The 254,375-nt window shown below is 38.6% G+C and overlaps 12 protein-coding genes across 14 annotated transcripts in view; 7 read left to right on the top strand and 5 right to left on the bottom strand.

Annotated features, from left to right (window-relative positions):
* The window catches only part of LOC117290126 (protein unc-93 homolog A-like), a 4,249-nt gene extending 3,081 nt beyond the window's left edge, over positions 1–1,168 (bottom strand). Inside the window, exon 1 of the mRNA XM_033771381.1 lies at positions 257–1,168. Coding sequence (XP_033627272.1) covers positions 257–1,168 — 912 coding nt within the window. The remainder of the gene's footprint in view (positions 1–256) is intronic.
* A 1,088-nt stretch (positions 1,169–2,256) lies between these two features.
* On the top strand, positions 2,257–6,318 carry LOC117290127 (protein unc-93 homolog A-like). Its single transcript, XM_033771383.1, has 4 exons — positions 2,257–2,276; positions 3,001–3,880; positions 4,965–5,232; positions 6,026–6,318. The coding sequence occupies exons 1-4, from the start codon at positions 2,257–2,259 to the stop codon at positions 6,316–6,318; spliced, it is 1,461 nt and encodes a 486-aa protein (XP_033627274.1).
* A 3,147-nt stretch (positions 6,319–9,465) lies between these two features.
* LOC117290128 (protein unc-93 homolog A-like) lies at positions 9,466–13,240 on the top strand. The gene is made up of 4 exons (XM_033771384.1): positions 9,466–9,485; positions 10,152–11,031; positions 12,136–12,403; positions 12,948–13,240. Exons 1-4 carry the CDS (start codon positions 9,466–9,468, stop codon positions 13,238–13,240), a joined length of 1,461 nt encoding a protein of 486 aa, XP_033627275.1.
* Positions 13,241–16,107: 2,867 nt separating this feature from the next.
* On the top strand, positions 16,108–23,049 carry LOC117290668 (glutathione S-transferase theta-1-like). Of its 2 annotated transcripts, none has more exons than XM_033772187.1 (6): positions 16,108–16,330; positions 17,228–17,351; positions 18,921–19,008; positions 19,457–19,607; positions 21,362–21,529; positions 22,219–23,049. In XM_033772187.1, the coding sequence occupies exons 2-6, from the start codon at positions 17,240–17,242 to the stop codon at positions 22,408–22,410; spliced, it is 711 nt and encodes a 236-aa protein (XP_033628078.1). In that variant the 5' UTR covers positions 16,108–16,330; positions 17,228–17,239; the 3' UTR covers positions 22,411–23,049. The 2 variants fall into 2 exon arrangements, with proteins under 2 accessions (XP_033628078.1, XP_033628079.1); XM_033772188.1 differs by having other exon boundaries at positions 16,108–16,266.
* Positions 23,050–24,496: 1,447 nt separating this feature from the next.
* Positions 24,497–30,279, top strand: LOC117290606 (glutathione S-transferase theta-2B-like). The gene is made up of 6 exons (XM_033772066.1): positions 24,497–24,843; positions 26,296–26,417; positions 27,247–27,334; positions 27,557–27,707; positions 28,709–28,876; positions 29,687–30,279. Exons 2-6 carry the CDS (start codon positions 26,306–26,308, stop codon positions 29,840–29,842), a joined length of 675 nt encoding a protein of 224 aa, XP_033627957.1. The 5' UTR covers positions 24,497–24,843; positions 26,296–26,305; the 3' UTR covers positions 29,843–30,279.
* A 3,798-nt stretch (positions 30,280–34,077) lies between these two features.
* LOC117290634 (glutathione S-transferase theta-1-like) lies at positions 34,078–40,740 on the top strand. Its single transcript, XM_033772145.1, has 6 exons — positions 34,078–34,221; positions 35,500–35,663; positions 36,584–36,671; positions 37,044–37,197; positions 39,000–39,167; positions 39,842–40,740. Exons 2-6 carry the CDS (start codon positions 35,552–35,554, stop codon positions 39,992–39,994), a joined length of 675 nt encoding a protein of 224 aa, XP_033628036.1. The 5' UTR covers positions 34,078–34,221; positions 35,500–35,551; the 3' UTR covers positions 39,995–40,740.
* Positions 40,741–45,681: 4,941 nt separating this feature from the next.
* LOC117290129 lies at positions 45,682–58,460 on the top strand. The gene is made up of 16 exons (XM_033771385.1): positions 45,682–45,698; positions 46,607–46,770; positions 48,210–48,297; positions 48,912–49,065; positions 50,089–50,256; positions 50,495–50,646; positions 51,558–51,700; positions 52,187–52,274; positions 52,607–52,760; positions 53,380–53,547; positions 53,815–53,966; positions 54,639–54,781; positions 56,087–56,174; positions 56,656–56,809; positions 57,190–57,357; positions 58,286–58,460. The coding sequence occupies exons 1-16, from the start codon at positions 45,682–45,684 to the stop codon at positions 58,439–58,441; spliced, it is 2,157 nt and encodes a 718-aa protein (XP_033627276.1). The 3' UTR covers positions 58,442–58,460.
* A 380-nt stretch (positions 58,461–58,840) lies between these two features.
* On the bottom strand, positions 58,841–72,715 carry LOC117290939 (retinol dehydrogenase 11-like). The gene is made up of 4 exons (XM_033772513.1): positions 72,316–72,715; positions 64,647–64,889; positions 62,616–62,924; positions 58,841–60,646 (listed from the first exon to the last, which is right to left on the bottom strand). The coding sequence occupies exons 1-4, from the start codon at positions 72,506–72,508 to the stop codon at positions 60,381–60,383; spliced, it is 1,011 nt and encodes a 336-aa protein (XP_033628404.1). The 5' UTR covers positions 72,509–72,715; the 3' UTR covers positions 58,841–60,380.
* A 7,235-nt stretch (positions 72,716–79,950) lies between these two features.
* Positions 79,951–106,082, bottom strand: LOC117290642 (leucine-rich repeat-containing G-protein coupled receptor 5-like). Its single transcript, XM_033772155.1, has 30 exons — positions 105,865–106,082; positions 103,953–104,072; positions 102,597–102,832; positions 101,794–101,872; positions 100,939–101,316; positions 99,926–100,051; positions 99,080–99,267; positions 98,482–98,644; positions 98,112–98,222; positions 96,763–96,886; positions 95,653–95,724; positions 94,794–94,865; positions 94,347–94,418; positions 93,561–93,629; positions 92,939–93,010; positions 92,003–92,074; positions 91,423–91,494; positions 90,634–90,705; positions 89,516–89,587; positions 88,988–89,059; positions 88,270–88,341; positions 87,999–88,070; positions 87,342–87,413; positions 86,454–86,525; positions 85,796–85,867; positions 85,222–85,293; positions 84,415–84,486; positions 83,459–83,609; positions 82,082–82,897; positions 79,951–81,880 (listed from the first exon to the last, which is right to left on the bottom strand). The coding sequence occupies exons 2-30, from the start codon at positions 104,044–104,046 to the stop codon at positions 81,707–81,709; spliced, it is 3,861 nt and encodes a 1,286-aa protein (XP_033628046.1). The 5' UTR covers positions 104,047–104,072; positions 105,865–106,082; the 3' UTR covers positions 79,951–81,706.
* Positions 106,083–113,012: 6,930 nt separating this feature from the next.
* Positions 113,013–113,696, bottom strand: LOC117290130 (paraneoplastic antigen Ma3-like). Its single transcript, XM_033771386.1, has one exon. It carries the CDS (start codon positions 113,694–113,696, stop codon positions 113,013–113,015), a length of 684 nt encoding a protein of 227 aa, XP_033627277.1.
* A 5,354-nt stretch (positions 113,697–119,050) lies between these two features.
* Positions 119,051–137,905, bottom strand: LOC117289906 (cytosolic arginine sensor for mTORC1 subunit 2-like). Of its 2 annotated transcripts, XM_033771109.1 has the most exons (11): positions 137,788–137,905; positions 137,525–137,609; positions 135,746–135,870; positions 134,875–134,945; positions 133,942–134,129; positions 131,025–131,166; positions 129,337–129,463; positions 127,553–127,651; positions 127,051–127,130; positions 123,425–123,519; positions 119,051–120,059 (listed from the first exon to the last, which is right to left on the bottom strand). In XM_033771109.1, the coding sequence occupies exons 3-11, from the start codon at positions 135,856–135,858 to the stop codon at positions 119,946–119,948; spliced, it is 1,029 nt and encodes a 342-aa protein (XP_033627000.1). In that variant the 5' UTR covers positions 135,859–135,870; positions 137,525–137,609; positions 137,788–137,905; the 3' UTR covers positions 119,051–119,945. The 2 variants fall into 2 exon arrangements, with proteins under 2 accessions (XP_033627000.1, XP_033626999.1); XM_033771108.1 differs by lacking the exon at positions 137,525–137,609 and having other exon boundaries at positions 137,788–137,904.
* Positions 137,906–138,042: 137 nt separating this feature from the next.
* Positions 138,043–220,864, top strand: LOC117290131 (unconventional myosin-XVIIIa-like). Its single transcript, XM_033771387.1, has 36 exons — positions 138,043–138,083; positions 139,092–140,216; positions 153,516–153,713; positions 156,272–156,448; positions 160,685–160,696; positions 172,210–172,420; positions 173,244–173,386; positions 174,530–174,630; positions 175,103–175,163; positions 175,966–176,110; positions 176,905–177,163; positions 177,593–177,785; positions 178,214–178,294; positions 178,731–178,875; positions 179,442–179,601; positions 180,154–180,337; positions 181,962–182,175; positions 183,604–183,704; positions 184,347–184,370; positions 186,232–186,297; positions 195,883–196,011; positions 199,554–199,697; positions 201,271–201,360; positions 203,058–203,177; positions 204,024–204,141; positions 205,409–205,536; positions 208,227–208,381; positions 208,622–208,745; positions 209,324–209,635; positions 210,618–210,869; positions 211,498–211,611; positions 213,442–213,558; positions 214,157–214,240; positions 218,061–218,198; positions 219,549–219,734; positions 220,841–220,864. The coding sequence occupies exons 2-36, from the start codon at positions 139,113–139,115 to the stop codon at positions 220,862–220,864; spliced, it is 5,814 nt and encodes a 1,937-aa protein (XP_033627278.1). The 5' UTR covers positions 138,043–138,083; positions 139,092–139,112.
* Positions 220,865–254,375: the final 33,511 nt, after the last annotated feature.

Genomic DNA, 254,375 nt, shown 5'->3' on the forward strand with positions numbered 1-254,375 from the left:
CATTATTCTCCTAAAAATATAAGAGACCTCAGCTGAGGTATCGAATTCAAGGCATCTGAAGCACATTGTTTACTTGGAATCTGGACGACCAATTGAGCTCAAATTTTCACAGGTTTGCTATTTTATACATGAGACATACCATGTGAGAATACTGCACTGGTCTTTGACAAAGGTCTCCATAACCGTGCCTTTAAATATATTATTCACAAACAAAGTTAAAATAAATGTCCCATTCAAGCAGTTAATAATACTACACCTTGGTGAAATCTCCCATGACAAAAGAGAAATGGACTCCAGCAAAGAAAGCCAGTGGCATGAGCATCAGTAGGTGTGGTTCCTTCAAGGCTCTCAGCACCGCTAACCAACCAGCATCACTAGTAGTACCCTCCTTGACAGTCACTACCTCTTTCTCAGACATCTCAGCATCATCCTTAGAGACGGTAGAGTACAAGTTTGGTTTCATCGGATCAAGGAAAATGACAAGAACAAGAGGCGAGAGGACCAAACCACATGCTGAGAAACACCCGAGAAATATCCAGATGATTTGACGGGGTGCCTCGACTGCACCAGTTGCCTCCTGCGGGATCTCCGCTCCGCAGTCCCGGGCTCCACAACGCCCCAGACTGAAATTCCGGCCCTTGAAGATATTATCCTCCGAACCAGTCATAGTAACTGCTAACACTTTAGATACAAGAAACGTTGACACTACATAGCTGATTTGCCAAGACATTTGAATAAGCGCTAAGTAGCGGTTCGTAAGGCCCTCTGTTGTTTGGCTTGTCAAACGTGCCTTCTTCGAGGCAAGGGTATTCAAATACGTCGATATTGCTGTCCATATAGAATTGATTCCAAGACCACATAGAAGAGCCAAAGGAATGATGATTTCAAAACGAGGAAAGAAATTGCTGACAGCGTACACACCGATTGACAGTGAACCTATGATCATTGTGGTCTTAAGTCCAAGCCTCCTATTCATAACGGGTGCGAGCAGCAGAGTGGACACCATGCCTGCTGCGTACATGCAACTCAAGCTCGCTAGACCGAGACCTTCGGACGAATTAAAACTGCTCTGTAGTGATTGTAAAGAGCTAAAACACAGCGAATTGAGAGCAGCCATGAGCATCACAGCTCCAAGGTTCTTGAGGATATTTCTATTTCCCTGATCCATCGTGATACTGAACCGTTTTCCTCGCACAAAGTTACCTTTACCTTGATACCCGTTGAAAGCTTGACCTGGATTGATAGCGGCGTGAATTGGTCGTAATTTCCAGATAAATTGACACTCTGTGCAAATAATGGTTTTAAAGGCATATACACTATTGGTAATTACTCAAAATAATTGTTAGCATAAAAACTTACTTGGTAACTAGCAATGGAGAGCCGTTGATAGTATTAACCACTGTGAGAAACGGCTCCCTCGTCTGAAGTAACGTAGTTTATGAATTTTTCACTAAGATATTTGAATGGAATTGGAGGCCTCAGCTGAGTTCTCGAACTCTGAAAGCACACAACTTCAAGGGTGTTTTCCCTCTTTTATTCTCTCGCAATTTCGAAGACCAATATTGAGTTCACATTTTCACAGGTTTGTTGTGTTATGCAGCGGAACCAGGGGGTGGCCCGGAGGGCACGTGCCCCCCGGGTAAAGCAAAATCAGGAGTATCACAAGGCTCCAACAATATTTTGTTGACAAACTTTTACTGCATTATTTGTATTGCATGTGTACCTTTAAGTAACTTCAGATGAAGTGGAAGGGTCCAAGAAATGTCTCCGAAAAGGCCTTAGATTGCACCAGAGAGTATCTACGGCATAACGATTTCCCGGGGCCCTAAAGCGGGCCTAGGACCCCACGCCGTAATGGCCGCGCGCTTCGCGAACAACAAAACAATTTGTTTCAGCAAAACAACAAATACTATGACTACAAAGTTGTCCCCCGGTTAAAAAATCCTGGATCCGCGCCTGTTATGCATAATTAAAAAAAATTGAGATACACCAAAGGAAAAGACTGGTCTTTGACAAAATTACCAGAGGTGTCCATCAGTGCCTTTAAGGGGCATTGTTTGCCGTATATTCGTACAATCTGATAATATGCACAGTCCTGATGCGTTATTGACTAGATGTACGTGAGTATTATTAGCCCATCCAGTTTACAATTTGGTTGTTATCAGTCTCCCTATATTAACAACCTTTCTGTTTCATGTTATATTCTACACTGAACATGATACCTATTCCAGAGCCAGTGAACGGCAGTTGTGCATCATGGAGACCGCAGGGAATGTGTGAGTTGGTGTCATGAACTATAATAACCTGTTTTTATTGTTTGTGTTACATTGTTACGATGTGTTTTTGCCTTGTATTTATGGCCTCCCAATCTTTGCCAATCTTTACGACGTTGCATTAAAACAATATATTTATACAGCTATCAATGGACATCCAATCTGACGGTGGTGTCGCTCAGTCCAAATGTTTCATAGAAGTTGTGGACAAGTCGTTAATGGTATGTCGCTGTAAGATAGTTGAGTCGTGGTGGTGGCGTAATGGTTCAGGTTTGCACGATCGAAGACTATCTCTCGCGAGATCACTGCTCTCGCGCGAAGCTCCTGGCTGCCGACTAATGCCCCCCCCCCCCCCCCCCCCCCCCATTAAAGGCAGTGGACACACTTCACACTATTGGTAATCACTCAACATAATTATTAGCATGAAACCTCACTTGGTAACGAGTAAAGTGGATTTCGAGACCTCAGATTTAGAATTTGAGGTCTCGAAATCAAGCATCTGAAAGCACACAACTTCGTGTTTTTACTTTCATTATTATCTCGCAACATTCGATGACCGATTGAGCTATCATTAATTTAGCGTTGTATTTTAAGTGTACACTTTTTGCCCAGCAATACAAACAAACAAATAAAACGAAGAAGAAAAAAAATCCAGAAGATAAAACGGTGTTTGAGCCAAGAGTTGAAACTAGTACAAGGCAATATAACTATCTTTGTTCTATTTCAGCTTCAATACGACTTCAAGAAGGAACACGGTAAACATCGTAGCAGTATGCGTAGTCTTTGCTTTTAACTCGTTTTCCTATAGCTCTCTACAGTCCATGCAGAGCAGCTTGAACCCGTCCAAAGGGCTTGGCCTGGCTAGCCTGAGCTGTCTCTACGCTGCAATGACTTTGTCAAGTCTATTTATATCTCCAATAATGATCAGGAAACTCGGCACGAAGAGGACCATGATTCTTGGCTCACTGGCCTTTGGTCTGTACGCAGTGTCGAACTTTTTCCCGCGGTTTTATACGATAGTCCCGTCTGCGCTCATCTGTGGGCTTGCCACCGGACCGAACTGGTCCGCGGTGTCGACTTATTTGCACACCCTTGCTCAGGACAAAGCCAGGGGTACCGGTGAAGAGCGGGCAGAGGTGCTCACAAGTCGATATCTCGGTTTGATCAATACTGCATGGCAAGTAGCGTACATCATCTCAACATTTCTAGTTTCAAATGTGATGACAAATAACGCCGAAGAAGATGGCGTCTTGATGATGCAGAATTTCAGCGTGTCCCGATGTGGTGCGAGGGACTGCGGTGCTGATATGCCGCAAGAGGCAGTCGGTGCGGTCAAACCGCCTGATTATATCATCCACATTTTCTTAGCATGCTTTTCAACGAGTGGTTTGATTGTGGCACCTCTTGTGGGCGTATTCTTCATTCAAGACATCGGGCCAAAGTATAAGGCTGTGTCTGCTGCAGAAGTGGATGCAACGCCTGGAGAGGAGACTATTAACTGGCTGGCTACACTCAAAGCATTACAAAGGCCACAGCTCTTGATGCTCACACCGTTTGCTGTATATACCGGCATGTTCTACTCATTTGTAATGGCGGACTTTACAAAGGTAATTTTGTTTTCAGTTCAGTTGAATTAATTTGGCTTAAAAAAGCCAATCTAACAAAACAAAGGACGATCAAATATTTTTTACATACCTATTTTTAAATTATTAAAGTAAAAGTTGAGCGGGCAGAAGTCACAACAATGTTGAACATGGTGGAATTTTTGCTAAATTTCTTAAAGGCAGTGGACACTATTGGTTATTACTCAAAATAATTGTTAACGCCTTACTTGGTTACGAGTAATGGAGAGAGGTTGATAGTGAAAAACATTGTGAGAAATGGCTCCCTCTAACGCTGAAGTAACGTAGTGTTCGAGAAAGAAGTATGTTTCCACGAATTTGATTTCGAGACCTCAGAATTAGATTTTGAGGTCTCTAATTCAAGCATCTGAAAGCCCACAACTTCGTGTGACAAGGGTGTTTTTTTTTTTTCATTATCACTCGCAACTTACTTCGACGACCAATTGAGCTCAAATTTTCACAGGATTGTTATTATGCATAAAAGTGAAAAATGTGTTGAGATACACCAAGTGAGAAGACTGGTCTTTGACAATCTCCAGTAGTGTCCAGTGTCTCTAAGCAAGGTATCAAACTTGACCGCTTGCTAGACCAGCATGCACCTCATTCAACGCCAACAGCACACGTCGACTATTTGCGATAAGGTCTACTGTCAGACCAAGACAGTGACCATGAGCAAGTTCGAGTGTGCACAATGGTTAACTAAAGGTTGACCATTTTTACTCGAACCCAGGCTGGTCGACCATTGGTTGACTACTGTGGTCGACCATTTGGAACCAGCCTCGAGCCCATGGTTTCTTCACTGGTCCCAATAGCATGTTCCGTTCTAACATGTGTTAAGCGCAGAGGGGAACCAGTGACACTTAAGCAAAAAGGTGGGAGGTCGACTAGACTACCAAACGAGTCGTTCGGGTGAGTACGTCACTGCACATGTGCGTTGCTAGTCTGTGGTCGACCACTGGTGGACTAAAATGTGCGCACTCGAAGTTGCTAAATGTAATATGTTGCTTGTTTATAAAACTATATTTTTTTTTCAAATGTTATCTACATTTTTTTTTTTTATGAATTCCAGTCTTTCGTTAGCTGCACGCAAGGCATTCACATGGTCGGTTACGTCATCATGACGTTTGCAACAGCTGATGCAGTTTTCACAGTAGTGATAGGCTGGATTGGGAAGGTGCTGGGTAGATTGGCGTTATTTACTGGGGCAGCGGCGATAAACATTGCCGTAATGGCCGTGTGCTTGGTCTGGAACCCTGACTTAGGAGAGAGATGGCATCTGTACTCACTGGCAGTGGCATTGGCTTTGTGTGATGCAGTATGGACGATACAGATACGAGGTACAAGTTAATTTTGTGTAATGAATAACCACAAATTCACAAAGTTTGCAACCTGTTATAAATATAGGCATAATAAAATAATCTTTGAACATAGTTCAACAGCGAATGCATTATTTTGGTTATTGTATAGTTTCGTTTTGTACAGAACAAGTACAAGCACATCCGATCACTCAGCAGATCTCTCTGATTTTCGCTAACGGAATAAATGCAAAGTTAATGTTCTGCTGTTTTTGTTGTTGTTGTTGTTGTTGTTGTTGTTGTTGTTGTTGTTGTTGTTGTTGTTGTTGTTGTTGTTGTTGTTGTTGTTGTTGTTGTTGTTGTTGTTGTTGGTGTTGTTGTTGTTGTTGTTGTTGTTGTTGTTGTTGTTGTTGTTGTTGTTGTTGTTGTTGTTGTTGTTGTTGTTGTTGGTGGCGGTGGTGGTGGGCGTGGTGGTGGTGGTGGTGGTGGTGGTGGTGGTGGTGGTGGTGGTGGTGGTGGTGGTGGTCACTGTGGTGGTGGTCACTGTGGTGGTGGTGGTGGTGGTGGTGCTGGTGCTGGTGGTGCTGGTGGTGGGGGTGGTGCTTCCGCCGCTGCCGCCGCCGCCGCCGCCGCACGGTCGCTGATGAAGATGTTTTGGCTGTTGTTACTGTTGGCGTTGTTTTTTATTTTTTATTTTTTATTTTTTATTGTTGGTATATTGTTAATTAAGCTGTTTTTCAGTATTGCACCTGCCTGCTACCGTTGTTGTATTTGATGTGTTGATACCTATAATTCGGAAGTAAACAAACCACAATCTTGATATTGTACATTGCAGTACTAGCCAGCGTGCTGTTCCCAAACAACCAAGAGGCGGTATTCTCCGCGATTTACTTCTTCAGTTCTATCGGATACACCATATCATTTGCTACCAGTATCCCATCATCTGTATGCATCTCTTACAAGTTGTATGGCCTCACCACTCTACTCTGTGTTTCTATGCTCCTCTACTACACTGATGAAGTCCTAGTGAAGATGAAAGACAAGCGAGGGTATAAAGAGGGTGGTGAAGTTACTAGAGAAGTCGTCATGGTCAGCTTTGATGGTGATGGTGCAGTCAAAACACTCTAAAAACTAAAGAGTTGAATCCAACACTTGGAATAGTTCGGTGAGTGACTACACTTTGAAAGTGATGAGTCCAGCATTGTATATGTTAAATCCAGCATTTTAAAGTATTCGGTCAACAACCCTTTTTATTCTGGATCAGAAATGTTAAACGCTAGATTTAACAAAAAAAACAATGGATGCAACACTTTCAAAGTGTAGTCACTCACCGAAATCATGCACGGATTGGATTCAACTCTTTAGTGTGTTAGTAACTAGTTTCGGAATTCTTTATCTGCCATTCTAAATGATCTCTGAAATGTCGGAAACAGCGATTTGACGCGAGGGAATGGAGACTTTGATTTTTGTAGATTTGAAAATCTACAAATCTCGTCGACCGACGCATTCCTGCACCTTACTAGTTAGTAAACGATTGGAAGTGACTTTTAATTAGAGTACATTTAAGTCTGTTCGAGGGTAGTCCGAAGGTAATTACCATACTAGAAATCCGTTGTTTTAACCTGGTATGGGATTTGAGGCATTGCATGGTGAGATATTTTTGTAACTTGACTTGCGGTACACCAACATTCTACCTGGCAAGTGGACATGTTACCGCAAACCAAATATATATATACATGTAATGAATAGGGTAGATGGCCTTAGCTTTCGATCCAATCCGGACCTTCTTCAGAGGCATAAAACAAGTACAAACAAATACATATCCATTTATAGAAAAAGAGAGGGGGAAAGGGATTAAGGAAAGGATCCAGAAAGAAGCGGGAAAATAACAGCCAATCATAGTTTCTATTTCAGAGACAATACTGGTGGCTATGAACCAATAGGAGTGAAGTGGCGAGGACAAAGGATGTTTAGAATGAAAGGATGGGTTACTGGACCATAAAAGTGGTAAATGTATTGTTCGACAACAATGCAGGGAGACATGAAAGGGTAGGATTAGAGAGCAAGTTGCATCATGATGCAACTAACAATGGTCAATTAATAAGAATAGCAAGATCAAAGGTATGATGATTTTTAAAAAAGGTATGAGGGACCTGTGGAAAAAAAGGGGGGGGGGTTACTTACATCAGATAGTTACAGTGATGAATTTATAAAAACAACTTTAAACTAGATTAATTTATACTTTATGTACAAAATATATACAACAGTGTTTATGTTGAGTCCAAAGGGTTTGACTGTCTTGAGTTGGTGGATCCAGTGTGATTCTCTACTCTTGCGGTGTGTGTCATCACCATTGCAAGCTTCAATCACCAGAAGTTCAACATCAATGACACTATGATTGGGGCTGTTGAAGTGGATAGAGACTGGGTACGGTTTCTTAGTCTTTATGGAAGAGACATGATTCGCAAAGCGAAGACTAAGTTTTGTCTTAGTCTCTCCCACATATTGTAGCCCACATCTCTTACATGATATGACATAGACTACATTAGACGTGCTGCGTTCAGAGTCGGTCTTGATGGTGTATGAAGAGCCAGTGGTATGACTCTTCACCTTAAGTGAGGGCTTAATGTGCAGACACGTTTTGCATTTGGAACGGGTAAATTTGTGACAGCCCAGTATATCTGTCGGGGTTGTGTTTGGACTGTACCTAGGGGAAGTTTGGCCCTGACTAGTATGTCACCAAGGTTCTTAGGGCGGCGGAATGCAACCATGGGAACCTCAGGGATTGCTGAGTGTAACCTGCTGGAGGAGTGAAGTATAGGCATGTTATTATTGAGAATTGAGGGAAGTTTGGGTAGTTTGGGGTGGAAGGTAGTGACCAAAGCCACTCTATTGGTAGGAGCTTTTTTAGCTCCCGTGTTAGTCAACAGAGTATGACGAGGTACGTTGAGAGCCCTGTTGATAGCAAGTTGGACCCTACGTTCGCTATGTCCCCTAGATACAAGGTGTTACCTTAGCTCTGATGAGCGCCTCTTGTACAGGGTATCTGTGGAACAGATACGCCTGATACGTAAGGCCTGACTGTAAGCAATTGCCTTCTTACAGTGACCAGGGTGAACTATTGGAGAGAAGGTACTGGTGGGTGTCGGTGGGTTTACTGTAAACATCTGTGGCAAGGCCATTAGGAGACTTGGTTATTGTCACATCTAGAAAGTTCACACTGGTGAGAGATTGTTCGGTAGTGAACTTTATGGTGGGGTGAAATGAGTTGATATGGTCAATAAACTCATCCAAGCTGTCTTGGTCACCACACCAGATGGAGAAAATATTATCAATAAATCTCCACCAAACTAGTGGTCGGTTGGGGGCGGAGGACAGGAGTCTGTCCTCCAACTGAGACATGAATAGGTTAGCATATGAGGGTGCCATTTTGGTACCCATGGCAGTACCCTGTACCTGTAGAAAATGCCTGTCAGAAAATGTGAAATTATTCTTCATTAGAATGTGGCTCATGAGTTCCTTAATATGACTCACTGAGGGGCGGGACTGATTACTAGCATTGAGGGCAGAGACACAAGCACTCAGTATATAGATATATATACTTAGCCTAACAAACAGATAGAAAGGTATAGACTCTTGTTGGCTGCAAACCTTTATCCATCCATACAATTCAAGGTTCGTGTAGAAATGCTTGCTGCAAAAGTTAGTCTCCATGTGTTTCAATATGGATGTGTACAACATGTGTATGTGGGCATGTCAAAGGGGACACTGCCGGTTGGCAAACTTCAGAAGGGTCGTGGTGACCTTTGACTGAACTCAATCCCATCTCAAAGATTGATGGAGATAATGTAATATTACGTAATATAAACAGTTCCTGTGGTATTGGTAGAAACTGTATTCTCGGCAATAATATAAATTGCATACTCAAAGGTCTACATTCCTCACTGAGATGAGACATATAATTTGGTTAAAAAATCCTGGATCCGCGCCTGTTATGCATAATTTAAAAAAAATTGAGATACACCAAAGGAAAAGACTGGTCTTTGACAAAAAATTACCAGAGGTGTCCATCAGTGCCGTATATTTGTACAATCTGATAATACGCACAGTCGACCTGATGCGTTATTGACTAGATGTACGAGAGTATTATAAGCCCACCCAGCTTACAATTTGGTTGTTATCAGTCTCCCTATATTAATAACCTTTCTGTTTCATGATATATTGTACACTGAACATCTTACCTATTCCAGAGCCAGTGAACGGCAGTTGTGCATCATGGAGACCGCAGGGAATGTGTGAGTTGGTGTCATTAACTATAATAACCTGTTTTGTTTGTTTTTGTAACATTGTTACGATGTGTTTTTGCCTTGTATTTATGGCCTCCCAATCTTTATCAACCTTTACGACGTTGCATTAAAACAATATATTTATACAGCTATCAATGGACATCCAATCTGACGGTGGTGTCGCTCAGTCCAAATGTTTCATAGAAGTTGTGGACAAGTCGTTAATGGTCTGTCGCTGTAAGATAGTTAAGTCGTGGTGGTGGCGTAATGGTTCAGGTTCGCACGATCGAAGACTATCTCTCGCGAGATCACTGCTCTCGCGCGAAGCTCCTGGCTGCCGACTAATACCCCCCATTAAAGGCAGTGGACACACTTCACACTATTGGTTATTACTCAACATAATTATTAGCATGAAACCTCACTTGGTAACGAGCATCTGAAAGCACACAACTTTGCGTATGACAGGGGTGTTTTTACTTTCATTATTATCTCGCAACATTCGATGACCGATTGAGCTATCATTAATTTAGCGTTGTATTTTAAGTGTACACTTTTGGCCCAGCAACACAAACAAACAAATAAAACGAAGACAAACAAATCCAGGAGATAAAACGGTGTTTGAGCCAAGAGTTGAAACTAGTACAAGGAAATATAACATTCTTTGTTCTATTTCAGCTTCAATACGACTTCAAGAAGGAACACGGTAAACATCGTAGCAGTATGCGTAGTCTTTGCTTTTAACTCGTTTTCCTATAGCTCTCTACAGTCCCTGCAGAGCAGCTTGAACCCGTCCAAAGGGCTTGGCCTGGCTAGCCTGAGCTGTCTCTTCGCTGCAATGTCTTTGTCAAGTCTATTTATATCTCCAATAATGATCAGGAAACTCGGCACGAAGAGGACCATGATTCTTGGCTCACTGACGACTGGTCTGTACGCAGTGTCGAACTTTTTCCCGCGGTTTTATACGATAGTCCCGTCTGCGCTCATCTGTGGGCTTGCCGCCGGACCGAACTGGTCTGCGGTGTCGACTTATTTGCATACCCTTGCCCAGGACAAAGCCAGGGTTACCGGTGAAGAGCGGGCAGAGGTGCTCACAAGTCGATATCTCGGTTTGGTCAATACCGCATGGCAAGTAGCGTACATCATCTCTACATTTTTTGTTTCAAATGTGATGACAAATAACGCCGAAGAAGATGGCGTCTTGATGATGCAGAATTTCAGCGTGTCCCGATGTGGTGCGAGGGACTGCGGTGCTGATATGCCGCAAGAGGCAGTCGGTGCGGTCAAACCGCCCGATTATATCATCCACATTTTCTTAGCATGTTTTTCAACGAGTGGTTTGATTGTGGCACCTCTTGTGGGCGTATTCTTCATTCAAGACATCGGGCCAAAGTATAAGGCTGTGTCTGCTGCAGAAGTGGATGCAACGCCTGGAGAGGAGACTATTACCTGGCTGGCTACACTCAAAGCATTACAAAGGCCACAGCTCTTGATGCTCACACCGTTTGCTGTATATACCGGCATGTTCTACTCATTTGTAATGGCGGACTTTACAAAGGTAATTTTGTTTTCAGTTCAGTTGAATTTATTTGGCTTAAAAAAGCCAATCTAACAAAACAAAGGACGATCAAATATTTTTTACATACCTATTTTTAAATTATTAAAGTAAAAGTTGAGCGGGCAGAAGTCACAACAATGTTGAACATGGTGGAATTTTTGCTATTGGTTATTGGTTATTAGGCCGTGTCCGAAACGACGACTTCGGCTACAGCTACGTCTAGATCAGCGCGTCTGTCAGTGTTGAAGAATAGGCAGACGCGCGCGATCTAGACGTAGCTGTAGCCGAAGTCACCGTTTCGGACACGGCCACTCAAAATAATTGTTAACGCCTTACTTGGTTACGAGTAATGGAGAGAGGTTGATAGTGAAAAACATTGTGAGAAATGGCTCCCTCTAACGCTGAAGTAACGTAGTTTTCGAGAAAGAAGTATGTTTCCACGAATTTGATTTCGAGACCTCAGAATTAGATTTTGAGGTCTCTAATTCAAGCATCTGAAAGCACACAACTTCGTGTGACAAGGGTGGTTTTTTTTTCATTATCACTCGCAACTTACTTCGACGACCAATTGAGCTCAAATTTTCACAGGATTGTTATTATGCATAAAAGTGAAAAATGTGTTGAGATACACCAAGTGAGAAGACTGGTCTTTGACAATCTCCAGTAGTGTCCAGTGTCTCTAAGCTAGGTATCAAACTTGACCGCTAGCTAGACCAGCATGCACCTCATTCAACGCCAACAGCACACGTCGACTATTTGCGATAAGGTCTACTGTCAGACCAAGACAGTGACCATGAGCAAGTTCGAGTGTGCACATGGTTAACTAAAGGTTGACCATTTTTACTCGAACCCAGGCTGGTCGACCATTGGTTGACTACTGTGGTCGACCATTTGGAACCAGCCTCGAACCACTGGTCCACATAGCATGTTCCGTTCTAACATGTGTTAAGCGCAGAGGGGAACCAGTGACACTTAAGCAAAAAGGTGGGAGGTCGACTAGACTAAAATGTGCGCACTCGAACTTGCTAAATGTAATATGTTACTTGTTTATAAAACTATAATTTGTTCAAATGTTATCTACCTTTATTTTTTTATGAATTCCAGTCTTTCGTTAGCTGCACGCAAGGCATTCACATGGTCGGTTACGTCATCATGACGTTTGCAACAGCTGATGCAGTTTTCACAGTAGTGATAGGCTGGATTAGGAAGGTGCTGGGTAGATTGGCGTTATTTACTGGGGCAGCGGCGATAAACATTGCCGTAATGGCCGTGTGCTTGGTCTGGAACCCTGACTTAGGAGAGAGATGGCATCTGCACTCACTGGCAGTAGCATTGGCTTTGTGTGATGCAGTATGGACGATACAGATACGAGGTACAAGTTAATTTTGTGTAATGAATAACCACAAACTCACAAAGTTTGCAACCTGTTATAAATAGGCATAATAAAATAATCTTTGACCATAGTTCAACAGCGAATGCATTATTTTGGTTATTGTATAGTTTCGTCCAAGCACATCCAATCACTCAGCAGATCCCTCTGATTTTCGCTAACGGAATAAATGCAAAGTTAATGTTCTGCTGTTGTTGTTGTTGTTGTTGTTGTTGTTGTTGTTGGTGTTGTTGTTGTTGTTGTTGTTGTTGTTGTTGTTGTTGTTGTTGTTGTTGTTGTTGTTGTTGTTGTTGTTGTTGTTGTTGTTGTTGTTGTTGCTGCCGCACGGCCGCTGATGAAGATGTTTTGGCTGTTGTTACTGTTGGCGTTGTTTTTTATTTTTTATTTTTTATTTTTCATTGTTGGTATATTGTTAATTAAGCTGTTTTTCAGTATTGCACCTGCCTGCTACCGTTGTTGTATTTGATGTGTTGATACCTATAATTCGGAAGTAAACAAACCACAATCTTGATATTGTACGTTGCAGTACTAGCCAGCGTGCTGTTCCCAAACAACCAAGAGCCGGTATTCTCCGCGATTTACTTCTTCAGTTCTATCGGAAACACCATATCATTTGCTACCAGTATCCCATCATCTGTATGCATCTCTTACAAGTTGTATGGCCTCACCACTCTACTCTGTGTTTCTATGCTCCTCTACTACACTGACGAAGTCCTAGTGAAGATGAAAGACAAGCGAGGGTATAAAGAGGGTGGTGAAGTTACTAGAGAAGTCGTCATGGTCAGCTTTGATGATGATGGTGCAGTCAAAACACTCTAAAAACTAAAGAGTTGAATCCAACACTTGGAATAGTTCGGTGAGTGACTATACTTTGAAAGTGTTGAGTCCAGCATTTTACATGTTAAATCCAGAATTTTTAAGTATTCGGTCTCGTCGGTGTCTTTATCTCAAAGTATTTCCATTCTGTGGAGCCATTCTGTGTATTTTTTTTACTTTTTATCCCGCGAAACTCCTTAGTCTGTTCAGTTCGCGGAGAGTTGATCAAACAGCCCAGTTGTGGGTGCGTTCGATTAGCTTCCCCGGCTCGCGTATTTTTTTTTCCTAGGACGAACGTGGGCAATTTACATAAATGGGCGTAGTTAACTATACATTTTCCCATGCACATGCGTACTTCGACGTAATAATAGTTGTGGAAATACACTCACGCATATTATTAAACATGTACACATACACGCATACACGTGTTCATGTTACATGTACAATGTACATTATATTTAGTACCATGTACCATGTAAAACTGCGTATTTGTACAACTCTACCGTTTGTCCATAAAATGCGTCGCGCTTGCTTTCATTGCCAAGTCTTGATTGCCCGATAAAATACGTTTGGATATGGTTGGGAGGGGGAGGGAGGGTAACTATGAAAATAGACTTACGGTCATAATGAACGGTTGTGGTCCCTAATTTTTTAATTTTTTTATTTAATACTGCATTACAAACAGCACATATGCATCTGGACCACACACAATTATGCAACCACAATCATGTGTTTTTTTTTCCACAGGTTTGTTATCTTATGCATGTTTGGATACATCAAGTGAAAATACTGGTCTTCGACAATAATTACCAAATGTGCCCAGTTTAAAAATCGACCATATATCTCCATGGTGAGACCATGGAGGAGGAGGTAGACTGGTTCATCACAACCTGTACACCATTGTGTGAAGCGTAGTAGAAGAAAAGCAGGTTGTGTGGTCCCCATTTATTTACCACAACTATTTTCATTCCACATACCACCACCAGTGGTCCAAGGTCCCTTGCGGTCATCACTAAAGCTCGTGCATGCCCGAGGGTGTTTTTCTGGCAAAAACACGCCCATATTATGTTAATTGCCCACGTTCGTCCTAGGAAAAAAAATACGCCCCCGGGTCGACCCCGGTGTGGCGGTTTCAACTTTCCGCCGTGTTCAGTTTTCCGAATGACCAAATACGGTAAAATTACGTCATGCGATGCCTGCGCACAGCAAGCAAAAGCAGTCAATTTTTAGTGCTGTATTGAGTCATCCGTGTTACTCTCCGGTAGCTGTCATGGCGGCGTCCACGAGTACAACGAGCGGCGAACGCGTGTGGATCGTATGAGAGAATTTGGTGTGGCACAAGCAGTGTGACCTGCTTACAGCTGTACGCATGAATACGTGTAAAGATGGGGCAAGAGAATGTGACCAAACAGAAAAGAATCGTAATAATAAACAATTTGGGGTCACTGAGAGAACTACAGTACTCGCCAGGGTACTCGCGGCTGTATTTTTGTCTGGCTAAGTCACCCGGAAAACTGAACACGCCGGAAAGCTAAAACCGTTCCAACAACGTGGTGAAATGTCCGGCTACGTCACCCGGAAAACTGAACACGGCGGAAGACTGAAACCGCCACACCGGTGTGTGTCGTTTCATTTTCCAGGACGAATGGGTGCAGATAATTACCCACGTGCGTCCTGGAAACAAAAACCGCCACACACCGGGGTCGACCCACAGGGAAGCTAAACGAACGCACCCTGTATTATCTGACGTGTAGTCAAAATTCGTATATTACTCTGAGGTCGGGGTTCATCCTTATTCGGTCCTATTTGTAATTTCCTGTACTTTTATGTAAGTTTTAATTCCCTTTTATTAAAATACTTTTCTTTTATATTTTAAGGAAAGAATCGTGTTCATCCTGTTGATTTATTTGAGTTCGCTGGATGTTTATGTTACCTTACTTGGTAACTTAGTAATGGGGAGAGGTTAATAGTATAAAACATTCGGAGAAACGGCTCCCTCTGAAGTAACGTAGTTTTCTAGAAAGAAGTAATTTCCCATGAATTTGATTTCGAGACCTCAGATTTAGACTTTGAGGTCTCGAAACCAAGCATCTGAAAGCATACAACTTCGTGTGGCAAGGGTGTTTTTTTCTTTCATTATCTCGCAACTTCAACGACCAATTGAGCTCAAATTTTCAAAGGTTTGTTATTTTATGCATGTGTTGAGATACACACAGTGAGAAGACTGGTCTTGACACTATTTCCACTGTCTGTAAGGGAAGCAGTTCTACTATCATTATTTTCAAACTGTGTAGTAAACCTGTATTTTTGTGTTCTACAAAAAGTACCCAGGCCCTTTAAAGAGAACATTCTTACAGTGTACATGTTTTCTTTTTCTCTTTTCTGTGCCTACACGTCTTTAAAGGCAGTGGACACTATTGCCAATTACTCAAAATAATTAGTAGCATAAAACCTTACTTGGTGACGAGTAATGGGGAGAGGTTGATGGTATAAAACATCGTGAGAAATGGCTCCCTCTGAAGTGCCATAGTTTTCGAGAAAGAAGTAATTTTCCACAAATTTGATTCCGAGACCTCAGATTTAGAACTCGAAATCAACCATCTAAACGCACACAACTTAGTGTGACAAGGGTGTTTTTCTTACATTATTATCTCGCAAGTTCGATGACCGATTGAGCTCAAATTTTCACAGGTTTGTTATTTTATGCGGATGTTGAGACACACCAACTGTGAAGGCTAGTCTTTGACAATTACCAATAGTGTCCACTGCCTTTAAGGAGTGCAGGCTACGTATCAAAAGCGCTTTCAGAATGGTTGCACAATACCTCTTTCGCAACCCCAACCACTCTTTCGGTGTACCTTGTACTCCAGTACACAGGTCAGTCGACACGGGTCGAGGTGCTTACAAACAAACTGACCAACAAGTACAATGTAGTCTGCCATGTACTACAATTCAGCATTGGAAGTGAACGCTGCCTTCATTAGTATACTCTCAACGAATTAGAACCTTTTTTCGTAGCACTCAAGTCGGTAAGTGTAAAACTCTCCATTAGCAGCGATCCATGCAGAGCTTGAGCATAAAACAATCCTAAAGGTTAGTATTATACATACTTAATCTCAGTTAGCTCCGAAGTGCTATATGTGTCATTTAAAACAACTTAACTGTTTGTTAGTCAACTCACAACCATGTAGTGTTCCGCAACGCAGAGGCATTGCCATCACAACTCAAATTAAAGGTACATTACAGAATTATTAAGACAAAAAACCGTCCATAAAGATCACATAATTTACATAAAACATCAATAGACTGTTTAAAAACAGTCTAATGATGACGATAGTAGAAAGCATCCCTTGAAATGTCATATCATTAATTTGATGCGAAATAAATAAAACTTATTTCTCGTTTGGAGTTTATCCCTCAGTGATCGGTTTATTCTCTTTTTTTTTTAAGATGTCATGCAAAATGTGTCATCGGTTTTTCCACATTTTCTCCTGACCCAGATGGCCAGTCGATCTAAAAATTCTACTGGTTTGTCAGTCTATGTATGTGGTGGATTATATGGAGTGCTTACTCTACCAGCAAATGTTAAGCTAAAAAAAAAAATAATAAAAATAAATAATAATAATAATAATAATAATAATGTTCCTAATCTTTCTGAAAGTTTGTATAATTATACTCGGCACATTGAGTACCTTGTTTGGTAGAAACGTGCGCTACATAAGACTTCGACATTATTATTATTATTATTATTATTATTATTATTATTATTATTATTATTATTATTATTATTATTATTATTATTATTATTATTATTATTATTATTATTATTATTATTATTATTATTATTATTATTATTATTATTATTATTATTATTATTATTATTATTATTATTATTATTATTATTATTATTATTATTATTATTATTATTATTATTATTATTATTATTATTATTATTATTATTACAATATTGAATTATATTGATTGTTCCAGTTGGATATCACCATGGGCCTGACGGTGTATGGATCCGGTATCTCGCCACCAAGTCGCAGCGTTTATGTATTCTGCAAAGTCACTGGTATCCCGTATACAGATAAAACTATACAAATGACAGAATGTGAGTCTATTCATTAAAGGCAGTGGACACTTTTGGTATACTCAAAATAATTATTAGCATAAAACCTCACTTGGTAACGAGTAATGGTGAGAAGATGATAATAAAACATTGTGAGAAACGGCTCCCTCTGAAGTGACATAGTTTTCGAGAAAGAAGTAATTTTCGAATTTGATTTCGAGACCTCAGATTTAGAATTTGAGGTCTCGAAATTAACAATTTATAAAAGCACACAACTTCGTGTGACAAGGGTGTTTTTTCTTTCACTATTATCTCGCAACTTCGACGACCATTAGAGCTCAAATTTTCACAGGTTTGTTATTTTATGCATATGTTGAGATACATTAAGTGAGAAGACTGGTTTTTGACAATTACCAATTGTATCCAGTGTCTTTAAAATATATATATATATTTATTCAAAATCACACCTATAATACACTCTTTTAATGTAAAAGAGTGAAACAACACTCGTTTTGTTCGACAACTTTTGCAAAGAGCCATTATGGCGGACAACTCTTTTTAGAAAGACGGGTACTTTCAACTCGATTTATAGATTGGAAGTCGTTCCAATGGGAGACTTTCTGGGACGATAGAGGGCAGCAGACTTACCGGGTAAATCCATTGTTCTCAGAATTATGCGCATGTTCAGAACTACGTAAACAATGGAAATTTACCCGGTATGTCTGCTGCCGCCTAGCGTTGGAAAGTCTCCAATTGCACTTTTAAAAAATGTCACAGTAGAGTGATACTGACACCACTCCTGCAAAAGACTGGAACTGACACTCTTTTAAATTAATTTTTGTTTAGGGACAAATAATTACAAACATTGATTATTGTGTCATATTTTAATTATTAACTAGGAATGTTTTGTTTAGTGACACATTATTGAATATACAATTTAATAAATGTGCCATTTATTTAAAATTATATAATATTTTGTTTAGTGACAATCCATTAAAAATCTTACAAATTAATGTATCATCTAATCATTTATTTACTCATTTATTTTTATGTGTTAAAAGGTGAACATGTCCAACTTAGTCTATAAGATTTTAGGCATTGCATGGTGCGGTATCAATGTATATTTGGTTTGCGGTAACACCATGTGTGTATCTACTTGGCAGGTAGAGTTGTTCGTAGAGAACTGTCTTTCTTTATTCTACTGCCGCGGAGTAGATAATCGGAGGTTCGGGAGACTTTTCAGTTTTGAAAAAAACTGTCCTGCTTATTAACTGTTACCTGGGCGGATGGTATAGAAAATAGGCTGGACTACTACTTTAGCTTATAGGATCGTAATTAACTGTACTGCCGTAGAGTCAGCTATTAAATTGGTCTCAACGTTTTGACTGGCTTGCTCTAGTCATCGTCAGGAGACTTGAGTCGCAAGGAATTGCCTTTTCTAATAAAACAAAGCCACAAATGTTTACCCATTACATGTAGTTGATTGTATGTATTTTGATTTATGTTTACATTTGTTGCTGTTCAAACCTTTGTGAATGTCCAATGTACAATATCGAAAAAGCAAATGTTCAACTGTCCAGTAAATATTGTTTTCTTTCTTCAAATTCACAGGGGAACACAAAGGAGAAGCCTATCTGAAAATAAATCCCGTCGGGAAAGTCCCGTGCATCGTGGACGATGACTTCATTCTCACTGAATGGTAAGCAATAATTTGCAATATAAAAATATGAAAATACCAACTAATCTTTTCAAAGAAAAGCAAAAACACAACAACTTGTACCCTAACAGACAAGTTTGACAACGGCGGGGGTGACATTGTTATGTCGCCGGCAGGCTGGTGGCACACAAACATAGTGCGTGCTAATTGAAAAACAGCCCACAAAACATCAACACCCCAACAGACACACAAAAAAACAAACAACCCCTAATGAACAGACAATCATACCAACAAACAAATGAACTTATGTATTTGAAAACACTCTACTCAACTTAACAACATAACCACCTCATCACCTCGATTGCAATATTGTGGCAATCGAAACGTGAATGTGGAGGAATGAAGCGATACAAGAAAATAAAACGCCTTAATCAACAAACATGAGAGTCCCGCTTTTGAGTCAAATTTTGTCCATACATTTCTGTGACAGCTTTTCGATCTTAAAGTATCTGGCGGATAAGCACAAGGTAGCCGATCACTGGTACCCGGCTGAGTTGAAGGCCCGAGCGAAAGTGAATGAGTATCTGGACTGGCACCATACTACTCTCCGGAAGGCGGTATCAGCCGTCAAACACGAACAGGTAAGCCCGGACATCTGACGTCACACTCCTTCGGATCAATCAAAACACAGATAGGAAAGCTTTACGTCACTGCACCTTTAAAGACACTGGACACTTGGTGTATCTCAACATATGCATAAAATAACAAACATGTGAACATTTGAGCTCAATTGGTCGTCGAGATAAGTTGCGAGATAATAAAGAAAGAAAAAACACCATTGTCATACCATACCTGCCAACTGTCCCGATTTCCCGGGACAGTCCCGGTTTCTGAGTTTCAAAGACGCCTAAAATCGGGACTGTCCCGGTTTCTCAGATTTCACGATTTTATTATTAAAAAGTAAGAAAATTGATAATGAACGGCTGAAAACAAGACTAGATGTATTTTAGACTTGCTGAGCGAACGTGCATTTCATCCCAAAGTAGCCGTGTGAGTGAACAAGTACGCACGTGTAGAGGGAGATTCGTGTGGAGGACTTGTATCAAGTTTATTAAATCATTTGTCAAGCATGTGGTGTGTGCGTGTGTGTGTGTGTATATCAATAAAAACAAATGTTGTAAACGACTGATGAAGAGTTTAGTTGTATCATAGACTTGTTGAAACATGCGCTCCCTCAAAAAGTGTCCGTTTAGTCCGTGCAACAACATTGTACGCGTAGAGAGATTCGTGGAGAAGACTTGTACCAAGTTTATTGTGTCAAGCCAATACATGCGGTGCGTGAGTGTGTGCGTGTGTACATACATAATACGTTATGCACATGTATTTGCTTCGTCGACGACGTCGTGGTACGAAGGGTGTTGCGGTCGCCATTTTTTTAAAACCGTAAGTTGATTTTCAAAATGAGTGGCAGTAAATCGAAGAGATCCTGCGTTTTTAACGATAATTACGCCACAGATTTCTTGTGCCTTAAAAGCTCAACAAAAAGTAGGCATCACGCTTTCTGTGGTAGTAGAACCGATGTGAGTATTGCTCACGGTGGACGGGGAGATATAGTCGCCCACCTAAAAACTGCCAAAGAGGGAAACTTGCTTCGACACAAAATACAGTCCAGCCCTCCTAAAACAAGCAAAACAATCCACATACAAAGGTCTACACCAATAGAAAGGTGGTGAAAAGCTGTGTTATCAAATAATAATGAACTAATGTATTGTTTTTATGGAGTAGTTCCACATTCAAAGTTAATTTACTTTATGTTAATGTTTAGCCCCCAAATGACTCTGGAAGCTGTGTAGTTCTGTTAGCTTCCAGGGGGCACTGTCCCCTGCAATGCAGAGCCCCCTGGAAGAAAACACTCATTCACAGTACCCCGCCTTAATAATAATAATAATAATAATAACAGTATTTATAAAGCGCCAAATTGCCAAAGGATACAAGGCGCCTTGGTGACCCCTGGACCCTGGCCAGGCTTGTCCATATTTCTGGGTTTCGAATGTTGGCAGGTATGGTCATACGAATTTGTGTGCTTTCAGATGCTTGATTTCGAGACTCCTTGACTTCTTTCTCGAAACTACGTCACTTTCGAGGGAGCCGTTTCTCACAATGTTTTATACTATCAACCTCTCCCCATTACTCGTTACCAAGTAAGGTTTTATGCTAACAGTTATTTTGAGTAATTATCAATTTGTGTACTGCCTTTAACTTAACAAATGAAATCATTGCTTCCAATGAAATAATTGTAACCAATGAAATCATGTCCATGTTCAATGCAAAATGTATAAAATATAGTGATTTTTTCGATTTTCTCACAGAAGTTTTTTATTTCTTATTTCCCAAGGTTTGGAACAAATTAAAGTTTGGAAAGCCAACAGATGAAGCAAAACTCGTCAAAGATTATGAGTTCCTCGATGAAGTACTTGGACATCTGGAAAAGATATTTCTTGGCGATGATGCATTCTTATTCGGTGGTGAGATAAGCATAGCGGACATTTGTGTCATGTCAGAGGTGAGGAACTTACAGTGACTAGACTTGTCGAAAAGTCGTTAAAGGCGTCTGTCGCAGTGATAGCGAAACGGCTCTCTTGCGACTATTTCGACTATCACCGCGACATACAATATTAACGACTTGTTCACACGTCTAGGCAAGGAGATGTTTTGCAGTGTGCGTTGAGGAAGGCTAAAATGCGTTGCTAATTTGCAGTATAGGTTTTTCCTAGCCTATTTTAACAGAAATTCATTAATTTTAACACCAGGCTCACTCAGTTACATTTCAATCGGCATTGAAAGGCACCGGACACGTTTGGTAATTGTCAAAAACCAGTATTCTCACTTGTGGTGTATCCCAATATATGCATTAAAATAACAAACCTGTACAAAATCGGGCTCATTGTTTGTTATCGAAGTTGCAAAAGAATAATGAAAGAAAAAACACCCTTGATGCACAAATTTGTGTGCATTTATGCGATGTAGAAAAAAGACTTCAACTGAAGTATTGTATTAATTATTTGAGTAACCTCTTTCTCCTACGTTACTTCAGAGGGAGCCGTCTCAAACAATATTTTATACTATCAACAGCTCTCCATTGCTCGTTTGAGTAATCTGTTATGCTAATAGTTATATGAGTCATTAGTGTCCAGTGCCTTTAAGCATGGAGGTAGAAATAAGCTGACATTTTTGTTATATGTCTTTTTTTAGATATCGAACATTGTTCCAATACAACGGCGTGACATACTGGCGAGTCACCCCAAGCTAGCGGCATGGAAGGACCGAGTGACCAAACGTCTCAACCCTGCATACGATGAAGTTTACCGTGATTTTCGCAAATTGGAGTCGGCCATCCCCATGTCAAAGTTGTTTGACGAAAATGCCCCCGTCGAAAACTTGTAATTCTCGACAATCTTACCTTCAGATACTCTACTTTTTGTACAATGTGCTCAGCATTTATTTCCATTTTTTTTAAATACTGTATTATGAGGTATTTCCGATGTAAAAATCATATCCACTGGTGTATAGCGATTGCATAAAAGTATACACACGTTTGTTATGTTGTACACGTGTCAAATACTGTTTATATGAAATCCAAGATGGCGTCTGCCGTTGTTCTTTTGCTACGATTGGTTAACAGCTGGTAAATAATTTTATCGTTTGTGATTAGCCACAAATATACCTTACTTTATGAGTGTATATTATTTACATTATTTCATGCTCAACAAACTTTTATGGTTTTGGTGCACATTGTAATGAAACTTTTCCGGTGGTTAAATTAAGTAGAAAAACGATGCAGATTATCGTCTGCACAGTGTTCTGTAAGGCTAATTAATATTCATGAGATGATGTCTTACAATTTTTATCAATGAAAATCAGGTTTGTTTGTAATATGCATTCTCGAATTTGATGAATGGATATCTTTACAAGCTAGGTTTGCGCTTAATTAATTATTTCTTTTATTCAATGGAAAGGACAATTATCACAGAATATTTTAGCACTTTCATTCAGTATAAATCTGAATAAAATACGTGTTTCTGAGCCGATTCTTTACTTGAACTTATTGAGCTGAAATCCCACAACTGTCACGGCAAAACAAAAAGCACTACGGCAAAACAAAAAGCACCACGGCAAAAAAAAAAAAGCGCCACGGCAAAACACAAAGCGCCACGGCAAAACAAAAAGCGCCACGGCAAAACGAAAAGCGCCACGGCAAAACGAAAAGCGCCACGGCAAAACGAAAAGAGCTACGGCAAAACGAAAAGAGCTACGGCAAAACGCAAAGAGCCACGGCAAAACGCAAAGAGTCACGGCAAAACGCAAAGAGCCACTGCAAACCAAAAAACAGTTGTGGGCCACCATAGATAATGGGGGCGTTCATATGCGTGAGAACTGTTTGTGTGCGTAAGGCGCGCAATTTAATTTGTATAAATAGTGCCACGTTTGGAGATTTAAACACCACGACTGATAGCTGAATTTGAGCTCAGTTGACAAATAATTGTTACTGACCTTCAAACGAAACAAATTCACCCATACACATAACATTTTTTTTTTTTTGGTGGGGGGGGGGGAGCTACTGAACTAGAGGTATGTAAATAATATTTCAGAATACTATTTACTGTATGGAACCAGAAATTACATTGTTTTGTTTTTTTAGGAGGATTTGATTTGGAGTGGATGTAAACCAACAACCTTTGCGGAAAATCGTCCCGATGTCGCTGATTTTCAATCTGGAGCACTTTAGGTATACTTGCCGTATACTTGCCTTCTAAAAAAGATGACCCCTGTTAAGCGTGGCCCATTTTTGTTGAAGATGGAGTCTGGCTTGAATTTATTGATAAAGGATGAGCACAGCTATGTATTGATTGATGCTGACATGAAATAAATGTATCTGAAATTAAAATCTAACTGCGAAATAATAAGTTTTAGCATTTGGTACCTTATGCTCGTTATACTCTGGTGCACCCAGTGTCTGGCGCCACCTATACCTACCGGTGCATACAGTTGAAACTAAAGGTCGTGGAGTCTAAAGCTATTCTTGTATACAAACATATACTGGTAGAAGGACCTTGATCTCTGCATGTTTTGTGCCTTTCCAAACAGGATAGATCTCTTCAAACCACTCCAACACACCACTGTAAAAGCTCACACAATAAACGTGCGTGAGTTATGGGGGTTAACGGAAATACAAACAGTTTGTTAAATAATGATACAAATTTAAAGGCACTGGACGCGTTCGGTAATATTGTCAAAGACCAGTAACTTGGTGTATCCCAACATAATATATGCATAAAATAATCTTCGAACAACTTGGCTCAATTGTTCATCGAGGTTGCAAGAAAATAATGAAAGAAAAAACACCCTTGTTGCACACGTGTGCTTACTGATGCCTTAAGACTTCAGGCCGAATTCCTCTTGAAGTTGCCTCTTTCTCAAAAACTAGGTTACCCCTAGAGAGGGCAGTCTCTTACAATGTTTTATACTATCAACAGCTCTCCATTGCTTTTTACAAAGTGAGGTTTTATGCTGACAACTATTTTGACTAATAACCAAAAGCATCTGTGCCTTTAAAGGCCACCACAATTCATTATTGCCGCATTCATAGACTTGTTGGTCGCTTGATAAAAACCCTCTATAGTGATAATCCATAGTCACGGGTGTGTGCTTTCGACAACTGCTTGGGTAAATATAAATTGACATAGCAGGAATGTTTTCATTTTAGACAACACCGAGTAATGAAAAAGTAAAACTCAAATCCACTCCGTGGACAAGCCGTCTTCTTTTTAAAAAGCTACGGATAAATTGGGTTGTTTACGTCGTCTCGGAGAAGAACAGGTAAGCATTTTTTTTCTTCGGTTTAATGTATTCATTGGAATTTTATTTGCATTGTTCAGTGTTACACAATGTTCAGGCATCCCCAAGTTTCGACACCCCTCATGTTCCAACACCCCCAACAAAGTTTTTTCCCCTAACCCTATAATACTCTACCCTAAACTCTAGCAAGTAAATCAATCATAAGTAGGATTTCTGATGGTCGGAATGTTACTAAAGTTTCACCCAGTGATAGTTTTGAAACCATAAACTAGGCACCTGACAACTTAATCATCATAAACTTGCATGTTTTTGAAAATGTGTTAATATGAAGGTGTAAATATTTTTCATGGTTTATGAACCATGTTTTATGATAATGCTTAATGTTTTGGTTCAGGCCTACATTTTGTATTGTTGATTTCATACCCTTTTATCGCAGATGGTAAATTCGATGGGAAGAGTTGTTCTAATAGTTGAACCAATGGCTTTTTAAACCGAATACCAAAATAATATATTAATTTCCACTCCATATATTTACACAATGGTACTATGTTGAACCAATGACATTTTAAAGCCATTAGAACCTTTCGGTAAACAGTATTGTTCAAGGCCCACACTTCGTGTATCACAACTTCTATATCAAATAACAAACCTGTGAAAATTTGGGCTTAATCGGTCATCGGAGTCGGGAGAAAATAATGGGAAAACCCACCCTTGTATCCGCGCGTTTCGCCGTGTCATGACATGTGTTTAAAATAAATCCGTAATTCTCGTTAACGAGAATTGATATTGTTTTACTGTTTTCTAAAAAAGTAAAGCATTTCATGGAATAATATTTCAAGAGAAGTATTTCACCACTACTTTCTGTAAACCCTGTAAGTTATTTGTAAATCTGTGAACTTTTTTTTTTTCTGTTCCGAAAGGATCCAATGGCTTTAAACCGAATACCCAAATAATATATTAATTTCAACTCCATTTATAATGTACACAATGGTACTATGTTGAACCAATGACATTTAAAGGAACACGTTGCCTTGGATCGGTCGAGTTGGTCTTTGAAAAGCGTTTTGTGACCGTTTGTTATAAAATGCATATGGTTAGAAAGATGATGTCAAAGTAGAATACATTGATCTACACAAATATGCCTCGAAATTGCATGGTTTTCTTTTTACCTTCGTTCAATATCACGGTCGGCCATTTATGGGAGTCACAATTTTGACTCCCATAAATGACCGACCATGATAGTTCGCGACGTAAAAAGAAAACCGTGCAATTTTGAGAGATACTTGTGTGGATCGTTATATTCTACTTTTAAAACATCTTTCTAACCATATACGTTTCATAACAAACGATTTCAAACGCTTTTTATGGACCAACTCGTCCGATCCAAAGCGACGTGTTCCTTTTAAACCGAATACCAAATACATTCATTCCACCCCAACTGTATAAAAATGGTTCTATATTAACTTATTAAAGTGTGATCGCCATGGGTCTCATCGTGTATGGAGACATGATCTCCCAACCAAGCCGGAGTGTGTTTTTGTTCTGCAAAGTCACTGGTATCCCGTACACGGAGAAAACTGTCGCCATAGTCAAAGGTGAGAGTGAGGAGACGATGGACACCAACGCTATTAAAAATTATGATGCAGTGTCGAGAGTCCATCTTTCTCCAGAAGACGATCAGCGCATAGGCCATACACTGCGTCAAGTTGAAACAACGTTCTTTTCAGAACCACCCCTACTCATTTAGAGGCATTTACATGGTGTTACACCAAACATTTTTGTATCGTATTTCCACCATGAAAAGTTTCAAATCCTACTGACATTTAAAATATTGATCTGAAAACCTCTGACCTAGATATTAGCACCGTGAGTTTAGCCCCAATGTCGGTCATTATGACCTGGAACCTGCGTCAAAGTGACCCTAAATTGGTCAAACTGACGCAGAATCAGAGTTAACCCCCATTTAAAAAAAAACTGGTTCGGGGTTGTATTTATAGCCTGAACCATAAATGTGTCAAGTCCCTGCATGGATACCAAAAACCTGGGTCAATGCTGAACCGGGTCACTGTTTTCAGAGTTCAAAATGATATATCTAGCGGTAAATACCCGGAACCATTGATTGCGTGTCAGTTTTGTTTTGAAAACCCCCTGCTTCTAACTAGACAGAGAAGTAGGCCTAGATCAGATTCAGTCCGTAAAGCGATTTGGAAGTCCAGTATGACAGGAGATTTTGTACCCCATGGTGAACTGTACAGACTTCTTCTGATAGCGCCCTCTTTTGAATCATCAAGATTTTTGACTTACCGGGTAATTAATTTCCATAGTTTGAGTACCCGCACATAAAAACTGGTTTTCACCTTGTAAGTCTGCTGCCACCTAGCGTTCTAAAAAATACCAACATTGTGACTGTTTTCGAATTCACAGGTGAACACAAAGGAGAAGACTACCTGAAAATCAATCCCTTCGGGCAAGTTCCCAGCATCAAGGATGACGACTTCGTTCTCACTGAATGGTAAATCAATTTGAAACAATAACTGTTTATGCAATTAATCTTCACATGAAACCAAAGGAAGGTTTGGAATGTCGCAAGCTTGGGGAGTAAAAGTTATGAAAGCCTCCAAAGTTGTAAACGAAAATTAAACGACATGAGAAACTAAATCAAATTAATCAATCAAAATGAATGTCTTCTATTCCTTTAAACAACTAAATTGTAACCATGTATTTCTCTGTTTAGTTTTTCGATAATAAAGTATCTTGCGGATAAGCACAAGGTCGCCGATCACTGGTACCCGGCAGAGTTGAAGGCCCGAGCGAAAGTGAATGAGTATCTGGACTGGCATCATACCGGTCTTCGACGGGGGGGCATGGACATCTGTCGAGAGCAGGTAAATGGTGCGCGACTCGTGAATCAGACCCCTACTCGACCTGCGTAACTCTGACTCTGACTCTGACCCTGACTCGACCGTAGTGCCTCATTACGCTGACTCTAACTCGGAATCTGACTCGACAGTTGGGACCCGTTACTCTGATACCAACCCGGACCCTGAATCGACCTTAAAGGCAGTGGACACTATTGGTAATTACTCAAAATAATTATCAGCCTAAAACCTTTCTTGGTGACGAGTAATGGGTTTTATGGTATAAAACTCTATGAGAAACCACTTCCTCTGAAGTGACGTAGTTTTCGAGAAAGAAGTAATTGTCAATGAATTTGATTTCGAGACCTCAGATTTAGAACTTGAGGTCTCGAAATCAACCATCTAAACGCACACAACTTCGTGTGACAAGGGTGTTTTATTCTTTCATTATTATCTCGCAACTTTGATGACCGATTGAGCTCAAATTTTCACAGGTTTGTTATTTTATGCATATGTTGAGATACACCAACTGTGAAGGCTAGTCTTTGACAATTACCAATAGTGTCCACTGCCTTTAAAAGTAATTTGTGACTAGGCCCTTTATCACGAAGTTGATCTCGGGCTCGACACAATGAACTCGGAGTTGAACTTGAGATTTATGTACCCAAATACATGGCTCGATATGTACCTGAAATAAAGACAACTAATTTGTACAACTGGAAACACTGGTTTAAAGTTTGAAAAACTAATTTCATTAACTATTGAACTTCATCGTAAATTTGTGAGCTTCGTACTTTTTTATTTTTATTTCTACTATCTGTATCATCTATATGTGGACAATGTTTTGTTTTCGATGTTTTTGCAATTATTTTATATTTTCAGGCCAACGGGGTATTGTGTTACAATTCAGCCCCAATTTGCCACAACTTTGTGTCAACTTCTCAAAGGCTAGTTAGTACACATTCCCTATCATTATTTGAAATAAAGTGTGAACAAATCACAAAGTATGTTTTCTTTTATTTTCAAAGTTCCTAAAAACCTCGCTGTTTGGAATGCCGACAGATGAAGAAAAGCTCGTCAAAGATTACGATAACTTTGACAAGATACTTGGGGTTGTGGAAAAGACATTTCTTGGAGATGGTGATTTCCTGTGCGGTGATGAGATAACCATTGCAGACATTTGCGCCATTTCAGAGGTAAGGAACAAAGATGAAAGAGGCGCAAGTTGAAAATATTGCTATTCAAAGGAAAATAATTATATTTTGGAACCGTTCGATTTGTTCAAGTTATTTAAGCGTTCTTACTAATTCAGTTTCAAGTTTTCTGTTAAATGTTACATTAATTTTCTTTTTTTTTTGTGCGCCTTGGGTGTCTCTATTGAGACAGATATGTGCGCGTTATAAATTTACAATTATTAATTATTATTATTTTTATTATCTATTGAAACCTATAAATTTAAAAATGATATACGATGAAACTAGCCTATGAACATTTCAAAGATTGCGCTGTTATTTCTTAAATATTTTTTGTCTAATTTTTTATGATCCGCAGCGGTTAGGTCCACCCTAATTGGATACATAATCTGAGAAACGTCTGACAGTAACGTTTCTCAACTTCAAACTGGTTGACATAAAAACCTGCTATCATTTAAAAGTGAAATGGTTCTAAAAATTACAGATTAGCATTAAAACTTACACGGTCTAATGATGATGATAGTAGAAAACATCCCCTGAAATATTATTGTCAGAAATATTATATTTGTTGAGAGATAAATAATCTTATTTTGTGTTAGTGAGCGTTTTATTCTTTTTTCATTTTGCATCGATGCCATGCAAAAATGTGTTATCGGTTTTGCACTATTTTCTCAAACTTCTACAGGTTTGTCAGTTTATGTATAAGGTGGATTACATAAAGTACTTACACAACCAGCAAATGTTTGGTTAGCAAAAAAAACAATTTTGTAATAATTGTGTTTATACATTTTTTTGTTCTTTTCTCGGTGGCAGTTCACGCAAATTCTTTGGTTCCAACGGCCGGGAACTCATATACTGGCAAACCACTCCAAGCTAGCGGCATGGAAGGACCGAGTGGCCAAACGTCTTAACCCAGCATACGATGAAGTTCACCAAGACCTCGTCAAATTTGCTGAGTCCAAGAAGTAAATCCACCCACAATATCTTCAGAGGAAAGAGATACATCGATGAAAATAATGTTAGAAAATTTGTCAAGTCATAATAATTTTATAACCATTTTATAGTTGGTTTGCGGTAACACCATGTGTGTGTCTATATGCCAGGTTGATTTTCGTTCTTTAGAGAACTGTCTTGCTTTAAATATTCCTAACACGGAGTAGATTATCGGAATTAGGGAGACTTCTCAGTTCTGAAAAGAACTGTCCTGCTGATAACTGATAACAGGATGGGAGGAAGGTATAGAAAATCGGCTGGGACTAATACGATAGCTTTTAGTGGATCGTTATTAACTTCACTATCACGGAGTGAGTTATTAATTGGTCTCAATTAATTCGGATGGGACGTAAAGCCGTTGGTCCCATGTGTTGTGTAACGCATGTAAAAGAACCCAGTGCACTTATCGAAAAGAGAAGGGGTTCGCCCCGGTGTTCCTGGTTGTGGCTGCTTAATGCGCCGCAGCACCTTGTAAACCCTTATAAGGTGCTAAATAATTGGGTCTCAGAATTCATCACTGCAATAACCTATCTTTCTGAAAGTTTGTATAATACTCAGCGCCTTGAGTACCTTGTTTGGTAGATACGTGCGCTATATAAGACTTCGATATTATTATATTATTATTATTTTGCCTAAACTATTCCATGGAGGTCATCATCATCATTTAGAGGTCGCAACCGAGATTCCATGCACAACGTCACGCCAGAGTTGTTTATCCCTCATCATGTTTGGAAGGTCTACTATCTCAGCCTCCGTATCCCGATCACGTCGATGTAGTTGAGTGGTCGATGTCCTCTATTAGGGCGCGGTAGTCTCCAGTATAACACGTCAGGGATGACCTGGTCTTTGGCTGGCACGAAAGCAGTGACCTGCGAAGCGGACTCTGAGTTGAGCTAACAGTAGTAGAGATTGGTGGATCTCCGTAGATCTGTTCATTGGTCTTGTGCTCCGGCCATGAGATGTTCTGTACCCTCATAAGAAGCCTGGTGTATGTGCCGTCGATGCGATCTTGAAACTCTTTTTTTCATGGTCCAGGTTTCCGCTCCATACAGAAGGATGCTCTCTACACAGGCTCTGAAGAAGACCAGCTTGGTTGTATTCGCTATTTAAAGGAGGTAGAATTGCTGGATAGTCGTCGTCAGGCGATTGATCCTTAATTAGATCATTATATTCATAGTTATATGGTAGGCCTACTTATAACTGACGGTGCACAATTGCAAGAGACATATTATATTTTGTACAGTTTACAATATTGACGGTTTTTGAGGTCGCCCCTTATTTGCCATCATTTAGCATCAAAACTTACTTGGTAAAGTGCGATGGAGAGCTGCTGATAATATAACACATTGTGAGAAACGGCTCCCTCTGAGAAGTAACGTAGTTTTTGAAAAAGAGGTAAATTTCTCTTTAAAATATCTGAACCTGAGAAGGACCTCAGGTTTGAAGCCTTTCTCAGGCATCTGAAAGCACACACTTTGTGCAGCAAGGGCATATTTTTCTTTCATTAATTTCTTGCAACTTTGATCACTAATTGGGCCCAAATTGTCACAGATTTTTGTTTTTATAGTTTTTGACAATACTAACAATTCATGTCGAGTGCCATTAAGGTAAAACGGTTACGATTATAAGCCTGCGTTGATTTAAAAGAGACTTAGCGTATTTGAATAAAAAACCGTAATGCTAACAAAGTTTTTTTTTAAGGGTACTTTGTGTGTCAAACTTCCTGAAAATGTCTCGCTGAATTATATACAAGAACAAAATCGGTCACTGCTGAGAATTGTTTTCGTCGGGACGCCATTCTACTTGCTAAAATAATGACCTCAAAGCTACTAAAGGCATTGAGGTCAAACCGGGTGGAATGATTTGGTTCGGCTCGAAAACACAACGCCCTCTTTTGAAAGCCCATTTTCATTTTTCTTTCGCGTTAAACTTTGACATAATGAGCACTAAACAATTTAGCACTATTCTTACTTAAATAATGTGACTCAAGAGACGATTCTTTCTCCAGGATAACAACGTATCAAGTTTTCGATGGGAACTCTCGCCTAATGTGTTGTTATTAATTTTGTTTGTTTTAATAAAAACGATCGTAGCTTTTTGTTAAGGTTTGATGGAAATTTACTTCATTTCTGACCGCATGAGGGCGCTTTCAAAGGGTAAACTTTTCTTGCATGACAATAGACCTTTTCGCAAATACTGGGGCGCGCGCGTAAAGCTTGGAATTAGGTGCATTGTGGTCTAGCTGGTATCCAAATTTGATCCATATCTATCCCACAATGCACCTCATTCAACAGTCTGCGCTTGCGCATTGGTATTTGCGATAAGGTCTATTAGTGCAGTTTTATTTTGACTACCCGATAGTGTTGTTTTCCTGTATCAATGGGGAAACAATACAAAATTATTAACAAACGGAACAATAGAAAGACCACGCACGCCCCACGTGGTCATAGATTCTGAGAACATACACGAACTGAGACAAAACTATTGTCTGTTAGTTTTTGGGTAGCATAGTTTCATATTGTACGCATTCCAAATTCGGAAGTTCTAATTTGCCGATGTAATTTTCAATTATTTACTTCGTTTCTTGCACCAAACAATATTCTTCCCTTCAGAGTAAAAGAGATTTAAAGGCAGTGGACGATATTGGTTATTTCTCAAAGTAATATTGTTAAAAGCTAACAGCCCCCTCTGAAGTAACGTAGTTTTCGATAAAGAAGTATCTTTCTACGAATTTGATTTCGAGACCTCAAAATTACTAGATTTTGAGGTCCCGAAATCAAGCATCTGAAAGCACACAACTTCGTGTGGCGTGGATGTTTTTTCTTTCATTATTATCTCGCAACTTCGACGACCAATGTTCAAATTTTCACGGGTTTGTTATTTTGTGTATAATTTGAGATACACCAAGTGAGAAGACTGGTCTTTGACAACTACCAAAAATGTCCTGATGTCTTAAAGAGGTTTTTAGAAAGACCAATATCAAGAGGGTTAAAATAAACTTCAAATGAATTGTTTTTAAAACCATATGACAGTTAACTTGTCCCATATCAGAGTAATAACAAAATAATTTGCTTTATCCACGATCCAATTATTACGCATGTTAAATAAATATAACGGTATAGTAAGCCGTATTTGTCCGTAGATAAAACAAAGAAGATAGTGGAAGCACTTCAAGTGGTATCTTAACTGTTGAGTATTATTATTATATTATACTCCTGAACTAAATTCCAGGAAGTTGCGATGTTAATAGATAAATAAAACATGGAATGAAATAAGCATGTAATAGTCTCTGAGCATTCATATTAAAGGGAAGGTACACCTTTGGTAATTGTCAAAGACCAGTGTTTTCACTGGGTGTATCCCAACATAAGCATAAAATAACAAACCTGTGAACATTTGAGCTAAATTGGTCATCGAAGTTGCGAGAAAATGATGAGAGAAAAAACACCCTTGTTGGACGAATTTGTGTGCTTTCAGATAGGAATAAAATACTTCTGGCTAGAAGTCTTTTACTATTTTAGTGAGAAATTACCTCTTTCTCAAAATCTATGCTACTTCAGAGGGAGCCGTTTCCTAAATATTTTATACTATCAACAGCTCTCCAATGCTCGTTACCAAGTAAATTTTTAAGTTAATATTTGTTTTGAGTAATTACCAAACGTGGTTTTTGGGGGGAGGTTCGATTCCGCATAATCGTTTATGATGGATGTCTGGTGGGAAAAGTCTTGAATAGTGACGTAAGGCCACCCCCCCCCCCCCGCAAAACTTAATAATAATAATGTTTAGCGTCGATTTTTTTTAACGAAACCAAAATAATAATAAATACATCTCAGACGAAAACAAACCATTTTGACAAAAAAACGGTTGTCTTATTAAAAAATGTGTCGTGCGGTCATTTTGTGTACTAAAAAGGGCATCCCCCTTTTTTTTTCAAAAATGCGTAACGCCAAACATGTTTTTTTCTTTTCTTAATTTGGCTTAAAACTCCATGGTAATATCACAAATTTTTCCCGAAACAGCGAAATTGATGTGCCACTTAATGGGGTTATAAAACGCCCCTACTCCCACAACTCCCCCCACTCCCCGGTTTGCAATTTTCTGTGTGGCCCCTCCCTGTGAGTCAAAATTTACATGCGCCAATCTCGACAGGGCACCACACCAACCAGGGTATTGTCCGATAAAGCTTACAGACAAACACAAACACAAAGAAGGCCAACAGTGACTTGCAACTTCTTTGCTGTCGTGGCATGCATGGGCCAGTGATGACACAACCAATGGGTAGTCCTAATCATTATACCATCATCACTGTATAGGCGTAGGGTGTGTGTAATAAGTGTCTCTGGCAACTAGAACAGGTAAGTGCCATAAAGCCATGTTGAGATATAGGTGGACAATAACTATACCACTAAATTTGGATTGGGTAAATTTGTCTGTAGACACCCAAATCAAACCGTACACTCATTTATAGTGGCCACCACACTTCGACAAGGCTAATTGAATGTGCTGTATATATATAGAATGTTCAATTCAATCCAGTAAGACATTTATTTCAAATTGACATCCTCAATGACGACAGAGAACACAATTTATATCAGGACCTTTAAACAGTAGTTTGCATTGCAACAGAATTAGTATAACCAACTTTGTTTCCAGCACGGATCTTGCTTTTTTTAACGTCTTCGAATACCGTAAGGAGAGTCGGTTCAACCATGGGCTCCATGGTTCAACCATGGAGATGGTATTAGGCTATATGGTTTATTGAAATCAAAACGAAACATGCATGGCATATCAATACGATATTTGGATAATGCATTCTACAAAAAGGAGGGTAAGCCAGGCTAGGAATGATGGTACATTCCATTCCACTGAACCCCAGATATGCACTCAGCGAAGGTTGCGCCCCTCGCCATTTGTGCCCATGTCACATCTATGACCTATACCGAGTCGGATCCAATACCGAAATCCACCATGATACTGGATATGACCAGGGGACCCAATTTCATCGAGCTGCTAAGCACACAAATTTGCTTAGCATAAAATTTATTCCTTGATAAAAACAGGATTAGCAACCAAATTTATAATTGTTGCATATTGCTCGTTACTGGTATTCAGCTGTTGTTTGCTTATAAAAACCACGGGGAAATTTGGTTGGTAATCCTGTTTTTATCAAAAGGAAGACATTTTATGCTAAGCAAATTTGTGTGCTTAGGTTAGCAGCTCTATGAAATTGGGCCCAGACCAAAGCTCTGCGGACCCGAGGAGGTAGACATATTTTAAAGGTCTGATAATGGAGGAAAAACTTTAATTTCTCCTCCATTTTCTGACTAAACTAATGGTCCGAATATTACAGTTGTTCAGTTGTTGTGTTTTACTCACTTGTTTCCACAAAAAAGGGATATTCTTTTATTTTTGTCACAAAGTGGACAAGTTGTGACATGATACGTATATTTTTTTCCAGTAACAAACCGTTATTCTAAAAAAAAAAAAAAGTAACACGTAAAATATTTTCTCTGTTGTCCTGTTTTGGGTTTAGTTTTGATTGGCTTTTCTTACATCTTCAAGTGCTTTTTTCTTGATTTTCCTTGATTTTCTTTTTGATAAAAACTAAACTACAAATAACTTTGTTTTCTCAGTTGTAGTGTTTTTGAAATCGCATTATCTCCGCTCCACCATCCTCCACTCACCATGGTTCTTACCGTATACGCACACGGCGTGTCCCAGCCTTCGCGGACAGTCAACATATTCTGCAAAGTCAACAAACTCGACTACACAGACACATCTATCGATTTGATGACTGGTGAGATAATAAATTCAAATTAATTTACCTAATCAAACCATGGAAGTTTAGGTATTATACATGATTGGTTGAATGGTTGAACTGGCAGACTAGTCAGTTTCTGGTTTGATTTGTAGCAATTGTGCCACACCGTGTAAACCATTTCTTGGGGCTATTATGTAAAAGGAATAGGTCTCATAATGGACCCTTCCCATGAAATATGCTAATCACATTCACGCATGCGAACAGACCCTGTCGGTTGGCAAACGCCATAGACCTTATCGCAAATACCAATGCGCAAGCGCCGACTTTTGAATAAGGTGCATTGTGGGATAGATATGGATCAAATTTGGGTACCAGCAAGACCACAATGCACCTAATTCCAAGCTTTACGCGCGCGCCCCGGTATTTGCGATAAGGTCTATAGAGTTGTGCACTAAGCAGCTAGACGCGCAATCGCGTCTGCGTCACGCACCCATTAGATGTGTACAAAACAGCGCGATGTTCCCTCATTTTGCCAACCAAAACGTTAGTGCGCACGCGCTATGTGCAATTTACATATTTCATGGGAAGGGTCTATTCAAACGTACAGCCTAACAAACTTTACAGGAAAATACGGAATGTGTAAGTGCCTTGAGCGCGTTATAAGAAGCCACTATTCGTTACAGCCGGTGTTTATGATTTATGTGATGAGCTATGACACATGGAATTACATAACTGGAAAAGTTTGGATTTAAACCGTTGTCTGAGTCGAGAAAAAAATTTGATAGAAAACAAAAACATCCAAAATTTCCTTACCAATCTTTCCTTACGTCTTTACCATTTTTTTAAAACTTCTCCCCATCACCCCCATACTTTATTTTCCTCCAATTAAATGACGACTGATAATCATTAATTTTTTTTCTTTAAATGTTTCTAATGTTGTCGGTTTTTGTTTCCAGGTGAACACAAGAAGGAGCCTTACTTGAAGATTAACCCTGCGGGACAGGTCCCAGCTATAACTGATGATGATTTCTGTCTTGCAGAATGGTAAGTCATTGAAAACAGCATTACTGTAAAAAACAAATACTGTTCTTTCTTTTGTCCCTGCATTTTAGAACCTTCCACATACTTTGTACAGAAAGTTCCTTGTGGAGCAACACTGTCTTAAGAATTCCCATAAAAATGGAGACACTTTGTTTTCTCCTTTCTGTTTCCGTTGTTTTAGTATACCCTTTTCTAAAGATTCCCTTGTGGGGTCCAGGTTGAAAAAGGAAGACCCATTACGAAGCATTCTGAGCATGCATGTACATTGAGCCGGTAACTAATCAATACTAGTTTTCCCCAAACCTATATCTATTATATTCAGACATTTTATTAATATATATAAATATATATATTATCTGTATTGTATGTACATAGTGGCACAATCTTGAAGTACATTGCTCAGAAGTTCAAGGTGGCCGATCACTGGTACCCGACAGGAGATCTCGTTGCCCAGGCTCGTATTAATGAGTACATTGACTGGCAACACACCGGTTTGAGAAAGGCCGGTTCCGACATCTTCATCGGAACTGTAAGTGCATATAAATAATTATAGCTTTTATTGGACGATTTCAATAGTATACACATAATGAATGTTTATGAGTGCAATGGTGCGAATATGTTCATGAGTTGAAAGATGGAATGTTCTATTCAACGAGGCGGAGCCGAGTTGAATGGAACATTCCAGCTTTCAACGAATGAACATATTCGCACCATTGCACGAATGAAAAACATTCATTATTTGTTTTATATAACATCCAAGTAGAACTTTGTCATTTTGATTGAAAGAAACAACTTCCAAAACAAACAATTTCAACTGTAGAAGCCGAATGCTAGTAATTTTACTATGCTTTCTTGCAGTAACACCTGCTGCGTTACCAAAGACACGCGCACGCAGTGATGTTTTTACTCAGCTTTTTCGTTCCATCCGAAAAGTACCATTGCACGCTGGCAGCGTGCCAGCGTGCAATGGTACTTTTCGGATGGAACGAAAAAGCACGGCGAGTGACTCAGCGTGCAATGGTACTTTTATTTGCTATCACGTGACGGACAATCCTCCAATCAAATGGCAAGGATCTGCTTGGGTGTTATATAATATGGGCTAAACTGTTATACCTGTTGTATACTATTGGCTAAACTGTTATACCTTTTGTATATTAATGGGCTAAACTGTTATACCTGTTGTATACTATGTATGGGCTAACTGTTATACCTTTAGTATACTAATGGGCTAAACTGTTATACCTGGCTATATCCAGTTAAACCAGTTAAGGGTTCAACTGGAATGTTGACCTGGGTGTAGAGTTGGGCTTACACACATGAGCTGCCATGATGTTAGATTTCGAGTATAGACATATCGTAGTAATTGTATACCACAACTATAATAAGTGACAGAGGTATAGATAAAAAAATACTTTGGGTCTGATCCATTTCTGAGAAATCTATTTCCCAAAATAATGTAACACATCCATTTTATGACAATTTTACGGGTCATATTGTGGTCCAGAAATGAGTCGGGGGCCCCATGTGACCCGGATTCCTTCCGGGTTATTTCTGACCCAGAAGCTTTTAGAGTGTAAAGGAATCCTGGGATTCCCATAACAAATCTCATGTTATGACAATTTTACGGGTCATACTGTGATCCAGAAATGAGTCGGGGGCCCATGTGGCAGAAATTACCCAGAAGCTTTTAGAGTGTATGGAATCCCGAGATTCCAAGAACACAATAAAGATACATTATTATTATTATTATTATTATTATTATTATTATTATTGTTTTATTTTATTTTATTTTTTTATTTATTTATTTATTTTTTATTTATTTTTTTTTTTTGGGGGGGGGTGGAAGATACACCGCCTCATATTGAGCATCAAATGAGTTCCTCACTCTAGATAGGCCCTACTAGTATTTTTTTTACAAAACCGCAAACCTGATACTCTTCATCTTCCAAGAGGTTTTTATGCAGCTGCTCCAAACCTTTAGAACAATCTTCAAATTCAAATCGTCATGCTATTTCACTAACTGAATTCAAAACATCGCTTGAATCTCGCCTTTTCCGGGCTGATTGTGCTAACCAAGTTATTTATTGTATGCTCATTCCTTTGTATTGTTAATTTGTTGATTGCTTTTATATTATTGCTAATTCCTTTGTATTGTTAATTTGTTGATTGCTGTTATATTATTGCTGTAAAGCGTTGTGGTACATTTTCTGTGTATGAACGCTATTATAAATGCTTATAATATTAGTATATTATTATATCATATTATATTATTATCTAGAAAGAAAGAGCATGAAAATTGCCATAACTTCAAAATGTTTACTTTATCCAAAGGTGTTCACCCCGATGTTAAGCGGCAAGCCGATCGACGAGGAGAAATTGGCTAAAGATTATGAGACATTGGACAAGACTCTTGGAGTGATGGAGATGATGTTTCTTAAGAATAAGCAGTTTCTTTGCGCTGACACGATCAGCATCGCTGACATAATGGCTGTCTCAGAGGTGAGTGAGATCATAAAAAAAAGGACCACGGGAGGAGTTAGAACGTTCCATCATCAAATGAAAAATGCTCACCGCCGCCAGCACCAGTGATTTAACAGCCACATTGTTGCCTTTTCTGCATGCAATATTTTATTAACTTAAAAGTTATTTGAAGTATGTTCACTTTCTTAACAAAATTCTGAAAAGAACAAACGTCAAGTATTGGAACACATTTCTTCGTTAGCCACAGCTGGCCATCGATCAGAGATGGTTCATCGTTTACTAGAAATCCCACCGGCTTAAATTAACTTCTTTCTGAATGTAGGAAATCGTTTTATGATTATGAACATTCAATTCCATGGTTGCCCATCGTTTGACAGCGAAACCGTTGTCAACCAGGCTGTCGGTTACCATGGTCAGCAAATCGGCGGCGACGATCATTTAATATACAGTCAAATTACTGGAAGAGCAGTAGGCGTTCACTATACATTTTCTAAGAGACAAGCCTGGGGTGATAGTCGGTGTTTTTTTGTGTTCTTATTCCTTCCTTGGTTCTTTCTCAAAAGTGATAATTGAACCGTTGTCTTCGTCTGTAGACCGGGGTTGAACATCATAGTTAAATTTTTAAATTGTTCTCTTCGAGTTCATTGACGCAATAACTGATTTGTTATATTATTATTTTTATTTTTTTACAGTTGACGCAAGTGTTGGCTATCCAACGACATGACGTATTGGCCAACCACCCCAAGCTGGCAGCGTGGAAAGACCGAGTGGTCAAGGAGCTGAACCCGTGCTACGACGAAGTCAACAAGGTCCTCATGGGCTTCGTTGCAAACATCAAGAAATAAGAAAAATCATCCGATTATAATAACTAGGGATTCGATTAATTTATTATCCTATGTTTTTTCACCTGTTTCTTGAAAACATAGTTCACGTAATACGTGAGTTTACATCAAGAAGTAAGAAATTCATTCGAAAATAAAAACTAAGGATATGATTAATTTATTCTCTGAGGGTTTTTTCCAACCTGTTTCTCGAAAACATAATTCACGATAACTAAACAGATTTTCGTCTTCTTTTATCCACTAATACCTTTTGGTATTTTTGAAAAATGAAATTTTCTTGATAAAGCTCGACCAGTGTACATAATTATTATGTGTACATTAAACTCTTTATTTTTCATATTGATATAGTCTCGTAGATTTTGTAAAACGTAAAACAACCAGAGTCACATTTTCCTTAAAATCCCTCGGACTTAAACAATCAAGAACAAAATATATTATAAAAACTATTAGTAATATTGGGAGTTATTTTGGTGAAACTGTTCAGTGATTTTTCTCACGACGGTATCGTAATATATTTCTTTCAAGGTTCTTTGCAAACAAGAGCAAGTTTTGGAACAGGAAATAAACTGTAAATCAGAAGGAATCTTACCAGTTCTCCATAATCATGTCGACATTTCGACTTTACCAACATTTCGTTGTGTGTGTTCTTCACATTTCCTCCACTGTAAGTCTATAGGTTATTATTTACTGTATACCGGTAACCAACTATACATATAACATGTATGTTATGAGACAATAAATGAGGCTCATGTACGTTTAAATGCGAGATGTTTTGATGTTTTATTCGGAATCGCTCACTTTTGTCTTTGACAGACATTGCACAATATTTGTTTTAATCACTGGACCTCATATTATATTTTATACATTTATTCTGGTTTGCGCTTTGCTGTCAGGTATTATTGGGTTGTCCCTGTTCTGTGTGGTTAACCGAGGTTTCTACTTTTTGTAAATATTCTGTATAGTATAATCCTTCTTGACAACGTTACATGACTTCGCAATACCAGCGATTACGTAACTTATTGTCCCAGAAACATGCTTCGGCCACGTGAAACTAAAAATACCCTCTTCACCCGTAAAGTTTTGTTAACCCCAGCAATGAGAGCAAACATTGAAAGGGGCCAGGGACTGGGGGCCCAACGAGACTTTTTTTTTAGCATTAACAAATTTATTAAAATAACATGAGAAGAAGGCACAAACAATAAACGTTCATTACTTGCAGAGCGGGGCGTAAAAGTGGGAACAAATTAATAATTAAATATTAAAATGGGGGGGGGGGCTTAATTTCGTTGTGGGGCCTTACGAGATAAATGGTCAGGATTCTATTGTGTTGCTTTGTTTTGGTTTCTGTTTACCGGTTTTCATAAAACTTACAAGGCATAAAATGGTAAAAAACGTTCCTTGAAAATAATATTTCAAATAAAAATATTAGCTTTTTAAAAGTTAGTGAAACAAATAGATCTCCCATGTCAAAAACCATGTTCTATGAAATAATAATGTTTTAACAACTTTTCATTTGAACACCCGAACATTAAAATGCAGTAACTTAATTTCACCGGTTCTGTATCACTTGTTAGAAAGAAGATCACTCAATGTTACTAGGCCGCAACTTTTTTTTTTCATTTCAAAGTGCCCCCCCGTAGAGATGAAAGAATGACAATCTTGGCTAACGAAAGGCTTATGACTCCAGCTATCTCCAGCCCACATTTCTTTAAAGACACTGGACACCTTTGGTAGTTGTCAAACGACCAGTCTTCTCACTTGGTGTATCTCAACATATGAACAATTTATTTGTCCTCGAAAACTACGTTACTTCAGAGGGAGCCGTTTCTCACAATTCATACTAACAACAGCTCTCCGTTGCGTGTTACCAAGTAAGCTTTTATGCTAACAATTATCTTTTTTAGTAACTACCAATAGTGTCCAGTGCCTTTAGGAGTTGAATTGGCACTTGTCTAAAGGGCACGTGATGAGGACTGTCTGACAACTCAATGGTCCTTGAATACCATAACAACACTAAGTAGTTACAACCTGAGTGTACAAAGCAGTTGAATGGATGATTCCACAAGTGGCTTATAACAAGAAACACAGCTCGTTGTATAGACTTGCGGACAAGTCATTATGGTTGTCGCGGTGATAGCCAAGTCGAGGTCACATCAATGACTTGCACTTTTTTTGAGATGGGCTCCACGTGTTATTAACACTTTAGAGAGATGAATGAAATCAATGTACATGTAAGCATTGATGGGTTGGGTATGTGTACCGCATTGTATACTTAGTTTCTTTTTGTTGGCTGTATGGTTTCATAAGTCTATCCTGCCCGATGAGAGAAGTATAGGCCTACTGCAGAACGGTTACGCAAAGCGGGAGATTTGATACTTGTTTGTTGTTGAAGTATTCATATGGGGCTTGGCCGGGGTTGGGGGGGGGGCGGGGGAGCGGGGGGGGGAGGGAGGCAACGGAACACTCGGGCAAAACAGTGGGGAAAATTTAGACAAGCAATAAAAGCGGGGGGGGGGGGTTGAAATTGGGACGTAACCATGGAGGAAGTTATCACGCAGTGACCACGCTCCTTCCAAGAACACCTCAAGGTCTCAAAATGACTTGCATTTTTTTCCACGTGTTAATAACCGTAAAGGAATGAATCAAATCAATAAGCAATGATGGGTTGGGTACGTTGACCGCATTGTATACCATCATTAATAATGTAAACATTGATGTAATTTGCGTATGTGTCTCTCTCTCTTTTGTCTCTTTCTTTTTTTTGCTTTGGTTTAATAAGTCTATCCCGATGAGACAACATATAAATTAGGTTACGCAAGCGGATGAACTGTTATGTTGTTTGAAGTATCCATGGGGCTTGACCGTGGGTGTACGGTGGGGGGGGGGGGGCAATGGGGCATATGCCCTCCCAAACACGGGCAAAATAGTGGGGAAAGATAAGGCGTAGCAAAGGAGAAGAAAATTGAGGGGGTTGTTGTTGCTACCTGGGATTAGTGTGGGTCTACTGTGGATTTTTGTGAATTTTTTTATTAATCCATACATTTTCACATTCAAAGGCCATACTCTGAGTTGCGCTTGTTTTTAATAAAGGTGTCCAGTCTTATAAGGTCACTAAAACCACCTTTTTCCGATAATAGAACCCTTTTCACACGCAAGACAAAAGAAAGAAAAAGCCGGGCGAAATTGTCTCAATGTTTCTAAAATAATACAGAATTAGCTTCGTGTGAAAGGACAGCCCCAAAGCGATCAAAATAAGCCAAATATCAAAGGTGATAAAAAAATGTCTGACAAAACCTGGCCGTAGTTCGTTTTGTTTTTTATACTGAAAGGGACAGCCAAAGTTGGTGTCCCATCAGGTCGGCAATGAATAGGCGTATTTAAAATTTAAAATTAATTCATTAAACTTTCCATGAAATTAATGAGTCGATGATTTAGCGAGAACCGGGCCTTAGTCATCAGTGCAGGGATACCGTAGCTTCGGAGTTCTGTGACTACCTACCTCCATGATACGACAAACGGACACTTAAAAGGCACCCCAATAAACAAACTCCCATACCCAAGTGAAAACGATTGAAATATTCAAAAATATTTTTTTAAACTCTTCGAAGTCTCATAGTGTTTTTTTTTTTTTACAGAAAAGGGAAACTTTACTCTTGAACTTTTATCCTCTGCTCAAGTTGACATGGGGGGTCCCAAGGCCCGTCGAGTTTTTTCTCCTCCTAAGAAAAACACCAAGGGTAGACCTACCCCTCTTTGTAAATTTACAAACGCCTGATGGGCATCAATCTAAAAAAAGAAGAAGTAGGGAATGGCAATGGTCACCTTTGGTAACTGTCAAAGGCCAGGGGTGGATTTCACAAAGGTAGTCCTAACTTAGGACTAGTCCTAAGCAATGCTAAGAGATAGCACTGGTCCTAAGTTAGGACCAGTAACTCATCCTAACTTAGGACTGGTCCTATCTCTTAGCATTGTCTCTTAGCAAGTTAGGACTACCTTTGTGAAATCCACCCCAGTACTCTCACTTGTTTTTACTTCAGAGGGAGCCGTTTCTCACGATTTATTATATACTGCAAGCAGCTCTCTATTGCTCGTTACCAAGTATTTGTATGCTAACAATTGTTTTGAGTAACTATCAGTAGTGTCCAGTGCCTTTAAATCTCTGCTGCGCAAATATCACTATTTATTTCAGGGTCTTGGCATCTAGAAAATATCTCTAGTTGGTACTCAACAATCCTCAGGTTTCAATTGGGCAGTCTTTTTTAAACACTGTACCCCCTTTATTTGGCTTTCAAATCTGCATGATGAAGAAATGTTGAGGCTTACACAAATTAAAAGCAGTGGACACTATTGGTAATTACCCAAAATAATTATTTGCATAAAAACCTTTCTTGATAACGAGTAATGGGGAGATGTTGATATTATGAAACAATGTAACATGTGAAGTAACACAATTTTCGAGAAAGAACTAATTTTCCACGAATTAATTTTGATTTCGAGACCTCAGATTTAGAATTATTTTGAGGTCTCGAAATCAAGCTTCTGAAAGCACACACCTTCGTGTGACCATGCCTCCATGGTGTGACAAGGGTGTTTTTTTCTTTCGTTATTATCTCGCAACTTCGATGACCGATTGAGCTCAAATTGTCACAGGTTTGTTATTTTATGCATATGTTGAGATACAGCAAGTTAAAAGACTGGTTTTTGACAATTACCAATAGTGTCCATGTCTTTAACACTGTTTTATTAGGCTATCAAATCTGCCTCATCAAGAAAATGTTGAGGGCCTACAAAAAACTAACAATGAGGCCACACGATCAGTTTTTTTCGTGTTTAGCTTTGATGCACCGTTATGTGAACAACTACCTCCTTGGCCTACGGGTACAAAGGAATGTTCTATGTTTGTTTATAACTGTGGTCATTTCTCAATGGATAATGGTTTTGATGATGTCGCTAAGTGACCAGCATTAGCACTGACCGCATAATACCATGTACATTGCAAGTAGGGGTTTTGCGACACAATACTGCAACCATTGGTAACGCAAATAACATGGTCCCCAAGCATGACTTAGCAAGAATGAGTGTTACATAACTATTTTCTTTTCTATGTCTAAACTGCACGTTATTTTCTTAGCGACAGATCACCGCTACATGACCCAGTGCATTAATAGTTTGCTGTCATTTCATTTTCCTGTGTGTAACTTTTTGGCCTAACTTCAAAAAGGGTGAGTGCATTCGATTTTCATTTTTATTTTATTTCTGCTCTAAAAAATTCAAATTAAATGCATGAATTGGAAACTTACATTTGCGTCATGTGTGTTTTTGTTGTTTTATGTTTATTCTGGGGGTGATTCTGCGAACCCCGTTGATCTTAGTTTATAGCCATAGAGCAGGTGTCATACATTAAAGGCACTGGACACATTAGTACTCAAAAAGTTGTTGGCATAAAACTTGGTGTTGATATTAAAAAATATTGTGAGAAACGGCTCCCTCGACGAAGTAACGTAGTTTTTGAGAATGAGGTTGTTTCTCTCGCAAAAAAAAAAAATATATATATATATATATATTTATTTGCTATAGGCTAGGCCTGAGGTCGGTAATAACAAGTTTAACATTTCTTATTTACCAACAATTCGATTTAGGTTTGTGTTTCCTCAGTAACAAGCAAAGTAGCGGATACATTGATCATCAAAATGGGAAGCTGTACAAGGTGAGCCATGGGTTATATAATTAACTTTACAAAAAAATAAATATAATTTCAACAAATCTAATGTTAACAAACTATAACTGTTTACCACCGGCATTACGTGCAATTATCTGCACTTCCTGTTGCCAGCAGTGGTTGTAATAGCTACAGAGTTTTACTTGAACAACAGCAAATCTGAGTTTTCAATTTTCAACTTTTTTTTCTGTCTAAACTATTGGAGCGTGCACTCGGTGAGACCATCTTTACCCCCTCCCCTTTCACATAAGCCCACCCCTTTCCCACCCATTGGCGGGCACAGCATGGAAACCTCTCCTTTGTGGATGGTATTGTTATCTCCTGAGAAAAATACAGAAGATGGTCTGTTTGCTTCCATGGTTGCACTTAGCCCAGTATTCATCCAGGACAAACTCATGGTTTTTTTCACCGTTGTTTTGTTTGTTTGTGGGAGGTTTTATATAGGTTTTCTCGGTCAATTTCGGAAAAAAGAGCAGCCAATTTAACCACCAAGCTATTCTATTTCGCGCAAAATCGAATGCTTCTCAAAACGGTCATTCGATTTCGTTTTGGGATTAGTCAAATGTAATGTTGCGTCATTCGAATTCACAAAAAAATCATTCAATTAAACAATTCATCAAAGCAGCATTCAAATTCGCAGACGCTTCTTGAGGCGTGTGTGTCACGAAAAAGAATGACGCTACGCTAAATTGAACAGAGTGCTAAAGGAATTTGACTCGACCCAAAACGAAATTGAACGGCCGAATTCTGAATTTGAAACGCAGTAACAATTGGAAGAGCAAAACAGCTTTAATTCGAACGCATGAAAATTAAATTGACTGCTCATTTGCCGAACTTGACCGGAAAACCTATATTATCAACTTTGTGATTGTATTTTATATGTTTTCCTCAACCAGTTCCCCCAAGACAGAGCCCTCAATACGCCGTGGCAGCTCTCCTAATGCCTCCACCAAGCCCGCCGTGTATGGTTTCGGTGTTAGTCAACCGTCTCGGAGTGTCTGCATGTTCTGTAAAGTCACCGGAATCCCTTTCAAGTTCAACAATGTAGATCTCAAGTCTGGTAAAAATGCCTTCAATTCTTTTCTTCTGGTACAAAATGCAACGTGTCCATGTCTTCCAGTTAGGTCTCGCATTAAGTTGAAGATTTTGTTGGCAGTGGACACTTTTGGTAATTACCGGTACTCAAAATAATTGTTAGCATAAAAACTTACTTGGGAACAAGCAATGTAGAGCTGTTGATAGTATAAAGCAATGTGAGAAACAGCTCCCTCTGAAGTACCGTATCTTTAGAGAAAAAAGTACATTTCCATGAATTTGATTTCGAAACCTCTGAATTAGATTTTGAGGTCCCGAAATCAAGCATCTGCTGAAAGCACACGTGCACCTTCGTGTGACAAGGGTGTTTTTTTTCTTCCATTAGAGTTCAAATTTTCACAGGTTTGTTATTTTCTGCATATGTTGAGATACACCAAGTGAGAATACTGGTCTTCGACAATTACTAATAGTGTCCATTGTCTTTAATGTCAGTGTCTTCGTAATGGCCAGCCCCTGCTTTTATCCAGTGCACAGAGACAACCATACTCATTGTGATACAAAAACACAATTTGAACAAATCAAAAGACAACTCTTGAGTAACTCTTCGAAGAATGATATACAAATTGTTTTTTCTATTTTCTTGTCCTGCATCGGGGAGTCGTAATATTGATTGGGTTTTACCTATTACTTACACCGATGTGTGTTTTTAGCACTGATTGTGTCGCTGTTTTATGTTGTTCACGAACAATTACAAGTGTTCCAATATTATTTTCACAGTTTATATTGCTACTTTGGATAGGAAACATTTCTCTTTCGAGTGGAATGAACCTTCAGAACCTTCAGAAATGTAAACTGTATAAAAACGCATGGATTTAATTCAAGACATGCAGTTTGTAAAACATTCTCCAGTACTCTTAAGAATGGTCAAAGTGTAGTCTTGAATGCCCTTAAACGAAATTGAGTTCAGTATAGGGTCTATGTTCTTTTTGTAGGACAAAAAAAACACAATGTCTACAGATTTAAACTAAACTTACTACGTTTGAAGATAATGATAGTAGAAAGCTCCCCTGAAAATATTACATGCTGAGGTGCTGTAGTTTTTGAGAAATGAGTAAAACAATGTCATGAAAATAATTTTCGTCTCAGTGACCATGAGACGAAAATTATTGTAGCATGTAAACACGTATTTTCATGACACTGTTTCACTCATTTCTCAAAAACTACAGCACCTCAGCAACTAATATTTTAAGGTACACTTTCTACTATCATTATCTTCAAACGGTGTAAGTTTCATGTAAAAAGTACCCAAATCCTTTAAGAGCTAAACAAGAAACCCTAGTTTGAGAGGATTAGGGGAAAATGCATAAATTTGAATGCATGTTAATGAAACTGATTGATTTTTTTCCTGAAATTGGCCGGGAGTACCTATTACATATAAAGATTGCCATTTTTGTTTCACCACAGGTGAGCAGAAGAAAGACGCGTATTTGAAAATCTCTCCTCTCGGCCAGGTCCCATGCCTGGTTGATGGAGGCGCTACATACACGCAATGGTAAGTCAAGTTAAAAGACAAAATCAAGACACTTTTTGAGGATGGCTATTCTAAAGCGCAAAAAAAAATTGCGACCGGGAAAGGAGGACGGGGCGAAGGGCAGCAAGTTTTAACTTGGGGGACATCGTAGCTCATACCGAAACCCAAATCCGAACAGCAACGATAAAAGTTAACCTTCTATAATCTTTTTTCGTCTCCTTACCTGTATACAGTTTGACTTAATATATATTTATATATTGTTCTATCTTCTTCAATTACAGTCCAACGATCATGAAATATTTAGCCGCCAAATACAAGGTTACAAACTTGTTATCCTTGGGGAACTCGTGTCCAGTACGCCCTGTTCCAGAACAGTTTGGTTTATGCTGGCATTGTGTTATGAAAAACAAAATACAGTTTGGCTAAATCTAAAATACAAAATCAAAAACACGCAAAACACAAGGTATTTGCCGTCAGTGACCGTCACTCATGCTTCTCCTATTCCTAAGTTGTTGACATTACCTGGTGAAGAGCGCCCTCGCTTGGTGATTGGCAGATAGTCTAAAGTTTCCCATTGTCCGTTTGTAGCCATGATTATTATATTAGCATCTCTCTATATCTTCTTCATTTTTCAGTCCAACGATCATAAAATATTTAGCCGCCAAATACAAGGTTGCCGATCACTGGTTCCCGTCATCAGACCTGAAGGTTCAGGCTCGAATCAACGAGTATCTTGACTGGCAACACACGGGACTAAGACAGGATGGAACTGCCGTATTTAGAGGCATGGTAAGTGAATTCCTTTATTAAAGTTCATATTTGTGATTTTTTATAAACCGAACTTCAATTAGCCGAACTTTGGAGACTGAGATTTGTGTGGACTACACATTTTGTTATGGAGTTGAGAAATGGAAAAAGTCCCATTAGATCACACGCTAAGGTAAAAGTATAAATATCCAAAAGGCGCAGGGATTGGCTGACGTATACGCACACATAGGATAATGCCTCCTGACGTCATAACCCCGCGGTCATGGGTTGTTTTCGAAAGATTCGAATAACAATAATGTAGCTCTATTGTGTAAACCCATTTCAATGTAATTCTTTGCCTTGCACCAAAATTAGGGCATGTGTTATTTTGAAGACATAAAACTATTATGTTTTTACTTTTGGCAACTTTGGCGCAGTGTTGTCACGACTTGATGTTTAACACTGGCTATTAGTCAAACAAATAACTTTCTTTTAAAGGGAAGGTACGTTTGGTAATCATTCTTTAAAAATGGCATTTCAAACTAGATTGTTTATTAAGTACAGCAGCTTTCAATATAAAGCATTTGAGAGAACAATAATTTCACTTCGAAGTAATGTCAGTGGTTATAGAAACTACAGTTTTATACCCCCAAAATTTGAATCTGAGAAACGGTATTGTCAGATACGTTTCTCAGTCCAATTACGTATTATTTCAATGTCAGTTTGAATGACAATTACCAATAGTGTCCATTGTCTTTAAAGACACTGGACACTATTGGTAATTGTCAAGTTTCGAGACCTCAAAATCTAATTCTGAGGTCTCAAAATCAAATTCGTGGAAAATTACTTCTTTCTCGAAAACTACCTTACTTCAAAACGGAGCCGTTTCTCGCAGTGTTTTATACTATCAACAGCTCTCCATTGCTCGTTACCAAGTAGGTTTTTATGTTAACAATTATTTTGAGTAGTTACCATTAGTGTCCTCTGCCTTTAACCAGATAAACCCGATGAAACATAGTTTACTGTTGAGGTTTCTGACGCTTTTTCCCCCTTCTTTCTTTGAAGATTTTTACGCCAATGATTACCGGAAATCCGATCGATGAGGAAAAGCTGGCGACGGACACGGAGAAGTTTGACAAGACTCTCGGAGTGATGGAAAATAGATTCCTTGGGAATAAGATGTTCCTGGCTGGGGATAAGATCTGCATTGCTGATATCTGCGCCATTTCAGAGGTGAGAATTTGAATAATTAACAAACTTTTTTTTTTAAGTATGCATCAGCTTTTGATATAGGCCCTATAGCATTATGTGACACATTCACTTCGAAGTATTAAAGGCAGTGGACACTATTGGTTATTAAATTTCTCAAAGTAAGTATTATCATAAAACCTTACAATTCTTGATTATTATTAAAAAAAAAAAAAAAAAAAAAAAAAAATCTCAATGTTTTTTTTTCTATCTTTCTTTCCAGCTAATGCAAGTTCTGGCCATTCAACGGACTGACGTACTGGCCAGCCACCCCAAATTGAAAGCATGGAAGGACCGAGTGGTGAAACAGCTAAACCCTGCCTTCGACGAGGAGCATAAATTACTCATGGCATTCACGGAAAAGGCGAGGAAAGGGTACGCTCATGTCGATCTACACGTTGCTTGTATAACTTCGTCGAATTTTTGCTCCTAATAACGGTATAGCGCCCTCTTTTGAATCACCCTCCTTCAGGCCATGTTTATCTTCTGCAGGCCTGATTACGAAGGAAATAAGGTGGTCGCCTCCGTGCCTCCTGATCATTGCCTTGGCTCCAGTAGAAATTTTGGAATTTCCTCATAGGGTGCCCTTTACAAAGGAGAAAATGCCTTGGTGCCCTTGTATACCGGCCTGCTACTGAATGAGGGACACACACCACTGGGAACACACATTCTCAAACATGCACTTCTGAAGCATTCGCTTGTTCTGTCCTTGGTCCCAGCACTTAAGAGTTTCCCGTAGACTTTATACGCAAAATGTCCCTGTGGAGCACCCCAGTCTTTAAAATTCCCCTATGGAGTCATTGTTGTTTGCCTTTTTCGTTTGTCGTTGTCTCCATTAAAGGTCCATTGCGCCATTATGGGTGCGTTCGATTAGCTTCCCTGGGTCTACCCCGCGGTGCTCACTCGGTGAGCCCCTGACAAGGGCTACAAGAACGATCACTCACCGCTCTTGTAGTGACGTCATGCACCTGGGGCCAGCTCCCAAGTGACCCACTCCACAACAGGGCACTGGGGCTGACCAGGGTGAGCCCCTGGAATGACGTCAAAGCTATTCGAACGCACCGGAGTCACACCGGGGGCAGACCGGAGTTGACCCAGGGAAGCCAAACGAACGCACCAATGTAAAAGACCCACAAGGGCGCCCCAATTGTGCCTAATCGGAGGAGACTTTTCATAAAATCAAGGTCCAATGATTGAGGGTATTGGGCAAGGCACGGTGATACAATAGGTTAAAAAAAAAAATAACTTACAAAATAAAAAATGCAGGTTTTTTCCTCACTTTTTAGAGGTCGTCCAATGTCTGCACCGATGTCCAAAGAACCTGTGAATGTTTATGGCTTCGGAGTTTCACAGCCAACTCGGAGTGTCTGTCTCTTCTGTAAAATCAACGGTATCCCTTTCAAGTTCAACAACGTAGATCTACCGGGCGGTAAGTCAAACTACTAACACTAATTCTTAGCAAATCGTTTGACCAATTTCTAGTTAAAATCTTAAGCAGGATTTGAAACTGTGCATGTGCGAGTTTATAATTACGTGAGGTTTGCGGTGTAGCGCGATGCGTACATTGAGCAGTGTTCGTGCTGAGTTTTCAACCACCGGTTCATAAACCACTCTATAACTCAAACGAGATTTACATGTCGGGTGCAAACCTCGCCCACTAATAGACCTTATGCACATGACGTCATTTCAGTAGGGCGCCCTCACCGTTTTTCCACTAAGATGGCTGCTGGATGACGTCAATGCTTAAGGTCTATTTAACTCTTAATATCTATATGCTATCGTGGATATTTTGTTTGGCCAGTTCAAAGGTAAAGACAACATCAACTTGGAAGATTCTCAATAGTGTGATCGACGGTATATATAGGTCATTTTTACTAATTGGATTTATTTGCTCCTTGGTTTGATTTTTCTGCAGGTGAGCACAAGAAAGACGCGTTTTTGGCAATCTCTCCCCTCGGTGAAGTTCCTTGTATCGTTGATGGTGGCACTACATACACGCAATGGTATGTATGATTTTAGTAGCCGTTTCGTGCACCATATTCATGTTCAGAGTGTGGGTTCGAATCCAAGCATGGCTGTTCACGATGTTTGTGCCCGCGAGCAAAATTGTATTGTGATTTGTCGGGTCTTAAGTCATTATTATTAATTTCTGTTCTTTTAACCGAGGATGCTAAAAAGGCAACTTTGGTGTTCACTCTGGGTTTTTAACATTTCAAATTAACGTTAAAAAGTACATACAATATTAAATAAAAAGTAAATAATAAAACATGTTTGGCCGTTACAACATTTTCCTACATGGCGGTAACTGGTATCAATTTCATCCAATTCATTTCAGTCCAACGATCATCAAATATTTAGCCGCCAAATACAAGGTGGCTGATCACTGGTTCCCTTCAGGAGACTTGAAGGTTCAGGCTCGAATCAACGAGTATCTTGACTGGCAACACACGGGTCTAAGACAGGATGGGACGGCCGTCTTTAGAGGCATGGTAAGACATTTTTTTGATGAACTCATGTTTGTTGAATGCTTTATTACATCTATTTGTATAAGTATTACGGGTGAAAATTTGAATGGGAAAAAACTAGTTACTATGGGTTTTTTTCTTCTTAATGTCTTCATTAACTTTTGACAATATTTTCTGTATTCTAAGCACGAGATCCAAGACAATTTCTATTGTATACTTGTATTTAAATAGAGGTTGATGCGATTGAGATGATAGTTTTCAAAACTTGTCTTTGCGTTAAAACTCCAAACTTTAGTACAATATACTCTTTCTTTACACTCCTCACTTTGTAGGGCCTATATAGACCTTGATCACGCCGTCGACATCTTGGTCATGTTCCCTGTTTCCAATAGCAGTAATGTATGATAGCAATCATTGCGCATGGCACCAGACTATTATATAGTCCAGCCTCAGTTTGGTTCCAATGAGTTTGAATGGAGTTAAAACAAGATGACCACACCGTGATAAAGGTCTACAGCTGACTTTCCTGTGATTCGTTTTCTTAATATTTACCGAAAGCCAGTCGATGTTGAAAAAGCTGGCAATATATTTGAACAAGTTTACTCTTGAATTTCTAAAGGCTGTTAATTAATTTCATTTGAAGGTTTTTACGCCATTGGTGACTGGAACACCGATCGATGAGGAAAAGCTGGCGAAGGACCTGGAGAAGTTTGACAAGACTCTCGGAGTGATGGAGAATAGATTCCTTGGGAAAAAAGAGTTCCTTGGTGGGGATAAGATCTGCATCGCTGATATCTGCGCCATTTCAGAGGTACAAAATGCGACAGGAGGAGTGTGTGAAGGAGGGTCGGGGGGTGGGGGGGCACTGATTTTGAACTAAAACCCACAGAGCTTAAAGGCACTGGACACCAGCCCTTTGGTCAAACACCAGTCTTCTCACTTGGTATTTCCCAACATATTATGCATAAAAAAATACACAAGTGAACATTTATTGAAGTCAATTGGTCATCAAAGTTCGAATCATCGTGTTTTTTTTATATTAATTGATTTCATATATTAATTTATGTTGCTGTCACAGCTGATGCAAGTTCTGGTCATTCAACGGACTGACATGCTGGCAAGCCACCCCAAGTTGAGAGCCTGGAAGGACCGAGTGGCCAAACAACTGTACCCTCACTTCAACGACGTGAACAAAGTTCTCCTGGAGTTCTGCGAAATGGCTAAAAACAAGTAAAGTTATTCTTCTACATTTTTAATAATATGATTTGTTAAAGAACATTGAACTTAAATTACGGGTCTACCACACAACAATTATTGACGTTAGATTGTGAAGCACGCGTCACATGTCATCCTTTATTTAGCCATCTGCAGCGAAGCTTCAAGATGTAATAATATAGGATTGTCATGATGGATAATTATAGGACGCTTCGCAGCGTCGTTTCCAAAATGTTCGTTCCCGCACCCGTTTGTTCAAAAGAGACACAGCGTCATGGTGGACAAGGTTGGTGTCCACTTGGATTTGTCCAGGTTTTTCATTTTGAAGGATGTTTCACAGTGTGGGTTAACATTAGTTTTCCGTGCCTGTTATAAGATTCGATTTCAGCAAGTGTAAATAGGTGTAAGAATGGTCAAAGGGTAGTCTTAAAAGATGCCTACTTAGAAATAGAAAGACTGAAACGAATCTGAATCAGAAAAACGAAATCATGTGAGCACGACAACGAAATTTAATGCATTAATAGATAAATAATAAATAAAAAATGCCCTTAGTTTGCGTGGACTATAGGGCAAATGCGAAGTGCTAATGAAAAGTGAGTGATTGTTTGATGAAGTTGGCCTGGAAAACCCATAATAAATAAATAATAATAATAATAAATTAAATATTTCATCACTTTATAATTGCAGTATCCCTCCAAGTGCTGCACCGATGTCCAAAGAACCTGTGAATGTTTATGGTTTCGGAGTTTCACAGCCAACTCGGAGTGTCTGTCTCTTCTGTAAAATCAACGGTATTCCTTTCAAGTTCAACAACGTAGATCTACCGGCCGGTAAGTCAAAACCACTTATACACCGTGTCACGGTTTTTGGCATATTAGTCATCTTTATCAACTTTCCAATTGAATTAGTTTTATTCAAGCTATTTTTTTGGCCGTTTCTAACGTAAAATAACTGACAAGTAAAAACAACACCATTGTCTGGTAAATGCATTTTTGAGGGAAGGTACACGTTTGGTAATTACTCAAAACAAACAAATATTAACCTAAAAACTGACTTGGTAACGAGCATTGGAGAGCTGTTGATAGTACAAAACATTGTGGGAAACAACACCCTCTGAAGTAACGTAGTTTTTGAGAAAGAGGTAATTTCGCACTAAAATATTAAAAGACTTCTGGCTAGAAATCTTTTATTCTTGTCTGAAAGCACACAAATTCGTGTGACAAGGGTTTTTTCTTGTTTTCATAATTTTCTCGCAACTTCGATGATCAATTGAGATGATGGGATACACCAAGTGAGAACACATGCCTTTAAGGGTCTGTATACTTTTGGTAAAGAAAATGAAAATTAATGGCTGATAAAATTAGGAAAGTATTGCATTTGAAAAAAAAAATCACTTGTTACTGCGGTTATGGAAAAAGATAACACTTAATATTTCCATACAAAAATTGAACATGAGAAGCGTTATTGTGAAAGTAAAGTTTCTTAGATTATGTATTCCTGTGGAAGAATGTTTCTCACTGTGTGGACATTACCGCCCCAGATCTCGGCAACTCTAAAACGCTACCATCTTTTGAAATGAAATGTTCACTGGTTGATAGTTTGATGGTACCACATAGGTCTAGCATTGGAACAAACGGTGGTTTATAGTTTACCAAAGTATACAATCCCTTTAAAGGCAGTGGACACTGTTGGTAATATTGTCAAAGACTAGCCTTCACAGTTGGTGTGTCTCAACATATGCATAAAATAAAAAACCTGTGAAAAATTGAGCTCAATCGGTCATCGAAATTGCGAGATAATAATGAAAGAAAAATAACCCTTGTCACACGAAGTTGTGTGCGTTTAGATGGTTGATTTCGAGAACTCAAATTCTAAATCTGATGTCTCGAAATCAAATTCGTGGAAAATTACTACTTTCTCGAAAACCTCGTCACTTCAGTGGGAGCCGTTTCTCAAAATGTTTTAAGCTATCAACCTCTCCCCATTACTCGTCACCAAGTAAGGTTTTAAGCTAATAATTATTTTGAGTAATTACCAATAGTGTCCACTGCCTTTAAAACAAATAAAAACATTACACAATTAAAGGAAATTTGCGTGTTCAATACATTGAATGTCTTCTTCTGTTTTTTTGACAGGTGAGCACAAGAAAGAAGCATTTATGAAAATCTCCCCGCTTGCACAGGTTCCATGTATTGTTGATGGTGGCACTACATACACGCAATGGTAAGTAAGAGGTGTATTTTTAAGGCACTGGACACCTTCGGTAATATTGTCAAAGACCATTATTCTTTCTTGGTGTATCCCATTATGCATAAAACAACAAACCTGTGGACATTTGGGCTCAATTTGTCATCGAAGTTGCAAGAAAATAATGAAAGAAAAAACACACCATTGTTGCACAACTTTCTCACAATGTTTTGTACTATCAACAGCTCTCCATTGCTCATTACCAAGTAAGTTTTTATGCTAACAATTATTTCGAGTAGTCCCCCGTAGTGTCCAGTATCTTTAAGCAATGGGTGCGGGAAGTGTGGGCTTTTCAACTCTGTACGAATTAAAATCACTCCTGAGCTTGGTACCACAAAGCACTAAAACTCATCACAAGATGAGTTGTCTCTTTAAGGCACTGGACTCTTGTAGTGATTGTCCGTTTGTATCCATGATTATTATATGAGCATCTCTCTATATCTTCTTCATTTTTCAGTCCAACGATCATGAAATATTTAGCTGCCAAATACAAGGTTGCCGATCACTGGTTCCCGTCAGGAGACTTGAAGGTTCAGGCTCGAATAAATGAGTATCTTGACTGGCAACACACAGGTCTAAGACAGGATGGGACGGCCGTCTTTAGAGGCATGGTAAGTATAGGTTGATAAAATCTGAGGTGACAGTTTTCCCAAAGCTTCTCTAAGAAGAAACTAAAAACAAAATACAGTAGCAACCCTCTTACGGTGAATACTTATTTTCTTGGTATTCGTTTTCTAAAGATTTTCCCCAAGCCAGTCGATGAGGATCAATTTGGTTTACTGCCGAATTTCTAAAAACGTTTTTATTCTAGAAAATAGAATTAGCTGTTGCAGACAGCTTTCCAACCAAATGCACTATGGTATCAATGCAAACAACTAGTTAATGTTACGACGTTCCGACCCTAGCAGAGTCTTTCTCGAATGTCTCTAGACTCCGCCAGTGTCGAAACGTCTGGCCATTAACTTATTTTCGTCTTGTTATTTCTTTGAAGATTTTTACGCCATTGGTGACTGGAACACCGATCGATGAGGAAAAGCTGGCGGCGGACACTGAGAAGTTTGACAAGACTCTGGGAGTGATGGAAAATAGATTCCTTGGGAATAAGCAGTTCTTATGTGGGGACAAGCTCTGCATCGCTGATATTTGTGCTATTTCAGAGGTGAGAAAGTGGGAAGTGGGCTTGGTTTATGGGCTTTGTCACACGAGGAAACCTTTACAGGCAACTTGGAGGCAACCAACTGCAGTGCATGCTACAGGACCACTTTGGTAGCACATGAGTTATTTGTCTAACATTGTCTTAAGCTCCATAAGAAAAATAGGTGAACATTGAAATGTGAATGGCTTTTCTTCTTGGGGATTGCTTCGAGCTGGTTGCTTGTAAAATTTACCAAATTGCCTCGTGTGACGTGGCTCAATAAACCATAATATTGTCTGGTACATTGACGTGCTATATCACAAGTCACCACTTCAATTTGCATTCATCAGACTGTAGCGACAGTTGCAATGTCACAGGATTTGAGGAAAGCTTTTGCGTAGTTTATGTAAGTGACGGTGAACACCCAAACCCATCAATTGAATGTTTCTGGCCCAATGGTACCAGGGTCTGCTCATCTGGACGTTGCTATATAAAAGCCTGCCCCGAATCATTCAACTGTCTCTATGGTCTGAGGAATTAAAATGTAACCGGTAACTTGCGCCTAAGCAAGTCATTGTTCAGATAACAATATACATGTAACTTGCAATTGACTTATTGACAGCTTTCATTTTGTTCGATAGCGCGAACCAATTACTGGAGAAGAGATAACAGCAAACCAACATCTGGCTCACTGATTCTTATACGCCCTTTACCAATTTCAAAGTTTCAAAATGTAATTGCACTTCATTGTAAGAAGTTCATTCATTATCAGATCGTTATTGTCTTCAACATATCTTGTTTTTGGTAACAGCTTTTACAAACTGCTTATTTTGTTACAACCCTTGCACAACATGAAGCCCACACACGCGCCTATCATGTCCGCCTTTATGCGGCATTTACGTTTATGTTTTTTTCGATCCTAGCATAGTCTTTTTCTATTTTATTTTCACAGTTGATGCAAGTTTTGGTCATCCAACGGACTGACGTACTGGCCAGCCACCCCAAATTGAAAGCATGGAAGGACCGAGTGGTGAAACAGCTCAACCCTGCCTTCGACGAGGAGAATAAATGTCTCATGGAATTCATTGCAAAAGTATCACAGAAGTAAAACCCCCTTCTTTAAAAAATAGTTGTTGCAGTTTTTATTTTATTTTATTATTATTTTATTTATTTTGTGTTATTTTTTTATTTGATTGTATTTTATTTTTTATTTTAAATGTTATTTTTTAATATAGTTTTCTTGTTTTATTCTATTTTTTTTTATTTTTTTTTGTTTTGCGGGGTCTGGTGTAAGAGTTGGGAGGGGGCCAGTATGCACATTTTAAAGAAATGTTGTGCTAGATTACTAGAGACAAATTATGATGGTTTGAGTACAAGATACAATTCCTTGAAGGCAGTGGACACTTTTTTATTGTTTTCATTATTATCTCGCAACTTCGACGATCGATTGAGTTCACATTTCCACAGGTTTGTTATTTAATGCATATTATGTCGAGATCTAATTTATTCCTCCATGTTGAGATACACCAAGTGGAAGACTGGTCTTTGACAATTACCAAGTGTCCAGTGTCTTTAAGTCAAATTTTTAAAGTATAGCAATGTTGGTAACATCCTGGTATACATACTGAACACCCCTCTCCTTAAACCAATAATAAAGTGTCTCAGAAATATTAGCAAAACTTCAGCTACTGAAATGTTTACCGTCTAAGTAACATTAATGAAACTGTTAACCACATTTTTTATTTTGGGCCAAATGGATTTTGTTAGGATTTAAAAACATAAACAACAGTTTCAACTTTTGACTGTTGCTCATAGGCAGCGATTTGGTGCCTGTCATCTTCGATACCCTTCTCACCAAGTGACACTTTAAGACATACAAAAAGAAGCGAAAGTCTCGTGTTTGGATTGTATTTAAAAAAAAAATTAATATGAAATGAACTTTTATATAAAAAAGACATTGTTTTGTTTTCAATAACTGCAATACTTTTAAAATGCACAATAAATATTAAATACTTATCCATTAGCTCTAATGAGTGAAAATCTTCAAGATACGCTGTTCGTCTTTGCTATTTTCATCTTATTGTCACACCTCAAGGTGATTTTATAATTTATGACAATCTGTATAATAATATTTTAAACTGCTTTGTATATTTTTTTAATATATATTTACAGAGTGACTTTGTGTGTAGACTAGATAATTTTTTAGCTTTTATGGTGTAGTCTTAAAAATTAAAATGATTTGTTCAAAATCGTTACAAATTAAAATTGTCATAGAGCTGCAGCAGAAAATACTGCTAAGCAATTTCCTGCTAAGCAAACATGAGATGAATACCAGTCAAAGACAATACATGTGACATTGTGTTTTGACCGGTAACATTATCTTGTAAGCATGTTTGTGTGCTTAATTTTTGTAGCTCGTTTGTTTCTGCAATTTGGCACAGACCACAGTGTAGGATAAGAATAGCAATCAAAATTGAATCTGAATAAATTAAAGTTTTCAGTAGTATTTGAATTGTTGACTGAAATATCATTATATTATTTACAATGCGCTACACCCCTACCTGTGCAGCAAATGTTACGGTACAGCTACTTGTTTACTCTCTTTGAATCAAGATAATGTACAACATCGGAATGTTGATAAAACCGCACTGATTTCCTTAAAACTTTGCAGACATTTACTTGTGTGATCACAATTACATGTACAGGTGCATTGAAGATTCAGACACATGGAGAATCCCCCTCCAACAACTTGGCAAACTGTGCACATACATTTTTTGTTAGCGCCCTCTTTTTGAATCATCCTTTTTTAGCTCATGTTAATTTATCATAATGGAGGACAGAATCTTCAGGGGACAGAATTCCCCTATGACACTAGAACAGGTGGGAGATGTCCAGCATCACAAAACAATTGTTTTCTGGCGATAGCACGGGATTAGGACTTGGTTCAAGTCTCCTATGACACCGGCTTTGTAGAGTGTGACCCCAGTGGGGGAATTATCTATACAATACTACATTGTGAAGTGAAAGTGTTCAATGTTCTTATAATTTCACGAGTTTGTTAGTCCCGTCATCTCAAGGCTTACTCTCCACAGCTTCTTGGCCAACTTATCGTCCCTTGCGATTGGCGCCACTTTCTGCACTCGGCACCCTTTGAAGTACTTGCCCGAGTGCTTTTGCAGACCATCGGCCACTGCACAGTGGATGGTTGTTTGGGCGCCCTCTGTTGACGTTTTCAAGAACAGGAATGAAATGATTGGTGCGAGGCTGCGCAGCCACCATGCCCAGTTGCGCTTGATGTCTGTGTCAATGGAACCTTCGGAAGGATAGAATAAAATGGAAAATTAAGTCAAACAAAGGAGTACACAATCAGAAAAAAAGTGAAATGTCAAAATATGTTTGGAACAAGGGTAGTTTCATACAAGAAACAGAGCTGGTACAAGGAGCAACATGTTTAATAAGACATTATTTTTGGCGTATAATAAAAACTGAAATACGTCAGACATGTTTGTAAAAAAAAAAATACTTTTTGTGGGGCAATTAACTTAATTACGAATTGGTAGCAATTCTAACTGACAAACCTATGCCTCATTTACACCTCACCCTCACCCTAACTCTAACACAAAACCCTTATCCTATCAATTATGTGACAGTTATAAAAACATACCCCCTTTTTTTTGGTAATCAACTTTAGTTACTTCCTTTAACTTATACTTTTGTAAACCGAGCGCCCTCAACGTCGGGTTTTCGGGTGCTCACATAATTCCTATGAAGACAGCTCTATCACCGTACTACGATTGTCTTCATTCTTACAGGTAAATTTCCCCTTTTTGTATTATACATTTCTATTTCTTAAGTTGTTTAAGTTTGTTATCTAAGCTTGTTGCTCATTAGACATGAGTTTTAGGAGTGAATGTCTTCAGAATCTGCCATTTTATGCTCTTAGTTTGGTTACCGTTTTCTAAATGATTGCCGATGTAAATAGTATTCCAAGATGACGTGGCCCACAAAGTCAGGGTGAGATCCAAGATGGCGCGGCCAAAAAAGCAATGGCGGGATGCACAAACGTATTTAAGTCGTTTTGTGTTATGAAGTGTTTTGATTATTCATTTGCTCTCGTTCAGTCATGAATTTTACGTAACTTTGGGATTATTTATTGTCAAGTGTTTAAGTTATTCCATAATTCCTAACCCTAACTATAATAGTATACCTTAGTCCCAATTAGAACCTTAAATTTCGACCCACATTAATTTGGTAAAAATGTTGTTCTTAAATACCTCTACTGATAATTTCATTATTTGTAAAAGACTTTCAATTTTGCAACCAATTTTATAAAAATGTTGTATTTTACCCCCTTGCGTTTTCTTATTGTTTTGCGTAAATTAAAAAAAGATCCTGGACTTCTGGTCTCCCTTTTTTTTACTCACAAAAAAAAAAAATTTGTTGGACTTACACCTTTACGATTTTCAAATTTTGACCCCAAATTCTATAAAAGAAATGCTGGATTTTTAAGTTTTGACACGATTTTGGTTTGATAAAAATGCTAGACGATTTGCCCCTTGCCGATTTTTAACCCAAATAAACAAAACAAATATGAAAAAAACCCTCGCCATGTTTTTATACTATGACCAATATTAACAAAAAAATGCTAGACTTATGACCCGAATTTTATAAAAATGCCTTGCCGATCTTGGACACAAATTTGATACCCCTTGAAAACTGTTGAAGGTTTGACCCAAAAATAAATAAAACAAAAATGCTTACTTACTCCTTGTCTAGTCTTCAAATTATAACACAAATTTTATAGAAATGCTGGACTTACTTCTTTTAACCAAATTGTTATTAAAATGTTGCACTTAGGCCCAGGCCGACTTACCCCTGTGCAATTATTCAAATTTTTAAAAACATCTTCATAAAAATGCTGGACTTACTTACTTCTTGCCGTTTCTGCATATTTTGGCCCAAAATTGATTTAAACAAAGCTTGTCTTATTCCTCGTGTATTTTTCGAGGTTGGACCCAAAATAAAAATAAAAATGCAAGAGTGCCGATGTTTCAAATTTTGACCCAAACTTCATAAAAATTCTGGACTTACTCCTTGCCGATTTTTTTAATTTCTCCACAAATTTCGTAAAAAGGTCAATTGCTGTCAGCAGGAATAATAACTGAAACAATCGCCAAATAAACAAATACTCGAATAATGGGCTTTATTAAACAAATTAAATAAAAGGGTGATATTGTCAAATTATTTAGTTGATAGTACCCCAGCTCTATGAGAGTACTTACCAGGATGTAAAGCGAATGCTGAGACGTCCTTGCCTTCAACAATCTTAGACAACTCATGCGTAAACAACAAATTAGCAAGTTTGCTCCTGGCGTACGATTTGACCCTCCCGATGTTCCCATGAATTCCATCGTCGAAGTCGAGTCGACCTAGCTGGTAGGCATCAGAGGAGACGTTGATGACGCGGCTAGGGGCACTACTTTTCAGCTTCTCTAGGAGGAGGTTCGTGAGGAGGAAGTGGCCGAGGTGGTTCACGCCAAAGCTGAGTTCGTATCCCTCCGCGGTCCTAGCACTGCCGTCGTTTATCACGCCTAAAATATGATGGATAAAAACTATACTTAAAAATCGTTGCGAGAACAAGAGTAAAAACAACGAGTTTTCACAATTATTCACCTGTCTCAAAACTAATTGTTTACATCTTTTCTCAAACACATATCAGGACAGGCAACACACAGTTCAAAGTTTTCTACCATGATTATCTTGTTGTAAGTTATTTGGAAATCTGGATTTTTTTTTATTATTGTTATTGTTAATACCAAACTGTTCTGAAACACCCTTGTAGACATGCACTCGATACTCGCTAGTCATAAGGAGATGAAACTGCTTTTGTTGCTTCATGGTGAAGCCATCGCGTATTGAAATACTTAAAATCAAAGTTGAATTATTGATAAATTATTATTACAATACTAACACAATGTAGTTGGCATAACGATTTGGCGAACCCTGCTGGGGATAAAGTGGCCAGACTTCATCACAAATGAAAAGCTGGCTGAACTGATCGATATACCGTGTGTCTCAAAAAAAAAAACTATACACTTTTGAAATGGCTGCCGAATAAAAATAAAAAGTATATGATTTTGGAGAAAAGGTTTAGGTGTATGGATAGCTAAATGGTCTCAACTTTCACATGACACCAAAAAGTCCGAAATTAATTGATGAACACTGCTCACTTTTGTGAAGGGTTGAGAATTAGGCTGCGCAGGAATAAGCTTTCCCTTTGTGAGAGGTAAGTCCTTTGTAGCTTACAACATTCAATCCAAGATGACGGCTACTTCAGGTCAAGGGCTAACCTGAAGAATAAGTAACCAACATCTGTGACATTCCTGTTTTCAACAAGCCGTATTTGAATATTCAATTTATTTAATTCCCATCTGGCCATTAAGAGAAAAAAAATAAATGTTCAACTCATCTTACAATAACTGTAATGTGGGGTGAAGGTTTTTATTCAAAGTCACAGATGTGAAAAAACACAGTTTGTAACATGGAAGTTGCAACATGTACCATCACCCAATCCTGACTCCCTTGATCACACCACTGAGTATACCAGGGAAAGTTTCAATGCTACAAGAACAAAAAGCAGTTCCTGTTCACTCATGAATTAAACAAAAAAATGGTTTAATAAACCATCAAATTTACTCAGCAAACCCAAACTGATCGCATTTGATCATGAATTCATCAAGAAAGGCTAATTCCTGCGCAGCCTATTTTTATACCCGTCACAAAAGTGAGCAGTACTCACCCAGGCATGAATTATTTTCCTGACTTTTTGGTGTCATATGAAAGTTGAGACCATTAGCTATCCATACACATAAACATTTTGCCCCAGAATCGTATATTTTTTATTCGGCAGCCATTTCAAAAGTGTATAGTTTTTTTTTAGACACCCGGTACGGTGGAGTGACGAGGTATAGAGCGGAGTGCGAAATGGTGCGCCCATGTGATGAGACAGGGAGGCCTACCCAGCGCAGCTATAGATGATCTGCCTACTAGGTGCAGTTCGAGGCAGAGGCCGCCCTATGCTGCTCTGGATAGACAACGTCACAAGGTGGAGTGGAAGAAGCGTCAAAGAACTGAGAAGAGCAGCGACTACAAGAGAGCGCCCCATTACAATCTGAGGACGAGGCGGCCACGGGCGCAAGTCTATGCAGAATGATGATGATGATGATGATGATGATACACATTGCATTTCCACAATCTATACACCATCGGAAAGGGCATTGCACACTTAACAAACGCTACACAAAAATATTTACCTGCGTTGTTGATGAGAATATCCAGCCTCTCCTCTGCATTACAGAACTCCTGAGCAAACTCTTTCACCGATTCTTGACTCGACAAGTCCAGACGCATAAAGTGCACCCCGCTGTTTCCTGTCTTCTCCCGGATGTCTCTCTCTGCTGCCAGCCCTCTGGATTCGGAACGGCAAGCAAGGATAACCCTCGCACCACGTTGAGCTAGTGCTAAGGCTGTTTCTTTTCCGATACCGGTGTTTGCACCTGTAAGAAACACAGACACAAAATAGTTACATAATTGATATGATATCATAAATGTAAATCAAAAATCTGGCATAAAAGTTCGATTATTGCCATACGTTTTCTTAAAGACAGAGAACAGGAGCAGTGTAGTTGTTGGGGACATTTGTTTTTCCACTGCGAAAGGTTACATCAGTATACAAATAAATGTTTTTGCATGAGATGCTTTTGTAAATTGTTAGTCGAGGAAAATAATTATGTGATCCCCCAAAATCAAGTTACAAATAGACAAACAGACCGCTAAACACCCCAAATACGGCGTTAAAGTGTACAACATTTTGCTAAAAATAACAAACGGAAAACGTTTCTTGGCACTTGAGAGTTGTGGCGTTTTCTATAGCTCCGTGTCATTGTGTTGACGATGCCCAAGTCATGATTACGTGTATTTTAATCTCAAATATTTGTCAAAGCTTTCGGAATAACCACACACAAGGCTATATTAACTCTTTCAATCGCGAACAACGAAATTCTGGCGCTTCTGTTGACAAAAAGCAGCGTTCATCATTGACCAATTTCCCCACCGCAATATGGCAAACTTTCATCGTCACTTTCAGTCAGAAGTAGCTAGCCAGTGAGAATAAACTTTCTGACACACAAGTCTTCATTTTTCTCCAAGGCTAACTCTGTGAGATTGATTTCTTACTAGAAATATGCGCCGAGGTGTAGCTTTCCCTTTTGCCTGGGGCCCTCACGCACTTTCCTCGAGTTCAGGAAAGTACACGTTTATCCCCAAAGGTACGCTAAATAAACGATCCGGCCCAACAAGAATCCAGAACAGAACAATATTATTTCAGTGGGCTGAAACTTGTAAGAAAAGAACAACATGTTTTTAACCACAGACATGGCTGCATAATAGAGGGGGAAAATAATATGACCCCCTCCAGTTATGAACATTAGAGGCAGAATGGAACAATTTATGGAAGAACTGCTTTCTAAATTGGGGGATTTAAGTGTTTCGGATTAAAAACACGAAATTCGATCGGTATTTTTATTGAGGATAAATTGTGTTTGTCACAGTTTGTTACAGAATCGCTCGTTGTAATGCTACTGTTGGGACGACAATTCAGCGGAGACGCGGCGAGTTCTCACAGGGCGGAATGTTCCTAATTGCCGGGGTTGGACGCTCCGCGAGTTCGCTCACTTTCTTTAAGCATGGAATAGGAAGTAGCATGTATGCAAGCCCGTTACCTCACGAAGGCACAATTTCTTCCTCCATGACGGAGGCAACGAAGGCGATTGCCTCCATGACCCATTGTCACTGCCTTGACGCCCTTGAAATAAATTTACTATTTAAAGGGTGCTCTTTACAAAGGAGAAAATGCACTGGTGCTCTTGCCCTTTCAAAAACAAAGCATACAGGCCTGCATAATCATTCTTGCTCTAGTCAAAAGAAGAAGTAATTTGTTGAGTAGGCCTAAGTTATATAAATAATAAAAAAAAAAACAATCAATTAACTGGTCATTTTCGTTAACAATTCGAATATTGTTCAAAGCTTTTGATTAATCAAAAGGTTGTCACTCTTTCACACGTGAAGTAACATTCATAATTGACAAATTGCCCACCACAAGATGACCAGCTTTCATCATACCAGTCAGAAGTACTTCAACAGTTGAGTGGACAATTTTGTTTGCGCTGCAAGACAACATCAGCAGATTAACATTACACCAAAATAACAGAATCTTACTTAAAGGCAGTGGACACTGTTGGTAATTGACAAAGACTAGCCTTCACAGATGGTGTATCTCAACATATGCATAAAATAACAAACCTGTGAAAATTTGAGCTCAATCGGTCATCGAACTTGCGAGATAATAATGAAAGAAAAAACACCCTTGTCACACGAAGTTGTGTGCGTTTAGATGGTTGATTTCGAGACCTCAATTTCTAAATCTGTGGTCTCGAATCAAATTCATGGAAAATTACGTATTTCTCGAACACTATGGCACTTCAAAGGGAGCCGTTTTTCACAATGTTTTATACTACCAACCTCTCCCCATTACTCGTTAACCACGTAAGGTTTTATGCTAAGAATTATTTTGAGTAATTACCAATAGTGACGGTTAAAACGAATGAGTGTGATTGTGAGTGCTTGTACTTCGATTTCATCTTTCTGACAGAATCCGGACACATCCTCAATCATGGCACAACATTGTGTCCTAGTTTGTACCGTTGTGAAGAAGAAAAAAAGAGGAAAAAAAACGCCATTCAAGCAGCTTAGGATCACGTTTCACGTTCTGTTATTCTAATAAATCCAGTAATCCTTACTTTTGGAGACTTGCCTCTGGAGGATTAACGGGTCCAGGGTAGTCCCAGAGAGTGGGTTTAGCCAACAGCAAGAAGGAAAACCTTTCCGACTACAGTGTCACAACGGGAAGTATAAATCCCATGGGCTAAAAGGTGCAGGCGCCAGGCGTGAAAGAGTGAATGAAGTTGGCGTTCTAAGAAAAATTACCGCAGGATGGAAAAAGCGACAAGGAAACGGCCACAAACCACATAACAGGCAGGATGTTCTTAGACATTGATATTCGAATTTGGTTGGGGGTTGGATTTTGGGCACTACCAAACCTCAATATTTTTGACAACTCTCTCTCGTCTCACCCTGTGTTGCCACACTTGTGATTTCACACCGTACTCAATAATAGTCTATTGCCAGTCCTGTTGAAATGTTCACATGAATCTCGTCCACACAAGGAGACAGACTGGTTTTGTCGTGGTCCTTGATCTATGTGTCACTTGAGGGAAGGAAACGAGCAGAGTGAGAACAACGACATGATGGCAGACTACTGGCTAATATAAAGATTATCAGTTCTGCACACTGCTGCAGCAAGATTTGTTGCAGCTGCAGTAAAATTTGTTACAGCAGCCAAACTGGACGCACTGGAGAACATTTAAACGCCAATATGACAGTTCTTCGCGCGCTTTTTCGACTGAAGTTCGGAAAACACGTGCTCGTTTGAACGCCGGTTTAATATTCAGTATTTTAACAAATTTTTTATTGAAAGATTAATCGTATCGAATGTGGTGTGAAATTGTATTGATGATAAGTAAAAAACACTTAGAGTAGGTTATGAGAAAGACTGTGGGTTAATCTAGGCCTATTCCTGTTTGTTTGGCACAACTGAAAGAGTGTATTTGGAGATCTGGAATAATTACCCGGTAAAAAGGTTGGATTTTGAAACCTTTTCCGGTTAAACAAAATACATGCATATACATTCACCAGATTGGACTCTGGTCTATTTGATTGTTCCCGACCTAATGGCTACCGATTAAGAGCTGAACGGCCTATCAATCCAAAGGCATTTCTGAAAGTTTGATTATTTCTTTATTCTATACAATTTAGTGTTGTTTTTATACTGTTTTGTTTTTAATTGTTGTAACGGACACATCCATCACAAGCCTCTGCTTTTTAGGATGATGCCTCCCGTGCAAAATGTAGAAATTAATTTTCTATTGAATTGAATTGAACGACCTCGAAGCTAAGTTCATTTTTTCTCTTCTTTGTTTTCATGATCAGCGAGCTCACACGATTAGAAAAAAAGTTTTACCTGGGGGCAAATATTCTGACGAAGTCGGCCTCCCTGAATAATGATATCACAAGATATACTATGCTCGCAACGGGACATCGATTTAACCAGTTGTGGAAGCTTCAGCAAAAACTTCCAAACATCACGTTTTGGGGAAGTCCTACCATAGCTGAGTCGGCCGAGGCCAAGGGCGAGTTGACGGCATCAAAACATTACCATCGATCGAGACGCTCGGTCTTTTTTTCCCCGCACAGGGGTGTCTCGGTCAACAGCAAAACAAAAAATCAACATCTACACGTACTTGTTTTCATAATAGTTCTCAAGATATTGCTTTTTATTTTAGAATTTCCATTGTTGCACCAGTAAATGTTGAGATAACTTTCACACGCAGGCAATATTATTAAAGGCACTTGACACATTTGGTCAAAGGCCAGTATTCACTTGGTGTTCGTAACATCTGCATAAAACAACAAATGCGTGAAAATTTTGACTCAATTGGTCATCGAAGTTGCAAGAGAATGGTGAAAGAAAAAACACTACTGTTCAGACGCACAATAAAAGGCTTGATGCCTGAAGTATTTTAATATTTGAGTGAGAAACTACCTCTTGCTCGTGTGTTCAGTGCCTTTAAAACAAGACACAACATTGGCCTTTTGTTTGGCGTGTTACTGTGCCATCTTATTGTTTTACTTTCCTACAAGTTTATCTTTTATCATCACTAGTGTCAAAAACATGCGATAACCGATATTAGGAATGCTTAAAGTGTAACGATGCCATGCTTTTTGCGAAAAGTAAATGTACTTTTTAATATGGTTTTTGATAAATGTGGCCATAGAAATTTCCTCACGAACGCAAATTAACCTTCGCTTCTTTGCTGCCCACGTATGCTACGACGGTAGCGTTTATCCCGACTTGCAAGGCTATGGTATAATTAAAACTCAACGGTTGACACAAAAGGGATAAAACAAGTGGTGTGGTCCGGCCGGTAAATGCATTATTGTCATACATCATACTCCTTAAAAATTCCCCGTGCGGCCCCCCCAAAAAAAAAAAAAAAATAAAAAAAAAAATATAAACAAAAATTGAACAATCTGTCCTTCCATCCAGTCTGATACATTTCTCTGCTGACAAATTGCTTTATAATATTTTATTATTTGATGTGTTGTATTTCAAAAAGAGGCTCCTGCATAATGCGCTATATAAATTATCTCGGAAATATTTATTACTAAACTTAGATATTATTTCACCCGTTTCTGTTATCCATTTCCCACTTTGTAGCCCTACCCCCTTCGCTCATTTCCAGATGGACCCGCCCCTAAATCATAAGTAGTCTGTAAACCCAGTCACCGTTTTTAAGAACAGTGCAACCTTTGTGGTCAGACCCTTTTTTTAATCAAATCCATAAACAGTATTATTACAACGCAACCAAGCTGTAAGAAAACAATGCCTGCATCAGTCCTTGCCAAATGAGTTGTGTAAAATACGGTTTGTAATAACGATCTGTTCATTTCCGGTTGACTTGAAGCTTTGAAGCCGTAGCTGTGGTCACCGTTGTTGGTTGCCACCAGGCGAGGCGGTGATTGTAGACCGGGAAAAACTCAACATTTCCGGGTAGTGTTTACTCCTCGTTTAGGTTGCTTTTTTTTGCGGCCGGTGAAAAAAAAAAAACAGATTTTAAAAACAATCAAAATGTCACAGCTCTTCGCCTCGGCTGGAGCACAGCTCCTCGCCTCGGTTGGAGTGAATTGAAACTAGAACAATTTATCATCGTTATGAAACAAAGTTGTCGTCAGTGTGGTTTTAAATTGTTTGCTTACTTTATTGGGCTAATATTTCTTTGACATGTTATTTTGTTTTGAGCGATAGAATAATTTGTCGAGGGGTCATTCCGGTACATTACAAGCACAACAAGTCGTCGATTGTTTATAAATGTTGCGATGAAGCGAAGCCGCAGCGAAACATTTGTTGAGCAACAACACCGTTTGAAGTACAAGAGTATTGCCGACACAACTTGTGGACTGAGTTCTAACTTAGTGTGGGGATTGGACACCAAGTCGCATCAATCGGGAAGAAGGAATAATTTCTGCCACTCAGTACAAGACGGAAGAACGCAGGAATATCTTTGCAAACAGAGGGACAATGGGAGACTTTCTGGGACGATAGAGGGCAGCAGACTTACTGGGTAAATCCATTGTTCTCAGAATTATGCGCATGTTCAGAACTACGTAAACAATGGAAATTTACCCGGTATGTCTGCTGCCGCCTAGCGTGTGAAAGTCTCCTATTGTGAAACACCGTCTACGCACGTATACCATCCTGGATAAGAAGAGGCTGGATAAAGAAGATGAAGAGATGGTGCCAAGTCTGTTCCTAAAACAATTCAATTGAGCTTTTTTTCTGGCCTGAAGCTTCTAGCCAGCTTAGGGGATGAGAAAAAGTATGCTGTACAGATTGACAAGAACATTTATTGGTGGAGACTTCAAACAAACAACGGTAGAGACCAGAAGTAAAACCAAGTTCAACCATAGAGGTAGCTACTTGGTTAAACCCTTGCTCTTTGGTAAACCATAGGACAACACAAACTATTATTAGACTCCAAACTTCCCACCATAACTGTCAGTCTTCCACCCGCCATAGTTTATCCCCAATCCCCAAAACCACACTAAATCAAGTAGTTAACGAGTTAACGAGCAGTAAATTAAACTCCAACAATGGCCCCAATTAGCACACAAAATGTTATTCCGCGGTTTGTAAATGGTCAATATCACGGCTGGTGAGTCATCTGGTGCTTAGGCGCGTTTCTCGGTTGCGAGCCGCCGTGCCCATCCGGAGCACCTACCTCTGCATTTCCGGAAAACTGATGGTCGATTGTCGTCTCGCCCCGGAATCGAATGTTTAATGAGTTCTTAATTCGGTCAATCTGCCTCGGCTCTTCATTCAGATATACTATTGTTTTCAAAATGCTGTCACTGATGTTTGATTGAACCGGGTTTGAATTACATTGTTTCTTAAATGCACTGTAAACATTTTTTAGAATGTCAAGACCAGTATTCTCACTTGGTGTTTCCCAACATAAATGCATAAAAATAAACAAATCTGTGGAAATTTTGACTCAATTGGTCTTTGAAGATGCAAGAGAACATTATTGAAATAAAAACACCCTTGTTGCACAAATAATGTGTGTGCTTTCTTTCATCAGATGCATGAGAAAGGCGTCAGCACCTGCCCTCTGAAGTCTTATGACATTTGAGTAAGAAATAACCTCTTTCTCAAAAACTACATCACTTCATCAGAAGAGGGAGCCGTTTCTTACAATGATTTATACTACCATCAACAGCTCTCCATTACTCGTTACCAAGTAAGTTTTTATGCTGAAAATTTTTGTTGAGTATTTAGCAAGTGTCCAGTAAAAAATAAATACAGCTAACGCCAATTGAAATTTCATGATTTGATATGAACATCGAATATAATAATTAATATCATAAAATGTCATCGTCGTCATCATCAACAGTCTGTTTAGCTTATTATGTAAAATTGTTTCGGAATTTTTACAAGTTGGAACTGACAATTTTTTAAACCTTTTTTGTTGCATCAAGAAATAACCGAAAACAAATAATGACCAGCCGTCGATTTCGACAAACTATTCCTAACTTAAGATCAATCTTAGGACTTAGGACGAGTCCCAGCCTTGCACTGTAGCATGCAGACCTTAAGATTAATCCTAAGTTAGGACGAGTTACTCGTCCTAACTCGAGATAGGATTAATCCTAGCGTTTCGTGAAATCGGCTGCAGTCCACTGATTTCTTGCCTGTTTTGTTGTTATTGTTTAATTATGCAACGTTATAAATCCGAATAAACATCTTACCAGTGATGATAACAGTCTTTCCGTCCAGTCGAGTTGTACACGTACATCGATCAGCAACTTTGACAAGATAATAATAAAGACTAACACACATCAACAGAGTGACGGACACACAGACTCCAAGAAAAATCCGATGATACTGGGGCCCGTCCCACAGTTCCCATTGCCCCAGTGTCACACTCGTCAAGTCAGCCATTATTCTGGCCACTATTTTATTTTATTTTAAGAAAAGCTGTTCAAATCGTCCGGGTAAGCGCGTTTGTAAATCCCTTCGCCACTTTTGATGTAGACCACAGCACGAATCCCCTTTACCGATTAAACACGAAGATGACTTAACGACTTGAGTCAACTTGTTAGAATCCTTGAAGTCTCACTGAAGATTTCCAACCCACACACAAACTGCGTCGCGAGCATAGCTCTATGGTCGCGAGTCACGGTACCGTTTTTTTTTTATCAATGAATGTGACGACACGGCGGGTGACATGATGACGTCAGATTCCGAGAGACTCTCTCATTGGTAGCTAGTACCAGAATGAGATGACGTAAGGTTTTGGCAACAGCCCACGTCCGGTCGTAACGCTATTATACCCCGATTACATTGCTCGTTGTCGTATTGCGTGTACACTTTCTCTGTGATCGTGTGTGTGTGCTCATGCACACGTAATGCACTGGGTTGGCCTATGTACATGTACAGGTGTAATGTTGATACAATCAATGTAAGCCTCGATAGTGTACAAAGTTACCATGTGCAAAGTTGCTCCCAAAACATGCCCCACACGTACACGCTCAATAACCACTTATAACCGCTACATACATTTACATTTTTCCAAATACATTTCCCACAAAAGTAAAAGTTTCTTGTTGATGCATTGTATGGTCTCAATCATTGCCAATGTATACTCTATCAAGTATCAAATGGTTAAATTTTCAAACTGAGCGAACGTAAACCTTGAACAACTTGATCATCCTGTTTTAATTTGGGAATGATGTAAGAAATGTATGGAGGTTTCTAGAAAGAACTTAGTAGTGGTGGGCGTGTTTATTTATAGAGTGGTAGTGACTGTTCGGGATTTCCCGAAACAAGTGTGTTATTTTGGGAGATCACATTCGCAGCAGTAGATGAGCAATAATGTATCACGCAGGACGCAATGACGTCACGAGAGCCACCAGAAGAAGAACAATATTGCACTAGATCTTTAAAATATTGTCTGATTTATAAAAATGATTCTTGCCTGTGGATTAACTATGCATTTTCATTGTATTGCACTGCACTGTATACAAAACAACTTGTTATTAATGGCAAATTTTCGAACCCAATGGCCTGTCGGATTGGCTCTGCAGTAGTTTGCCGTCAGTGAATTTGAAAACATTACTTTTAGGTATGGCCATTTTTCGAACCCAACGGCATGTCGGGTTGGCTCTGCAGTAGTTTGCCGTCAGTGAATTTGAAAACATTACTTTTAGGTATGGCCATTTTTCGAACCCAACGGCATGTCGGGTTGGCTCTGCAGTAGTTTGCCGTCAGTGAATTTGAAAACATTACTTTTAGGTATGGCCATTTTTCGAACCCATCGGCCTGTCGGGTTGGCTCTGCAGTAGTTTGCCGTCAGTGAATTTGAAAACCTTTTAGGTATACGGCATTTAGAATGCAATTAGATGCTGCTAACGCTGGACCATAATTATAAGCCCTACCTCCGGTTTCAAAACTTCCTCAGCAGAAAGACCGTGACATTTTGTGCTTCAGTCTCGCTTTCCAAACTGTCGTTGAAGATCGGACATCCTCACTTCCGGAATTGTATATCACAACCTGAATAATAGACCCACATGCTAAGTACTTAATCCCAGATTACTTATAATATCACAAGTGAAAAGACTTGACAAGTCTCAAGAAGGGTCCTTAAGAAAACATCCAACTGTGGCTTTTAAACTAACTTTATGTAATCGCCTTTGTACCATGGGATAAGCTCTCACAGGGAGACTTCAAAATCAAAAGTGCCGCTTGCCACAAGAGCGGGTTCTTAAGCCTCGGGGATTTGTTACTTTTGGTAGAAGTCAAATCTGTGGATTTGTTCTGAGCTGGTTTTTATTTTGACTCATAAAAGAGAAAATGGCTCAACCATGGAGGAAGAATGGCTCAACTGAGATAAGACGCAATCCCGCTATGCAGTGGTCTCTGACAGTATTCCAAGGAGATGTTTATAAAGGTTTAAGAAACTGTTTATTTAATAGGTGAAACGGTGAATATATCCAAGGACTGATATAAACTGATTTTGTTTTGTGTCGAAAAAAACAACAACCCCGAATTAGTAGACCTAACTGCCAAAGACAAGTATCCGCACTTCATGTGACCAAACAAACATGAAATATCGAGCCTGTAAATGATTGAGCTTTAGTCTGTCCCCAGAAACACAAGAAACCATTTTAAAATAATTATTTGGATTTCACTTTTTTTAATTGGGTGAAATTAAAACTAACTGTTTTACTCCTTTCCTCCAAAACTAGACACTTACATAATTTCTGCCAAAAATATTTAAAGAGAAGTTTTCCACCAATATAGCCTAAAGTTATGGGTAAATCTGTGGATTTGAAATTGTGCATGATTGAAGTGTGTTATCATTGAGGTTTTATGGAAAGGTTTGCGGAACACCATGTAATGACTTTATTTAAATGATCGTCTTCTAAAGCTGGACTCTGATGCTGCATGCTGCTTCATAAGTACTGTGGATGTAGTGAGGTTCGTTTTGAGTTTTTAGGTAGCACCATGGAAGTGTATATCTCTTTTGAGTATAGGTGGTTTAATGAGTGAGGTGAGAAGAACCATTGGTTGACAAATCAATGTACAAGTACAGCGCTTCCGCAATTTTTGTTCGGCTGTTTTTAGAGGCACTTCACGGGCGCAAGTAAATCAGAAGTTCTGTAAAAATCAATTGGTCTAAAAAGGGTATCAAACGAATGTTAAATGTATATTCTTGTTATTTAAGGTCCCAAAAATCTGTGAAAGCTATATTTTAGGCCTGACCTACTCTGCTCAATTAGAATTACTCGGAAAATTTCATGGCACATGTCAACAACGTAACGTACACATTCAAGGGTAGCTTATGTAACAGCATTGGAATTTTCTCTACACATTCATTGTTTCAAACGTCGATTTTGATTGGCCAATTTTCTACTAATCGTGCGCCCGCCATGACACTTCTTGACCAACCATCTTACTTAGAGCCTGATAGCCAAGCGTCTTTTACAGCGTGGACGTATCCAACGGCCGTCGTCGTCCAACCACAATCGCACTGTTACAACGTCCTGATAAAAAGGCAAACACATTTTAGAACAAAATAAAATTGAAGTTGTCAGAGAACTCGGCAAAGCAGTAACTCCAAAAGTGCTTCTTTTGTCAAGACCTTCCAGTAGACATTCTTGCAGAATGATGTGAATTATGAATACATGTCTATGTCTCGTTGGTAATGACACTGCTCTAGAATTGCAAAGGTCGTGGGTTCGACTCCCATCCGAGTAATATGCCTATGATTTGTGTTCACAGAATTCGGGTACGTACTGAGTATACAGTGCTAAAACATCGGTGGATATGGGTAAAAATACATACATATACGAAAATGTTTTGCCTCAAACCACTAAATATTATTATTGTCACAGTTTCACAGACCCGACTGTCCAGCTTTTGAATGACACATCTTGTCCAAGGCCACACGAAAGCAGTTGTCTTTCTTCATCTAAATTCGTATGTGGAACGGACAGCCTAAACATTGTCTTAAGTTTGATAAATTAATTTGTTTTTAAACAATCGAAACATTTTACATTTAACATTAATTTAACGTTAAGGTCGGGTACTGGTGTTGACCAACTCGACCCAAAGATCGGAAAGTATCAGTAAAAGTGCCGAAGATCCTCCGGTTTTCGTGGTAATTTGGAGCAAAAAAGCGACCACACATGGAACAAACACAACAGTGTTAAGACTCAACCACCACTACCACGGCGGCATGACTGCCAAAAAGCCATAATTTTGGTCAGTCGGCCCCGGCGGGCCCAGGCCCGGCGCCTCTGGTAAAAATTGTTTCAGCCTTGGCGCTCGCACGTACATTGCCGCTAGCCTGATGGCGGTGCGTCTTAAAGTATACAGCATATCGCAGAAGGCGTTGACAGACTTATGAGGCGATATTTTGTAACCGGGAGAACCATGTTTGTTTTGCTTAAGAAACTATAATCTAGCGGTGTATATTGGCAAATCATATACTCAGGGGAGAGGGTATGAATTGCTATACCAGCGCTGTCAACTGTTCACTGAGCCAGAAGTTTTACAAAATGGCGAGCGAACTGCCGGTATACGCACATACAATTGAGATATACGCCACTAGAGTGATAACCAAGGGTCAACAAAATTCCCTCATGAATGTTGAATCAAACATGAGCACACATGAACTTTATCCACATATAAATACATTATGGTGACACTTTTTCACGCTCCTTTTTGTACTTATCTGTGATAACGGTTTTGAAGAAAGGAATTCAGAAAAGGAATATTTGCTTCTCTCCTAATACATAAATGATGCTATTTCAGAACGGTATTTCAAATCGATCTTTACTCGTGTCAACCAGATGAACATTTTAGTTGTTGATTTTACTGTAATAATCCCCTCGTGGTGAACAAGTCAAGCAAACTGACTGGTGAGAGAGCTTTATTCTACTGCTGCCTCTCGCCATGGAACGGTCTCCCTGTCCAAATCAAAAACGCTCAGACTCATCTGTCCTTCAAAAAGGGTCTCAAGACTCGCCTGTTCCTTCGTGTTCCTATTGTGTTTTCACAGTAAAAACCGGAACTCGGCTTCAGTGGGTTAAAAGTCACAGTTACTTATTGACTGTGAAAAAAACAATGGGTGTTTGGTTGTCTCTTTTGTATGCTCATCAAGTGAACACACATGTTTGGTGATTTTTTTTTCGAGGGAAATTTCCGCTGGGACTTTACACAAAAAAATTTCCCACCCGTGACAATTCATGGTGATATCATTTTACACGTCCGTCAAGTTCTGAATTAAATTTCTCAAGGGGAATCGTTCGAGATTGTGCTTCGGTATGAAAACGCCGGCAGACACAAAGCAGTTTCAGAACGGGATTTATTGTCTCCGAGTACTTTGCCGCCCTTGACCCTACGGGGCCTACCGTTCACCAGCGACATTTAACGGCAACAGGTGTCGGCGTTACGCGCTAAACGTTCCCCCTCAGGACTGCGGGTATAACTGAAATACAAAGTGGTGATAAATCATACATCGTTTAAAATTTACCAAGGTGGCTCAGCCCATGGAATGTCTGAACACTCTGAAAATACATACATGATAGTTAAGTATGTAAGCTGATTACAGTTGGGTGGAAGTGTGGTGGTTGGTTAAAACAATAGCTCACCCGGTCGTATGTGATAAGAAGAGCATGCACTTCATGCTTACATTTCTCATTTAAAGATTTACTCCAGAGGCACTGGAAGATCTAATAGCTAAAATAGTTTTTGCTGAAATCAAATCAAATTGTTTTACATATACCTATGTTTCTGGAAAATCCTTAGCGGCGGTTGCGTAAATAGAAACAAACAATTTCATTTTGACCGGCGTTTTAGCAGCTCCAGATAGCGAGTTTTTGGAAAAAGTGTGTCACGTGATTAAATTAAAAATAAACAAAACAAAAAAACCTTCTGGCATCTGCGGTACAGAAAAGTTGACGAATAATATGCACACATTTTGCCGGGAAAAAAGTAAACGCGCACTCATCATCGTATTGTGCCATGGGAGGGTTTATAATTCGTTGAGGGCTCCTGACGTTTGAACTGCGGTTTAAGAGAATGATTTTCATTCTAGTGTTAAAGCCGGTTTATAGTCGGTCGCGCGATGGAAATCTTGACGCGCATTCATAAAAAGACACAGTTTTTAGGCCTCAGTCTTAGGATCGCGCGCAAGATTTTCACCGCACGACCATCGCGCGACCGACTATAAACCGGCCTTTATTGTCAATTGATTTTATGTACTACATAATTTAAGTCAAAAAGAACATCATTTAAAGGCACTGGGCACCTTTTGGTGATTGTTAGTAAACAACTGTTTATAACCAGTTTTCTCACTTTGTGTAAAATCTGTGAACATTTTTGATTCAATTGATCATCGAAATTAGTGCAAGAGAATAATGACATTTATGAAGGCCCCCCCCCAAAAAAAAAAGTCTTCATGCCTAAAGTCTTTTAATATTTGAGTGGGAATTGACTTCTTTCTCAAAAGCTACATTACTTTATAGAGGGAGCCGTTTCTCACAATGTTTTATATCAACAGCTATCCCTTTCTCGTTACCAAGTAAGTTTTTATTCTAACAATTATTTTTAGTAATTACCAATAGTGTCCAGTGCCTTTAATCACTGTCTGCTCCCCATGTGTTTATCAGAAAAAATAAATACGTGATGTTCTGCGATTCCAATAAATTATCTTAGACTATAATAAAAGACAAAGCCTTTCTGGTCCAAGTTGAAGGTCCCGGGGGAAAACAAACTTTCTCATGTACAATTAGCACCAGGCGGCACGGTCAAGGTAGGATGATGGGGCCTGACGATCGAAAATGCCCGGGGCCAACAACGTCTGCAGTCCCCACAAAGTGATGGCTCTCGGAGTCTTGGAATCACTGCGGGTTACCATGGATGGCTGGGGGCTAGAAAGTGTTATTGGAAACTCACTGGTAATTCCTGAAAATGATTACTCTTGTTTGCTTGGGAAAGTACAGTGGGTGTAAAAGGCCGGTCGGTGTATAAGGCCATGCAGGCCCTTAATTAGGCCCCGCTGCCGCGACCCGTTTTTGTTGGACCTGGGCTGGACATTATTTTGTAAAGAAGGTCCTATAAACTAAGTTGAGGTGTAATTCCTTCCTTTGTTGTTGTTGTTGTTGTTGTTGTTGTTGCTGCATACTGCTGTTTTTGCTTCTGTTGTTGTTTTGTTGTTGTTGTTTTTGTTGTTGTTGTTGTTGTAGTTGCCAGGAGCCTCGCGCGAGGGCAGTCTTCAGCTAGTCGCAGCCGGAGCGGGCGCGGCCGGAGCGGGCGCGGCCGGAGGGGGGCATATGAGTGTATTTTGAACAAGAAAATGAAATTCCTCTCTCTTATAAATGCATTTTTTTAATTGGTATTTTATTAACTAATCATACGTGAATCAATCAAACAAACACGGTAACTGACTGACTTAAATGTCTTGACGAAATCACCAAAGAATTCATACAATGGAACAAATAATACAATAAATATTTATATTGAAAAATATATGAAATGTATTATACAAGTCTAAATTCTATGAAATATTTATCGATTCTGATAGCCATTATACACTTTCGGGACAGAAACAAAAAGTTCACAGATTTACACATAATTTACAGAGTTTACAGACGGTAATGGTGAAAGACTTCTCCTGAAATATTAGTCCATGAAATGCTTTACTTTTTGAGAAAACATTAAAACAATATCAATTCTCGATAGCGAGAATTACGGATTTATTTTAAACACAAGAGTGGGTTTTCCCGTTATTTTCTCCCGATTCCGAAGACCGATTGAGCCTAAATTTTCACAGGTTTATTATTTTATATATAAGTTGTGATACACGAAGTGTGGGACTTGGACAATACTGTTTACCGAAAGTGTGTAATGGCTTTAACAGAACAAGCCATTATTACAAATATAAATATATTATGTAGATACATAAACTAGACAGTTAATAATCATGATGAAAGATATTTTCAATAATAATGTTAAACTATTAACTGTGCAAACCGTTAAGATCTGTACAATTAATTGGACAAAATAACACTCACTAAATCTCTGTACATAGGGAAAATATATAATAAATGTACACTATTTTCGGACTGTTTTGATATAAACGTTTCAATGTTGCTAGGGTTTTACATTTCACTGACCATCAAAGGCCGTGTTGGAATAAAACCCTTGCATAAAACCCCCGACCTGAATTTCAGTCTAAGATGTAAAATATTGTGCTAGATCTGCGTCAAAAGCCATGTTATAAACGCACTATTTAAATCGATGGGGGCCTGAGAATGTTAGCATCCCAACCTTAATAATATTCATTATTAGTTTTTAAAATAATTACCACATCGTTGGCTGGATTTTGTGTAGAATAATAATAATAATAAAATATTTAATATATACATTAAATGAGAGTTTATGACCTTGAATTAACTGTACGCCAGCATTTTAAAAAAAATTGTGTAGCAACCGACTTTGCATTCAAAAGTTGCGCATCAAATCGGCATCAGAAATGCAATATCTTGAGAAATTACCATCTTGAGAGAGTATGACATTGACTTTATAAAACACACCTGGTATACAGCAAGGTTCTCCAAAACGGGATTTGAGGTATTGCATGGCGAGGTATCAATACTATATTTGGTTTGGGTAGTACAGTGTCTGTTAGATTTTGTTTTTTGGGGTGAACTTGTCTTGCTTTTTATATTCTACTATACCTCAGAGCAGATTTTCGAAATTCAAGAGACTTCTCAGTGCTTTTTTTAACTACTACCCAGGCGGAAGGTACGGGATTACTACTTAAACTCTTAGTGGATCGGTGAGACCTTTACTACCGCGGAGTAAATTCTTAAGACAGGTCTCAACGATTTGATTAACTTGCTCTAGTCATCGTCACGAGACTGAAGAGTCTGAGAGATTCCTGGCTTATTTATACTCAGACAACAACAAAATGTATTAATACTTAGCCAGATATGTGATTTAAGCCACAGCTTGTACAAGCTGTGACTATGTGTATAAGCAAGCGAAACTCCCTGCAAAATGTAACAAATGACATGCCCATATTGTACACTCATTGGATGACACATCTAACATGTGTGTAACTTATAACAAATCATTGCTGATTGGATGCTGGCTTGATCTTGCGGATCCGCCCCCAAACTTCCTTATGGCAAATAAGCCTAACCAACCAAGCTAGCATGGCAACCACCGATCCAAGCATGCAATGCACAAACAACGGAGAATGGTGATATGGTATGCTGAGTATAAAGCATTTTATCCTTTAATTAATAAAATGAATTATAGGGATTCAGAAGTTTCAGTGTAGAGTCAGAGTCACTGCTCTTAATGGGTTGCCCTAAAAAGGTTCGCCTACTTCCTTGTAGGTTTCAGTTTAGAGTCAGTCACTGCTCTGCATGTATGCCTCGAGTATATACGTCGTGCGACATCCGGTTTGACATTGCGCGTTGGAGTCTTTGTGTAAACAACGCACGATTTATGTGAACTTGGCGAGAAACAGGGCGCCCGCGCGCAATCAAAATGCGTTCGTGTGACCCCAATTTTAAAAGTTTCCCTGTGAACTCCTGTCTGGGTTCTCCTAAAAAGGTTCCCCTACTTCCTCATTTGTAAATCAGTGGACAGAGTTTGACTGGAATCCCTTCTTCCCCTAATCCTTGTACATAGCTTTCTCCAAGTAGACGGGCTGGTATATGACAAGGTATACAGCCATGGGTTGATAGCGGAGTTAATGGGTAAAATGAGGATCACTGTCCACGCATACATCGTCTGAAGCAAGAAATACAGAGAAGAAATTTAGAAAAGCAAAGTAGAAATTACAAGAGTTGGCAAGTTAGTCTCACATGGACCATCAGGTTTTTTTTGTCTTGGCTAATATGTATAAAAAGACTTTGTTTCTTAAGTGCAGTCTTTCCATTTAAAGTAGTTATCAATTTAAAAAGAAAATATATATATAAATGAATCACTTACTTGATGAATTTCTACCAGTCCGGACTGAGCTAGGATCCCCATAATTATCACCGGTACCCAACAAGCAAAGTCGGTTCCCACAATGAACAACATCCTACAGGCCAGTTTCAACTCTTTCTCCTTATCCTCGGGCCGCTGTGACTTCTTAGCTGACGTCTTGGAAAAGATGAAGATGAAGACATAGAAGATCAAGATGAGGATGAAGCTCAAGAGATTGACGCCGAGGAAGACAACAATCGGGAAGATCCAAGCCGGTTTATTGCCCGAAGTATCTACCTTAGTGACCAGCACACCTCCTTCAGCGGACTCCTCATTTGTGACGGTAATCGTATAGTTTGCCGGTTTCGTGGACAGAGGTAGCCCCAGGCATACATTGGATAACTCATAGAAGTTGCCATTTGTAGCAGACAGAGCGCTAGCCGTGGCACTGACACCGACCGCAACAAGCCACAACACGGCCAAGACTCTGACGGTCACCCTGGTAGTCAGACGGAAGCGACTCATGAAGAACACCACACCCATGAAGCGATCGAAGCTGATGAGAGTGACCAAGAACACGGAGGCTTCGCTAGAGACCAGACTAATCACCCCGGCGATTTTGCACATGATGCTTGAGCGCCAGGAGGCAGTCTGCAGCAGGAAGTTGTTCCCGTAGTGCAGATCTGCCGCAGCGATTATGAGAAGGTAGAGGCCCATCAGGAGGTCCGAAGCAGCCAGGTTTAAGATCAGAAGCATTTGAGTTTTATTCTTAGAGCCTTGTAGTTTACTTCCTCTCCATACTAGCACTAGGAAGTTACCAGTGATTGCCAGGACCACCTACGAAAAAAGAAAGGAATCGATACAATTAAGAGTAATTAGTAATTACTCAAAATAATTGTTAGCATAAAAAACCTTACTCGGTAACAAGTAAATGGAGATTGAGATGTTGATAGTACAAACATTGTGAGAACAGCTCCCTCTAAAGTAACATAGTCTTAATCAAATATATAAAAGACTTAATTAAGACCTGCAGCCGATTTCACGAAACGCTAGGATTAATCCTATCTCAAGTTAGGACGAGTAACTTGTCCTAAACCTTAGGATAGGTTCAATGCGTCCTAATGTCTAAGATTACAGAACTTAACTCGTCCCAAAGATCCTAAGTTAGAAAGAGTTTGGTGAAACCGACGGCTGAAGCCTTTTATAAGGCATTTGAAAGGACACAAATTTGTGCAACAAGGATATTTTTTCTTTCACCATTCTCTTGCAACTTCGATGACCAATTCGTTCAATTTTTTTTTACAGATTTGTTATTTTATGCATAATATGTTGGGAATACACCAAGTAAGATTACTGGTCTTTGACAATTACCAAAAGTGACCAGTGCCTTTAAGTTACCTGCACCCAAATGAAGGCTTTCATGACGTCCTGTGACAGTAAGCGCTGGTCTTCACATGTCAAATAAGGTGGACGGAGTTCCTCTGAGATTACATCACATACGGTGGTAGAAGAATCAATGAAGCAGCACACTGCATGATCGTCGGTCTTACTAAAAGATACAAAACATAAAATAATCAAGACTGACTCCAAAGCACTAATAATAGTTAAGACTAATCTTATCGCGATCTAGGACGAGCTACTTGCAAACTTAGGACTAGCCTTAAGCTTTTAATGACTCCTAAAGAGTCCTAGGACTATTTTAAATTAGAGTCCTAGGACTATTTTAAGTTAGGACTACCTTTGTGAAATCGACCCCAGTACTTGAAATTTATCCTATGGACCAAAGGCAGAGGTCGGTAATTTTAATATCAGGCCAGTAAACTCCTGACCGGACAAGACCCACAGTCTTGTGCTTTTCAAATGAATATAATTTTCCTCATCGTGTCACAACTTAACTTAAACGGAAAGGAAAACAAAATGAAAACAAACGATGTTCAAAGTTTGAATTCAAATTATACAAGTACAAAAAAAGCAAAGTGCACCCTACCAGTCATTCCTACATTAGTTTTTAAGTAAACTTAAAAAGAAACAGATTACTATAAATTATAATCGAACAAACTGTGTATAATTTTCTCTTGGAAGCTCCTTTTAGCACACTTGGTTTGCCATTTTTTAGAATATAATAATCCGCCCTAAACAAATATAATGTGCGCAAATACAAAAACAGTTTTAAAATATCAAAAATTACCAATTAAAAGCTCAGTAATTATCATTAAAGTTTCTGTTTCGTATCCACTACCAAAAAAGCAAAATGCATCCCGCCGGTCATTCCTACACAGAAATGTCCTTTCCCCAAAATGTTGGCCCTTTTGGTCCCCCTCAAACAAACAAAATAAAAAGTGATTCAAACTCACAGAACTTTAAGATGCTTGAAGATGTCAAATACAGAAGGGTGGATCTTCTGAAGGGGATTGCCAGATAAATACCTGTATAACGAAAATATTTGAAATTTACAGAACAATTATGTTAGTGTACCTTGAGAAAATTATACTTTAAATTGCTAAACCGGTCAGTGGTTCAAATCCTGTTCTAGCTAATTTTCAGGTTTCCTTTTGGTTTACTACACTGAGGGATAAAATCATGAAATATTTATAAAGTACAGAACCAAATTTAACAATATAACTCGCCACTGGTGAGCAAAAAATGTATACCGGCTACTTCTTTATTCTTTTATTATTTTATTTGTTTTGACAATCAATTTTACATAACATTATGAATGTATGATTTTTTTATCCAACAGTGTGTATCCCCTTAATGGTGAATTATCATGAGCTGAAGGAAGTTCGATTCAAAAGAGGGCGCTCTAAGACAAAACTTTTTACACACTTTACCATATTGAGGGACAGAATCTCTCGAAACACAGTCAAATTAATCAGTAGGTCACAGGTTCAAATCCCTTTTCTTTGAAGCGCTAAAAAGTGCACTTGGTTCTTTGAAGTGCATTATACAAAACACCCCAGGACCTATACATCTTTATGTCCCATCTGAAGGACAAACAGTGTCTTGCTTAAGTACACAAGTGTCACAGCAAGGACTCAAACCCACACTCCGGTTGTTAAAAACACCAGAGCTTGAGTCCAGTGTTCTAATCCATTTTATGGCCAGAACACCCCAAAATGTATGTAATTAAGAAAGAAGACACAAAAACAGGTTTTACTCACAAATAGTCCAAACTGGAAAGCCCTTGGAAAGCACCCTCCTCAAGAACAGTGATTGTATTATTACTCAGATCACTAGGTAGAAGAAAAAAAACATACACAATTACTGTTAGTAATAATTCATTTATAACCACGAGAAGTTTTTCAACAGAAAAAAGCTGGGAACCCAACAATTGTTTGTTTTTGTAATGTGCTGCTACTTTTTTCAGAGATTTCTTTTGAGTGAAGTAAGAAATGTGTGAAAATAAAGAACACATTTTTAAACTAAATCAATTCCCACCATTTCCCCCCCTATCTTAAAAAAACACCACCTAAACAAAAAAAACCATTATAGAACATGCCTTTATTTGTTTCAAAATTATAGGAGGTACTTTTAGTCCAGTATTCCAGCCCCCTCATCCCAACAAGTTGAAGGTACTGCATCACCCACAGCACCCTCGCCCCACAGCACCCCCATTCCCGTAGGCTGGAAGGCACATGAAAATCTCCGTCTGAGGTTGCTGGTAATTATGACAAAATTCTGAGTGTATTTTCTTGGAAACTTTTAAAGTAAACTCAATTATTACATGATACTTACAGCGTCACCAGATTCTCCAGACCCTGAAATGTACCGGGTTCGATCTCTGCAATTTCATTGTCGTTAAGAGATCTGTAGGATTTGAAACAAAAATGTCACTTACAACTTGTAACAACAGTAAACCAGAAACAGTGGCCTAATTAAAAAAGTGTGGGGGTGAGACACCTCCACATACTCAAAAAACACCCCATGAGATAGAGGAAAACATCATAATATTGTTTGTATGTTGAAATTGAAAACGCGACCAGTACTTTTGAAATTAAATGGTTCAAAGATTAATTTGAGTGTGTATACAACTACATTTATACAGGATTTTAAAAATGTGACCAGTTCCAAAAGCCACAGGTTTAAAAATGCCTTTAAAGCAGTCAAGTGTTTTAGTAAGATTGGCCTGATGCAAAATATGAGGGATTAAAAATGTTGTCACGATGTTGATCTACTAGTTTCTAAGTTCCTGATCTAAGTTTATCTAATAGATGTTGCTTTTGCATTAGGGATAAACAAAAATATAACTTGCTTTCATTCTTACACCAATGTGTATTAAGCATTGTGTCAGTACTTTCCCAAGTTCTGTGAAGAAAGACATTTCAAAGGCAAGTCACTAAGGCTGGATTTGAACCCACAACCTTTGCATTGATAGAGGAGTTGATCTACTTACAGGTCACTGAGAGATTGTAGTCCAAGAAAAGTTCCATTCTTTAACCCAGAGAGTTCGTTGTTGGACAAGTACCTGTGTAGACAGATGAACAGTAAGCTTAGGTTAAACAATAGATCTGTATGGCTTTATACAGGAGACTTCAATCTCAATAATCTCATTAGGTTTTCTCAGGCAATTTAAAAAAAAAAACTGCATTTTAACACCCAACTCATTCATTGCAATTTGAAAATGAATGCTATGTTATATCAGCATTCATAAATACCTCGGACAGTTTCGCTATTCTTATTGGTGGAGAGCGCGTCAAGTGGGTGTGGATAAACCTTTGTTTATGACCGGTAAAAAGTGTTGAAACATGGGCGTGACACGCGAGCTTGCACCTGTGCTAATAAGACAGTTCTTCATTCCTATTCCTATTAGTCGAGAGCAACGGCCGGGACAGTCGTGCCACATCACGCAATACGCGCGGCGCACACAACATTCCCTTATAAGGAGTTGTTTACCCGAGGGCGGCGGAGGGCCTTACCATTTCATAGCTGGAGGGGTGTTGTGTTGAAAGAAATCATTGAACAATTATAATTTTTGCATTTATTTTACTTCTTGACCAAAAGTGTTGATGTTTTTTGACCGAAAAAGTACTTATGAATGGGAATCAAAGTGTGTTGAATCGGTTTTCAACTAGTGGTTTAAACCCGCAGAGGCCTGGTTCTTGATAATTTACCTCGACTTCGTCTCGGTAAAAATGATCAAGAACCAGGCCTCGTTGGGATTAAACAACTAGTTGAAAACCTCTTCACCACACATTGATTCCTTTATTCAACAGTCAAAAGGAGTAATTAATTTTCACCAGTTTGAGGAAAATCCTGAAAAGGAGCGTTCTTCCAGACTTACAAACTGTTTAAACTGCTGAGATCTCTGAACTGTCCGGGATGAAGAGATTTGATTCTGTTGTCCTCAAGTGCCCTGAATAATACGAGAAAATTAAATTGAGACCAATAGTCAGGTTTCTCTCAAGCATTCTCACTTGGTGTATCCAAACATAATATGCACAAATTGTTGCACAAATTTGTGTGCTTTCAGATGCCGGAGATAGGCTTTATGACTGAAGCCTTTCTCAGATTCCAATGTTTGGGTGTAATTTTACCCCTTTCTCCGAAACTAGTGCTCAAAAGGGGGTCATTTCAAGCAATTTTTGTATAATTTCAACAGTTCTCCAGTGCTCTTAACCAAGTATGTTTTTATGGTCATCAACTTGTGGAACAATTAAAAAAAAAAGCACTCTCCCTTTAAAGTGAAAACAATTTTTTTTAAATATTGTTGCCATTGTGTAGGCAATTTCAGACATCAAAAGGTATTTTCTAAATGTGTCACAAACCTTGCATTTGTAAGGCAATGACCGCTATATGACATTGAGTATATTACAATACCTATTGTTGTCCCCCCCCCCCCCCACCACCCCCAAATAAAAACCAAAAAACCAAAACAACAACAACAGCGATGACTTACAAACCATGCAGAGATGTTCTATTCAAAAGTTATGGTTCTTACAGTTTATCAAGTACAGAGAGCCCATCTAGAAGTTTGGGATCCAGACTTGAAATGTTGTTCCTAGCAAGATATCTGAATAAAGGAAAACAAAACTCAAAAATATAATACCTATACAAAAACAAAATTTTCTTTCAATTTATCATTAACTTTGTCTTTGTTCAAACTAAAAATATTTAAAATTTACCCAGTCAGTTTCTGTGTGGTTTACACTTGACATTTAATTTCTTTTAATTATAACGGCATAATTCATTTTGGAGCTGGGTAAACTTACAGCTGAGCAAGCAATTTGTTATCTTGCAATGAATCTTCAGGAATTTCCTTCAACAAGTTGTTCCGAAGATCACTGGAAAAAAAAAGAGAAACAGAATTAACAAAACTGAATTATTCAAATTTATTGCTCTTGTGCGGAATTCTTAAATCTTGTAGCCAAAGGCTAAATTGAGATAATGTTAACATTGAAGTAGAACAACAATATTTGACAACAACAACAATTCAAAAATAAGACCTGTTTGACAGTTCAAAATTGTCAGGATTTTCTCTTGTTTTTCCCGGTGTTCATTGACACACTATTGTAAACAAGTCTGTGAAACAATATTTTGCATCAAATTCTACCCTAGAATCAAAATTTTCTCACAAATACAACAATTATCAAAGATGTAATATTTCCCAAAGTATTGGCGATTTTTTTTTTTGGCAAAATGATGCCAAATTTTATAGTGAGGACAGAAAATTCTTAATATTTCCAAAACTAGAGCGAATTTAGCAGGTCCATTCAAAACAAATGTCCACAGTAGACCATCTGTATCTGAAACCATAAGTTGTCATACTTTTGTTTTGATCCCAAATATGAAATACCAACCAAAATTTATTTGATACTACAAAATGAAGTAGGCATCTGTACTACTAACACAAGAACTCTGTGCTACTTTAAAAGTATGATAACTCCATTAAATTTCTGCAATGTTAGGAAAAGTGAGTGTGCTACTTACATACAATTGAGATTGATCAATCCGTGGAAGAGATTTGGCTGTATGACTCTGATGCTATTGTTCTTGCTATAACTAGGATAAGAAAGAATTATCGAATTTAAATGTTTGATTTTTTCAAAATAATAATAACATAATATTTGCTGGCACTTGACATTTTACATGGTGAAAAGAGAATAATGTAAGAGATGTAATATACCTATACTAATGTTCCATTAGTATTGGGACTAACTTATTTTTCGCTCTAAGATTGAAAGGTATTGTTGTTAGTAATGATACTGATAATGATAATAATAATAACACCATTTACTATAGAGCCTTTTCCTAAAGTTAAAAAGCGCTCAGAGAATGACAGGAAAAAAACAACAATGGGAATGCAATCAAAAAGCAAGAGGAAAACCATGACTAGACAAAGCTTGTAGCATTTAGCAAAGAAAGTCCCGCAAAGAAAAGCCGGTCACAAAAATGTGCAGGCCAAGCCAGGCGAAAGTTACTGATTGAAAAAGTAAGTTTAGATGTGAACAAACTTACATTCCTTCAAGACGAGTGAAGTTAGTTAGGAAACCATCCCTGAAGTATGAGAGATTGTTATATTGAAGGACACTGTAGGACAATAAAAGTAAAAGTCATAATAATATTGGAGTTTTATACAGCTCACAGTGTTCACCAATAAAGTGTTCAGGGCGCAAGAAAGTAACTTTTTAAATACTATTAAGGTAACTAATTATTATACAGTGCTTTATAATGTACGTAACAAAGCACATTACATTTTAGTGCCCTGGCCAAGAACATTTCTTTAACCTCTCTCAGCTCCCTGTGGGGGAGTATGCAGGGCCCTTAAGCTCCAAAGGCTTTTTGAAACACACTATAAACCTCTACCCTCTGAGGTACCCGAGCAAGATGCTTTACAGTGATTGCTAGGACACGAGTGCCTTGACCCAGATTCAAAAACACACACTCTGATGACTTCATCACCAGAACCTGAATTTGATGCTCTTAACTACTCGGCCATGACCCCCTATAAATCATGTTTTGAGACTTTTGAATTATGATACCCGATTATGTTGCACCGCATGGCGCATGATAAAGTGCCACTATCATTATTATTATTATTATTATAAGGGTTTGCAAGGTGATGTGTTGCACTTAGCAGCCACTGCCAGAAACAACAAGGCAAACCCCTACTCTTAGCGATAAATGTATTTTATTCTTGCAAGTCCACTGCAAACAAGTTCTAAAACTTCCTACCAAGTCCCATCTGAAGGATGAAGCAATTATGGATAAGGACACCAGTGTTAAGACCAGGACTGTAACCCACACTTTGTTGATTAGACACACAAGACCTTGCGCTTTACCGCTCTGCCACTGACACATTAAATTAATAAGTAACAAAACTGTAGTGTTTTGCATTTTAATTTTAGACTAAAATTGAACAAATAAAACGAGACCAGAAACTAATTTTAAAACAAACATTACTGAAAATTAACTTGTAACTGCTCACATTTATAATGCAAGAAACAATCATTTTAACTCCCTTGGTGGCTAGCAGAAAAATATTAGTATTGTGTCCTCATTCATGTTCACCTTGAAAAACAAAACCAAAAACAAAACACTAAAAAAACAATCATCAAAATTGAAATCATACTTACATCTTCTTGAGATTGTATAACCCAAAGAATATTTCCTCTGGAAGCTCGCTGATACTGTTGCTAGCAATGTCTCTGTTAATGATAAAAACTAAGAGTAAATAGTAAAATTTTTAAAATCTTACTTATTCCTGCTTAAGATTTTGCTCCATAAATAATGAACCCTGCTGACAATGTTACTATCAGTGATTTAAAGGCACTGGGGTGGATTTCACAAAGAGTTAGGACTAGTCTTTCTCGAGTTAGGACCAGTTACTCGTCCTAACTTAGGACTATCCATGCAATTTGTATATCTCCTAGGACTAGTCCTAAGTTAAGGCTAGTCCTAACTCTTTATGAAATCGACCCCTGGACATAATTTTGGTAATTGTCAAAGACCAGTATTCTCAATTGGTGTATCGCAACATATGCATAAAAACACCCTTGTTGCACAAATTTGTGTGCTTTCAGGTGTATAACAAAAGGCTTCAGGCCTGAAGTCTGTTTATATTTGAGTGACAAATTAACCTCTTTCTCAAAAACTATGTTACTTTAGAGGGAGCTGTTCTCACAATGTTTTGTACTATCAACAGCTCGATCTCCATTTGCTTGTTACCGAGTAAGGTTTTTTATGCTAACATTTATTTTGAGTAACTACTAATAGTGTCCACCGCCTTTAAACATAATATACAAGTTTGGCAATTATATACAAAGAAAATCAAAATTTATTCAAAACATATGTTTCAATCTGAAATTGAAAACTGTGCAGCACCAGGGTTCTGTATATTCTGAAACAATTCATTTGTGACTCACATTTGTTCCAGACTAAGGAGCTCTCGGAAAATGCCACGAGGAATTGAGTGGAGGCGGTTTGAGTGCAGTTTCCTGTGATAAAAACAGTCATTCAAAAACAGTAACAGAAATAAGCAAAACAAGCAAATTGCATATTTTGAAAATCAAAATTTGGGGGGGTGGGTGGGTCCAAAAAAATGCTGAAAAAAAAAAAAAAACAAGAAAAACAACAACTATTATTTAGAAAATCTTATTTTTGAACATTGACATTATGAATGGCCCCTACATACTAACTCTTCACAAATAAATCGCATAAGCCTTGATTTTAGACAATACTTTTGCTTTTTTATGACACAGCCAATGTATTTTTATTTTTTATTTTTTAGGGGGACATGTCTTTTGTGTTGCAGGCACGCAACAAATTTGCATATAACTGTCATGAAATTTATCAAGCTGTTCAATTTTATAAAGATTTAAAATAATATTCTATGCCAGTCATAAGTTTGATTTTAATCTTTGCATGGAATGAGTAGTCTTGGAAAACTAAAGATGGGTGGTCTTTGGAAAATGAGAATTAGAAAATTTCCAACGGACTACTTACAATTTTTGCAGGTTTTTCAGTCCCACAAAAACATCTGCAGGAAGATCTGACAAACTATTCTTCCCAAGGTTTCTGTATAAAAGTACACAAAAAATGATGGGAGAATCCATCATTAAATGATTTGGTTTTATCCCTAAACGGATGTGTGCAAGGCATTATATAACTTGGTACAACTTCTAGAGTCCTTTAACAAAAAGTCCACAGGCATAATATACTAGGTACACGAAATTGAACTATTTGTGGCACTTTGTGGCCGAGCAGTTATGAGCAGTTAGCACTGGATTCAAGCTTCAATGTTTCTGATCAGCAGAGTGTGGGTTGGAATTTGAGTCCCGGATTTTGACATTGCATCTTTGAGCGAGATAATCAATACTCTGCACTTTGGATGGGACATTAAGCCATAGGTCATGTGTAGTGCACATATAAGAACCTTGAACACTTAAAGTCATTGGACCCTTTCGGTACAGAAACAAAAATAAAAGATTTACAAATAACTTACAGGGTTTACAGAAGGTAGTGGTGAAAGACTTCTCTTGCAATATTATTCCATGAAACGCTTTACTTTTTGAGAAAACAGTAAAGCAATATCAATTCCCGATAGCGAGAATTACGGATTTATTTAAAACACATGTCATGACACGGCGAAACGCGCGGATACAAGGGTGGGTTTTCCCGTTATTTTCTCCCGACTCCGATGACCGATTGAGCCTAAATTTTCACAGCTTTGTTATTTGATATAGAAGTTGTGATACACGAAGTGTGGGCCTTGGACAATACTGTTTACCGAAAGGGTCCAAAGGCTTTAATAGAAGAGTAGGTGCTAACTCCAGTGTTTTTTGGTTCACGTAGCAAGCACCCTTGATTACAGGTTTCCTCAGGCTTGCGAGCTACAGTGTTTAATGGTTTCATTACAAGAAGTGTGCAATAATAACTTACAGCATTGTTAATTCGCTCAGAGAATTAAACAGGCCAGAGGGTAGAGTTGTCATCTTGTTGTCGTATAAGAGCCTATACAAAGACAATAAAAAAAACACATTAAAAATCCAGCAAGGCAAAAAAAGATAACATTATAGAGAAGGTATAAGTTTGGTAATCACTCTTCAAGTTAATGTACATACAAACTTTGGGTTAGAAGCCTACAGCAGCTTTCGAAAGTATAAAGCATTTTGAGAAACATTTCACTTCGAAATAAAATGGTTATGTACAAACTTATCAGTTTGATATGCCTAAAAATTTGAATATGAGAAGCGTTACTGTGGTAAAGTTCCTCAGATTGTGTAGTCCTATAGGAAAATCCTGTATGGACATACTTGCTCGGGATTTTACAAAAATTTAACAACTACATAATTACCTGATGACCAATTCGACCCCCCCCCCCAAAAAAAAAAAAAAAAAACTAAAGGAACTAAAGGAGTATCTTGCTTAAAGTGATGTGGGACCATGCAGAAGGTAAACAAAATAATCATGAAAATTAAATTTGGTTAAAGTTTTTCTAGACAGTCATGCCTAAATGTTTTTCAATAAAGAATACAAACACTTTGTAAACAAATTGACTTACAGGCTTGTCAGCTTGCTCAGCCCATGAAAAGAACCTGGTTCCATCTCTTCCAGTTTATTTGAGATTTCCCTGCACAAAGAAGGCAAAACTTAGTCGGACTGACAATGGAGACAAACAAGTTTATTTTATGGTGGGTGAATTAAATATTTGAATATAGGTTTGAAGGCATTGCATGGTGAGGTATTAATGTACACTGTAAAATACCGGGAGTTTAAGGTTACACCATGTGTGTTGTCACAAATACCGAAGAGAAAATTAAAATTAAAATCTTAGGGTGTTGAAATAACACTTCACAGTTTCGCAGAAATTAGCAGGACAGTTTCTCCTGAATTCCAAAAATCTACTCTACGGTAGTATATTATAAATAAACCAAGACACGTGCTCAAAAGAACATAGTCTACCTTGAGATCTATATGTGACAACACCCACGGTGTCAATTTAAACACCCCAGTTTTTGCAGTGTATACTTGGTTTGCAGTAACACTACGTCATCTGCTGTGTTGATAGATTGTTCATGTTTATACTTTTCTTGATATAATTTTAAAAGCAGGGAGTAGCTTTTGGAATTTAGCAGGACTTCTTAAAATAGCCCGTCTTGCTCAATCCAGAGAATATGGACGACTATACTTAGCTTAGTGGATTGAGGAGTTTTCTTGTGACTTACTTCACTGCTGTAGAGTGAGTAATTAATTGAAGTGTAAAACAATGAAAAGTTCAGAGATAATCAAATGAAAGACAAGTTGAAAATGCAGATCTAAGGGATTTAAAACAGGTTTTGAAACTTACAGTTCCATAAGATTTGGAAGTCCTGCAAATGTGTAATTGTAAGTTTTCCTCAGGTCAATAATTATAAGATACCTGAAAATAAGAACAAAACAAAAATACAGAGTAAACATTTTAAGGTTTTTACAAAATTAAAAAACAATCAGGCTCAAGCTTAAACAATGTCACAAGGATAATTTAAGCATGCTGTACGTTGACCATGTTAAAATAAATGTGTGACGTTGTTTAACTCATTTCTCAATAACTACAGCACCTCAGCACGTAATAATTTAAGGGAAGCTTTCTGCTATCATTTTCTTTGAACTGTGTAAGTTTAATGTAAATCTGTAGACATTGTGTTTTTTTGGCCTACAAAAAGTACCCCCAAACCTTTTATGTCTCAATGAAAAACAAATACCCATGACAAAATATTTATAACAGAAATAAATACAGCTTTGATAGCCTACTTACATAGACTGTAGTTTCTCCAGTCCCTGAAATGCATCGATCCAAATATTGTTCACAGGACAATACATTATTTCCCTGAAGGATATGAAACAAGAACATGTTTTTAATTAGACCAAATGTCACCATCTTCACAGAGTTGTATTAAATGCACTGGACACTATTGGTTATTACCTAAAGTAATTGTTAGCATAAAAACTTACTTAAAGGAACACGTTGCCTTGGATCGGTCGTATTGGTCTTTAAAAAGTATTTTTTATAAAATGCATATGATTAGAAAGATATTTTAAAAGTAGAATATAATGATCCACACAAGTATCACTCGAAATTGCGTGGTTTTCCTTTTACCTCGTTGACAAATTTTTGACTCCCATAAATGCCCAACCGTATTAGTTCGCAAAGTGAAAGGAAAACCACGCAATTTCAAGGCAAATGTGTGTGGATCATTGCATTCTACTTTTAAAACATCTTTCTAACCATATGCATTTTATAACAAACGGTTACAAACGCTTTTCAACCGTGTTCCTTTAACAAGCAATGGAGAACTGTTGAGAGTATAAAACATTGTGAGAAATGACTCCCTCCAAAGTAATGTAGTTTTTGAGAGAGAGGTAATTTCTCACTCAACTATAAAGACGTCAGGCCTGAAGTCTGTTATTTGGCATCTAAAAGCACACACATTGTGCGACAAGGGTATTTTTTCTTGCAACTTCGACGACCAATTGAGTAAAAATGTTTACAGGTTTGTTATTTTATGCATAATGTTGAGATGCACCAAGTGAGAAGACTGATCTTTGACAATTACCAAAGGTGTCCAGCGCCTTTAAGGCAAATGTTAAGAGAGGTTGAAGTCTTTCATACTCACAAGTTTATGAGATTTGGTAGACTTTTGAAGAATCCTGATGTTATATTCCTCACATTTTGCTCTGATATAGCTCTGTGGAAACCAGTGAAATACAATAATGATACAATTGATGAAGTAAGCAAACTTTATCAGAAACTTATCAGTTTTATCCAATATCAATATTAAAATGTTCATCATTTAATTAAGATATAAAGTTATAAAATTAATTAGTTATTAATGAATTAGTTATTAACAAGTGGTGAGTTTAAACTTTATAAACTGTGCCAGTCTATGAAAAATGGGCACCAATATTTAGACAATTTGACATTTTTGTCTGCCTTCAAACAAAGATTATAATGTGAGGCCACTACCATGTGCATTACTGTCACAGGTAATTTTGGTTGGTAAGCAATTCGCAACAGGAATTTTTCTTCTTCATTTTTTCAAAAGAACAAATTGTTCAACACAGAATACTTAATCAAAAGACCTCGTGAAAAATTACAAACAAAAAGACAAACATTACATAAAGTAGACTTACAGACCTGATTTATAAATAATTACCTCAAAAGAAGTGCCCCCTCAAAACAGACAAACCAACAAAAACATGTTAGTTTTTTATATTTCTAAAGGCCTCACAAGAATTACAAAAAAAACATACAAACAAATACATTAGCACATAAGTAGACATGTATATACTGTTTTTAAAAGCAGTGGTCACTATTGGTAATTACTCAAAATAATTATCAGCATAAAACCTCACTTGTTAACGAGTAATGGGGAGAGGTTGATAGTATAAAACATTGTGAGACACGGCTCCCTCTGAAGTGAAGTAGTTTTCGAGAAAGAAGTAATTTTCCCCGAATTTGATTTCGAGATCTCAAGTTTAGAATTTGAGGTCTCGAAATCAAGCATCTGAAAGCACACAACTTCGTGTGACAAGGGTGTTTTTTTCTTTCATAGTTATCTCGCAACTCCGACGACCAATCAAGCTTATTTTATGCATATGTTGAGACACACCAAGTGAGAAGACTGGTCTTTGACAATTACCAATAGTGTCCAGTGTCTTTAAGACCTCATAAGAATTACCAACAAACAGAAAAATAAACACACTATCACATAAAGTAGACTTACAGATGTGTTGTGATGACAGGAGCTGATTTTGATAGTTCTGGAGTCCATGGATGATTGCATCCTTCAACTTTAAGACTCCCAAATGATGCAGTACAGTAGCAACTATTAGGACACCTCCGATGATCTGATCAAAGATATGTTTCAATGTAATGTATTTATGCGTCAAGTTTAAGCCTACCTGTAAATCTACTTTTTGTGAGCTATTTTTCTCTACTCTATTAAAGCCATTATACACTTTCGGTGAACAGTAATGTCCAAAGTCCCACACTTCGTGTATCACAACTTTATATATAAAATAACAATCCTGTGGAAATTTAGGCTCAATCGGACATCGGAGTCCGGAGAAAATAACGGGAAAACCCACTCCTGTTTTCGCGCGTTTCGCCGTGTCATGACATGTGTTTATAGAGAAGTCTTTCACCATTACCTTCTGTAAACCCTGTAAATTATTTGTAAATCTGTGAACTTTTTTTTTTTTTTCTGTACCGAAAGGGTCCAATGGCTTCAATGCATATTATTATTTTCATTATTTAGCGTAGTAATTTATTTGTCCATGTAAACTCTTGCAGTTATTTCTGATGGTGTTTTATGCCTTCTTGTCTGTCCGTATATCAGGCTGTTTTTTTATTTTTGAGTCCTCCCTGTGTCTGTCGTCTTGTGCTGTATGGCATTCCCAAATCAAGCAAATTCTTACCAGGGCTTTTGACTCCGTTTCACTTTTACCTCTGCCCTATTCCTACTATTTTATACAAGTAGTGTTTTCATTGCAAGTGTATTTTGTTTTTATGCATATCAACACTTTGTATGATACCTGCCAGCTATGAGATATGTTAAACGGAAATAAATGCTGTTGAATTGAAAATTTAATAGAACATGTACACATGTTTCAGGAAGTATAGTTTCAACACGACACTAAAAACTATAGTCTATACAACTATATAACGACTGCTTCTGAGTGCAATGATGAGAATATTTTTATAAGATCATAGATTGAATATTTCATTAAATGAAGCGAAACCAAATTCTGCATCTGCAGAAATACTGCTCAATGCTCCTGCTTGGTAGCCATTTCGAGGTATGGTGGACACTATACTAAAACACTGTTAGGTTTGGGTTAAATTTGTCTTTAAACACCCAAAAGCAAGAACATTTCTATAGTGTCAACCACATCTAAAGAAGACTAATTGGGTTGATGAAACCGTGAAGCAGTTGCGCTTGAGCGTCTGCCTATGCACATCTTGACTGAGAGTTGCCAGTCAGAAGAATCTCAGTAGTCATGCCTAAATGTATTTAGTATTTTCGTGGGATACGCTATAATTATAGTTAATTATTTTAATTGTGGTACTCACTACAAGTCATTTCGTCTTCACCCAGAGGGCAATCAAGCACACCATCACAATCATTCTCCCTGCCGACACAAACATGTGAGTTCCTGCACTGATAGCCTGCATCACAATAACCTTTTTCAGGAAAATATAAAACGTGTTAGTTTGGTGTAAATCCTACTTGCAAAAGTCAGTGTTACGTCCATACTTTGTTAGCAATCCCTAGAGTATTGGCTACTTCTGGCTCTAAAGCTGGCATCTGTTTGAAATGCATCTTTAACTTTGTTACACGATTCAAAGGTTGAAAAGTTGAAAAGTTGCTTGCTTGTAGGCTTTACTTGGGTAAATCCTGATCGAGCCCAGCGGGTGACGAGAACACTCTGTGAGTACTTACCATCATCAAGTTGACTGTTAACGCTCAATGAAAATGACGCTCTTTGTCCATCTGTGCCAGGATACCACCGAACCCATAGTGATGACAAATTGAAACTGAATGATCGAACCATTGAGTGTCTCTGTATGACGACAGTGTCTTGGTTTGACTCAGTTGTTGGGTCCTAGAATGTTGAGAGACAGAAATAAAATATGTGAAAGGTGTGGTTTATAAATTGGTGTTTCGAAGGCTGACTCCCTTTTTTAACTTATTTATGGCACCTAAATGTAGCCCATCAAGACCTAAACAGAGTTAAGCCCTGTTCATAAATATAGCCTGAACCTAAATGTAGCTCCAACATTTACCTTAGAAAACCTGAACCTAAACCCTGTACCTTAATGATGCTTGCTGAATTTAACTGTAGCCCCAACCCTGTACTTAAATTTAGCTTAATATCAACTTGATAGTAAAATAGTCTTTTTAATTTTATCCATCAGTGGTGCTATTTTTTTTCCTCTACTATTAGTATGTTTCTTCTTTATCGTTCTTATTTTTGTAGCGTTTTTTTTTTTACCCGTGAAATTAATAAATGAAATGAAATGAAATACACGTTGTATACCTGTATTACTAGATAATCATTTCCAGGTGAGGGGAAGTCTATCCTGATGCTATAACCCAAAGAGGTACCAAAACACCACTCCATGCTAGAGGTTGATAGATTCTTTGGATCTGACATACTGTTGATGACATCATTGGTGTCAAAGGTCATATTGAATGGGAGACTCTGGACGATGTAATTGCAAAGAGCTATAAATGAGCAGACAAAAAAGACACTAACAAATCAATGGTGAATTACTTATTCGATAGTTGATTAAATGACCACAAGATAACTACAACGATTTTATTTGAGACGAGCTGTAAAAGAGAATGAAATCATTATTTTCATAAGGCCTATATATCTAACAAAAAAATGCTTCAAAACTCAATGTTTAAATATTCACTGAAGCTTGAAAGCCTCTGCTGAAAACTGTAGACAAGGATGCTTGCTATGCGAACCAGAAACAGAGAAATGACATCCCTGTTCATAGTTAATGTCAAATTAACTTGTTATGTCAGTGATTGATCACTTGTCTAAAAAAGAAGAGTACAAACAATATTTTACGAGTGCACTACTAGTCTTTCGACTATACAAATAGCCTGCATGCATTAAATCTTTTTAAGAACATTTGTGCAGAGTTAAATGAATACTAGTGTTAGAAATGTCAAACAGAATTCATAGCCATCAGTTCTCCCTCAAAGAAATGTACCCATGGTTGTACCCGTAAGTTTACTAGTAATAGTCACTTTCTATGTTCCACACCATTCACAGCTTCATAGATCACTAATAATAACAGTACAAATAACACAATCAAAGGTCTCCTATAGGTACAAAGAAATGCATCAACAAAAGTGGTGAAATACTTACAGCAATTGCTCTCATCGTCGCTATGCAGGCAATCGCTAATACCATCACATAGATACGACTCATCAATGCAGAAGGGGCTTGACAGACACTGGTAACCATGATCATCATTGCACCATGAAGGATTATCTGATTATTAAAAGGGTCTTAATGTTATTTTAATTATAATTATGTTGGAATGGAAATAAAGGGTCTTAATGTTATTTTGTATTATATGTTGGAATGGAAATACTTGTCTTAAAGGCAGTGGACACTATTGGTAATTACTCAAAATATTTTTTGGCATAAAAACTTACTTGGTAACAAGTAATGGGGAGAGGTTGGTAGTATAAAACATTGTGAGAAACGGCTCCCTCTGAAGTGACTTATTTTTACAGAAAGAAGTAATTTTTGAGACCTCAAGTTTAGAACTTGAGGTCTCGAAATCAAGCATCAGAAAGTACACAACTTCTAGTAATAAGGGTGTTTTTTCTTTCATTATTATCTCGCAACTTTGATGACCGATTGAGCTGAAATGTTCACAGGTTTGTTATTTTATATGCATATGTTGAGATACACCAAGGGAGAGGACTGGTCCTTGACAATTACCAAGTGTCCACTGTCTTTAACAAATCAAACAATTAAGAAGGAAAAAAAACGCTTTACGCTATTTCTACCCCTGTTCACAGGACATAAGCAATCATGAAACCACATCAACTCCTTTGGATTATGCAGCACCGGCAGCCAAAGAAAATGGCACACATGCTGCTTGTTATTCACATCAACAATCTCTACCATCGCAGGTTCCCATTTACACCTGGGTGATGAGAAGTAGGCCTGGGCGACTTAGGTTGACTAGAGTCTAAGTCACAACTATTAAGGGCGCGACTAACTGAGTAGCAAATTTCACTAATCGCCCAGGCCTAATTGAATGAGAAGTTTCACGACCCGGATTCAAACCCACACTCTGACAGCCATCAGAACATGAGGTCGATGCTCTAGATTGCTTGGCTATGACCCCCTTTTCGTTTGCTTACCATTGCTTACAACTGCAGCCACCTCAAGAGAAAATCCTCTGAAAACTGTCACGCCTCTGCTTCCACTCCGAAATCCAATCTCAATTTTTGCCCCCTGGAAAAGTAACACCCTCTGCGGCATCCTCCCTCTGTATGTAACAGCCTCCTGATGATATGTTCCACCAATGAGCAGAGCGTCGTTTAGTTGCAGCTGGATCTCTGTTATGGATACACGGATGTGATTGGCCGATGAGTGGCTGTCACTCGATGTCCTGACAAGCCAATGGCAGCTCGAGTCAGAGGGATATTCCATTGGGTAAAAAGGGGAGGTGATATTCTGAGGTGTGGGTGAGAACGAAGGATCCTCCAGGACAATTTCATCTGTCACGCATTCAAACTCTGTTGGAGGAAAACAAAAGTAGGAAGAAACATTAAATAAAATAGTAAACTAGCGGGTACAACCATGTGTTAGCTTCTTTTGTGTGAGTGTTGGCTCTGAGAAGAGCTGGTGTGGTCTTGACGTTTCGAACAGTATACTCTGCTCGTCCTCAGGAAACAAAGGTTTTATGAGCATACATTTGTGGATACAAAGGGTCTTTATAAAAAAGGTTTTCAACTTTAAGATTTAACTTTTTAAATATGCACTTTTGGCTGACAATACAAAAAAAAGAAGAAGATCTTTCTCTCTTTTGAAAAGTTCAAGAGTGTGAAAATGTCAAAATAATTCTCTAGGGTTTCTTGAGAATTTTGTGTAGTGTGAATGGGGTTCAAGGAAGATTGACATTCACTGGAGGAATATCTTTCAAGTACTATTAAACTATAACAACTTATAAAGTAAAAACTACAGTTCCTTAGTTATGTTGATGTAGTACCCACCTTCTTTAACAGTAACGTTAAAGCTGCAGAATGCTTCGTTGCCGATACAATCTCTTTCTCTACCCCGAGGGCATTTTTGCTGAAAAAAGGAAGAAAACAAATTAACATGTTTTTACTTTTTCTTCTCTTTTCTTTTCATTATTAGAGATTTCCGTGTGGTGATTGCTTCTTATTGTTTTTCTTAAATTCATAGGAAAAGGGAGAGAAAAAAATGCAAAGTATTTATGTCTCCCTGCCAATTTCAACAAACACTCAATCAATTTGCCACCTGGCTCATTCAATTTAGTTTACAAAAATAATTCAATTTCTAGTAGCTTAACATTCACTGGTCAAACACTCATTCAACTTCCTTAAAGCCAGCTGCAGCAAGAGGCTAGTCAACCATTCAACTTCCATCATTTGATGTAGAAATTCAACTTATGAATGGTCAAAGTGTGTAGTCTTGAATGTCCACAAATGAAACAGAATGAAAGAAACATAAACCTGAACCAGGATAATGAAATCATGTGTCCAGAAATAAAATTGAATGCAATAAAAGCTGAAAAGAAAAAAAAACACTTAAAATTGAACCAATTGGAAGAAGTTTTTGAAGATAGTTTTGAAAAGTCGCCTAAAATACAAAATGCTGCAAGCAATGAATTTTCAAAATGTGATATGATTACTTAATGTGGCAAAACTTACTGCTGGGCAACTACAGATGTATTTTCTCGGTGTGGTTGTGTTTAAATTGCAAGAAAGCTTTTAAAGATCATTTGAAAAGGCGCCTGAAAAAATGCTAGATTACTAAATATTACAAAACTTACCGGACAATCACTAAAGATGTATTTTATTGGTGTGGTTGTGTTGGGTGGAAAGTGCTTTCTACCATATGGATAGAGATGGCGGATATTCTTCACGCATGCGTATGATCCAGAGTTGTCTTTGGCCGTTGGGTCGGTCCATTCTACGGGGACATAGCTCCTGCTTCCTGTTGGAACTACTTTGGTGATGTCATCGGGGCAGCCACTGATTTGTGGTAGAATTGTGTCTGACAGGGGAGCTGAGATATGGAGGAAAGAAACAGATCAACTGTACACCAAAAACATGTCTTCGGAATGGCTCGGGAATTATAGCAAGGGTCTTTTACTTTTACAAGCAACTTGGAGGAAACCATCTGCAGTGCATGTTACAAGACAGTTTTGTAGTTAGACCAATAGTAATGGGCTCTAAACCAGACACAATACATGTAGGTGGTCTACTGGCTTAGACATCTGGGCCCAATATCATAGAGCTGATTGAGCAGGAAATCTGGCTAGTACTCACTTAGTGTATCCCATTATATGCATAAAATAACCAAACCGTGAAAGTTTTGCTCAATTATTGGTCTTCAAAGTTGCAAGAAAAAAAAAAGAGAAAAAGTTACAATGTAGAGTTGTGTGCTTTAAGATGCCTAAAACAGAGTTCATGCCTAAAGCCTTTCTCAGATTAAACTTTGTTTGTGAAATATTACCTCTTTTTTCTTAAAAACTAGCTTTACTTCAAAGGGTGTTGTTTCTAAGAATGTTTTGTAGTATCAACAGCTCTTTACCAAGTAAGTTTTTTTTATAGGAAGAAACTATAAACAAATAGTAAACTTGCGGGTACAACCATGTGTAAAAATCTCTTTTGTGCGAGTGTTGGCTCTGAGAAGAGCTGGTGTGGTCTTGACATTTCGAACAGTATACTCTACTCGTCTTCAGGAGAATGCTGGACTATGGGTTGAGCATATTCTCCTGAAGACGAGCAGAGTATACTGTTTAAAACCTCGAGACCACACCAGCTCTTCTCAGAGCCAACACTCACAAAAGAGATTTTACACATGGCTGTATGTACCCGCAAGTTCTATTATTTTTTAATAGTTTATTCCCAGTTATCCACACCATGCAATGCTTCAAACAAAACTTAAGTGTTTTATGGTCATTAAACTTTAGAAATACACTGAGACATACCCTCACTTTCATACCAAAAAATGTCAAAAGTTTATTCCCAGTTATCCACACCATGCAATGCTTCAAACAAAACTTAAGTGTTTTATGGTCATTAAACTTTAGAAATATATTTGAGACATACCCTCACTTTCATACCAAAAAATGTCAAAAGTATCAGGTAAAGGTTTAACATGTTCAGCAATTAATACTCACCACTTGTAAGAGATCTCTCAGTCAAAACCAGCAGAAGAAATAAAACCTTCAAAGAAACTGTCAGTAATAAGAGCAAATCTCTTGGTTTCTTCATCTTGGTGCTTTTAACGTCTTATAGCTCTGAAAATCACAAAATAATGTATCCCCAATTACAAAAAGCCGCTTTAACAGAAAATAATCCCTCAAAAGAAAGAAGAGTTTTTTCCTTGCCAAAAGTAACAGACAAGCATGACTACCATCAATTTGGGACTCTTAACGTCTATTTAGCTCTGAAAACCACAAACTAATGTTTACCCAATTACATAAAGCTGCTATGACAGAAAATAGTCACTCAAAAAACGTTTTTGCCTTGCCAAAAGTTACAGATAAGCATGACTACCATGATAAACAAATCTCTTTGTTTCTTCATTTTGGGACTCTTTACGTTTTCTCTGAAAATCACAAAATAATGTTTACCCAACTACATAAAAGCTGCTATAACAGAAAATAATCACTGCAAAAAAAAAAGTTTTTGCTTTGCCATAAGTAACAGACAAACATAAAATAAGATGAGTGTAAATTTTTAAATAATTAAACATAAAGCTGCTAAACAAGTACACTTCACAAATTGATTTCAGAACATATTTTCCTCAAAAGAAACAAACAAACAAACAAACACCAGATCAGTATAAAAGGTATGAAAAACATATACTTAATGTATAATCTGCAATAAAAAAAAATAAAAAAAAATCCACAGGCTACTTTATACTATTTTAACAAACACATTTCAGGATTGAATTGGTTATCTGCATGAAATTTGCAGTAACTAGCAACACAACAGGTTTTTTTCCCCACATAACTCAGGAAAGTAATGAAAGTGCTTAATACACATAAGTGTATAGGTAAAACCAATATATATTTTTTCCCTGATGCAAATTTTTCCTATCAAATCGTTGCGTTACCCAAGTGATTTTCTTGGGAATTTTTCCCCACAGAACTCAGGAAAGTAATGAGTACACAGTGCTTAATAAAGGAAGGTGTAAGGGCTTAAACAAATACTCTTTATCCCCGATGGAAAAAACTAACATCTATTGAAAAATAATACCACAGTATGACACAGATGGTGCAAGTTTGAATAGTGAAAACAATATACATGAAATTGATACTTGTTTGAAGCATTACAACCATGTAGCAACATGATATTAAATTGCCAATAGATCAAATAAACAACTTTGAATTCTTACATGACTTAATGAAATTGGTACTCGATTGATGTACTTACACAATACTAAATTGCCAAGATAAACTTAACAATTTTGAATTTTTATGTTTTGGTAATTGTCAAAGACCAGTCGTCTCACTTGGTGTTTCCCAACATAAGCATTAAACAACACGCTTGTCTAAATTTGAGCTCAATTGGTCATCGAAGTAACCAGAACATGATGAGAGAAAAACATTCTTGTTGGACAATTTTGTGTGCTTTCAGATATGAATACATGACTTCTGGCTAGAAGTCTTTTATTATTTTAGTGAGAAAATACCTCTTTCTCAAAATCTATGCTACTTCAGAGGGAGCCGTTTCTCACAAAGTTGGTATACTATCAACAGCCGTCGATTTCACAAAACTCTTCTTAACTTAAGACTAATCTTAGAACTTAGGACGAGTCCCAACCCTGCACTGTAGCATTCAGACGTTTAGATTAATCCTAAGCTAGGACTAGTTACTCGTCCTAACTCTTTGTGAAATCAACCACAGCTCTCCAATGCTCATTACCTAGTCAGTTTTTAAGTTAATACTTGTTTTGAGTAATTACCAATTGTGTACCTTCCCTTTAGAGAGATTGATATTCGGTTGATGCAACTAGCATAACAAGCAAGTAGTAAACACAATCCTAATTGCCAATAGATTGAATACAAAAGTTTGAACACTTACTTGTTGACAGCTGAAGAAATATCCAAAAGAAGAAAAATCCCCAAAGAAGCGTCTGTGACAGATCATCCTATTCCACTGAGGTCTGATGGCTGTATGTGCCGCTAGCCAGTAGGATGCCCAACCAGCAGAAGATACCAAACAACATATTAATAAGTACCTGGATGGAACTCAGCAGCATGTCGTAAATCCCACTTGAGATGCAGTGCCGATGCGCAGTTGGTCACTGTTTATGAATACAGCGCAATACAAAGTTATTTTTGCACTGTTATTATAATTTTTTTCTGGGTTCCCACCATCTTGTGCTGTGGGTGGATCATCACTTATTTCATATGGTGCATTTGAACAGCCAACCATAGCTGATTCCTTGCCATAAATCACGTGGAGTGAATTACGATTATTATTTTCATGATTGTTTTTTCTAAAGTGGCAATTAATTCAGATTGAGTCATTTACCAAAGTAAACCAAAAGTTGCAGTATGGTTTGTACTTTGTAGTTTATGTCACAGGTTTTTACCTCTTTCAAATAATCAAGAGCCTACGACGTGGTTCGATTAAGAATATCGGAATGTTTGCTAAGAAAGAAAACACAACAGACAGCAATTTAGTTAGATTCTCTTCTCTCTCAATTATAGTTATTATTATTATGAAAATTATCTCAATATCTCAATATCAAGGATTCAACAAATACAACACAATCCATTCAGTTATAAAACCAATCAATAAGGCAATGGTTCAAAATCATATTAACTCCTTCAGTATTATCAACGGTTCACAACTGTGCGAAATGGTATTTGAACGGCAATTCACCAAGGTGAAACAACAAGTAAAAATACTCAACCATATATGAGTCTGAGGAAATATTAACAATCGCAGGTTTGTAAAATGAAACAGCAATAATAAATACTGAAGCAGTTAATGGCAACGAAAATACACAATGATATATAATAGGTCTTAGCTGGTTCCGCGCTTCCACTGGACTTGGCAGAGACTCTGTCTTGGGAGATCGACATCAGATTGGCTCCGAAGTCCAAGAAGTGACTCTGACGAATTCCAGGAAGACGACGAAGGGGGTTGAGAGCGGGACTGGCGAAAAGTTGAACCGGGTCAACTTCCCAAGCGAGGCCTGTGGGCTAGTCTGTATCAACAGAGCACGTGGTAAAGATGCAAGAAGGGGGGTTTAGGAACGTACTTAGGGAAGTAACAAATGTTCCAAACAAAATCTACGCAAAGTGTAACTATCTAAACACTTTCAAGAAGTCTTCCTTGCATTAGGCCGATTTTCGCTCTGTTAAAAGTCTTAACTCATCATAAACTAATTCAACTATGACTTACACAAATATAAAGAACATACAACAAAATATAAAACGAACACTCTTCCAGTGCGTACTGATAACCTTCATGAAACTTAAACATAAGGGAACGATAAGAAACTTCTGTGCGTGTATGTGTAAAACACGATAGTGGTCAATCCAGATCAAAGGTCACAACTGTTTACGTGCGTAACAGCAAACAGTCGTCTAGCCTACTTAAATGGAAAGGAATGTGCTCGGACATCTTCAAGTGTGAAAAGGGGTTATCTAAGGACAATGCTTGTCCAGCACAACTAAAGTTACGTATTGCCATGGTATTGCTTAGCAAAAATGTAGGAACATACCAATAAAAAAGTATATAATAAATACTAATCAGAAATAGCTCAATCACATAATGATCAAATGTGGAAGGCGCTTTGAGTGAAATCACGGTATATAAAGTAACAGGTGTTTCGATAAACCAAATAGGTTCTATCAAACAGTAAAACGTATCGAACGGCAAAAGAATAGCACTGAGTATAAAATCTAACTGCTAACTAGCAATAAATGCAATATACAACTAAATCATATCGGCAATAGAATGTAAGAGGAATATACGATTAAATAGACAACAACAAAAAGGATTACACAATAAAACACTCAAGGAATTTATACATCTTAGCAGCATTGTTCGAACAATCAACATAATGGTTTAAACTCATATTGAACTGTACCATCCATCTTGAGTCTTACTCCAACTACCTGGTCGAACAAATCTTTCAAAAGGCAAATGCACAAGTGATAAATCTTATACAATATGAAAGAAATAATCAAAGCTTACCTGTATCAACAGAGCACGTGGTAAAGATGCAAGAAGGGGGGTTTAGGAACGTACTTAGGGAAGTAACAAATGTTCCAAACAAAATCTACGCAAAGTGTAACTATCTAAACACTTTCAAGAAGTCTTCCTTGCATTAGGCCGATTTTCGCTCTGAGGATCCAGAGGAAAACGAGCCAGGATATACCAAGCTGGTCACGCACTCGGACAGGAAAGTTAAACTATGATTGGCCAGAAATATTAAAACAATAACATTCTGGTTGGGCTTGACCAATGAGAAAAGAATTAGTGGCCTAAGTTCTTAAGAAAACGTGTGGGCAGCTAAAGACAATCAAATCCGGGCACAATTCAAGGAAACTACTGACCTTGCAACAGTCATTGCAACATAGCCTTACGTCATGTCCCTGGGGGCAACCAACTGCTATGTCTTATGGTCAAGGAATTCCTGGACAGTGACTCTGGCCACTCCTCTCAAGGATGTGGTACTATAAACAAATGTTTCTCAGAATTATAAAACTACGAGAAACTAACACCCACACAGGAGGTGAAAGTTGAAACAATGACTCTATAATAAACTTAAGAATCCTCGTTGGACAACTTAAACTAAATAAAATAATCTTCGTCGGACTATTAACTAAAGTAAGAATTCTTCGTCGGACTAATAAAATTATGTTATAATATGCAATTTATAACAGAGTCCGACATTCTCGGCTTCTTAAATCATGGCGTCCTCGACATGCATCCTACTTATCAAACTTAACAATCTTAATCATTGTGATAAAATGCACTAATTAAACTACTGGTAACTTCTAAAGCCTTTCGTTGCATAGCTAAATGCTGCTCTAGAAGTTTGGCATTCTGTCCTTCAAAACCATAATATTGAGGAGGTTTCCTATTTCGCCGTGGGTAGGGAATAGGGGTGTCCTTAATATCTGAATCGACTGAGGTTGTCCCACTGGCTACATGATTTGAGGGTTCGGAGTTAGAATCCTCCTCCGTCTTCTTATCATCTGTGTCATCAGACGATGGGTGTGAAGAAGAAGTGTTATCCGTCGGGCTTTCCTCAGAGGGCATCGACTCATCGGAGACTGGGCTGGGTGAACCTTGGGCAGGTTCACTCTCCTCCGTCGGGGTGGATACTTCAATGACTTCATCTATTGAAGGTACCGGGATAAAGACTGGCGCACCCGGGTTGAGTGGGGCTGTCTGTCTTTTAGCGGGAACTGGACGGAGAACATAGAAATTATCATCAGATATATCAGAATCTAGGGCATCATCCATGTCACTCGGTGGCGTTGGGAGTGGTCTTCGCTGAGGACGTCTAAGGCGGGGCTTAGGCTGCGGTCGTTTCCTAACGCTAGGTTCATCTTCACATGAGGGGACAAATCCACATGGGAGGAGCATATTGCGATGGAGTGTCTTTCGTGGACCATCATCATCGATCGGCTCTACTACGTAGACTGGAATATCTGGACTCAGTCGTTGTCGTACCCGATAAACTGTCTTGCTCCAACGGTCAGCAAGTTTGTGTGGACCTTTCAGGCCAACATTTTTTACCAACACACGATCCCCTGTTTCAAGTGCATGGTCACGAACTCGTTTGTCATAGCGGGCCTTGTACTTCAGAGCAGTTTTCTTCATAGCAGCTGAGGCAAGTTCATGGGCTCGACGCATCCTATCCTTGAGGTCAATAGCGTACTGGGCGTGGTTAGTTTTACCTTGCTGTGTCGGCAATCCAAACTGAACATCAATGGGGAGTCTTGGTTCACGACCAAACATTAGAAAATATGGGGACATGTTGGTAGAAGCATGCTTGGTACAGTTGTAGGCATGTACCAGGGGACCAACAAACAATCTCCACTTTTTCTTCTGTTCTTCATCTAGTGTCCCCAACATCGATAATAACGTCTGGTTAAATCTCTCACATTGCCCATTTCCCTGAGGGTGGTAGGGGGTCGTTCTCGACTTCTTGATCCCGGAGACAGTACACAAATCTTGAATAAGACGAGCCTCAAAATCCCGTCCCTGGTCGGAGTGTAGTCGCTCTGGAAACCCATAGTGTACGAAGTAGTTTTCCCATAACACCTTAGCAACCGTATGAGATGTCTGATTCTTGGTAGAAAAAGCCTGTGCATAACGGGTATAATGGTCTGTCACAACCAAAATATCTTTGGTGTTGCTGGCATCAGGTTCCAGACTTAAGAAATCAATGCACACGAGTTGCATAGGTGCCGTGGTTTGGATGGAGACAAGGGGTGCAGTCTTCATAGCTTTCCTTTTCCTTCGTACGCACCGCTCACATGTTTGACACTTGAACTCCACATCTGTAGTCATCTTAGGCCAATAGAATCGAGACCGAGCAAGATCAAGGGTCCTGTCAAAACCAAGATGGCCGACATTGTCATGAATGCCTCGGAGAGCCTCTTTTCTTTGACTCTTCGGAACAACAAGTTGGGACAACTCACGACCATTACTAACACTGCTGCGGTATAAGACACCATCATCAAGCTTCAACTTATCCCAATGACGAAGAAGGAGCTGGGACTCTCTGGGCATCTGTGCTCGGTCAACACCACGGGGACATACACCATTCTGGACACATTCAACAACCAGTCTAACATTATCATCTTCATTCTGCAGTTGTCTCCATTCTTCGGGGGTCGTGATAGGCAACGCAGTCTGGGTAACGAATTCAGGTGGGATAACTTGCGGGGAATCGGTCAAGCTTTCTACAAGGGCTGGCTCATCATCGTTTGGACTGCCAACTGTAGTGTTCCCTGCTTGTACTCTGACACTGTGCCGTTGGCAAATGGCTTGGAACACTTCCTTTGAGCAAACCCCTTCTTCACTGAAATGGTCTACACGATCGCGGAGTTGAGCGATCTTTCCATCTACTTCTCTTGACTCGTCATCTGCTGGTGGTGGTGGTTGGGGTCTTCGTGACAGACCATCGGCATCAGCATTTTTACTGCCAGGACGGTACTTGATACGAAAATCAAAGTTGGACAATGCAGCTAACCAGCGATGGCCGGTGGCATCAAGCTTAGCGGTCGTCAGGACATACGTCAGCGGGTTGTTGTCGGTCAAAACAGTGAACTTTCCACCATAAAGATAGTCGCGGAACTTTTCAGTCACCGCCCACTTCAACGCCAGGAATTCCCACTTGTAGGCAGGGTAGTTCAGCTCACTCTTTGACAGGCCACGGCTGGCATAAGCTATAACATGGGGGCGACCATCGTTATCTTCTTGGTATAACGCCGCTCCCAGGCCAGTTCCACTCGCATCCGTGTGAAGAACGAATGGCCGACTATAATCTACAAAACCCAACACCGGAGCAGTGGTCAGCTTTTCTACAATTGCATCAAAGGAGAGCTGGCAGGATGGAGACCATAATTCGCCGAAGGGTTCATTTGGACTTCTTAGCTTGGCATGACGTTTATTCTTGGACTTCTTGGCAAAACGCTTCTTTGTCATGTCGTATCCTCCGGTCAACTCGTTCAGGGGCTTGGCAATTGCTGAATAATTCTCGACAAATCTTCTGTAGTAGCCGGTAAACCCCAGAAAGGACTTCAGTTCTCTTGCATTGTTAGGGACCGGCCAAGATTTAACTGCATCTATCTTGCACGGGTCGGTACTAACACCATCAGCAGAAATCACATGCCCAAGACACTTAACCGAAGACTGGAAGAACTTGCACTTCTCGGGACTAAGTTTCAATCCAAACTGACGGAGACGGTCCAAAACCTGGAAAAGACGGACTTCGTGCTCTTCTGCAGTGTTAGCAAATACAATGATATCATCCAAATACACATAAACACCATTATGAAGAAGATCACCCATGCACTTCTCCATGAGTCGTTGGAACGTGGCGGGTGCATTGGTAATGCCTTGAGGCATTCGGTTGAATTCATAAAAACCCAAAGGACACCAAAAAGCAGTCTTATGTTTATCTTCCTCTGTCATCTCAATCTGGTAGTACCCGGACTTCAAATCGAGGCAGGAAAACCATTTCGAACCATTCATGGCGTGGAGTGTGTCTTCTATCCTTGGTATCGAGTATTGATCCCGTATGGTACGGCTGTTCAATTTACGATAATCAATACACAGGCGGACGTCACCATTCTTTTTTCTGACCAAGACTATCGGCGATGCAAACTGGCTTGCAGACTCCTGGATTATCCCCTTGTCTTGTAGGTCCTTCAAATGTTGCTTAGCATCAGCATAGTCAGCGGGGGGAATTCGCCTACAATTCTCTCGGAAAGGGGTCTCATCAGATAGCTTGATAGTGTGCTTGACTGATGACGTACAACCAATATCTAAGTCGTCTCGAGAGAAAACTTGGATCTTATCATGAAGCAATTTCTTAACTCTATCTACATCTTTGATGGGAAGGGGGGAAGCTTTAAAATCAAAATCTAAGGAGACCAATGAAGGAGAAACTGGTTTGGGTACGGCAGTACAACTAGATGTCTGGGCAGATTGTGAAGAAGAGTACGCTTTCGCCCAAGCACAATCAATGGAGAGTCGGTTTACAAACTGTTTCCCAGCCTTCAGCTGACACACCCGCAACATTTCCTTCACGACACTAGTATTTGTGCCCACGAGCAGGGGGACATCATCTTTTCCCTGACGGCTTGGACACACAAGGGCGAGGGTAGTAACTTCGTGTTTCATCCCTGCAGTGCTAGCAGGAAACATCAGACTAACTTCTACATAACCCTTGTATGGTACTATCTGGTCGGCTGCCCCTATCACCGCAAGGTGCGACAGGGGTTGGAGTTGGCGGTGCTTCAAGAAACGGTGGAAAAACTTCTCTGTCACGCAGGTAACCTGCGACCCGGTATCAAGGAGACACATCGTGGAGTGTCCGTCGACGAAGACAGGAGTAGTAGCCTGGTCGCCGACGACACCTCTGGGGATACTTGAGACATCATCACAAGAAGGAGACTCTTGATACCTGGTTGCAGTTGTCATCAGTTTCGCTGGACCCTTATATGGTTTGGGGACGGCAGGAGGGCCCTCTACTGCTGTCCGCTGTCGTTTCCCGAACTCTGTGGTTTGGATGCAGTAGCGCGGGTCAACATCTTCTCTTGCACCAGCGCCGGGTTCTTTGGTGACTTACAAATGCTACTGCGGTGGCCCTCCTCGCCGCAATTATAGCAGAAGAAAGACTGGCTTCTCTGTCGGTTGCCGGAGTACGACGGGTTGCCTTGCTGGGCTCTTGGAGTTGACTTGAAGATGCCATCCAACCGTCGGTGAAGGCGGTCGACGGCCTGTCTTAACTCTTCCACCTCACCTGTGGACTTAGAGGCGGGAGTGGGCGCTTGCACTGTCTGCTCTATAGCCAAGACGGAGACCTTCTTTTGTGGGGAGCGGTGGGCAGCCTTTCGGTCCAGCTTGTCCTCCAGTTGAGACTCCGCCACCCGGACTTCTCGAAGTAGTTCAAGAATTTGGGGTGGGTTCGCCTTCCTGGAGGACAACTGCAAGGTGTGAAGGAGATTGTCGTTGAAGAGGCAGCCTCTCTGGAATTGGCTGCACAGGAGCCTTGGGCACTCTTCTTGTGCAGCGCCGCCTTCTTCAACGACTCGGGTCAGAAGTGTGTGCAGACGAAGTAAATATTCTGATGCCTTCTCACCCTCCCTCTGAAAGTCGCACCGGAACACTGTCAGGAGTTCATCACCGTCGGCAACCAGTCCGTAAGCCATTGAGAGGCAGTCTAGGTGCTCGATCGCCGATGCTCCTTCTCCAATGGCCCATACAACATCTAATACTTCTCTTCTCACCGTCTGAGATGCTATCGTCCTTGATGAGTTGTCTTGCGAGCCTTCTCCAGTTCTCAAAATCTAACTCACCAGCTGGGGTCGGGGTACGCCCCGAGAACAACCTCAGTCGTCGATAGGCCCTATTATTGGGTTTATCTATAACTATTACTTTGGGTGGGTCAGTACCTTCTACATTGGGGACTGGAACTACGCCTAGGGATCCCTTCAAGTCATCTAGTGTTTTGTTTTGTGCTGCTAAAAAATCGGTTAGGGCATCAGAGAAATCCATCGTGCTCAGTTGATACAACAGTTACAAAATACAAAGTAAATCAACAAATATAGCAATGGTAACAAAACAAATCGTTAAATCAAACAAATAACAACAAGTTATGCTGTCAAAAGTGTGAGAAAATGTGCTTCAGTCAAAAACACAATATGCAATCAATATTAAAACACTGGGAGAAATTATGGCATAGGTCATTCATATAATAACACAAGATGAGAATCAACTAGAAAATGCTTCCGTTTAAAGTTTTGTAATTCCTTCGAGAATACGAAACCAACAACAGTAAAGAACAACAATGAAGGAATTCTAAATGAATTAAGCAAACTCCGGGTGGTGCCTCCAATTTTGTCACAGGTTTTTACCTCTTTCAAATAATCAAGAGCCTACGACGTGGTTCGATTAAGAATATCGGAATGTTTGCTAAGAAAGAAAACACAACAGACAGCAATTTAGTTAGATTCTCTTCTCTCTCAATTATAGTTATTATTATTATGAAAATTATCTCAATATCTCAATATCAAGGATTCAACAAATACAACACAATCCATTCAGTTATAAAACCAATCAATAAGGCAATGGTTCAAAATCATATTAACTCCTTCAGTATTATCAACGGTTCACAACTGTGCGAAATGGTATTTGAACGGCAATTCACCAAGGTGAAACAACAAGTAAAAATACTCAACCATATATGAGTCTGAGGAAATATTAACAATCGCAGGTTTGTAAAATGAAACAGCAATAATAAATACTGAAGCAGTTAATGGCAACGAAAATACACAATGATATATAATAGGTCTTAGCTGGTTCCGCGCTTCCACTGGACTTGGCAGAGACTCTGTCTTGGGAGATCGACATCAGATTGGCTCCGAAGTCCAAGAAGTGACTCTGACGAATTCCAGGAAGACGACGAAGGGGGTTGAGAGCGGGACTGGCGAAAAGTTGAACCGGGTCAACTTCCCAAGCGAGGCCTGTGGGCTAGTCTGTATCAACATAGCACGTGGTAAAGATGCAAGAAGGGGGGTTTAGGAACGTACTTAGGGAAGTAACAAATGTTCCAAACAAAATCTACGCAAAGTGTAACTATCTAAACACTTTCAAGAAGTCTTCCTTGCATTAGGCCGATTTTCGCTCTGTTAAAAGTCTTAACTCATCATAAACTAATTCAACTATGACTTACACAAATATAAAGAACATACAACAAAATATAAAACGAACACTCTTCCAGTGCGTACTGATAACCTTCATGAAACTTAAACATAAGGGAACGATAAGAAACTTCTGTGCGTGTATGTGTAAAACACGATAGTGGTCAATCCAGATCAAAGGTCACAACTGTTTACGTGCGTAACAGCAAACAGTCGTCTAGCCTACTTAAATGGAAAGGAATGTGCTCGGACATCTTCAAGTGTGAAAAGGGGTTATCTAAGGACAATGCTTGTCCAGCACAACTAAAGTTACGTATTGCCATGGTATTGCTTAGCAAAAATGTAGGAACATACCAATAAAAAAGTATATAATAAATACTAATCAGAAATAGCTCAATCACATAATGATCAAATGTGGAAGGCGCTTTGAGTGAAATCACGGTATATAAAGTAACAGGTGTTTCGATAAACCAAATAGGTTCTATCAAACAGTAAAACGTATCGAACGGCAAAAGAATAGCACTGAGTATAAAATCTAACTGCTAACTAGCAATAAATGCAATATACAACTAAATCATATCGGCAATAGAATGTAAGAGGAATATACGATTAAATAGACAACAACAAAAAGGATTACACAATAAAACACTCAAGGAATTTATACATCTTAGCAGCATTGTTCGAACAATCAACATAATGGTTTAAACTCATATTGAACTGTACCATCCATCTTGAGTCTTACTCCAACTACCTGGTCGAACAAATCTTTCAAAAGGCAAATGCACAAGTGATAAATCTTATACAATATGAAAGAAATAATCAAAGCTTACCTGTATCAACAGAGCACGTGGTAAAGATGCAAGAAGGGGGGTTTAGGAACGTACTTAGGGAAGTAACAAATGTTCCAAACAAAATCTACGCAAAGTGTAACTATCTAAACACTTTCAAGAAGTCTTCCTTGCATTAGGCCGATTTTCGCTCTGAGGATCCAGAGGAAAACGAGCCAGGATATACCAAGCTGGTCACGCACTCGGACAGGAAAGTTAAACTATGATTGGCCAGAAATATTAAAACAATAACATTCTGGTTGGGCTTGACCAATGAGAAAAGAATTAGTGGCCTAAGTTCTTAAGAAAACGTGTGGGCAGCTAAAGACAATCAAATCCGGGCACAATTCAAGGAAACTACTGACCTTGCAACAGTCATTGCAACATAGCCTTACGTCATGTCCCTGGGGGCAACCAACTGCTATGTCTTATGGTCAAGGAATTCCTGGACAGTGACTCTGGCCACTCCTCTCAAGGATGTGGTACTATAAACAAATGTTTCTCAGAATTATAAAACTACGAGAAACTAACACCCACACAGGAGGTGAAAGTTGAAACAATGACTCTATAATAAACTTAAGAATCCTCGTTGGACAACTTAAACTAAATAAAATAATCTTCGTCGGACTATTAACTAAAGTAAGAATTCTTCGTCGGACTAATAAAATTATGTTATAATATGCAATTTATAACAGAGTCCGACATTTATAATTGCTGAGTAATTCTTGTTCAGGCCTACAAAATCAATGATTGCCGAAGCGTCAGGCCATTAACTAGTTTGATTGATGTGATTTTCTTGCTGTTGTGAAAAAAATCAGCTTTGCAGCTGTTGTTGAATGATGATTACAATCCATTAAGTTTTAAAGATGATTAAAGGCACTGGACGCCTCTGGTAATTGTCAAAGACCAGAATTCTCACTTGATGTTTCCCAACATTTTCTGCATAAAATAAGAAATCTAATTTTAAAGGTAAGAAATAGGGAGGTATAATAGTTTGGAAGCAGAGACGGCAAAAACAAAACCACCAACATATGAGAAACTGATCAGAAGCCATAACAACACATCCATGAAATCACTAGACATCCATTTCAGAGAGTTTTTAATCATTGCCACGAATAGTTAATATTAAAAAAACTGGTCATGCTTAGGAAATGGTCAGTTGGTTTCTGGGATTATTAATTTTACACTAATGATGAAGCGTTTCTTTTCAATTCAGACACGTTGAATTTAATTAATTACATTATGCACACGTTTGTTTTTCTTTGATGTTCCCGCAAACAATAATATTGTCATCAAGGAATTGCATTGTGTTCCTTCCATTTTATAATAAGGAAAACTTCCAAAAATATAAAACAGATTTGTACCGAGGAGTGAATACAGCTGTAGCCTATTTATCAATTAAAAATAATGTCAGATTTGATGTGTTTGCACATCTGTGTTGATAAGCTCACATTTCAAGACTCAATCTGCTAGACGATATTGTCATAAATCTTGGTAAATCAACCGAGGCGAGAACGAAGATTAAAAAGTCATCACATTTTTACGAGAAGTACAATGTTATTTTTACGACTGCAACCAGGAGTGTAATTTCCGAAAGAAGTTTTGCAGCAACGTAGTGTAGAATTCACTGATTGTTTTTTCCAAGTAAAATGACAACATTTTGGCAAGTGATGGGTTCTTCCCACAGTTTATGTTTTTGTTAATGGACCTGCTGATTGTCTTTTTGTATCAAGTGACATTAATCAAATAGGCAGTATAAAGAGCAGGGACTTGACAACCCAAACTAGGGGACTTGAACAAACAGGCATGATATTGGGTATGTTATATACGTTTTAAAATGGCAAAATATTTGCAGTGATGTGCTCTTCCCACAGTTAATGTTTTTTTTTATATAATGGCTACCTGCTGATTGTCATTTTGTATCAAGTTATTAATCTATCGGGCCGTATAGAGCAGGGACTTGGGGACAAACTAGGGGACTTGAACAAACGGGCATGATATTGGGTATGTTATATACGTATGTAAAATTGGCAACATTTTTGCAGTGATGGGTTCTTCCCCGGTTAATGTTTTTTTTTTAATAATGGCTACCTGCTGATTTTTTTTGTATCAATTATTTATCTATCCAGGCAGTATAGAGCAGGGACTTGAAAACCCAAACTAGAGGAATGGAACGAACAGTCCTCAGCCTACACTCTTAATGTTCAAGAGTGAAAAAAACACTCTTTTGAAGAGCCATATGAAGGACAACTCTTTTTCGAGTGGTCTTCCACTCTTTTAGACTGAATTTTGCATCTTTTTTGTGATTTTTCACTCTCTCCTGGAGTGAAACCCCTCTAAAAGAGTGAAATAACCACCACTCTTTTTGAAGAGCCATATGGAGGACAGCTCGAAATGTAAAGAGTGGTGTTTTTCACTCTTTTACATTAAGAGAGTATGGTGGTGTGTGTTTGGTGTATTTGTGGTGTCACTTTTGGTGCGGGTCTCTGGTGTACACCACAAGTACAACACCACCATAGTGGTGTAGTTGTGGTGTACCCCTGCCTGAAATAAGGTACACCCTGGTCTCATCTGGTGCGTTCCAAAAAAAAGTATTCATATTTTATAGAATACTGAAGACCGACCTACATGTACACTATAGATGGTTTAGGCTCTAATATACAAAATCCGACTTGTCTAAGGGCAAACAATTTCAGAAAAATATTATGCCTAAACAAATCAGCTCAAAAGGTTTAAGGTAATTCTCCTGAAGATGAGCAGAGTATCTGTTTGAAATGTTGAGACTAAACCGGTTCTTTTAAGAGCCAACAATGACACAAGAGATTTTACACATGGTTGAACTTGCAAGTTTACTATTTATTTATATTTTCTTCCTAATAATAATAGGTTTTCCCGGCCAAAATCATAAAATAAAAAACATTCCATTTCATTTAAGTCCATTCACATTCATGCATTTCCTTGCACGCGCGTCACACGTGGTCAATAGGTTTACGTGTAAACGCCGCATCACCTAAAAATGCGCACTTCACTGAATAACACACGTTGACATTGACCACCAAAATGGCGCATCCAAGATTATTCTGATGATGACGTCAGTTGAAATGGGTCAATATGCGATTAGGACTACACTTTGAACATTCTTGAGTTTAATTTCTATAATACAGAAACAATCCACTTATGGCATATACTACCCATTTACACTTGATAAAATATAATGGTTGACTGGCTGTTGCTTCTCATCTGGTCTTTACAAAGTTGAAGAATAACTCTTGCAGTGTAATGAAATTGAATGATCTTGTTGGACCAGTAAATGCTGAACTGGTGAAATTGTGGAAATGGACTACTCCTTTTGACTGTTGAATGCTGAATCAACGGAGCATTCATTTCAAACCAAAGTAAAAAAAAAAAAATGAGCTGGGTGTTAAAATGAATGTACATTTCTTGAAATTGACAGTGCAAATAATATACAAATAATAACAAACTATAATAATAACAATAATAATATCGTAAGTATAAACAGCTTAATTGAATTTGGCAGTGGATATTTGGTAGCATAATTTGTTCTGAATCATTGTGTGACATTGAAATAAATGTTTATCAAATTAAATTAAACTGGACATCAAGCCAGGTAATATTTCCGCACGGCGCTCTCAGTACGTAAACACAACCCAAGAACCATATTAGCCCCTTTCACACGAAAGCAACTTAGCAAGGGTCCCTTGCTAATAGCCTAATAATGTAACATTTTACAAAATGCACTTCATGTGAAAGGACAATATATTTTTTTGTCTACTATCCAATTACTTCTCTTGCAAAATCCGGTCAAACATTGCTACATTTTACAACCGTGATAAAATTATGCAAGGTACCCCAGCTAAATTGTTGCCGTGTGAATAGCACTATTGTCCCACATTCAGATGAGTATTTATCATCATCTAATACTGAAATGTAACGAATCCTCAGGCTCACAAGAGTTTCCATCTATCATTTTTCCTCTTTTGCTTTCAAGTATTGCAAAAGCACGCTCAATATCGGCCTCTGAGACCTGTAATGCAGGAGAAAAAGACAAAATGCTGTTTTCTGTTGTTGTTTTTTACCCATACCCCTATGTGTGTAAGGCACTATAGTAGTGTCCCCGAGTACTGTGAACAAAAATCAATCAGAGGCATATTACTCGGGTAGGATTTGAACCCAAGTTCTTTGCCATTCCAGAGGCAGGGGTCGGTTTCACAGAGAGTTAGGAGGAGATATTAAAAACGTATGGCTTGTCCTAAGTTAGGACGAGTAACTCGTCCTAAGTCAAGATAAGACTAGTCTTAAAGACACTTGACACTAGTGGTGATTGTTAAAGACTAGTCTTCACAGTTGGTGTATCTCAACATATGCTTAAAATAACAAACCTGTGAAAATATGAGCTCAATCGGTCGTCGAAGTTGTGAGATATTAATGAAAGAAAATAACACCCTTGTTGCACCATGGTCACACGAATTTGTGTGCTTTCACATGCTTGATTTCAAGACCTCATACAAGTTCTAAATCTGAGGTCTCGAAATCAAATTTGTGGAAAAATACTTCTTTCTCGAAAACTACGTCACTTCAGAGGGAGCTGTTTCTCACAATGTTTGATACTATCAACCTCTCCCCATTACTCCAAAGCAAGAAAGGTTTTATGATAATAATTATTATGAGTAATTACCAATAGTGTCCACTGCCTTTAAATCTTTGTGAAATCCATACCAGACCAGATTGGTATCAACTAGACCACTAAAGGCATTTTGAATCCTATAGCAGGCAGTGTGTACCCCAGCGATTTGGTTTCCCTTACACCATTGTGTATAAAGCACTGTATACTCTTCAGTACCTTCCCATGTTCTGTGAAAACAATTGACAGGCAAATCGTTCCGGCATTTTGTCATTCTACATTATCCAGTCACAAGACTTGACCAAGTCAGATTTCTTGTGACATATGAAATTTTCCTAGTAACTAATTACTTCAAGCAGATGCCTAATGCATTAAGTGACACTGCTTCCCAGTACACTGTTTCACAGAAACTCTGTGATGCTATAATTAAATGTGATTTGCCTTTAGTCGTGGAACGATTTCATCTGGCAATTTTGCATAGAAGTGAATTTGAAATAAAAAGTTGCATTGCCTTAAAGGTCCAGTGAATTAGTTTTTGCATCCAGTTTAAACTATAAGATAAACACTTATTAACCTATAAATGCAACTTAATTCCAAATTTACATGAGGCTTATATCGCAAAAGAAAAAACCCAAAACCTAACATCTAAGAATTCAGGGTAAATCTATGACAAATTTGTGTCTTCAACCAAAGCACATGCCTTACATAGCCATTATTGCATGATAAATTGTCTATAAAATGAAGCATAATAAATGTATACTTTGTATTGTGTTTTTATAACAGTTTTTACAATGAAATAGAAACTTCAATGTTTTCTGCTATGTTTATTGCATTGTTCCTGTTACCTTTGTTTCTGGGCTCCACATGTGTGCGATTCAAGGGAACCCATTTTAGTTGCCTACATTCTGGTTTGGGGTTACCCTTTGCACAAAGTTGTATTTTGATGTTTGTGCAATAGAGGTATAACAAACTATAAAACTAAACTGAACTAAATACGTTTACACAAATTCCCATAAGACTCAAAATACCAAGGAATTAGGACGGCTGCTTTTGGCACATTTTTGCCGAGCCTTGCCTTATACATCAATGTTTATAACACTCATATCCTTCTGTGCAGCTGAATATAGTATTCTTATTAGAACTACAATGTGAGGGGGAAGTTCAAGTTTTTGATCTAGATACTAGAATATGTTGAAGTGTTGTGGCCGAGCGGTTAAGAGCACCAAATTCAAACTCTGGTGTTCTGATAATTGAGATGGAAATTGGCATCAGGGATAAAGAGTACGGTATTCGTTTAGGTTTTACCCATATACACCTATGTGTGTTGGCACTGCACTCCGTACTTTCCCGAGCTCCGGGACAAAAATCATAGGCATATTGCTTGGATGGGATTGGAACCCACGACCGTTGTAATTCTAGAGCAGTGTCATACCAACTAGATCACGAGATTGCCCGGTAGCTATATACATGTGTATAGGCAGTTCGAATCCTATATTTTAGCAGCGGTTTACCACAAAGATTAAAGACAATGGACACTACTGGTTATTGTCAAAGACTAGTCTTTAAAGTTGGTGTATCTCAACATATACATAAAATAACCAACCTGTGAAAATTTGAACTCAGTCAGTCGTCGAAGTTGCGAGATAATAATGAAAGAAAATTCACCCTTGTCACACGAAGTTGTGTGCTTTCAGATGCTCGATTTCGAGACCTCAAATTCTAAATCTGAGTCTTGAAATAAAATTCGTGGAAAATCGCTTCTTTCTCGAAAACTACATTACTTCAGAGGGAGCCGTTTCCCACAGTGTTTTATACTATCAACCTCTCCCCATTACTTGTTACCAAGAAATGTTTAATGCTAATAATTATTTTGAGTAATAACCAATAGTGTCCACTGCCTTTAAGGCACTGGACACCTTCGGTAATTGTCAAATCGAGGATAAGAATATAAATTTTTGGTTTTACTGGTGTGTGTTAGCACTATATACTAAGTACTTATATAATACATCTTAATTTATTACACTACTGAAGCAGTTAGCAAAACCATTTTTTTTTGTTATGAATGTTCTCCATCCTCAGCCAAACTGGACCCCTGCAGGCTACTCTTCAACGGCTGTCTATCATGAAGCGCGGAGCTATTACAATTCTTATTTCAATTTGTTTGTTACAACCAAAATCAGTTGATTGCACTTTTGTTTAGCTTTTCAGGAAAGGTTTTTCTTAAATGAAAATCTTGTCTTAGACCACAGATTTACATACTGTACACTTACACGGTCTAATGAATAGTCGTAAACACCCCTGAAAATATTTCTGTCTGAAACATCATATTTGATGAGAAATACATCAAACTAATTTCGCGTTTGGAGTTTGTTGCCCAGTGAGCGTTTAATTCCTTTCTGTCATAAATCAATGTCATGCAAAATGTGCAATCGGTTTTTCATTATTTTCTCCGGACCCAGATGGCTGATCGATCTCAAACTTCTGCATATTTGTCAGTTCATGTGTATGGTGGATTACATAAAGTACACTACTGCCATCAACTGGTTTGTAAGCAAAACCAAATATGATTGAAACTTCAAGTTGAAACTGACAGTTCTTTCCATAACCACCCCAACTCATTTAGAGATATAGTCATTACATGATGTTAGCTGCAAACCTTTCCATATCGTATTTCCACCGTGCAAAGTTTCAAGTCCTACAAATCTGGGAATGTTTCTTTACAATCAAATTAAATGAAATTGAAACGGAATGAATTAAATCTGACTTACCAATGTGTGATCATTCAAGAATGTGCTTATGTAGTAGATCGGAATACCTGCCTCCGCCAGAGGTTCCGATATTTGTGCAACTATCCCTGACTCATCTGAAAAAGAGATCGTTCAATCCTAATAATAACGTTTGCTGTGCTATTAAAGTCAGTGGACACTATTGGTAATTGTCAAAGACTAGTCCTCACAGACTAGCCTTCACAGTTGGTGTATCTCAAAATATGCATAAAATAACAAACCTGTGAAAGTTTTAGCTCAATCGGTCATCGAAGTTGCAAGATAATAATGAAAGAAAAATAACCCTTGTCACATGAAGTTGTGTGCGTTTAGATGGTTGATTTCGAGACCTCAAGTACTAAATCTGAGGTCTCTAAATCAAATTCTTGGAAAAGTACTTCTTTCTCGAAAACTATGGCACTTCAGAGGGAGCCATTTCTCACAACGTTTTATACCATCAACCTCTCCCCATTACTCGTCATCAAGAAAGGTTTGATGCCAATAATTATTTTGAGTAATTACCAATAGTGTCCACTGCCTTTATACCCTAATGCACACAAAGACTTCAACAGAGTACCACACATTCTAGGCTAGTATCGGGTGTACGGTTTCTTCTGTACAACTGGTGTTCTGTTGAAACCACTTGGACTGTGTAATGTTCACTTGGTCTTCAGAGTCTCCCGTGTAATTTTGTGGAAAGAGCTAGATTTGGGCTAACAGTAATAGAGATGTACGTATTTATACTGCATTTAGTTTCTGTAATCACAAACCATGTACCGGTTTCAGTCATTCACCTATGGACCGTTCCGGCTTTCCACATAAACCTCCCCCCACCGCACACGTGAGCAAGACACGTGTACGAGCACTCCCAATGACATTCTGCACGATTCTGCCGCGCGTGCCAAATTTACGCGCACGCATGACCGAGTTTGTCCGACCACAATCATTGCTGTGATTGGTCAGATGGGTGAACGCGCGCAGTTTGATTGACAGGCCGGATCGGTCCATTTAGTTCACTCACCATCTACACCCAGACTGCTTCTTTTACCAGTTTCTAATACCAACTGATCTGATGTCAACAACCATCCCCCCCTCCCCCCCCCTCCCCCCCCCCTCGTATGATTAGAAACATATGGCACATATTTCCATGCACCACTCCATCCAAGCTCTTCTCTTAACAGTCCTATCCCAGTGTTAGCAATCTGTATACGGGTCACGTAAACATTCTCTCACCAGTTCCTCCACTCAATGTTGTTAAACCCAGCTGGAGTGCAAATTGCGTAATACGAGCCAACATTGAATGGGGGTCGGGAGGCGGGAGCCTAACAAGACGAGATATGGCTGGGACAGTACATAAAGTACTCCTGTTACATTAAGCAGATATTTGGTACCGGTATGATCTTTAAAGGCAGTGGACACTATTGGTAATTATTAAAACTAATTACTATCACAAAACCTTTCTTGATAACAAGTAATGGAAAGAGTTTCCCTCAACAACAGCTCCCTCTGAAGTGATGTAGTTTTTGAGAAAGAAGTATTTTTCCATGAATTTGATTTTGAGACCTCATCAGATTTAGAATTTGAGGTCTCGAAATCAAGCGTCTGAAAGCACACAACTTCGTGTGACCATGGTGCTGCAAGGTTCTTTTTTTCTTTCATTAATATCTCGCAACTATGACGACGGATGAGCTAAAATTTTCATAGGTTTGTTACTTTATGCACATGTTGAGATACACCAACTGTGAAGACTAGTCTTTGACAATTACCATTTGAGTCCAGAGACTTTAAAGCCATTGGACCCTTTCGGTTCAGAAAACAACAAAAAAGTTCACAGATTTACAAATAACTTACTGGGTTTACAGAAGGCAATGGTGAAAGACTTCTCTTGAAATATTATTCCATGAAATGCTTTACTTTTTGAGAAAACAGCAAAACAATATAAATTCTCGTTAACGAGAATTACAGATTTATTTTAAACACATGTCATTACACGGCGAAACGCGCGGAACAAGGGTGGGTTTTTCCGTTGTTTTCTCCCGACTCCGATGACCGATTGAGCCTAAATTTTCACAGGTTTGTTATTTGATATAGAAGTTGTGGTACACAAAGTGTGGACCTTGGACAACACTGTTTACCGAAAGGGTCCAATGGCTTTAAACAAAATTCTAAATGTTGCTAACCCCAGCTGGAGTGCTAACAGCGTGAGCCAACATTGAACATGTCGGGAGACGGGCACCCAATGAGATGGCATGGGGGATTGTACAGGAGGTGCTCCGGTTACATTTAGCGGAATATTGGTGTTATGTTTAAAAACAACTTTTATTGGTAAAGGAACACGTTGCCTTGGATCGGACGAGTTGGTCTATAAAAAGCATTTGTAACCGTTTTTTATAAAATGCATATGGTTGGAAAGATGTTTTAAAAGTAGAATACAATGATCCACACAAGTTTGCCTTGAAATTGCGTGGTTTTCCTTTTACTGTGCGAACTAACACGGTCGGCCATTTATGGGAGTTAAAAGTTTGACTCCCATAAATGGCCGACCGTGTTAGTCGACGAGGTAAAAGGAAAACCGTGCAATTTCGAGGCATGTTTGTGTGGATCATTGTATTCTACTTTTACAACATCTTTCTACCCATATGCATTTTATAAAAAAACCGATTACAAACGCTTTTCGAAGACCAACTCGTCCGCTCCAAGGCAACGTGTTCCTTTAATAACCCCTCCTGGAGTGCCAACCGCGTAACAAGAGCCATCATTGAACGGGGTCGGGGGATGGGGCCCAACGAGATACATGTATGCCAAGGGGGGAATGTACAGGAAGTGCTCCGGTTACATTAAGCAGAATATTGGCGTTATCTTTAAAAACAATCATAATGCCAGGCACCCAATCCTTGCATTCCACTCATTTCTTTGTGGTGGACTTTCATTACTGATTGTCTATGTATTCTCCATTCCATAAATGTTGATGTGCTTTTGATGAACTGTGATCACTCAAAAATCCAGGTTTTTCCTATCGTATAAATGATTTGATGTCTCATTGATGATAACAGAGTCTTTGTCCACGCTATTAAGACTTACTAAAAGTCCTCTGCTCAGAACTATAAAGTCATTTAGGAAGTTTGTGTGGGTTTGATAAACTCCTTTTGCAGCTCCTGGTTATTGGGGTTTATTGATCAAAAGTATTCTTCATAATAACTGTTTAAGAATTATTCAATTCTATATTAAACATTCATTTGTTGATTTTGATCTATTTTGACACTTATATGCATTTTTCATTTATTTAAACTTTTGCTCACTTAGCAGACGCATGTTCATACCCCATCCACTATGGATCAATGATGTCTTGGGCCCAGGCCCAATTTCATGACTCTGCTTACCACAAGCAAAGAATCACTGCTGACGGAAGCAGGGAACTTGGCACTTACGTCAAGCGTATTTTACGGGTTAGCGAAGAATTTTGGCTTGTGCGCATGCGTACTCCACGTTAAGGCATTCTATGCTTACACAGCTGGACACAGTTAGAAATTCAGCGCTTGCAAGTAAACGGAGAATGGCGATAGTAAGCGTAGAATTTGACGTTAGAAGGGCCATGAAATTGGGCCCTGATGATGAGATAGCGTACTTACCGAACCCCAAAGGGAGATTTCCAATCTTGATCATCCTCCAGAATTCTTCGGCTCCTGTGCACAAACTCCCACTTGGAAACCTTCAAATAGAATCAGATAATTAGAATAAATGTAAGTAATATTACTGAAGACAATGTTTTATTGATGATTGGATGTAAACAATTGTATCAGTTCAGCAGCTTTCGATAGAACAAAGCATTTTGAGAATCTTTTCACTTGGAAGTAATGTGGTTATGGAAAAGGATGTCAGTTTTTATCCCCCCCCCCGACAAAAACAAATTCAATATGAAAAGCACTACTGTACTTTTATTTCCTTCTCAGACTGTATCCTCCAATAAAAGATTATAATCTTCCTGCCTGGACATAGCGATTTATTTTGACGACATCTAAAAAACGCTACCACCTTTTCAAAAGAAATTTTCCAAACATAAGCATCCCTTTAGCAACCTCATAAATAAAGATTTAAGAAAAGAAACAAATAACACATAAATAATAAACTTACAATGCAATTGACTCAACATCTACTACGAGAGATATCTTCTGACTGATGATTGAGAGAGATAGAAACCGCTCGTGACCATCCTCGGGTGAAGGAAGAAAACTGAAGAGATAGAAAAAGAAAACACTCTGTAATTTGTATTTATTTTTCAATAATATCGCATTGAAAACAGAGCTGTGATGTCAAATTCACGTCAAATTCGCATCGCATTCGCAGGAAGTATGAGCCAGGCTTTATGTTCTATGAGAAGGGGTTTGCCCCAGCGATTCTGCCAGTGGCTGCTGAATGTGCCGAAACGCACCTTGTAAGCCTATACAAGGTGCAACATCAATTTGTCTCATAATAAAAAAAAATAAAAAAATAAAAAAACTTTCTTTAAATGCTTTTCTTTTTCAAGTGCCTTGAGAACGTGGGTCCTGTCATGACAGAATGTGCTTTTAAAAGAGTGATTTATTACTATAGTTTGCTTGATAAATCATTATTGTAAAGAATCCCATCGACTGACAATACCAGCAAAATTAACCATTGTATGGTACCTTAAAGGCAGTGGACACTATTGGTAATTACTCAAAATAATTTTTATCATTGATTACGAGTAATGGGGAGAGGTTGATAATATAAAACATTGTGCGAAGCAGCTCCCTCTGAAATGACATAGTTTTCGAGAAAGAAGTAATTTTCCACAAATTTGATTTTGAGACCTCAAGTTTAGAATTTGAGGTCTCGAAATCAAGCATCTGAAAGCACACAACTTTGTGTGGCCATGGTGCGACAAAGGTGTTTTTTCTTTCATTAATATCTCGCAACTTCGATGACCAATTGAGCTCAAATTTTCACAGGTTTGTTATTTTATGTATATGTTGAGATACACCAACTGTGAAGGCTAGTCTTTGACGAATACCAATAGTGTCCACTGCCTTTAAGGTATAAGTTTCATGCATTTACAGCACATTTGGGTCTTGTCATGGACGAATGCGCCAAGTACAAGAATGATTTATTATACTTTTAATGGCTTTATAAATCATAATTCTTAAGAATCCCATCGACTGTGACATACCAGCAGAATTAAAAGTTGTACGATACCAGTAGTATCCCACCCACCAAGAACAATGGCTTAAGGGATGTGAACCACTTAACCAGCATAAAATGTAAAACCAACAGATACAGAGACAGTTGCATTCCAAATTTAACCAGATTATTAAATGTGCAATTATGATCCCTAGGCCTGGAGCTATTTGTATTCCTTTCTTATCTGGCCAGTACTTTCCAAAGTTCTTGGCGATTCTTTTGTTATATTATTGATCTCTATGAATTTTAATGATGGCATTTCTATTCACAATGTGTCCCTTTGATTAGGTTCATGTGTTTAGTCTCATTCAGTTTGGTTTAGTGTGGGTTAATTGTTTGTTGTTGTGATTGTTTTTATTTCTTGCTCATTTCCTATTGTGTGTTTGACCTTTAAAAAAAAAAAAATAAATAAAACAAACTTTTAGTATTCAGTACTTACTGGAGTTCTGTGAAAACAAAATCACAGGCATATGACTCGAGTGGGATTCAAACCCATGACCTTTGCAATTCTAGAGCAGTGTCTAACTAACTAGACTACCAAGGTCACCCGGTGGCTATAGAGGCAGTTCGAATCCTATGTTTAGCAGCGGGTACTGCAGTAATATTACCCAGTAATGTGCCTGGGTTTTTTTCTTCAGAAATCCGGTAAGTACCGAGTATACAGTGCTAAACACACATCGGTGTATATGAGTATAAATACCCAAAATAGAATCTTATACCTGTTTGAATAAAACATGAGTTTTAGAAGTGTGGAGGTAAGATGAGAAAGTTGTTCAGGCTGAAGGCACGTCACTAAGAAGCGATTATCCGGACTGTGGAAGGAATGTACCACTGGTCTGGGAGTGTCTGTTCAGAAAAGAAGAATAAAAAAAAGGTTCACATTTGTACCAACTTGAGGGCTTGTGAGTTGTTTTTGGTAGAGGTGAAAAGTGAAGGAATGGGTTTAGGGTTTGGGCTTGAGATTTAATTTCATTTCATTTTAAGATATTTATTCTGCAGAGAATAAAAAAAAAAACAATAACAAAGAACAGTAATATAAGGAGAATTGGAAATGTGGGCATCCCAGATAAGCCAAAGCTTGTGGTAGGCATGCCCTGACAAACAAAAAAAAAAAACACAAATGGATTAACATAAACATTAGCAAGTATAGTTAGAATAGGTAATACAAAATATTCAACTTAGCTACACTAGACTCTATGTGAACTTGAGTGACTTCAGAGGGATGCAACTTATAACAATACTTTTGTTACAAATTATTTTTTTCCATGGAGTTTTGGTGTATGTCTCTTTTTACAATTTTTATATGATCACAGCTGGTCTGTTTGTACAATCTCCTTGCATTTTAAAATGTTGCATACTCCTACTCTATGTTTTATAACCTTTTATTGTAAATTGTTTATTTCTACGATTGCTTGTCATTGTTTGCTTTAATTTTTTGCTGATTTTAAACTTATTTTTTTATACTTTGTTGTTTTTCTGTTTATCTACATTTTAAATGTTTCTCTGTATTAGCTCCATGGAGCGTTGTTTTTGATGGATATGGCGCTATGTAAATTTTTACTATTATTATTAATAATACATATAATTAAGCATAGTGGTTTCATTAATTCACCATTGAACCATTTCCAACAATTATACATTATATGTTAATACAAAAATATACACAATTGTTTGTAAACACAATCCTTTTGAAATGGTCAGATAAGATCCTCTAGACTTGATAAAACATAAATCCATCCCATCAAGCCATCTGGTGAAGACATGATTGAATTGTTGCCCTCAGTTCCAGGCCAACTGATTCCAGTGGGAATTCTTTAAGGGTTGTCATTGATGGAAATATCCTCAACCGGAGGTAATTTGACAAAATGACATTTCCAATGCTATTTGGCGAGGTCTCAACAGGGAATTTAAAATTGTTGAGATGTTTTGAGAACATTTTCGTGGCGTACACAAAATTGCTTTCATTTGGTTTATTGACAACAGTGGGGTGGCATCATAAAGGCATATGGCATCACTGATGCGCTCACAGTGCAATGGATATTAACCTATTAGAAAGAATCGCAATTTCTTGATTTGTGCAATTCATAAACATAGAGAGTGAACCAATGTTTGTATGAGAGAGATTGTCTGTTGCCAGCTTGGCATTTATATCCCGCTTGTGGGAGTTTGCCAAGTTCCCTTGATGGGAAGATCATCTAAACAAACAGCAAACAAACAAGAATCTTATCTTTTCTAGGAAATGACATCATGTTCTGCTTTCGGGTAAATTTTTCTTTTTTTTTCAATTCCATTTCTCTTGTTTTATCTGTACGGGATAGCCACACCAGGCATTTGTACAGCTTTATAAAAACTTTGTATTGTATATAACAGATGCAGAAATAAACACGTTGTCATTCAAATGACTTACGCAATCCACAAGTATTCCTCCTGGAGTTCTTATCCACTTCTTGGGAGACAATGGGGATCATCTCGCCATCTTGGCTCTCTTTCAATATCTTGAAGTCTTTGCTCAGACAAGTCACTACATCATCATATTCATCTTCTTTCACCTTTCAAAAAAGCAACACAACAAATAATAGTACATTTATTTTCTGTATATTTCGTCTTTCTGTGATATTGAAATAAATGTTGTGTGAATGAAAATATGACCTTAGCTTATAAAGGCACTGGACACTATTGGTAATTACTCAAAATATTTGTTAAAGTAAAAACTTACTTGGCAACTACAAATGAAGAGCTGTTGATAGTATAGTTACACATTGTGAGAAATGGCTCCCTCTGAAGTAATGTAGCTTTTGAGAAAGGGATAATTTCTCACTCAAATGTTATAAGACTTCAGGCCTGAAGTCTTTTTTAGGCCTCTGAAAGCACACAATTTTGTGCAACAAGGGTATCTTTTATTTCATTATTCTCTTGCTACTTGACCAATTGAGCCCAAATTTTCACAGATTTGTTAACTGTGTATGATGGATACATCAAGTGAGAATACTTGTCTTTGACAATAACCAAAGGTGTCCAGTGTCTTTAAAATACTATAAATACATGTTTGTATCTTGGGATTTGTTGAAATATTAAGATTAAAAAGACATTGGTAATTGTAAAAGAGCAGTCTTCTCACTTGGTGTATCTCAACATATGCTTAACATAACAAACCTGTGAAAATTTGAGCTCAAATAGTTGTCGAATTTTGGAGATACTAATGAAAGAAAAACACCCTTGGCACACGAAGTTGTGTGCTTTCAGATGCTTGATTTCAAGACCTCAAACTCTAAATCTGAGGTATCAAAATAAAATTCATGGAAAATTACTTCTTTCTGGAAAACTACGTTACTTCAGAAGGAGCCGTTTCTTACAAAGTTTTTTTTACTATCAACAGCTCTCCATTGCTAATGTCACCAAGTAAATTGTATGCTAAAAAATATTTTGAGTAATTACCAATAGTGTCCACTGCATTTAAAATAAATGGATTCTGCCCGAGAGCAAACTTCTTACAACTACTACATTGTGTTGATTATCAAAGATAATCAAAAATCACAAGATACTTCATAGATAAAGTCAAGATACCAATAAATCAAAATTGGACGTAACTCAACTATTGGAAGACATCTTTTCTCATGACCATAAATCTTCAGTGTTTACGTGATGATTGCTTCTATAAGACACAGGGCTGAAATGGTACGCACAAAATGTACATCATTAAAAAATATCTGAAATATCTCTGGAGTTGAACTCCCACACAGTGTGCCTTTTCCTGGTAGTCTGACGCATCACCACTTTGTGATGCCAGATACCGGACGTCCAAAACCATCACATTAGTCAACTGCTCAGAACTGTAGAGTAATTAGAGCAATTCGAGCCTTCCAGTGCAAACAACTCGAAAAATGACATTTTCTCAGAAAGACAAGCATAGAGATGAAAGTGTAAAAAGAGGTTGAGATTGAAAATGATATTGCATTACACTGTTGATTTCTCTTTCTCTTAATTTGTTTTATATTTCTCAAGGCTGTTTTAAGAGAAGTAGCTTCTCCATTTTAAATTTTAAATCCATGTTATACGCCCACTGGCAACTTGTCACCTTTTGTGATGAAGATTTAGATTTTAAATTGTTCTTCTGTTTTCTTTTAGTAAGTTTATCCTATTTTGTGTTATTCAATAATGCGATTTGGTTGTTGAATCGCAAATTTTTGTTTTGTTTAACAAACCATTATTAATTTATATCTAGACCAATCACATCCATACCTTTGCAACTTTAAGTTGAAAAAACGCCCTCAATTTATACAGGAAACCAACATTATTGAGTTCCATTTTTAAAGCATTTTATAAAAACAAAATTGGGGTATATTTTGGAGCTCCTGGAGAATGGAGTTTATTAATCAAGAGTGGTCTCCAAAGTATTTGTTTGGCAAAAAGAATCATTAATTTTCTAATAAAGCGAAACATTTATTTGTTGATTTTGATTTTATTTTTCAAATTGTACCTGTTTAAATTATTTAAAGGCAGTGGACACTATTGGTAATTACTCAAAATAATTAGAGCATAAAACCTTACTTGGTAGTGAGTAATGGGGAGAGGTTGATAGTGTAAAACATTGTAAGAAAAGGCTCCCTCTGAAGTGACATAGTTTTAGAGAAAAAAGAAATTTTCCATGAATTTGATTTTGAGACCTCAAGCTTAGAATTTGAGGTCTCGAAATCAAGCATCTGAAAGCACACAACTTCGTGTGACAAGGGTGTTTTTTCTTTCATAATTATCTCTCAACTTCAACCAACTGAGCTCAAGTTTTCACAGGATTGTTATTTTATGCATATGTTGAGATACACCTAGTAAGAAGACTTGTCTTTGACAATTACCAAGTGTCCAGTGTCTTTAACAACCTTTTGATCACTAAGAATATTAAAGCGCCAATTAAAGACCGTACAAAACTGATAGATTGGTTATGATAGATCTGTTTTTAAATTGGTTTGACGGATGATTGGAAAACGAACAACAGATTGTAATAATTTATTTAATTAAAAAAAACTTGAGCAAGGGTTTTCAGCGTTAGCCCCTAATTGCTGGCCTCATATTGTAAGTGCCTAAAATAAAAGAGAGACGGGGAAATTATATAATGAGAACAGCGATTTAAGTTTAGATTGGCTTGATTTGTTATTATTTCCATTCAATTATAAACCATTCAATTCAATTCAATTTCAACACTCATCAGGGCCCAACTTCAAAAAGCTATTAAGCAGAAAAATACTGCTTAGCAAGTTTATTTGCTAAGCAATAATTCAAAATTCACCATCTTGACATAACAAGAAATCAAGCCACCCAATTAAACCTACAAGTATGAAATCTGTCTGGTACGTTGACAAGTTGTATACAGAGATGTTTTTGTCGGCCAGGCTAGTGATGATAGACTTAGTAGTCATAGTGAGACCAGAGTTGCTGTCAGCATCCACAAAGCTCGGGATGGCGTCCAGGGCGAGCCAAACCGTGGACTGTACCATCAGCTCTGCCCTAGAGGGGAGTTCTACAGGAAAAGAAAAAATGAGGGACACATCAGTAATTTTGAAATTGAATATTAAAATGACTGAACTGTAGGTACAACGTTTGGCACAAATATAAAGTTACGCACTCGCTACCTCGTTGGGGGCAAGGAGGTATTTGCCCTCCATGCCCCCATTACCTTGATGCCCCTTTAAATGTTCCAGGATCGATACCTCACAGAGGCAACAGAGGCACTTTGGTTATGGCCTTGATGCCCTTGAAAAGTTTCAGTGGGAATGCCCCTCGTATTTCCCTCATGCTCTTAACTTATAATGTAGGAACGAACAAAATCAGGCATGATATTCAATGGCCCTTGAACAAAAAAAAAACAGGAAAATTTATTGGCGTACATTCAGTACTAGGGTTGACACTAGGAATGCTTGCATAGACTTTCTCTGGCTATATTTCTTAAAAACAATGTTGCTGATTTGACCTGAGGGTTGAACAAAATTAGAAAACAGATTTTAAAGTAAGAGGAATAGCATGCCTGGAAATGTACCAGTCCTGTGGTTGGAGTTACTTTAATAAAAGTGACCTTTTCCAACTGATCTAAACCTGTATGTCGGTGAGTCTGTACAATGAAGTTGTCCACACGAATGTTATAGTATAGAATTAATCATAAGTTGTAACAAGAAAAAATGGGGCTAGCAGAATTGAAATTTCACACCCCCCCCCCTTTATTGAAAGTATTCAAATAGAAAATCCAGAAAAAATCTCTTTTAATTCACCTTTAAGACCCTCTTGATCAGTGATTAACGAGAAATCATCGCAGGTCTCTGTGAAACTGAAGAAATTGCAACTGTACAAAATGATAAAAACTTGTTTAGAAATATAATTTGATGTAAAAACTACATTACTAATTGAGAATTGAACTAAAAAGTTGAATCCCCTTAAGGTGATCGGACGAGTTGGTCTATAAAAAGCGTTTGTAACCGTTTATTATAAAATGCATATAATGGATAGAAAGATCTTTTAAAAATAGAATACAATGATCCACACAAATTTGCCTCGAAATTGTGTGGTTTTCCTTTTACTCTGCGAACTAACATGGTCGGCCATTTGTGGGAGTCAAAAATTTGACTCCCATAAATGGCCGACCGTGTTAGTCGACGAGGTAAAAGGAAAACCACGCATTTTCGAGGCATGTTTGTGTGGATCATCTTTTACAACACCTTTCTACCCATATGCATTTTATAACAAACGCTCACAAACGCTTTTCAAAGACCAACTCGACCGATCCAGAGCAATGTGTTCCTTTAACTTATGTGTTTCTGGTTCACATAGCAAGCACCCTTGTTTACAGGTTTCCTTGAGCTTGCAAACTACAGTGATTAAGAGTTGTTAAATTTGCATCAGGATAAAGATCTCTTATATCTTTGCGGTACCCGCTGCCAAAACATAGGATTCGAACTGCCTCTAGCTACCGGGCAACCTCGGTAGTCTAGTTGGTAAGACACTGCTATAGAATTGCAAGGGTATACAGTGTTAACACACATCGGTGTATGCCTACAAATAAATAAAAATAAATACAGCGATTAAGTTCACATAACTATGATCAAAGCATATCTTTGGTTTCAATCTCAAATCCAAATGCCATACCTAACTTGTTGATGCAACAGTGACAGCTTAATGAGTGAATGAGTGAATAAATCAATGTCTTTCTTTAAGATGGAAGCAATCCGAAGACGATGAGGTGAAATATGAAGCTCCATGACTCAAAATCCCTCAAGAACAAAACAGAAAGGATAAGAAAATGTCATGAGTTAAATGTAAAAGTGAAACCATTTATTTCTTTATTCAATTGTGCTATAAAAACAGATGTGACAAAATTCAATATTTCTGCAAACTTACAAAATGTAAGTACAGAGATACAGACCCAGTAATAGGAACACTGTACTACTTTTGTTCTCTCCGAATTTGCGACCATTACATATACACACTCCTACAGCGCAGTTAATTGTCAATACGAACTATTGAAAAAAGAAAAGAAAAAAGGAGTATTGAAAAAAGAAAAGAAAAAAGGAGTATCTAAGCGTTCCAACGTTCACGTTTCAGTTTACGTTGGTTTACTCGTCAGCAGGATCCACAAGTTTGGACGTAAAGCTATGGGTGGTTGATTGGTGCTCAAGCAGTAGCCTACAAAATACATGTAGAAGTGCCTCCAGGCTTACAAAAAGGCTCGGGAGAAAAAAAAGTGTTATTTGTGTAACAATAACATAAATGAATGGTCCCATTAATGATAGTTGTGATAACGTAACCCTCCTCCCGACGGCCGCCAGGCCGGAGGGTTACGAGTTTGTTTCGAGCTGAAACGGTTGATCTGGTCCAACACGTACAATTTCGACAGCTAGTCACCAGATTTGCCCCATTTTAACCACTTTCACAAATAATGACACAAATTCTGAGGGTACGAACTTTAATCCGCAATGTCTAATGCAGCCTGCCATAATACTCAAAACACCATTTAGGAAATATTTCGAAGAAAAATGGACACAAACTTACCAGATCCCGGAGCGAAATCCCAGGTTCATATTTTGAACCTGCCGCATCGCTTTGCAAACGCATTATTTTGTTGTTGGGCTAAACCATTCTGTAAAAGGGGTATTTATGTTGCAGTGCTACAGTGCGTGCGCGCCATTATGAGTGAACGGCGTGCAATGCAAACGGACAGCGCGCACACGCACTGCAACATTGTAACACCCATTTTACAGAATGGTTTAGCCCAAAAAAAAAAAAATGCGTTTGATGCGACAGGTTCAAAATATGAACCTGGGAATTCGCTCCAGGATCTGGTAAGTTTTTGTCCATCTTTCTTCGAAATATTTCCTAAATGGTGTTTTGAGTATTATGGCAGGCTGCATTAGACATTGCGGATTAAGTTCGTACCCTCAGAATTTGTGTCATGATTTTTGAAAGTGGTTAAAATGGGGCAAATCTGGTGACTAGCTGTCGAAATTGTACGTGTTGGACCAGATCAACCGTTTCCGCTCGAAACAAACTCGTAACCCTCCGGCCTGTCGGCTGTCGGGAGGAGGGTAAAGTTATTGCAACTACATTAATGATTACTTGGAACTTTCTAAATCGGAGCAGGCCTGATCAAATGGATATGATGGACATATAGGGCTAGTTCCATTATAGGCATTTCTTAAAAAATACTTTAAATGGGGCTGAAAAGGGACTTACATGTAGGTAGAGAGCTAGGGCCCTCTCTCTAATCTCTTTTGATCTGACAGCTCCATCCATGGGTTAGTCAGACTCTTTTTGCCCGGTTTTATAGACTCATCATTACATCATCTCCAATCATTCTTCAGTAATGTCCAAGCAAATAATAAATATACTTTGGTTTTAAAAACTTCAATGAGACACACCAGAACTTACAGAAGTACAGAAGGTACAGGTGCAATCTTCTCGCACGGCCTAATCGTCATCATGTGGAGGAACTCCTTCTTCCATGAACAAATTGCTATTATAATATTCGATCAATCAACAGTCTGAGTCATTGATTGATCATCAATTAGATGATTGAATCAATGACTGAGATAGATATAATGAACCATATCAAATGATCATGAATGATCACATAATGTGTTTATACTTAGGTTGACTGATAAGGGTTGTTATGGTAATTATCTGCAATTTACCTTCCGCCTTCTGATACAGAATTGGAGATTGCGTAGAGCCTGATGATAAAGTGACTGATGAGAGTCTCGTGTCAATGTTTACAAAATTGCCACGTGCGACAACCGGAAGTGTACAAAACGGAATCTACCACAAAAGATGACGACCGCCCTCTACAGTTCAGATCGCTGAAAAAATGTAAATAAATAAATAAAATACTTCCGTACTCTAGAGGTCGCTGTTTCTTGAATTAATCGCCGCCGCCGCCATTAGCACTTCGAAAGAAGGTTGGGCACGGAGAAAGTACACACTTGAGTAGGTGTTTTACTATTGTTAACAAAGCTGACATATAATACAGCCTGGTAAGTATTTCGAAGGAGGAATTCCTTTTTAAATTATGTGTAGTTTGGTTATCGTGAATATGGTGGTTCGTCCACTTTGTGTTGTTATTTGAGAAAGACAAACAACTAGGGCTAGTCATAATTTTGGTGCCTGCCTGCAGCTACATGCAGAGAGCAATGCAACGTGAACCAAAAAGGGTAACCCAACCAAAGTTATCAAGTTTGTGAATGTCAGGTTGTCGGCTGAGTTGCTTTTCTATGTGTCCACCCCCCACCTTAAAAGTTAATGTATGGTTCGATTTTACGAGTAAAATCCACAAGACCCTCATCTGCTCATGTCAAACAAACTAAGGTTTGCTTGAGTTGAGTTGAGGCCAAACCAAAATTTGTTTGTTTTTACAATATTTATAAGACAAGCAAGATAAAAGACCCACATTTTTTAATTTTACCTACTTTAAAGGCAGTGGACACTATTGGTAATTACTCAATATTGTTATTATAAGCATAAAACCTTACTTGGTAACAAGTATTACTTAAGGTTGATAGTAACATTGTGAGAAACGGCTCTCTGTGTTTAAGTAACATAGATTTCGAGAAAGCAGTAATTCTCCAAGAATTTGAATCCAGACCTCAGAATTAGATTTTGAGGTCTCAAAATCAAGGATCTGAAAGCAGACAACTGCGTGTGACAACGGTGTTTTTTCTTTAATTATTATCTCGCAACTTCGATGACCAATTGAGCTCAAATTTTCACAGGTTTATTATTTTATGCATATATGTTGAGATACACCAAGTGAGAAGACTGGTCTATGACAATTACCAATAGTGTCCCGGGTCTTTAACCGTTTCAATACATTTCACCAAGCAAGCATGTCAAGTCTTGTCAAACAGAAGGTTGACAATTTTTATAATGTAAGTTATAAATTACCATTAAAAGTTGAAGCTGTGTAAATAATTGTAAACAATTTTCCTTTTCAATTTTTTAGGAAGCTTAAAAGCAAGCAACCATGTTTCACTTTAAGAAGAAAGACCGAGATTCTAAGAAGGACAAAAAAGATAAGAAGGAGCGAGACAAACAGGACAAGTCCATCAAGCACAAAGACAGAACGAAGGACAAACCTATGACAGAGGAAGAACTTAGCCGTCTCGATGAAATCAAACGGGGATTATTTCCAAACAGAAAATCGAGCGTCACTAAAAAATCTGAGCGCACCGATAGTTATCATGCGCCGGGTGTGGAGATACGGAATAGCGAGTCCAACTATAGTATGGAGTTCACAAGTGGTAGCGAGGAGAGTCAAGATAAACGAAATAGTCTTGAGTTCAATGTCGGCCAGGATGAGGAAGACACAACAAGAGAGGCCAATGGCACTCAAGATAAGGTCACCAAGGCGTCCAAACCACCGCCACTTGTGAAGAAAGGTTCAGGTTCCAAGAGAAGTATACTTAAAGGGAAGTCTAGTTACGGGTCTCCGGAGGTTTCCAAAGGAACTGTATCATCAAAGCTTGATGACACCATTGTCCTTGCTGATAACACTGCCTACAATGAGCTAATCGCAGAGAAATCAAGAGCGGCGTCGTTAAAGAGCATCCCGCAGTTCGATGAAAGTTTCCTCCATCCGGCCGTCAGAAGTCCCGGTCCGGGGGAGAAATCATTCGACATGGAGTTACCGCTACCGGATATCCTTCCCCCGCAACTGCCAAAGAAGCGAGATGTCTCGTTGAACCGGCAACCCAACGGAGGGTTTGGATTTACGCTGCGCCGTTGCATCATCGAGGAACGTAGTGGTCCCGGTGGGAATATAGCCAGACGGACCGTCCACTTTGCTGAGCCGAGCTCCACGCAAAAGGAAAATACGACCGGTTTGCTGCCGGGAGATCGTCTCGTGGAAGTTAATAATGAAAACGTTGAGTCGACACTGCGTGATGACATCATCAGTAAGATTCGAGGGTCTTCTGAGGCAGTCTTCTTAAAGGTGCAACCTATACCGGAGTTAATCGAATTGAGCCATCGTCACGGCGTGGATGGATCTGAGATGTATCTTGGGGAGCAGATATTGAAGACTGGATCGTTGGCACAAAGTTCAAGTCTACGCATCGAGAGAGGCAGGGTAAGTTTTTTTTTTTGAATCAACAAGGGCGATAAGACGAGAGAATAGTTTTATTTTGTAAAAAAAAGAATATATAAATAAATAGGCTACATGGTGGTTTATAATATAAAGTTCTTACAAATGTAAACCACTCCTATTTAATAATTTATTTTTTTACAAAACTGTTTTACATGCTCTAAAGAGAACTCCACAGTTAGGCTGTTCTTGTAAAACATTAAGCGGTTTTCTTCTCTGGCACTTTGCAGTCTAATAACACACCTAAAGAAGTGATCTGGCTATAAATACATGAAAAGCGGCTGATCTTAATCCTCTTTTCACATTTAATCTCTTATCCCCGTGGAATACAGCCTTGAGGAGGCCTCAGGAATCAGGATTTGTTTTTACCTGAAGGTTACCCAGGCACACGTGGGTCCCTATTACACTGGGTTCTGGTTGCCCTGGGGTTTTGCCAGTGCAGGGGCGGCTATTTCCCTGGGTATGCCCATTTTGCCAGGGTAGATATAAAAGTGTGAAAGTACTGGCCCTTTTTTCTGTGTTTTTCAGTTTTTCAGTTTTACTGCTACCAGCATTAGGTCTTAGAATTAGACTCAATAAATTACTAATTATGTACATAGTTTAATTGCATTTAATCAGCAAGATGAAACATTAGGCTGAAGTTAGCGATCGCCTTTCCAGTTCCTCAGGCGCATTCTTATATATTTTACTGCCATAACAAAACAAATTTACCCAAAGTCAGACTTGATGCACACCAACTACATGGTACATAAACTTTTACTGCATTCTGCAAAAACATTGCAAATATGTTTTTTATAGAAATTTGTACATAATTAGGTACTACTCCCCCAGCAGAATAATTTTGTTGGTTACGCAGTAGGCCTGATACTTCATTCTTGAGGGCAGAGGGCAAGGTGGTTTTTCCTTTGAGCAGAGGGCACCTCTAGAGAAGGAATTTGAAATTTGTACTGAAACATTCCAAGAGGCATCAAGGCAATGACCAGGGGGCAATGAGGCCTACTGTTGCTTTGCCATGAAGTACCAGGCCTGACACAAGTATGACTACAACACAGTTTGTAAGTACACAGTTTTTAACTTGTACAATATCATGTTGATGATACAGGTAAAAAATAATGGGATTTGAAGCATTGCATGGTGAGGTATCAATGTTTTGTGGTAACACAATTCGTGTAATTCTACAACTTGCCTGGTAGATTTGTTCTGATCTACTACCAAGTACCAAGGAGTAGATTTTTGGAATTCTGGAAACTTCTCAATTCTGAAAAGAACTAAAGGTCCTGCTTTAAACTATTACCTGGGTCCGGAGGAAGGTAGACAAATCGGTTTGGACTATACTACAGCTGTAGTGGATCATTACATTATAAACTTCACTACCCTGGAGTGAGTTCTTAGTTTGCTCTAGTCATCTTTAATGTAGTTCAAGTCAAGTTGATTATTAATTAGAACACTGTGCATTATGTTTATTGCCTTCTCATCAATGTTACAAACTATATGATTACCTTAAAGCCATTGGACACTTTCGGTAAACAGTAATATCCAAGGTAACCCACACTTCGTGCACAACTTCTATATATAAAATAACAAACCTGTGAAAATTTAGGCTCAATCGGACGTCGGAGTCGGGAGAAAATAACGGGAAAACCCACCCTTGTTTTCGCACATTTTGCCAAATCCGTAATTCTCGATATCAAGAATTGATATTGTTTTACAGTTTTCTCAAAAGGTAAAGCATTTCATGGAATAATATTTCAAGAGAAGTCTTTCACCATTACCATCTGTAAACCCTGTCAGTTATTTGTAAATCTGTGAACTTTTATTTTTTGTCTGTACTACCGAAAGTGTCCAATGGCCCTATCATATGAAATATCTTCAAACATAGATTTTCTAGTAGCCAGATGTTTGTGTTTATCAGATGCTTTCACATACAACTGTAATACTGTACCATTACTAAAATGACCATGGAAATACAGCTGTTAGGACTTTAGCTCTAATACTTTCACGATTCTGTTATGGTTTGGCTCTCTGATTCAATTGTGTTTCTTATTCAAGGACACAAACTCTATGACTTGCCTGAGGATTGAACCTCTGTCTTCACTTCGCTTTAAACCTTCCTGTTAGGGCTGTTACTTCATTGCCATTTAAATGGCTGATCCTGTCATGAGGAACATTGATAGTAGAAACTGCAATCATGGTCAACTTGTTTCTCACCTCCAACATCAGTGTACATTAGGCCTTATGAATGCTATTGCTAATATTAATTGTACACAAAAAGGAAACTGACATTTCTTCTTCTAGTCTCGGTTTGGTTACGTTGATTTGCATAGGAGATTATCAAGATGGCTGTACCATGATTAAGGTCTATTGTGCACTGATGATTCGTGTAGGCCTACGTACAGCTTTCATGAAGGCAGGCCTGTCACCTAAAATAATTTCAATATCATGGGGTCAACCTTTTTAAAAGAAATTTGAGCAAAAAAGATGATACAAAACATGAACTGTTATAATGTAGAAGAAATGTGTCTAGTTTGTCAATACATACATATGACATAGGTCTTTGAAATAAAGCACCAGTACCTACATGTATCCATGAAAGACTCATTTTGCACAAAATTATTTATGCACCAAGGATGTAATTTCACCTATTGCAGATTTGCAAAGTTAGTGTTTTTTTAAAATCTGTTTTAATAACAGAAGGAACTCCAGTCTCTGTCTGTCTCTACCCGTCGGCTTTGGAATAGCTTCCTACTCTTGTTAGGAATTCTACCGGACTTGCTCCTTTAAAGCCATTAAACACTTTCGGTACAGGAACAAAAAAAATTCACAGATTTACAAATAATTTACAGGGTTTACAGAAGGTAATGGTGAAAGACTACTCTTGAAAAATTATTCCATGAAATGCTTCCTTTTGAGAAAACATTAAAACAATATCAATTCTCGATAACGAGAATTACAAATTATTTTAAACACATGTCATGACACGGCGAAATGCGCGGATACAAGGGTGGGTTTTCCCGTTATTTTCTCCTGACTCCTATGACCGATTGAGCCTAAATTTTCACAGGTTTGTTATTTTATAATATAAGTTGTGATGCACGAAGTGTGGGACTTGGACAATACTGTTTACCGAAAGTGTCCAATGGCTTTAAGCTTGATCTTTTCTCTGGTCAATGTTATCTAGGTCTCTCTCGCTGACTTCCCTCAATTTTTCTAAGAACTAAAAAACTGATCATTGCACAGATGTACTCTGCGTCTGTCCGCGAGCAGGCTGTTGAAAACATTGAGACCTCAGCGGCTCTTTTCAGAGCCAACATTCCTTCCAAATGAGATAAACGACAGGTTACCTACAGTTACTTCTTTTTTCCCCCGCATCATGCAAAGCTTCAAACACAGTTGCTCTTTCTGTTTTCTCTTCTTGCCTTTTACAGCACGTTGCATCCTCTGGTTAATGCTATGTGTTAATACTATTAATTCTCACTTTAAACAAAATCCACTGGGTACCCTGAATGAATTGTGACTTAATTGACTGAGCTGTCAAGCTGCAATAAAAATACACTCCACACAGTAATGCAAGGAGGTCTTGATAGCCCTTTTTCAGCTTACTGCAGAAATGTAAATTCACCTCCTGGATGCATAATCTACATTCCCCAAGTATAATAGCCTCACTATTCAGGGACTTCCTATCAATTGAGACAGGTTCAGATTATGGTCAGCAAAGCAAACTCTGCCTTTATTGTGTCTGACAATAGCTGGGCATACATCTAGTGGCCTTGAGTGGGAGACTACAGCTTTGTGTGGTAATGGGGCTGAACTGGGTAGTACTGCATTTTTTTATAAAGCCTAGGTGATGATGAATTCGTCAAATATTTGGAATTTTTATTAGGACATTGTGTGGTTGAAGAGGTTTATTGTGGTATTTAGTTGGAAATCTGTTTTTTTTTTTTAATGCAATTTGCTTGATCAATATTTTTTTATACAAATATTGTACCGTCTACATGATTTGGTTTGCAGTGGCACCATGTGTGTCTCTACTCGCTAGGTAGTTTATGTTCTTTTGAGAACTTGTCTTGCTACAAACATATACCACGGGTTAGGTTTTCAGAATTTGAGAGACTTCTCAGTTCTGAAAAGAATTTTTTTGTTAAACACAATGCGTGTAGTAAGGTGGAAAAATAGACCAGGACTAATTGCTTTTAGTGGATCGTGGGGACTTCTTGTTATAAACTTCACTACCCCGGAGTGAGGACTTTCCTATGGTCCCTGTACGTTATCTTACATGTACCACATTATGCAATGGGTTTGGTTCAAAATCAGTCCATATGGTTTGCACACACTTAAAACTACTATCATGGTGCACTCTGTACTGTACATGTACATGTACTTGTCCCTGGCTGTACAGTAAACTCAAACATGAAAAACAACGTGCACAATATTTCCTGTTAGGAAACAGGATTATTTGGAAAGAAAGTTCAGTGTAAACAAACCATCCATACATTCCAACTAACGGTAAGCTTTTAAAGCTTGCATATAAAAAATGTACATGTAGGTGACACATGTTATGTACATGTATTTTATGAATTTGACGGGTTAGGGGGTGGTTTGCCACTTAGGTCAAACCCTTAACCGCCCCTTACCCGTCAAACTCCAATGTTGAATTCTGTTGGATTGGAGTACTGAACATTTCAACTGATGGATCAGGCGTCTACCATAATCATGCATAATCAGAGTCCAAAAGCATGGTAGTTGAGTTACCTTATTATGAGGCTATTTTTGATGGTGTTTGATTTCGTTTTCGTTATTTTATAAATAAAAACTAAGCGAAGCGTTATTGTCTTAAATAAAATTCCAAAATATACTGCACTTGAATCCATGGTTTACAATGTATTATGCTGGTTGTACTGCCATTGACCCTGGTCGTTCTACCTCCATAGTTTTTTTTATCAGAGTTTATCTCAAAGGTTGGAGAGAATATTTATTTTGCAATTGAGCAACAACCTTTGGGCACACGAACTGACAAACTTACAACAAATAACAATATAATTCAATAAGTACAAAGGTCTTCAACTTTGCTTGGAAAACTTTGACATCGAGTACTGTCCTCATAACAAATATGAAAAATCACTTGATACTGAGGTGGGTATGGAATTGGTTAAGGTGCTTGCACTCAGGAACAACACCCGTATTTATCAAAGAATTGGTTTATTGGGGCAAGTAAGAGCAGGTGCTATATCCCAAGGATTATGACATGTATGTCAATCAATTGTTATTGTTTAAGTTTTTCTCAATCCGGTTGTAAATTTTGTCAATAAAAAAAGAGAGCTAAAGTCAGAGATGGAGAGAGTGCAGTTGATAATTAATCATGTTTCAAATTTCATTTTAAATAAATTTGGTTCAAGTGTAAAAAGTTTTGATAATTTGAACTCTTGTTAAAGTGCAACCAGCATGAAAAATGTGTGCACAATTGCAAACAGCACAAAGTTTAATCTCACTTTGTAACTGTTCATCTTTGAATACGTCATTTTTATTTTTTTTTTCTCCTTTCTAATTTTCAAATTAGAGTATTATGCAAAACTGCTCAAGTGCTTGTTCCTGTTTTGTGTTTTTAAAAAGGCAGTGAATGCCGAATGGTTTCCCTTGTAATAGGGCTAGCAGAGCAAATATGCATAATGTATCAGTTGCTACTCACAAATCATGATTTGCTATACCAATCAGTGTGCACAAAATTTGTTCAGTTGAAATATTTTGCTCATGTAAAAGTGCTGGATGAAATCGAAAGGGTTTGGGTACTCTTTGTAAGACAGAAAACACAATGTCCACAAATTTATATTTTTACAGGGTTTGAAGACAATGAAGGTAGAAAGCTTCCCTTGTAATTTTTTAGAAATAAAAAAAAAACAAATTGTCTCAGGAGATGAAAATTAATTTAGCTTGATACCAGTTAATTTGTATCCAGAATAGCAAAGAAGTTTTCCCTTATTCTTTAAAGGCAGTGGACACTATTGGTAATTACTCAAAATAATTATAAGCATAAAACCGTACTTGGTAACGAGTAATTGGGAGGTGTTGATAGTAATTAGACATTGTGAGAAATGCCTCCCTCTGAAGTAACGTAGTTTTCGAGAAAGAAGTAATTTTCCACGAATTTGATTTTGAGACCTCTGATTTAGATTTTGATGTCTCGAAATCAAGCATCTTTTTTCATTATTATCTCGCAACTTCGACGACCAATTGCGCTCAAATTTTCACAGGTTTGTTATTTTATGCATTTATGTTGAGATACATCAAGTGAGAAGACTGGTCTTTGACAATTACCAACAGTGTCCAGTGTCTTTAAAGCCATTATACACTTTCGGCACAGAAAAAAAAAAAAGGTTCACAGATTTACAAATAACTTACAGGGTTTACAGAAGGTAATGGTGAAAGACTTCTCTTGAAATATTATTCCATGAAATGCTTTACTTTTCGAGAAAACATTAAAACAATTATCAATTCTCGTTGTCGAGAATTACGGATTTATTTTAAACACACATGTCATGACACGGCGAAACGTGCGGAAACAAGGGTCGGTTTTCACCGTTATTTTCTCCCGACTCCGATGACCGATTGAGCCTAAATTTCACAGGGTTGTTATTTTTTTAAATCAGTTGTGATACACGAAGTGTGGGCCTTTGAACAATACTGTTTACCAAAAAACATTGTAAAATGAATGACTGTTCTATGGCAAAGGGTTGATCCACATTGTCTGGTGTTTGTTCCTGCTTCTGGCAGTCTGACTACTACTTTACTGGCAAGATTACTTTGATCTTGATAACACGAGGAAGGAGTGGAAATGAACTTTGGTGATGTTGATCGTAGCAGCTGAAGGTTCTGTGTGAGGTGATTCTTAGAGCACAAGCTCTGTATGTTTGTGATGTCAGCCGTGGGCAGTGAGGGGGCGCATACTCTGCAATAGGGGTAGAAAGAGTTGATGTGATGGCTTTTTGTCTTCTTTTTTCTTATAACCTTATAAATTATTCTTTTTCGATTTGGCTTTTGCTGTGAGTTTAGCCAAAATATATTTTATAAGGTATATATGTAGTCCACGCATGTAAGACTGGGTGTACACACTGTACATCCAGTTGAATGAAATTATTTTACATAAAATTTGAATTTGATAAAACTTGTTTCCAATTCCGGTAAACCTTGCACAATTGAGTGCAAGTTGCGTCATTGCAAATTTAAAGGCAGCCTACATTATCAGTCAGCCATCTGGATGCACACAGGATTCAGTTAGCATGATTTATTATATAACTGGGAGAGAAACTGTTTTTAATAAATTAGGTTTCCAGTCGAATGATTGTGCCACTTGAAAAACCAGGCCGCATTGCAATAATTGAATTGGTTGTCAAGGATCTCCATCAGGCGATTGTAAAATAGGGGGAACAATTTATCATAAATAAACTGTATACCACAACTGAATTAATTTCAGATTGTGTTAGCAATGATTTGTTACCCACATATCATATAATTTGTTTAATTAAAATTTGTTCTCAACAACCCAAGGTTTCATTTATTGTAGTGATAAAATTAATGACCAAATGAAAGTTTGTTTTGTTTATTTATATAGTATTGACTCGACTAAGCAATCAATAGTCGCGACTTCAGCACTAGTTGCCTAGGCTTACTACCAAGTTTCCCTGAGAGTTCCCTTAGAGGTTCGCCTGGTGTGAATGAGGGGCTCAAGGATCTGACTTAATGATTTGATTGAGGAAAGAATTAACTCTGATTCTTTCCTTCCTTTGTTGGTATCCTTACTCCGTTGGTCAAACACTCCATTCTTAAGTACTGCATCTAGGGTAAAGTAGGCTTGGATCGATACCAACTAAGGTTTGGTTTTATATTCCGTATTATGCTTGCTGTTTTGGCCCTACTTCCTGCATACTTATTCATGCATCATGGCACAATATTTTAGTGTGTAGATTTGGCTGGCCTGGGGGGCTTGGAATTTCATCTTTGAAGAGGAAGGGAGTTTTTCATTTTAGAAATCTTGACGTCGGTATACTTTAATAGGAATATTTTATTTGGACAATCTGTAGCCCCTGTGAGATTACAGGCCAGCTGCTGTTTCAACAACAACAACATTTTCTTGCCTCTAGCTGCCTCTAGCTACCGGGCAACCTCAGTAGTCTAGTTGGTAAGACACTGCTCTAGAATTGCAAGGGTCGTGGGTTCGAATCCCACCCGAGTAACATGCCTGTGATATTTTTTCACAGGACTCGGGAAAGTACTGAGTATACAGTGCTAACACACATCGGTGTATGGGTAAAAAACCAAAATTAACATTTTCTTGGGCAAAACTAAAATGTAACATAGCATTTTAGCTAGCAAATCATCACAAAGTGCCTATTACTTCCAATGAGTTGGGAAGTTTAACAAAAACTTTCTCTTTCTCCGAGTGATGCTTTTCTCTGTATGAGGCCATTCAAAACAGTCAAATGTTGAAAACAAAAATGTTGACCGCCCATTCACCAACCCCAACTTCTGATTTTTAAATATTGAATTGCTTTGCATAATATACAATGTACACTGAAGAACAAAGTAATGCCTCAGGTGAACCAGATTTTAGATCAAAGGTCTCCAACATCAGTAGTTTTCAATGGCTTTTCCTGGCCTAAACTTTAAAAACAAACAGATTTGTATTTAGGTTATTAACCGCTTGAAGAGGAATGAAATTTTGACCACGTGCAGCGGGTATTTTTAAAAGTTTTTTTTGTTTGTTTTAAAATAATATAAATTATAAAAACTGTATTTTGATTTTCAGTTATTTCTTTTTAAAGCCATTGGACCCTTTCGGTACAGAAAAAACAACAAAAGTTCACAGATTTACAAATAATTTACAGGGTTTACATAAGGTAATGGTGAAAGACTTCTCTTGAAATATTAGTCCATGAAATGCTGTACTTTTTGAGAAAACGGTAAAACAATATAAGTTCTCGTTAGCGAGAATTACGGATTTATTTTAAACACATGTCATGACACGGCAAAACGCGCGGAAACAAGAGTGGGTTTTCCCATTATTTTCTCCCGACTCCGATGACCGATTGAGCCTAAATTTTCACAGGTTTGTTGTTTTATATATAAGTTGTGATACACGAAGTGTGGGACTTGGACAACACTGTTTACCGAGAGTGTATAATGGCTTTAAAACCCAACCACCCGTAGAACAACATTTTTGACTTTGACTATTGTGAATTGCCGTTAGTAAGTATGTGAAAAACAGTATGTTACAAAATACACTCACCCCCCTGCTTAAAACTTGCCTCAGTGCAGGCAATCTTTACAGTTCCCGACTCTTTTCATAAAATCTAATTTGCCAAAATAAAGGATTTTAGAAGGACTAGGGTCAGAGTCCTAACAATTGCTTTCATTTAGGTATTCAAATCATACCCAAGTCCAAACAATTTGGTGTGGACTGGCTTCTTTGTGACTCTGTAAAGGAGAAGAGCAGATGTGAGGATCTGGGCCATGCCACACACCAGCCATGTACCTTGATTTGTCTGGGTTTTTATTACCAACTACCTTTATTGTCCCCACTTGAGGTCACAGCTGATTAAGTTGACACCTTGTACTGTATGTAGATGAATAGTAGCAGTAATGACAAAAACCATTTTATCAGTGAGATACTAATTAACAGTTTTGTTTTCAAGATAAAGTAGAAATAGCTGTTGCAAACTGCTTACCAACCAAAAGTACCTATTAAGAATAGTTGATGTTAGCATAATACGTACACGTATGTAGACTTTCTGGAAGGCTAATGACAACACAGCAATCATGAACAGATAACTAATTGTAACATAATCAGTGCAGGGAAATCCATGAATAGAGAGAGAGAGAGGGGGAGGCAGAAAGCACACAGAATAAGCAAGGGGTAAACAGTGATTTATAGGGGAACCAAAGCAGCATGGCAGGGGCTGGTTTGACCATAACAAGATGAAAACACAAAGGACAATATCAAGGGTGTGAATAGGGAGAAAAAGTAATTAATTATTGAATGCTTTTTTTTTATGATGTTGTTTTTTCTCACTTCATTGTGTGTGTGGAGTCCTTCATGTATTTAATGACCTATAACTGCCTACAGTTATGAATTGTCACCTGGTGAGGCACAGCAGGAGACTGTCAACGTTGACACCCATGTAAAGGTTCTGTGGTTGACATTTATTGATGCATGTTTGTCTGGTCTCGTTTTAAAGAGTCGCATGAAGTATGCATTTATTGGTACCTACTACAAGCATAAGCTGATGGCAAACTGCTGGGTTTACAAATGTACTTCAAAGTCTAATTTAGATGCCGATTTCTGACGAAACTTTGGATTTTTACAATTTTTCTGGTAAACAAGCCTACATTGTACATGTGTCTAGTGTGTGAAATTGTATTCACTATCAGCCACATTACAAAATGGTGTAAGGCATTTTAGGTGAATCAGGTTAGTTTGCTAAAAAGCAAATAGGAGACCTTTGTACGCACCACACAGATACTCCTCAAATGAGTGACTGTCCAAAGTTTTCAACATTTTATAAACAGTTTATAAAGAGAAAACACTACTTTTTAGAACCCTCCCCCAAATACATAAATGTTTGTTTGTATTAGTATCAATCATGTTCATGGTATCACCAGGCTTGATACTTCACCGAGGCATTGGAGGCGATGTTCCCCCTGGTATTGCCTTGGTGATCTTGAAATGTTCAAGTAGAATGTGTCAGTTCCCTCATAGGGTGCCGTTTACCAATGAGAAAATGCCTTGGTGCCCTTGCCTTTTCAAAATGAAGCTTGACAGGCCTGAACATCCCCTCCCCTTCCAACATGTCACAGTCACCTGCCTCTTCAAGGTAATAGTTTCAAGGTCTGAAAATATATATGAGCCTTATTTAAGTACTTCTCCAACTTGACCCGAATGCCAACCACATAGGGGTCAAACATGATTATCTTAAAAGTTCATCCCAATCAGACCCTCGTAAGACACAGCACTGAGATGTTCAGACTCCAAGTCCTCAGCTGCTCAGCATGTATCAATGATGTGATCAGGCTGAGGAATTCCTCCCCTCCCTCCATGGCTGGCCTCCAAGAGAAGAATCCGACTCCCCATATCAAGATGATGTTTCTTAAGAGGAAACTGGGTAAGGGATCAGGGTATTCAGTGTGCAGGTAACTGAAGATGGCTTCGGGGAGAAGGTAGCCGTTTGCTCTGGGGCTGATGGATTCCTCCTGAGTTTAATTAAAGCAACTTTATCTTGGACGTAATTTCCTTGAGGATTTCAGGAGATGTTGTATCATTTTAGTTGAGGAAAGTTGGTGAGAAAGTTTGGATGCCCTGGGACAGGAAACAATGGAAGAAGAGGAGCATTGCAGTGGAAAGACCTTCATGGATACTACATGTATACAACCCACTGTGGGTTTTGAATTTTAGGCTTGGCACAATGAGTGAAACCTAAATAGGCCTGCAGAAGTATTGACTACATATGGCGATGAAATCAGCAAAACTCCTGAGTAAGAAGGCTACATTTTAAGTACACTGAGGATTCCAGATCTTTATTTCAGTGTAATTCAATCACCTTGATTGAGTTTCCTTGTGTTTTGGATTTGGGTGTGGTTTTATTCTTTGGGTTCATTCACCCAGTGACCTGTGACCTGACTTTTGAGGAGGACGACCCGCCATGACCTCCAAACGATCTTCAGTTGTTGTTTTCCTGAGCTCCAGATCGCCAAAGTTAAGTTACTTTCCCAGAATCTAATGTTTGTCCGAATCTAATGTTAGAGGTCTCTGTTTCTTCAACAAGTTTGTCTATACTTGTTGTGCTCACTTTTAAGGGACGAATATCTAAAGGCATTGTTCCGTGTGACTGTTGTTTCGAGAGTTTGTTTCATCCTTCCTATTTCTCTTGAGTGCTCTGTTTTACTTGATGGCGTTTTGGGGTTCATGTTGAAGTGCACAATGTCGTTGTCAACTATTTGTTGCCTGGTGTAGTGTTCTGTTAAATACAGACCTCAAAACAACTCGAGGCACAACACCAATTGCCGTGGTGCCCTTTGCATTTGCCGTGGTGCCCTTTGCATTTGCTGTGGTGCTCTCTGCAAGGTTCCAATACAAAACTACATTTCTTCATACTACAAGTGCCCCATTACCAGAGGAAATTCAAGGCCTGATAATATTACACCACAACTACTTTTTTCTGTTTCCCTTGGTCTTCAGCATCCCTATCAGCTTGAAAACCCTCTTCCACATAGATTGTATTACGCTACTGTGTAATGTTGTATTGTACTGTAATTTTTTTGCTGACAACAAATCATTGTTAAAGAGCCATTTCCTTGAGTGGCTCTTGGGGATTTGTTTTAAAAAATCCCTATTTTATGACACCTGTCTTCTATGACACCTGTGTTCTGTATGCCTTTAGTGAAATGGGTTGAAGAAATCAAAGACTGACTGTACAATTTATAGTGTATTGTATCATCGTAATCTCTTTACGTACATACAAGTACTGTATGTGCTACTTTCAAAACTGGAAAGTGACAAGCCGATAAATTAATTTTTTATCTTGATGCCATCAAATAATAACCTGCGGCTTAAAGATTGAGGGAAAATATTTTGTTTCCTCCCCCATGACAGAACTATCAGTATACCAACAGATAGGCCTTCATGTATTACATGAATTCCAGTCATGCCATACTATATAATGTTCTTCACAGAGGCAATGAAGGTAATTGTCTCAGAACCCCTGGCTGTTGCCTTGGTGCCCCTTCTTGAAATGTTCCAGTAGAAAATTGCCCTCATTGAGGTGCCCTTTTGTAATTATAGGCCCTATGCATTGTGCATGTTCCAGGCGTAACTAATGTACAAGGTGGAAATTTAATCAACATGCACTTTGAACCTCTTTTGGGGTTAGAACTGTTGACTCTTTTTGTCAGCAAAGATCTCATCCCGATTTAATTGACTTACCCTTCCAAGAGTGACGTGTCAAGCATTGTTCCTCTTCCCATTTCATTTGATACTTTCTTGGGCCTAAAACTGTGAAGCCATGGCAACAATCTGTTTCAAATCCCACTTCATATTGGGTTTTCAGCTGATTGCGTGGGTTTCCCTTCAGATTCGGTTTTTCTCCTATAATCTGAAAAAATTTAGATTTCTTCAACCTTATCTTCAGGCCTACCAGGTTACAGTGTGTAAGGTACTTTTGATATTTCCTTGGCTACATCAGCAGACAGATTCACGATAATTGATAATTGATGATAGAATTGTCTTTTCTTTGTAAACAGGCCAAATCAGATGCTCAGTTGGATTCGGAGAAGGCATGGCTTGGAGCAGAGAAGGTCTGGCTCCTCCACAAGGAGGGATTCTCAGCCGCACAGCTCCTTCAAGCCGAGGGGATCGTGCCGCTAACCGAGGGGCGCATCAGGGTAAAGCTGGCTCACAGTGATGACGCATTGGAAGTGGATGAAGAAGATGTGGAGAAGGTAAGGCATGGGTTTGGAGATACACGTAGGATAGGATTAAAGACAATGGACACTATTAATAATTATCGAAGACCAGTCTTCTCACTTGGTGTATCTCAACATATGCATATAATAACAAACCAGTACAAATTTGAGCTCAATCGATCGTCGAAGTTGCGAGAAAATAATGGGGAAAAAACACCCTTGTCACACGAAGTTGTATGCTTTCTGATGCTTGATTTCGAGACCTCAAGTTCTAGACTTGAGGTCTTGAAATCAAATTCGTTGAAAATTACTTCTTTCTCGAAAACTACGTCACTTCGGAGGGAGCTGTTTCTCACAATGTTTTATACTATCAACCTCTCCCCATTACTCGTAATCAAGAAAGGTTGTATGACGATAATTATTTTGAGTAATTACCAATAGTGTCCACTGCCTTTAAGGAAGTTGGTGGGGTGCAGTCATAGAAATAGAACCCGGAGAATGCTGAGTGTGTCATTGTGCATGCGCTTTCTTTTTTAGACCATTTTTATGAACCCGCGTATGCCATTTCTTTACGCGTGTATGGTAAAATGTTTTGCCATACAGTGACGTCATGAACATTGACCAATGAACACACTAGAAACGGTCTATGTGCACTGACATCTTGCCATTTTACTATACACGTGTGTCACGTGATGCTCATTTTGCCATACACGCAATCGATACGCCGCATCAACAGACCACACAGAAGGGCGGCCGAGCGCAGCGTTCTCCGAGTACTATATCTAAGGGTGCAGTTCATAGACCTTCTTATGGGGACAATTTCACAGTCAAATAATTCAATTTTCTGAAGGATTGGTACATTGTATGACTTGATAACAAGCATCGGGCTCTGTGAACTGAAGTCACAGGGGGACAATTAATTAACTTTTTGAGTTGTATAGATGGCTATAAAATGCATGTATACAGCAATCTTCATTTTGACATCTTACATGTACATTGTGAGTTCAGGATTTTTTGTTCTACATGTAAAGTGTTTTGTTTTACCTTTTGAAAAAAAAATGTCATAGTCTGAAAATGACCTTATTGGAGAAACGTACAGCCACTCAGCAGCTAGCCAGCATAGCTTGTCATTACACTAGTCTGTCAGCTTTTTCACTAGTCAATATTTCAAATGAAATAGTCTGAAAATGACCTTATTGGAGAAATGTACAGCCACTCAGCAGCTAGCCAGCATAGCTTGTCATTACACTAGTCTGTCAGCTTTTTCACTAGTCAATATTTCAAATGAAATAATCTGAAAATGACCTTATTGGAGAAACGTACAGCCACTCAGCAGCTCGCCAGCATAGCTTGTCATTACACTAGTCTGTCAGCTTTTTCACTAGTCAATATTTCAAATGAAATAGTCTGAAAATGACCTTATTGGAGAAACGTACAGCCACTCAGCAGCTAGCCAGCATAGCTTGTCATTACACTAGTCTGTCAGCTTTTTCACTAGTCAATATTTCAAATGAAATAGTCTGAAAATGACCTTATTGGAGAAACGTACAGCCACTCAGCAGCTCGCCAGCATAGCTTGTCATTACACTAGTCTGTCAGCTTTTTCACTAGTCAATATTTCAAATGAAATAGTCTGAAAATGACCTTATTGGAGAAACGTACAGCCACTCAGCAGCTAGCCAGCATAGCTTGTCATTACACTAGTCTGTCAGCTTTTTCACTAGTCAATATTTCAAATGAAATAGTCTGAAAATGACCTTATTGGAGAAATGTACAGCCACTCAGCAGCTAGCCAGCATAGCTTGTCATTACACTAGTCTGTCAGCTTTTTCCACTGGTCAATATTTCAAATGAAATAGTCTGAAAATGACCTTATTGGAGAAACGTACAGCCACTCAGCAGCTAGCCAGCATAGCTTGTCATTACACTAGTCTGTCAGCTTTTTCACTAGTCAATATTTCAAATGAAATAGTCTGAAAATGACCTTATTGGAGAAACGTACAGCCACTCAGCAGCTCGCCAGCATAGCTTGTCATTACACTAGTCTGTCAGCTTTTTCACTAGTCAATATTTCAAATGAAATAGTCTGAAAATGACCTTATTGGAGAAACGTACAGCCACTCAGCAGCTAGCCAGCATAGCTTGTCATTACACTAGTCTGTCAGCTTTTTCACTAGTCAATATTTCAAATGAAATAGTCTGAAAATGACCTTATTGGAGAAATGTACAGCCACTCAGCAGCTAGCCAGCATAGCTTGTCATTACACTAGTCTGTCAGCTTTTTCCACTGGTCAATATTTCAAATGAAATAGGGATGCTTTTCAACATTGAACCAGCCAGGTGGACCACTTGGCAAGAATTGAACCAGCCAGGTGGACCACTTGGCAAGAATTGAACCAGCCAGGTGGACCACTTGGCAAGAATTCTGACTAGTCCTAAGGTTTTTCAATTGGTATTTGGCCAGCGGACCACTGTAACGCCCCTAACGTCCCTCGTTAGTTTAGGCTCCCCGTGTTTCTTCTGGTGAATAATTTGTTGATTGTCACGACTAGTGTTCTCTTGTAATCCACCTCTTCTCCTTGCTCGCTCTTTAGGCCAATCCTCCTCAGTACGACCGGGCTGAAGACATTGCATCCCTCCTCCATCTCAATGAGTCAGGGGTACTACACACGCTACGTCAGCGGTACGGAGCCAGTCTAATACACACCTACGCTGGACGCAATATGGTCATCATTAATCCGATGCACCAGCTGTCTGTGTACTCGGACAAGGTAAGAACCAGAGTTGGGTTGGGTCACGTTGTGAGTTCAGAAATGTAGGCTCCTCATAAGTTTGAGTTTTAAAGAGGCCTACAGTGTAAGGTAACGCTATGTTTTAGTTTGAAACCTCACAGTGTAAGTACAGAATTGTAGACTACTCATAAGTTTGAGTACCAAGGGAGTAGGCCTACAGTGTTTAGTAACTCAATATTTTAGTTGGAAAAAACTCGGAGTTGAGTTGGGTCATGCTGTGAGTTCAGATATATATGTAGGCTACTCATATGTTTGAGTACTGAAATGAGTACAGTGTAAGATAACCCAATTTAGATAAAGAAGACTGACTGCACAGTCAGTCTTCTCAACTTGGGTTACTCACTTGAGTATCTGCAGTTGGGAAAAAACTCAGCCTTCCGGAATGTGTGTCGCACGCAGAAATTTGTAGAATAATTGGAGTTTGATTTGTTTGTACAAATGATGAGATTTTGCCTCATTTGTTAAATACAAATTAAGTATACATTGCGAATGACTGTTAAAGAGCCATACCCAGAATCCAACTGAATTAGTTTTCTTTACAAACGCAAATGGCGGTCAAATTATTAATGGTTAAAATCTGGGAGGGTATTTCGATGACATCCCCTTCAACCTCCCCTTCCAACCCTCAAACACAGCTCTGTTCATGCATCAAACTCGAACCTTGTAAATCCAGTTCTGCTTCAAAGCTTTCTGCAATGTTACCCTCCTTTCCTTGGAGCAGGTAATGAATTATTTGAGACCAATTAATAAATCACTCCAACTAAGAATTCACTCGCTCTGCAGTAGTGAAGTTAATAACAATTTGAACACTATACCTTTCGCCCTGCTCAGTTAGTAATTAAAAAGCAGGACAGTTCTTTTCAGAACTGGGAACTCTCCTGAAATCCAAAAATCTACTCCGCTGTAGTAGAATATATAGCAAGACAGTTCTCTTCATAGAACAAAATCTACCTGGCAAGTAGATACACACAGCAAACAATAATGAATTCAGCCGGTACAATTATGCGTCCTCTGTTTATATGGGCTTTCTATTTCAATCCAGACAGTCTTAAATTGCACGATAATACACAGACATTCATTACAGTCAGCCAATATCAGTGTCAGTCATAAATAAAGCTCGTACTGTTGGCTGGGGTAAGTGACACCATGACCATCTGTGGTGTAAATTAAAGGCAGTGGACACTATTGGTAATTGTCAAAGACTAGCATTCACAGTTGGTGTATCTCAACAATATGCATAAAATAACTAAACTGTGAAAATTTGAGCTCAATCGGTCATCGAAATTGGGAGATAACAATGAAAGAAAAAACACCCTTGTCACACGAAGTTGTGTGCGTTTAGATGGTTGATTTCGAGACCTCAAGTTCTAAATCTGAGGTCTTGAAATCAAATTCATGGAAAATTACTTCTTACTATAAAACTATGGCACTTCAGAGGGAGCTGTTTCTCACAATGTTTTACACCATCAACATCTTCCCATTACCCGTCACCAAGAAAGGTTTTATGCTAATAATTATTTTGAGTAATTACCAATAGTGTCCACTGCCTTTAAGCTTCTTGATGTATCGCTGGGTTGATATAGAATCTTTACTGAATAAAAGGCGTTAGTCATCAAGTGTTCAACTCGTATCATATGTTCCCCAAATCATCTTAATTCCTCCTCAGTTAAGTTAATTTCCAAAAATTGTACGGGTCTTTGAAGATGGAATAATGATACATGTTATGTGCATCAAAAACATGTAGAATATCTCAAATCTCGGAGGTACAAACATGTATACACACAATGAACTAACCGCAGCACGGTGACAGAAATATTTTTTGACTGGACCTTTTTTCAAAAAAAGAAGTACAAATACACTGAATTACGTGCCGGACACAACATGTATTATATGTACATGTATTTTCTACTGTATTGGCACTTTACTTATGTACATTTAGTATTAAAACAATTTTGGGTTGCACATAGACTTGATGACAAGTCGTTAGGCGCTGCCTATTTGTCTGCCGTTCATGCAACAGTCACAGTGCGATTATGCACATGCAACGGTCGTAGGTAGCGCGTGGCAGCTCTAACTGCGACTGACTCACACACATACTGGGATCGAGGGTGTTTGTGTACCGTCCACGTAAATGCACCGCGCTCAACAATTACCGTCTTGACTTCAAGACTAGGTTGCACAAAGAAAAGTTGACTAGAGTGGTACTTGAACATGCATCCTCTTGATTAATGTCAACAACACGTTCAACATAACTCAAACATACAATGTATCTGAGTGTGAGTGAATTCTTGGCTGAACAGGAGTACAATGTACTTTCATTTATCATATTCACATTTGTCAAGAAATAAAACATAAATCAAGTCTAAATTTATTCAAACAAAATATATTAACAATATAATTTTGTTGTCATGCCTATAACAATCGACCATCTATATGTACATGTATGTCAAAACAAATACGGTCAAAATACAGTCAAAGTACATGTAGGTTATGTACATGTACACAGATCAATCAAAGATTAAATTTAGTTTCTAGTTTAAGTTCCTGTTTTGGTTTCGTCTTTTTAAAAGAAACACACTGACAGTTTAATCTATTATGGGTTCTAAATCTATGACTAAGCGCTTTGGCAATACAGCTCATGTTGACAAAAAGCATTGGGCGTCAAACTTTAAAATGCACAAAAACTTTGTTTTCATAAACAAATTCATTAACCGCTTCAAAGAAAAGTGTAAGCCTATTTGCCAAAAATGTAGTATTTAAATTGGCCATTACTGGTTCCAATTTGAATAATTTGTTTTTGATTCGGCAATGAATTTGGTTTAATCTAAAATTTAAAAATCTCTTCAACCGAGTGGTATGTGACTTTAAAATGAAAGCTAAAGATTAATGATTTTTAGAATGGACCATCTTGGACTTTGCTCAGTCAAAGTCTTGGATGGAAGAATGATGCCTTGTAATGCGAGGCTAAGATTTTAGGGTAAATATCCACAAGACTGTAGCTCATACTTTGACTGGACCAGAGAATTTGTTACAGGAATAAAAACTATAAGAACACTATCTACACAGTTTCTTATTTAAGCTGTTTTTAGATCAAGCACAAGATTTTTTCTAATTTTTCTTATGGTTAAAACTTGAAAACTCGACGGAGTTTATATTTATCAGTTGACATTTAAAATGCAGTGAGGTGTTATTATTCAATAACACAAGACAGCCGGACTTGTACTGCAATAAGTTTACTGGCCCGATTCTAAAATCATGGCCTCAGGCCTGCAGTCCTGTATTAATTTTGATTCCTGTATTAATGATAGCCTTGCGTGCCTTTCATGCATTGCTGAGTGTGCGATGCGTGTAAGGGGGCAGTAGAGTGCAGTGATCAGTGCATGTGCATCCTACACTTGGCATTCCTTGAATGTCATAAGTGATGCTCAGATTATTAATGTACCCATGTACAGATGGGTCAACAAATTGTCTGGCAATGTCTGGTCTGGTACAATGTACATCAGGATGGCATTTTGAGTAATGAGCCGGAATATGTTGTTGTAACCACTCGTCTTTGTTATCGTTAGGTTCATTCTTAAAGAGGGTGAACATTATGTCTTCTTCTAAGGGATCACTTTATTTGGGGTCTTTGTTTGTACCGGACCCAAATCTGCTATAAATGTATAATTAAGGTTCTTGTTTTTAGAGGAAGGGGATGGGCTTAGAATACATGTAGTAGTGTATTTGTTCGGGACCCCAACCAATGTAGAATTCTAAAATTCTAAATTGAACATTAAATCTGAGAATCAGGTAAGATTTTGTGCCTCAGATCTTGAAGAAACTTGGATGTTGGTAAGACCTGTGTCTTCATTAATATTGTGAAAATGGTCATATGGTTCATTTCCCAGGCTCAGCCCATTGTTATATACATGTATTGACCTCATTCCTGGTATAACTGTAGCCCCTTGAAAAGTGCTGCCCAATTAATAATCAGCCCAATTAATAATCGGCCCAATTACTGATCTACCCCTGACCTGATACTGTATGCAAATTCATATTTAAAGGTAGTCCTGCCATAATTACCGCTACTAAATTTACTGATGTGTTGTTCTCTCTCTCGCTGTCCTTCCCTACCCCCACCTTTGACCCCCATCCCATTCAATGACCCTTGACCTTTGACCCTGCTTTTATCCCCAACCTCTTTCCACGAACTGCGCTTCTTGGAAAACCATGCAGCATGCCACGGCAGTAAGTAGACCCAAGCCCGTTGCTAAGAAAAATCTTGCGTGTGTCTGTGATGTGCACATAATATTGAACTAACTTAATATCATCTTTAATAATTGATTTTTGTTATGATATTTTGCATCCCTTTTTTTCTGTATTTTTATCCAATAACTATATTGTGACATTTAAGCTGTGTGGAAAAATTTTCGCAGTAGCTGGCTAAAGTTTTTAATGTGCACAAATGTTTTTCTAACAAGCACAATGATGCATAGTCATCGATCACCCTTAATCAAAACTGAATATTATGTAATATTTAGCCTTCTTGTGTTTTAAGTGTTTTTGTGTTTTTTGCTAACTTTTAATAATAATAATTACCATTTTTAATCATTATAATAACAATTCAAAGCATTTATATGGCACTCGACAAGAAACACAGCGCCTCACAACTGGCACTTGAATTGAATACAATGAAATAAAGAAAATGCATGAAAACAAACATATCTTCAGCTAGGAAATAGGTGAGTTTTGAGTTTGCGCTTGAAGCTTGGAGGAATATTTGAAGGTTGCAGTAGACGCTGATAGTGCTTTAACTACAAGTATCCCAAAGCATTATTTTTTTCCAGACAGAAATCCACTTTGGACTAAAAAGCTCACTTAAAGTTGTAAACAAGAAAGTGTTGGAATAATGCCATAAATATTAACCCAACCTGCTCGAAGGTTGTGCAAGGAATTTTTTGGTTCAAGTGCGCATTACTTCTGATCTGAAGCAACAGAAAGTCATAAATAATTATGCACAGTTGGTGGGCGTTGTCAGTAAACTTTCTGTTGCTGATTCTTCCGAGGGTTTTTTGAAAACCAATCTGGATACCGGGGAAGTACATGAGAATGGAAGTACATGAGAATGGAAGCACAGGAGAACTCTTGCAAAATGCATCATTGACCGATAAAAGCCACTGGAACAAAAATTTAGGCTAGTTGTTCATACTAAAATATACTCTGGCAGTCGCACTTAGGTAGAAGACGCCTTGAAATAAGACTAACCATGTTCACTTAATAAAGGGTGTATGTACTTTTTGTAGGACAAAAAACACAATGTTGACAGATTTACACTAAACTTACACAGTTTGAAGATAATGATAGTAGAAAGCTTCCCTGAAAATGTTACGTGCTGAGGTGCTGTAGTTTTTGGGTAATGAGTAAAACAATGTCATGAAAATAATTTTCGTCTCATGAGACGAAAATTATTTGAAGCATTTACAATCGTATTTCCATGACATTGTTTTACTCATTTCTCAAAAACTACAGCACCTCAGTAAGTAATATTTGAAGGGAAGCTTTCCACTATCATTATCTTCAAATCTTCAAAGTTTTTATGTAAATCTATGGACATTTTGAAAAAGTACCCAAATCCTTTAAGTCGCATACTAAACTGGATGCAAGTGCGTACATTTTGTATAATTTGTTAGTGCTGGAGTATTTATGATATGGTTAGGTGTATGAGGAATTTTAATCCAGTGAGCTGCTGTATAATTGACAGCTTGTAGGTTTACACCATGGCAGATTATTAATAACTCTGTATCAATGTGATATGAATTTAAGTAGTGCTTGTTTTATTAAAGGTCAGGTAAAGTTGGCCGGTTGTAAAAAAATCATGTAGCACACTCAGTGTTCTTCTCTAACAAGGGTTAGCTTGCTAAATGCCAGTTAAACCACTTAAGGACCTGTACAAATATCTCCAAAGTGATAGACTGGCCTATTCAGGGTTAAGAAGCATCCCTTTATCGTCTGGATTTAGGTGTTTGTTACAGAACAAAAACCATAACATTTTAATTAATTTTCTTACCCTGTTTTTTTTTTGCAAAAAAAGAAAAAGAAAATCTGTAAATGCTCTAAGAAGCTAGAATACTGGCTGTTATTCAAATTCAACAATTTCTTACAATTTCTTAATTAATATAAACTTCAAACTGAAACAAGTAGTCGCTTCTGTGTTTGTGATTATCTCTCATTTATCAAGTAAACCCAAAAGGGAAACTCTGTAAATTTTAAGTCAAATTTACCAGAGTGGGATTTGAACCTGCCACCTCCAGAAATATGAAGCACTATACAAACTGAGCCATCTAGTCCTTATAGTGTCAATGCCCTCTTTTGTAAATGTCTCTTACTTATACGTAGCAACAGTTTCTGGTGGGAAATTTACACTGAAGATATTAAGGATCTGGGTTATTATAAACTCTAGGCCTGCACAGTCTCTTTAATTACAATATTTGCATTGCGCATTCCTGGGACGGGAGAATGCAGTAGCCCAGCAGAAAAAAGCACTATGTACGTGTCCAATCTATGTACATAATTATTACTTACATGTACACATGTAGGCGTTAAAGCCATTGGACCCTTTCTGTTCAGAAAACAACAAAAAAAGTTCACAGATTTACAAATAACTTACAGTGTTTACAGAAGGCAATGGTGAAAGACTTCTCTTGAAATATTAGTCCATGAAATGCTTTACTTTTTGAGGAAAACAGCAAAACAATATAAATTCTCATTAACGAGAACTACGGATTTATTTTAAACACATGTCATGACACGGCGAAACGCGCGGAAACAAGGGTGGGTTTTTCCGTTGTTTTCTCCCGACTCCGATGATCGATTGAGCCTAAATTTGCACAGGTTTGTTGTTTGATATAGAAGTTGTGGTACACAAAGTGTGTGCCTTGGACAACACTGTTTACTGAAAGGGAACAATGGCTTTAAAACGGATGCTCATTGCATCATCAGATTACACCCAGAATGCGAGCCTCGTTTGGACCAGTGAACATTAGACAAATAATGAATGTTTATGAGTGCAATATAGTGCAACTATTTCCATGAGTTGAAAGATGGAATGTTCTTTTCAACGAGACGGAGCCGAGTCGAATGGAACATTCCATATTTCAACAAATCAATTGTTTACTCCATTGCACAACTAGAAAACATTCCTTTCTTTGTTTTACTTAACATCCTTTGAGGTCTGGATTTTTTTAGGGAACAAAACCTGTCAGCAACATAGCAATATTGTTTTCTGGCATTCACTACGAGGGCATTTTGTGCTGAGGGCATCCAACTCAAATGACATCATGTGAAAAGGGCTATATTATGCCCAGCCACAGTAAATTAATAAAAAATAATAATAATGTTGACCAACCCCAAGTTAGATTTTTAAATACAGAATGGGTTCTTAATAATATTCTAGACACTGAATATGCCTCAAATCTATGACTCAAATGAACCAGATAATTTCAGGTGAAAGGTCTCCAACATCAGTAGTTTTCCCTGGCTTGAACAAACAACTTTTACCTTGCAGTTTAATCAGGAATATAATTTGTGCCAATAGAGACCTCACCTCATTTAAGCCTGAAATAGTCTTGAAAGCTCCAGTTGTGTAATCAGGTCCCCCATAGTCGCCCCCCCCCCACAAAAAAAAACCCACAAAAAAAACAACCCCAAAACAAACACAGCACTATCATACCTACATGTACACACATGATGTATAACCAATAATCCCCACAAACCACATCACTGTTACAGGAATGATGGGCCCCCTCTGGTGGGGAGGGTTCCGTGGGGTGATAGCAGTTTAGATAGTGATTAGGTTTTCTTAGCCTTAACAAAGTGAACAGGACCTTTTATTTTAAAACAATTTTTTTTCCTTCTCATTTCTCATCTGCATGCAGCTTTCTAATAGTGTTGATTTTGCTTGGTGTGATGTAGTGAGTCGTGTTGTACAGCAGTAGAAAGCATGTCAGGTTTTCTTCAGTAACCTTTGATACTTTTTTTCTGACATTGTACTATAATTGTATAAATCTTTTTCTAAGTTGACGTTTGGATGGCAAATTGGAAATTTAAACTGTGTCGTTTGCTTAGTGATGCATGCACTTCTTTTTCTCTAAATTCTACATATGACGTTATTTACAACGATACATCGTGTCTACATATATTTATCGCTTGTTTGTGTCTGCTTACATTTGTAGCTCAAAATGCAATTTTGTGAGATTTTGTGACAACTGATCAGTCACAATGCTCCTTGAATTTCTCGGATTTTCCAATGGTGAAAGTTCTTCATGGTGTCTGAGTTTGTTTCAAAAGATAGAAAACATGGCTGAGGTCATTTTCTTCAGTTACAATGAGTCATAAAATGTAGTCTTTATTTAGTTACTTGTTCTTTGTTAGCCAGGGTAGCCCCAATAGTTATCAAAGACTGTTTTCCCTCAGGGGCCTAGTCTGGCGGATAACAGACTTAACAAAGATATTGTTTAAAAATATGTCGAAAACATGTTGATAAGTACAATTCAAGACAATAGTACATTCTTATGCGAGGTGCAAGACCTTTTTTTAGTACACTTTTTTGTACTCTGACGAGTATTAAAAAAAGGAAGAGAACTGACCTGGATTAATTTTGGGGTGAACACAGACAAGTTGACTAGAACAGAAATTTAACCTGGCACTACATTTGAAGTTAACATGCAAGTGCCCCACCAACTGAGCTATCTATTAACTCACTAAGTATGGTATCCTTTTGCAAAAAAATAGTTATAAAGGATACTAAAAGTCTTGTAAAAAAGAAATTTTTTTTGTAGAAGCATACATGAAGTTCTGGTTTATACAACAGGTCATCTAAAGGTGTTTTTCATGAATCCCATGCCCTGTTTTTTTTTTCTTGCAAATTCTTTATCATTTGGATGTCCCACAAGTGTTGATCAATAGAATAATTTTCACTACAAAAGCAGAAATTTTTCAAATTCTCCAGGCAAATGTTGGCAACACCTAAACTTTCAAAAATCCCCACACCAATTGAGAAGACCCGAAAAAAACACCCAATTGTCTGAAAGGATTCAATACATTTAAAAACTTGACGCATGCAGAAAACTGCGGAAAACTGTATTTTGCCAAACAACACAGCTGTCAAATGGTCATACTCAGATCAACCAAACTGCTGTGCACTTTGTGTTTTTTCTTGCACATTGTCAAAGAGGTGTTCACAGGTCAAGGGCATACATGTAGAGTGCCAAATTTCATGCCTGAATCGTTTTCTTTGTAAAACCTGTCAACGTTTAAAAAAAGTCATGGTTGTCAAGTTGTTTGCATTTATCCTGTACCTCTTCAACATTTTAAATTGGAATTAGTAGGCTAGTTAAAGACCCTGGACACTATTGGTAATTTTCAAAGACCAGTCTTCTCACTTGGTGTATCTCAACATATGCATAAAATAACAAACCTGTGAAAATTTGAGCTCAATCGGTTGTCGAAGTTGCGAGATATTAATGAAAGAAAAAACACCCTGGTCACACAAAGTTGTGTGCTTTCAGATGCTTGATTTCGAGACCTCAAATTCTAAACTTGAGGTCTCGAAATCAAATTCGTGGAAAATTACTTCTTTCTCAAAATACTACCAACCTCTCCCTCTCGTAATCAAGAAAGGTTTGATGATAATAATTATTTTGAGTAATTGCCAATAGTGTCCACTGCCTTTAACTTTTAAATTACTGAAAATCTTCAGCTAGTGAGAGGTTTCATAAGTGGGTGGACTAGGAATTTGCAAACATTCTTAAAAGTTTTAAGGTCTTCGAATAATTTTAAGTTTTTGTCAAAAGAAATGCCTTTGGCATTTAATGGGTGCTTTTGGTAAAATTGCACATGTGACACAATCAAACGGTATTGGGGTTACCTGATTATACACTTAGTTTCTTTAGATGATTTATGCATAGTCGCACATCATGTACATGCGCAATGTGTACAATATGGATACCCCACTTCAGTATGCAAACATTAGGGTGAGATCTATAAGTCAGATCTCTTACTTTTAACATGTTATCAGCAACTGTCATTCCTTGATTTTGCTTACATGAGCACTTATGGCCATTTATGGAAGTATTTCCAAACGGATGAGTACAACACAAAATGGGGTGTCCTCATCCATGGGTGAAACGACAACCTCAAAAGAAAAAGAAAAGTCAATTTAACAGAACTCCCTTCATGTCCATTATCTGTAAAGTGCAAGTAGATAGAAATGCAGTAACTCTACTTTTAACAGACCAATCCGTTTTACCTTAGCCTGTACAGTAAGTTCCTTGAGCCTGCCACCATTGCTGGGATGCTGGAAGCACAAGATTTTGTACTCGAAGAATATATTTATTTTTTTATATGTTAAACTTCAATCCATACTTTCATAACTATTCAAACACTTTATTTTTTAATAATGATCAACATAGCAGTCTGCATTTTGTTTGCTAAATTCCTGTTATGTTTCGCACATTAACCTTTCAAAAACTTTATCTGCTAGGTGTGGATGTTGTTAAAATGCACACTTTGATAATCTGCTGCAGGCATAGTGCGTGATTAACCTTGTGCTGATCAAACCGGATTAACGCTGATTAATTACTTCAGGTATAAGCCTCATCTAGGCCTCCATTTAGACTCGTTTTATACAAGGAAACATCTGTTGTGTAGTGACCCTGGGCGAGTGGTTGTGATAAAAAAAAAAAACGGAAGAGGAATTGAGAAATTGTGTCAAGGGCATTGACTTTAAAGAAACTTTTTTTGGATTTTATAGATAGTTCATTCACTTTGGTTTATTACGAGCTCATGAGCCAACAGAGTTTCCTTCCTCTTTGATGCAAACCACCTTTGAAAACCTTTAAAAGGCCATGAAAGAAAAACATGTTTAGCATATTGCCTTTTTGAAAAAAGAAAGGAGACGAGCCCTTTTTTTTTCTTTTCTTTTTTCTTCTCAAATTCAAAATGGTCAGCCGACACATTTTTTAAGACAACCGGCTGGGCTATTTTTTAATATTTGACAGAATCTCGTGCCACAACGGCGCTCCACAATTGTTGTTAGTCCTTTTGTCTTGTCAAACAAATTTCTTTCGGCCACAAGTCTTGTCCCGCTGTCCTGTACCTGACAAAGTAAAGGATGGTGGGTTTCCACTCATATTATTCCCTGATGGATGCGTCTTAACTTAACATTGTCGTCTGCGACAGACGTCTGCCAACTACTACTACTAACATCAAAGTCTTATATAGCTCACGTATCTACCAAACAAGGTACTCAAGGCGCTGAGTATATACAAACTTTCAGAAAGATAGGTTATTGCAGAGATGATTTCCGAGACCCAATTATGTAGCACTTTATAAGGGGTTTACAAGGTGCTACTGTGCATACAGCAGCCACAGCCGGGAACACTGGGGTGAACCCCTACTCTTTTCGATAAGTGCACTGGGTTGTTTTACATGCAATACACAACACAGTGAACAAACGGCCTGGGGATTCAAACCCACACTCTGCTGATCAGACACACCAGAGTTTGAATTCGGTGCTTTTAACCGCTCGGCCACGACACTTCTACTACTACTACTACTACTACTACTACTACTTATATTCCTCGTTGCTGGTTTGCATCAGATCAGAAGCATCCTTTAATTCCTTGCTCTCACTTGGGGCTTCTTGGATCTGATTCACACTCTGCCGGTTATTTTTAGGGACCGTAGAGACAGCTCTCCCACCAGTTCAGTTATTTCAGCTCCGATGACTCAGGCAGAGTGACTGATCGGAATCTTGCTAAACCTCAATTGTGATGAAAACTTGCACATCCACAGAGCCTCGATGAGGGGATTAAAATAATTGTAATCTCTGGATTAGCCTGAAGATTAATTTCAGAATTAATGTGGCGGATATTGTTTAATTGGGTAGCATAAATTTGTCAGTGGTCTCTTGAACTAGAGGAATACATCTGAGACATTTTGATGAAAAAAATGCAAAGTTTTCGCAGTAAATAAACTCAATATAAACCACAAGGGAAACTGACTGGGTAAATTTTGAAATGATTTTTGGGGTTGAAGAAAGAATTGACTAGAGTGGGATTCAAACCAACGACCTCCGGATTAACGTGCCAGCGCTCTACCAACTGAGTTATCTAGCCATATGTTGTCAATATCTTTGTTCAGGGGGGTGCCAGTCAGAAGCCATTCAACCGTTAACTACCGTGTAGCCAGGGATCACACCCAAATTACGATACAACCTGGGAAGCGGCAAGTAAATAAATTCCACGATCATGTTGATATTGGAAGCCTTTCCGAACTCTAAACTAGGAACATTTTTGAAACATTGCGATCAAAACTTAAAGCCATTGGACCCTTTCGGTACAGACAAAAAATAAAAAGTTCACAGATTTACAAATAACTTACAGGGTTTACAGAAGGTAGTGGTGAAATACTTCTCTTGAAATATTATTCCATGAAATGCTTTACTTTTTGAGAAAACAGTAAAACAATATCAATTCTCTTTAACGAGAATTACAGATTTATTTTAAACACATGTCATGACACGGCGAAACGCGCGGATACAAGGGTGGGTTTTCCCGTTATTTTCTCCCGACTCCGATGACCGATTAAGCCCAAATGTTCACAGGTTTGTTATTTGATATAGAAGTTGTGATACACGAAGTGTGGGCCTTGGACAATACTGTTTACCAAAAGGGTCCAATGGCTTTAACAGCAAGGTTTTGCTAGTAAGTTGACCACACAATAGTTTAATAATGTTAGCTTATAAACAAGGAACATTTAGTCATGAAAAAACAGCAGCGTGTTGACAGTAATAGCAAGCTAAATTATGATAGTATGCTATGGAGCAATCCTGAAACTTTGTGCTGAAAACAAAACAGCAAAGTGTTGCTAGTGAAAGTGGACTCCACCATAATCAGTTTAAAGGCAGTGGACACTATTGGTAATTACTCAAATTAATTATTATCATAAAACCTTTCTTGATTATGAGTAATGGGGAGAGGTTGATAGTGTAAAACATTGTGAGAAACAGCTCCCTCTGAAGTGACATAGTTTTTGAGAAAGAAGTAATTTTTCCACGAATTTGATTTCGAGACCTTAGATTTAGAATTTAAGGTCTTGAAATCAAGCATCTGAAAGCTCACAACTTTGTGTGACCATGGTGCGACAAGAGTGTTTTTTTTCTTGCATTAATCTCTCGCAACTTTGACAACCGATTGAGCTCAAATTTTCACGGGTTTGTTATTTTATGCATATGTTGAGATACACCAACTGGGAGGACTAGTCTTTGACAATTACCGATAGTGTCCAGTGTCTTTAACAATACTAGAAAGAGTTCTGAAATGTGATAAAAAAAAATAGCAAAGTGTTGACAGGTGTTTGATAAATGCTACGATCCGTTTAATGTTACAGGCATATCCAAATACTAAACTACATGTATAAACAATTCTAAAACATTTGAACAGCATCCTCTTGACAGTATGGCAAGCTTATCCAAATTCTAAACAAGAAACAGGTATGAAACATTGCGATGAAAAAAAAAACACAGCAAAGTGTTGACAGTAAGTGGACTCCACACTTTGATAATGCAAATGCGATTTGGATATTCAGAGTACTTCCTATTACTGGATTGCATGTTGCTCATATGACGCTCATAGGAAGTGGATCAATGTTATCAAATAATGACATCAGCAGGATGACCTCAGTTTGACCTTAACGTGAGGACAAACAGTGTGTGGGTTTTATTTATTATTTTGGCAGGTTTTATGGAAACCTGATGGAAGCTGGTGTACATTGATTCCTGGTTCTGGTAGCCATCGTGGCTGGAAGTCATGGCTGCAGTGTTGCCTTGACTAGAGGGCCAGGGTTGAGCGACAAAAATTGATTAAATTGTTTAATTTGAGGAGGCGAATATTTTGCACTTTTGAGGAATATGACACTTTCCTAATTGATGTTAATCACTAACTATGTAAAATGTTAGCATCTTCCTACAAGATTGCTAAGCGTAAGAGCATATTGCTACAAGATTGCTAAGCTCAAGAGCTTCTTTCTGAGCTAAAACAGGTCATTCAGTTAAACAATGAAAGAAGTGTATTGGGACTTGGGAGGTTCTAGGTTTATTCAGGCTAAGACCAAGAACCAGTGATGCTCACAGCTTAGTATAAATATGGAAATCTGAAAGTTTTTGTAAATTATCTGAAGAACTTTTGGTTCGCTAAGAAGACCTGGTGGTGAGATAAGCTTTCAATGTAGCTCCTATTATTATTTTGAGAACTAACAGAAAGATGGTGGTGGTTGTGAGAAAGTGTTTTGGTGAAAGTGAATTAATCCTAAAATACAAACTCTTGATGAAATAATCTTCACCGTGGAGCTGCAAAGCGTTTTCATAAAACATTCCTGAAGTGACACCCAATTAAAATCGTTTAAAGCAAAGGTGTTTAAGTTTTATTTGCAACCAATCACACTGATTAATACTGCACGAGTGACTAATAATACACATGTAGCCTTAATAAAACAGGGGGGGGGGGGGCTGTCCCTTGAAGATAATGGGGCTATTAATTACACAGTGAATGACTAATCAGCCTTGTGTTGCCAATTAACTTACAACCTGTGGTGATTGACAAACGCGTGCTGTGCGCTAACAAGTACAGCATACCAGCTAGACATTGACACTCTTTGGACTGTAGAGGGCAGCATACAAATATGAAGAGAAACAGTTTTTTTTTTTCATGATTAAAAACTGAACAAATTTGCTGACAATGCTTAAAGTATAGGAACTAAATTACAGCGCTGCTTAAAAATGTAAATTAATTGCCTGTGCTTTAGAAGAAAATACTTGGAATGTTTGTTAAGATTAGGGCTTACGGCTATGATTGTGGCTAGTTCCCTGCATCATAATACATTGAAGTACATGTATCTACATGTAGGATGTCCTTAGCAACACCCTTAGCAACAGCTGTAGCCGTAGCCATAATTGGACTCTGTGTCACAGCAAGTTTTCTTATGTCTGTTATCCTTCCACCATGCAATTTAAGTTTTTACAAACTTGTTCTCTTCTGCATGATAAATAAAACGTTGCCCAGACCTGATACTTTGTTCTTGCAAGGGCAAGGCGGTTTTTGAACTTCTCCAAAGTCACACCTCTTTGAAGGAACATTTGAAAATAAAGGTTGCCTTCGTTGCCTCTGTGAAGTATCAGGCCTGCTAATGAAAAAAACTAGTAGTAGTGTAACATTTAAATGTGTAAAATATTGTATGAAAAATTTTGATAAAAATATATTTGTCTATCATAATTAAAGAAATATCCAATAACAAATAACATACACATCACTGTGCCGTATCATGCACGTGTTAGCTTCTCAAGTATTAAGCCATTTCACTACGGGCAGCACTCTGGCACATGCTTATACTGTCGACCATTTTGGGAGTCAAATTGTGCGCAAATGAACGAACTCCAAAAATGGCGGACATAGGAGACGTATACCGTGTGGAAGTGCATCCCGCGTTTTGCAAGGGTTTAGTTTACAATAATTTAATATCCAACTAATAATAATAATAATAAAAAAGTAAAAAAAACATTATTATAATTATTATTATAGGTAACTAATATTACTCAAGCCTTTTTTTTGCACATGTGCAACTCTAAACAGAAACTTGTCTAATGATACTCAATAATCAATAATCAATAATTGTAACAAGTCTACTCCGGTCTTGCTACTTCCCAGGTCATCCAGCTGTTCAAAGGATGTAAACAAGAGGACATGCCACCTCATATCTACGCCACAGCGCAGACGGCGTATCGGAACATGCTCGCTGCCAGACAGGATCAGTCCATTCTCTTCATGGGGCGGAGCGGAGGCGGGAAATCCTGGAATGCGAGACACACCTTGCAGTATTTGACGCAGGTGGCCGGCACCATCAATAATGCAGTCACAGGTAGGATTGGCACTAAGCAGACCGGTGACGATCCAGACTATTTAAAATCTTGCAACAATTTTTATTGTTGTCTTTTGTTATTAAGATTATTGTTATTATTATTTTTATTATATAACTCTCGGGTACGAAACGCTCAAAAGTAGCTTGCACTGAGACTTTTACATGTCTTAGGTTTACTTCGAGCAAATGCAACTGCAGACCAAATTTTAGGGAGATGTAAACAACAAAAACACGTTGTATGCATGTGTCATGGCTGAGTGGATTAGAGCGTTGAATTCAAGATCTTTTGTGGTTGAGTCATCGGAGTTTGGGTTTGAATCCCGGTCATGACACTTGTTTCCTTGAGCAAGAAAGTCTACTATATTCGTTTCTCTTCACCCAGGGGTAAATGGGCACCTGTAAGGGCAGAGATTGTTCTTGTGATTGATTCAGTTTAGTGCACTACACTGTACATACTTGGCAGCACAGGTTGTATACTCCCCATGAGGCTGAGATGTTTTAAAGGAATGAAATAAAATGGCCCAGAGTCGGTCATCACTGGGTGACGGACCTGAGCTCTTTACAAGAAGCCACTGATATTATTATTCATACGCAAATGCAAACCAAATTTTAGAGATGTAAACAACAACAACAAGCTGAGAAAATCAAATTAGCTGTTGCAAACAACTTACCAACCAAATGGATCAAATGGACCGATGGTATAAATGCAAAAAATAGTTAATGGCCTGACGTTTCGACCCTAGCAGAGTCTTTCTTGAAGGCTAAATGAGAACACAACTAAATGAGAACAAACATGAACAGGTAAAAATGTGCTTGTTTTCAGTGGATAAAATCCAAGCAGTAGCAACCTTAGTGGATGCCTTTGGGAGTGCTCGGACCATCCAGAATGCCAGTGCTACACGATGTGCATCAATACTCTCGCTGGATTTTGACCACATGGGGCAAATCGCTGCAGGCTCTCTACAGGTAAGAGGTTTTGATCAGTAGGGTATAAGTATTCTGGTAGATTATGACATGGTAGGCTTGCAAAAGCAATCTTGCTTTTGGGAGAGGATCTTACCTTGAGTTAGGGCGAGTAAAACTTATGATGGGTTCAATGCGTCCTAACGTCTATGGATCTTAACTCATCCTAAGATTAATCCCAAGTTAGGAAGAGTTTGGTGAAATTGAAGACTGGACCATCTAAAAAGCCAGTGCTACACAATGTGCGCAAATACTCTCATTGGATTTTGACCACATGGGGCAAATCATGCAGGCTCTCTACAGGTACATATGAGAGGATTCAATCGGTAGGGTACATGTATTTTGACGTGGTAGGCTTGAGGTAGCAATCATGGTTTATAGAGTGCTAGGAAGCTGACTCTACTTGATGTGCTCAAGTTCTCTCGCTAGATTTTGAACACATGGAGCAAATCGCTGTATATATGTTAAAGTGTAGGAAGAATGATGCATGTTAGATAAAATGTAGGCTAGCACTAAAGTGGAAGCATTTGGGAATGTAAGAACAATCCATTCACGATGTGCACCGATGCTCTGTGTAGATTTTGTCCACATGGAGCAAATCACTGCAGGCTGCCTAAAGGTAAAAGTGTCTGATGGATGGTGGATGTTTGGTAAAAAGTAGGTCAGCAATGGTGAATAAGATTGGAAGTGAAAGATCTTTCCATTCACAGCGTGTGTATTGATGCTCTCTGAAGATTTTGACCACATGGGGCAAGTTATGGAAGGTACATGTCAATGTGACAGATGGATAACATGCATGCTAGATAAAATGTAGGTTAGCAATTCCAGTGGGTGCTATAAGAATTGAAAGAACCATTCTAATGTGATATGCACAGATGCTCTCTGAAGATTTCAACCACATGGGGCAAATGGCTGCTATTAAAATACTTGCACATGTCTTGGTCAGCTATAGATGGTATGCGCTTAGCGTTATTTTATGAAATGTGCATGCGTGCAAGGCTATCATCGGCTGAGAGTTGTGCGCAGCGCGTACACGCATGTACTTTCCCATTGTTTAGCATCAACAATGGCGGTCGATGACGCTTACTGCAATCCATCTATTGAGCTTCAATAATAATATGATTCTTGCTTCATATACTTTTTCAGTTGTTGTTACTTGAGAAGTATCGTGTGGTCAGGAGACCAGCGAATGAGCGATCGTTCAATGTATTCTACAGTCTTATAGCAGGAGCTGATGAAACTACAGCGTAAGTTGTTTTCCCATGTCTCTTCGAGTTTCAATTTGACTCAAAAGGACTCTGCGTTTATGATGCCACTTTTGCTCAAAAACACTCGGTTGACAGACAAACTTTCAACCTCTCACATGATCACTGCATCGGTGTGCCAGACCACAGTAGGACAGTACCCGCAAGCAAAAAAACGCAGACATTGGCTGGGACATGTTCGCTTGCGTCTGTCAGTGAAAATGGAAATGTCACAGATCCAGGCACTGGGCCCAATTTTATAGGGGTGCTTAAGCACAAATAAAGTAGCTAAGCACAGCAAAATTATGCTTACTACAATATTGTAACCAGTAAAAATGCCATTTCTCATCTCATATGACTTCATTTCGATAGGCAACATTTTACACACAAAAATTACACACAAAAACAATGACGCTTTGTTTTTGCTGAACATTCTTGTATAATAACTCTATACATGTGATAATTGTACTTGCAGGAAAGAGCTGTTTCTGAACAATCTATCGGCTAGCAATGTTTATGTCACTCCACTGGAGAGGGTAAGTTAACACACTACCATAATCAAGCCACACCTAAACAGATTGAAAAACTATGTATGCTGGAGGGGTTTTGGGATGGGGGTTGTTTAAGCACCCACTTATGACCTTTTGGCCAATCAAGTGATAACCATGGTTGCTTTTTATAGCTACTAATGTTAGACGGATGAATTCATATGCTTATCATACAAATATTCCTCTTTATAATAAGGGTAAGATTTATTTTTCCTGTTTTATATTTTGTTTTACCTTTACACCAATGTGTTATTGAGCATTGCACATGTATACTCTGAAAAAAAATGCATAGGCAAATAACTTGGTGAGATTGGAAACCATAACCTTTGCGTTGTTAGAGCAAATCTCTTAGCACTAGACCATCAAGCAAGCCCAGTGGCTAGGGGCAGTTTGAATCCTATGTTAGCAGGAGGTAAAAGACAACGATTTAAAGGTACATGTAGTGGACACTATTGGTAATTACTCAAAATAATTGTTAGCATAAAACCTTACTTGGAAACGAGTAATGGGGAGAGGTTGATGGTATAAAACATTCTGAGAAACGTCTCCCTCTGAAGTGACAAGGGTGTTTTAGCTTTCATTATTATCTTGCAACTTCGATGACCGATTGAGCTCAAATTTTCACAGGTTTGTTATTTTATGCATATGTTGAGATACAGAAAGTGAGAAGACTGATCTTTGACAATTACCAATAGTGTCCACTGTCTTTAGGAGATGTTATTATTATTTCCTGTTTTTGGTGTGTAATAATCTCATTCACTCTCCCAATTTGTACGTGGTCATATTACAGTCCGAAGACAGACAGCCTGCAGTGACTGCATGGAATAAAATCTTACATGCTTGCTCTGTACTGAGTTTCTCAAGTGATAATTGTAAGACGCTGTGGTGTGTCTTGGCTGCAATTATACATATAGGAGCAGCTGGGGCTGTTAAAGGTACGTCTTAAATATTTTCTTCTTGAAAATAATGTTTAATAAATAAATAGGAGATGGCTCTTGCAAACTGCCTACAGTCTCCTGACGATGAATAGAGCAAGTAACTACAGCAAAAGTAGTTGTCCCAGCCGATTCTACTTTTCACCAAAGTAGTAGTTAAAAAGCAGGACAGTTTTTTTCAGAGCTGAGAAGTCTCCCGTATTCCGAGAATCTACTCTGCGGTAGTAGAGAAGTCTTTCGATTTCTGAAAAATCTATTCCGCAATAGATGAATATAAAGCGAGACAAGTAACCTACATGTACCTGGCAAATAGATTCACACATGGTGTTACCGCAAACAGATATATAATGCTTACACAAACCAAAGTGAAATGTGGTGTAAAATCAAAGGTTTTTGGCCTGGTGTTTCAGCCCTACATGTAGCTGAGTCTAGCCCGGTTCACACTTCTTGGGAATGCTTTGTGCGATGCATATTTGACATCACAGCTTTGTTTTCGCTGCAAATGTTTCGCAAGAGTTCTATTCAGCACAGCCCAAATCTTGCGACCTACTTTCTTTTTGAATTTGTGACTTCAAAATGGTTTGTACACTGTAGGTGTTTTAATGGCACATGGCTAGGGGACAACTATTAAACCTGGTTAACACCAGGGCTAGTAGGAAACACATGGGGCACTTCACGTTCCAATACGTGTGAGACTTCTGCAGTCAGGACCTTTAGCTCAAACTGAATTGTTGTAAAAAAGACCACCTTTTTACCCATGTTTAAAAGAATTATTTTGTTTAATATGACTGTAGGGTCGGGAAGCAACAAAGCTCAGTTCCGCAAACCCTCCGAGGCCCAGAAGGCGGCTAACCTCCTCGGAACCACCCTGGAAGAGCTCGCCAAGAACACCTTCAGCCCTCGTATGATGGGGAATGCATCCCGTAATGCACTGAGACCCGTTGCTCCTGAGCCTACGATGGATCAAGGAGGCACGGCCCAGGAAGCTCTGGAAGGGATGATGGTTGGACTGTACGGAGAGCTGGTCAATGCAGTAGTCGCTCTCATTAACAGGTAATAGTAATAATAACAATAATAAAAATAATAAAAATGAAGACTTGTAATGCGCGCATATCCAGTAAATCACTTCACAAACAATGTATACATACAATTTAATTAGCAACGTTATTAGCTGAGTAAATTTTTATTATATTTGAATCATTCCTGCGTATTAAAGAAAAATTAATAAATTAGGGACAATTTTCTGCAACCTCTGCTTCTAAAATGGATCCCTCTGCAGAATTATTTGTTTGCATCCAGTTCTTGAAATCTATAAATGTAAAGATTTGTCTTTTCTACATAGCCAGTGCAGTTTAATGGTATCAAATGGTTGGTCCACTTACCAGAAAATGTTGGCAAAAGTTCTTTTCTTGTGTTCCCCTAAACATTTTTACAATTTCTTACACATCATTTTCCCCTAAATATTTATATCGTATCTTGCAGGTCTCTATCAAGTTCCTATCGCACAATGTCATCCATTATCGTTGTGGATCTGCCAGGGTTTCAGAACCCAGCAGCGTCTGGACGGCAAGGCGGTGCATCGTTCCATGATCTATGTATCAACTACGCACAGGAGAGGATGCACTTATTGTTCCATGATTCCATGTTCACTACCCAACAGGATAAATATGCACAGGTACGCCTTCATGATCTTATAATAATATAATATCGAAGTCTTATATAGCGCACGTATCTACCAAACAAGGTACTCAAGGCGCTGAGTATATACAAACTTTTAGAAAGATCGGTTATTGCAGTGATGAATTCTGAGACCCTATTATTTAGCACTTTGTAAGGGTTTACAAGGTGCTATGGCGCATACAGCAGCCACAGCCAGGAACACCGGGGCAAACCCCTTCTCTATTCGATTAAGTGTACTGGGTTCTTGTACATGTACATGCGTTACACAGCACATGGTACCAACAGCTTTACGTCCCATCCGAAGTATGAAGCAATGGATAAGAGTCTTGCTTAAGAACACAAGATTTGAATGTTGTATAAGAAGCCTCTATTGTAATTATTATTTTACAAAACACAATGTATAATTGATATTTTGGTTCGCAGGAGAACATTGATTGTGAGTTTGAGCAGGCAGAGTCTACACCAGACAGCATGGTTCGTCTCATGGACAAGCAGCAAGGGATGGTAAGATTCTCTTACTTTCTGTTGTTTGGTTCTTTCACAGTTTTCAAAAATAAAAAAATTGTTTATGAGATATCGCCCAACTCATAAGGCCAAAGGCTGGATTGCTTCTTCAAGGTGAGGGATACACTTAACTGATTTGGGCTGTCGACCCAAATCAACTGCCACCAGGGGCACTTTGCCACCTACTCCTAGGGCGGAAACAGGGTTACCCCATTCACAGTCCTTAAGGACGTAGGCATGATGTATCATCCACTAGGAGCCTGGCTGGTAGAGCAGAATGCACTACCTTCCCAACTTTTTCGAAAGCAACAATGGTTTAGTGCCACGCCCAAAACTTCACAACTTTTGTTTTGTTTTTATGATTTCTATCGAAATTGTATTTATGAATGAGAATAAAGTGTCTCTGTCTTTAACTGCCGTTTATTTTGCCATGTAGATGCGGACTTCTAACATGGACCTCCGAGATGTAGATCAGAAAGGGTTGCTATGGTTACTGGATGAGGAATCCATCTTCCCTGGAGCCAACGACGATAGCTTCATGGAAAGGATTTACGTACACTACGGTGAACAGGCCACAAAGAGTAAGTCTGTTTCCAAATAAACACATTCTTACCTTGAATGTTCAAGGTTATATGAAAATCTAACTATGCATACCTGTCGTCAAAATAATGAGTGTCCTGGGACGTTTTCTAACATGATAAACACTAAATGAGAACTGCTTTCAATCATTATAAATTTTAGTTTATTTTTCTAGGGTGAGTTTGATTATTCAACCAATACTTAACAGCTTGTCATTGCCTGATTGGTCTAGTGCGCTGGTCTCAAGCTCTGGTGTTTGAGTCCTGGTCTTGACACTTGTGTCCGTTAAGCCTGACCATTGGTGCTTCGTCCTTCTGATGGGAGTTAAAGCTGTAGTTTCCATGTGTTGTGTTATGTATGTAAAAGGAACTCACTTACTCTTACTCCTAAGAGAAGGGGTTTGCCCCTCTGTTTCAGGCCGTGCCTGCTCAGTGTGTCGCAGCACCTTGTCTTAAATTGTTTTTTTTTGTTCCAGTGTTGTGAGCACCATTTCGGTAGTTACATAATGTAACTCTGATATTATTATTATTACATCCAAGTCATCTTGTGACATTTCCTTCCCTTGCAGAGGATGGTTTACTACGAGGTTGCAGAGAGAAGAACAATTTTATCTTGAATCATTTCCAGCAGACGACACCAATCCAGTATAACTCGACCGGCTGGCTCAAGGCATCCAGAGAACATCCGGTGGTCAGAATGGCTATCGTTATACTCCAAGAGTCACAAAAGTAAGTAGTCTCTAAAAAGTGCAAAAATAATTTTCACTATTCCACCTATCGACCCTAGCAAGTCTTTATTGACCCTAGTAGAGTTTATATCAACCAAAGTTTTTATCAGCCTTGGCAAGTCTTTATTAACCCTAGCAGCGTTTTGGTTGACTCTAGCAGAGTTGTTACCGACCCTAACAGAGTTTTTAGCAACCCTAGCGAGTCATTATTGACCCTAGCAGAGTTATTATCAACCCAAACATATTTATTTTTTTAGTGGAGTTAAAAAAAGGCACATACATGTAAACTTACAGAAGATACAAGGGGTGTGCAAGCAAGAGTTTTAAGAAACCTAACTGAGTTTTGCATAGAGTGAAGTCATGGACTATTATTATACGAACCATTGTCGACCATTGTAGACCATTTGTTTCTCAATGGATCCCGTCGCAGTATCACACTTACTTTGTTGTCATCTCAATAAGTTCATTTACAAATGTTACTTTTTAAGATTTACTTTCTTTTGTCTAAAAACAAATAAACTTGAAAACCTGAATAAATTGGTTTACCCTGCAGGACTTACATCAGTAGTTTATTTGTGAGTTTGGCTGGGTCATTGCCCAGTACGATGGTGGGGTCAGTGGCTGGCATAGAGGGCAGTTCGTCTCTACGCCGCGCATCGAGCATCAGGAGAGCATGGTCCAGTGGTACTGCGGCCATCAAGAGGAAGTCAGTCTGTCTTCAAGTCAAATTCCAAGTGGTGAGTTTGTGGCTGTCGGCAAGATGTGCTCTTGTTCATTTGATTGAAGTCGGTGATCTTTAAAAAAAATATTATTTGTGTTATCCACACCTCACATTTTTATTTGTTTGCATTGTTTCAGTATGTATACCATTTTTATTTATTTTTATTTTTAATATTGTCCAAGGAATTTATTGTCTAAGCCAAAGGCTGTGTAAAACTAGCCCTGACTAATTGTATGTTTCAAGTGTAAACTATGTTCCCAGGCCTATCAAATTAGGACAAAGAAATACCCCACAAGAAGGGCATCCGCAGGGCTCGAATTTCACGCTGGACCGCAGGCCCGAGGCCAGTGATTTTAGCTTCGGTCCAGTAAACTTTATGCCGAACAAGTCTGGCGGTCTTGTGTTTTTTTTATGCATACTAATATAGTTACTATTACAAATAATTATATGAAATATATTATCTTTCAATAAGAAATGTATTTCAATCTCATTTAAAATAAAAGTTTTTGTTTTACTTGTCGTCAAATCAGTGTTCTGAGCACGCCTTCGGAAAGTCAATCCGTCCTTTTTTCACGTGCATCAGGCTGCATACAAGTTTTCCATGTGATGTGTTGGTACCGGGCGCGGCGGCACACCTTAGTACAGCGATGTTTGTTTACCACTGACCATGTGTAAAGTCTGATACCTTACAAAGGAGTGTTGAATTTGCATTAAGAAGGTCTGGTTGCACTACCACACATCCATGTGTTGCATGGATTAAAAGTAAGGTCTTGTTGCCAAAGGTCTTGCTAAGTATGGCTACCAACAGTGATGAGCTTCTGACTACTGCTGTCAAATTTTGTGTCAATCTTTTTATGACGATCTTTTTATGAATGCTGCACGTTGCAGTGTTTTGTTGGTGATTTGCCTGTCAAATCGGATTTTTTTTTTTTGAGGCGGCGAGAATGACGCGAAGTAGGTATATGGAACTTTATTGATTGGGTTTCACAGCAAAAAAAGTCTCCTAAGGGATGAAAAAGGCCTGCTGTTCTATTGTGTTAACTTTTTTTTTCCTAATAAAATTTTGGTCTTGTAAAAAATCTTCCGGTCCAGTAAAAATTCTGAGCAACAAGCCCTGCGGTCTTGTGGATTTTTCCCCCAAATTCGAAGCCCTGCATCCCATTTTTCGTTTTTAGTGAGAGGTGGTTAAAGAGACTGGACAATATTGGTAGTTGTCAAAGACTAGTTTTCACAGTTGGTGTATCTCAACATTTTAAATACATAAAATAACAAACCTGTTAACATTTGAGCTCAATCGGTTGTTGAAGTTGCGAGATATTAATGAAAGATAAAAATACCCTTGTCGCACCATGGTCACACAAAGTTGTGTGCTTTTAGATGCTTGAATTCGAGAATTCAAATTCTAAATCTGAGGTCTCAAAATCAAATTCGTGGAAAACAAATTCTTTCTCGAAATCTACGTCACTTCAGAGGGAGCTGTTTCTCACAATGTTTTATACTATCAACCTCTCCCCATTACTTGTAATCAAGAAAGGTTTTATGACAATAATTATTTTGAGTAATTACCAATAGTGTCCACTGCCTAGCCAGGACAACAAAAATTATGTATAAAAAATAAAATTTTTGTTTTCATTGAACAGGACGGTATCGTAGACTCGCTGCGTCGTACACATCTCCACTTCGTCCATTGTCTCTTACCCCAAGTAGATGCCGGACTCTGTGAGCTAAAGAACCTTACATCCAAGTCCCCGACATCTCCAACCCCGACTTCAGACGGGCTCATCAACGTCCCACTCCTCAGGAACCAAATCAGATCATTGGAGATTCTAGAATCAACCAAATTACACAAATATGGTGAGTTTTTCTGAAACCCCCTGTTCACGTCCTGGCTGTCACCTTTGGGCAAACTCTTTAACAATTGATTTAATGTTGCCAGCTAATATAGAGTGACAAACCTAATTACATTAAACTGGTTTACAGGCACTTTGTCAGACTGACTTTCACTGGTTAATTTTAAGATATGATTTAGTGAAACACTTTAGTTTAAAGACACTGGACACTATTGGTAATTGTCAACGACCAGTCTTATCACTTGCTGTATCTCAACATATGCATAAATAACAAACCTGTGAAAATTTGAGCTCAATCGGTCATCGAAAGTGGGAGATAATAATGAAAGAAAAAACACCCTTGTCACACAAAGTTGTGTGCTTTCAGATGCTTGATTTCGAGCCCTCAAATTCTAAATCTGAGGTCTCGAAATCAAATTCGTGAAAAATTGCTTCTTTCTCGAAAACTACGCTACTTCAGAGGGAGCCATTTTTCACAATGTTTTATAATATTAACAGCTCTTATACTGGTTACCGAGTGAGTTTTTATGCAAACAATTATTTTGAGTAATTACCAATAGTGTCCAGTGCCTTTAAAACTTTCCTAACCGTCAGTGACTTTTTTCAACTGCCCTCATACACCCTCTTTCTTACCATGGGTGACTTAAGTTGACTGCGCTCATAACCCCCTTTTCTTAATGTACATGTACATGTTCATGTACCATAGTTGACTTCACCCATAGCAACTCTTCCTTACCATCGGCTATTTGTGTGAATTGGGGCCGATAATATGCAAACTGTGTTCCAATCATAAAGATAAAACCATTGCAGCAGGGCTTGTTAAATACAGATAAACACCAAGTGAAAAACATCCCGAAGACCTTGTTACATTTATGCTTTATGCCACACTTTCAAAGTATTGGTCGAGAATGACCCAGCGTTGAAAATTCCTGGAGAGAACTGTGTGTGCTCTTCATATAGAGCTTGGACATGCAGGACCATTCACCTACTTTCAGTTTGAATGATGATTGTTCAGTTTAAAGGCAGTGGACACTATTGGTAACTTCTCAAAATAGCTATTAGCATAAAACCTTACTTGGTAACAAGTAGTAGGGATCGAGAGGTTGATAGTATACAACATTGTGAGAAACGGCTCCCTCTGAAGTGACGTAGTTTTCGAGAAAGAAGTAATTTTCAAAAAATTTGATTTCGAAACCTCAGAAAAGCACACAACTTCGTGTGACAAGGGTATTTTTTCTTTCAATATTATCTCGCAACTTCAACGACCAATTGAGCTAAATTTTTCACAGCTGAGGTTTGTTATTTTGTGCATATGTTGAGTTACACCAAGTGAGAAGACTGGTCTTTGACAATCACCAATAGTGTCGAGTGTCTTTAATTATATCAATGCTAAAAAATAATTTATTCGACCCAACTTTGTTTTTGTTTTCAGGTTTTCCTGAGAGTATGTTATTTACTGAGTTTAGTCGGAGGTTTGATTTATTGGTTCCTGCCTCTGCCAGGACGACGGAACCACAACTAGATGAGAGGAAGGTAAGTTGCAGTTAGCATTTCATTAATTACAGTTACTGACTTACATAGCGCACAAACAAGGTGCTCAAGGCACTTAGTATACATGTACATGTACAAACTTCAGAAAGATAGGTTATTGCAGTGATGAATTCAGAGACCCTATGAGTTAGCACCTTTTAAGGGTTTTGAAGGTGCTCCGGCGCATACAGCAGCCACAGCCAGGAACAACGGGGCGAACCCCTTCTCTTTTTGAAAAGTGAACTGGGTTCTTTTACATGTATGCGTTACACAACACATGGGACCAGTGGCTTAACGGAGACCACCAACATAGAGATACTGTAGGTACATGTAGCTCAGTTGATTGGGCTCTGGTACATCAATTTTGAGGTCATTGGTTCAAATCCATAATAGACCGTATTGAATATGACGTCATGCGGCTGAAATATCTGACCGACAAGATGGCGACTGTGTGTGAGAGTGCTTGTGTGCGTGCATGTGCCGTAGAAATCAAACCGGGAAGGTTGCGTCCTGCAAGCTTCAATGATGTACACGTTTGGACGCGCATACGGTTTGCAAAAAGGGGTTATTCAATACGGTCTACATACATCGAAAGCCTTTGGTTAGCTTTGTTATAAACCTTGTATGTGTTTTGTTTTGATTTAGGTTGGCGTCAATATACGTGCAAAGGTACTTGTACTCAGTCACAATCTCAACATCTTATTTTTAATCTTTCCGGAAATCAAAAAAAAATTCTCTTTTTATTGTATAAACATTGAGCACTTAATTGTTGCCTATAAAATTTGGGCCATTGCATGGTGAGGTATCAATGTATATTTGTGTTAACACCATGTGTATATCTTCTTGCTGTGTAGATTATGTTATTTTAAGAACATGGCTTGCTATTTCTAAAGGCCCGGTCCCACTGCAGTGATAACGAGAGCGATAGCGATAACAACGCAAAGAGAACGCATTCCATTGGTTGAATGAGCGTGTGCCCATTCTGCGTGGAGCAATTCAACCAATACAATGCGTTCTCTTTGTGTCTTGATTGTTATCGTTTTTTGTTATCGCTGCAGTCTGACTCGGCCTTTAGAGTAGTCTCCCAAATTCTGGAGAAAAAAAAAGGTTCTTAAAAGAACATAATTTACCCAGCAAGTACATATACGCATGGTGTTATCGCAAACCAAATGCACATTAAGTGGTTGTCTTCACACCAATTTCCAAAGCGAGCAGCTTCATTCATAAATATATGCATGCTTATCATAATTTGGGGCATGGTTGGCTTGTGCGTAAAGCAATCGCCTCTCACCAAGGTGACCCTGGTTCGATACCCGGCCAGGGCCATATGTGAGTTGAGTTCTCTGCTGTGCCACGAGGGTTTTCCAGACATCCGGTTTTCCTCCCTTGGGAAAAATCAAACACTTTCGATCTCTGTCCGATGCTCTGTGGTCATAATGGGTTGATGCTGCTGGCTGCCCACGGGCGCCCTTGCTTGCCGGCTTCTCAAACACATTGTAGCCGCGTCCGTTGCAATTCAGCTCTAAGCTGCGAGTAATGATGATTAGCCTCCCAAATTATTTAAACGATTATAATTTAAAACCCGCCCTGTCAGTGACAAATCATCTGCATGTTTAACAATCCTACACAAAAATTAAAACACCTAAGATCACTCCACATACTCAACCTGGGTCTCATCAGAAACTACTTACACTTTAAGCCCGGCTCATACTTCCTGCGAATGGGATACGAATTTTGACGTCACAAGTGCATCGACTAAATAGCCGTGTGATGCCAAAATTTGTATCGTGTTTGCATTCGCAGGAAGAATGAACTCGGCCTTAAATCAAGATGCTACCAAGCAACTTGTTCACGCCTCTCTGACTTGACATGGGGAACTCTCTTCTATATGGTCTGTCTAATAATTCAACTAATTGCTTGTCTCGTCTTCAAAGTATTGCCGCTTATGTAAGTTGAAACCCAACCCAACACTGGAGCACAAATCACAGCGATCATACAAGATTTACATTGGCTATCCCTTAAGGACAGAATCATCTTAAAGATCTTTGTGTATATGTCATATCGCTCATCAAACCATATATTTCAGATGGACTCCAACCACATCTTTCCAACCCCCAGTCTATGCGCTCAAATACCAAACATCTTTTAAGGAGACCCCTGGCCAAAACATGAGGCTAAAGAACTTCTGCTGCCCCATTATTATGAAACGACTTACCAAATCATATTAAATAATTACTAAAGGTAATATGTAGTTATTAAATGTTGTATTAATCTCAGTGCAACAATCATTTAATGTCACTTTTGCCACCATTTCTTGACACATTAAATTCCTAATATCAAAAATTTTGATTCTTTTTATTAGGGCCCTATATTTTGAAATAATTAATTTGGCACCTCATGTTATTTTCTCTACGGTTTTAAAACTGTATGGATTGTTGTTGTTAAGCACACAGGAGCATGTTTCAGGGGTGGAAGCTAAATAAGTCATCATTTTCATTATAAATTGAAGCTTTATTCATTTATTTTGTAGGCCGTGGAGAACGTGTTGAAACACTCTGATCTGGATGCACCTATGTACAGGCTTGGTCTCAGCCAGGTAAGATATCATTTTCTTAATATTATTCATTTTCTTTATATATACCAACTTGTCCTTCTTTATCCTGCCGTCTATTTCACCAAACTCTTCCTAACTTAGGATTATCTTAGAACTTAGGAAGAGTTAACTTCCGTATCGGAAGACGTTAGGACGCATTGAACCCATCCTAAGTTAGGACGGGTTACTCGTCCTAACTCAAGATATTCCTAGCGTTTCGTGAAATCGGCTGCAGGTCTTTGAATCTAGGGGGTAAATAGGAAGTGTTGAAACTCTTAATCTACAATGTAGATGCCTCAAATGTGTAGAATAATTTATTTTATTTTATGCTAGGATCTTTATAAATATAGATCCTCGCATAAAATTTGAGGTTGTGATTGCAGAGTTCACACAGAAGATGTCTTTTCATTTGCATCTGGGGGTTGTAGACAAAGTGTTGAAACTCTTTAAAGACACTGCCGTCTAATTTCACAAAACTCTTCCCTAACTTAGGACTAATCTTAGGACTTAGGACGAGTCCTAACCCTGCACTGTAGCATGCAGACCTTAAGTCACCTGGAAATAGATTTGTTTTTCTTTCAAACATAAGAGTATATGCTTACATAAAACAATTTTTTCAGTAATTGCTTGTCACGATTTATATGTTTAAAAAATATATAAAGTTGTTTGGGGGGCTGACTCCACCTACCCCTTTTGTGACGTCAATCGAGGCAGACTTTGCCTGCAATGCGTATAGTAAACACACGTGCAAAGTACATGTACGTCCAAGTCGTGAGTTGGTACATTTCAAAAAGTGTTTTTCTGCATTCAGCAGCAATACACCTGGTCGGCATTGCCGGAAAAAACATTCAACATTTTTTTTTGAAACCTACAAACTCACGACTTGGTCTGCCTCGATTGACGTCACGAACAGCGCCCTCTCGGGTCGGGGTCTACTCTTAAATTTGTAAATAACATACATGTAAGAAATGATTTTTTAAAACCTTAGTTAACTGTTTATTCACATTCCACTCATCAAAACACATATGTTTAGTGGCAAAAGCTTTATTTTGAAAAAATACCACTTCCAGGTGACTTAAGATCAATCCTAAGTTAGGACGAGTTACTCGTCCTAACTCGAGATAAGACGAGTCCTAACTCTTTGTGAAATCCACCCCTGGACACTATCGGTTATTGTCAAAGACCAGTCTTCTCACTTGCTGTATCTCAACATATGCATAAAATAACAAACCTGTGAAAATTTGAGCTCCATTGGTCGTCGAAGTTGCGAGATAATAATAAAATGAGAAAAAACACCCTTGTCATTCGAAGTTGTGTGCTTTCAGATGGTTGATTTCTAGACCTCAAATTCTAAATCGGAGGTCTCGAAATCAAATTCGTTGAAAATTACTTCTTTCTCGAAAACTACATGTTCATACGTTACTTCAGAGGGAGCCGATTCTCACAATGTTTTATACTATCAACCTCTCCCCATTACTTGTAACCAAGTTAGGTTTTATGCGAATAATTATTTTGAGTAATTACCAATAGTGTCCACTGCCTTTAATCTTAAGAACTATTTAACATCTATTAAATCTATAACTAGTAAACTTGCCGTTACAACCATGTGTAAATGTTTTTTGGGAGGTGCGTTGACTCTGAAAAGAGTTGGTGGGAACTTGATGTTTCGAAAAGTAGGCTCTACTCGTCTTCTGAAGAATGCTGATGATGCTTTATAGCATAAAGTAGTGTTGGAGTGAAGCCTGTTTGGCTTGGGAAGAATTGAAGCTGTTCTTGACTGTATGCATAACTTTGTTTATCCAATAATGCAGTATTGTTTATCTGAACTTGAAAATATATTGTTACCTAAGCTTTGCTTCGTTTCCTGTCCAAGTGTACTCGTTACTTTTATGGCGTCAAACATTTGGCATTTAGTTGTTGTTTATTCCGAATCTGGATATTCACAAGTATGTGCAGACTTCACGTTCAACTTTTAATGTTTTTGATTCTGTTCCACCCAAACCACTATATGGCAATGACATGTGAGGTAACAACTAGTGTTTCATGCCATTCTTTGTTTATGATGAGGTAAAACACTAAGTAGAGGAGTATTTTCTACTCTGAGTTACTTGTCACAGGGGATTTTTTTTTCTCATCAGTGCTTGTTCCCCCTTAAGTTAAATTGACATCGATCGAGGGGAGTGGAGTCGGAATTGGAAGTCAAAATTTCTAGATAATTTGCTGTACAGGGGACAGAATCTCACGGGGATGGGAATAACTCTCAGCTGCCGCTCGTTAATCTGAAGGTCGTAGGTTCAAATCCCGCTCTACTTGCTTTTTCTTTGTTCAACCCAAAGTTATTTCTATTTTTAAAGTCAGTGGACACTATTGTTAATTACTCAAAATACTTATAAGCATAAAACCTACTTGGTTACGAGGAATGGGGAGCTGTTGAAAGTATAAAACATTGTAAGAAGCGGCTCCTTCTGAAGTAACGTAGTTTTCGAGAAAGAAGTAATTTTCCACAAATTTGATTTTGAGACCTCAGACTTAGATTTTGAGGTCTCGAAATCAAGCATCTGAAAGCACACAACTCCGTGTGGCAAGGGTGTTTTTTCTTTCATTATTATCTTGCAACTTCGATGACCGATTGAGCTCAAATTTTCACAGGTTTGTTATTTTATGGATATGGTGAGATACAGCAAGTGTGAAGACTGGTCTTTGATAATAACCAACAGTGTCCATTGTCTTTAAGTAGACTGTCAGGCTGGCATTGTGATGTCTTTCCTTGTGTTCCTCCTTAGGACCCTGGTTCAGAACCTGCCAGGGACATTATTTGGATTGGGTTTTTCAGTCCCAACCTGATTGCATAGGTTTTTCCCTGGAATAATTCTCTTGGACTTTCCTCCTACATTGTGCATTTAAAATTGAAACTTCCTTCATTGGCTAGTATTATGATCAGCCCAGAATATAACTAAACTGGCTATTCTCAGAATCATTGGCCTCAAATCCAAAAATGACAGTATTGCCGAAGCTTATTTCTTTTTGTATCACCACAGCCACTGACCTGTTTGCTTTTCCCTTTACCATTGCACAAGTGTGTCAATTGCTTTGTTGCATTGTGAAGTGTACTTCTTTCTTTTTATGAGGTCGGACAATTTTTTGACATTTTTATTGTTGTTTATTGAGAGATATGTTCTAGAACTTACAACTTTTGTGCAGACTGCCCTATTATTTTCAAAGCTTCTTTTTTCAATGCAAGTCCAATCAAATAACCTTGTAGTAACAACCTACTAAGACGTCTGAGCCCTTTTTATTTCCAACTTTATTGTGCAGATGTATAAAAACAATCTGAGAGGGGGATTTTTTTTATTGGGTTTTTCTATCTGAGGTAAAATTTATTAGCAGACGTATTTTTGCAGTATTTTAAGGGTGTATTTTTCATCACCACTTCCTGCTGAAAAGAAGTTTGTTTTGTATTGCCATTGCAGTAAATGTATGTTGATTGATTGGTTTAGTGCATTAATTTATTGCACTGAGACATTGGAAAGTGGTGTATACAACGTACATTAGGTGCAATTTTGTTATTATTTTCTTTTACCAATTGTTTTTTCAACCATTGTCTTTTGACCTTGCATGTCTAAATAACAACTATGATTTATTGTCTATTATTTAGCAATGCCTTGAAAAAATAGTTAACCATATACACACATACATAAAATCCCCCAACGTGTAGCATATATAATTAAAATGCCATGTTGTCATGGTAACCGTTTCCTCCCCCATCCCGGTAAGACATCCCTTTTGTGAGTATCACAACTGAGATAACCATTCGGCAATAGTCAGTCTGCAGATGTCTTATGGACAGCATCCGTGCTGTATAGTTTGTTATTATGATCTAGTGTCAATGGATCAGTCATGGGTCGTGTACGGTCATTGAAATTCTGAAGTCGGAGTATCCGGTAAGATTGTCGTGTACGGCGAACACTGAAATGTTGAAGTCAGTGTACTGCAAGATTGGAAACTACTTTGTGGGAAATCTAATGATAACAGCCATGGATCCTGCTCGAGAGTAATTGAAATATCACATCGTTTGTTGACGTTGGGCCATATCAACTGGCTAAAAATTGATGGTTTTGGTGATCACGGTTGACAGAATGAGCGGAGCAAGAAATGGTCGGAGGATGCACGCAACTAGTGATTGTATCACAAGTTTAATGGAGAAATAACCTCAAAGTAGCACATCAAACTGATCGCCCAAGTGGTTCAGTACAGACTTCTGTCAGAGTGTTTATCTGATATATTTTATACCATTCTTTGACTGGAATGGATCTGTACGATCTGAGCTGTGATAGTGCAGGTTGCTATCACTATACAGTCGTCATTGTTTACTTTTATGTCAAACATCTGTGCTAGTTTACTGGAAGGAATGTGTAGACATTGAGCCTGGTATGCGATTTATCAGGGTTTTTCATCGGTCTACATGTACCTTCAGCTTTTCTTGAAAGAGGTTGAACTGCCATCACTGAGATGAAAGACTTGGCCGATGTTTTGACTAAACCTTCAGATCATCTGAATGAAAGTGATGCAGAGAGTCTGTAAACCTCTACAGTGTAGCATTTTGCAGAATCTATTGGCTTTATCTTCACACAAAGAGGACAAATTTATCAAATTTTCCGGATTGTTTATACAGTATCAACCCTGTCTGTAAAGCTGATGGATTTGCTGTATGTATACGCTCTGGTGTTTGCCTTTGCACGTATTTGAATTGTGCGCAAACAGTGACACATGTTTGACAACATTGTGTGGAGACTGATTGTAATGTGAGACACCACCTTGAGCCAAGAGTGAAGAGCAGTGAACACGAATGGTTTGTGCATCGCAGAAATTTCTGCATCTAGCACACTAATCCACCAGACGCTTATTGTCATTGTAAAACATTTGTCGAAATGGAATAATTTTTTGTTATGATGAGACCAACAATCGCAATCGGGGTGTTCATCCGTATTGCAGTGCACATTGTCTACAGGAGTAGATCTATAAGCGTTCGTTCAAACTTCACGGCATTGATACATGTAGCTCATTGTATTAAAGGGTCTTGTAATCAATTTGAAGCATCATAGCAACGGGCTGCATTTCTTGACACTTCTTGACAGCGTACAAAGTACAAATTCACATTTGTATGACTTTTACCTGACTTAAGCGTGGTTGTGGTTGTTCATTGAGACTGAGGAAACCTTACTCTTCAAATGTCATCGTGATTTTCAACTCGTGATCATTTCACTTCAGTTTTATTTCTATATTTATTTGTTACTTTAAGAAGACAGACGTGAATCAAACTCGGTTGGGATTCAAACCCACTGCCTTTGCAATTCTAGACCAGTTTCTTAAACGAGATTAAGAAAATTTACAAAAATAGTGTACAAGTTCTAGTTGGCATCTCATCCAGATGTGTGTTCCAACCAGAACCAGTCCGACACCTTCTGAAAATGTGTATCCTGTCTCCCTCATCTACAGTGTGGTTTTCAGCTGCTTAAAGATGATAACACCATGAAAGTGATGTAGTTGTTTTGGCTGGAGAGGAAAGCACGTCATTTTCATATAAGCCTACTTTTACGTTTACTTGAGCGTGTGTGTTATGATGCAGTGTTTGCCACTTAAGGTTAAGTCACAGCGTTGGTCTCTTGCTTGCTCTCTGTGAGTGATGCTAATCAGCCGTGCATCCTCAGTGTCTTATATAAAAGACATTGGATGTCCACCCAGGGTCGTCCTTGATCTCAGAATCTCTTCATCTTCAACGACCTAGCAACCAATCACTCGGCAAGCTCCCCTTAGGGAGATGAGGCTCGGATCTCATTACATGTACATGTACCTCTCCTCCGTTGGTTTTTTCAAAGTCACTCTGGTGGCATCTTTACGTTTCGCAGGTCAGGTTTATAGGTCGACGTCAAAAGCAATCTTAGAAGCTACGATGATGTTTTAATCAACACAGATTGGATGTGATAGAGAAACGGCAGTGGTTATAATGGAGTTGTCTTCCGTAGTGACTTGGTGATCTTGGATTCTAGCTGTCACACGTGTTCAACGTCACTAATCCATGGATTAAGTTGTGCGCTTATATACGCACACTGTAGTAGATCAACCTGTGTCTTCGATACATACTTGTGCGCTTTGAGACTGAAGCTGCAATTGAAATAGACTGGTCCCTTTTTGATCTAGTCATTATCAACTGAATGATTGATTCTGGGAACTGATTGATGTCAGTTGCTTTGGGTGCTGTTAGAGGATAGTGTTGATTTTTGTCTACATTTTTCTCTACAAGTTCATGTATTGCCTCATGTTATTTTTTATGAGAACTATTGGGTTGAATGTGAATCTACATGCTCTTCTCTTTAAACATGTTCTCAACTTCTGGAAAAAACTTCTCTTACCTCTTACAGACATTTCTCTGTTTATCTGTCTTATCGAATGAATTTATATTATAAATCAGTAAATAAATTCATTGGCTGGCTGACCACAGACCCTGGAAGTGTTGCATATTCATGACCAGTTGAGCAGGAGTGTCTTACATACATGTATTCATTGAGAGAAATTAATGACTACATGATCTGACCTGGAGAAAGACATTATGTAGAGGTATTGCATTATTCACGACGCGATGTGTGATGAACACAACTTGAGGATTTGAGCAGGTGTTTCATGCCTATTCATTGTGGATATTTCAATTAGCCTTAATTTATTCAAGAGATCTATAGTGACACTTCGCATGGTGAGGTTTCAATATACGTATATTTGGTTTGCGGTAAGACCATAGTGTGTGTCTACTTGCCAAGTACTTACATGAATGTCCATGGAGTAGTGAGTTATCGTGACTCATGTTTATTCATGAGGTGTTCCACCAGATGAAGCTTTTGAGATATTGATTATCATTCTCCAGACAAGAGGCAGAGCCTTGTTGAGCACTGTACAAACAGTCGTATTGATTAGTTTGAGTACCACCAATCCATCTCCAATGACAGGATCAAACATGCCTCATTTTTATTCATGAGAACTATTTTTTGGTACCACCAACTCCAGTGACAGGGTCAAACATGCCTCATTAATATTCATGAGAACCATTGTCAGTACCACCATCTCCAATGACAGAGTCACAACATGCCTCATAAATAATTCATGAGGAGCATTGTTATCGGGGGAAGTCTTTAAGCATTGATCTGGCTCGGTGGGTTTGAGAGGGGTAATTGGATTGAGACGATGTCAGTATTTGCTGTGGTATTGAGCAGAGCGGACGTACAGCTGAGGGTTGCACGTTATGAACAGCAACAGCAATGCAAGGAGCAGGTGGGTTCATTTACATATACTAGATTTTTTATGAATATATTTGCATAAATAAACTGTCAATGTGGTCACACATATTGGTGTATTTTAGTGGAATACTGTAAGTTATTATTTTTTTCTTTCAGTGGTTACATTTTTTTCTTCACTTTTTATGTATACAATAAAATGTCTAAAATTTGTAGACATTTTATTGAACACCTACAATACATTGGTTGTAACCAGTGTATAATTTACTAGCATTTATAAGCATTTGGGGGGCTTTGCCACAACAACAAAAACATTTTAATTTATGGGCATGCTGGGATTCTGCGTAGCTGTTTAATTCACACTCAATTGACACACACAAAATAATGAATATGTCAGCAGGCCTCAACAGTGCATACACACAAGTGTCTCTTACCGCAGTCAGCAACCATCCGTAGCCTGGCTACTTTACCACAGTCACCTATATAGAGTGGACTAATCAGAGTCTGGTTACCAGATCAGCCTATATCAGAGATTGGTTGCTAGGTAACCATGGAAGCTTGATAAGGTTTTCAAAGTGAACCCAAAGTTTATTTGGTTTCGGATACCAGATATCTTGATTATTTTCCTGGGACTATGCTGTGGTCAATCGTAACCTGCAAATAAAGAATCACATTACAGATGATAAAGTTTGAGAAATAAAAACCATTATATGTAGGTATAGAGCAGAGGTTGGATGCAGTTACTGTAAACTAATTTACAAAGTACACTGTAACACTGAAGATGAGTGAGTACACGGTTTGAAATATCGAGACCACCATCACTGGCTATTTTCAGAGCTAACACTCCTCCCAAAGGAGATTTACATGTGGTTGTACTTGCAAGTTTGGTTATAGTTACTACATACACTTTAAAGGCATACTTTTATTTACTGTCAAAACCAAGCATCCGGCTCAAAACTTTAGCACAACTGTTCATCAAAGTTGCACGAAAATAGTCAGAGAAAACAAAACACCATTGATGCTTATAGAATTGTGTGCTTTCATGATGCCTGAGAATGTCTTCATACCTGAAGCCTCTCTCAGATTCAAAGTTATTTGTGAAAAATAATTTGTTTTCATATCAAAGCTTATTTTAGACATATTTTAGGTATCTACAGAATGAATATTCTTTCTTTTCCCTGAAACCACTGTCCTGCAAAAAAACCTCTTGAAGAACATCCAGTGCAGTCAATATCACTGGAGGATAGCCACTCGAGCGATTTACATAACAAAGCATTATGTGTAAATATTAGATGGAGCGTGTATGATTGCATTGGTGTGTACAAGCCATGATGCTGTCAGCTTAATACCTGATTGAGTCTACACTTAAGAGAGCCTTGGCTACTGCTATGGGGTGATTACCCCTGGTGGTGTCTAACGCTGGTTATTATTAGAGATATATATGTAGCCATTATTTGGGTTGAGAGAGGGTCATCGGAAGGCGGCGTGAGTGAAGTGGTCATATTGGATGGTAAAGTGTTTCAAGTTTAATATTTAATTTTATATAATTTTTGGGGGGAGTTGTGGATGTTTGTTTGATTTTGATGTCGATTTATGTTGCAGATGCTAAGCCAGATTAGCATTTTGATTGTGGTAATCAGAATTAGCGACAGTGTTTTTGGGGGTCTTCAAAATCTGTTTTTGACTTTGACTGTGTGTTCTGCCTGATGCATACCATCTCGTAAAGTTAACAGTGCTTTTTCGATCTAGTCGATTTTAATCTATAAAATGTAGTCTGGCAGGCTAGCCAAACAAACGTGATATTGTCCTGATTGTGTAGCATTATGAAGATGGTTTGGATGCAAGATAAACTCTTTAAAATGTGGGGGACAAAACAGAGAATTACTCTAGGGAAAACCCACGAATTAAGGTAAGGATTGAAAACCCAATCCACATAGTGCCCCCGCGTGATTTGAACCGGGGTCCTAGAGGTGGAAGGCGTGGTAAGATGCCGTTGGTAAGACGCCAACCCTACTGCCAAATTGTACCATTTTTCCTTTAAGGTCAGTGTTTTGCTGCCGCATTCCTACATCTTACTAATGATGTACCAGCACAGCGCAGCTGGTCTTTAGTTACCCTTACCCATGGTGTCATTAAAATGTTGTCTTCTTCAAGGTTCTTCAAACCTCTGTTTTTCTTCAGATTTTCTGCAAAGGTCTGTGTTTTGCTACCACATTCCTACATCCTACTAATGATGTACCAACACGTGGCAGCTGGTTTTTAGTTTCCTTTACTCATGGTGTCATTAAAATGTTGTCTTCCTCAGATTTTCTTCAAACCTGGTGCCTTGGTGAAGCTTGAGGACCGTCGAGATGAGCAGCTAGCTAAGACAATAACCGATTTCCAGGCTTACTGCCGAGGATACATACAGCGACGAAAACTCAAACAATTCAAGGTAAAATAGATGTTAAATTTGCATCGGGGATAAAGAATATTAATTTTTTGTTACCCGTACACCAATGTGTGTTAGCACTGTATACTCAGTACTTTTGCGAGTCCTGTGAAAAAGTATCATAGGCATAGGTAAGTCGATGTTTCAATTCAAAAAAACTTTATTTATCCTTTTGTAATGAGCAATTACAAAAAAAAGGGGCAGCTCCATAATAAAAAACAGTTTTGAAAATACCAACTAGGAGAACACCACAATTGAAAGAATTAAACAAAAGTGCATGAAAATAAATAAGGAATAAATAAGTAAAATAATAATATTAAAATGGCATCCCAGCCAATCTGTCTGCTCACTAGCCTGGCGTCGTCTGGTATCGGCCTCACAGGCAAGCATTTATGGGATTGTCTGTGAATCTTGCATACAATTAACCTCATTACTCATACCTTTCATTTGTGATGTCACTATGATAAATCACATCCATAAGAGCCTGAAATCAAATTAATATCAGGGACTCTGCCGCAGTCGGCTGATGTAATAATGTCTACGGCAACCAATTGTGTGTGGTGTATTTGATCATTATTAGGATTCTGTCCCAGTTTCACTAATGGAAATTATGCGCGCTGATATTTATTAATTTCGTTTTTCAGAGATGATTTTGTTTATGGCCACATCTGATCAGGACATTGCTATAGACCTTTGTATTGTTAAACAAAGTGCAATGGTTGGCATAGACAGGTAGAATGGTTGGCATAGAGACAGCCAGACGTTAGCAAAACATTCAATCGTGTTAACATATGTTGTACAGTCAACATTTCTGCAAATTTTCAATAACAAAAAAATGCATTCCATGATTGGTTGCTTTTTTTCCCCGACACTCATTTTGAATGTCTGTGTCACATCATTACAAACTACGGCTGTCTGTTTTTACTTTGCTTCCAAATTCTAAATATCCCGGATTGCTGTACAAAATCTCCTGCTTGCAAGATGCAATGTTGGTTGTGATGGTTGTTATACCCTGGATGGGCAAGACTTGAATGAATTTCCATTATTGTGGATGTAAGGATTACACGCCCTACTCAAGATGTTGTGTCATAGATCATAAACTGATTAGTAACCACACAACACCTGTTTGTATCAATGACTGGTACAAGGGCAGTGTTACAAAGGTAGATAAATGTGTACATGATTTAATACTAATAAGAGTGGCTTCTTATAGCAGCACTCAGTGACACTCAAGGCACTTCAACATTCAGTATTTACCTGCAAGGTACATGTATGTGGGACTACGTTTGAATTATGAGACCTACTCCTTTTTACATAGCACCATGTAATGGTTTACAACGTGCTGTGGCACAATATGCAGCCAATCAAACCAGGAACACCAGGACGAACCCCTTCTCTGTTCAAGTGTACTGGGTTACACAACACATAGGACCAATGGTTTTATGTCCCATCTGAAGGATAAAGCATCATGGTTAAGTGTCTTGCTTAAGGACACAGGTGTCACGACTGGGACTCGAACCCATACTCTGCTGATCAGAAACACCAGAGTTTGAGTCTGATGGTCTTAACCGCTGGGCAACGACACGCCACTCCTCTAGTAAGGATTTGTCTTCTACTAAGGACCTAAATGGTCCTGCCTTTTGGTTCATCCCAGCATACATCTCAGGAGTCTTGAATGACGGTCAACTCTGTCACATTGTCTGAGAAGGTTTGAAGTAGTGTCTGTAACCTTAATTGTCTGAGAAGGTTTGAAGTAGTGTCTGTAACCTTAATTGTCTGAGAAGGTTTGAAGTAGTGTCTGTAACCTTAATTGTCTGAGAAGGTTTGAAGGAGTGTCTCTTATCCTAACTACATGTACAATGGTGTTCAGGTCCCAAATTTCATTGAGCTGCTCAAGCAGAAAATATTGTTTATCAATTGTTTGCTAAGCATAAATGATTGGGATACCAGTCACATATTGTACATGTGACATGGTAATGTATGTTTTGTTGGTAACGTTTTTCTGACCTGCTGCTTTAGCACAAAAAGTAGCTACTAAGCTAACCAGAATAAGGTTACCAGAAAAACTACAATGTCACATGTACAATTTGTGACTGGTATCCTGCTCATTTCTGCTAAGCAGACAATTATTGATAAACCTTTTCTGCTTAGCAGCAGCTCCATAAAATTGGGCCCTGGTCTTGGATAATCTTCATGAGATATCGGACTCATCCTTAACTCTCCGTTTCTACGAGACAGAGCTTCAACTTCATGGACTCTGGTAATCCTGTAATTCCAACTAACATTTAATCCACCGTGAATATTAAATAAACGGTTGCAGATCAATTTCCTTGTATGAGCAGACGCCCAGCGCCATGAGCCCAAACCAGTCTGATGTTTATGAAACCCACTCCATTACTGATTAACTCTAAATGCTCCTGAGCAACCATGGTTTTTCTGCCTCAGTGAACCTTCCAGTGGTAGTCCATTACTGAGTGTTATTGCATGCCATTTCTGGCGCGCTATTACTTCTCTTGTGGTTAACCAGAAGCGATCAGTTTGCATTTTCTATGATTCCATTTGGACTTGGTAGTACCAGGGTCATTAATGGTGAAAGCCGAGTAACGCCAGCTGGTTCCTGCTAGATCACTTTGCTTTGATCTGTATGGTGATGCTCTGTCCTCTTTTAACCTTCAAGAAAGACTCTGCTAGGGTCGAAGCATCAGGCCATTAACTAGTTTTTGCATTTATACCATCGGTCCTTTTGGTTGGTAAGTTGTTTGCAACAGCAATAATTCTATTTTCTCATGTCTGGCCTCTTTTCGTAATATTTTCTGTTGGCTGGTTGGGAATGAATGCTATGATAAGATGTGAATAGAACTTGGTGAATTGAGAACATTGATTGCATTTGTTTGCCATAAGTTAAAGGGAAGGTACACGTTTGGTAATTACTCAAAACAAATATTAACTTAAAAACTGATTTGGTAACAAGCATTGGAGAGCTGTTGATAGTATGAAACTTGTGGGAAACGGCTCCCTCTGAAGTAACGTAGTTCTTGAGAAAGAGGTAATTTCTCACTAAAATAATAAAAGACTTCTAGCCAGAAGTCTTTTATTCTTATCTGAAAGCACACAAATTTGTCATCAAGGGTGTTTTTGCTCTCATCATTTTATCGCTACTTCGATGACCAATTGAGCTCAAATTTTCACAGGCTTGTTACTTTATGCTTATGTTGGGATACACCAAGTGAGAAGACTGGTCTTTGACAATTACCAAACAGGTACATTCACTTTAAAAGGTAAGTTTAAGCTTTGTTGTAAATTTGTTCATCTATCTTCAAAGTTGCCGTACTATACTTCCGTAATTCCATTTTGTCTCGGTATTGGTCATAGTTGTTTTTTTTGTGTGATTTTTGCCGTTTGTTTTAATCATTGTCCTTTTGCTGTTGTTGTTTATTTAATTGTTTCTTATTTTGTTATGTGCTTGTGTACATTTTATTGAATGGGCGAAATGTACATGTACTTCAATAAGTTGTTATCGTTATAATTTTTTCGCACCTCTATAGATCCAACATCTAGCCATCACCGCTATCCAGCGCAATGTGCGCAAGTTTTTGGCAGTTAAGAACTGGCCATGGTGGCGACTGGTAACCAAGGTGATGCCATTGTTGGATGTTCATAGAACGGAAGAGGAACTTAAAATGAAGGATGTAAGTCAATTCTAACATGGGGGATGGGGGTGGGTGGGGGAGGGTTTGACATAGTTTAAAAACCTTTATTTTGAGTCTGGTAGTCATGGTACAGTGTACATGTAGTTAGTCAGTCAGTACAAGCCAATAAAAAAGCAAACTGCAGTAGCCAGTAGCATTGTGCACTAATTCTAAAAATAGAAGCTCTTTACCTGTATCCCAAGCAAGTGTCAATTTAACTAATGAACTTATGTATAGACCAATCCGAAGTGTTGAGCACCGCGCGCCATTTGCTGCAGTGTCTTCAATGCCAGATTGTGCACAAAAAGACACCGCAGTTGGTAATTTTCAATAGAGGGCGCTACCGATTTTGTTTCGTCGGATTGGTCTATACATTATATACTTTTTGTGAACTTAACTCTTGTGTACTGACAGTGACTGTTCTACATTTGTCCTACTGCAGTCTGCCGCACTGATGTGGTGATTGCGCGAGTGGCGCAAAGTTTGTCTGACATTTGGGTATTTTGAGCAAAACGTGATGTCATTAGCAGACATGACATTCTTCCTACTTAAGTCTGATTTATAATTTTGTTACCCTTGGTAAAATCAGGGGAAAAAATGATTCTGAAAAAACTGTCTGGGTATTTTTAGCGAAAAGTGATGTCATTAGCAGAGATGAGTTTCTTCCTACTTAAGTCTGATATCTTATTTTGTTACCTTTGGTAAAATCAGAAAAAAATTAATCAGACAAAACTGAAGTCTATATTCAAACCTTAATCATGTATGAACAAGTACGTCAGCCCTTAAGCTAAAACTAAAAAAAAAAACTACCCTACATTTTTCCGGGGACTAAACTTCATCCCCCCATTACTGTGGAGTGCTATGAGCTGACTTGTTATCACTTATCAAGTGTTTATGATATCTCTTTCAGAACAGTTATGGGTTGTAATCCTACCCCTAGGTACTTGTGGATATTTCCCCTTCCAGATATTTGTTTATTATTTTACAGCAAGTCCACAACCGAATATAATTATTGCTTATACAAACAAGATCATCAAAACTTTGGATTTAGACTTTCTTAATTCAAAATTTAATCTACATTTTTTCATCTTTGTCTCACACACATCCTTTTCCCATAAAATAACAGCAGAATTGTTTAAGATTTAACTTTGTCCTTTTTTTGTTAAAGGTTTTGGGTTCTTTTTTGTACAACACATTACATTAAACTTACATGGGTTAAAGGTAATGATGGCAGAAAGCTTCCCTGAAAATATTACTTGCTTATGTAGATGCTGAAGTTTTTGACAAATGAGTAAAACAATTTTCACAAAAATTATTTCAGCATGTTCAACGGATTTACACAACTCTCCTGAAAACATTGCTCTTTGATTTTTATTTTTTCCCCCTCAAAACTTGACGACTAATGCAGTTGAAACTTCCACAGATAAATTATATTACATACATTTGTATATCTTTATTGACAGTGAGCTGGGATTTATGTTCTGGCCAAAAACTTGATCTACAAAAGGTATCAAAACCTTTTAATTTAATATTGTCCTTCCTTTGTTATTAATCTAACTTTGTTCTTCCTTAGCATGAACTGACTGAGTTGAGAACCCGAGTTGAGAAGTTGGATAAAGAACGGAATATTTTGAAGCATAACTGTGACAAGATGGAATCCAGGGTAAGTGTTTGAAATATTTAGATAAAGGTTTTTTATTTATTTATTTATTTCTTATTTATCCTGTAAAAAAAAACTTTCAGTGAAACACTGTTCTGCCATAAGTACCCAGCAAAAAACTGTTGTTTGTTTAATAAGCAATGACGTTTGCAATATACCTTAAAAAATGTTTTAAAAACTGTAGCTGAACTCTTCTATGCTTATACACACATTATTTAATTGTATTTAATAGTAACCTGTATCTTGCTGGAGAATTTGACTTTGTTTTGTTAGTTAATGATCAACTCAATTGTTGAGTACATGTAATGTGGAATTGAGTTTAACAATGCGCTACTCTAGTAGTTACTGAATAACTATTAAAGGAACAACATCATTAGTAATTGTTGGATTTCTCAAGAAATTTGAATATGCCTGACCTTGATCCTTTTAGTGTTCTTTTAAGAGTTAGCCAGCAATCTCACCTTAAAGCCATTATACACTTTCGGTAAACAGTGTTGTCCAAGTCCCACACTTCGTGTATCACAACTTATATATAAAACAACAAACCTGTGAAAATTTAGGCTCAATCGGTCATCGGAGTCGGGAGAAAATAACGGGAAAACCCACTCTTGTTTCCGCGCGTTTCGCCGTGTCATGACATGTGTTTAAAATAAATCCGTAATTCTCGCTAACGAGAATTTATATTGTTTTACAGTTTTCTCAAAAAGTAAAGCATTTCATGGACTAATATTTCAAGAGAAGTCTTCTGTAAACCCTGTAAATTATTTGTAAATCTGTGAACTTTTTTTTTTTTTTCTGTAACGAAAGGGTCCAATGGCTTTAACAGTGGTCTGCTGGCCAAATGCCAGCTTAAACACCTGTGGACCAGTCAAAAGTTCAAAACGGTCCGGCTTGCTAGTTCATTTGAAATTTTGACTAGTAAAAAGGCTGCTGGACTAGTGAAATGGCAATCTAACAGGCCCATTGGCTAGTCACTGAAGAAGTTAAGGGCAAACCCTGTCAGCATTTATCAACCCCCTTGTGGTCTCGATAAAGAATACAGGATATTTGTGTCTCACTATAATTCTATATTTACCCTTCTTAGCATTCCCCCTCCTTCCTCCCCGCCCCTCCAACCCGACCCTCTTCCTGCTCATACATCTTGGTGCTAGGAACATACTTATAGTAAAGGCAAACCTGTACAGTGTTGTGGTTTAGCTGTGAAAACTTAACCCGATCAACCGTCTATTTGGAACATTGTTGGTAGAATCAAACATCTGATGCATTCTTGAAGGAACATGTAAAGTGACAGATTTTGATAGAATGAAATTTTCACTTCAGACCCAAAGGAGTGGGTAAGATAAAATTTACTTACTGTGGGACTGGAACATTGTGTGAGTAGAGCCCTATGTTGACAGTCTCCTTATATTTTGGTTAATGTTTTTGTTCCTGGGCATCAGTCAGAAGGGGATACAAGGCTGGCTAGTTATCGCTAGCTACATGTATCTATAGCACCGGCGTGTAAACCGGGGGGTTTTGGGTTCAAATCCCACTCTAGTCATTTTTTCTTTGTTCACTCCACAATTTTCCAGTTAGTTTCCCTTGTAGTTTTTTACATTTTTTTACACATCACCTGAAAATCATGTTTTACAAATACAAAAATCTCGTCAAATTAATTCAGAAAAATCCTAATCTCAAATCTTTCCTGTTGATTGTTGCAGATGGCTGAAATGAGCGCCGATCTTGCTGAAGAGCACACAACGGCCAACAACGCATCTGAGATGTTAGAAGGAGAAACGTCCGAACGGCTCAGACTAGAGAAAGAACTTAAGGATATGAAGGTGAGGGCGCTAGTCAGTGTCTTTGGACGTGACTTGGTCTAGTTGTGGCAATAGCTGTATAGAACTGTCGGTCAGATAACTGTACTTGCAGTACATGTATTGTGGGACATTTTCCAAACCTCGACTTGGGCTCTGGGCTTGACTTGGGCTCTGGCTCAGGCTGGGCTCCAGCTTTGCCTTGGGCTCCAGCTTAAGCCTTGGTTCTGGCTCTGGCTTGGAGTCCGGCTCTGGCTCGGGCTCCAGCTTTAGCTTGGGCTCCAGCTTAAGCTTTGGTTCTGGCTCTGGCTTGGAGTCTGGCTCTGGCTTGGAGTCTGGCTCTGGCTTGGGCTCCAGCTTAAGCTTTGGTTCTGGCTCTGGCTTGGAGCCTGACTCTGGCTTGGAGTCTGACTTTGGCTTGGGCTTTGGCTCTGGATTGGGCTCTGGCTTGAGCTTTGTCATCAATTTTGAAGCAATGTACATTTTGCCAGTGTTTCCAACATCAAGTCCTGAGCTGAAAGTAAAACCTCAGCTTTGCAAAACAAATCAGGCACCATACAAAATCTCAGATTTCTCTTTGAGGATGTGATTTCTTTGTTTTTTCTGGAAATCATCACTCGTAAGCTTCTATGCTCGCATGCTTTCATGCTTTCATACTGCCAGATCAGGTTTTTCTTCAACAGCCTGCTCTTTCTTCCATCAAGTGAGGTTTGCGGTGACATCATGTACAATAATCCTATTTTTTATAAGTAAGGGTGATTCTGAAACTTGTCCTGAGAAAAAACAATATCTGAGAAGTGGTGGTTTTGTAAAAAAATGGTACTATGTCTTTCTTGTCAATTATTGTTTTGAATGATTTTCTTTTGTCAGGCTTCTCATGTGACTCTACAGCGTAAGACTGAACGTCTTGAGATGGAGGTGATGGAGTCCAGGATGATGAGGTCATCTTATATGGACGGGGACATGGGGAGCAGTGATGAAGAAGAAGGTAGGGAGACTGTGAATATTGACATCTTCATTATTTCATATCTAAAGCTCCGAAATGTTTTCACCATTTACCATTTTGTATATATTGGGTAAACCAAAATAATGAAATTTTAAGCTGCTTGGAATGAGGTCAATTTTTTGGGGGGCTTTGTACTTTGAATTTATGATGTGAACAAGAGTGCATGCTATGTTAACAAGAAACACAGGGGTTAGCCCCTGCTCTTCCACATTAAGTGGAACCGTAGTACACAGGGCCTACGGCTTAAAGGCACTGGACACCTTTGGTAATAGACCGATCCATTAGGCTCCGCCCACAACGCACGTGTGTGCAAGAACACGCGAGCCTCTCCAATGCCTTTCTGCACAACTCTGCCGTGCGCACAAAGCATACACACACGCATGTCGGACTTGATTTGTCTGACCTTCGCTTCGTTGTGATTGGTCAATACGCAATGGGGCGGAGCTTAATGGATCGATCTATTGTCAAAGACCAGTCTTCTCACTTGGTGTTTCTCAACGTATGAATAAAATAAAAACATTATCACTATAGATCAATCACTACAGGTGGCAGAGTTTAGTTCAAAATGGATAGCACCTGCCTAATATGTCTTACATGTATATGTCTGTACATGCTGGATTGGTCACTCAATCAGTGATAAGTTCAACAGGTCCCAGTCTGCATATACAGATCTAACATTTGTAGTTGTTTTACAAGATTCCTTGATCTTCTTTTCATCCCGAGTACAATATATGTATGTTAATATTTGTGTTTTCATGTATTCAAAGTTATTTCCCTTTCAGTTTGCCAAATAAATTAAAACAGGTCTCAAAATACCATGTAATTAAAATTATTATGAGACGGAATAAAACAAGTTGTTGATACATGTGTACCATGTATAGCATTGGATAGCAAAAAAAAAAATGGATTGAAACCAGTCAAAAACATTAAATTTCATCATTATTTATGGAAACCCGTTTTGTTGTTGTATTAATTTTGGTTTTTATCCATAAACCGATGTGTGTTAGCACTGTATACTCAGTACTTCACCGAGTCCTGTGAAAAAAAATCACAGGCATAATATTACTCGAACCCACAACCCTTGCAATTCTAGAGCAGTGTCTTACCAACGTGATTGCCCGGTAGCTAGATGGCATTTTTTTTGTCTTTATTTTTTTTTCTTCTAACTTGAATTATTGAGCATAGCTGTGGAGTAATATTTACCTCCAGACATGGTTTTGATTCCTATTGATAACATGATTGATTGTAGATTCCATTTATCGGACCAAGTACGAGCAAGCAAGACGAGAGATTGAGCTGACTAAAAAGAGATTGAACCAAGAGCACGAGGAGGAACTGGAAAGCATGAAAGCTGCCAAGAAAGCCATTGACAGACGGGTAAGGGGGCATTTTCTTTCTGTTTTGGGTTGGGGGGTTTTCCTCGGATAGAGAAGTCTTTTTTATATAGAGAATTCATAAGGTTGACTCAGAACTATGAGTTTATAGGATTTGAGGCATTGCATGGTGAGGTATCAATGTATATTTGGTTTGCGGTAACACCATGTGTGTATCTACTTGCCAGGTAGAGTTTGTTCTTGCTTTATTCTACTGCCGCGGAGTAGATAATCGGAGGTTTGGGAGACTTCTCAGTTCTGAAAAGAACTGTCCTGCTTTTTAACTATTACCAGGGCGGATGGTATAGAAAATAGACTGGATTACTACTTTAGCTTATATGATCGTAATTAACTGTACTGCCGCGGAGTCAATTCTGAATTGATCTCAGCGTTTCGACTAGCTTGCTCTAGTCATCGTCAGGAGACTCTGAGTTTGTTTCAAGGGATTGTGTGGATTTCATCAAATTGGTTTTGCGTACTTTGAAACTCCTGGGAACTTTTTTTTTAGCAAGATTGCTCTCCAAGGTAATTGTTAATTTATAGTTTTGTTGAATGGCACAAGTAAAAGCCAATTATGTACATGGTATGAGAGAACATATATTTGAAAGGCAATTACTAAACTTGATTTGTATTTAGGCAATTACTAAACTTGATTTGTATTCAGGCGATTTGACCTGTGACATCACATGTTTACAAAAAAGCCACAGAGCCTGGACTTCCTGCAGGCTTGATTTGTACACAGCTCAGTTGAAGAAAACATGAAATCTTATATTTTATGGAGATTGCACTGTCTAATTTATATCAACTGTTAACATGATGAAAGGGGGCACATCTCAAAACTTGTCCAGCTTTTACTTTCATAATTCTTGGATTGATGTGGAAATTGTGACACAAAATGTCAACTTTCCCATAACGGACCTGTGTAGTATTGTGCCTGCCAGAATACTCTGAGAATGTACATGTACAAGGTCACCATTATTGTTTACAAAGTTCACATGGTCTATAAATCATTTAGACAATTTGGGTCAATGCAACTCCTATGGGATTTTGGTAATTGGTAGAGCTAGTAGTTTGTAAAGTGGGTGTGATGGTCAAGTCTTGTCAGAATAAAAACTGTCTGTTGTTGGATGGCCAGACAGCCCCATCAATATGACGTTTTCTTATCGTGACTGATTAAGACTGACTAAGTGAATTAGCCACATTCATTGACTCATCCAATGTCTTGTGTAGAGTAGTGCTACCTTATTATATGGTTACCATAGCAACCACCTGGAATCTATAGTCGGGGGTTGAGGTGACCCGTAACTGCTAAAACTTCAAGACAAAATCTAAATAAAAGATTGATGGTAATTTGTCATCAATGCTGAGTATTATCCAATAGGACAGTTGATCTCACTTCAGATAAGGTTTGATCAGTTAGGCAGAACAAAAAAACATGTTTAGCGTCCCAGGTTGTTTCCTTTTCAGAGGCAATCCCTTAATTTTTTTAACAAAAACAAAATGATACTTTTTAAACAAATGCAGGCCAAAAATTTTAATTTTGAAAAAATACCACAGTCGGTTGTCTTAAAAAATGTGCAGGCAGCCATTCATTTTAAAAACTAAAATAATAGGTCCTCCTTCCTTTTTTTAAAAAGGCAGGACGCAAAACATGTTTATATTTTGTTTTGCCTTACATTTGAAGCTTGGCATGGTTGTGGGTACAGGAACTAAACTATGATTGCCTTAAAGGCAGTGGACACTATTGGTAATTACTCAAAATAATGATGATTAGCATAAAACCTTTCTTGGTGACCAGTAATGGGGAGAGGTTGATAGTATAAAACATTGTGAGAAACGGCTTCATCTGAAGTGACATAGTTTTCGAGAAAGAAGTAAATTTCCACGAATTTGATTTCAAGACCTCAGGTTAGAATTTGAGGTCTCGAAATCAACCATCTAAACACACACAACTTTGTGTGACAAGGGTGTTTTTACTTTCATTACTACATGTATCTCGCAACTTCGACGACCAATTGAGCTCAAATTTTCACAGGATTGTTATTTTATGCATATGTTGAGATACAACAAGTGAGAAGACTGGTCTTTGACAATTAGCAATAGTGTGCAGTGCCTTTAAACGATCGGCTCTATTCTTAGGAGGAGTGGTCTCGTTGATTGAAAGAGGTACATGTATCGATGTGAGTGCATTGCAAGAGACAAAAGTCATGACTGTTTCATTTCTGAATCACTGGTTTGACCAAGACGCAGCTCTATGCAGCCATCTGTGAAGTATTGCTGATTTGATGTGCAATCAAATCTTGCTAAACAAGCATTGACTGGGTAACAGCCACAATGTAATACAATGTTCGATACATCAGTTGTGACTGGTACGTCTTTTATTTTTGCGCCAAGGCAAGGTTTTCCGTACATATACCTATGTCATACTTGGATCTATTTGCCGTCAGAGGGTTAAGCAGTAAAAAAAAAAATTGAAAAAATAAGAAGTGTTGAGAACCAGCCACTTGCAGTGTATTGAGGAACCACTTTCTACGGGAGATTTGTACGATTAAGCACCAATGGTCGGGGGTGCGTTTTCGTAACCGAACAACTGTTTCAGTTGAATTGGCCTTGGTTAATAACTGGCCGATGAGCGAAACAGTTATTGGTTACAGCCGCAAACGTTTTGATAATTTCATTGTTTTTGTTTCCAAGATGGCGGAGTCCTTGGAGGAAGTCGAGGAGGAGAGGAAACAAGTCAGCATGCTGAAACGCAAAGTACAGAAACTCATAGGAGAGGCACAGGATACCAGACTTCATCTGGAGTCGCAACAGTCCAGGAATGCTGAACTGGAAAAGAAGCAAAGAAAGTAAGTGATTTATTCATTTGTACATCCACCAAATTTTGTTTAAAAAAAATATACTCACTACATGTATACTTGTTGTGGCGAAATAGTGCATCTGGTGGCTAAGTTATCAGGATGTGGGTTTGAATCTATGTAGGTCGTAAGTCCTGAAATATTTTGTCCTTAAAAATTTGCTGAGAGATGTAGGGAAATTTTTTCAAGATTATGATTTAAATGTTCCTCTTCGTCTTTTCTTTCTTACAGGTTTGATGCCGAGTTACATAAAATACAACAAGATCTCCACACGGAGCACTTAGCCAAGGAGCGATTACATCGGGAGAAAGAAGCGTCGGAAAGTGAAAACTACGTCCTTAAACAAGAACTTGAGGTAATCTACACTTTTAGTACTGGATTTCAAAAAGAGCTAGAGCTTAAGCCATGGATTTGAAAATGGACTGAAATATGGTATTACATGTATACATGTACATGTATGGTGAATGCATCTATTCAGTGCACAAACAATTTTATGCATATTGTGCCACAATCTGTGCAGTTATAAAGCCAGTGGACACTATTGGTAATCACCCAAAACAATTTTTAGCATAAAACCTTTCTTGGTAACGAGTAATGTGGAGAGGTTGATAGCATAAAACAATGTGAGAAATGGCTCCTTCTGAAGTAGTATAGTTTTTGAGAAAGAAGTTATTTTCCACGAATTTGATTTTGAGACCTCAGATTTAGAATTTGAGGTCTCGAAATCAAGCATATGAAAGCACACAACTTCGTGTGACAGGGGTGTTTTTTCTTTCATTATTATCTCGCAACTTTGAGGATCGATGGAGCTTAAATTTTTACAGGTTTGTTATTTTATATGTATATGTTGGGATACACCGAGTGAGAAGACTGCTCTTTGACAATTACCAATAGTATCCAGTGTCTTTAAACTTCCCAATTACCTTTTTAAAGGACCTCCGAATGGACATGACTGTCAAAGAATCTCGCATCGAGGAACTTCACTTTGAGATGACAGACCTGTCCTCTCACGGCACCAAGGAGGTGATGGATATTGCCTCCGTCAAGCGCCAGAAGAGGGAGCTGGAAGCCAAGATTGAAGACCAAGAAGAGGAGCTGGACGACCAGGCCGGGAAGATACTCCAACTGGAACAGACTAAGCTGAGATTGGAGATGCAGCTGGAGAGACAGAAGCAAGCTAGTCAGAAGGAGTTGGAAGTGAAGGAGGAGGAGTCCGAAGCTGCCAGGAGCACTTTCCAGAGCAGGGTGAGTTGGAAAGAGGTTTCAGCTTGTGAACGTTGAAAAAAAACAATCATCTTTACTTTTAACTACTTACTGCTGGGTATTAAAAAACAATAGTTGTGCTCACCTGCTTGGTTTATTTTTTTTAGAAAGTTCTGAAATATTTGTATGGTGTTGAGAATATTGTTATCACAATGAAACCATGACTTAGTTAAGTAAAGACAAGAAGTGGTCTTAGAAAATATTGCTGGATTATTTTTTTCACTTTGAGAAAATGTGAGGGTTTGTTTCACCATGAATTTTGGCCGTAAGTCACTGTCGATTATCGGCCATGGCATGCTTGGATCTTGGGCTTACTTCCTATGTTAAATAAAGTGGTGGCATTCTAATGGTCAATATAAAGTATTCAAAACTTTACCTTTAGGTGCTGGGCTAGCTTGATGGTCTAGTGGTAAGACATCTGCTCTAGAACGGAAAAGGTCATGGATTCCTTTTTAAGCTTTGAGTTGAACAAAGAAACCCGTCTCAAGAGAAAGATAGAACACAAATAATATTCTTTCAGGATTCAAGATTTAATAATTATGCAAGCACACTGACATTATGATAATTTTTTTCTCAGTAGATTTTACAGAAGCATTAAAGGCAGTGGACACTATTGGTAATTACTCAAAATAATTATTAGCACAAAACCTTACTTGGTAACCAGTAATGGGGAGAGGTTGAAGTGACGTAGTTTTCGAGAAAGAAGGTCTCGAAATCAAGCATCTGAAAGTGCATAACTCCATTAGACTAGGGTGTTTTTTCTTTCATTATTATCTCACAACTTTGGTGACCGATTGAGCTCAAATTTTCACAGATTTGTTATTTTATGCATACATGTATGTTGAAATACAGCAAGTGAAAAGACTGGTCTTTGACAACTACATGTGCCTAAAGTGTCCAGTGTCTTTAACAATGATGCAGAATTAACATTTTGAGAACTTCATTTTCTGTCTTTAAATTTCAGCTGAAGCAACTTGAGAATCAGATGGAGGAAGATTACAAGGAGCGGCAGTCGCTGATGAGAGACAAACGGGACCTGGAGCACAAACTCTCTGACTCGCAGGAGCATCCTCGCACCTCGGATCGGGACGTCGAGAGACGTCTCAAGAAAGATCTCAAGAGGACGAAGGCATTGTTGAACGACGCCCAGATCATGATGGACAAGCAGAAGGCGTCAGCTCCGAGCAGCACCAAGATTAAACAGCTGAAGAATGAGGTAAACAAATTATCACATTTGATTGAGGGTGTTGTTTTAGGTGCTGCTGTGTTGTCAGATTCGTCTGTAGTTAGTTTCTTTTAGCTGTTGCTACTCTTTTTCCCCCTCAAGTATTTTGTTTATATATCTTTATTTTATGTAAATTATCAATAAAATATGTTTGATGTTGATATATTAGTTTGTGTGCACTTTCCTTTTAAAATATTTGTTGAATGTAAGTTTTTATTAATTTGTAATGTTCCTTGTGATATATTTGGTATGTTCCTTCTAAATCACTCAATTCAGCCATTTAGTTGCGATAATACTTTGCGATGCAACAGCCATTTAGTTGCGATAATACTTTGCGATGCAGCCATAATACTATCATTTAATATTCATGTGCATTTCAATTTGTATTCATGATCAGCTTGAGGGTGCAGATTCAGACTTTACCAGTGTGATTTGCATTAATTTAAATATATTTACATTACATTTGAATATTTTTACATATTTAAAAGTGTGTTTGTCTCTTATTAGTTGGGGAATTTACAGTACACTGCACTGGTTGCAGTCAAGTGCCAGTGTGATTTGCATTAATTTACATATATTTACATATATTTGACTATTTCTACATATTTACCTTCACTAGTTGGAGGATTCACAATACACTGCGCTGGCTGCAGTCAAATCCAGACAGAGTATGGAGAATGAGTTATCCGAGCTACAGAATCAGCTAGATGACGTCAGTAGGGCTAAGGTAGAGGTACGTAAGTCAAAGAATAAGAGAACTCTCCTGGGGTGCGTTCCACTTCCCCAGCCGTGACACCTGTGTCCTTAAAGCCATTGGACCCTTTCGGTACAGAAAAAAAGAAAAAAAGTTCACAGATTTACAAATAACTTACAGGGTTTACAGAAGGTAGTGGTGAAAGACTTCCCTTGAAATATTATTCCATGAAATGCTTTACTTTTTGAGAAAACAGTAAAACAATATCAATTCTCGTTAGCGAGAATTACGGATTCATTTTAAACACATGTCATGACGTGGAGACACGCGCGGATACACGGGTGGGTTTTCCCGTTATTTTCTCCCGACTCTGATGATCGATTGAGCCTAAATTTTCACAGGTTTGTTATTTGACATAGAAGTTGTGATACACGAAGTGTGGGCCTTAGACAATAGTGTTTACCGAAAGGGTCCAATGGCTTTAAGCAAGACACTAATTCATTGTTTCGTCCTTCGGATGGGACGTAAAGCCGTTGGTCCCATATGTTGTGTAACGCATGTAAAAGAACTCAGTGCCCCGGTGTTCCTTGCTGTGGCTGCTGAATGCGCCGTAGCAGACTTGTAAACCCTTATAAGGTGCTACATATTTAGGTCTCATAACTCCAAAACTCCAATAACCCTTCTTTTTGTATAATGTATATATTAAGCGCCTTGAGTACCTTGTTTGGTAGATATATTAAGACTTTGATATTATATTATTGTTATTACTTGCGCAATAGACAAAATGTTTTTTTATCGTTTGAACGATTGTTTGCGCACTTCTTGATGTCTGTCAATATGGCTGCACTCTGTAATAAAGATGGCGACACCGCATACATATTTTTTTCTAACATTGGTTTTTGCTATATTGAAGTTATATTTTAAACCTCTGTTGTACATACATACATCATATTATCTTCAAGTACGTGCTAATCCTCCAATCAGGTTCGCAGAATGGAGTGGTGATAAAAACCTATATTGCACGGCTAATATCACTACCATGCGTCTTGTGTGTTCTACGCACGCACCAAGTTTGCTTGAAGATAAATACCTTATCGTGGAAATACGGAAAATATAGCATGTCTGCGTCCCATATCCAACTCGGCCTGTGGCCACGTTGGATATGGGACGCAGAAGCGCTATATTTTTCCGTATTCCACTCGCGCTTGTGTGATAACTTATAATATCAACTAACTAAGTTGTTCCTCCTGACTGTGTTATCAACCACCGAAAACACACTATAATTGTGTTCGTGACAAGAAAATAAAATCTTCTGCTTATCGTTTAGTTGTCCACCATCACTAACACCTCAGAAGTACTTTCACCTATATAGTTGCTAACGTTCGCCAACGGTGGTGGTGTACAATTCTTTTCAATCAAAATTGCTGGCGAAAGTGCTCAAACATTGGCAACGTGTGCACCATTTTAGTAGCAGATTCTGCATACTCCAAAGGAGGTTGAGATGTTTTTTAGGAATACTGAAGGTCCAGTGAACAGGAGCAATAACACTATTGACCACTTGCACGCGCGTCACACGCGGCGACTGATGCCATGCTCACCATGTTGGTGATTAATGCCTTGTCGCCTAAAATGCGCACTTCACTGCATAACGCGCAGCATAGAGTTATAAACATTTTTTAAATGCACAGTGAAATTGCCCACCAGTATGGCGCATTCAAGATTTTTCTGCTCTGATGACGTCAGGTGAATTGGGTCAATAAGACACATTGATGGCCCTATTGGGCTTGAAACAAATGCATAATGACTTAGATTGATATTAGTTATTGTCATTATTATTATTATTGACTTTGACTGATTTGTGTCGTCCAGGTGGAAGAGAAGTTATCTCAGCAAAGCCGTGAGATGAACGACCTCACGACGAGACAAGAAGATCAAGAAGAAGATTTCAATGATCTCCTGAAGAAACACAAGGCTCTAGTACTGCAGGTGAAAAAAACAAATATTAAATAAATAATATACTGAGCAAGTGATAGCAGCTTTTTCTCCCACATTTGATTTCTGGTTTTTTTATCTCAAAGTGGGACTGGTAATGGTTGCTTGCAATGTATGAAGAGATGCCAACATCGATTTTCGAAAAAGAGCAACATAGCAGTGCACTTCGTTCCGAGGCAGATTATACACATGTATAACCAGGCATGCAACCCACCAATCGTAAAATACGGACAATTTGAACCCTTATCAGTTGATGTTTTCAGCGCAGATCGCTCAATGCAAAGTCAATATGTTAGTGTATAATTATGGTTTAACAGGATTGTTTTAGAATAAAGGTCAAACAATGCAGAATTTTTATTAGGCTTGTCGCCCCCTTTTTTTGTGTGTATTGTAGACAGGTACAATGTACCACAGGTTGCCCTTGCTTGTGTATGGGTACAACCCATACAAGTATTTCCAACAATATTTAACAGAATGCTTTGGTTTCTGTCCCATTGTTTATGTACATTTATGATTTGTTTTCAATTTTTGTTTATTCTGATGAGTTTTGTTAAAATTTCATCCTGTACTTTTATTTGTATTTTGTTGACAGAGTTCCAATGATCAGATCAAGATGAATGAACATTTGAGTCAAATTAGTGAAATGACTCTTGCCAAGCACGAACAAGAAGAGAAGGTAGGTCCCGGTGTATCCACGGTGGGCGGTGCTGGGTGGGCCTGCCCAAAACTCACAATTTTCACCCAGCACTCTGAGCACAGATTTGCCATAAAATAAATCAAAATATTGTCCACTGTTTAGGTTTAGATTTAGGTTTAGTTTTATTGTTTCCACAGTAACATTGTAAAACAGGCTATAATATATACATGTACCCAATAGTATAGTTAAGCCAGGAGGAAATCAATACACTTTTATGATACTGCAGGGGGAGCTCACTAAGAAGCAAAGCATTGATCTGAGACACAGCTAATGATAAGAAGTATCAAATGTCGCCGAGAAAGAACACAGTCAAAATGCTATTCAACTTATTGTCTTGGGCCAATAATAAGTAGAGTTTGGAAACCTGGCATCATGCCTGAAGCTTACAACTTCAGCAATAAAGGGCCAATAATTAAACACTGGCGGGCCTCAAAGTTGGTTTTATTTTCTATTACTAAAAGGGGTTTAGCTTCAACCCTGGTCCTGATCCATTTAAGATCAATTCTATATCAATTCTATGAACCTTGCCCAATGGTTTTTCTACCATTACTGGCCGGAAGCTTTTCACCACGCACTCATCCAAATGGGACATAGTGAAATTCGTGTCCTGAATGATATTTGCCAACATGTTTTGATAATATAAAAATCTCTCACTTTAAATAGAGAACATTCAAAAACAAAAACCAAGTATTTTTGTTTCTTTTGTTGGTTTTCTACACATTGTATTGAAGAAAAAAAATGGAATTAAAAATCAACAAAATTTGCTATTTCCTGGTTGTTGAAGTCACAAACAACAAATTGTGAAATAAAATAGCTTTTAAAAAAGAAATGACATCATTCGTTTTTCAAAGAGAAAGGTTGATTGCACTTTACAGATCATTAATGTATAAGACGGAAATAAATCAATATCAATACAATCAATGCGTCGCCATCGCTCAGCGTTTTCATCTCCCTGGTGTCCAGTCCGCATTTATCGCTGTCGCTGTATCAAGGGACAGCTCTGATGTAGGGTACAGGGAAGACACCAGTCATCCTGTTCTTATGTCAATAGACAATAGATTGTATAAAGTGCGAGCGTGAGTTCACATGATCTTGATAGTAACCATGGCAAATATGCCAAGCCTTGTTCATACAGAGCGGGAATGTGTTGGATGTAAGTGGGCATGGGGATCTGGGCCCAATTTCATAAACATGTTTAATTGAAAATACTGCTTGACAAGTTTCTTTGCTAAGTAAATATTGAGTGGAGCACCCTGTCATCCAAAACACAATTAATGTAATTTTGGCCGGTAACCTGTTTCTGCTAAGCAATACTGGTATGTGCTTAGCAATTTTTTTGCTTACAAGCTTTATGAAAGGAATAAAGGAAACTCATAGGTGGTACATTTGGCAGTGGATAACTGTCAGGTTAAGAGTTGTTAAATGTTCACAGATTGGCACATGACTCATGTGGTGTAAAGATAGTCATTGTGGAAAACTTACCCTGAAAATATTCTCTTGAAATTATAAGGTTTTAAACTCAGTTTTGAGTTTTGGCTAGAAGAGCCTTATTTCGCGTCGATTGAGCGTCACCCATGTTCCACGATTAAACTATAACTCAATTGAAGTCTCTGATGATCACCGCAACTGCAAAGGCTTCAATGTGTGGAATTGTGAAAGAAATTGTCCGGCAATTTCCAAGATAAAAAGTGCCAAAGGAAGATGTCCCTAAAATTGCAGTTGATAAACATTGTCTAATTCTACTTAAAGGGTTTGGGTACTTTTTGTATCCACAGATTGACATTAAACTTACACGGTTTGAAGATAATGATGGTAGACAGCTTCCCTTAAAGTATTGGTGGTTAGTAAGCTTCCCCTTGTTTTAATAGTACTTGGTGAGGTGCTGTAGGTTTTGAGAAATGAGTAAAATAATTGCACACCAATAATTTTTGTTTCGGTTAGACACAATTTTTTTAAGCCAATACAATTAATTTAAGCGACTCGCCTGAAAACCTGGCTCGTGATTTTACCCTTTTTTTTTTCTCAAAAACTTGATGACTTATGAAGCTGAAATAACATTACATAAATCTTCATTCACAGTGAGTAGGGATTCACGTCATCAGTCATGGCCAAAAACTTGATCTACAAAAGGTATCAAACCCCTTTAATAACACAATGTTTGAAGAGTTGCTGGGGTTAATTGAAGTGCGTTTGTCTGCAGGGAAAACAACTTGGTGTTAATGATTTGGCAGGTTAATCTGATTGTGTCTCTTGTAACATCATGCTTCATACCTTCAGGGTAGACATGATGGAATTTGATTATTCTGGGATGACGATCCAAAGGTACGTGTCTTGATAAAAAGGAAATGTTATTAGTCCCCGAGTGTAAGATGTTACTGATAAAGATTGCGATCCTTAGGGCATTCTCTCAATGTGATGAATGAAATGAAGTCAAGCTGTGACTTGTTTTTTTAAAGCTTTTTTTTTATTTATTTTTTTTATACTTCTGACACCTTTTGTAGATCAAGTTTTTCGACCATGACATGAATCCCTACTAATTGTCAGAGAAGATGTATGTAACAGAACTTACATGTAGAGGTTTCAGCTTCATTAGTTGTCATGTTTTTTTGAGAAAAATCATGTTTTTAGGAGAGCGCTAAAATCTGTTGTACATGTATATGCTGTAATAATTTTCATGAAACTGTTTTACTCTTTTCGCAAAAACTACATCATCTTTCTCATAAAGTTATATTTTAAGGGAAACTTTCTACCATCATTATCTTTAAACCGTGTAAGTTTAATGTAAATCTGTGGACGTTTAACCCTTTAGCTCAAAAATGATTGTGTCTGTGTGCATTGTAAAGACTGATTGTTGCCGACCGGGAATTAAGCTATGTTGTTGTTAAACTGTTGATTTAGGTCCTGGGCACAATTTCAACGAGCTGCTTAAGCAAAAACATTTGCTTAAGCAGAAACATCCTTGCTTAGTAAAATCAGAGTACCGGCCAAGACTCAACTCAATTGTTATGCTAAGTAAACAACAGCTAAATTCCAGTCACAAGCAATTTTTGTTCTTAAGCAATTTGGTCGGCCGCTCAACTTGTGTCCTTGGAGTGCGTTTTGACGACCCCAACCAGAAACATTGGTCATCGTTTGAGCATGTTCGCGTGTTCAGTTAAGGCGCGGTGACGTTGCTGTTCAGACATACCGGTAACCGACTTATTGACTCGATTGGGCTTTGATTGGGGTCGCCAAAACACACTCTTGGTTTGGTTCGTTTATTGGGACACCAAGATGTTGGTTCTGTGTGTTAAAATGACCTGGTAACCCGTATCTGACTACTGCAGGATTTCCCCATAGAACACACAAATGCTGTTAGCTTCTCACTATGGGAAAACCTGTAGATGAACAAGAAGTTAGTCATTCGTTGTACTCTCATTACTAGTGATACGATGGGAAACATGGCAAAGTAATCAAATTAAAGAAAATTGTGCGCTCTTTCAAAAAATGTACAGTTTATTTGCGTACGTTATTTGCTAGGCAATAAATAACATTTGTTTCATGGCAGTAACTGTCTGGTTTTAGGTTCTTTGACTAATGAGGTAGATTTGGGTTAAGAGATTAGCGTTCCCCCAATGTTTCTAGCATGGATGCCTTCAAGTTCTTAAACGAAATTCTGTTCCATATTTTTTCATTAATTTTGACTAGAACAGGGTAGGTAAGAATCACTTTGCAAAATCAGACTTTTCTAGGTGTATTGTGACAGTTGTGTAGAAATGCGATGATTTTGACACATCAGCTTTTGATGTTTTTTCTGCAGATTTCTGAGCTTCAAAACAAGCTGGAGTTCACTCACACAACGATGATCGACAAATCTCAGATGATGAGATTAGAAGGCAAGACACGTGACTTGGAGTCGAGGCTAGCCCTGGAACAAACAACAAGACAGAAGTTTGAGGTACGCATGTAATGTAGACGTTTACTCAATTCCCAAAGCCTATCACATCAGCCATGTGTCAGCCACATGTACTTACATGTGTTATTGGTTTTTATCATGTTTATAACAGAGTTTGAAATGTGTTTTTTCTTTTAAAGACACTGGACACCTTTGGTAATTGTCGGAGACTAGTCTCGTCACTTGGTGTATCTCATCATAACAAACTAACAAACCTGTGAAAATTAAGTTCGATAGTCTAAACCATTCAGTCATATCACCCTGTGTATAATAATAATAATAATAATAATAATAACCAGTTAACATATAGCGCTTTTCACACCTGGAGGGCTTCTCAAAGCGCTTCCAACATTATAACCCCTCGTCACCGGGTCTTAAATCATCACAAGAACCATCTCTGCCCTCACAGGTACCCATTTAACCCTGGGTGGAGAGAAGCAATTATAAGTGTCTTGCTCAGGGACACAAGTGTCATGAACCCACACTCTGCTAAACAGAAGCACCAGAGCTTGAGTTCGGTGCTCTTTATCCGCTAGGCCGCGACACCCTAGCGTACAATGCTCTCATCAATGTCACCATCCAACAGTGTTGTCAATCCTCACATTGTATAGACAGAAGTTTCAGGACAGACAGTGTACAAATTATGGTGTGAGGGTTGGACAGTTGATATTAGCTCCCCTCGGTACTAGAAGTTGACAAACTAGTTCCAGAGGCAAAGCCAGGGGAACTAGTTTGTCAATTGTCAGTTTAAAGAAGAGCTACAATGTATGATACAAATATAGCATGGTTTGAAGATCGACAGTCAATTTTAGTTCCCCAAGGTATTGGAAGTTGACAGACTACGTGTTGTTCCGATCCCTAGGTGAAGCTGAGGGAATTAGTTTGTCGACTTTTTACAACATTGATGAAGGGAGCTTATATCGACTGTCCACCCGATACAAAACCATGTTATATTTGTTTTTTTCTTGACCTCAGAATTCTTTAGTTCAGCAGCATTGGGTTTAAAGGCACTGGACACCTTTGGTACTTGTCAAAGACCAGTAATCTCACTTTGTGTAAAAATAATAACAAACTGTGAACATTTTTATTCAATTGGTCATTGTCAGGCCTAAAGTCTTTACATATTTTAGTGAGAAATTACCTCTTTCTCAAAATTATGTTACTTCAGAGGGAGCTGTTTCTCACAGTGTTACATGTATTTACTCTCAACAGCTCTCCATTGCTCCAATGGTGTCCAGTGCCTCTAATGTTCACATTTGCACAAGACTTTCTATTTAATTATTATCTCAACATGACAAACCTATTCTTCACTTCTGTCCATCCTTCCTCCAACCTCCCTCAACATTTACACAGAATCAAGTGGAGAAGCTAAAGGAGACCATTGATAAATTGAACTTGGAGCATGATAGCAAAGGTATACGAGACACAAAGATGCAGGACAACGTTCGCAGGCTACAGAGGGAGTTACGGGAATTAAGGGAAGAGCAAACGGATCTGCAACGCAAGGAGACTGACACCACCAAGAAGAAGTTTGAATTGGTAAGTCCTGAAATGTTCTTGTTCTTCAACGATGTTTTACATTGCGGAGGTACTTTTTAGTGAAATGTATGTACTTAAGGTTTGTGTCATCAACGGTAGGGTCAAGATTTGGACCGCAGATTTCTACCAAAGAATTTGCGTTAACAGTCCCTGCGCTCTGGCACCTGAAAAGCTGTTTTTATCCTCTTTGGAACGGCCGCTGCTATTTGCTCAGATACTTCTCGATCATTCGCCACTGAGTACCAAAGTTTCCTACTTTATGGAGGGACTTTTTTAGTAAAATACATGTACTTCAGGTTTTTGTTATCTTCAAATATGTGACGGTCGGGTTCAGATTTGAACCACAGATTAATACCAAAGAAGTCGCTTCAACAACCTGGTGCTCTCTGGTCCCTGTAAAGCTGTTAGTATCCCCTTCTGAACGGGCGTTGCTATTTGCTTGAGATTTTTCTCAGTCGTTCTCCACCCAGTGTGAAACTTTCTTCCTTCATGGAGGTACTTTTTCAGTCAAATACATGTACTTCAGGTTTATGTCATCTACAAATATGTGACGGTCAGGTTCAGATTTGGACCACGGATTTCCACAAAAGAATTTACTCCAACAACTCGGCGCTCTGGCCGCAAAAAGCTGTTAGTATCCTCTTTTGAACGGTTGCTGCTATTTCGCTCAGAATTCTCTGTCATTTTCCACTGCGTAGTGAATGTTGCAAGTACATTTTGGCAGTACGGCAGGTACAGGTTTACCGATTGTTTAACAATCCGGGCATGACTCTGTATTTGTTTAGGGTTTACCTGCCGATTTTGTACTTTTACAAGAGCATGTACAGGTGGACACGAGAAGTTGCCATTCCCCCCTTAAACGTATTTGAACTTGTGGCAGTTCAAATACTGTTGCATTCTAAACTATTTTGTGACGCAGACTATGCTTGTCCTTATTCAAGGAGTATACAATTCGCCTTTTAGTTTGCCTCTTAGTGCCAAGATATTGTGTGAAGTGGTTTCCTCCTGGGTTACTTTTTTTTTAAGATTCAGGATGCACTGTAATTATTCTGGTCGAGGTGGGAGCACTTAGTGGAGCAACACCTCTCACTTTGATTGGTATTCAGGCCTCATCTTCAACACTAGCCTAGCCTACATTGACACTGTCGAGTAAGAACTGCAGGACCCAATGTCATGGCTCCGCACACTGAATGTGAGAAATTGGCGCTTACGTTTTACAGCTTTGTCTTATATCATCGTACATGAACCAAATTCACATCTCGAGAGCTTCCTTAAGCTAACTCGCATAGCATTGTTTCACTGTCCCCGACATGTACATGCCACCTTTTCTGACTGACCTACTATTTTTAATTCAACGAAGAAAACTAGGTTATCAATTAGTCTATTCTTATCCCCATTAATCGTTCTCGTTGTCTTCTTTCCTTAAAATCAGAAACCGACCTATTTTCCCAATAATGGCTCAACCGGACAACAAAACAGGCTTGTGTATTGTGATAAGAAAGTGACATAATTCCTGAGGGCCAGGGTCAAGTAAGAGTGGTGTGTTAATTGAGATCGAGGTAGATTGTCTCCTTGGGATAGGTGTGGGGGTAGACATGATTCAAGTCCCTTTCTCGTGTGAAGTCCCTAACACGCATGTAATGCGTCAGCATGCACCCACTGTACGGATATGTAATACCATTGTGCCCTAACAGACAAAATGTAGCTATTAATTGCGATTACGGAACAGGTTTGGGAATGCAGAGCGAAAAAACAATAGGTTTGTTTACGACGAGGCAAGGGGCCTTGCACGGGATTGGGACTTGCATCAAGTCTAGTGTTGGGAACTGGAAAACCTGGCCTCCTTTGGAGCATGTCAGTGCCACTTTAAAATGAAATTATGGGACTTGAAGGACGTCCTTAAAAAACATCCAAGGGCCATATTTTTCATCATCTCTTGTTAGCCCTGATGATCCGATTGTACCTGGATGGTGCTGTAGCCATTTGTCTGAATCCCTGTATTCAGTAATTGTGAATTCGGGGCACTTGCTTAGCAAACAAATGACCCCAAATGTTTATATTCAAGCCCCATTTTTGGTGAAATTGAGTTTTGAATTGGGGGAAACTAAAAAGTGATGGAACCATGGTGAAGGCCTAGCTGATTTTGATTTGGTTTTAGGGAACATGATTTAAGGTGAAGGAACAAGGGTTAAACTTATATTCATAAATACCTCAGACAGTTTCGCTATTCCTATTGGTGGAGAGCGCGTCACGTGGGTGCGTATAAACCTTTGTTTTCGACCAGTAAAAAGTGTTGAAACACGGGCGTGACACTTGAGTTTGCACCTGTGCTTATCAGACAGTTTCCTCTTTCCTATTGGTCGAGAGCACTGGCCGAGACAGTTTTGCACATCACGCGATACGCGTGACGTGCACAGCATTCCCTTATAAGGAGTTGTTTACCCGAGGGCCTTGACTGGGCCTTACCATTTCATTACTGGAGGGATGTGGTGTTGAAAGAAATCATTGAAAATTAAAATTGTTGCATTTAGTTTACTTTACAACCATAATTGTTGATGTTTTTTGACTGAAAAGGTATTTATGAATGGGAATCTAAGTGTTTTGAATCGGTTTTCAACTAGTGGTTTAAACCTGCCGAGGCCTGGTTCTTGATAATTTACCTCGACTTCATCTCGGTAAAATTATCAAGAACCAGGCCTCGTTGGGATTGAACCACTAGTTGAAAACCGATTCACCACACATTGATTCCCTTAGTCATTTATGGTTAATTGATGTGTAAACTTGGGTATGAATACGTTTTAATTACTCCTCAAAGTTAAGTTCTGTCATGGGTTTAGAGTAGTTTTGTGTACTTCCATGGTTGTATTTGACAATAGCTAAAAGGTTGAGGTCTCATAAAAGTAAGCTTGTGTAGTGGAGACTCTCCGTAAACATTTATTTATGTAGAAAAAGTTTGTTAAACCCCCTTCAGTTCCGTTTTCAGTAGGCCTACATATTCAGTTATATTCTATTTCAGCTACACATGTCCCACATTTACAAATAATACTGCCCTCAAGAGGTAAGGTATTGCCAATAACCCAACGTCCTCTTTAGATTCACTGACGTTTCCTTGTGTTTTGCTTCTCCGTTTTATTTTGTGTTTGAGTGACAGGAAAAGTTTTTGAATATTTTTTAAGTGAATAATTCTGATGCATTCTTCTCATCACACTCGCTCTTCCATTAGCAAGGGAAAGGTGATTGCCACCTCAATTTTCTTAATGCTCATCGTGCTCATTGAAGAGCAAAATAATTTCCACAAAAATACAATCAACATGTACAAACCCCAGAGGTCAGGTTTTGCTGAAAACAACAAAAAGTTTTTCATCTCAGTGGATTTATGTTCATGAGGTCCTTAATATTTCAACAGACTGCCGTTGTCGCATGCAATTATTTCCTCTATGCAATACTAGCCGGAGGACATTACTGCATATGCAATAATGTCGGCCAGACGGTTTTGCATTAACAACCGAGTCCGCCCAGACGCGGCTGCATAATGCACATTAATAATAATAATAATAATAATAATAATAATAATACACGGTTTTTATATAGCGCTTTTTCACGGGGTGTCTCAAAGCGCTTCCGACATTATTACCCATGGTCACTGGGCCTTAAATCATTCCTTAAACCATCTCAGCTCCCTGGGGAGTATACAGCCTGTGCGACAATTATATGCGCTACATGGCTAAATCAATCACAAGAACCATCTATGCCCTCACAGGTACCCATTTACCCCTGGGTGGAGAGAAGCAATTATAGTTAAGTGTCTTGCTCAGGGACACAAGTGTCACGACCTGGATTCGAACCCACACTCTGCTGAACAGAAGCATCAGAGCTTGAGTTCGGTGCTCTTATCCACTCGGCCAAGACACCCCACAACACCCCCACAACACCCCACGACACCCCACATTTGCATATGCAGTTGTGTCCGCCTCGTACAAAACCGTCCTTGCAGTAAATTAAATGCCCTTGGTCATGAATGACATGGGAAATGTTCGGCCGTTGGGTATTTGCTGCAATCATAAAATACAAGAATATTCATGCTGCATGTTCAGTGCTTCCACGCCCGCTTACGTGCGCACATACATGCACATACATGTACATTCATGTACATGTCCGACGGTGTCACATGCAATTACATGTAGGTCCTCTATGCAATACTATCTGGAGGACATTATTGCATATGCAAAAGTGTCTGCCCTGGCACAATTGTGTCCACCCGGACACATTTGCATATGCAGTTGTGTCGGCCCCCGTATAAAACCGTCCTTGCAGTAAATTAAACGTTCTTGGTCGACGGAACATGTTCGCCATTTTTTGGAATCATGTACATGTCCGCCGGACGGTTTTTGCATCGCCCCAGACACGATTGCATATGCAAAAGTGTCCGTAACGGACAGTATTGCATGGCAGACACAATTGCATCTGACACCGGACGGTTTTTGCATAGCCCCGGACATGATTGCATATGCAAAAGTGTTCGGAGCGGACAGTATTGCATGGTGGACACAATTGCATCTGACACCGTACCTGGTGAATGGTTTGACATTTTATTATACGAGGCAAGCATTGTCGACTGTACACAAAGACAAGAGGTTATAAACGTTAGTTTAATAATGCCTTATTTCATCGGCTAACCCAAGTCTGTTGCCGGGGGCCACAGGTGGCTACCCTTCCTCCATGCCGAGACTGAATGCACGAGAAGAATCATGTTATAAAATGTCAACTAATTGTCCTTACACTGTGCTACTTGTTTGACATACTTCCGTTGCAAAGGGGGAAACAAAATCATCCAAAAAACAATTTGTCGTTCAATTTTGCGGAAGTAGTAGCCTGCAGTCCTCCTTTCTCTCTGTGTAAAACGGCCTGTTTTGTCTGTATCTCGTCAGACTCTACAACCCCAAGGTGCCCTTTTCCAGGATTACTTGCTCTTCCATCAACATGATGAGATTTTAATATTCCCCAGGGTCGTCTCGTTGGAATGGTTTTTTTTTTCTCTCTAAATTGATAGTGGGAGAATCTGTTCACTTCATCATCGTTACGATGGGACATTGTAAAGCTTTCATTTTGTATCATTCATTAAAGGGTTTGGATACTTTTTTTTTTGTACGGCACAAAACTCAAACCTACACATATACATTAAACTAACACGGTTTGAAAATAATGATGAAAGCTTTCCTTAAAGTAATACCTGCTGGGGTGCTGTAGTTTTTTGAGAAAAATTGGTGAACAAAATCACCAAAATCATTTTTCGTCTCATTGAGATGAAAATGAGTTTAGCATGTACAACGGATTTACGCGACTCGCTCGCTGGTTCTTACTTGTTTTCTCAACAACTTGACCACTAATGATGAAGCTTGAACCTCTACAGGTAATTTGTATTTCATACATCTTCCTTCACAGTTAGTAGAGATTGATGTCATGGCCAAAAACTTGATCTACAAAAGGTATCAAAACCAAATGAATCTGAAACTTCTACATACAAATTATATTACATACATCTTTATTCACACTCCTCACGGTAAAGGGAATTCATGTCATGGCCAAAAAATGGATCTCCAAAAGGTATCGACGTTTTTAACGGAAATGGTATTTAGACTTGTTTATAATGCACTTGTTGACCATTTTAATGTAATTTTGATATGTTTACACTTCTGAGTTTTTCGTAATTATCGATTAAAAAATCGGGCCCCAACCTAAAGGTTTTGAAAAACTAAAAACACTTCTGCCGTTGAGAGCGCGCGCCAAAGGACAATGCCGCTGACGTCATTTGTGGGAGTTTGCTTTGTTATACCTCCACGCTGCAACAAAGCAGCTTTACAAATTGGAGCTCCCAACTATGACGTTTTAAGAGTGACTACGTAACGGGGCTTTTCGCAAATCTCTCAGAAAAGCACTGGATAAGGGTATTCAAAATGATTGTTTTTTTACACAATCAGAATCTATTTATAATCATATGACTCGATTTCCTGATTCATTGAAAACATTTTAAATGGAATTCAGCAAAGTTCACGACTTGACATTTTCGTTCAAGCAGGTCTTTAACAACATATTCGAATACTGTATGCAGTCTCTAGAGATAGGACAGGCATAGCTATTTCTTCCTCCATGATATAACCAAATAGCACTTTCAATAGGAGTAATTTCAAGATATTGTTCCGACTATCCCTCTTCCTCCCTTTACCTTTTGCAATCTTCCCCAATCTTCCTCGGTTCAATTTCCCAGACAGTTTAATTCTGCGTAATGCGATGTAATCAGGAGAGGGAAAAGTATGCGCTAAATCTGAATCCATCTAAACGCAACTCGATCCATCAGCAATCGGATCATTTCATGAGTAAATGTTCCATCACTCAGGCTATCCAACTGTATGAGTGCAACCTGTTTTAAAGTGTCAGAGCATTGAAGGCATGCTCTCTGCAAGCTCCAACCCAGTATCCCTAATACATGTTTTCTCCCCAGTTGTGCTGCATCTTTTCAGGCCACTTTAAGTTATATATACAGATTTCCATTGAAATTCCTGTAGATCATAATGCTCTTGTGGATACCCCATGAAGGTTGTAATCCTTATACACTTGCTGTATATATAGGCGTCGTGCATGGTATCACATTTTTTGTAGATACTCATTATATGCATTTGTATATATCACATTATAGGCGTGTGTATGTGTAGATATCACCTTATGCATTTGTAGACATCCCCTCATGGTCCCACCATGTTTTATTTCAGAAAAGACTTCAAACTAAAAGACATACCAATTGATTGCAGGTATTCCCCTTGATGATGAACATTAGAATCAAAATCACTGTAAACAGTGACTAGTGATCAAATGTATTCTAATTGCATTCCAGTAGGTTAAACTTTCTGACTGTCGCGTAATGATTGATTGAACGTGCCCAATTTCTATTAGTGTTCAGCCTCACTTTAGTAACGGTATGAGTGGACGAAACACAAGATAGTCTACCCGTCATAGTCTACCCATCAGTGAAGATGATATTCTCGTTGAATTGAACCATGAATTCATCAGAATGAATGAATCTGTAAACAATCTAGGGATAACTAAACAAGGTCCCTCATGACATGCAGTCATCATTATTATTATTCAAAGGATTTGGACTGTAACGAAGAACCATGCCTGCTCCGTATCACGATTAAAGGTTCTGGACACGTTTGGTAATTGCCGAAGGCTAGTATTTTTCCCATGGTGTATCCCAACATACATGTTTGCATAAAATAACAAACCTGTGAGAGTTTGGACCCAATTGGTCAACTTTGTTGTGCTTTAGATGCAGTATAAAAGGCTTCAACTGAAACTTTGTTTTTTGAGTGAGAAATTACCTCTTTCTACATTACTTCACAGGGAGCCTTATCTCACAATGTTTTATATTATCAACAGATCTCCGATGCTCGCCACTATTAAGTGAAGTTTTTATTATGCCGACAGCTATTTTAAGTAATTACCAATAGTGTCCAGTGCCTTTAATTACGAGGTTATAAACATACACACACCTTCAAGTGTGAAGCAGTGAGGTACACATGATTATCAGTGAGGTCGAAATAAATGGAGCGGGAAAATCTACTCTGAACCCTTGCCCTTCGGAAATGGAATAATCAGCAAACCTAATAAAAATTGATGAATCAATAAGTAACACCATAGAGCAAGGGTAACATAGACATCATGTCGTATATTATTATTTGTTTGGTTTGCCGTTCTTCATTTTGTGTTCAGGGAAGGTACCTTTGGTAATCGCTCTTAAAGGGTGTATGTAGCTTTTGTAGGACAAAAAACACAATGTCCACAGATTTACACTAAACTTACACAGTTTGAAGATAATGATAGCAGAAAGCTTCCCTGAAAATATTACGTGCTGAGGTGCTGTAGTTTTTGGGAAATGGGTAAAACAATGTCATGAAAATAATTTTCATCTCATGAGACGAAAATTATTTTAATCATTTACAAACGTATTTTCATGATATTGTTTTACTCATTTCTCAAAAACTACAGCACCTCAGTAAGTAATATTTGAAGGGAAGTTTTCCACTATCATTATCTTCAAACCCTGTAAGTTTAATGTAAATCTATGGATATTTTGAAAAAGTACCCAAATCCTTTAAAGGACCACGTTGCCTTGAATCGGTCGAGTTGGCCTTTGAAAAGCGTTTGTATTCATTTGTTATAAAATGCATTGATTAGAAATATATTTTAAAAGTAGAATACAATTATCCACACAAGCATCACTCGAAATTGCGTGGTTTTCCTTTTACCTCGTCGACAAGTATGGTCGGCCATTTATGGGAGTCAGATTTTTGACTCCCATAAATGGCCGACTGTGTTAGTTCGCAAAGTAAAAGGACAACCACGCAATTTCGAGGCAAATGTGTGTGGATCAATGTGTTCTACTTTCAAAAATCTTTCTAACCATATGCATTTTATACTAAACGGTTAAAAGCGCTTTTCAAAGACCAACTCGACCGATCCAAGGCAACGTGTTCCTTTAACTTTTGTTGAGAAGCCGTTGCAGCTTTCGATAGTACAAAGCATGTTGAGCAACATTTCACTTTTGGAAGTAATGTGGTAAAGGTGTTTTATGCCACAAAATTTGAATATGTGAACTGAAAATTGCTTATTCATATATAGAGATTCTTCTTCTTGGGTGGACAATCATATTCAATCCGGATTTCTGGCGATTTTGATGGATGATGGCGAGACATGTCCTTCCCTCTTTAGGGAGGCTCTAATATCATACGTTTTCGGTTACATGAAAATGTATCCATCAATCAGCCCTGATGGGTTTTTGAAGACAAATATATCACGGTGTACATGCAGGCATGTGTTCTTCGTTTTTGAAAGGGGCGAGGGTACCAATGCATTTTCTCCTTGGTAATGTGCACCCTATGAGGAAATCGTAAATTTATATTGGAGCGTTTCAAGGGCAATAATGCGGTGACCAGGGGACGGAGGCAATCGCCTTCGTAGAGGAATCAGGGCCCAATTTCATAGCGCTGCTAAGCACACAAATTTGCTTAGCATGACATTTCTTCCATGATAAAAACAGGATTACCAACCAAATTTCCATTTGTTGTATGTTGCTTCTTACTGGTATTCAGCTGGTGTATGGTTGGTTGTCCTGAAAATCACGTGAAAATTTGGTTGGCATTCCTGTTTTTATCAAGGGAGAAATTTCATGCTAAGCAAATTTTTGTGCTTAGCAGCGCTATGAAATTGGGCCCTGGTCTGTCTGTGGCTATTGTGTTAGACGGAATTGTTTGCCTTGGCAGGGTTGGAAACTTCATTTTGAAGCAAGGCCACCTGCTTCCATCTCCTGAGAAAAAGCAATTATTTTTGATTAAATTGGAATCTATTTTGGAGAATACTACAGGGGCACCAATCCAGGGCTAAGGGCCAGGGCCAACATTCATGAAGAACACTTTGTGTGGATACCGTGCTAATAACAGAGTTTGGATGGTTCTCTTTCCCACTGGTCAGCTGGGTGTTCTAGTATAGACGTCTGCTCTAGCACAGCGAGTGTCTTGGGCTCGAATCCCACCCGAGTATACCCATCATCATAATCTGAAGACAAATCAATAAAGGACACCGAGTCAACCGGAACTCGAACCCGAACTATGCTGATCGGAAACACCAGAGCTTAGCCCAGTGCGCGGGACCGCTCGGCCACGACATGTCAATTAAAAAAACAGAGTTAGATGATCTTGATGATCATCTAACTGTTTTTTTTTTTTGTTTTTTTTTTTCGCATTTAAAAAAATGAGAGTAAAATAAGAAGCTGTTGCAAACTGTTAACCAGCCAAAAGGGCATCACAGAAAGGGCAAACATCATACAAATTAAACCACTGTTTATATTACAAGAGATTGCCTTTGGGAAGCTCGGCAAGCTTTGCAATCATAATACCCTCTTGTATACCATGGAGGAGTTCGTCAATCGCATGGTTGTGCCTGATGTACAATCTGTCTAAAGGCCGAGTCACACTGCAGCGATAACGAAAACGACAACGATCACGACGCACAGAGAACGCATTCTATTAGTTGAATTGCTTCACGCAGAATACGCACACGCTTATTCAACCAATAGAATGCGTTCTCTTTGCGTTGTGATCGTCGTCGTTTTCGTTATCGCTGCAGTGTGACTCGGCCCTTAGTGTGGATGTTGCTTTGGTGTCATTTGGGATATCGACACTCTGTATGTAGGACATAGACAAATCAATATTGTGTTAACATTATGTGATGTCAATGCGCTGAGATGAAGTGGATCATTCGAGTGAACATAGTCAGGTCCCATTAGTGCGTCAGACACATGTCTCTTATGTAATGGGGTATTTTAAAATTATGTTTGGGGAATAGACATGGATCGGGTAAAGTAGTATAATTCTTAAAGGTAAATTATAGGATGGACAATGGCAGACCTGGAGTTACCCAGAAGTCGCGGAGGCCATGGACTATGTTGTCGTAGTCTTGGGCCTTGCTGCCTCTTTCATTACGTTTACCCTGGTTTTTGTGGTGATTTCTGTTGTGTTTATTTGTATTATTCTGCCAATGTTGATTAATGTGGTATGCTGGAAATAACATTAGTTGATTTAGTTTATATTATTATATCCCCATGGTAACTGTTGCTGATGCCCTAACAAAAACATGTTTTGTTGCCCGGGTGTTTCTGGCAGTGATTGCTGTATGCGCCACATTACCCAAGTTTCTGCATACAAGTTTGGTACCATTAATTAAAAACAAACTACCTAGGTGAATGGAAAGTGTTTTGAACAAAAGGTAAAGCGTACAATATAGTAAGCATAGATAAAGAGCGCTATAAAAACTATTCTGGTTATCACAGAGTTGTTTGTGACACCATATATAATATTCCACCAAACCAGCCAAAACACATACCCTGGCACGTAATATATCTACTGAACATCAAAAAGGATATCAACCATGTACCATGAAGGGTACCAACATCCATGCTCCTGCATTACTCAACCCAGTGATGTTTCCAATACTGTTGTGATGTTTTTCTTGTGTTTCTGTAGATATAACTCTAGCAATGTTTATGATTAGATATCATAGTTATAAAGTATAGAGATGTGTTGAAAGGGTGTGTTTGTCACATCAGCCAGAAGGCACATAATTTTTTCGCTGAACATCAAACAGAATCAATCATGTGCGAACATTCATGCTCCTGCATTACCCAACCCAGTGAGTTTTCCCATTCGGCTCCACATGAAGTGAACCGAGTTCAAATTGCAGTGCAGTATAAAAGAAAAATTCCTCTTGGGAAAACAAATTGCCATCGCTGTCAAAGAAATATCTGATCTCTTCAATAAAGAGTCTCTCTGCGGATCAAAACAATTTGTTTCTGTCGCCACGGGATTTTATTTTAAAACACGACCATTTCGGACACTGTTTCAGCGTTAATGAAAACTCACTTTGGTTCGAGCACGTATTCAAAGTGATTGTAGGTATACTCTCACAGACATTGAAAGCAATCGAAGGGAAGGCTGGCTCTGATGAAATGTTCACAAAGTTCTAAAACAAATTATGGACCTCCGGGACGAGAACGCACGAATGAAACTCTACTGTTCACTTACTCCTTCTGTGTTTAGGAGTCCTATTTACTTGTTTGTTTATCATTCTAGTTTTTCTTGTTGTGTTTTCTTCTTGTTGTCCCTTCTATTTTTTTCTATTTTGAAATTAATTTTAAACTGAAAAAAAGAAGGAAAAAAAAAATTATAATAATAATAATAATAATAATGTTTTGTCCATATAAATGCAGACATCAAATGCATCTCCTTTAAGTACAAAATGTACGTTGAAACACAGTTATTGAGTTATTTGTATACGCTTGTCCTAAACAAAAATGTTGACCACATTTGCGGGGAACTGTTGCAGGGAAGGCAGCTTTTGTTGAATAATTCACAGAAGTAGATAAATATACAGGCCTGTATATGTTTCATTTTTAAAAGGGCAAGGGCACCAAGGCATTTTCTCCTTGGTGCACCCTATGCAGAAAATTTTAAATTGCTACATGGAGGCAATCGCTATATATTTCATATAAATGAGTACTTAGCTTGTTCTTTTGTTAAAGACCATGTTTTGTTGTTGTTGATTTTTTTGGTTTTTTTTATGCTGCTGTTTTTTTTTTCTATCCCAAGATAGGTCCTTGAAAAGAAGTATATTTAATATCTTGAGCTATTCCATGCTTTATTGTAAATGAAATATTGTTTGTGTAACCTTGATGAACTCCCAGTTGCCGTCCAGTGCGTGCTTTTGAATTGGATTTATTCCAGCCTTCAATTAATGTCTTTATTATATAATCTGTTTTTCTATTTTTTTTTTGGGGGGGGGACATAATTTAATAAAACCTAAAATTAAATTGATTTAAAAAGAAAGACGAAAAAATAATCAACGGTGAACTTCGCCTTTAAAGGTACTGGACGTTGGTAATTGTCAAAGACCAGTCTTTTCACTTAGTGTATATCAACATATGCACAAAATAACAAACCTGTGAAAATGTGAACTCAATTTGTCGTCGAAGTTGCGAGAAAATAATGGAAGAAGAACAAAAATTCTCGTCGCACAAATAGTGTGCTGTCCGATTCTTGAGTTCGAGTCTCGAATTCAATTCAAATATTTAAGTGGGAAAAATACTTTTCTCAAAAACTACAGTACTTTAGAGAGAGCTGTTTCTCACAATGTTGTATACTGTCAACAGCTTCCCATTGGTCGTTACAAAGTAAGTTTTTGTATGCTTACAATTATTTTGAATAAATACCCATAGTGTCCAGTGTCTTTAAAAGAGACACACTCTCACAGTTCTACCTGAGGAATTGATGAAGCTGTAATTGATGTTAGACATTTGTAGGTCTGTCTCCCTGAAGGTAAATAAACAGACATTGATATTCCCTTTTCAATTTTCAAGATCCGCTGGGTAGGATTGATTTATGATCTATTACTGACGCCACCCCCTCTGGGATGGGTGGGAAGGGGAGGGGGTTGAGATGGGAAATGAGGGCTTGTGTTGCTCACTGTTTCACCCCACCATCAAACACTTCAAACAAAAAACTCAATTCATCATGGGATGTGCAAAAGAGTTGATGTATCTATATTTACCCAGACCCTTATTTTCTTGATAATTAATTACGATTCTGTGGCTGATCATTGAGACTGGCGGGGTGTGTTGGCATAGCGCTGAACGTCGGGTGTTGGCTTGTTTGCTCTTTACCAACCCCAAGGGACAAGACGCTGTAGTAGTCTTCACATGATCTTAAAGGCGCTGTATAAATAGTTGATATAGGGATTTTGCTTCCATTGAAATGTTAGGTCTCGCAATGCCTAATATTAAATGTATTCAACCCAGGAGCTGTCTGTATTGGTCCTCTGTGTGGTTGGTTTGAGATGGAAAGTAATGTTATACTAGGTGTGGATTTATTGGTGTATCCATTACTATATTGCTTCAAGTTTTGTCAGCAATGACTTTCGGCCCCTGCTTTTTGCAGATACAATGTTATGCAGTACTTCACATGATCTGCATAATATTTATCAGAACAGTTTGTGTGTATCTTGGTTATAAAGCATGGTTTTCAGATTGAAAATTTGTATAAAAACAAAATGTCAACTGCACGAAACTGCAAGATCTGCGAAAATGCATGATCTGCATAATATTTATCAGAACAGTGTGTGTGTATCTTGGTTATAAAGCATGGTTTTCAGATTGAAAATTTGTATAAAAACAAAATGTCAACTGCACGAAACTGCAAGAGATGATGTGTGGTATCGTTGAGGAAGGATACATTGACCTGTGCCGGGGGTGGGGAGAGGTAGTAGCTTGGATGGTGTATGATGTTTGTTCTACCATAGGCATGTTATGATAAAGGTAGCAATGATATCAAACTGAAACTGACTGGTATTGGTGATTGGCTTGCAGCCCATGGCAGCGTTTGGTGTTGTACATCTCAGATTACGTGAAAGACTTCAAGGGTTCATTTGTATAGTTCTTAAAGCAATATTCGCTTGTCGATCAATCGATATCAATCAATACATCCATGGAGGGCCAAATCCAGTCATTAACTACATGCTGATAATCCTACCATAGTATCAAATATGATTCAATATCGTATCGGATTCGAACCCCCTAACCCCTGAGATGTCCTAAACTGCCAGTCCACGCTGCTTTTCGTTGCAGTCACTATGTGGACATTCCTTTGTCTTGTACACTTGAGGACAATCTTATTCATCAACACTATTTATAAAACACTGCGTGGACATGTGTAAGTCCACATAGTGTTTCAAATCCCTACATTATGCTGGACCTCTTTTGTTCTCAGGTGCACACTTTAGCGTTAAAACACAGATGTCCTAACTGCTTCGTCCACACAGCTCTGCCTAACAGTCACTCTGTGGACATTCATTTGTCTTGTACACTTGAGGACAATCTTATTAATCAACACTGTACATAACACACTGAGTGGACATGACTGTGTAAGTCCACATAGTGTTTCAAATCCCTACATTATGGTGGACCTCTTCATGTCCACACTTCATATATGTAGCGGTAAAACATTGTTGCAGTCACAGTTATTGATATTTTGATTCACCAAAATAAGAATGTTTTTGATTCACGTCTAATTAATTGGTTTTTCCATCTGCGTGCTCTGACAATTTGATGATTCCACAAGGGGTCGTCGGGATAGGGACCTGTCTTAAACACCCCTCCCTGTCATTCAAAACTTATTATGATATGAATAATCCCTCATCCACGACGCGCAGACGTCATTCCATACACTATTATTCTAACCCTTTGGAGAATCTAAACACGTAGAAGACGCTACAGCCAAGACAAATATTATTGTAAGTCACAAATTAAGAAGAGCGAAGTGAAAACATGCTTTTCAAAACTGCGACCGGGAATTTTGTTTGTTTGTTTTTTTGATTTTGTGGCGGTCATGGTTTTAGGCATGGATGTTAGTGCGTCTGCATTGTAATGTCACATTTGTCATGATGAAAATGACATTATTGGCTTTCGTATGCTTACATTTAATGTAAGAATTGTATTTTCTAATTATTTTTGGACAGGAGAAAATAAAGTTGTGTGTGCCTGGCTAAAGATTTTTTTTTATTTTTTATATTCCTCCAGTTATTATGGTTTAAAGCCATTGGACCCTTTCGGTAAACAGTATTCCACCACTACCTTCTGTAAACCCTGTAAGTTATTTGTAAATCTGTGAACTTTTTTGTTTGTTTCTGTACCGAAAGGGCCCAATGGCTTTCAAGCCATTGGAGACTTTCGGAACATAATTTTTTTTTACAGGGTTTACAGAAGGTAATGGTGAAAGACTTCTCTTGAAATATTATTCCATGAAATGCTTTACTGTTCGAGAAAACATTAAAACAATATCAATTCTCGACATCGAGAATTACGGATTTATTTTAAACACATGTCATGACACGGCGAAACGTGCGGAAACAAGGGTGGGTTTTCCCGTTATTTTCTCCCGACTCCGATGACCGAGTGAGCCTAAATTTTCACAGGTTTGTTATTTTATATATAAGTTGTGATACACGAAGTGTGGGCCTTGGACAATACTGTTTTACTGAAAGTGTCAAATGGCTTTAATCCGGGCAAGCTCTTCTCGGAACAATATACAGAGCAAAGTTACACAAACTGTCTGTTACTCTTCCGACAATTCTATGTTCCGAAACCCCTATCTCCCAACACCCCAATGTTCAAACACCCAATGTTCCGACACCACTGCGGCCGACCCCCCTAATGCATTTTACCAATCCTAACCATAGGCGTGTAGATCACGACGGGTTGTCGGAACATTGAGGAGTCGGAACACACTCACCGTACTCTCCTGTTTGGTTTCGCGGTTTCAGCCCTATGTTCCTTGTAATCCTAAACCTAGCCATGCAGCCCTAACCATATCGCTAGCGTGTCAGTCACGAGGGGTTCAGTCTCGGAACATAGCCTCTGGACACAGTGCAGTCTCCGTTACCACAAACCATGGGTATTTTGTATACAAACAAATTATGAAGTGCTGAATAAAGGTGTTCATTTTGTCCGAGATTTTGTGCAAAAAGGAACATTTTTATTTAGCAAAACAAACTGAGAAACCCGAGTGTTTGTGGAAATATTTTCTCATTACTCTAATGACCGATTCAAATTTACATTTTTTTTCTTCATGGTTATCTTGGGTCATGTGAAATGGAGAGTCTGGTCTTTGATAGTTACGTTGGTCTGCTACAAGAATCACGAGACGTTTCTTTGTTATTGATAACAAATATTATTTATCACAGCCCCTTGAAAGGGATTTTACAGCCAAAGTATTACATTTCATTTCTGAAAAATCAAATATTGAATGTCAACTCTTTTATACCATTTTGATTCGCTGCTGTCTAAGAGTGTACCCTCGAGTAGTTACCTCTGCGCGCTCGTTAGTGTGTCATGTTACATCTAGACGTGTCTAACGTTAGACTTCATTGATTCTTCAGGCATGACGATGCATAAAATGAACTCAAACTCTTGAAGTTAGATGAACTCAGTCAGAGTGAAGTAGCATTCTTGACTGTGTCACACTTTCCTTTGGAGACGAGGGTCTTGATGTATCTTTAGATCTTCTTGTATGATGTGGTTTTGATGCAATGACCCTAGTTTTCAGGTGTATACTTACTCCTATCTCGAGTAAGAACGAGTAACCAGTCCTAACTTAGGATGGGTTCAATGTGTCCTACGTCTTCGGATACAGAACTTAACTTGCCCCAAGTCCTAAGATTAATCCGAAGTTAGGAAGAGTTTGGTGACATCGACGGCTGGACTGTTTGTCTCGTTTGTGAAAAGGCAATGGCACCAAGGCATTTCCTCTTTGAGAAAAGGGCAACCTCGCCTTTGTTGCCTCCGTGACGTATCAGGCCTGCTTCCGAGTGGTTCAAAAAGGTGACCACGTTCTCTTTAGGTTCCAGCTCGTTCATATTCTCACCGTAGTGTATACACAGGGTTTCTGTGTGTCTTTCGGACACCCCTGTTTTGAATGTGAACACCCTGTTTTGTATCCGTCAATCATTTGCATGTAAATATATTGTGAGGGAAGGAATTTGGACATCGATTTTCAGTTTCAGCAAATGTGGACACACTTTAACCAAATCCCGCCTACAACCTTCTTTCTCACTATAAAATAGTATTTGTAGGCCTAGCTCCTACAAGGTAACAGTATTTCATACATTGTAACCTGTCTATAAAAATGAAAAACATGGTGCCCAAAATGATTGCTTGTAATATGACACGTGTACATTTTGATGAATTATAATAATAATATACAAACTTATAAAGTGCATAAATTTACAAAAATGCTCATGGCGCTAAAACAAACAATTTATTGTACAGTAGGTGTAAAAGTTTAAACTGGGACACTCAAACACAAATGCTTCCATAGCTTATTATATTTCGTGGTTGACAGACAGGTCACAGCATAGTTTTACATCCTTCAAATAATATCACGTTTTCACACAGATATTGATTGTGAAAACAGTAGGGAATTTAAAGACCTTTAGATATAGGTCAATTAACCGATGCCTCGTTTTAAAAAAACAAGTTTGCTTTATTCCCACGCAGCAGAAAGTAGGTTATTAATCAGAGATGTTGTGTGTTTAGTAAGATGAGGTTGGAACAGGTTGTATGTTTTTTTTCTCTTATACAGTGAATGAAATATTGGCGTTTATGAATATGGGGTGTTGGACAGTGGGCACAAGCCGTAGGTTTAATTACTGAATGAAATGATGGCGTTTAGAAGTTTTAGGTGCATGGGCATGCAGTTGATGCAACCTGTGATGCTGAAATTGTATGGTTTTGTTATGAATGAAATATTGGCGTTTATGAATATGGGGTGTTGGACAGTGGGCACAAGCCGTAGGTTTAATTACTGAGTTATGGATATCACTTGAGAAAATGTGTTCAATCAAATTATGTAATTTTCTTTTGAGTAGTTTGTTGGCCCCAGCACATACGCTCCTAATATGATCACAGTTTTTGCACCAGATATTTGAACTTCTGAATCAATTAAGTTTTAAATAATTGGAAAGGTACATCGATACAGTTGGGTTATACAAATTGGCAACATCGGAGGACGTGTAGCCCCTCAATCAAATAATCTTCTTCACTCATGTTTATTTCCCTGGATAATAACCCAAGGCTGTATTAGGATTATATCACGAACAAACGAAAACTGAAATAAAACACATACTAAATGTAAAGTAGCATTTCAACAATGTATAAACTTAAATGCTTAAGCATGTATCTTCAAGCCTGGCTTATCCTCTGAGATTAGTGCGCCTTTTATCTTCTTTTTTTCATCACGTCCACTGTCTGAACATGGAGGAATAAATTTATTATTCCTCCATGCTCTGAATATTCCCTTCCTGTCAGTCCGACCATCGATAAAGGAATGACCCCACCGTCCCACTTGGATGTTGTTCTTGAATGAGCATCCCATGGAGGTCACGCTGGATATAACGACACCGTCTTCCGTTTTGCAACCAAGAGACATGACTCCACTCAATCTTAATAGGCCCCATACCCCCCCCCCCCCCCCCATGTCCCTCCCAAGGATCTCATCTTATCTCCATCGCACCCTTGTCCCATACTGGCGCAAACTCATCTCTGGTGAATTGCTGATGTTTTCCCCTTCTCGACCCTTTCTTAAAAACTGCGGAAGGAAACAATTTCCACGGCCATAAATTACCGGCCGTTATCATTTATAACCGGCTGAAAATCTCTGGTTATGTGGTCTGGACTTTTTTTTTTCACTCTAGGAATATTGCACTGGTTTTGCTCGTTTGAAATAAACTGGAGATGTAAAAATTTGCAATTGTAGCTCGGTGTGCTGACCTAGAAGACTGCACCCGTTGATCTGGTTCCGTTGACCCGGCCCCAATTTAATAGACCATCTTAAAGCACTAAATAGTGTTAACACGACAAAATTATGCTTACCAAATTAAGGTTACCAGCCAAACTTACATGTCACATGCACAATGTTTTTTTTCTGCACAATAGAATGACCATTCCTCCAAATTTTCCTGATTTTTTTGTTTAAGGATTCCCTGTTTTGAATCGATTTAGGAAAAAAAATCCCCATTGAAGCACTACGACAGTGGCGACTTTCGTGTACAGGGAAAAATTGTAATGGGGATAGGTTGATAGTATAAAACATTGTGAGAAATGGCTTCCTCTGAATAGAAGTAGTTTTCGAGAAAGAAGTAATTTTCCACGAATTTAATTTCGAGACCTCAGACTTAGAATTTAAGGTCTCGAAATCAAGCATCTGAAAGCACACAACTTCGTGTGCGAGGGTGTTTTTTCTTTCATAGTTATCTCGCAACTTCGACGACCAATTGAGCTAAAAATTTTCACAGGTTTGTTATTTTATGAATATGTTGAGATACACCAAGTGAGAAGACTGGTCTTTGACAGTTACCGATAGTGTCCAGTGTCTTTAATGCATGGAATTTTGCATAACAAATCCATGTAGCGTTTTGTACTTTTATATGTTATTAATTAATAGGGTAGGTGGCCTTAGCTTTTGATCCAAACCGGACCTTCTTCAGAGGCATAAAAAACATATGTTATTGTATACATTTTTAAATTCATGCTTTTTTATTTTCCTGTTTTTTTTATAAACAAGTATGTTTTTTGTTGGAGAGTGGTCTGGGAGGGCACGTCGCTTTGATGACAGTTTTTAAAACTTTTGCCTTACCGTGGACGGCCCCTGCCAATAAAGAATTATGTCCGATGATTTAAAATAAATATAATAAATGTTTGGATGTCTACAGTGGTGTTTAGACTAGAATTACAGCCGACACACACACGACAGGAATATGCCATATGCATGTCAAAAATCACACTCTGCCATATTCCTGTTGTTTTTAGCACCCGAACGGCATGATCGAACACCAATCGTGCTGACTTGGTTTTAAGGTGGTGACGTACATCAAATTCCTTTTCTAATCGTTCAACATAAACCACTGCGGTTATGAAAGATATAGATAAACCTGGGATAAACTAGACCAACCTGCACAGCTGTGGCCCAATGCACAACTTTTGGATGGTTTTAATTGGTTGGTACCTGGGCCCAATTTCATAGCGCTGCTTAACGGTAAGTAACTTTGCGTGCTTACTGTAGCAGAAAAGTTTGCTTAAGCCTTAGCGTATTTCACAGGTTAGCAGAAAAATTGGGCAGCCATATTGCGTGTTTACCGTGGATTTGCATTGTGACGTCATTTATTTTCGTGCGGTAAGCACCGGAAGGTTAGCATGCCTTTTCGTGTGCTTACGGTTAGCAGCGCTATGAAATAGAAATCGCACAGTAAGCAAAAAATCGGCCGCTAAGCAGCGCTATGAAATTGGGCCCAGGGAAATGTAACCAATAGTGGTAGCAGGAATACAAACGATTCAAATTTGTGGTGCAATCAATCTGTTTACGATCGGTTGTGGGGAAAATTTTCTGGCTGTAAATGTCAACTTTGACACTGTAAAGTGACGGCAGTTGCAGAGACCACATCGAACGTCTGTGCGGCACCATAATGTAGCCCGAGCCCTAAATGTAGCCCGGACCTAAATGTAGCCCCAAACATGCCCTAAATGTAGCCCACACAATTCCCATTAGATTCAGGAGGACTTCCACAATATTTAGTCACCACAAAATCGTAAGTGATGCTGTCCTCCATTTAGGTTTGTTTGTCGTTCCGGTTTGATATACTGTTCAGCTCATCTGACACATCACTTTCCGCGTTCCAATTTCTTTGATTTGTATGACCTAAGGGTTCGTCCAGAACAACAATTATCTGTTAATTCACGATATTGGACGTCAAACTTCAAGCTTTCCTTAAGATCCTTCTATCACCTCTCTATTTAGTAGCTAACCATTTACCCTGGATTCGCCCCACTTAAAGTATACCCCAGCGTTTCAATCAGCTTTAGGAACATTAACTATCCAGCACCATTGTCCCGCGTCATGTCCTCCCGTTTCCATCTTAACCACATCTCCTTGTCAGAATGCTTTTAAGAAAGTTACAGCAGGCAGCGAGAATTAGATTACTCCCCCTGTCTCCACCATTAAAATGTCCGGGGTAGACAGAGCGATAGACGGGGAGAGATAGAGAGAGTGCCTCCTGTACGGGCCTGATGGTCGCTTCAGGAACCGTTCCTTCCTGTTTTGTTGGTGTGGTTTGTGTTGGTCTTTGGCTGGCGATTGCCACCGTCTGTGGTTAGTGGCATCAGTTCCACATCAATACATCAATCCATCTGATCTACCACTTTGCTCTCATTTGCAGGTTTGCTTCATCTTGGCGGTTATTCAATTAGCACCTTAAAGCTGGCAGTACACTTCGGATACACTTCTTTTTTTATTTGCTTTTTTTTTTAAGACAGACTTTTTTTATACTGAAACACCGGAGAAGTGGACGAGCAAAACGGAAACCTCTATATTTGATTTGCAGATTAGTAATGGCTTTTGATGGAAATGGCTGTAAATCATACTGTTTGGGTCACTGGAAAAAAAATCACAGCGCAAGAGGAAGTCGTGGCTGTCCGGCTTACTTTTTCCTCCCCCCCCCCTTTCAAATGCAAGATTTAGTGAAAATACAGTGGAAGAAGACGCAGGCTCTGGCACAAGACGTTTTACTGGGGGAGCTGTTGATAGCATAAAACATTGTGAGAAACGGCTCCCTCTGAAGTAACGTAGTTTTACAGAAAGAGGTAATTTTCACTCAAATGTTAATGTGACAAGGGCGTTTTTTTCTTTTTCTTTCATTGTTATCTCGCAACTTCGACAACCAATTGAGCTCAAATTGTCACAGGTTTTGTATTTTATGTACATGTTTAAAGTGAGAAGACTGGTCTTTGAAAATAACCAAGTGTGTCCAGTGTCTTTAAAACGGTGTCAGTGCGAGGTTGATAGGTCGTGCTGAGCCATCAGTAGCCTAATCTCAGATCAAAATGTGCCCGAATTGTTCCAGATATCAAATCGTCATTGGAGCTTAGGGATTTGATGATCATGTATTACCAGCAGTCATACGAGCATAATCTAAACCCCCTTGGCTCTAACGTCTCACGTCAAAAGGGCATTGTATTCCTTGAACTTGAGAACAATCCTGGATAATAGTATCAACTTATTCCTCTTATCCATCTTAGATGTGTCTTTTATACACCATCATTATCGTATTTCACTCGCAATTTGGCTAGGGTTTCACCCATTCGATGTCAAAATCTGCCTTGGGGGCTTTTCATGCAACACTCATGTATTATTAGCAACCCGTCAAAAACTATAATATAGAAATGCTTTTAATAGAAGGACAGAGGGGGATTTACAGGTTTGTCACACGATGCCATCTTTAAAGGCAAAGTATGTTTTTGGAACCGTTCGATTGTTTTAATCCTAAATGTAGATTGTATACTTTAAGATTGTCACAAGGAGGTCGCGTTTTTTGAGATGTCGCCAAAAACCGGAGCGATTATTAAAATAATCCGTAGTAAGAATACACTTTACGTGAACCGTTACTTCGATATTGCTTCTCATATTCAAATCTGGGCCTAAAACTGACGTTGTGTGATAACCACATTACCTTGAAGGGAGACTGTTTCTCAAAAGTGCTTTATACTAGCGAAACCTGTTGTAGGCTTTTACGAAAGTTTAAGAATGATAACCGATCGCAGATAAACCTTCCCTTTAGCACTTGTGCATTCATCGGCTTTGGCTCCTGATTGCAACCTGATATGGTATTTCATGCAAAAGGAGACCTGTTTTGTCTGTATCGGGTGTCACGCTGAAATCACCCTCTTAAACAAAGTCAGAAATCTACCGTGACATTTCTCACTAGGTATGTTTTTTTTTCTTTTCGTCCTGCTTTTTTTTTTTTTTTTTTTTTTTTTGCCATGGAGATTAGAAAAACATCAGGAGGTACCTCAGGACCAAAGGGTCCAGTAATGTGTACATTTTGAGAAAAAAAGCAAACATGAAAGTGAAATCGAGGGATTGTGTTTCTTGTGTCAATGTTGGGGATGGGGGGGACGGGTTCGGATCGGGAGGAAAATGCCCGTCAGTCATTCTCTAACTCGTATTACATGAAGTCTGCTCGGGCTAATGGGAAATTAGTGAAGTTGTAATTAAACACCAGGTATGAAATGTCAAATCACCACAGTTTAGGGATTGGCGTCTCAGATGGGTGTGGATGGAAATACTTGGCAGGGTAGATGAGGACGAGGAAGTTTCCTGATCCTGTCCGTATGAAAATAAGACCCTCATTAAAAAAACATATTCATACAAATGTATTCCACATACATATATTAGTATTTGTTGGAATGAAAATTTTAACGTTAATAAATTAAAAACGAATAATTTGTTAAAAATAACATTGAAACAAAGTGAAAACTTAGGACGAGGATTCTTATTTTTTTAAATCCCACTTGCAAATAACGCCCATTTTCAAAATCTAGCAACCATTACACAATAATATAGTGCATGAACGTCACAAAAAAATACTAATTATTTACAACACTATGACATATTTTTAATAGCCATAAACTACTCTAAACTTCAGTGTTTAACAAAACAGGATCGCACAGAAACGTAAAACTCAATATGGTTGGGACCAAAATGGTCCAGGTTTTCGATTACGCTCTTTGTCTTCAAAGTCTACTATGGATAATCAACTTTTTTTGAAGTCACACTCAATCCAAAACGTCCGTAAAAGTGTCTTGGGGCGAGGCAAGCTGGAATCCCATCTCACGATGCACCCTGTTCATAAACGACCCCTCTTTGTGACAACGTTGGTGTGTATTTAGTTCCAGCCCCAGATAAAACAAACATCCAAGTTGGATGTTTTCCAACCTCTCTTAACCGTAGGGATTGCAATGATAAAAGCACAATAATGACTGAGACCCTTTACGAAACCACGGCTTGGGCTTTGGATTCGGCTCGGGCTAGCTTGGCCCCGCGGTTGTTTTGGGTATATTGCTCGTACTTTGCCTATCAGTGCTTCATCAGACCAGAGAACAGAGCCTGAAGCCAAAGCCAAAGCCGAAGCCGTGGTTTCGAAAAGGGCCATAGTATTGATTTAGAGTTCGGTTTTGTAGTCTGGTGCCGTGAGCGTTCACTCTAACGCAGTCTCTCTGGTTCGATTATCACCCACGGCACAGCTGTCAAAACGGGTTATCAAGGGACTAATTGAGACTGTTAAAGCTCCACTTAACTAGGGCAAAATTTCATAGAGCTGCCTGAAAGTGTAAGCACAAAAACTCGCTAAGCACAGAAAAATATTGCAATACCAGCCAACATTCCATTATGTTTTACATTGCTGTGACTGTTGCCCCACTCATTTTTTTGCTTAGCAAACAAACTTGTTCAGCAGTATATATTGCTCAACAGCTTTATGAAATTATTTCACTTTTCATTTTAGATATTTGTATTTGTGTGAAAGGGGGGGGGGTAGTTATGTCGCTGAAAGCCTTGTTATAATATTGTGTCTCAGCTGTCGGTTTGTAGGGCAGGCGATCGAGCGATGGACGTGTATTAGACACGCTTCATTGTGTATGTGCTGTTACTTTTATCTTATAATTTTCTGTTTTTGCGATGTGATTTTGTGGAAAAATATATGCAAATATTGAACTGAATTGATTTTTTTTTCTATAAATAACCTGTGAGGAAAGCATTAGTAAATGGTCCTTCTATACTCACCATTCACCAGTTTCCGGTTTACCCTTAGTTACTTTGCAAACAGTAGCAAGCACCATTTTCTTAACACTTAACGTCTCCAGCATTTAAGGGACAGTGAGTTGAACAAATAGATATAGGAGTATTGGGCACTTCTTTCTCATGTTGTCAAAACGCTGTAAAATAGCGTAGATTTACAGTGCAGACGAGAACTCGAAAAAAAATAAACGCGCGAATTTGTTTTCAGTTCGAGTGCATGGTGTGTGCAGTTTGCTTTTTTGCTTATTTTCTTTCAGGGGTAGAGGGACTATATAAACATCAATTCCCGTGTTCAAAATCAACAGTTGATGGTTTACTCAATAAATGTACAGACAGACGCCAAGTTCTAACAGTACATGCATTGGACCAAAACATGAACGGATCCCACGTTCTTGTGATCATAATAAAGTGCTCGTTTATTGCTGTTTTCTCAGCGAGTTAGGCATTTTATTCAGCTGAATATTTTACATGGCGATCTTTCTTTATTATTTTCCCCATATATCAGCATTGCGTTGACTAAGAATAAATGGCCCTACATTTAAAGGGAGGGTAAACCTTTGGTAATTACTCCGAAAAAATTACGACTGTAAAAAAACTCGCCTTTGTTAAGAACCACTGCAGTTGTTGATAATCTGTACCATTTTGAAAAATGATTCCCTTCTATATATGAAGGAATGTGATTTTTTTTGAGAAAAAGATTCAAAAAGATGTCAACCTAACAAACGATTACGCCTGAAACTTCTCTCTGACTCTACATCCCAACTACATCATATTTTTCAATCGTGGACATAACCGCTCCAGATTTATATATAAACAAAAAGAAAGAAGCAACCTTTTGAAATGAGGTTTCCTCAGGTTATAGTTGTATTGTATTGAACCTCATTACCTGTATGTATAGAGGATTAAAACCCATCGACTTTTTCTAAAAAGAAAAATGTATCGTGTGCCTGCTCGTTGGTTTATTATGAAAACGTGACATAGTTATACCTAAAAGGGTGCCCACACTAGCGTCACAAGCATATCCTGTCCTGCCGCCATGGGCTATGTGTGTGATATCTTCACTTAGACCGTCGGGTGGAAGTGATGCTGGAACATACAATGTTGAGCTCAATGTCAAAGCATATAGTCAGGATCACTCAAAGAATGTGTTTGCCACACGTGTACTCTCGACACACTCAAAAGCCATTGCACTTTTCTCATAGACCTTTTCGCAAATACCATTGCGCAAGCGCAAACTGTCGAATGAGGTGCATGCTGGTCTAGCTAGTACCCAAATTTGATAGTTAGCTAGACCAGCATGCACTTCATTCCGCGTCTGTTGTGCGCGTACCGAGTATTCATACGTTTGAATTGTCACCTAATTCGGTCGATTTACTGTAACCATTGTCAATATTATTTCGCCACGAACCAAGTTGATTTGAAATTTTGTTTCCATCAACGACTACTTAATCCCACTTAGTTTGTTATTACATTTTAAAATAAGTATTTTTAGAATGTAGGTTAAGTACTGAAAAGTCAACCCCTTTCCCCTAGGGCGGGATTGAAACAAAAAGATGACAAATAGCAATTGCAGCCAATCCATATAGGCGCAGTTTGGGGCTATCTTGGTCAGTGTATAGCTTTCCTGTCGTCAGTTGTAAGATGTGCTTGGATGAATGTTTCGGAATGAGATGACGCAGATTCACAGTGCGATGAGAGAAGTGTGACTGAAGACGTGCAAAGATATTGTAAAGAGAGGGCAGAGACATAACTTAGTTTGGTGATCCAGTATTATTTGATCAGAATTATGTAGAGCGTGCTTGATCAGGCGCACCCTTTGAAGGTGTAATTATTGTACGTTTACTTTACACAGAGACCTTGAACTTCTTATGTTTAGAGTTTGAAATCTAAGACCGAGACCTTGATGACTGAGGTGGGGTGGGGAAACAGGGCTGTCAATAATTATCCACAAGGAGGAGGAGGGGGTATTATTAGGCCGTGTCCGAAACGGCGACTTCGGCTACAGCTACGGCTAGATCGCGCGCGTCTGCCTATTCTTCAACGCTGGTAGACGCGCTGATCTAGACGTAGCTGTAGCCGAAGTCGTCGTTTCGGACACGGCCTTAGTTTCAGGCAGGCAGGTCACTGATTGTGAAGTTCATAATAATCAGACACCCATGGAAACATCTGCTGTAGAGTGAGAGTATACTGTGAACGTCGGGAAAATATTATTTGAAGACAAAACGAAAAACACTGTTGTTTTTTGTTGTTGTTGTTGTTGTTGTTTTTTTGTTTGTTTTGTTTGTTTTTTTTGTGTGTTTTTTTTTGGGGGGGGTTGTATGCATAGACTTACGGAGGTCACAGAGACCATGAGTTTCGTTTCCCCTGGTCTTGACCTTGATAGCCTTTATGATCGAGCAATGGCAAATACCTTTGCAAAATAAAAAGTGCCCTTGCCCTTTCAATGAGGATATCCTATACCAAAAAAATACATATGTATTGACATTATGATAATTACAACCAATGTATTGACTCGTTGAAAATAACTGTATTGGGAAAAAATCCAGGTATGACTAGAATGAAACAGAATACAGACTGACCACGATTGGGACATGTTAAAACTTTACAGAGTACAAAGATAATCATGCAAGAAATAATGCAAGATAATAATAAGAATAGCCTTAAATATGGATTTAAAGTGTGTATGGGCCATTGGATTTTGTAAATCATAGTTTATATGGAGACCACTCAAGCTGTTACACACTCGACAAGAACTTGTTTTTCTTTCTAACCGGGTGTCCTCGACATTTGTCACACTTTCAGCGGTATCCATTAGCACTTAATGCATTTATTATTAGTCCGTTCACACAAGGTTGTAAAGTGTTTATATTTCACACGTTTTGGGAACGAGAGCGCGACATAAGACACTAATATCTGGTTTTAATTGATGTTTTATTTGCATCGAGGATAAAGAATATTACTGATGGTGTTATCCTTACACTGATGTGTGCTTTCCCGAGTTCACAGACAAATTCTCGGGCGGGATTCGAACCCACGACCTTTTTCATCGATGATCATTTGAGCCCATATTTTCACAGATTTGTTTATTTATGCATAATGTTGGGATACACCAAGTGAGAATACTGGTCTTTGACAATTACCAAACGTGTCCAGCCGTCGATTTCACCCAACTCTTCATAACTTAGGATCAATCTTAGGAACTTGGGGAGAGTTCCACATCCATAGACATTAGAGCATATTAAAGCCATCCTAATTTGTAACTGGAGTTAGTGTACTATTCCTAGCATTTCGTGGAATCGGCTGCGATGTGCCTTTTAGAAACAGACTGAGAGAATGTGGCATGAACGACGCCCGAAAGAACGGGCTCGGATGACCGAAGAGTAGATGATAAAATGTCAGAAGTAGTCTGAGATTAAACTCGGTCGGATTGCTCCATCTCAGCGCAAACATACGGGGTGTGTGGTATCTTATCTGACGTAGCACCTGCTTGAGTGTGGCTGCTGGGTGCGCACAGGTGGTTCGCGGGAGAAAAGAAAAATCCATCACCTCCACTCTCAAGATCAGACTATGGTTCCTGTCATTAAATCTTGGTTAAAGGTACATTACAGGATTGGTTTTTGCTAACAAAGCAGTTGCTGGCAGTGTAAGCACTTTATGTAATCCACCATAATATACATTAACTGACAAACCTTTAGTAGTTTGAGATTAAATGGTCTTCGGGACACCTTTGGTAATTATCACTTGGTGTGTACCAAGATATGCATAAAATAACCACAAACCTGTGAATGTTTGGGCTCAATATTGTCATCGAGGTTGAAAGAGAGTAATGAAAGAAAGAAAAAACAATTGTTGCACAACTTGTGCTTTCTTCAGATGCATAATATTTAATATTTTAGTGGGAAATTACCTCTTTCTCAAAAAACTAAGTTACTTCAGAGGGATCCGTTTCCCACAATGTTTTATACTATCAACAGCTCTCCATTGCTCGTTACTAAGTAAGTTTTTATGCTTAAAACTTAGTTTGGGTAATTACCAATAGTGTACATGCCTTTAAATGTTGGTGAAAACGGAGCGCCTGACAAATAAAGGGGATGGCAGCTCTCACGCCCTGTCGGGACAAATTTACGTATAGTCGACTTTCCAGATCCGGTGTTTGTCACAACTCCACAAATTTGAGAGGTTTAGATTGTAACTCAAGACAGCTTGATTTGTGGAGAATTTTTGGAATGGAATGAATAAAAATACTCAGTTTCATATTACGGTTTTTTCTTCCCACTTTCTCTCTTTCTAATTGTTTGGATGGAAGTTGTGTTATACTGGCTATTGAAGCCTGTGGACACTTGGATTTCCCAATATCATGCCGTTAAAGGAATGTTTAATAAGTGTTTCTTGTGGGAAAATATTTATTGAAACCGTCGAGATCTGGAGAAAAATAAGATGAAGATGGGATTTGCTGTGATTAGTTCATTGATACAGATAGGTAGCTGCGAAGCATGATACTCAGCGGAGGCAACGAAAGTGATTGCCTGTATGCCCCCTGGTCATTGCCTAGTTGCCCTTTCACGGAGGCCATGAAGGCTATTGTCTCTAAGCCCCCTGGTCATTGCCTTGGTGCCCTTGAAATGCTCCTGTATAAATTTACAATTTCCTCTGAGGGTGCCCATAACCAAGGAGAAAATGCCTTGGTGCCGGCCATTGCCCTTTCAAAAATGAAGCAGACAAGCCTGAGCTGAACTTCCAATATCCATGGTGTCACTCCTGTGTAATCATTGAGTCAGTCTTAAACATCTTTTAAACCATATAGCTTGCTCCTGCAAAATTCCTGCGTTGACGTTTGAGTGATGCTTGCTTCCTTAACCCCCCCCCCAAAAAAAAAAAAAAAAGAAGAAGAAGATAAATACCAATAAGAACCCCAAACCAAATGATGTTTGCAGTTTACCTCAGAGTGAACTGTATGAGTTTGTCTGTAATTGATCCTGTCCACACTATTAGCTCAAGCAGGATCCTTTACGAAGGAATGAAATGTGTATTTGATGCATGGACAGTAATTAACACCCATCACCAGCCTGGACGTTTCGTCATCACTGGCGTTATTTAGGGTCTTGATCGTTTTGTTTGCGGAGGCTAGCAAACCTTGCAAACAATCACATCAACCATAGAACAGCACAAACTATCATCTCAACACTGTCTAATATAAAGCTACGGGCGGTGATTTTGTTCTCCTTCTTCAAGGAAACTGACATGGCAAACAAGTGATGTACACTAAAGTGTCAAGGAGCAATACATGTAATTAATCTACCGATAGCTACTCCCGTGTAGAGATTGTCAAACGGGGCCGTGGAACGAGCTGAGGGACCCGGGCTGATTGCACGGACCGGGAATAATGAGAAAATGAAAGGTTATGCAGGCCTGTTCCGGTCTTGTCTTGTCTTGTCTTGTCTTTATAAATACAGATATGTAAAGGTAAATGTACATTATTTGAACATTTCAAGGGATATCAAGGCAATGACCAGGGGGCATGGAGGCAATTGCCTGTGTTGCCTGTGTGCAGTACTGCCTGTTAGAAATACTGTGTTACGTGACCGTTAGGAAGAAAGGTCTTCTTCTAATGCCTCTAGATTTTATGAAATGAACCTTTACAAATTATTATCGTCGCAATTTTTGAAGAGTGCATTCAATCTAATCTCGAAATTTCCTAACCCGAGCTTTTCCGAATTTAGGTTTCACAAATTCAGATGAACTACATGCGTAGGTTATTTGTTTGTCCAAAAAAACACGACCAATGCATGAACATTATAAAACTGGATTGACATGTGATAATGATAAAAGTTTTAAAAAGTATTTTCCTCAGCACATTGGTACTTGTATAAAACAAATCTTTCATGGCTGGATTAAACTTTTTTTTTTAACACAACATCAACAACACTACAAACCTCTAGACATATTTAGCATAAGTTATCTGTTTAATTTCATTTTCATGTCTTCGAATTTAAAAGCAATTTAGCAAATGGAAAGGAAGGTCTGAAACCCGAGAAAGGGGTTCTTCAGGTCACACTCCTTTAAGCTACGGTAAGGGATTTTTTCTTGTATTTGCATTAGTGAACAAATTGTAGCAAATTCGGAAACAGCTGACAGTTTGCTTGAGATGAACTTCATTCAATTACTCAAAGAAAGTCAGTCAACATAATTGAATGCTGTGACAAAGAAACAACAGAAGAATCTGTTGAAAATGTGATTACAGTGCCCGAGCCAGGCTTTTGTTATCGCTTCTTCCCTTTGTATTGTTGCGTGACATTAGAAGATTTCCAATCGATAGACTCCGTATAGATTTCAAGATCGTCACACGTCTGTATCACAAATTGATCTAATCTTGAGACTAGACTTTTATTTCGAGTCGGTTGGAATCTGGAAAAAGATGTCCGGAGAATCTAATAAAGGGAAAGGGAAATTTAATAACGGATCAACTAACCCAGTGCCTGAAGGGAGGGAAGGGGTTGTATTGGTAGATGTCGTACAATGGGGACTGTTCACTGGTCCCCCTGTGATTGGGGGAAGAGCTGAGGGTAATGAAGCAAGAACAACAAGTGAGTTTGGTTATTCACCGGGGAGCAGCGTGTTGCCCCGAGAACGTGTTGTCGGGTTGTCTGCTCTCTGTCAGTGTGTGGGCAATGGTGGGGGAACGAGCGAGCCGTGGGAAATGAGGGATTGGGAAAAATAGCATCATCAACAGATCGCTGCAGATTAAATTTCAATTCTTATTAATTGATTTTTCCTGGTGATAAATGCCGTGTGCGGGTTTCTCCTTTTATGATAGGGGGGGGGGGGTTGTTGAAGTGTGATATTGTGCACTCGGCGTAAATATATATATACTTGGCATTTGAAATAACAAACGACAATGATGTGTGTGCAAAGTGACAAGCCTGGGCTTCGCAGACAAATTGAAGAATCCTATATTGGAAAATCATTGCTTTGTCCGGGCCGAGGTGGAGACAAGTAATACCATCAATGCAAAACCGTCTGCCGAAATAGAGTTAAAGGCACTGGATACTTCTAGTAAATACTCAAAATAATTGTGAGCACAAAAACCTACTTGGTAACGAGCAAAATGCTCTTTTGAGGTATGGCGGACGTGATAGGTGTGTACTGTTTGATTTTGGTGTTTACACATAAATTTACCCAGTGTTTTCGCATTGTGTCCGCCATTTCTCGTAAAGGCTTATGGAGAGCTGATGAAAGTGTAAATTAATTTGAGAAACGGCTCCCTCTGAAGTAAGACTGTTTTTCATAACGAGGTAATTTCTCACTCAAATAATAAATGACCTCAGTTGAAGCCTTGCACTATGCATCCAAAAGCACACACAGTTGTTCAACTTCGATGGCCATTTGAGTCAACATTTTAAACAAAGTTGTTATGTATATGTTTGGATTACACCAAGTGAAAATTCTGGTCTTTGACAACTACCAAACGTGTGCAGTGCCTTTAAAAGCTTCAGTCAAGTTCATGAAAAAGTTCGTCTATAGAGGAAGGGGCGTCTGCAGAGTGGACTGTATAATTGATCTCTTCTTGCAACTGGGTGCAGTGAGCTAGGGTCAGCAAAGTGTAACGTCTATTGAATTGGGTGCAGTGGTTATTAAATCTTGTACGGATAGATCATGAACTTGGGTCGAATTCAATGAGGTCAGACAAACACAGGAAACTTGGCGCCAGTGGCGGATAAAAGCTTGCTCAGTTGAGAGAAATGGTGCTTAGAAGAACCATGTTACCCTGGGTTACACTGGCTTCTACCTTAAAGAAACATACTTGTGTAATGGTATTTTTCAAAAAGTAGAAGTATATTTACAAAGATTAAGACATTATTTTTATCGTTGGCAGGGGTCTGGTTTTACACACCTTTTGATATCAGTTTTTATACTTTTGTTTTAAACTTGACAGCCCCTGTACAACTTGTAACTATTGTGTATGTCTAAAGACTTAAAATAAATAAATAAATAAATAAACAAATAAAAAAAAATAAAAAAATAACCAATAGAATGTAGGTGTCATGGGTTCGAATCCCACTCAAGTAGCTCCTGGATTTCTTTTCGGCAGTACTCGGGGTGAAGGCACTGTATCAATGAGTGTACAGTGCTACCACACAATATTCTTGATACCTTATGCAATAACTATACATCAAACTGTGCCAGCTGCTAATGATCATTTAACCTCTCCTTAAAGGATGCCTAAAGAACATTGATCCATCGGGCCACGAGTTTGTTGATTTTGAATCCCAGACGACTTCGGTTTAATTCCCAAACCATTTAAAAACACGGAAACTCGTATTCTCAACAGGCTAAATAGACCTCACATTGTAAAACAGATGACCGCTCGTTCTATATATACCCCTAGCTTCCCTCAGCTGCATACTTGAGTTAAATAAGACATAGTTGAAGTCCCACTCTTTCTTTTTATTCTTCTTGAGGATGCAATAAGGCTGAAGTGATGCGTAACGTTCGGAGACAGACTCCCAGAGGTTGTGAATAATTCATGGTGCCCTCTCTCCCTCGCTATTTCTCCATGTCTCTGCTTTACTGCCGTGCCTCGCCTTCGTACTCTGCCCGTAGTCTTTCGTTACAACAGGGATCTCAATTCTCCGTTTCAACCGGAAATCCGTTTTATAACCCCTGGTTTTTTCCATTACTAATATCAAATTCTTAGGAAAATGAATGTAAACCTATAAAGGTAACCCCAGATTGCAGAGTAGGGCTTTCAAAACCAAATATAAATGGATGTAAGCAGGCTTCGCACTCGGAAGTTTTCGTGCTCGCGAGCTGTATGCAAGCTTTTGCGCTCATTTTTTCTTCTTCATCATATCCCTGGAATTTACAGCCCATTTCACTTTCTGCGATTTCGTGTATGACGGCTGCCCGTCAATCGAGTTGAAGACTCCTGTGAAGAGAAGCTTGAATCTAAAAGAATTTCTTCCCTTGAAATCCGGTTAAAACGAGGGAGAGTCACACACTCAGACAACTTCTTAAATTGCACGAGTGTTTTTCTTGGAATTTCTTAGAAGACTGGGAAAAAGTTTTAATCTCAAAAACTGATGCTGATTCATGAATCTCCGAATTGTGACAAATGGAGGGTTAGCGGTTTATTTTTAGATGTCAATAGTGGCCGCTTTTGGAGGTAGCTTGTTCTTGGCAGGCCTTTAAGTGTGAGAATAATGGATACACTTGGTATAATACCAAGCTATGTTTCAAAGTGGTGCTTGGATTTGTGTTTGGCTACACTTGGAATTTTTTTTATATATGTGTTGTTATGTTGTTAAATAAAATGAATAATAGTTACCACGTTTACACTTATAGAGCACTAAATACGGATTTTGTAAAGCGCTATATGACCAGATTGACGAAAACAGTAATTATTTGAAACTGCCAATGAAGGAGCTGCTTGAATGTGGGTGGGTAGCTTGTTCCAAAGTGTCAGAGCTATGACTGAAAAGGCGCGATTGTTGTGTGTTTTGGGAGTTTATTTTTTAGTGAAGCATCGTTCCTACAAGGGTCACAGGTTTACAATATAAACATGATCTTACAACTGTATTTTATTTTATGTGTGTGCTTTGTGTTTTTTGCCCGCACACTTACTTACATCAAGGCACTGTTTATATCTATAGGCACATTGTGCGAGACTGGACCAATAACCATTCACACTTATTGCATAGGTAACCAAGCTGGTCTGGTGATGACAGACCAGTCTAAATGATCTGTTTGTGTACAATCAGTTATAAATTGAAACTGGGGGGGGGAAATACTTCAAAATTATGTACAAAATCAGTGTGTCATTAGAAAACTGCGGGTTGATTGCATGGTGCTGAAGTACCCA

Source organism: Asterias rubens, chromosome 5, assembly GCF_902459465.1.
Source record: "Asterias rubens chromosome 5, eAstRub1.3, whole genome shotgun sequence".
NCBI lineage: Eukaryota > Metazoa > Echinodermata > Asteroidea > Forcipulatida > Asteriidae > Asterias > Asterias rubens.

What these genes read in the sequence shown, in the direction of transcription:
- LOC117290128 (XM_033771384.1), top strand. Translation starts at nt 9,466, where the DNA reads ATGGAGACCGCAGGGAATGT. An exon ending in ATGGAGACCGCAGGGAATGT is followed by an intron (nt 9,486 to 10,151) that starts GTGAGTTGGTGT and finishes GTTCTATTTCAG; the next exon opens with CTTCAATACGACTTCAAGAA. An exon ending in ATGGACGATACAGATACGAG is followed by an intron (nt 12,404 to 12,947) that starts GTACAAGTTAAT and finishes TGTACGTTGCAG; the next exon opens with TACTAGCCAGCGTGCTGTTC.
- LOC117290127 (XM_033771383.1), top strand. Translation starts at nt 2,257, where the DNA reads ATGGAGACCGCAGGGAATGT. An exon ending in ATGGAGACCGCAGGGAATGT is followed by an intron (nt 2,277 to 3,000) that starts GTGAGTTGGTGT and finishes GTTCTATTTCAG; the next exon opens with CTTCAATACGACTTCAAGAA. An exon ending in ATGGACGATACAGATACGAG is followed by an intron (nt 5,233 to 6,025) that starts GTACAAGTTAAT and finishes TGTACATTGCAG; the next exon opens with TACTAGCCAGCGTGCTGTTC.
- LOC117290606 (XM_033772066.1), top strand. Translation starts at nt 26,306, where the DNA reads ATGGGTCTCATCGTGTATGGAGACATGATCTCCCAACCAAGCCGGAGT. An exon ending in GACTTCGTTCTCACTGAATG is followed by an intron (nt 27,335 to 27,556) that starts GTAAATCAATTT and finishes TTCTCTGTTTAG; the next exon opens with TTTTTCGATAATAAAGTATC. An exon ending in ACATTTGCGCCATTTCAGAG is followed by an intron (nt 28,877 to 29,686) that starts GTAAGGAACAAA and finishes TCTCGGTGGCAG; the next exon opens with TTCACGCAAATTCTTTGGTT.
- LOC117290129 (XM_033771385.1), top strand. An exon ending in GGCACTACATACACGCAATG is followed by an intron (nt 56,175 to 56,655) that starts GTAAGTAAGAGG and finishes TTCATTTTTCAG; the next exon opens with TCCAACGATCATGAAATATT. An exon ending in ATATTTGTGCTATTTCAGAG is followed by an intron (nt 57,358 to 58,285) that starts GTGAGAAAGTGG and finishes TTATTTTCACAG; the next exon opens with TTGATGCAAGTTTTGGTCAT.
- LOC117289906 (XM_033771109.1), bottom strand. Translation starts at nt 135,858, where the DNA reads ATGGAGCTTCATATTTCACCTCATCGTCTTCGGATTGCTTCCATCTTA. An exon ending in GAGGAATACTTGTGGATTGC is followed by an intron (nt 129,464 to 131,024) that starts GTAAGTCATTTG and finishes TTTTCTGAACAG; the next exon opens with ACACTCCCAGACCAGTGGTA. An exon ending in AAATCTCCCTTTGGGGTTCG is followed by an intron (nt 123,520 to 127,050) that starts GTAAGTACGCTA and finishes TCTCTTTTTCAG; the next exon opens with ATGAGTCAGGGATAGTTGCA.
- LOC117290668 (XM_033772187.1), top strand. Translation starts at nt 17,240, where the DNA reads ATGGGCCTGACGGTGTATGGATCCGGTATCTCGCCACCAAGTCGCAGC. An exon ending in AACTATACAAATGACAGAAT is followed by an intron (nt 17,352 to 18,920) that starts GTGAGTCTATTC and finishes TCAAATTCACAG; the next exon opens with GGGAACACAAAGGAGAAGCC. An exon ending in GACTTCATTCTCACTGAATG is followed by an intron (nt 19,009 to 19,456) that starts GTAAGCAATAAT and finishes TTTCTGTGACAG; the next exon opens with CTTTTCGATCTTAAAGTATC.
- LOC117290642 (XM_033772155.1), bottom strand. Translation starts at nt 104,046, where the DNA reads ATGAAGAAACCAAGAGATTTGCTCTTATTACTGACAGTTTCTTTGAAG. An exon ending in CTGGAGAAACTACAGTCTAT is followed by an intron (nt 94,419 to 94,793) that starts GTAAGTAGGCTA and finishes TCTTATTTTCAG; the next exon opens with GTATCTTATAATTATTGACC. An exon ending in CTTCCAAATCTTATGGAACT is followed by an intron (nt 93,630 to 94,346) that starts GTAAGTTTCAAA and finishes TTCTTTGTGCAG; the next exon opens with GGAAATCTCAAATAAACTGG.
- LOC117290634 (XM_033772145.1), top strand. Translation starts at nt 35,552, where the DNA reads ATGGTTCTTACCGTATACGCACACGGCGTGTCCCAGCCTTCGCGGACA. An exon ending in ATCTATCGATTTGATGACTG is followed by an intron (nt 35,664 to 36,583) that starts GTGAGATAATAA and finishes TTTTGTTTCCAG; the next exon opens with GTGAACACAAGAAGGAGCCT. An exon ending in ACATAATGGCTGTCTCAGAG is followed by an intron (nt 39,168 to 39,841) that starts GTGAGTGAGATC and finishes ATTTTTTTACAG; the next exon opens with TTGACGCAAGTGTTGGCTAT.
- LOC117290131 (XM_033771387.1), top strand. Translation starts at nt 139,113, where the DNA reads ATGTTTCACTTTAAGAAGAAAGACCGAGATTCTAAGAAGGACAAAAAA. An exon ending in AGCAGCTGGGGCTGTTAAAG is followed by an intron (nt 176,111 to 176,904) that starts GTACGTCTTAAA and finishes ATATGACTGTAG; the next exon opens with GGTCGGGAAGCAACAAAGCT. An exon ending in TTAAACAGCTGAAGAATGAG is followed by an intron (nt 210,870 to 211,497) that starts GTAAACAAATTA and finishes TACCTTCACTAG; the next exon opens with TTGGAGGATTCACAATACAC.
- LOC117290939 (XM_033772513.1), bottom strand. Translation starts at nt 72,508, where the DNA reads ATGGCTGACTTGACGAGTGTGACACTGGGGCAATGGGAACTGTGGGAC. An exon ending in TATTCTCATCAACAACGCAG is followed by an intron (nt 62,925 to 64,646) that starts GTAAATATTTTT and finishes ATCATATTTTAG; the next exon opens with GCGTGATAAACGACGGCAGT. An exon ending in AGCATTCGCTTTACATCCTG is followed by an intron (nt 60,647 to 62,615) that starts GTAAGTACTCTC and finishes ATCCTTCCGAAG; the next exon opens with GTTCCATTGACACAGACATC.
- LOC117290130 (XM_033771386.1), bottom strand. Translation starts at nt 113,696, where the DNA reads ATGGCTTACGGACTGGTTGCCGACGGTGATGAACTCCTGACAGTGTTC.